Source organism: Natator depressus, chromosome 1 (genome assembly GCF_965152275.1).
Source record: "Natator depressus isolate rNatDep1 chromosome 1, rNatDep2.hap1, whole genome shotgun sequence".
NCBI lineage: Eukaryota > Metazoa > Chordata > Testudines > Cheloniidae > Natator > Natator depressus.
This window is the reverse complement of record NC_134234.1, coordinates 321,302,675-321,524,114: the sequence shown is the minus strand read 5'-3', so window position 1 is coordinate 321,524,114 and position 221,440 is coordinate 321,302,675. Positions and strand designations below refer to the sequence as shown.

General features: G+C 42.3%; 1 protein-coding gene across 5 annotated transcripts; it reads right to left on the bottom strand.

Moving 5' to 3' along the window:
- Positions 1 to 7,968: 7,968 nt before the first annotated feature.
- ATXN7L1 (ataxin 7 like 1) lies at positions 7,969 to 206,618 on the bottom strand. 5 transcript variants are annotated; one of them, XM_074942478.1, is made up of 12 exons: positions 206,262 to 206,618; positions 205,562 to 205,630; positions 143,428 to 143,532; positions 85,560 to 85,782; positions 50,045 to 50,328; positions 41,624 to 41,706; positions 40,525 to 40,781; positions 37,539 to 37,731; positions 31,668 to 31,789; positions 23,771 to 24,707; positions 13,078 to 13,152; positions 7,969 to 10,563 (listed from the first exon to the last, which is right to left on the bottom strand). In XM_074942478.1, the coding sequence occupies exons 1-12, from the start codon at positions 206,374 to 206,376 to the stop codon at positions 10,522 to 10,524; spliced, it is 2,505 nt and encodes an 834-aa protein (XP_074798579.1). In that variant the 5' UTR covers positions 206,377 to 206,618; the 3' UTR covers positions 7,969 to 10,521. The 5 variants fall into 5 exon arrangements, with proteins under 5 accessions (XP_074798579.1, XP_074798580.1, XP_074798581.1 ...); XM_074942479.1 differs by lacking the exon at positions 143,428 to 143,532; XM_074942480.1 differs by lacking the exons at positions 205,562 to 205,630; positions 206,262 to 206,618 and adding an exon at positions 164,953 to 165,065.
- Positions 206,619 to 221,440: the final 14,822 nt, after the last annotated feature.

The window sequence follows — 221,440 nt, the reverse complement described above, 5'->3', positions numbered from 1 at the left end:
CTGTCGGGGGCAGGGATGTGGATAGGGGTCAGGGGACAGGGAGAAGGGGGAGTTGGATAGGGGGTGGGGTCCCAGGGGGGTGGTTAGGGGCAGGGGTCCTGGGATGGGGTGGTCAGGGGACAAGGAGCAGGGGGGGTTTGTTGGGTCAGGGATTCTGAGGGGATGGGAAGTGGGAGGGGGTGGATAGGGGGCAGGGGCTAGGCTGTTTGGGGAGGCACAGCTTTCCCTACCCGGCACTCCATATAGTTTTGCAACCCCGATGTGGCCCTTAGGCCAGAAAGTTTGCCCACCCCCAGGACCGGCTCTAGGCACCAGCAAAGCAAGCACGTGCTTGGGGCGGCACATTTCCAGGGGCGGCATTCCAGCCATCCTTTTTTTTCAGGGCAGTTGCGCTGTCGGAGCTGCGCCACTTAGATGGGGCAAGGGCGCCGCACCCCTGGCCGCAGCGGGAAGGGGAAGCCCCAGCCCTGGGATGCTGCACTGCCAGAGCCCAGCCACTACCTGGGGAGGAGAGGGCAAGTCCTGCCGGGGAGCCGCGGCTGTGCCACTTCATCTGCGCACTGGCTGCTGCACTGCCTTGTGCTACCCCTTATATCGGGGCTTCTCTGCGTGGCTGGGCAGGGGAGGGGAGGGGGTAAAGCCTCCGCAGGCACTGGGAGAAGGTGACATCACTCTCTCCGGTTCCAGCGCTGCCTGCGAGCCCCAGCCCCACCTGAGCTTGGGGCAACAAATTTTTTGCTTGGGGATGGCAAAAAACCTAGAGCTGGCCCTGCCCACCCCTGATCTAGAGATGCTTCAGCTCCATATTTCAGTTTAGTCTGATCTCTGCTATGCCTAACAAATGTGTGAAATGTGGATGACTCAGGGAAACCTCTCTCCACATACAGAATCAATGATCACAACCGGGAATAAGAAAGAGGATGTGCCAGTCACACTGGAAACCTCGGGATGAATGCCTTTGTAGACAGCGTGAAAGAGAAGATCAAAACTGAAACCGTCTTTCTATTCCCCCAAAATATGAAATAGGAAAAAGATGCTTAAGAGTAAGATTAAAAAACAAAAGAAACTGAATATAGCTCTGGAAGGAATGAGCAAGAGTGGAAAGATGCAACAGCGGGGCACCAAATCAGAAACAGACAATAATGATTACTGGGTAAGTGGGGGATTGTCAGAGTTCCTTCCCCACTCTGGGCTACAGATGTGGGGACCAGCATGCAAGACCCCCTAACCTTATTTTTACCAGCTTAGGTTAAAAACTTTCCCAAGGCACAAATTCCACCTTGTCCTTGAACAGTATGCTGCCACCACCAAGTGATTTAGACAAAGAATCAGGGAAAGGACCACCTGGAGTTCCTGTTCCCCCAAAATATCCCCCCAAGCCCTTACACCCCGTTTCCTGAGGAGGCTTCAGAAGAATACCCTAACCAATTGGTTACAAAGTGAACACAGACCCAAATGCCTGGATCTTTGGACAATGAAAAAAAATCAATCAGTGCTTAAAAGAAGAATTTTATTTAAAAAAAAAAGAAAAGGTAAAATTCCCTCTGTAAAATCATGTTGGAAGATAACTTTACAGGGTAACAAAAGATGCACAAAACACAGAGGAACCCCCTCTAGCCTTAGTTTAAAAGTTACAACAAAACAGGGATAAACCTCCCTCCAGCAAAGGGAAAATTCACAAGTTGAGAAAACAAAGAAACTAATATGCCTTTCCTGGCTGAACTTATAATTTCTGTAATATGAGAGCCTGATTCAGAATGGTTTGGAGGACATGAATTGATATCCAGTCCCTCTTACTCCCAAGAGCAAATGAACACGGAAACAAAGAACCCAAAACAAAGCCTCTTCCCCCTCCCCAGATTTGAAAGTAACTTTTGTCCCCATTGGTTCCTTTGGTCAGGTGCCAACCAGGTTATTTGAGCTTCTTATCCCCTTATAGGTAAGGAGGAATTTTACGCTACTCTTAGGGTTATGACAGGGATAAAAGCCTATTATTACTCTATTCTAGACCTTTCTGTATTTAATCCTTTGCCAACACTAGTATATCATGTTATAGCACTAAAGGTCTCAGAATTAGTCTGAAAAAGGAATATTGGCAGAAAGGAGGCTTCAGAAAGTGTTGAGCCAACCAACCTCTTCATGACTGTATTCTGCAGTATTCGCTACCTATCATCATAGCTGCCAGCAGTCACTATAGGATAACACCTGTACCCAGTGGCTGGTGTCCAGGTATGTATGGGTATGTCTACACTGCAATTAAAAATCCATGGCTGGCCTGCGCCAGCTGACTTGGGCTTGCGGGACTCAGGCTAATGGGCTGTTTAATTGCAGTGTAGACTTTCGAGCTTGGGCTGGTGCCCAGACTCTAGGACCCTGCAAGGTGGCAGCGTCCCAGAGCACGGGCTGCATCTGGAGCCCAAATGTCTACACCACAATGAAACAGCCCCTTAGCCTGGCCAGCTGCAGGTGCCTCCCAGAAGCAACTAGGGGCTACTAGGGCCACTTTCATCCTTGACTTCCCTTCCCCTTCCAGTGAAATTAGCAGTTCAGGCTTCACAAAGAAGCTGCACATTGTTTTGCGGGAGGAAACCTGGGAGCAAAGCAGCTCCTGAGGGGCAGGGAAATACACAACTACAGTAATAACAGGAGAACAAGCAGGAACAGAGGACTGGAGAATATGGGGGCAGAGGGAAACTTCAGAGAGGGTAATATGGAAGGGCAGAGAGGGAGACCATGAGGAGCAAGAAGCCAGCGGGAAAAGGGAATACATGTGTAAGGGACAGGAGCAGCAAGGGAGGCCAACGTTTGGTGAGGAGATGGAGAAGGGGGAAAAGAAATCAAAGTCCCCCCACCCCATCAGTTAGGAGAAAGCCAGAGGAGACACTCATCTTTGTTGGTACAGTTAAGACAGAATTTTAAATCTAAATTATCACACACAAATTGTGGGCGGGGCACTTTTATGGGGAAAACCTAAATGCTCCAAAATGACAAAGCAGAGGAAACCCCAAGGTGATTTATTATTTTAATTTGTAATTTTTAATTCATGATTTTGAATGCTTACGGTTGGCAATGCCTTATACAGGGGGTTTATTATCCCTACTCATCACCATGGGATTTAATGTGTATGAGCCATGGAAGTGGGATCGTTGAGGGAGGTTTGTGAGAAGCTTGTACAGCAAACTATTATGAGAGAAACCAAACATTGGGTGAGTTGGAAAAAAGGATTCAACATTTCTTGGCTGCATAACGTGTGGAATATAGAGAGATGCTTGTAGCTAAGCTTTTGTCAACAGCTCTCGGATAAAGCGAATTTTCAGGGATTTAGAGTGTCTTGCTGTTGGAAACTGAATTTGGCTGAAAGTTAGTATACAACCTATCAATGAAGCTGAATTTTGTCACTTCACATTTTTTAATCTCTTAGTGATGCATGAGCCCAAATTGCCCAGGGACTTAAAAGGTGTAACTGAGACGGACAGTGGCTTGAGGGCTGAGGCTGGACACACTGCAGGTGCTAGCTTGATTCAAAAGTAGGTTTATGAAATAGCATTTCCTAAATCAGGATGCAGGAGCCAGACTAGTATCAGGGGACACGGGGAAGAGGAAAGGAGCAATTGTATTGGGAAAGCTGCACGTCTCCAAATCTGTCTTGACCCCCCAGGGGACTCCTTTTAATACTGACTGCCTTTTGTCTCTGCTTCTGCTGAGTGCCTTGCTAGCTCTTAGGCCAGGTCTACACTATAGACATATATTGGTAAAACTACATCGCTCAGGATTCTGAAAAAAAATCACACCCTGGAGCAACGTAGTTATGCCAACCTAGCTCCTGGTGTGGATGGTGCTATGTCAGTGGGAGTGCTTCTCCTGTCGACATAGCTACCATCTCTTGCGGATGTGGATTAACTAGGATGACAGGAGAAGCTCTCCTGTTGGCATAGGAGTGTCTTCAATTAAATGCTACAGTGGCGCAGCAGCTCTGATGCAGTGTTTTAGGCATAGACCTGCCCTTAGAGAGAGAAGCTGGGTGAGGTAATATCTTTTGTTGGTTAAAGAGAGCTTTTGAGTTTACACAGAGTTCTTCAGCTCTGGGAAAGTATCCAGTGTCACAGCTAAATGCAAGGTGAAACAGATTGTTTAGTATAAGTAGTTAACAGATATTATGTGAACTCCTGGGGGAATTCTGCACCAAAAAATTAAGAATTCTGTGCACAATATTTTAAAATTCTGCAAAATTCTGTATATTTTATTTGTCAAAATAACACAATATAATCACACCAGTTTCAATTATTTTGGTAATTTATTTCAAAATACCTGTCAGCAATATGTCTGTAACAATACAGACAAAAGAAACAGATTCAGGAAATTTTTTTTGACAAAGATTCCTTACTAGGCATATTAATAGAGTTTTGAGTAATTTATTTAAACTGCAATACAGAAACATCGCACCCCTCAGAAGAGGTGCAAAGACTTGGGGGGAGTCAGGAGTAGCGGAGGAGCTGAGGGAGAGGGAAGGAGCCTGGGAGTGTACCTGGAGGGTTGTTCGATGTGGGTGGGAGAAATATGGAACAGGGTAGCCTCCCCCATGCAGACCCTGGCTGACTCCTAGCCTCTATTGTTCAGTCAGGCATATCTGCCCCTATCCCTGTGTGTGTCCCTGCAGCTCCCCCTCCCCCATTCCCATGTGGCCCTGCAGCCTACCTACCCCCATCCCCATGTGTCTCTGCAGCCCCATCCCCATGTGGCCCCTGCAGCCCCCCTCCCATTCAGCTACTGGCTCAATGCTGTCATCCCACTAGCTTCTGAGCCCATGCTCCAGTCTGTCTCCCCCTACACTAGTCCTTCTGAACCCCACTCTGTGACCCCCCCCCCCAGCAGCCCCGCTTTGTCCATTCTGTGCCTCCTCACCTGGCCCCGCTGTGAGGAATGCAGTCTCTCCCCCTCCTGGCTTGCTGCTCTCTCTTCTAGTGCCACAGCAGCCCCTGGTGGGCGAAAAGTGTAAGAATCTATATTCTGCAGAGAAAAAAAAATCTGTGGGGGAACATGAATTCTGCGTGTGCGCAGTGGTGCATAATTCCCCCAGGAGTAACATATTGTAAGAGACCATTTAAGGTAAAGTGGCCAGGTAACACTGCGGTCATAAGAAAAAAAGGGGTTTAGTGGGTTACAGATTATTCTAATAAGGCATAAATCCAGTATCTTTATTAAATCCATGATTTTTAGTGTCTAGTAAAGTTATGAATTTAAGCCCCCAGTCTTAATGAGGACAGAGGTCAGATATGAAGCAATCACTTTGTGAAAAGTGTTAGCACTTGGTTAATTATTAAGTATCAGATATTATGCCAATATTTTATTTACTGTTTTGGGGAGAGAGGAAAACAGGCAACAGGATGTGTTACTCCCTGCCACAAAACTCAGTCTCTCAAACTGGCCAGTTCCCTGTTGGACAAAAACCCGGTAAACTGGCTAATTTCCAGTGTCTAGGTGAGACTGTTAGGGGTTGCTTTGCTGAGGGCAAGGGAGGATTTGATTGCCATGAGGAGAAGGGCTGGAGGAGGGTTATGATTAGCAGTGACTCCTGCTCTTGCAGCCACTCACTCAGCCCAGGAGACAGCAGGGGGTGAATCAGTCAAGGCTGAGAACTTTTGGAGCTCTCGGATCGAGAAACTGTAGTTCCTCCCAGAGTTGTTTCTTGCCATCCAAATTCTCTGTTCTGATCCAATATTAAAAGAAGACTCAAAAACCTTTTGATGTATAAGCAACCGAGACCATAAAAAAAATTCAGCAACATGGAGGAGCTCTGGTTTTGCTGTTGCTCCAACAGACTAATAAATCAGAATTTGCAGGATCTGAACTGGAACTTTGTCTACTCAAAAGTTTCCCTTCAATGATGGCTACTTGCAGTGAGGGTCCCTGTCAGCTTCCTACCTCCTCTGCATACTGCCAGCCTTGAACCTCTGGCCACAAATAGCTAAATTTCTCGCCTTAAAAAACCACCACCACAATTCTTAGCCTGTTCCTTTCAGTATTTCCAGCCCAAACTGAGGGAGGAAGTACCAGAAATTTCAAGAGAAAGCACATTCTCTACAGAGCAAAATAATTCACCGCTATGCGGAGGACTTGCATATAGGCCTATGAGCAACTTAAATCTCATTTAGCTGCTTTAAATAGGGCTTACCTGCAACTTAAGTGGTGCGTAGGCCATGTGCACAGACAGAGATGAATCAGTCAATGCTAAGATCTGTGGTTTTAAATGTCTATATCCAAAGATTTTAAGGTTTGGATATGATTAAATCTGGAGTGTCCAGCAGCAGGTTAACTGATTTTCTTATTCTCCTGGATGTTCTAGCTGGAGATTGTAGAGTTAGACTTTGGCAGCATAGGGAAGGTAAGGGAGTCTTTATATTTCTACACCTAAAAATTTTTCACACTACTGTTAGACACAGAGCAAATACAGGAGAAAAGGAAAGTGAATCTCCCATCTCCACGATCTTTTCTAGAATAAATATTCTTGAACATAAAAATGAAAATTTTGGGAAGAAAAATATTTAACACATTTGGGGCCAAGTTGATGATGGCAACTTTTTGTGAGAGCACTATTGTGAGGCCTGTTACTGCAGCAGTTTTCCATAAAGGGAATGATGGAAAATCTGAGCTTTTAGATCTAGCAACTTTCACAAAGCTGACTGCCAGACTAATCTGGAATGGTAGGGCACGTAGAGTTAAGCAAAGGAATATGACTTAATTTTATCTGAACAGAAATGTAGTTGTGATCAGCACAGACACTTCAGGAGGAAAAAGGAGCCTGAACCCCAAAGAATAAGCAATTGAATCAACAGATTTATAGTACAATAATATTGTTTTTCTCCCAGACAGGAAGGAAGGTAGCGATTTCACTGTCTGTAATGGAAATTAAGCATTGTGGAACCAATACAATGGAAGCCATATTTACATATGAGTCAACAGGGGGATGGGAAGTCAACAGGAAGAGAAGAACAGCATCCTGACTCTGGGAACAAAATGATGAGTTTAGAGAAATATAAGGAGAAGCAAAAAGCCATTTTGGCATCTATCACTTAGAGCAGTGCTACTCAAAGTGGTGGTCCGCGGACCGGTGCCAGTCCGTGAGCCATCGGCTGCCGGTCTGTGTGCACATCGGAAAAAAAAACTGCCAGTCCCCCACATCAGATAGCTTGAGAAGCACTGACTTAGAGGACAAAGGGATCAGCATCCTCTGATTCTGTGAATGGTCGATTCTCCTGCCTAAGGGGCTAGAAATGCTGATAGCTGAGAAAACTGCTTAGGCAAAGACTGTAGCTTGCTAAAGTTATGTTTTAGTTACTAGAACATGTGTTATTTTTGTTTTGTTTGTAACCATCCCTGTCTCTCATTTTCTCTTGCTTGGTATCACAAATCTATGTTGTTTATTAATGAATTTATTTTTGTTTTATTATAAATTCATCCCAGTGCTGTTACACTGAAGTAAGGCATTCATCCTCAGTTGAACCAGCAGGCTGGTGTGTAATCTGTCTCCTTGGAGACAGTGGCCCTACTAATTTCTGAGTTGTGTCCGGACTAGACACTGCAGAGAGATGTCTCTGGGGAACTCAGAAACTGGGGTTCACTGCATGTTACCTTGAGGGTTAGGTTTAGACTGGCAAATTCTTGAGGCGTTTGTTGGCGAGGCCAACCGACTGGTGTGGCAGGGAGCTCTCACAGTTTAAGCTCTGCCAAAGCTCTCACCTGCAGAGGCAGAGGGGTAACAGTGGCTTACGGTTCTGGGCACCTCGAGAAAGCGTCACAGAACCCCTTTAGTCCAACTGGTTGGTTCTCCGCACAGGAGTTAATCTTACCCTGTGAAATGAAGCAAAGTGCAATTTCACAATATATACACACACATTTGTTTTGAAAGTTAAAGAAGATACTGCACATTTTTTCTTACAAACATATAAATTATTTTATTTACAAAGCCATGTTACAAAAAAAATAATAATAAAGCAAAAAACAAAAAAATACAATCGCTCACTAGAGAATATCTCCAGGCCCGGTGTTGAACCATGGCAGTATCAATCAGATACATGTTTGTTCTGTTTTTCCTTTTTTAAAACTGTAAGCCATAGAATTTACTATTTACACCTACTTTAGACATTTATTCTGCTTACAATTATCACAAGCATGGAATGAATTCTATTTGATACTGCTAACACAGAAAGGTGCAGGACAAAGAATGAAAATACTTAGTGTTACAAAATATGGACTGTAGAAAAGAAATTGACTGTACAAGTATGGCATTATTTTTTTAGAATGATTGGACATGCTTTCTTCAAAAGTTTTCTGGAAAAATTTCTAAAATCTGAAGTAGGAAAGCACAATATAGCAGGTGCAAATTCATTTCTGTGCAACAACAGTTATTTAATATACCCCATGACTGACCAGCTATGCAAAACCCACAGAGTTTTGTTAAAGTGCCATGGGTCAACAGCATAACAAAATATAAGGTGTAAATAGAAAAATTTCATTTTTTTTCTTTTTTTAAAACAATAGATCACTGAGAATCAGCAATAATAGAATATGCTGTATAAACTATTCTCTACAAAGGTCGATCAGCACTATTTACAATTGTTACAACGATACAAAAGAAGGCATACAAGTTATCCATGTCGCTTTTTTTATTTTTTTTATGGCTGACGGGCCTATGCATTGCGTATGTGTAACAACCAAAGCTTCTGAGCCTATATTGCTGGAAACAAATCACAAGATCTTCAGGCAAAAAGGGAGAAAAAGAACGGCTGAGTGAATGCTACACTAATAATGCATTATAGGCTGGTCCAGTTTATATCCATTTTTAAAAATGTTTATTTCCATTTCACTTTTCAGGCTGAAGTTTTTAATACATATAAAATCAAATAATGCTTCTTTAATGAAGGGAGAAATACCATGGGGTTTTCACTTGACACTTAGCTTTCACCAAATGCTGTCAGGCCTAAGCCAGTTGAAAAAAAATTTAAGCAGCATTCAAAGGTTTGTCTCCAGGTTCCAGCTTTCCAATTAAAAGATGCATGTAAAGAGCTAAAAGTCCTTAAAACGACTGAATTACTCCTTCAGTCACTGACAAGCTTTATTTCTCAGAAGCAGCCACGGAATCCCACAAGCACTATTTTCCCTCTGGAAGCAGAGGGACACTTCATCAATTACAGAGGGTAACTTTGTTACTAAGATTTTTAAATTCCTGCAGTTTTACAACTCAAAATAAATTAAACAACAACATAGTTCTGCTTCTAAAACTGAACAAGACAAAAATTGTGCAAAAATAACAAAGATATATACACATTTTTCAGTCTGAAGAAATGGTCAATAAAAACATAATTCAAAGAACATTTTAAAAATATAAAACATTGCTTACACTTTCCTACATTTCATACTGTTTCTGAAACTATTCTGGTCAGCTAGCTCCGAAATATAGTAAAACATAAATTATTACAAAATTAACACTATAAAAATTTACTTTAGGAATATCTTCTAAACTTTTTTCAAAGGGTCTAGCCTCGTTTACAATTCCATTTTATAATTCTTAAAATCTGCCTTAAGCCTTCTTTTTTAAAAAAAGAAAAAAGTAATCTCCTTACTATCTGCAGTCTCTCCTTTCCCCAAGATGTAAATAAACCAGCATATAAGTGCACTTTTAACACTGTAGAAATAAAAATGAACTCCTCTGTACTAATGTTCCAGTACCTGGTATCAATTTTCTGATTATAAAATCTACATTTTATATAAAAAAAATCAGTAATCCTATAAGAAACACTGTCAGTGCAATTCTATTGATGCAAACCAATCTGTTCAACTCCTGTCCTTGCAAACCCAAATTGTTTAATGAAGCAAACTAGTAGTATGATTTTAGGGGTCACAACTCCTATCACGATATGGGGAATTTTCATGTTGCGTTCCTACTAACTTTAGCAGGAGTTAGATGTGTAAATCCTCCATATGTTGATTGGAGTACAGACTCCTTAAGAGCCTGATCCTGAGCACTCAGAACTCCCAATGAAGTCAATGGGAGTTATGGGTGCTGAGCATCCATCAAGATTAGTTCTTAAAGTTGCAATGCCCCAGTTGTTACAAACTGCTGAGAAATGCACTAGGTAATATTTTTTTATCCATAAGACAAGCATAAATCCAGAGATTACTGTAGTTTGTAATTAATGACAACAATTTTTGGGGACAATTTAAAATCCAAGACATGAATTAGATTATTTTGGAATGTCCACTGTTACTGCTGTAAGAAACAAAGGGAGCAAAGCAACATTAATAGCTTGAGAAGGCATGACACAGAACAAAGCAGAATGCACAGATCAGTGGCAAATACAAGCGAGAAACTAAACAATCCACTATTATAGCAGTTTTCTGTAAATTTCATTTAGAACCACAAACTGATAAAAGGTTAAATCCACCTGCAGGACACAGAAAATAAAAACTCTGTGTTGTAGGGTTGCTGAGAGCTAGAGATTATAGGCTGGTTCCTTTTCCTTGCTATGGAAGAGTCCTTATCCTACCAGTCCGATTTGATGTTTTCTAAAAGAGAAACCAGAGCCAGTTTCAAAACCATGAAACATTTCCCAGTACACGCGCTTGTTCATTCAATACTGTAACAACTTTAATAATGCACCTGCTGCTGCAAAGGCTAAAAAAGGAATTTGTTTTTCTTAAATCTCATAACAAGTAAAGTTTAATCTCTTTTGAGAAATAAATTCTCTTTTTTTGAGAAATAAACTCATTACATTAGACTCCAGTGAAAAGAAGCTGTATCAAATATGCTGTATGTTTCTATGTTTCTGTGTGTAGGGTTTAAAAAAAAAAAAAGAGATTCAGTGATACACTGACTTAATGAACACAAGAATCAGGGCAAATGTGAAACAACAAACAGGAGGCAGTTCTAAAGAATCTTTTCCTTATACATCACATCTCCACTAGCCTTAGGCAGAAAAGCTGCTGTAATCCCAAATGACATACAATGCATTGTCACCTCTTACTACAGTGATCTGGTTATACATATTTAAAAACCATAATACAAGGAGGGATTGAAATATTAAAACATTCAGGTACCTAAAAATATTACAAAGACAAAAAAAAAGATTAATTATAAATCTAATGCAGGGATGGATGTTATGGCCAGTAATTCTGGGGAAGTCTGCTTTTAGTTCGCAGCTGACATTAACAGGTAGAAGACATTTTCATGTAAAGTCATCACTTTACCAACTCCATTATGGTTTATTAAAAACTACACAGTGCAGGCTACTGTGACAATATCCTGATTGCTGCAACTTTCAGATACCAGATCAGTTTATGTAATTGACAAAAATCTTACAAAGAGACATTGCCATATAGCGTAAACCTAATATTTGACTTCCAGAGCACTCTGTTGCCAATTCATATTATCAATATTAACCCCAATCATTCAAAAACTCTGAGTCAGGCCCCACTAAATCATGAGGTTTAAAAACAACAATATATTTTGGTTTATTTGCATTTAGGGTTCATGTTTTCAAGCTTCAACTGTCACTGTGAGGGCTAGAACCTCACTTTTTTTTAAAATGAAAGCTCAGATTTTCACTTAATGACTAACAGCTGTGGCTTTAGAAAAATCACCAAATATTGCAATGCTTGATAAGACTGCAAGAGCTGGCAACAGTGTAATAGCTTCTGTTTATGTACGACTGCCACAAAATCAACGTTTTGTACTCTTGGGTTCTCACTGGTGGATCCAGTACAGCAGTTAACTAACAAGCCTTATTCCTGGGGTTGTGTATAGATGATGCAGCTGAATGAACAAAACAGGAACTGCCCCTTGAATCAACCAAAAATCTGTATTATGCTTTGTAACAGCTTTTGCCCCTGACTGCTGTTGGCATTTGGATGCCATTCTCTCAAAAATAAAAGCCAGTGTACAAGGAGAGATTTTCCAGTGCATTTATTTATTATTAGTAGTTCTTCCTCCACGTACTTCCTCCTTTAAATCAGCAAGCAAGGGGGAATAAATTATTTTATTTTAGGTCATATTTTGGCAGTTCATCTCTAGATGATGGTGATTCAGATTATTGTCAATGGGGGAAAATGATGTAAGCTATCAGCATTAGGATTATCACCATTTCTGTTGTTTGTTTCTCTCCTCCCTTGTCTACACGGGGAAAATTGACCAGCATTGACTGCTTTGTGAGTGGCGTTCATATTCCTGAATAAAGTCACTTCTATTCTGGAGGAGACGGTCCATATGGGGAATAGCTATAGGGGACTATCTTATCCTTCTCTAAGGACTTGATACAGTGGGAAAGCTTGTGTGTTCCAATGACCCTGAGAGCTAGGCTGGTGGGAGTTTAATTCCTGGTAGGGCTGTCCAAGCTGGACATGTCAAAGGATAGGGACCAAATGAAAAGCAGTCCACAGGTCCTCCAGGTTGAGCAACAGGCCAACAACCTGCCCTCTCAAACAAGCTGCATTATACAAACACAACAAGTTAGTCATTCCAGCAAAGAGTATGATAGAGAGGGATGGCAGAGCGTTGTTCATGCCCTGAGCGATGTCTGATGGTGTGGGAAGGAGTCAGATTCAGAGTGGTTTGTATGGCTATGACAGTCAATTTCCTTGTGTAGACAAGCCCTTGTCTCCTCCTCTCTAACATTTCTCTGTCCTACTACTCTCTGCTGTAACTGCATCAGCCTAGTCAGTTTCCTTTTGCAGTGAGTTTTGTGTGTAAAGCACTGTTTCAGCTGCTGCTGGCTGGTGTTCCACCACATCAGAGACAGCTGGCCAGGCAAATGACAAATTGATTGGGCAGTGGTGTGGGTGGCCAACAATATGCAGGAAACTCACCATTCATACACACTTTGGGAGCGATAAACAGCTACAAAAAGAATCTTAATGAGGGGGAAAAAATCTAATAATTTATAAAAGGAGGATTAAATCTACAGAGGACAAAGATTAAAAATATAATTTAATACATAAAACGATTCAAACATTATTTAACGGAGTATCTGGTATTTGACTACTTAAGTGCACTTTTGCTTAGAAAACAACAACCCCAAAACTTACTTGTCTGTTGTGTACTGGGTTTGATGTACTTGAAGGACTGGATTGTGACAAAGCTACACTGCTATTTTTTCCAATCTGAAAGACATTAATTGAATAGTATTGAAAGGCACATTGTTGTCAGATGCATGGAAAGCCTGTATTGGCCTTGTTTTCTTTCATGTTGAAAGCACCTTTTACATTTATTTAGAAAACATAGGTAACATTGCTACTGTCTATTGAAAAACAAATTTCTTTAGATATAATCCTAGTGATCTCAGTGAACCTGTTAAAGGCAGGCAAACGTAGTTACACTTCACAAAGCACATAAGAAACACTAACTGGAACAGTATGGGACAGAAAAACAACAAATCAGACAGACCCTCTGTCTAGCTCTGTAGTGACTCAACTTTGACTTGTGGGCTACAAGCTGATTTCAGACTGATGCACTGGGCTGCAGCTAATCTGTTGCAGCACCTCAGGCTAGTGGACACATTGCAAAGGCATCAAGCTGCTGAGTCTTCAGTAATCCTTTGGATTTCTGACCTCAAAATTTATTACATTTTCCTGTGTGTCTTGGTCAACCTCCAGTACTTGTCCCTGTGAATCTGCAGCCCTAACAGCTGCAAATGGGAAGTGCTGTATTATACTCTGTTACTTCTGATTGTTGTGTAGGGGTACACTTTTGACTATTTTGATTTCACTGTTGAATTTTAGAATGGAGGAAGATACTTTGCATACCCCTAGTTTAATGTTTACACCCTTAAACACCCTTTTGTTACGCGTTGTCTAACAAAATCCTTTTAAAGTATAGTCAAGGTTGCGGCTTTTGCTTCTGTCTTTTGTATAGTTTATTCTACATATTAATCACCCTCTGTGTAAAGCAAGGTATCCCAATGCCCCTTAAGTTCCTTTCCTTGTTTTTAGCTTCAGTTTGCATCCTGAGTCTGTTACTTTCATAAATAGGTTTGTTGCATCCATTCCTTTATATTGTACCTTTCAGCATTATAGACTCTTTACAGACCCTTGCAATTGCTTCTTTTCTAGCTATTTCTCATAGATATATATGTTGTCTCAACTGCACAGAGCCCTCTCTGTCATGTTTGTTGTTTCCTTCTACATGTTTATTTCCCTGTACAGAGTATCAAAGTCATAACACATGTTGATTCAGAGCAAATCCTTCCCTCTGCTAGTTGGTCAGAGGAAAAAGGGAAGAGAGCATTTTTCAATCAGACTGACATGGTCCTTCTACGGTGCACAAGAAGGTATAGCCATATTCATTTATTAGCCCAGTGGACAGGGAGTTTGCATTGCACTTGAGGAGAGGGACACTTACATGCTTTCTTCTATATACGTTGTATTAGCTTGCTCACCAACCCAATGCTTCCTTCTGCCTCCATCTACTGGGGCAGGGTTGTTTAATGGTAGGGCATGTTTTTGCACAGAATATGTTAGAATGTCTGATTATAAAAAGAGTGATGGAAAAGGTATTAAATCTCTTCTCCATGTGCCCCATAACTGGGGATTATGATCCATATTATACCATGCCTTACAGTGCCTGGATTCAGTGCGCTGAGCTACGGACACTGCTTCACGATTCTATCCATAGCATGCTTTCTGTTTAACTCTGACCCCGTTAGTTATTTTCAAATGGTCTGAAAAGGGTTTCAAATGTGGGGAAGTTGTGTGTGTATGAGAGTATGAGGTAGACACAGCTAAGAGAGGACAAACTATGAACCTGATCCGTGTGTCCAAATGAGCTGTGTTTGGTGCCGGATGCAGGGGGAGGGTAGGGCAGGGCAGAAAGGTAGTTTCAAGCCACCTTTCTAATCCCTCATATCCTGCGGCTGGCTGGGTCCTGGTTTGGACTCTGGCATAACAGTGCAGGTGTCTGGGGATTGCTAGAACACACTCTGCTCAGTCCACACTGCCCTGCCCTGGTACACTCTTGTGCTGGGATTGGGAGGCTCAGAGCACGTGGGATAGAGCTGGCTACATGGAATGACACCATTTGAAGTCTTTCCTATACAAAGAGTATCACCAGCTGCTTGATATGGGCAGCACAAAGCCTCCAGAACCCAGTGCAGAGGATCTGACCCCAGGAGTGTAAATTTGCAGTGAGATCACTTTACTGGACCACAGAGTTTTTTTTGAGAGTCAGTGCAACGTAATGTGTAGACACATATTTAGATAAAATTTAGTCAAAGTATTATTATAAAATTGTCCATGGCACATCCCAGGGTCTGCCTAGATGCCAGTGCTCTGTTAGGTTTTTCTCTCTCCTATATATATTATACCATGCCTTACAGTGCCCTAGCAGTGCAGTATACAGGCATTTATAACCACTCAGTACTGGGGAATGTTGTCTTTTTAAGCCTCAGGAGCATTTTCTCTGAGGATGCAGGGATCACATATGCTTATCCTGGATTGGTACTGGTGTGTGGCTGACAAACACATTTGGAACAGGTAAATTACCAGAGCAATGAATTTCATTGTCAAACCGTCTCGATGTTATAACATTCATTGGGGAAGAAGCAAAGGTCTCTCTCCTGAGTGGAGTGACACACACACTGAAGATCAGTGACTGTTTCCTTTTCCTTGCTGCTCGTGGCAGAAGGGATATGAGAGGGTATGGGGTTGGTCAGAGTTGAGTTGAGTTGCGTTTTTACCAGCTTTGTGGCCTTTTTCCCTTTTCCCCCAGGTCCTATCTTTTGTTGTTTGTCCACTCCACACATTTATCAGGGCTTGGTCTTTGTCTCAGTCCTACCTGTTCATGACATTGACCTTTTTCCTCGGGGCTGTTTTGACTCAATCTTGGTGCCTCTATGCACGTTATCCAAAACAAGTCCTCTCTTTTACTCGTATCAGAGACAAGTCTGACGTATGGTTACAGACCTTCCCAGTACTGCATGCAGATAACCAGTGCCTGACATCTACAATCACTAATGGAATAAGCTGAGCGCATGGGTTGTTTACAGAGTACTGCAACATGTAAACACTTTTCCTAGCCACTGAAGGCATCATCATGTCAAGTCCACAGCAGGGAGTTGTAGGATACTATCAGGAGAATGATATGAAAAATTCATTATAGCCAATTTTCAAATTAAACTAAGGTCTGTTTAACTCCTCCCCCACTTACAATGCTTTGAACTGGTAAGTCTTTTCATTGGTAAATCTCATTGCTCTTTACAATGGTGGGTGATCATTATGCCCCCATTTTACAGATGAGGAAACAGGCATTGAGAGGTGTGGTGACTTGTTCTAGGGCAGGGGTCCCCAACGCAGTGCCCGTGGGTGCTGCGGTGCCTGTGGGTGCCATGGCACCTGCCAGGGCATTTTTGTGTGCCCGCAGGACACCCCACTGCCGAAATGCCACCGAGAAGAGTTGCCGTTTCTTAGCAGCATTTTGGCGGGGGCGCTTCTCCCTGCTGCCGCTTTTTGGCGGCAGCATTTCGGCGGCAGGATGTCTGGCGCCCACCACAGTCTTCTGGGAATAGCAATATGCTATTCCCACAACAAAGGTTGGGGACCACTGTCCTCGGGTGAGTCAGTGGCACATCTGGGAGTAGAACCCAGGCCTCTTGACTCCCATTCATTTAATGCTCCTGCGAATGTGATAACACAGGAGACGGAATCCTTGGTGTATAAACAGAACAGATTAACCATGTGGGTTGCAGCAGCATGAGCTTCCTCACACAGCTCTGCTGGTAGTGCTTAACCCTGACACGGAGGGATTACTTCCAAGAGTGGGAGGGTAGTTCAGAGTCACAGCCCGTCTGGTCCATGGCACTCTACTGTGATGGGTAGTAAAAGGGTTCCAGTCGTGGTGGTGCTTTCTTGGTGATAGGGACAACTTTACACAGGAATTAGAGTGAGGCCAGCTATCAGTTTATTCCACATATAAACCGGTCTATTTCACAGCCATCAAAAGGTAAAGCTTTCAGATACTGCCTCCCTGGGCCAGATTTGAGGTAGATGTGAAGAGCTCCACACCCTATCACCAGTCACCTGAGCCCTCCAGTGCCCTGCCCCTTGCTCTCTTATTATAAGGGGAGACCTACAAAATGCCAACTCTACATCAGGGAACAGCAGCAAGATTCCCGGTAACACTAATCTGTCGTAGAATTCTAGAAACACAAATACTGTAAGAACACAGCCTGTCAAGAATCAATTCAGCTTTAAACTGGCTTTGAACTTTTCCAACAGAAGACCTCATCCCCCAGCTTTTTCAGTAGTCACACGTGAGGCGAATAAAGTTATTCAGTTGCTATATTTAGGTAGTTACAAGTTTAGATTTGTATGTAACGTAAATACATGCAATATGTAAGGTGCACAGTCTTTATTATGTACCCATACTTCTGCCTCCTTGTTGCAAAGATGATTAGTTGCCAGTTACACTGAGCTCCATCATAATCACCTATAGTGTACTTAGTTCCCAAGGTAATGTTTTAAAGTGGAACTGTAATTACACTTATATAAATATTGTATGATGCTTAAATATCCATGTTCCTAAGACATTTATTCCATGTACTTAACCTCTTACTCTAGGGAAGTTTATCGGTACATATTAGTCTCACATTTACAAATATTCAGATAAGACAGGCCCTATGGTTCATATTATTTTGTTGTTTTACATAGTGCCATCCTTGTGCGTGGTGCTTTACAATAATAATATTTCTTCAACAGTGCTTCACATATTCAAAGCAATGTACAAATATTAACTAATCCTCACAACATCCTTGGGAGGTAGTTTAGTACTATCCTCATTTGACAGCTTAGGGCAGTGGTTCTCAACCTTTCCAGACTACTCCTTTCAGGAGTTTGATTTGTCTTGTGTACCCCAAGTTTCACCTCACTTAAAAGCTACTCGCTTACAAAAGAAGATGTAAAAATACAAAAAAGTGTCACAGAACTGAAAAATTGTTCACTTTTTCATTTTGTCTGTATGAAATTTTAGTTTGTACTGACATTGCTAGTGCTTTTTATGTAGCCTGTTGTAAAACTAGGCAAATATCTACATGAGTTGATGTACCCCCTGGAAGATCTCTGTGTACCCCTAGGGGTAGGTATACCCCTGGTTTGAGAACCACTGGCTTAGGAGACTGAAGCACAAGTGAAAGTGCAAGGTCACACACCAACTCAGTGAGAGAGCTGGGATTAGAACTCAGGACTTCCCAAGTTTGACCCCCACATTCATTTCTCCAAACCATGCTACTTACTGACACTCAGGCAGCAGGTGACAGGTCCCTGCTCCCAAGATCTTATGTGTACCAATATTCTGTAATAACATCATCTATAGTCTGACTTTCCTCCCTTTTGAGATATTAAAAGTTTCTTGTATCTAAGGCATCCCAGTATTTTGGGGGCACATATTTCAAAAGCACTGGCATGGAGATGGGAAGCTAAGGCTGATATATTGGGTGTTCCAATCGTTGTCTGGGGAGGAAGTTAAATCCAGGCCACTTGGACAGAGCTAAATGCCTAAGCTATGTGATCAACCACAAATGTAAAACAATGCCATTATCCCCCGCAAAGAAATAAAATTATCCATTTTCAAAAGCCAAAATAAACAATCTCTTTGTAGGTTATGTAATTATTGTAGCTCTACTGGTAGCAGGAGAGAGAAAATATATAACGGTGCCCTCCCTGGGGGCTCTTTACTCTGCCCACTACACCCTGAGAGCCCTATTCGTCCTCTTTTCCCATTTCTGTGCTGCTCCTATGTACGGAATGCCCTTCCCAAACCATCCTCTATTCATTCACGTTCCCTTTAAAAACTCACTTCTGCAATGTCCATATGGAGGGAGAGTTTTCATTTAAAACAAAACAAAAAGCCTCACGCAAAGCTATCCCCATTTCTGGGTTTTGCAGTTGTCCTGTCTTCTACAGCTCTCTCTCCTTTCTAGACCAGTGGTTTTCAACCTTTTTTCATTTGCAGACCCCTAAACAATTTCAAATGGAGGTGCAGACCCTTTGGAAATCTTAAACATAGGGGTCCACAGACCACAGATTGAAAACCACTGTTCTAGACTGAAACCCTGCATGGAAGGGACTAGCTTTGTGTGCACTGCATACAAATAATAAATCATAATAAAGGTTTTATCGGTATGCATTTGGCCACAATTTATTTATTCTCACACCTTACACTTTTGCCCTCATATGGCGCCATTTTCTCCAAGGATTTCAAAGTTCTATAATTAGTGGCAATTCTCCATCCTAGATTTAGGTGGGCCACCCTAACCGACTTTATTTAATTCTGTTTATTTAGATATTTAAAAACTGCCTTGAATTCAGTGCTCTGAGCACATGCACATTAAAACAATAACCAACTGCTCAGTAAAGGTGCTTTGGAAATTGCGTCATACATCTCTGCTTTGGCTACCAGAATGTTCAATGAAATGCCCTCCATGGAGGTTCTGCTGCTTTGGAGCCCTCTGGTGGAATCTGTGTTACATACAATCCGTGGCAACAAAGCAAGTTCAAGGGGGAAACTGTGCTGTTAAACAGCCATGAATGGTACACAGAACTGTGATTAAGATGAATTTATTTTACTTTGACTTAAGTTTTCCTACTTCTGATTGGGGAACAGCATCAGGGATCCAAGGGTGGCTGTACCATTGTTTCAATGTAAGCAAAAAAGAAAAAAGCTTCTGACCACACTCCGTCTCCCCACTGAAAAATGTAAATACTACCATTTGATAGATGGTGAAGACACAGGCAGTTCACAGATCAGGCACAGAAATTTGATGATTTGCCTAAGGTCACAAAGCAAATCAGTGACAGATCTGGGAGGAAACAGACCCCAGCAACAGAACTTAGAGGGACTGACAATCAGCTACCTGCTCTAAGAGACAAACTGTTCAGAATTTGTCACCCAATTAAAGTGAAAAGGGAAAACCCCTTAACATTGCTATTTATAAAAGCAATTAAAATCAAATGAAGATACAGGTTATTGTGGAAATAAATGCTAATTTTACAAATACCAGCTCAATGTATTAAAATAGCTATAGTAATTAACTAGTGTATCACAACCTTTTCAATATCATGACCCCATGTTACAATTATAGCGTTGGGTTCCCAAACTGCCATCTATCCATAAAGAGAGAGAGTATGGCCTTAACTCTCCCCTCGCTCCCCCAGCCTTGTTTTTGACCCCCGACAGTGAGAACCCATGAACCAGTTTATACCACATGGAGTTTCTTTTAACAAGTAAAAAAACCGAGGAGTACTTGTGGCACCTTAGAGACTAACAAACTTATTTGGGCATAAGCTTTTGTGGGCTAAAACCCACTTCATCGGATGCATGCAGTGGAAAATACAGTAGGAAAATATATATACACAGAGAATGTGAAAAAATGCCATACCAACTGTAATGAGACCAATCAATTAAGGTGGGCTATTATCAGCAGGAGAAAAAAAACCTTTTGTAGTGATAATCAGGATGGCCCATTTCGAACAGTTGACAAGAAGGTGAGTAACAGTAGGGGAAAAAAATTAGCATGGGGAAATAGTTTTTACTTTGTGTAATGACCCATCCCCTCCCAGTCTCTATTCAAGCCTAATTTAATGGTGTCCAGTTTGCAAATTAATTCCAATTCTGCAGTCTCTCGTTGGAGTCTGTTTTTGAAGTTTTTTTGTTGGAGAATTGCGACTTTTAGGTCTGAAATTGAGTGACCAGGGAGGTTGAAGTGTTCTCTGACTGGTTTCTGAATGTTATAATTCTTGATGTCTGATTTATGTCCATTTATTCTTTTGCGTAGAGATTGTCCGGTTTGGCCAATGTACATGGCATTGCTGGCACATGATGGCATATATGGCAGGGGATGGCAGGTGAACGAGCCTCTGATAGTGTGGCTGATGTGATTAGGTCCTATGATGGTGTCCCTTGAATAGATATGTGGACAGAGTTGGCAACAGGGTTTGTTGCAAGGATAGGTTCTTGGGTTAGTGTTTTTATTGTGTGGTGTGTGGTTGCTGGTGAGTATTTGCTTCAGGTTGGGGGGCTGTCTGTAAGCGAGGACTGGCCCGTCTCCCAAGACCTGTGAGAGTGAGGGATCGTCCTTCAGGATAGGTTGTAGAGCCTTGACGATGTGCTGGAGAGGTTTTAGTTGGGGGCTGAAAGTGACGGCTAGTGGCATTCTGTTACTTTCTTTGTTGGGCCTGTCCTGGAGTAGGTGACTTCTGGGTACTCTTCTGGCTCTGTCAATCTGTTTTTTCACTTCATCAGGTGGGTACTGTAGTTTTAAGAATGCTTGATAGAGATCTTGTAGGTGTTTGTCTCTGTCTGAGGGGTTGGAGCAAATGCGGTTGTGTCATAGAGCTTGGCTGTAGACAATGGATCATGTGGTGTGGTCTGGATGAAAGCTGGAGGCATATAGGTAAGTACAGCGGTCAGTAGGTTTCCAGTATAGGGTGGCGTTTATGTGGCCATCGCTTATTAGCACTATAGTGTCCAGGAAGTGGATCTCATGTGTGGACTGGTCCAGGCTGAGGTTGATGGTGGGACGGAAACTGTTGAAATCATGGTGGAGTTCCTCAAGGGCTTCTTTTCCATGGGTCCAGATGATGAGGATGTCATCAATGCAGCATAAGTAGAGGGGCATTAAGGGACGAGAGCTGAGGAAGCGTTGTTCTAAGTCAGCCATAAAAATGTTGGCATACTGTGGGGTCATGCGGTTACCCATAGCAGTGCCGCTGACTTGAAGGTATACATTGTCCCAAAATGTGAAACAGTTGTGGGTGAGGACAAAGTCACAAAGTTCAGCCACCAGGTTTGCCGTGACATAATTGGAGATACTGTTCCTGATGGCTTGTAGTCCATCTTTGTGTGGAATGTTGGTGAAGAGGGCTTCTACATCCATAGTGCCTAGGATGGTGTTTCCAGGAAGATCACCGATGGATTGTAGTTTCCTCAGGAAGTCAGTGGTGTCTCAAAGATAGCTGGGAGTGCTGGTAGCGTAGGGCCTGACGAGGGAGTCTACATAGCCAGACAATCCTGCTGTCAGGGTGCCAATGCCTGAGATGATGGGGCGTTCAGGATTTCCAGATTTCTGGATCTTGGGGAGCAGACAGAATACCCCTGGTCATGGTTCTAGGGGTCTGTCTGTGCAAATTTGTTCCTGTGCTTTTTCAGGGAGTTTCTTGAGCAAATGGTGTAGTTTCTTTTGGTAACCCTCAGTGGGATCAGAGGGTAATGGCTTGTAGAAAGTGGTGTTGGAGAGCTGCCTAGCGGCCTCTTGTTCATATTCCGACCTATTCATGATGACGACAGCACCTCCTTTGTCAGCCTTTTTGATTATGATGTCAGAGTTGTTCCTGAGGCTGTGGATGGTGTTCTATTCTGCATGGCTGAGGTTTTGGGGCAAGTGATGCTGCTTTTCCACAATTTCAGCCCGTGCACGTCGGTGGAAGCACTCTAGGTAGAAGTCCAGTCTGTTGTTTTGACACCCATTTTTTCATGTTCTCGCTGTATATATATCTTCCTACTGTATTTTCCCCTGCATGCATCTGATGAAGTGGGTTTTAGCCCACAAAAGCTTATGCCCAAATATATTTGTTATTTGTTTATATATTTGTTTCTAAGGTGCAACAAGTAAGTACTCCTTGGTTTTTTTGCTGATACAGACTAACATGGCTACCACTCTGAAACCTTTTAACAAGTTTCTTTTAAGCCCTTTTACTACTTTGTTTTCTGTAATAAGTGCACTGTGGATTGTTCCAACAGTCACAGTATTCTGTGAAAACTACCATTCCATCTCTTTTAAATATGTTGATCTGAATTATCCAGTCATGATGTTTAAAGATGTCACTATGCTTTGTGTGTAATGCATACAATTTAAAAATTATTTGAGCATTAATAAAAACAAATTAGAATGTTTTTAAAACAAATCCACATGTAAAGCGAACTTCCATTCTCCTAGTTCCAACTGTGAAATAAGTCTATTTTATTAGCTTTATTGAGTTCACTAATCGAAAAGTTACTGTACACCAGAATAAGGACTGTTGTCTAATAAAGGGGATCCTAACTTGCAGAACCGATGTCATCACCAGTCTTTGAACAATTCATTTAGGAGCCAACCCCCTAAAAAGGGAGTGAATGAGTAGTTCTGCTCAAAGGGGAAAACGAGTTTGGTTTAGGTCAGGAATCAGAAAGATGCTGAGAGCACAAAACAGCCACTGAATCCATGGGAGTGACTGGTACTCTCCACCTTTCAGCAGCAGGCCTTTATTTTGCATGTGTTTATGAAAAAAAAAAAAAAAGCTCCAAAAGCAAAACATCTGTATATAAAGAAACCAAATCTGATGAGCTGTGCAGTGGATGAGCTATACTGAGATAGATTACATATTGAATTTGCATGCACTGTACCAAGCCATGAACAAAGAGCAGGAATTAACTTCTGAAATTAACTTCCCCATCCTTCCCCCTCAATTTGAGATCTAAAACATAAATGGCTAGTTGTAAAGTTGCATTAGAACTGTTATCACTTGTAAAACAAAAATATTTGAATGAAGTATCACAAAGGTGTTTTGCACACTTGAACCTCCTTTCCAGACTGGGTTCAAAACAAATGCAAAAACGTTTTTGCATCAGCCTAAACAGCAAGTCAGAAGATGAAAAACAGAGTCTGAGACAATTGTAAAACCAGTTCTCTCACAATTCAATACATTTCAAATAAGGCAAATGACCTGCAGAGAAGTAACTGGAAGAATCCCTTACCTGGCGAGAGAGCGAGCTGTTTGGAGGATCTGGCACCGTAGAAATAAGGTTGGCAGTGCTCTTTTTGTGAACACTATTCATACCAGGCATTTTAGTGATTTTACAGGCTTTGCTACTAGTACTAGAGTTTTTACGTTTTTTTCCATCTGATTTGTCAAAAGAAAGGGGTAGAGAAGACACTGCATTATGTGCTGCCAGGGAATGGTCCCCTGAATGGTGCACAAAGGAGGATACAGACAAATTTGAGGAGTCAATACTGCTTACTACCATGCTCATGTGTTTTACTGAGTCAGTTGAGCTACTTGCTAATGAAGTCCGTCCTGAGGGCTCCGATTTGGCACTGAGTGGGCTTGTTCCATTGTTTGTATTGTGTACAGACATACTGTTATAGGAAGATGTAGCCTGATAGGAGTTCAAAGTTGAATTAGAATTCAGGACACAGTTCTTTTTGTGGGACCCTGAAAACGAAGACGAGGAGGATGTCTGCAAAGATAATGAAGAGGAAGAAGACGGTGACTTTTTCTTTTTGTTACTTGAAGATTCATCGCTACGAGACGATAGGTCTTTGACTTTTGAGGATTTGCTGGTTTTTGTTTTGGATGGTTTGTGGGATGGGGAAGGGATGACTGCTGGCACTGGTGACACAGCTGATGGTGCCTTAAAAGTTGAGTCCATGATACTTAAACTTGCGGCCACATGAGGAAAAGCTGTGGTGTGTGACACAATGGAATTCGTATCCGACGCTGTCACAAAGGCTGTGTTCGATAACATGGCTGATGTCATTATGTAAGAAGATGTGATTCTTGAGCTGATGGGTGTTGAAGGAATATACACTGCATTGGGGTTGCTGAAAGGCTGTAAAACCGATGCTGGAAAAGGGGTGGTGATATGTGCTGCTGGAGAAGGCATGGGGCTATCTGCTGCAGGAGGGATTTTCCTAAATATGAAAAAGAAAAACATTGAGGTTCAGATTTTTTATTTTTCATCCAATCTGATAGGTTCAATTTGAGCAATGCAGATAGGAAGAGTTTTCCTGGATAGATCAAACTACGAAAAAAAAAAATCTAATTCTAAATACTGTCCCTCGTGACCATGTAAATTTTAACTCCAATACCACAGACTATTTTGTGTCAGTTTAAAATGTCTCTTTTTTAAACGCATAGTTCTAATGTTAGGTGCTTTGTGATTCAACCTAAAATAAATATGCACACACATTTTATTACTATAATAATTTCCTAAACATGGATCTTAATTTATATTTTCCCAAAGTGTAGTTTCAAATCAGGAGTATTGAGCTGATGCTGAAGGAAGTGGGGGAGTAATACACAGGCCTGAGCAGAGAATTATGCTGTGTAAACTTCCCCAAACAACACTGCTAATGCCTCTTAATCCTGCCTGCAATACACCTGCTAATCTAGATCCAGGCTTCACTTCAGCAAAAAGTGCTAAGTGAAAATTCTGAGTTCAATGTTTCAATTAAATAATTTTATTCCAAATTTAATTTCCTGTTTCCTTCCCCACCTTACAAAATAACCCAGAGATACCACAAAGCTCAATCACATGACTCTCAACCTCTAACCATAACATTTAAAAGTATTACATTTGTTTTTCTTGAAAGTATTCAAAGGCTGGATTAGTGGGACAGTTCAACATTAACCTGAATTTACAAGTCAGATCAATGAGGGGTGGGAGCTGCTGCACTTGGCCAGTTTCTGAGTTGTAAAAAGAAAAGGAGTACTTGTGGCACCTTAGAGACTAACCAATTTATTTGAGCATAAGCTTTCGTGAGCTACAGCTCACTTCATCGGATGCATACAATATGCATCCGATGAAGTGAGCTGTAGCTCACGAAAGCTTATGCTCAAATAAATTGGTTAGTCTCTAAGGTGCCACAAGTACTCCTTTTCTTTTTGCGAATACAGACTAACACGGCTGTTACTCTGAAACCTTTCTGAGTTGTGAATCACAGGATCAGCGCAGTTAGAAATGCAGAGTCCATCACTCTGTCAGTGCAGGATTGTTCCGTATAGCCCATTTTAGGGCTGGCCAGATAGGATTAATCAAATACCTAGTTGATGAATTTCACTGATTTTTGTTGAATAACTTGTCCATTTTTTGTGGTATTTAATCAGCTCTATAGGTGGCTCAATACTATTTGGAGAATATATTATTCAATAATTACCAGGGAAATTAGCTGTCTATAATGAAATATTAAACATACGTAGAGATTTCATAAAGAGGCTGAGCTAGTATTTGGGTCAAACATTTAAGGTTAGACACTCACTGACTTCAATGGGAGCAGGATGGTGCCTTTTAACATGTTTCACAGTATTGACAGAGGTAGTGATTTTTTTTACGCTTTTCATGGTGTTGCGATGCCAGCGACACACTCTCTCAGCCGCCTGAGCGCTGAATCTCCACATGAACAAACTAGTGGCTCCCAAATCTTTTGAGCTTTACCTTTGGGTGGCAAAATGAACAGCCTCCTCTTCACCTGATAGTAAACTGCTACAGCTACTACTGGAAGATGAGAAACACTTGTGCAGCAAACACCTGCTATCTCCTTCTAACCTCAGCTATGCAACAAACTAACCCCAGGGGCAACAAGCCCACTGTTTCCAAACTCTGTCTCCCAGCACAGCAGTCTTATTTCTTCTAGTCTACAAGGTTAGTCAGACAAGCCGAGCTTTAGTATTTCAATAGCAAGATATTTAAATAAAATTAGAACTGGTTGATCTAATAACTGCTATATAATGCCTATAACAGCTCTAATATATGGAGTGACATGAAACATTACAAAGTAATGTAGTTATATTGGATGGAGCATGCACATTGTGCAGTACAATCACATCTTCAAGTCCCAAGTGCTGTTTTTACATTTTCTAAATTCTTAAATTTTTGTAATGCCAGCTATTTTTAATGCATCTGTGCAACTCATGCCCATATGCAGTGCTTAGGACACTGTTGCAAAATATAATGGTGAAATATGTTTAATATTGCATTGCAAATGGACATGTTAAGACTTTAATGCCAATGAGCCTCATGAAACCTGTGTGCCGCCATGAATACCTCATGTTAGGAAATCTTGACACACTGGTATCAGGTGCTCACTGACACCATTCCCCTTTATTCCAAACACCTTCAGTCTTCTCCAGGGTGGTCACAGATATATAGTTTTCCTTCCAGTTTTGAGGGGAAAGAATGAACAGCATGCAAAGTTGACACCAATGATACTTTGCAGATTGGTCAACAAAGCGTGCTGCTAGCCAAGCAGCACCAGAGAGGAGGACTGGGCTGTAATCCTTATTTTTGTTCAGTATCAGAACTGCCATACTGGGTCAGACCAAAAGTCCATCTTGCCCAGTATCCTGTCTTCCGACAGTGACCAATGCCAGGTGCCCCAGAGGGAATGAACAGAACAGATAATCATTAAGTGATCCATGCTGTGTAGCCCATTCCCAGCTTCTGGCGAACGGAGGCTAGGGACACTGATGAGGTTCAACAAGGACAAGTGCAGAGTCCTGCACTTAGGACGGAAGAATCCCATGCACTGCTACAGGCTGGGGACTGACTGGCTAAGCAGCAATTCTGCAGAAAAGGACCTGGCGATTACAGTGGATGAGAAGCTGGATATGAGTCAATAGTGTGCCCTTGTTGCCAAGAAGGCTAACGGCATATTGGGCTGCATTCGTAGGAGCATTGCCAGCAGATCGAGGGAAGTGATTATTTCCCTCTATTTGGCACTGGTGAGGACACATCTGGAGTACTGCATCCAGTTTTGGGCCCCCCACTACAGAAGGATGTGAACAAATTGGAGAGAGTCCAGCGGAAGGCAACAAAAATGATTAGGGGGCTGGGGCACATGATTTATGAGGCGAGGCTGAGGGAACTGGGCTTATTTAGTCTGAAGAAGAGAAGAGTGAGGGGAGGATTTGATAGTAGCCTTCAACTATCTGAAGGGGGATTCCAAAGACGATGGAGCTACGCTGTTCTCAAGGGTGGCAGATGATAGAACAAGGAGCAATGGTCTCAAGTTGCAGTGGGGGAGGTCTAAGTTGGATATTAGGAAAAACTATTTCACTAGGAGGGTGGTGAAGCACTGGCATGGGTTACCGAGGGAGGTGGTGGAATCTCCATCCTTAGAGGTTTTTAAGGCCCGGCTTTACACAGCCCTGGCTGGGATGATTTAGATGGGGGTTACTCCTGCTTTGAGCAGAGGGTTGGACTAGATGACCTCCTGAGGTCTCTTCCAACCCTAATCTTCTATGATTCTGACACCATCCCTGCCCATTCTGGCTAATAGCCATTGATGGACCTATCCTCCATTAATTTATCTAATTCTTTTTTGAATCCTGTTATAGTCTTGGCCTTCACAACCTCCTCTGGCAAAGAGTTCCACAGGTTGACTATGCATTGTGTGAAGAACTACTTTTTTTGTTTGTTTTAAACCTGCTCCTTAGTTCTTGTGTTATGAATTGCCTTATTTACTTTCTCCATACCAGTCATGATTTTTTAGATCTCAGTCATATCCCCCCTTAGTCATCTCTTTTCCAAGCTGAAAAGTCCCAGTCTTATTAATCTTTCCTCATACGGAAGCTGTTCCATACCCCTAATCATTTTTGTTGCCCTTTTCTGAATCATTTTCAATTCCAGTATATCTTTTTTGAGATGGGGCGACCACATATGTATGCAGTCTTCAAGATGAGGGTGTATCATGGATTTATATATGCAATATATATAGGCAATATGGTATTTTCTTGCTTATTATTTATCCTTTTCTTAATGATTCCCAACCTTCTGTTAGCTTTTTTGACTGCCGCTGCACATTGAGTGGATGTTTTCAGAGAACTATCCACAATGACTCCAAGATCTCTTTCTTGAATGGTAACACCTAATTTAGACCCCATCATTTTATATGTATAGTTGGGATTATGTTTTCCAATGTGCATTACTTTGCATTTATCAACACTGAATTTCATTTGCCATTTTGTTGCCCAGTCACCCAGTTTTGAGAGCCTTTTGTAGCTCTTCGAAGTCTGCCCCTGGGACTTAATTATCTTGAGTAGTTTTGTATCATCTGCAAATTTTGTCACCTCACTGTTTACCCCTTTTTCCAGATCATTTATGAATATGTTGAATAGGACTGGTCCCAGTACAGACCCCTGGGGGACACCACTGCTTACCCTCTCCATTCTGAAAACTGTCCCTTTATTCCTACCCTTTGTTTCCGACCTTTTAACCGGTTACCAATCCATGAGAGGACCGTCTCTCTTATCGCATGACAGCTTACTTTGCTTAAGAGCCTTTGGTGAGGGACCTTGTCAAAGGCTTTCTGAAAATCTAAGTACATTATATCCACTGGATCCCCCTTGTCCACATGCTTGTTGACCCCCTGAAAGATTTCTAGTAGATTGGTGAAGCATGATTTCCCTTTACAAAAACCATGCTGACTCTTCCCCAACAAATTATGTTCATCTATGTGTCTGACAATTTTGTTCTTGACTATAGCTTCAAACAGTTTGCCTGGTACTGATGTCAGGCTTACCTGCCTGTAATTGCCGGGGTCACCTCTGGAGCCATTTTTAAAAATTGGCGTCACTTTACCTATCCTCCAGTCATTTGGTACAGAAGCTGATTTAAATGATAGGTTACATACTAGAGTTAGTAGTTCTTCGATTTCACATCTGAGTTACTTCAGAACTCTTGGGTGAATACCATCTGGTCCTGGTGACTTATTACTGTTTAGTTTATCAATTTATTCCAAAACCTCTTCTAATGACACCTCAGTCTGGGACAATTCCTCAGATTGGTCACCTAAAGAAGAATGTCTCAGGTTTGGGAATCTCGCTCACATCCTCAGCTATGAAGACTGATGCAAATAATTCATTTACTTTCTCTGCAATGGCTTTATTGTCCTTGAGTGCTCCTTTAGCATCTCGATCATCCAGTGGCCCTACTGGTGGTTTAGCAGGCTTCTGCTTCTAATGTCCTTTTTTTTTTTTTTTGCTATTACTTCTTGAGTCTTTGGCTAGCTGTTCTTCACAGTCTTTTCTGGATTTCCTAATTATATTTTTACACTTAATTTGCCAGAGTTTATGCTCCTTTCTTTTTCCTCACTAGGATTTAACTTCCACTTTTTAAAGGATGCCTTTTTGCCTCTCACTGCTTCTTTTACTTTGTTGTTTAGCCACAGTGGTACTTTTTTGGTTCTCTTACTATGTTTTTTAATTTGGGGTATACATTTAAGTTGAGCCTCTATTATGGTGTCTCTAAAAAGTTTCCATGCAGCTTGCAGGGATTTCACTTTTGGTGCTGTACCTTTTAATTTCTGTTTAACTAACCTCCTCATTTTTGTGTAGTTCCCCTTTCTGAAATTAAATGCTACAGTTTGGGGCTGCTGTGGTGTTTTCCCCGCCACAGGGATGTTAAATTTAATTATATTATGGTCACTATTACCAAGCGGTCCAACTATATTCACCTCGTGGACCAGATCCTGTGCTCCACTTAGGACTAATCAAGAATTGTCTGTCCTCTTGTGGGTTCCAGGACTAGCTGCTCCAAGAAGCAGTCATTTAAGGTGTCAAGAAACTGTATCTCTGCATCCCGTCCTGAGGTGATATGTACCCAGTCAATATGGGGATAGTTGAAATCCCGCATTATTATTGAGCATTTTATTCTTTTTATTTTAATAGCCTCTCTAATCTCCCTGAGCATTTCACAGTCACTGTCACCATCTTGGTCAGGTGGTCGGTAATATATCCCTACTGCTATATTCTTATTATTAGAGCATGAAATTACTACCCATAGAGATTCAATGTACAGTTTAGTTCATTTAAGATTTTTACTATATTTGATTCTACTCTTTCTTTCACATATAGTGCCACTCCCCCACCAGCAAGACCTGTTTTGTCCTTCCGATATATTTTGTACCCTGGTATTACTGTGTCCCACTGATTATCCTTATTCCACCAAATTTCTGTGATGTCTATTATATCAAGATCCTCATTTAATACGAGGCACTCTAGTTCACCCATCTTATTATTTAGACTTCCAGCATTGGTATATAAGCACTTTAAAAAACAATTTTTAGCTGTCTGCCATTATATGATGTAATTGAATGGGACTTTTTTCATTTGACCGTTTCTTACATTATATATACACACACACTTGCACAGCACAAATATATATATTTAAAATCAGCTCTAGACAGAGAAAAATATCACCAGTCCTTTCCTGCATGATATTTGAAATGTTTAAAATTTCAGCTTGTTGTCAGGGGTATTTCAGTCAGTATGGAGAAAACTACTGTCGGTTTTTGTGGGTTTGCAAGCAGTGAGCATTCAACCCATCAATACATTGCTCTAGTATATCTCTGAACCACCACCACCACCACCTCAACGATAACCAAGGGAAAAGATCTTTTGTACATTGGCCTCTCAGTGAAGTCAGGGCAAAATAATGTGTAAAGAAAGCCATGTCTGTAGATAATAAATCTTACAATTGCATGAAGCAGACACAAATATTTTGGAAAAATGGGTTCTACAGCAGAATGACACATAAGCAGTTAGGAGGCTAATGGAACTACCCTACCCTAGAGGTACAGAGGGACAAGTAACCTAGATGTGGTACACTTCTGTTACGATCATCATCAGCCACCCAGAAGAAATCCGCTTTGGAACGGTGACTAAAAAATTATTCTGTTGTGCTGTAAGCTCCTAAAGGCTAGCGGTATTTCTTGAGTACAAAGAATAAAATTGTATTCATGTAAATGACACTACCTAATGTGCCAGGTAACTTTAAAAAAAAGCATTTCATGGAAGTGGTTAATTTAGAAGACTGTAAGCATGAACTATTATAAAAGAATAAAACAACCACATGGTGCAAAATTCTCACTTACTTCCACATCTGTGAATTCAAGTGTTTTTCTACCATGGAGTTTAGTGCGAATCGAAAATGGTCCCATCTTCTGTCAAATACATAGTATCCTCTTCCCATTAAGCGACTGCCAAATGAACAAAACTGAAAGAAAAGACATTTCAGTGTTGCTAATAGACTAATAAATTAGTACAAAATGTATAGAGAAATATTTTTATATTTATATATATATATATATATATATATATATATATATACACACACACACACACACTTGCACAACACAAATATATATTTTTTAAAAAGTCAGCTATAGACAGAAGAAAGTATCACCAGTTACTTTCCTGCATGATATATGAAATATGTTTAACATTTCAGCTTGTTGTCAGGGGTATTTTACACATCCGCTAAAAACTCACCTGTGTGGGTTAAGGGCTTGATTCTAATATCAGAGTCATACTTTCTCTTTCACACATCATGTAAATCCTGAACTGCAATGTTAGCGAAGTAATTCCTGCTAATACCGTAACTGCCTCAATCAGTGATACCATTCAATGCATGTTAAATACCACATTTCATTAAGCAAGAATACAAATCATTCTAAAGAAAAGAAATGAAAAGCACTCGACCACTGTCCTTAATAAACTACTTCACAAGGACTGAATAGATGACACTTCAGGAAGAGAAGAAAAAGCATTGCCACCAGTCCATCCTGTACAGAAGCGTGCACAACACCCCATTCTCCTGGCTGCACACGCATTGACTAGTGGGTACTATCTCCCTGTGGGTATTCTACAGAAGACTCTGAAAGGGTGCATTTGCACCACAACCTTGAAAGACTTTTGGGGATAAATTTAAAAACCACTGAAAGGGCATCACTGAAAGCTTTCCATGCTTTTGGGTTGTCTACGTTTTCTTTGGTCACCATTACCGATCCTTAACTGCGGCAGGGGGTTGGAGCGACAGATTTCTGTGGAGTAGATTCCTCTTAGAAGTCAACATCAGACAACAATGGAACCACTTTTCTAGCCTCTTGATACACTTATCTCTGTACTCATCTTTATTTAACTTAGCCCCCATTCCTGCTCCTAATGCCAACAGCCAATAACCTAGGAACACTACATACAATTAGCTTGTTTTTCTGTCTTTCTGTTTCAGTGCACTGCGAACTGGTCCAATATCATGCTATGGCCCAGTGGTATATATGTTCAGGATACTCTTGTAACGCTCACTCTCTGTCAGTGCAGCCCCCCATGCACCATAGCAATTACACATCAGTAAGAAGATGCAAGACATACCTCTCTCAGACTGCAGATGGCCAGCTGCTGGCCATCCTAACAAAAAGTAATATTTTGTACTGGTTGCCAAAGAAGGGGTAAAAAGAACACAAAAGTGGTGGAGTAAAACCAGATTACATCGCCTCTCAGAGCATAGCTGTTACCGTGATTACATGGATTGAGGTGACTGTATCACACCCCAGGATCAATGACCAGGTCACCATGTGAGCAAAGTTTATTTCATATGAAATAACACATTATATTTATTAAGCATATGTGGAATGGAAGAGAGAAGGGAGGTTACTGTGCATCCCTGACGAACCCTGAACATTCCCTCACTTCTCCAGTTATACTTAGCCTTACCCTCAAGATTGTATACTGCAGCTACTGTTATTCTGGATGAAGGTGGCTGTATTGAAATACACTGACATAATTACACTAGCTGCACCTCTCTTCCCTTTCTGATCTCTCTCAGAGTATCCACTCAAGGTGCTAGGCCTTGTGCTTTTACCTACCCTGGGGTGGAATTTCGCAATTTGCCCACTCCTAGACCAGGCCCATGCTACAGTAACCAGTGTATTAACTCAGCAGGTCTTACTGAGTTCAGGCACCTGTGGTTCTTCCCTTTGGGAGTCTGTGGTCAGCGGTATACAAGGGGTAAAATCAAAGTACTGTTTATTTTAGCAGAAAGAACAAAGTTTTTAGATAAAAAAGATTTTAATTCAACAATCTACACATGTCTACCTTATCCAAAGTTTCACCATCCCCTAGGATGGTTAGAATTAGGCAGGCCTATCTTCTTCAGACACCCCAGGAGATCCCTGTGTCTCAGACTGGTTCCCCCAAATGCCCACTACCTCTCTTGAGAGAGGGTTCCTTTTAAACTTTGTTACAGTTCTTCACAGTGATATTATGATGATATAATTATGGCATAATTATGATGCATGTACAAGACGGGTTACGTGAGGTGTCATTGGAAAGTTATGATTTGCTGAATAGGACTGTCCTATTTGTATGCATGTATCAGTTTTGTATCTGAAATTATGAATATTGACTATCTGTATTTCAAATGTAGTTACACCAGGGTGACGCCCACTAGGTAAGATGCTTTCAGTCTAGATAGCTGGCTGGGAAGGGTCTATTCAGGGTAATGAGTCATTAAGGAAAACAATAGGCTTTAGGAGAAGCCTATCTCCCACCTGGTGAGCCTTCCTGAGAACACTCCAGAAACTTATTAAGTAATGGCTGCTATGATTCAGCAAGGTATGCAAGGGCCTTGACTCTGGACTCCATCTTGGATACCAGTGTTTTTCCACAAACTGACGTTTGGGACAAAGGGTCCCTGCCATATGCTAAAGCTATATAAGGCAGAGAGTGACATCATCAGGTTTTCTTCACTCCCCACAAAGAAGACTTCTGGAAACACCTGAGGAAGAAAGACTGAACTCGGGGATGCTGGAGTCAGGCTAAAGGGATTTCTAGCCTGTGTCTGAAAACCTGGGGATTCCAAGCTGTAAAGCAAGTGCAGCTTGGGCCTTGAGAATCTGAAAGCCTGCCTGTATCATCAGCCTGGGTGAGAATTTGCTATTTCATATCCTATCTTTCTAGTATCTTAGACTTAATTTGCGTTTTTGTTTATTTACTAGGTGATCTGCTTTGATCTGTTTGCTCTCACTTATAATCACTTAAAATCTATCTTTTGTAGTTAATAAACTCGTCTTTGCTTTATCTAAACCAGTGAGTTAGAGTGAAGTGTGTGGGAAATCATAGCTCAAGCGGCAAAGGCTGTTGCATATTCGTCTCCACATTGGGGTGTATGTGAACTCTATGAGCTTATGCTGTACAGTTCCCTGTGCAGCGCAAAACGGTATAATTCTGGGTTTATACTCCCGGGGGGGTGGGGGGGGGGAAGTGTCCTAGGTTGGGAAGCTGGTGGTTATTTTGGCTGTAGGCTCTCTGTTGTTGGTTTATGCAGTGGCTGGTCAGAGAGCCTGCATGTAACTGCAGCTGGGTGTGTCCCTACCTGTGTGTATGCTGGTGGAAGTGTAAGACCAGGAGCAGGTCTGCAGCTTGTTACAGCAGCACAGGGTGAGAGGGAGCTCAGTGAGTACCACAGTTCCAGGTGGCTCTGTGGTGAGTCAGAGGGCTCAGTGGTACCCCAGTTCCAGGTGGCTCCCCGCGGGCGGGGGGGGAGGTAAGGGGGAGACGGGGAGACCTGTCACATTGTGGTCCCCGAGACTTCTGGTCAAAACCAGTCCTGTAGGCTCTTCAGGAGATTGAGCTGGAGTTTTCAGAGCTGATGGTTCTGCCACTATCCCTTAACGACAAGTATTTCCTGAGCAGTGGCTTATATTGAGCCAGTCTTTTCTTTCTGCCTGTTTTCCTAGTCAGACAAACCCAACAGATTTATTCCTAGGTTGAGCTAAACCAATATATCCATACACCATACATCCAATTAACCAGGCCAACATTCATTATTACAGAGTCACTGTCTCTTCACACTCATGAACGCTGTTCCTTTGACACTCGTTGGGGCGGCTGTTTGGTAACAATACATTCTGTATCCAGCGGTTCTTTCATACTTCTTTCACTGCATCCAAGCCCATACAATCCTCTACAAAAAGGCTGAGAAAACAATCCAACATGAGTCTGCCTGGTGACACTGCAGAGAATACTAGACAGACAGATACCCAATGTTTTATGGAGATTTCTTTATTGTACAATTCTACTGGTGACAAGAGCTTTCCTATAGTTGTCTTATGTGTTGCTTCATGCAACATTAAAAGGACAGTACTTAATGAAATGAGACATGCTATCTACCCCATCTGGGCTCCTATACAAACACCCATCAACTGGAGTATTCGAGTGCCAGTACCCAGACAATGGGTATAATTTAACATTATAAATTCCTTAGCATAAGTTCAAATACAATGATTGTGAGGAAGAGAGGCACATGCTGGATGGAGATAAGAGAAATTTTTTCACAAGTTAGGGATGCCATCTTCACTTTGAGTAGCTCCACTTCACTCTGCCTCTGGGTTAGGAGACCATCCAAAATTAACAAACATTTTGGAGAGTTGATGCTACATTACATAATTCTGTAGGTTTTTTTTTATTTTAAAAGAATTTTAGCTTTTCTTTACTGTTCAGTGACTCTGAAATCACTTCTATGCGATCCATCTCAGAAAGTGCCACCTACAATTTTGTATAATTGACAGACACATAGTAGGATGCATCAAACAAGCCGTTGTAGTTTCTGGACATGATAAAAAGAAAAGGAGTACTAGTGGCACCTTAGAGACTAACCAATTTATTTGAGCATAAGCTTTCGTGAGCTACAGCTCACTTCATCAGATGCTCACGCTCAAATAAATTGGTTAGTCTATAAGGTGCCACTAGTACTCCTTTTCTTTTTGCGAATACAGACTAACACGGCTGCTACTCTGATAACTGGACATGATAAAGTAGGATAAATTCTAATGCTGGCTATCCTTTAAAACACGGGGAAAATAAACATACAGATGGAGCGATATTTAAATTTAACTTGAAAATCAGGGTAAACATATGTTAATGTTGGGGGCATCTATGTGCCCAGTCCAGGAGTAACAACACAGGTAAAATTCCCCTTTCCTTCAATGGGAATTATGCACATTTAAGTCTGAGGTCTCGACTACGTCGCAGTTGTCATACTGTTTCAGTGTATTACTGTGGTGTGATAATAGAAGCACATTCTCTTAATTAAGCAAATTGTATAGAAAATAAATTGATGAAAGCTTTTAGTTGTCATTAATTAATTTCCCAAGCTTGATTTTTATGAGAGCTGTCTGCTCAGGAGTTCAAGAATTATCTGATTACTGCTTTCATTGTACTAGATAAACAAATACACTCTTCAGTTCTGGTGCCATATGGCTGCACTTATGAGTAACAATAAAACTTAAAACCAGCAGAGGAGAAAGACAACAGGAGCAGCCAGACCGGCAAACACTTGAGGCAGAGTGCTTCCAGAGCAGATGGATTACGCCTCACTCAGGAGAGGACACTCCATTTTTAGATGAATAAGGCAATGAGATCAATGCACAAGTGCATTCACATGAAAATAGCACTCCTGAAGTGTTATTGCTCCAAGGTGGACTACACAGACTCAAGAATATAAAGCAGTTTAATCACTTGGTAGCTTTTTTGTTGCTGTAAGATTTTCAAGGACATTTAGATGTTGTCATTTAACCTAAGAGGTTAGCTCTTCTCAAGATATAAAGGCTAATTGTCCTCTCATGACAGTTTTACACAAGTGTAACTATTCATTACATCAGAATTACTTTTGGTTTATACTGATGTTGGTGAGAGGGAAATCTAGACCTAAAACTTTTTTTTTCTACAGCTGATTTTTTATTGTGCCCGTAACCTTGTACTATTAATATGTCATGTGCACTAACCTGTCTCTCTCCTCCTCCCCTACCCATCATTGTCTTCTGTCATAATCAGATGTATTTGTCTTATTTTGACTGAAAACTTTAGAATGCAGGGTCCTTATTTCTTACATGTCTGTAGAATGCCATATACCCCAATGGCATTGTATAAACAATAACAGCAGCAGTGCTGTAAAAAGACAGACATACCCCAAGAGGCCTCGGGTGGTGTCCAGAAAAATGACAGTCTAATTTCTCGGATTCTTCAGCTCCATCCGCTTCTCCTTCATCACTGGACAATCTACTAGCTAAATCTCCTCCCATGGAAGATAGTGGCAGTTCCGGTACATAGCCACTGTGGTTTGAAGAACAGTTGCTGTTTACACTATTTGCAGATGATGGTCTAAGAGGAGAAAAAAGATTTACAGTCTCAATGTTTTGAAGAAGCTCCATAACCAGCTTGCTAAAACCACATTGTACGGCACAACGTCTGTTCAAGCTCCAAAGTAAATGGCACAAGAAATGACAGCGTAAGAAGCATAAAAATGATGTGGTGTAATTAAGAAGATTTTTTAAAAATTACATCACTTTCACAGTTCAGCCTTTCACCATTAAATTTGTGTTGGATGAAGTTACATTTGGGGCTCACAAGGAGGGTCAGTTTAAGAGGTATGAAAGGCAAAGAAGGTATATGAATAAAAACAAAAAATAAATGGGAAAGAAACTGAAAGGCTGACACATGGAACCATTACTCTGTTACTTGCCAAAAAACTAGGTGTCCAGTTCTGCAATTTTATTTGCTATGAAATTCCTACCAGAAGAAGGTCAGCTAGCTTAGTAACTGTAATAAAATGCCTGGCTTAGTTTATTTCTAGCTAGTTAAGTAAATCCAGATAGCTCTATATAGTATGATTTTCCCAGTAGACAACTTTATCTAGTCTTTCTCTAAAACCCTATAAAAAAAATCAAAGCAGGACCATCCAGAATAGTGCAGGCTTTGTGCTAGACACTCCCCGCCCACCCCACAAAACAATCCCCCCCCGTGCATGATAGTGCCTTCTTTGGTAACAAATGTATATGCTTCAAAAGCAGCCTAGAAACAATTGTTGGGGGAATTCAGTTATAGTCAGTGAAGACTTGCACCCTACGTGGCCAAGTGTGCATGTGTGCTAGTCTGACGGTAGAGGGAAACAAATGGTCTGTAATGGTAGCCTGATTTTGTCACTTCTCTAGTCAAGTGAATTTACTGCCAAATTGTTTCTCCCTCAGTTTTGTAACTCTCTGATTCTGAGAAGTCACACGTGCAACAATCCAGAGTCCAAAGGTAGATTTAGAGAAACAACCATTCTAGCACGTTTGTTGAGTGCTTACAATAAAAACTTGCTGCTGCTAATATAGGCATGTTTTCATTGCCTAACAGATTTTTCTCTAAAATTACCTTGGAGTTGATGAGAATCTTAACATAATAGGAAGCAGCCCCCGTAAAATGTCACTAGCCGTAGCCAAGCTGCCTCTGTTTTGTGGAAATTGCACAGAGTTGCTTACACCTCTAACTGCACTGAAGTTTAGAATCTCAAACCAGTTATACATGTCACCATAACGAGAGCTAGAAAGGCTAATAGTCACTATGATGGTAAATGCAGGCACTGCAGCAGAAATGAGTACTTAACGGGTAGAACTACAAAGCGTAACAGGTAAGCTCATCTTCCTTGCCTGTTGTTCTGACCGCTTCACCCTTCTCTTTGAAACCCTCCACTGGCTTTCACCGCAGTAAGTGCAAGCCTTTAAGTCTCTTCACAACTCTGCCATTCCCTGCATATCCTTGTTTGTAGCTCTCTTCCTGCACCCTTTGTATGTCACTTGGTTATTTTAGATGATACGCTCTTTGAGGCATGGACAGTATCTTTGTATGTGTTTGTATAATACCAAGCACACTGGGGGCCCAATCCCAACTGGGACCTCTCAGAAGAAGTGAAATATGAAATAATAAAAGAAGCATGGATCAATCTGACTTGACTGACCCCCATCAACACTATCCAAAACTGGTGCTCCAGTTCAAAAGAGATACAAGTGACTGTCACTTGGCCTGCTGCGCTATATGCTAGAAACTAGAACACATGGGGAGTTTACCAGAGCATTACTCGGGTTCAGCTGACCCAGTATACTATGTCAGAACTTCTGTAGAGGAGCTTCATCCGTTTCTTTAGAAGTTGGGCTTCCATTCTAAGAAGTGTTGTTAGCCTTTGTGGTTGCAAAGAAAACCTGAATAAGAAATGATTAGCTACAGACAGCCTGAAAGAACAGTGCTAAGGGCCAGCTGCTGATCACTTTGTTTACACTGAAGTCATAAAATCATAGAATATCAGGGTTGGAAGGGACCTCAGGAGGTCATCTAGTCCAGCCCCCTGCTCAAAGCAGGACCAACACCAACTAAATCATCCCAGCCAGGGCTTTGTCAAGCCTGACCTTAAAAATCTCTAAGGAAGGAGATTTTGTCACTTCTTTGTCACTTCCCTAGGTAACCCATTCCAGTGCTTCACCACCCTCCTAGTGAAAAAGTTTTTCCTAATATCCAACCTAGACCTCTCCCACTGCAACTTGAGACCATTATTCCTTGTTCTATCATCTGGTGCCACTGAGAATAGTCTAGATCCATCCTCTTTGGAACCCCCTTTCAGGTAACTGAAAGCAGCTATCAAATCCCCCCTCATTCTTTTCTTCTGCAGACTAAATAATCCCAGTGCACCTTCCTGTACAAGTAATCCCATTAAAGTGAACAGGAACTATTAAGTGGCACCTTCCTTCACAAACTTAACCGAGAGGCATGAATTGCCCTGATTCACTTAAATGAATTGACTCTAAAACCTATTCATGATATTTGAATATTAACTTTGCTAACTTCTACTGACCATTTTAGCTGAAACATTCAGCTATTCTGCGACTGACAGCAGAGTTTATGGAATAACCACTCTCCCCCACCCCAGTCAGAGCCCTGACTGTTATACCGTGATTTAAGTACCGCTATTGGTGTTATCTATTTCCAGCTCCTGAGAAGAACCCTATATTAATAGTTGATTATGGAATAATCCATATAAATATGACACAAATATAGCATTATCTGTACACAAGACATAGAGGGACATTTGCTATAGAAGTTTCAGAATATCGCATTCATGCATTTGAGAAGGCTGCTCACCTAGGAAGTACAGAATTGGGTGGTCTAGATTTTGCAGGAAATGTTACTTTAGGTTCTTGCCCAGAGTTCAGTGAAGATCCTGGCAAAGAATCCTGTGCTGGTGTGGGATGGCTCTGATGGGTTTCCCTTATAGACTGTGGATGCTCCTTGTCTTTTGCAACTTCTTTTTCCCTGGATCGAGCTTTGTGTTCAGCTAGAAGGATGTCAAACTGTTTTTTGCGACCTGGAACTGCTCGTCGATGGTTAAGTGAATGAGTCTAAAAATAGGGTGGTTAAAAAGAATTTTTGTATAAAAATGTTTGTGAATGCTCTAAATTTCTGAAACACAATTCTAAGAGAAAAACTCCACTTAAAACAACTTTAGATATAGTCATGGCAATAAAAAGTTGCTATTCCACATTGCCCTGGATAAATTCAAAAAATTATTTTCAGGAAGTGTCCAATTTATCTTTAAATTATCTTTCGGGACAATTTTCATAATGGAAACTATCCATTTACCATTTCCAAGCCAAACAGTATTACTAATATTCTGTCTAGAGCATTGTAATTGCAGCCCTTAATCTACAATAAATAATTAGATCTGGTTGGACTGGCAAATGTATAAATATAAATAAGGGTAGATATTCAAGCACATTGCCCTGTTCCCCTCTACAGACCAACAGCAGTAGATATATGTGTGTCTTACTCTGTTGTTTCAGTCATGTGAGTCTTTTAGCCATATAAGCAGATCTCAAATTATTTATAAGAAAATGAATTTCATCTTTACTACAAGGAGACTGTGTAACAGTGCTGCTGCATATATTAACCAAAAATCAATGTTTAAAGCAATGCTACTGAGTGCCTGTAAATAAACTGTAATGCCCTTTGCATCACAAATGATAAGGAAAACCTTTGTCAAAAATATCAGTGGATTGATGTAGATGCTCTGATTCACCAAAGAAACAGAATAGAATTACTTTAGCAAGAATTACCTGTGGAAAGTGTTTGAATACCATACCCATAGTCTCTAAGACAGGAGCAGGTATGACCTCTCAAATTACCGTGGTGGGATTTTAAACTATAACAAAGCATCTGATATTTTATCTTCTGAGAAAAGTACCTTGCAGGTGAGTGATCTTGTGCAAGGTTTCTTTGTTTCAGGATCCAGTACTCCACAGTGTTTATTTGGGTCAAATTCTCTTTCTGTTTGGGGAAAAAAAGAAAAGAAAAGATTGTCTCAAAAATACATGTTTTTAAATGGATGTGTCAATTAAGACTGCTTCCTAGAAAATACATATTTTTTAAGGGGCTGCAGTAAGCTGTCCCTGGTTATTCACCCAGGCCCAATTTGAACCATCCTGACCTATACCAGCAAAGCATCTCTTGTACCACATGCATGGCTGAGACAATTCTGTTCTCTCCTTTCCCTGCACATGGCACCCATCAGTAAAAACAGGATTTCACTTACAGAATTCAGAGAACTTGCTATTACACTAGGGAAAGCTTCACTTGACAAAAGGTCTTTTGGGAGTAGTAGTTAAGGAGGTTGTGTCATTAATGCATTCAGAGATATGGGCTAGAGAATGTGGCTTGATAGAAGGGTCCAAATACCAGACTAAGCCAAGTATTTGAATTAAATTCCAGCTGCAGTAGAACCTCAGAGTTACGAACACCTCAGGAATGGAGGTTGTTCGTAACTCTGAACAAAACGTTATGGTTGTTCTTTCAAAAGTTTACAACTGAACATTGACTTAATACAGCTTTGAAACTTTACTATGCAGAAGAAAAATGCTGCTTTCTCTTTATTTTTGTAGTAGTTTATTTTTAACGCAGTATTGTACTATGTATGCCTTTTTTTTTTTTTTTTTGGTCTCTGCTGCCACCCAATTGTGTACTTCTGGTTCCAAATGAGGTGTGTGGTTGACTGGTCAGTTCGTACTAGGAGGTTCTACTGTATGACTATCACTGTGGCCAGTAAGACCAAAATTTTCCATATGGCCATTGATTTTGGGTGTCTCAAATCTTCGGGTGCCCAGCTTAACACTGACTGTATGCTGCAGCTCTCAGTTATTTCAACCGGGAGTAGCAGGTGAGCAGAACCTCTGAAGAATCAGACCATAGATATCTCAAGCTGTACACTAAAAATTTGAATCACTCAAAATTACCAGCTACATTTGAAAGTTTTGGCCTAAATCTGTCCCCTCTTCACCAGTTGTAAAAATGGGTTTAATAATTCTTATTTTCCTATTTCATAGGGGCATTGAGAAGCTTACTTAAAGTTTGCAATGCATTTTGAAAAGAGAAAGAAGTTACCTGAGTTCTAAATATTATTAGCAATAGTAAACATCCATTGAGAGATTTGTTTTAGTATATTTAATGCTAACTGTACTAGGTTTACCTATTTTACTACCATTTTTAATTTTGTATGTCTCACCCACAATTTATGTATAACATAGGTTTTAGTTTTTATATTACAGCACTGTAGCAGAAACATGAACACATACTTATTTTATACCTACCTCCCCACTGTTTTGATAGATATATGCATAGCTATTTGTATTCCTGTCAAGGCTGATTCCCTACTCTGGCACTTTGAGTGCAGAAGGTGGGGGCCCGCAAGGATTCTAAAAATTAATACTGGCCACTCCAGTCTTGTGTTAAACTCCCAAGGTTACAGCTTTTCTCTGACCTTGGATGGGCAGACCACCACCCAAGTGCAAAAACCTCTTTGAGAACCTAGGAAGGCGCATTTGGGAATTCCTTCCTGTGGGGTACCCTCAAGCCCTTTCATCCCCACTCCGGGGAAGAGCTGAGAACGGAAATAAAGGAAATCAGCTGTTGCCACCAAGCTAATTAAACAACATGTGCACAAACCTCTTAGGGACACAAAAAGCCAATCCTGTTCTTAAAAAAGGTAAATTTTATTTAAAAAAAGAGAAATAAAATACATCTGAATTTAGGATTTTTGCTAGGTTTTTAAAGAAAACAATTACAAGGATTAAGCATCACAATAGCTTCTTGAGATCCAGCTTAAAGGTTACAAGCAAAACAAAAGCACTGGGGTTAGCACAGAGGAGTCCACAAGCCATAAAGAAAAAAAAGACAAACTGAATTGCGTCTTCCTAGACATTTCCTGATCTACTTACATATCTAAAGTTTCAAATGAGTAGTTTCTAGGTATGATCTGAGGGATAGCTCAGTGGTTTGAGCATTACCCTGCTAAACCCAGGGTTGTGAGCTCAATCCTTGAGGGGGCCATTTAGGGATCTGGGGCAAAAATTGGGGATTGGTCCTGCTTTGAACAGGGGGTTGGACTAGATGACCTCCTGAGGTCCCTTCCAACCATGATATTCCATGATTTTCATACCTGGCCCAAAGTTTTTTACAGCATCACTGCTCTGTCCCCCTCTCTCCGGAGAACCACAACAGACAGAAAGGGGGAGTATTTTCCCAATTTTGAAAAGTTCTAGCTTTCCCATTGGCTTTTTTGGTTAGGTTCCCACTCCTTCCTTTTACCTATGCAGGGAAACTTTTTAACCCTTTACAGGTAAAGCAAGTAGAGAATAGCTACTAAGAGGGCTTTTTATAGCTAACTGGCTGGCTGGGTCCATAAAAGGGAGTGACCCCTCCCCTTTCATTTATCGCAATTCCACTGTCACATACATAATGGAGAAAATAGCTCGGTCATTCAACAATTCCCTCAACTCTATGTTTGTACAATTGTGCAGTTTTCTGAATGCCACTAATAAATACTTTAAATCTATATAGAACCTTTAATTTAAGATCCAAAAATGCTTTACAAACAATAAATCTCAACATCCCTGCTGAGACAGGGTATGAATTATCATCCCCATTTTAAAGATGGGTAAACCGAGGCACACAATGAAGTTAGGGGACTTGCTTAAGGTCATACAGCATGTCAGTGGCAGAGCTGGGAGTAGAATCTGATTTCTGACTCCAACTACTTGCAATAGGTAGACAACACTTACTTCCTAGATGTGCTAGTGACTGACAGATCTGAGTACTGAGTTATACATATTTTTTAGAACTTAATTATAAACAAAATGTTAAATTAGTATTTGTGTTGTTGACCCCTGGAAAAAGGGACATGGCAGAAAGAGGGGATAACAAGGCATTCTAGAGCAGGTGCATACACCTGAAATGGTGGTCAGCACCATCACTATTGGAAAACTACAATGGCAATGAAATCTGTCCTGCGTAGTAGATGCTGCTGTGGCCCTTGACGCATAGCAGACACTAAAGGGCTTGTGTGTACACTAAATAAGACGAAACTACAGAAATACTTAATACATCAAAATGTATGTTCACAGGACAATTGTATGAGTCAATTATTTAAGTTATGCTGTTAAATGTATATAATGTGTTGTTCTAGGCTCATTTACATAATCTCCTCCTTTGCCCCACCAAATTAAAACAAACTATACTGACAAAACTGTAACTAAAAAGAACGACAAGAGAAAGATGGAGTGAATGGACAAGCCTTGCTATATGCCCTGAACACCCATAAGCTCAGACCGTAGGACCACATGGAAGCAAATTCAACAACCAAGAGTTCTCCACTAAAAACATTAGCCCTCCAGCCTCAGGAACACACAAAACTGGGAACTGTCAGAAAATCCTGACTGATCAAAAACTACTAGGATGGAGTAGGAGGAAAAAAGCAGTTCCTAAGACAGCTAGGTCCCAAACTATGCAGGGCTTTAGAGATATGAGCCAACATCCTGATTTGCAGCCAGAAAAACTGGAAGCCTGTATGACCTACAGAGCAATGACATAATATACTCTGTGCAAGGAACACTGCTAAGTAAGCAGGTAAACCACAGATTCTTGTAGTTGAGCAATCTTTCCAAGAGTAGCCATGTACACCAAACTGCTCTATGGTGAAGTCCATGTCTAAGTGGAAAGATCACCACCTTCTTGCTAAGCAATGATAAAAACAGAGCTCTTGGATTCCCAGAGAGTAAGAGTATCCATTATGTCAGGTCAGAGTCCCAGTTGTAAATGTGACCTTGGATTGTCACAGATCTGCACTGGCATAGCCTGGGCATGCTGCAGGGTTGACACACTGATCCTCCAAAATCGGAGAGTGCAAGCATTTCTCTGGAGCAGCTGCAGTGGGTGGCTTAGAGCAACATTATAGTCTTGGCAGAACGAAGAGGAGGGAGTAAACTCTACGACCTATAGCCACAGCTTGCAAATCAGCAGATAGTCCTATGTAGAGGGGGCTTCCAGTTCTTTAGCTTTGTCCATAAATGGGATTTAGAATGGAAAAAGGCTATTTTTTCCAGATTCAGTTCTTCCAGTTTGCTGCTAGGGGACACTGATCCCTGAGACTGCCTCTCGCAGCTCTCCAGGCGGGCTACCTCTCTCCCTGCTCAGACTTTGTCACAGGGAGGAGGGCAGCATCCCTGACCACCCCCAACAAGAACCAGCCTTCAGCCATAGAAAGAGCTTTAGCCTCACTCAAGGATGTAGGGTAAAGATAGAGGGCAGGGCTGTGAGAAGGAAGTAAAACTGATATAAACCAGTTTAAGTCCATTGCCGGGACTGAGATGACTGGCTCCACTTCTGCAGCAAGAGACTGAGATGAACCTAAAAATTACCCTGCCCACTTAGTGTGTAAAACAAGTATATTAAGTCCTGGGTATATTCCAAAGAATCTTTTACTAACCCTCAGATCTTCAGCTCAGCCTGTGCCGAATTGTGTGTAATAATGGTGGGAAACCAACCGCGTTGAGGGACAACCTGTATAAAACATTTATATGTTCTCACAACTTACTTTACTTGCATCATTGTGATGAACAATCACAAACTGTATCATGGTGATGCATCAATAAGTGGGGCAGAGAAGGCAGGATTTAGTGGATTCTAGGTCTGGTAACAGAACAGATCTTTAAAGAACAACCTGAAAACTACCAGTTTTGTGGCTCCGGCAATCAAGATATTCATGTGAAAAAATAGCTTAACATCCACCAGAATGACCACAAAGTACGACGACAGAGTCCTAGCCTATTTGGAGATTTCCCCCAAGCAAATTTTCATATATTGGCAGATATGGTGAACTGGCAAAATTTGCTGAGTCAGTGCCAGTGTGGAACGACTCTAGCACTACTATAGCCCTAGTTAAGCAATATGAAAGAAGGCCCCATACTGTGATGACTTCTTCAGAATAATTAGTCACTCTAATGACTGTTGCATATACAGTAAATATTTATAAATACAACATCAGTGTATACAACCCCTACAGTCGTCTGTGGAGCAAGGCTGGGAGTTTGAAGACTGAGCCCATCAGCTAGCGCTTGTTTTCACTGCAAGAATTAGCTTGAATTAGCTCACTCGAGTTACTCCACTGGAGCTAGCCTAGGTCAAGTGAGAGTGGCGTGAGAGCAACCACACTGCAAAACAGCACCTGAGCTACACAGAGTGATCAGATTAACAGATGAGTTGTGAGCTGCTGCATCCCCACCGCATTACTTGCTTGAGCATCAGCAGCATTTGAGCTTCAATGCAGCCCCCTTACAGACCAGCTAGCTTGAGCTTAAAGCACCACTTAACTTGAGCTAGAGATACAGTGTGTCTGTCCTGTTGTCTACTTAGGGGCAAAACCTGAGTCACAGCTTGAGCTAACAATGCAGTGAAGACAAGCTCCCATTGTCCAGGGAAGAGAGATCTAAGCTGAATTTTGAACTTAAGCTCCTAAAAATTTTAATGTTTCCTTAAATCATTCTTTCCATTGGTATCTTAAACTTGTTTTCTGGTAGAACACAATGCCCTGTGTTTGTTCATTGGAATAATAAATTAGATCCTAGTAAATGAAACGTTAGGTGAAAAAAGATAAATGAGTCATTTATGCTAAGTACTTTCAGCTTTGTTGAATTTTGGTATGGTCAACTGCAAAACCTTAGGAAAAAAGTTTTCCTGTGAGGCACCTTTAACTAGTTAAGAAAGAAGACACCATACTAAATGCTTTCGCGCAATGGCACTGTTCCATACCCCACACAGTCTTAGAAAACACACCTTGCACTGTTTTGGAGTCAAGCCATTCTAACAAGGCCATAATACTAACTGCCAAATGTGAGAAAATTAAAAAAACAACAACGTTATTCAGTGTACAGAAACCTGGGTTATACTTTAAACTCAATTACAAATAATAGCATTCACCTTTATAAATTATTTTATAACTAATCAGTGGTGTCACAACACACATTTGGGAAACAGAATCAATTAACTTTCTATCAAGCGCACAGCCTAATCTGTATAGCACTGCCAATAGGAAAATCAGACTTTCAATTCACACAAGAAATTTCCTGCCCAAATCTCAGTGTGCTGCCAATGGATGAATAGGCCCTGTGCAGCTTCTGATGCAGTAAACCTGATTCAGTTACTTTTGCTGGAAAACCTAACTCAGACATTTTGTTTTCCTTCATTCAGAACAAAAATGTATTTTCTGCTTTTGGCAGCAAATTCTCTGCCCAGAGTCCTGCAACTGGCCTGGCTCAGCTCTGGGGAAAAATCCTCCCCTCTGGCTGTAAAGCAGTGGGCACTTTGTAATTGCTACTGCATCCTTGAGCTCCAGTTTCTTCCATGATGCTTATCCTCTTGCTCCGTTGGTGGATCTGCAAAGTGACAGATCAACAGGCCCATATTCTGCCTTCTCACCACAGAGAAGATTGCGCAGGTCTTGACCACAGATTGTGCAGCCTCCCCAAATCCTACCTCCTCCTCCCCATTAAGAGAAACCAGACCCCAGTTTTGCTCTCTGTGTGTGGATGTACACGTGTGCAGCCCTCTTCACTTGTGGTGGAAGAAGAAATGAGAGACAAGATTTACCTAGCACCAGTGTCTCTTCTCTAAATCTGTGTAGTATTGCCTGATATTTAAGAAAAAATAAAAGCGTAAAAATTATTTTACAGTGTGATAGGGTGAAGTCCCATCAGATTAGGGTGACGTTTTTGTATCATACTGCCTTCTTACCAAAATTAAAAACAGAATGTTGTACACAGCATATACTCTAAGTTTTTGTCCCTTTTAAAGGTATAACAATGCAAAATTGTAAGCATTTCCTGAGAGTAAGATGAGTCACTGTATTGCACAGCTACACAACGAACACACTGGAGCCACATAACAATATCCCTGAAAAGCTCATTCATTAGTACAGACATGATGTTTAACATGAAAGACACTTACTGATGGCACATCCAATGGACACCTTGCAAGTGGCAGAAGTTATGTTTCTCAGTTGAACTAACCACATGTATATAATAAGAGTCCAGGAATGTCACGTGAGTCATTTTGAAGCCTAAAACTGTTGTCTGTTGAGTCAGTATAAAGCGATGGAAGCAGCTAGAAACGTGACTGAGAGCTCTTTTTGTTCGGATTATTAACAGGGTGAATCATCACTGGGTTTTGCAGCCTGTTACGGTCCAGTTTTTAAGTTCTCAGCCATTCTGACTTTACAAATTACACCTGTGCAGTGTACAACTAGAGAAGGCATGTATCTATGCCATGTCAAGAGACTCAGACCATTGTGATACCAGAGGTAACTCAACCAATCACCACCCTTACTCTGTAGCTAATTTGCATGCACATTTTCACTGGCTGAATGAGGGACACTGCATAGATTATGTGGCCCAACTGCCACACCCATGCACCCAACTGTCACCGGCACAAATCAACACCACTCACACAACAACATAACCAGCACACACAACTACCCCAAACTCACATAGCCTCTTGTCAGAGCATACACCTCTCATTTTCCACTCAAACAAATCCACACAGCTCTCCCAGCACAACACAACCCACACACAAATTAACACAATCCCCCACCCAACAACAAAACCAGCACACACAATAACCCCACTTTGAAGCCCTACGATGTCTGTTGTGTCAGTGTGAAGTGATGGAAACAGCTTCAAGCAAGGTAGAGAGCTTTTTCTGTTTAGAATATCACAAGGTTCAATCATCACTGTGATTCACAGTCTGTTACTGTCCAATATTTAAGTTCTCAGACATTTTTGGCTTTTTTACACACAACTTTATGAATTATAGCCACCTGGCAGCATGGGCCCTCAGCTACAAGATATACATTAATAACGCAAATCTCAAGTATTCAATTGGAGTGACTGGAGAACAATACTAAATCTTGGTAAGTTATCATTACTACACTGGTTTGCAGCAAATTTGTTCAATATGGCTAAAAATAAATTAAAAAGGGAGAGCCTGTTGCCCTTTTATTTTACTGCATTTATTCCCTAGATAGTCTACATTTTATCTGCTGGACAACTGAGGACAAATAGTTAACCACCCAGGTTAATTCTAAGCCAAAATGAACTTGTATTTTGTTAAGGAAATATTTTATCCATATGGCAAGGGCTTGCAGGCTAACTATTCATATTAAAAACAGCATCTTACAGTAAAACATAGCTATAGCATATTACAATATATTACTCCTCAGCTACAAAAATTATTAATGAAGAATGATGGACTATCTCAAAAGGCGCAGTACAATATCACTCACCTGAAAGTCTTTTGTAAGGCTTGTTACTGCTTTTAGTGCCGTTTTGGTGTTTCTTGTCTATTGAAGGAGCTAGAATTCCTTTGCCGTTCAGAATCTTTTCTGGTGATGGTGGCACTGACTTAGATGTCAAAGCAGATTTAATCAAAGTTGGAGCAGGGATGGTGGATGAAGAGGCTGAGGAGGAGGTGGTGGTGGTGGTGGTTGTAGAATTCATTTTAACATTGGCACCATCTGCCTTCACTAGGTTAGGAATTTTCTCTAGACTGACTACAGGAACAGGAACACTGCAAAACCAAAGAAAGAGTCTTCAAGTTGTATTTTCTGTACCACAGGATTTACAGTTTTTTGACTTATTTCTACATTTTATTATGAATTAGACACAGTTATATAAGAACATCTGAATGAAGTCACATAATATCCTGGGACCAGACTAAAAATGAGATACTTTGCAAACATGTAATATTTCGTTCAATTAGGTATTTACATAAATGGCCATTTTTCAAAGCATGGAAGTTTTGAGAACCAATTATATGGGTCAAGGTATATACTTTTCCTTTTTACGATCCATTTTCCCCACTATTTATAATTCCTCTTTGGAATCTTGAAATTTAAAATTAGTCTTTTTATATAAAGATTTTATTCCTCCAATAATAGGCAAACACTTTTTTTTTTTTTTGCTGTACAGTGTTCATCATGATTGTGTGTTTTGCTATTGGCAGTATTAACATTAATTAATAAATATCCATAGAACATTCTCTTGCTTGGAAGGGTCCCAAAAGATTATATGTATTTTGGGGATTAGAGGGAAAGAAGTCACATTTTGAACCTGGCAACTTTAACAGTCTCCCTAATGAGTTTAGCAGACCCTAAAATATATTTTAATACAATTTTAAGAATTAATAAATAAACAATCAGCTTAATTTGTCCTTTCAAGAATAAGCTCAGCAATAATGAGCTCTGTATAATTTGACCTTTTTAACAGTATATTTATGGCATTAACAAATGTAACATTCTCAATTCAATAGCAAGAGGTGAGCAAGATCGGATTTATTTTTGTTTAATAAAGAAATTTATTTTAATCCTAAAATGCTTTGACTTTACTGGCTGACATGCAAATGAGCAGACATATAGTGAAGACGCACAATTCTTTGTCCATCCATCCAACATCCATCCTCATATTGCCTGCCAGCTCAAGCCCTCCCCAGGAAAACAAATCCAGATAGATAACATTCATGATAAAGAGGCACAGAGCTTTAAGCCCAGGTATTGTTAAAAAGCCATAATGAAAACATCTCCATTATTCCACTCCTTGCCCCACCCTCTTTGAGGCATTCCTCTTGTCAGACAGGGTGTGCTCAACTACTTTTTCACCAAATATACATCCAGATGGCACGCAAATTCTCTGGTGATGCTCTCGGGGCATTATTCCAGACAGACTGTCCTAAACATGAATCAAAGGGGATATTTGTGTAGCAGACCAAATCTTCACCAGTAAGTACAAGTGTCACCTCTGCTGCTTTCTCAGCTTCTGCTTGCTTGGCCAAGAACGGCTACACAGGGTCAGACCAATGGCCCACCTAGCCCAGTACCCTGTCTTTCAACAAAAAGAAAAGGAGGACTTGTGGCACCTTAGAGACGAACAAATTTATTTGAGCATAAGCTTTCGTGAGCTACAGCTCACTTCATCACAAAAGCTTATGCTCAAATAACTTTGTGAGTCTCTAAGGTGCCGTAAGTCCTCCTTTTCTTTTTTGTGGATACAGACTAACATGGCTGCTACTCTGAAACCTGTCTTTCAACAGTGGCTGGTTCCAGAAGAGAACAGTGCAATTTATTCCGTGATCCATATCCTGTCATCCACTCCCAGCTTCCGGTAGTCAGAGGTGTAGGGACAGCCAGAGTATGGGGTTGCGCATCTGACCATCTTTGGCTAATAGCTATTGATGGACCTGTCCTACATGACCTTATCTAATTCTTTTTTGAACCCTGTTATACTTTTGGCCTTCACAACATCCCCTAGCAACAAGTTTCACAGGTTGACTGTGCATTGTGTGAAGTACTTTCTTATTTTTTTTTTTAAACCTGCAGCCTATTAATTTCATTGGATGACTCTTGGTTTGTGTGTAGGGGCAAATAACATTTCCTTATTCACTTTCTCTACACCATTCACACCTGTGTCATATCCCTCTCAGTTGTCTCTTTCCCAAGATGAACAGCCCCAGCATTTTAAGCTCTCCTCACATGGAAGCTGTTCCATACCCCTAATCTTTTTTGCTGCCCTTCTCTGTACTGTCTCCAATTCTAATGCAACTTTTTTGAGATGTGGCAACCAGAACTGCATGCAGTATTCAAGGCGTGGTCATACCATGGACTTACATAGTGACATTATGGTATTTTCTGTCTTCTTATTTATCCCTTTCCCAATAGTTCCTAACATTTTGTTAGCTCTTTTGACTGCTGCTGCACATTGAACTGATGTTTTCTGAGAACTAACCATGACACCATTCAAGAAAAAGATCTTGGAGTCAATAGCTAATTTAGACTCCATCATTTTGTATGTACAGTTGGGATTATATTTTCTAATGTGCATTAATTTGCATTTATTAACACTGAATTTCATCTGCCATTTTCTTGCCTAGTCACCCAGTTTTGTGAGCTCCTTTTGTTAACTCTTTGCAATCAGTTTTGGACTTAACTATCATGAATAATTTTGTATCATCTGCAAACTTTGCCACCTCACTGTTTGCCCCATTTTCTGGATCATTTATGAATAGGTTCATCAGCACTGGTCCACTGCAGATCCTTGGGGGACCCTGCTATTTACCTCTCTCCACTGTGAAAACTGACCATCTATTCCTACCCTTTGTTTTCTACCTTGTAAACATGAGAGGACCTTCCCTCCTATAGCATGATTGCCAGGGATGTGGGGACCTTGTCAAAGGCTTTCTGAAAATCAAAGTACACTATGTCCACTGGATCACCCATGTCCACATGCTTTTTGACCCCCACAACGAATTCTAACAGATTGGTGAGGCATGATTTCCCTTTACAAAAACCATCTTCCTCAAGATGCTGTGTTCATCTATATGTCTGATCATTCTGTTCTTTGCTGTAGTTTCAGCCAATTTGCCTGATATTGAAGTTAGGCTTACCGGCTTCTGATTGCCTCTGGAGACTTTTTTTTAAAAATCAGCATCACATTAGTTATCCAGTAATGGGTGCTAAAGACTGAGCTAGCCTTTAATTTTAACCCCCAGGATAACCTAGAGCACCAGGCCATCCCAGACACAGATACTTCTGATGAGTCAGAGTATAAGAAGTTGTTTAGTCTAATCATTGTCTTACAGACCTTTAAACTGTGTACATACTATAGTTAAAAAGAAAATGCATTAACTGGATGGGTGCAGCACAAAGTTTCCCCTTATCACAGTTTTATTAAATGTTTCTTTTGAAGCACAAATCAAATTTATTAACTAAGGACATTATCATTGCAAACATTTTAAGAGAGCAGAGAATGTTTACAATTGTGCTCATTCTCAAAAATTTTATATTGTTAACTGTGCATCTTCTTCTGAATCAAGATAGAAACTGAAATATGCTAACACAATATGTCTGTTAAGTGGAGTTTTTTTGCCAGGAGCATAAGTTGCCAGTGCTCTGAGATGTGCAATGGCTACCTCCTGACTTTGAGTGGAGTTCAAGATACTGGATTTTTCATACAAAGCACCAAGTGACTTAGGACTTACCTGTTTGAGAAACTGCCTCTTCCCATGCTGCATTGCTGCAGCTGGCAGAGGTGCCAGGGCTGGAGTTCCCTTAGTTTGAAAGAGAAGGAGCTGCTGACAGGGTATTCTCTGTGAGGGGCCCTGAACTTTGGAACCTTGGTCCAAAATAGCCCAAAAGTCTATTGATCTTCAGGGCATGCTGCATAACCTCTCTTTCTCCAGGCTTTTGAGGAAGGTGAGCGGAAAGCTGGAATGTGTGACTGAAGGGCTGGGATCTGTGGCTGGAGCACATCCACCTTCCCTTTCCCTGGTTTTGAAGAGTTAGGAATTTTTGTTTTATCAGTGTGATCGTAGGTTTTAATATGGCAAAAGCACCCAGAGCCTTGAGATTTGTATAAATCATACACATATCAAACCATAAAAGAATTGTGTAGCATAGCAATATCCAGATCTGGTATTAATTAGATGCAACTGTCAAAGAGGGCCAAATTCTGTGGTGGAAAAAATGGTTTTGTAAGTTGCTCAGAAAATGGGCAAAACTGAAGCGTAACTTATACCCACTCTGCATTCAGTAGGTATGTGAAACCAGTATAAGTTACAAGGTGATTGCACCCAAAGCAACACAAGGGTGTAAGATAAAGCATATCCCCTATACCTGCTTTTCCTGCTATAGTCTCACTTCAACATTGCCACAGAACTTGGCCCTCTGCGTGTATTCCCCTCCCACTCATTCAGTGAAAAGATAAGACCCCATTTATATAAAAATGACTTCTTGGAGAAAAGCTTTAGTCTTCTTAGAGATGATTGAACTACAGTAATTTATGAATACAAGAAATCATGGCCAATTTAACTCAAAGTCAAGTAGTTTTTATTATGTAAAAATAAAGCTGAATAAGTTTTCAAGACACATTTTTATTTTTATATAGATACATTTAAAAACACTGATAAGCAATAAAAAGGGGCAAAAGTGTCCCCCAAAATAGATTCTCTATTTTATTATTAAAAATAATGGAGTAAATATGCTAAAACAAGAATAATGGCAGAGAACTTACTTGTTTTATACTTACTGATAACTCAGAATTACAGAGTCTTGAATGCATATGGACCAATGAGCTAACTAACAAAGCCCAGGAGGGGTTACTAGCTTGGGTAAGTTTTAGACCACCAAATCAAACCAGAGAATAGGATGAATTGCTCCTTAAACACCTGTTGTCTGTAACGTGTAGAAAGAAAACTTGTGATATTATGGGGGACTTTACTTTTGGAGACATGCTGGAGGTCTCATGTAGCCAGAAGTAAAACATCATTAGAATTTCTAAAAATTATACATAATTTTCTAACACTAAAGGTATTGCATTCAACACAAGGCAATTATCTTGGACCTCATGATGACAGATAATGATTAATCAATCACAGAGCTGGAAGCTGTTGGTTGCTTAGGGACCAGAAAACTTTAAAAAGAAAAGGAGTACTTGTGGCAGTTAAAGTTAAAGACTAACATTTATTTGAGCATAAGCTTTCGTGAGCTACAGCTCACTTCATCGGATGCATGCAGTGGAAAATACAGTAGGGGGATTTTATATACACATAGAACATGAAATAATGGGTGTTACCATTCACACTGTAACTAGAGTGATCAGGTAAGGTGAGCTATTACCAGCAGGAGAGAAAAAAACCCTTTTGTAGTGATAATCAAGGTGGGCCATTTCCAGCAGTTGACAAGAATGTGTGAGGAACAGTAGGGGGGAAAATAAACATGGGGAAATAGTTTTACTTTGTGTAATGACACATCCACTCCCAGTCTTTATTCAAGCCTAATTTAATGGTGTCCAGTTTGCAAATTAATTCCAATTCTGCAGTCTCTCGTTGGAGTCTGTTTTTGAAGTTTTTTTGTTGGAGAATTGCGACTTTTAGGTCCGTAAACGAGTGACCAGAGAGACTGATGCGTTCTCCGACTGGTTTTTGAATGTTCTAATTCTTGACGTCTGATTTGTGTCCATTTATTCTTTTACGTAGAGACTGTCCGGTTTGGCCAATGTACAGACTAACACAGCTGCTACTCTGAAACCTATCATTACAGAAAACTTTAGTTTTTCTCCAAGAGATCACTGATATAAATGGTGCCTTATCTTTTTACTGAATGAATTGGTGGGGGCGGGGAGGGGGAGAGGAAGGGGAAAGAAATACAATCATGACCCAAATTACATTCAGGATGGGCAAACAAAGGAAAATCCCAACCAGTAATGTATACATTTGGCACTTCAAAAAGGCTAATTTTCAAAAGCTGAGGAAAAATATGAATTAAATTGATTGGGAGGAAAATTGTGAGTTCTTTAAGAAGAGTTTATTAGATGGCCAAAAAGCCATGATTCCACAATCAAGGAAGAGGACAACTTTAGCTAAAAGCCCATTCCTAGTTCAGTGGAAAAGTGAAGGCAGCAAATAGAAAAATAGCAACCCCCCCCCCCCGCCCCCCGCAAAAAAAAACCCCAAAACAAAACAAATTTTAAAAAGTGATTGATATAAATTTGAAGCTATGAAGTATAAAAAATCAGAAACTAAAGATAGGAAAAATCCATAGTTGGCAGGACTAAAGTCAAGAAGTTTTTGACGTGTATTAGTAACAAAAGAAATCCCAACAAGGGTACAGACCCATTACTAGAATTGTTAATAATGACACAGAAAAGACAGAAGTGTTTAATAAATATTTCTTTTCTGTATTTGGAAAGAAGCAGGATTATGTATTCTTATCACTGAGGATGAAGTACCTTCCAGGTCATTAATAAACTAAGGAAGATGTAAAACAACATCTACTGGGAGTAAATATTTTTAAATCAGCATGCCCAGATATCTGGCATTCAAGAGTCCTAAAAGAGTTAGCTGAGGAGATCTCTGGTCCTCCTGATGTTAATTTTTAACACATCTTGGGATATTGGGGAAATGCCAGAAAACTGAAAGAGTGTTAATGTTGTGACAATGTTCAAAAAGGGTTAATATAGGTTGGGCTAGCCTGAGCAAAATAATGGAAGAGCTGATATCAGACTCACCTGAAAAAGAATTAAAGGATAGGAATATGATTCTTGCCGGTCAACATAGTTTCATGGAAAAAAAATTAATTACCTGTACTGTAACTGTTGTTGTTTGAGATATTGGTGCAGATGTGCAGTATTCCACTCAAAGTGTGCATCACAGTCTGAGAACTTTGCAAAGGCACTCATGCCTTTCAGTCCTATAGCCTCTCCCCTGCTATAAGGGCAACGCTGCCCTGACTCCCTTCAGTTCCTTCGCACCAGAATCCAAAGCTAATAATTCTGATGAGGGGATGTAGGGTGGGTCGTAGAATCTACATCTGCACCCACATCTTAGAGAAAAACAGTTACAGTTCAGGTAAGTTACTAGTTTATTTCTTCGAGTAGTTGCAGATATGTATTCCACTAAGGCCACTCAAAAGCAATAACTAAAGGAGGTGGGGCTAAAGAACAACTGCAAAACTGCCTTCCCAAAGTTTGCATCTGACCTTGATGCAGTCGTACTAACATAATGCTTGGTAAAAATATATACTGAAGACAATGGTAGCTGCTCTGCAAATGTCTAATATAGAACATCACTGAGGAATGTGACTGAAGCCATTTGGGCCCTTGTTGAATGAGTCACTGGTCTTTGAGGAGGTGCAGACTGAGCCACTTCATATGCTGCCATAATGCTGGAAGTAATCCATCTGGGAACTGTCTGCTTGGAAACCACCTGACCCTTCACATGATCTGCATAAGAGACCGAGTCAAGACGACTGATGACTTGGAGACAGACAATCCCTTTTAAAAAATCTGCATATCAGGGAGTTAGAAAAAATTATCTTCCCTTAAAACAGTGGAATGTCAATATCCTCATTAAGCAGACGCTCAAGGAGCTGAGAGACAGACCTGATGACTTAAGAAGCAACAGATAATCCAGAACATCCTGAATGCATGCTTGCTTTGGCTGGATTCCCAGAGCTAGTGACCAAACAGAATAATGCTTCCATTTGATAAAATATGTCGTTTAGTAGAAAGCTTTCTGCTGTTAAGTAACACTCAGTGCCCTGCTTCCAAGCAATGTCCTTCCCCCTCATCTAACCATATAGCATCCACGTCAACAGATGCAGACTGCTCAGTGCATCAGAAGGGAGGAGGGGAAAGTATTTGGGATGTCAGACAGGTCAAGAAGATCAGAGAACCAGCCTTGTCTTGGGCAAGCTGGCGATGAGAGTATCAGTTTGGTATGATCCAACTGCAGTTTCAGGATAACCTGAAGAATTAAAGTATACATCAGCTCTGATCCCCAATTCAAATGGAAGGCACTGATTAAAGAGCCTAGACTGGGCCCCACTCGAGATTACAACTGACTGCATTTCCTGTTGTCTTTTGTTGCAAACAAGTCTATCACTGCAATACTCCAATCTCTGAAGATGGATCTCAATACGTTGTTCTTCAAGGACCAATCATGATTCTAGGATAAAAAACTGTTGAGGTGGTTGGCTAACTGATTCTGAACACTAAGTAAGTGAGCCGCTGTGGGGGTAATCACCTCCTTGATGCACAGATACCAAAATTTTATCACTTCCTGGCAAGGTGGGTGGAACTAGCCCCTCCCTGCTTGTTCACATAATATATTTCAATGATATGGTCGTTAAGGATATGAACCGCTGTACCCCTGATCTGAGACTGAAAGGCCAGACATTCACTGTAAATAGCGCAAAGCTCCAGAAAAATGATACAAAGGGAAACTTCCAGAACTTGCAATGACCCTAGATGTGCTCCCCAGCCCATTGTGAATATACTGGGAACTATAGTCCTGGTTGGAGAAGGGTGGACAAAGGGAACACCGGACAAACATTGAACTGATCTGTCCTCCACTGTAGGGAGTCCAGGATGTTTGGTGGTACTCATACTAAGCTGTCCTTCAACTTACTATCTGGGAGCTAGACTAGTTTCATCCAGCCTTGATGAGAACACAAATGCAATCTTGCATGTTGGACTACCTAACTGCATGCCACCATATGCCCTAGTAACTTTAGGCACACACAGATTGTAGCTGATGGGTGATCATGAGACCAGAGGGATAGACATAGTTGGTGAATTGCCTGAAATCTCTCGATCAGCAGGAAAGCCCTCAAACTTGTATAGTCTAGTAGGGCCCCAATGAACTCTGTTTTTTGAGTTGGTATTAGGTGTGACTTCCCTTTGTTCTAAATTAGACCCAGGTGATCAAAAAGACAAAAGTGTGAACTGGATGTGGCAGAGAATGTGGTCTTTGGACTTGTCCCTCAGTAACCAATCATCCAGATAAGAAAAGATGTGAATTCCCATTTTCCTGACATAGGTCACCACTACAGTCATGCATCTGGTAAATACATGTAGGGCTGAGGACAGGCCAAAGGGAGCACCATATATTGATAATGCTGCACTGCCACTACAAATCTCAGAAATATCCTGTGGCCTGGGAAAATCTGCACGTGGAAACAGGCATCCTGAAGATCTAGAGCAGCAAACCAGTCATTGTGATCCAGTGTGGGGAGAATAGTAGTCTGGATATCCATGCAGAATCTCCGTATCTGATGTATTTGTTGAGACCATGAAGATCAAGGATAGCTCTCATCCCTCCTTTGGGCTTGGGGATCAGGAAGGAACAGAAGCAGAATTCCTTTCCCTGATGATGAACTTCCTCTCTAAAAGCCCCCAGAATTTGGACCTGCTGAAGGAGGTAGGAGGGGAGAATGGACAGAAATTGGATGGTATAACCTGATCCCAGAGTGCTTAGGATCACCTTGTCCATAGTTATTGTTTCCCAAGCACTTCAGAAGCCTGTCCTTGAACTTTGGAGATATGGTCAATAACTTCACCATTGGTATGCTGCCCTCAATACGAAAGTCAAATAGGCTGCATGCCCAAAGGTGGTGGAAGAAGGGCTGGTTGATCAAATCTGGACCCAGGTCTTCTCTTCTGGTGATTTATGCCCCTTTCTCGGGAAGTCTTGCTGCCTAGCAGGCTAATATGACTGTCAGAAGTATCAAGGTAGATGGTATTGCTAGTGTTGCTGTTGACTCATAACAATGTCTCTTTGTGGCCTGCTATAAACCCACAGTGACTGCAAAATAACACAAGAGTCCTTAAAAGGATGCAATGTCTTGTTAGTTTTCTCAGAAAACAAAACCAATCATCGAAAAGTAAGTCCTCCTCTGTGCTCTATTGGACCTCAGGAGCTATGCCGGAGTTCTGTAATCACTAGGTCCTTCTCTTTATTACAGAGGCGGCCATAAATCTGGATGAAGGATCTGCTGTCCAGTGCCGATTGCAAAGACATCTTGGCCACCAAACGGCCTTCTGCAATGAATGCTGTAAACCAGGGGTCTCAAACTCAATTTACCTTAGGGCCAGTGCCCATTCTAAAATCCTCCCAGCGAGCCAATAATGTCACTGAAGATGGTGTTCAGAAAATAAATTGTTTATGTTGTATTTTTTATTTCAAATTTCTTAGAAATAATAAAACTGTCATACAACTTTATACAATTCTTCGCCTGCCAGAGAGTTTTTAGTGCTTGCCAGACACCTGGCAATGCTTCAGTTCTGTCAGATGTTTAGCCTCAGTGACTGAGCAGTTGAAACCTTCAGGATTGCAGCAAGGGGTGCATCAGACAGTTGTGTTCAGTATTTTGACTTATTTATATTCATTGTGGAAAAAAGTGCTGCTGCCTCCATGGCTGACTCTGCCCGGCGACTAGTGATGTATCTCTGTTCCTCTCCCCCAGCCAATGGGAGCTGCGGCAGGCAGCTCCTGCAGCAGACAGAGCCGGCAGTGCGTCTGCATGGGTCTCTCCTCTGCGGGCCGTAGTGGAGAGGTTCTTGGGCCGCCGATGGCCCGGGGGACGGGACTTTGAGACCCCTGCCTTAAACTCTTCCTTGGAGGATTCTCACAACTTATCCATAAACTTGGACATAGCATCCCAATTCACAAATCATACTTAAATGATAATACCTGCTGTTTCGCAATACACATTTGTAATTAAGAGGTTGAATAAACTTTTCTCCCTATCAAGACTAGCCTCTTAGACTGTTTGTCTTTAGGTGTGGATTTATATCTCTCGTGTCATAATCTGTTGTTTGCAGCCATCACAACAAGAGAATTAGGAGCTGAATGTGAGAAAAAAAATGCTCAAAACCCTGCCTGGGGACATAATACCTCTTATCACTATGCTTTGCTTTTAAAGACACTGGGGTATTTCACAGAGATTTGGCAGACTCTAACATCACTTCATTTATAGGGAGAGTGACTCTGGCAGGAGCAGAGGACTGAAGACTATTCACTAATGTATGGGTGTTCTCCTGAACAAACGCCGCTTGAATACCCAAGGGTGACACTATTTGTCTCAGGAGATCTTGATGTGATTTTAAAATCCTCTGACACCAGAGATGAATAATCTGGCTCTGTAGCCTCATTTGCTGACGAGGAAGAAGAGGGAAGCAGGATCAGTGGAATCTCCTGTGGCAATGCATGACTAATATAGGATCGGTCTGCACCAACTCATAGGGAGTCACCTCAGTCTGTGGCTGCAGCACAGGTGGATCATGAGGGGACACTACCAGAGGAATGTGTGACCTCACCCTGGAACGAGTGGAAGACTGGGACCTCAGCGAATGAGGAACTCCCCGGGATTTCCAAGGAGGCCATTGTCGATAGGGATACGGCACTGGTGGCCAGTAGGAGCTAGGCCAGGAACCTTTATCCCTGCGGAAGCAATACCAATCTCTGTATCTAGGGTGACTCCCAGGAAGTCTCAACGACTCTCAAGAATGGTATGGCGAAGGAAAAGTCTCCAAACTCAGTCCTGAAGACCCTTCCAAGTAGTCTGATAGTAATGGAGGAGCTGCTCCAGTGAAGCCAGTAAACACTGCGTGTCATCCACAGCCCTATACGCAGGTCTCATCGGCACCAATGATGGTACAATAGTTGGCACTGAGTACTGACAAAGGCATTGCACTCACTTTCATTCCTGAAGCTGGTACCGATACAGAGGATGAAATTGATATCAGACCCAGAGATGTAGAATACTGCAATCACTGTGCTGGCAATGCTCTTGGTACCAAGCAGGAAGCTGACTGCAACCCTGACCCTTAGATATGAGGCTGTGTGGACGACAGTACCGACAACAAGTCTAGATCCAGTCCATGCAGCACTCAGGACACGAAAGAAGCCGCCAGCACAGTCAAATGTTCCTGCGTAGTGGAGAATCAGGAACAGAAAAACACAGCAAGTCTGCTGATGCCTGATATGCTGCCAGTGCAGAAACCGTTGGTGCCATCACCACTCTCATCGGTACCGGACTCAGTGGACACCCTTTGGACAGTATGGGAGTTTATAGTATGGCATCCATCTGATCTCGCCTCAGTATTGGAGAGCGAGTGGATTGTCCAGCTCTATCCTGAGTACTGAAGATTCACATTGCTGGTCTGCACTCCTCCGCAACAGGGAGGAGGAATCTCACTGAGCTCTGGAACAGCCTCAGTCCATTTTGTGGGTTCTTTTTCCTTAGAGGAACAGAGGCAGGAGAACGCTCCCCCTTCTTCCTGGGTGAGGAATCCAAATCTGGTTGTGAAGCCCCAGCCCGTAGCAGCTCAGGCGCTTTCTGGGGGCCCGATAATCTGTGGCAGTCCCCAGAGAGCGTAAGTGGACCTCATGGCCTGCTCCATAAGGTGCTTCTTCAAGTACAAGTCTATAGCCACCTGAGTTCTCTTCGGTATGTCTAAACCGTGATTTAAAAAAAATTCACAGCATTGAGTCTCAGACCTCGGGTCAGCTGACTTGGGCTCACTGGAATTGGGCTGAATGGCTATAAAATTGAAACGTAGGGCTTTGAGACCCTCCTGCTTCGTAGGGTCTCAGAGCCTGGGTTGCAGCCCAAGCCTGAACATCTACACTGCAATTTTATAGCCCCACAACCTAAGCCCGTGAGCCTGAGTCAACTGACCTGGGCCAGCAGCAGCTGTGCCACGGGTCTTTTATCGAATAACCTGCAGATGAAGCACCTTTCCTTAATGTGCCCTTCCACAAAGCACAATAAACACTGAGTGTGGGAGTCACCAGTAGGGATAGCTACCCCAAATGATAAACAATGCTTAAAACCTGGTGAAGGCATCACATCAGGCAAAAAACTCTACTTACTACACTAAATAAAACCTTAAGGTACTACTAAACTAACTATTTACATAAGAAAACCACAGAAACATCATGATAGAGGAAAGTGAGGTGAAACACCACACTGAACGTGCCAACTCAACTGTGGGCAATGAGAAGGAACTAAGGGGGTAGCCATGGGAGGGGCTACAAGGCTGAAGGGTGCAAGCACCACCCCGAGGGGCATTGCTAAGGAAAGTTCTCCAACTGATGCGCTGGGCACCTGTATACCCAAGTGGAATACATATCTGCAACCACTTGAAGAAGAAATAGGTCTTGTCAAACAAACCTGATTTCATTCTTTGATTGAAACTTGTTATCAAAGTTTGGTTGATAATGGTAACTGTGTAGATGTAATATACTTTTCTAAGGCATTGAGTTAGTACTGAACAACATTAATTAAAAAATAGCATTATAAACTATCAATAAAACACATTAAATGATTAAGAACTGGCTAACCGATACTATTCAACATTTCCTCAACGATCTGGAAGTAAATATAACTGCAGATAGAATTTGCAAATGGCACAATGATACATGATGACAGGGCGGCCACACAGAATTATCTGGATCACGTAGTAAGCTGGGCCCATTGAAACAAAATGCATTTTAATACAGCCACATGCATCTAAGAACAATGAATGCCAGCTATATCTACAGAATGAGGAAATGTATTCCAGAAAGCAGAGATCCTGAAAAGAATTTAGGGGTCAAATGGACCAGCAACTCCACATGAGCTTCCAGTGCAATGCTGTGGCAGAAAAGGCTAATGCAATCCTTGGATAAACAAAGGAGTAGTGAGTAGGAGCAGGGAGGTTATTTCACCTCTGTTTTTGGCAGTGGGGAGACCAATACTAGAGTACAGCGTCTGCTTGTAGTGTCCACATTTTAAAAAGGATACTGGAAAATTGGAGAGGGTGCAGAAGAGAACCACAAAAATGATTTGAGGCTGGAGAAAATGCCTTACAGGGAGAGATTAAAAGGGCTCAGTATGTTTAGTTTATTAAAAAGAAAAATGAGAGGTGATTTTATTATAGTGCATAACTACAGTACCTACACAGGTAGAAAATATTCAGTATTAAATAGCTCTTTAAGCTCGTGGAGAAAGGCGTAACAAGAGCCAATGGCTGGACGCTCAAGACAGACAAATACAAAATTAGGCATAAATTTTTTTAACAGTGAGAGTGAATATCATTGGAACAAACTTCCAAGGGAAATGGTGGAGACATCTTTTCATGTCTTCAAATCAAAACTGGATGCCTCTCTGGAAGATATGCTTAAACCAAATACAAATTATGTTTTAGTTAAACACAGATTATTGGGCCCAATACAGGGGTAACGGAGTGAAATTTAATGGCCTGTGATATACTGGAGGTCAGACTAGATGAACTAATGGCCCCCGCATCTGTCCTTAAACTCTATGATTTATTTTAAAAAAAAAATCAAAACCTTAGATGATATGTGTGTGTGTGTGTGTGTGTGTGTGTGTGTGTGTGTGTGTGTGTATATATATATATATATATATATATATATAATGGATAACTCCGGTGGGTCTCTGAAATGCAGGCCCTAGTATTTGTTTCAAGTAATGCTGCTTCCTTTCTGTATACTTTTGAAGATGAAGTTTCTCCTACCACCAAGAGAAGACTTGTGCTAGAACACCTGTAACTTTCATGCTTTCCCTAGTTTCAGTTAGTGCACATCTCCTTTCAAGCCTTTTATGGCCCCTAAATCAGTTTACTGTGCTTTTAGTACATTACCCATAAGAACTGCATAGACAAGAACCTACCGGGTCTTCTAGCATCCTGATGCATGAAACAAAGGATTTCCCATCTACGCTATTTTCTCATGTAATGTAATCTACGCCTAAACATCAACCATTGGCACTCCTTAAATAGATTATTCCCATGACAAACTGCTTTAACAGTTAAGAATTTTCTCTTCCAATATTATTTTAGGTAAATTGTCATTTAGTTCCAAGCCATTGTTCCTTGTCATGCCGTTCTCAAACACAAATAATCCCTCTACTTTAATACTTCTCAGATATTTGTAGACTATTATATTCACATCATACCGTTGGTCTCCTTTTCTTCAGGTTTTACCATTAAATCATTTTTGCCTGATATATTCTCACAATTTTATTATTTTTGTCAGCCATCCCTGGTTTCATTCTCAAGTCTCAGCCTCATCTCAAACCCTTTTAATCTCATTTTTTTAAATTAATACAAACAATTTTTCAAACCTCTTAAAATACCTAAAAGTAATCTTTAAAAACCCAAACATTTGTTGTTTGTTCTTCTGCACTTTTCAGTTTGTCTATAGCCTTCTTATTATATAACTCCCAAAAGAGCATACAAAATGTATGCATACAAAATGTGGTCTAGTGGAATCAGTACTGCTGAACTGTATTCCCAATTCTGCTACAGACTCACTGTGTTAATTTAGGTAAATCATTAAATCATATTTAGCCTGTTTCCCCATCCTTAAACTAGCAATAATGATGTTTATATGTCTCAAAGGGCTTAAGTTTCACTAACAGACAAGTGATCTGAAAACCCTTTAAAAAACAGTATAAGTTCAAATTATATATTATTATAATAATACCATAGGTGTGTTTTTATCAGATCTAGGTATCTCTGTAATCTCTTCTGATTTGTATTCTGTTTCTCAATTGATAGGAAGGCTGCCAGCTTCCCTGATTTTGACTAGGCTATCCCTTTACTTTCATTTTCAGCTCCCTCTGCCAGGCACTGGAGCCTCTCCTTAATTATGCCAGGGTGTGGGAGAGCTATTTGTGCGGTTTTCATATTCTCAGTTTGCTTCAGTATTATCTCTGTTTGCTCCACACTGCTCCTACATGTAATGGGGGAAGAGGAATGTTATTCAGAGGTGCTGTGGGAGTGAACTGGTGCAAGTCCATCATGAGCAGGGTCCCCAGACTGCTGGCAGGATTGGGAGGAGGTACTAGTAAACTACCCAGGAAGCTCAGAACTGAGCTGCGAGGGAGAAGAGAAGTCAGACCTAGGCCAGGTAATGGCAGATATGATTTCAGTGACAACCAGGAGAGGACAGCAGAGAGAAGTGAATACCCAACAGCTCTTCAGCTGCAGAGGAACAAAAGGAAGACTGCCCAGTACAGCAGCTGCAGCCTGTGTCAGGAGCAAAGGATTTGAGCTTGGTAAGATGGGTGTAACAGGTGTGCTTTGGGGTGGGGACATACAGGGCTTAACTGAACCTTGGCTGGAGTGCAAGGTGGTAAACCCTAATGAGCGTCCCCTAGCATTTAGTTATCTTTGCTAACCGCTGCCATTTTACCCTAAAGCAGTGGTCCTCAAACTAGGGTGGGAAGGGAGCGCCACTCAACCTCCTCTGCCCCCAGCTCTATTCTAGCCATGCCCTCGACTGCAGCTGCAGCCTGGCTCTGCTCTGGGCTGTGCCTTGGCCCCCACCTTCCACTCCTGGCCATGGCTCCTCTCCCAGCTGGGGAGTGGGGAGGCACAGACACATTCTATTACTGATAAAGGAGAGCATGAGAGGAAAGGTTTGGAGACCACTGCCCTAAAGCCACAAACTGGGCTTTGTGCAAGGATCTTATGCTGCATGCAGCTTTGAAATTTAAACTCTTGGAAATGGTTTTACCACATACCTTGTGATATTTATTGAATTTTACATGTTTTATCATCATTTACCTACTAAACTTTTCCAAGAAAAAGTGTTAAAAACAAAGTGATCAGCATGATGTTGATTTTTTGGGTTACCAAATTACTATTTCACTCCCCTGGGAAATATACCTTGTATGTATTACCTACACTACAGCTATTCCTTCCTCCAAATTAAAACAGGGCTCCCTGCTCCCATCTGGAAGTATCAAAATTAACTGTTTCCCCTTGTTCTGTTTCTTTTCACTGGGAACAGAGATTGAGGAAGAAGGGTGGTGGATCCTATCTTCCCTACTGGCTTTATTATGCTGTTTTTTATTCACTTGGAACAAACTCTTACAAGAGCCCTGGGCAACAGTTTCCTTCCCTGCTGTGCGTAATGTATTGGGAGTAGTTATCACACCTTGTATCTTTGTACCTCTGCAATGCTGTCATGGAGAGCGTAGTAAAGGATAATCCTTCCTCAGCACTGCTATAGAAAACATGGGTTCCCCACAATAAAAACTGCTTTGTCAAAGTGAAAGAGTATCTTCCATTAGTTCCTTTTGTGCTTCACTATTAGCCATATATCTTTCTTGCAACATGTCTGAAATATTAATCTCCGTTACTAGCATAAAAAGTTGCCTTGCTTTATGGAATATAATTATTTTGATATTCACAAGTCATACACTGCTGTCTGGCTCTCTGCAAACAGCCTCAAGGGTTATTTAATATTCTGCTTCAGGAAGGCTTTCTTTCTGGTTCACACCTAGATTTCATCTACCCCAGGATTAGCTATAGTTGACAAAAAGCAGTTACTGTCTTTCCAATGAAATCCAATCTTTCTTCTTTTCTTCTGGGCTGAATTTCCCTTCCTTTTCAGAAATACCCAGTAGCTGGACGTGGGGTTGAGAAAGTGAGACAATCCATTGTTTTTATGCTACACTGTGTCCCAGAAAACTGGAAACATTCCTGTCTTCAGGGCCCAACTGGGTGTCCCTGTTACTTTTTACAATCAATCAAATAAATTAAATAAAATGCTGCTTTGTCCCAGTTTTGTGGCCCCTGCAGACACCCCCTGAAAGAGCTATCAGGCAGATGACGTGATGAAACTGATACCTGCTAAATGGGTGCACTTCAAACAACATCATTCATAAGACCAGTCAAATATTTCTGCCCTCCCCCTTCCAAGCAAGCAAGGTGACAAGATGTTCCAGAAACCCAGGAACACCCCAGGTTTTGAGGGACATCCCGTTCTTCCAGTTCAGTTTTCTAAAATCCCTGTATTTTTGTAATCCTGTCATAGTTGCCAGAAGCCTTGCTGTGTTGTGGCAGGATGGAGGAAAGGGGGCAGTAAGCCTTTCCACCTCTCTGCCCAAACTCTCCCACCTTTCTGATCCCACCTATCTCCCATGTCCTTCAACATGTTTCCTGTTAACAGAACATAACGTAAAAAAATTTGTTTTCACGCAACACACAGCCAAACACACTTTAACACTAATATATTTAGGGCTAACAGGGCATAACTGTGCTTGGAATCACCGTTTAGTAATTATTGTGCAGTATATTTCTAAACTAAGCACAATTATAAAAAACACACAGAAGCAACGATAATTCATACTACATGATTTAGGGGCTGTGGTGCTTTACTAAAGAAAAAAATCTGGTTAAAATATACAACTCCCCCCCCCACACACTTTGTCCTTTCTCAAAATAAAAATCAAAGTGAATATAATGTACTATATCAAATCATTCTGAAAAAAAAAAAAAAAGGTGCATCTTGAGCCACCATTCCAGTTACTTGTCAGATACAAAGGAACAATGGCTCTTTTCTAACAGCACCATTGATGGGGCAGTTATCGGCCTACTCTACACACAAAGTTGTGCTTGTTAACTAAAGAGATAAAGTTAGCTTAGCTAAACCACTGTGCGTGGACACATTCCCTCAACGGTTTAAATCTGGCTTCCACTGGTTTAGCTTGTCCCATGTTAAACCAAAGCAGAGTGTTCCCATACTAAGGTCATGTCTACATTATAGACACTACAGCGGCTCAGCTTCAGTGCTGGATGCTTACTATAGCAATGGATGGGAGGTTTCTGCTGTTGAGGTTAATCTGCCACTACAAGCGGTGGTAGCGGGGTCAACGGAAGAACTCTTCAGTTGATCTAGCCATTTCTGCACTCCAGGTTAGGCTAGCATCATTACATTACCCACAAGTGTGAATTTTTCACACCTCCAAGTGATCTCGGTAGGTCAACCTAATTTTTAAGTGTAGAGCAGGCCAAAGTTGCATTAGTTTAGCTAAACTGATTTTACTCCACGTTTAGTTAAATTAATGTAAATTTTGTGTGTAGACAAGTCCACTGCGGCCTGTTTTTATGAGAAGAAAAGAGCAAAAAGTGTTATTGTCCTTAATCATCAAATGTTGTCATGTAGAAAGATGGAATTAACATTATTTTTAGTACTGAACTCCATACATAAGTTTCAGCTTCACTGTGTCAGAGAAATAAAGGCAACTATGTAACACATTTCTGCCTGAAAAAGGAATCCACTCCCTATTCAAATTGATGGCTGTGGAGGTAGGTTACTAAGGCCTGGTCTACTCTATAAAGTTAGGTTGATGCAAACCGCCTTGCGTCAACCTAGCTGTGCATGTGTCGACACTTAAATTTGTCTCCCACTGATGTGTCTTGTTATTGTGATGCAGTAACATGGCCTCCCTGAGCAGCACTGAGCCATGGTTGATGTACTGAGGTCTACCCAGCATGAGTGCAGACACTGTGCTACTTATGTCAACCCTAACAGTCCTCCAAGTAGCTGTCCCACAATGCCCAACACTGACCACTCTGGTCACAACCGTGAACTCCATTGTCCAGGTGTCGCAGAGACCTAAAGCCCTCCTCCTCCTTAAAATCTTGCAGATTTTTGAAATGCCTTTTCCTGATAGTCCAACTTGGCAAGACACCTAGCAGCTTGCAATTGTTGTGAGCAATTGCCCAGCTGAACATGTCGGCTACATGCTCCAGACACACCCCCAGCTTGGAGTAGACAAGAAATATTGAATCTTCTGGACCTGTGGAGAGAAGAGGATGTGCAGACAGAGCCACAGACCAGCAGTAGAAACACTGGCATCTACGAGCTGATGCCATGGGGAATGCAGGACAAGGGGTACAACGGGTCAGCGGCAGTGCCGACTGAAAAAGAAAGAACTGCAGCAGGCATACCGTAAGGCCAAGGAGGCCAACAGTCGGTTCGGTGACGAGCCACAGATTTGCTGCTTTTACAAAGAGCTGTGTGCCATAATTGGCAGAGACCCCACTAGCACCCCACACAACAGTGTTGATGCTTCTGAAAAGCCTGACTCTCACACTCCTGTTGTGAACAGCGAGGACATGGAGGAGGAGCAGAAAGAGAAGGAGGATGGGGAACAGGAGACCAGGGATGGGGTCCAGCTATGCCATTAGCCAGGACCTGTTTGAGATTCTAATGCAGTCCAGTCAGTCCCGGGAGTCGAGCATAGGTGAGCCCAGTGCAGTGGAAGGAACATCCAGTAAATGTGTAAATGTATTTCCCATCTGTCCCAATTGCTTTTCATTCCTCTGTACAGTTAGGCGGTTGGGGCATGTGGAGCAGTTTATGTACACTGGGATGTACCAAGAGATTTCAATAAAACTTTCATGGAGGTTCTTTGCAATTCTCTGCCAAAGGTTTCTAAGGAGGGCAGCCTTATTTCTTCCTCCCTGGTGGGACACTTTCCCATACCACTCAGAGATAACTTCAGCAGGTAGCATTGCAGTAAACAGGCTAGCATCACATGGGCCCACGCAGCTTCAGGATACCAACAGCAGCTGTGCTCCTGGTGCCTTTCTCACCCTCGGGAGCGAGATAACAGCCAAATCACCATTGCCTGTGGAAAATGGTGCCAGTACGCAGTGCCATTTCCCTGTTCTCATGCAACTGAGCAATTCCCTCCTCATTTCCCTCGCCCCTGGTGGGCCATACTCACCAGGGCAGAAGCCGTGAGTGGTGCAGTGCACAAGCAGTCCCAAGCAGAAGTGTCAATAAGCAAGCCTTGTTTAAAACAAATGGGAAGCAAGGGAAGGGAGTTCTGAATCTTAACTTCCGCTTTCCATTGTGACTATATTGACAGTGTTACCTCTGTGTGTTTTATCTGTAGCTGCTGCTGTTGTGGCCTTGAGGGGGCTCCCCTTCCACACTCGCAGAATGCCTGAGTCAGATAAGGAGGAGAGAGAAGAGGACTTGGGATGACATGTTCAGAGAGATCCTGCAAGCCAGAGCTTCATCAGACAAGAGTAGAGGGCCTGGAGGATGAATGTTGCAAACTGTCTGAAGAAGGAAAGAGCAGACAGAGAAAGGCCCAGGAGTCACAGCAGCAAAAGGAGAGGGAGATGTACCAGGACACAACGGGATTTCTCCAGCAGCAAACACAGATTCTGCACAGTCTTGTGGACCTACAAGGTTCAACCACCACAGGTTTGCCTCCCTTTTCAGTCCACGGAGAACTCCATTATAGCATCTCCCTGCACTCCTCTTCAACATGCCACGTCGCATCAGGGGGTTACATCCCAACCACGCCACAGCAGAGGACATTAAGGACAACCACAGCTTCATATACACTGACCTGAAAGAGCCACAGTTGCTATACATGTAGCGAAAATGGCCATAAATGTTCTTTCCCTTTCTAAAGCTCTATTCCATAATTTTATTAAGTTTTAAATGTATTTACTTTTAACTTGGACAGAATTTTTTGAACTGGTTTCATTACTCAAAATGTTATTGTTTGGAAAACAATTCATCTTTATTAGTTCACAACATATGCTGCCGAATGCCTAGCAGTACTGAAAGCACCTACTAGTTATTGTACAACGTGACAGCTCATATGATCGGTGAAAAAAACAGCATAATCATCATAACTGTACAGCATGCATCACAAAATTAATAGGAGCACTGACTGCATTATATTCATAGGTGTCTACCAAGCACCACACCATTTCTAGTAGGTTCCAAAACACCACTATGCACTACTCTGGCTCACTGTTAAAGTGCTCTTTCAAAGTCTCCCTGAGTCCTATAGCTCCACACTGAGCTCTTCTAATAGCCCTTTGGTCTGGCAGTTCAAACTCAGCAAACAGCCACCCCCACTCCATTCCAGTAGCAACTTTTCCCCTTTTGCTTCACAGATATTATGCAGGACACAGCAGGCAGCTATAACCATTGGGATGATTTTTTCAGAGACCCAATCTTGTGAGTAAACACCATCAGCATCCCTTCAATCTAGCAAGAACACATTCAACTGTCATTCTGCACCTGCTGAGCCAGTGGCTGAATATTTCCTTGCTGCTATCCAAGTGGCCGATGTATGTCTTCATAAGCCAGGGGAGCAAGCTGGTTCTCCAGGATCACTACTGGCATTTCAACATCACCAATGGTAATCTGCCTGTTGGGAAAGAAAGTCTCTGCTTGTAGTTTTCTGAACAGTCCTGTGTTCTTAAAGATGTGAGCATCATGTACCTTACCTGAGCAGACAACAAAAATGTTGGTGAAGTGTCCCAGTGATCCACCAATGCTTGACTAACCAGAGAAAAGTAGGCTTTTCAATTGATGTACTCCGTGGCAAGGTGGACACGTGCCAAAATAGTGGTATGAGTGCCCAACCACTGTTCAGGAACACCACTGCTGCAAATCCATCCACAATGGCCTGCACGTTGCCAAGAGTCACAGTCATGCACAGCAGGAGACAGTTAATAGCCCTGCACACTTGTATGACAACGGATTTTCCAACTCCAAAATGATTTCCCACTTAGCAGGAGCAATCTGGTGTGGCAAGCTTCCAAAGTGCGATCACCACTTGTTTCTCCACAGTCAGTGCAGCTCTCATTCTGGTGTCTCTGCACTGGCGGGCTGGGGTGAGCTCGGCATACAAATCCAGGAATGTGGCCTTATGCATCCGAAAGTTCTGCAGCCCCTGCTCATTACTCCAAGCCTGCATTATGATGTGATCCCACCAGTCAGTTCTCATTTCTCGGGCCCAGAAGCAGAACTCCACCATCTGCAGCTGCTCCATGAATACCACCAACAACCTTGAATTAGTTCTCACTATGTCCCACAGCAATCAGTCCTTAACAAATTCATTATATTCCCCATTGATTTGTTTCTTTCTTGTGGCTCTGCAACTAACGAAGAATTATGCGCCCCTGTGCCTGCAATGTTCATGAAATAGTGCAGAGCACAGCAGACTTAATACTTCTGTCAGAGATGGCAGAGAGCAAGGTGGGCTGCACAGGTTCATGGGATTTTTAAAAACACTGCAAAAATGATGGGCTACAGATGATACTACGGGATGGAGAACTGCATGCTGGGAAGTTGACCTCTGGGGCTCTAAGTCACCCCTGCGTGAACGGTTTCTACCATAACATGCATTGCTAAAACTTCCCAAAGAACGCGCTGGATGGTGGTAACCTACCCATGGTGCACTGCACTGTGCATTGACACAAGCACATGTGGTGAGCATGGGCAGCACCGATGCAAAGAGCCAAATCCGCATGCACACAAGTGACATACTAACAGTGGCAGCTTTATGCTGATGAAACTGCATTGGCAAAAGCAGAAGTGGAAATAAATAAAACCTCTATCCTCAAAGACTTTAGGACTATTTAGACAGTAATTAGAAGATCAAGTTTTTTTCCCCGGCGTTGTGTAAGAGGTCAGACTTTATATTATAGTGGTTCCTTCTGGGCTTAAAATTTGTATGTCTATGTTAAAAAATTATTTCCTACCTTTCAGAAACACCTGTCACCAGGAGACCTTCCACATCTATGTCAGAGTCCAGAGGACTATTTTCCCAGCCTTTCAATTTTGTTGCCCAACATTGCAGAACTTTAAGCAAGATAAGGCACCAATCACTTCATTTCTGGGCCCCATGAGGCCCTGGGACCAAGAATCCAGCCAAAGTTTCTGCATAGCAGCACAGAACCCAATTCCCTATGCTAGAGATCTTTAAATTTTAACGTTCCTGAAACTTAGCAAAAGAAAACATTGGGCACCCGGCTGAAGTATACATTCCAAAAAGCAGGTGGATAAAGTCTCCCCTTGCAATAATCTTTTATTTTTTTAAAGATGCTTTTTGAAAATATATTTTAAATATTTGGAGAGGAGAGCCATTACTCTTGTCCTCCCACAAATTTCTTCTTAAGACCCAGCTGTACCCAGTGTGACAGGGTCGGGCCAGATGGCTACAGGAGAGTGATAGAAGGCACATATATTAGCCACAGGTTAAGTAGGCCCCTTTTCCTTGGGTAAGGTAACAGGGAAGGTTCCAGAACAATCAGGAACTTTCTGGAAACAATTGAGGCAGTCAGGCTGATTAGAACACCTGCAGCCAATCAAGAAGCTGCTAGAATCAATTAAGGCACGCTAATCAGGGCACCTGGGTTGAAAAAGGAGCTCACTTCAGTTTGTGGCGCGTGCGAGGAGTTGGGAGCAAGAGGCACAAGAAGCTGAGAGTGAGAAGGCGTACTACTGGAAGACTGAGAAGTACAAGCATTATCAGACATCAGGAGGGAGGTCCTGTGGTGAGAATAAAGAAGGTGTTGGGAGGAGGCCATGGGAAAGTAGCCCAGGGAGTTGTAGATGTCATGCAGCTGTTACAGGAGCCACTGTAGACAGCTGCAATCCACAGAGCCCTGGGCTGGAACCCGGAGTAGAGGGCGGGCCCGGGTTCCCCCCATCCCCCCAACTCCCTATTTGATACCAGAGGAGTTGAACTGGACTGTGGGTTCCACCAGAGGGGAAGGTCTCTGGCCTGTTCCCCGATCCACTAGGTGGATCAGCAGAGACTGCGGGGATTGTTCTTCTTCCTTTCCTCATGCTGTCCAGTGATGAGGCTAACTTAGTGAATGGCAGATTTGAGCCATGAAAGTGGCCAAACTGAGGGCTGCCATGAACCTCTGAGGCGAGAAAATCCACCAATAAGCGCAGGACCCACCAAGGCAGAGGAGGAACTTTGTCACACCAGCTTAATGCCAACCAATAAAGTGCTTAATAACGATGGCTAGACTGACAGATGATTAGTGATTCATTAAAGATCTCTTGTTCGCTTATTTAAAAGAAAACTGCAATGTCAGAAAATTATACAACTAGCTAATATATACAATTCTGGCTTTCTATTACTGCCAAACTTGTTTCCCTACCCTCACTTGCATTGTGATCTTTACCCAAGTTACAACCTGTCCCAGTCTAGATTGTAAACTTTTGGGGGCATTATCTGTCATTTATTTTAGATTTGTTCAGCACAACGAGGCTCCAATCTTGATGGGAGCTCTGGGCCTTACTGCACTAATACTCTTTGAAACACTGCTAGATTAAAGCGCATTAATTAAATGTTAATGAGCGCCAGCAGAGTCCATATGGACAGGTAGTCTGTGGCAGGCTGGTGCGGGGTAGATTCACATCCCCTTGTGCCACCCACTAATTGTTCATATAGACAAGACCTTACAATACTACAAGAAAAGAACAGTAAAATTGTCAACAATAATGCAAAAATATTGTCAATAATTCAGAAAAGGCAAAAGTAACGAATATTCTATTCTGTATTTGGAAAGAAGCTGAATGATGTATTTACATCCTATAGTGATCATCAAATAGTTCCTATCCAACAGCAACTACCAGAGGATATTAAACAGCAGCTACTAAAGTTAAATATTTTAAAATCTGCTGGACCAGACAACTTTCACTCAAGAGTTAAAAGAGTTGGCCGAAGAGCTCTTTGAACTACTGAAGCTCATCTTCAGTGAATCTTGGGATACCGAAGAGGTTCTAGAGGACTGGAAAAAAGCTCATGCTGTGCCCATACAAATAGGATAACCCTGGAAGTATAGACTGGTCAATGTGACACTGATTCTGGGTAAATCACTGAAGAATTAAAAGATAGCATAATTAACACGTCAACATATTTTTATGGAAAATAGAGCCCTTAAAAACAACTTGATATTGTTTTTTTGATGAGATTATAAACTGGGTTGACAAAGATTACTGTTTAACATAATATAATCTGATTTAGTATGGTACAATGTTCTGATTAAGCAATTATTACTATCCATAATCTTTGTAGCCCATATTAAATGGATTAAAAATGGCTAACTGATGGATCTCCAAATGTCACTGTAAATGGAAAATCATTATCCATCAGGGGTTTCTTGTGGGGTCCTGCAAGTTATATTATTGGTGAAATACTAATCTATAGCTTCACCATTTTGGAAGAAAATATAAAATCACTGCTAGTAAAGTTTGCAGCCAACAAAAAAATTGTAGTAGTAAACAAGAACAGGTAAGTTTTACAGTGAGATGTGGATTGCACGGTAAGATAGGCTTATTTAGACATGTGTTTTAATGCAGCCAAATGCAAGATCATGAATCTAAGAACAAAGAACATAAGCTATACTTGTTTGACAGGGGACTGCCTCATGGAAGACTGCAGCTCCGAAAAGGACTTAGGGATCACTGTGGATAACCAACAAAACATGGAGTTCCCAGAGTGATTCTGTGGCTAAGAACATAAGAATGGCCATATTAGGTCAGACCAATGGTCCATCTAGCCCAGTGTCCTCTCTCCTAACAGTGACCAGTGCCAGATGCTCAGAAGGAATGATCAAAACAGAGCAATTTACTGAGTGATCCATCCTCTGTCGTCCAGGCTCAGCTGCTAGCAGCTGGAGGTATAGGGACACTCAGAGCATTGGGCTGTGCACCTGACCATCCTGACTAATAGCCATTGATAGACCTATCCTACATGAATTTATCTATTGCTTTTTTGAGCTCAGTTATACTTTTGGACTTCATAACATCCCCAGGCAACGAGTTCTACAAGTTGACTGTGCATTCTGTGAAGAAATACTTCCTTACGTTTGTTTTAAACCTGCTGCCTATTAATTTGATTAGGTGGCCCCTCGTTCTTGTGTTATGTGAAGTAGTAAATAAAACTTTCCTATTCACTTTCTCCGCACCAGTCATGATTTTACAGATTTCTATCATATCTCCCCTTAGTTGTGTCTTTTCTAAGTTGAACAGGCCCAGCCTTTTTAATCTCTCCTCTTATGGAAACTATTTCATACCCCTAACAATTTTTGTTGTCCTTGTACTGTCTCCAATTCTAATGTATCTTTTTTGAGTCAGGGCGACCAGAACTGCACGCAGTATTCAAGATGTGGGCAGACCATGGACTTATATACAGGCATTATGGTATTTTCTGTCTTATTATCTATCCCTTTCCTAATCGTTCCTAACATTGTGTTAGGTTTTTTGAGCACCGCTGCACACTGAGCAGATTTTTTCAGAAAACTGTCCATGATGACTCCAAGATCTTTCTTGAGTATTAACAGTTAATTTAGACCCCATCATTTTGCATGTATAGTTGGGATTACATTTTCCAATGTGCATTACTTCGCATTTATCAACATTGAATTGCATCTCCCTGTTTGTTGCTCAGTCAGCCAGCCAGCCAGTTTAGCAAGATCCCTTTCTAATTCTTCACAGTCAGCTTTGGACTTAACTATTTTCAGTGATCTTGTATCATCTACAAACTTTGCCACCCCACTGTTTACCCACTTTTCCAGATCATTTATGAATATGTTCAACAGCTTTGGTCCCAGTACAGGTCCTTTTGGGGACCTTATTTACTTCACTCCACTGTGAAAACTGACCATTTATTCTTACCCTGTGTCCTATCTTTTAACCAGTTACTGATCCATGAGAGGACCTTCCCTCTTATCCCAGGACTGCTTACTTTGCTTAAGAACCTTTGATGTGGGGACCCTTTCAAAGGCTTTCTGAAAATCAAGGTACATTATAGCCACTGGATCACCCTTGTCCACATGCTTTTTGACCTCCTCAACGAATTCTAATAGATTGGTCAAGCATGATTTCCCTTTACAAAAACCATGTTGACTCTTTCCCAACATATGTGGTTTATCTATGTGTCCGATAGATAAAGTCTGTTCTTTACCATAATTTCAACGATTTGCCTGGTTTTGAAGTTAGGATTACCAGCCTGTAATTGCCAGGATCACCTCTGCAGACTTCAAAACAAAAAAGTCAGTGTTACATTACCTATCCTCCAGTCATCTGGTACAGAGGCTGATTTAAGCGATAGGTTACATTGCACAGTTGGTAGTTCTGCAGTTCTATAACTGAGTGCCTTCAGAACTCCTGAGTGAATACCATCTGGTCTTGGGGACTTACTACTGTTTAATTTAACAATTTGTTCCAAAACCTCCTCTACTGACACCTCAGTCTGGGTCAGTTCCTCAGCTCTATCACCTCAAAACAATGGCTCAGGTGTGGGAATTTCCTTCACAACCTTTGCAGTGAAGACTGATGCAAAGAATTCATTTAGATTCTCCACAATGGCCTTGTCTTCCTTGAGTACTCATTTAGCACCTCGATTGTCCAGTGGCACCAGAGACTGTTTGGTCGGCTTCCTGTTTCTGATGTAGCTCGATTTTTTTTTGCTGTTAGTTTTCATGTCCTTAGCTAGTTGCTCTTCAACTTCTTTCTTGGTCTGCCTTATTATACTTTTATACTTGACTTGCTGTAGTTTACATTCATTTCTATTTTCTGCATTGTCTACACTACAAAGTTTTGTCGGCAAAAGCTGCCTCTTGCCAACAAAACAGGGGAAGTGTACACACTACAAAGCTACTTTTGGAAGCAAAACTCTGCTGTTTTGACGACAAAATAAAACCTCAGTGAGAGTCATAAAGTCTTTTGTGGCAAAGTTAAAGCAACAAAACGTCAGTACAGACACTGCTGTTTGTTTTGTCAACAGAACTGGCTTCCGCCAGTATTCCACCATGCCTGCCGTGACCGCCACGATCATTGTTTTGATCTCTGCTGTCCTGCAGGCATGCGCCCCTCCCCTTTCAAAGCTCCGGGAAGTATTTGACAGCTGAGCGTGCTGCTCCGTTTGGGGAACAAAGAGCAAATCTTTGGAATGCTCCTGTTCTGCCCTGCAATAGGAACACAGAGGCAGGCAGACTGCTGCTGCAGGGAGCGGGAGTGGAGGGTAGGAAAGGGGGGTGGGGGGAAGAAGAGAACAGAACTGCTATGCTGTTTTGACATTCCTCAACATGGAGAGCTCACAGAGCTGCTGAGGATGCCTCTCCAGGCAGCTGAGAAGGCTGTTGAAGAACTTGAAGGGAATCACAGAACCACAGGCAGGCAAGCAGGGCTGCTTCGGGAGAGACTACTATGCCGAGCACAGCTGGGGGCTGACATGCGGGGGGTGTCCCCCTCCTCCTGCCTCAGGAAAGGTCGGTCAGCCTGCTGTCTCCCCAGCTCCAGACAACCACTCCCCTCTCCTTCCCTGCACATGCTTCTGTTGAAAAAGCAGCTGACAATATACTAGGATGCCCCTGGAATGATGGGATTGAGAAACCTGCATCATGTGACACTCTACCTGCCCCATGAGGCATTGCAAACCCTTCCCAAAGCACCCTGTGGGCCAGTTGCATAGTGGGATAGCTACCACAGTGCACTACTCTCTGTGTCAATGCAAGAGCTGTTAGTGTGGATGCGCTCTGCCGACACAAGGAGCTAGGTGTGGACATGCAACAGCAGTTTTAACTAAAGCAACATAACTTTTGCCGACAAAACTTTGTAGTGTAGACAGGGCCTAAGACTATGTCTGCATTAGAGAACTTACAGCAGCACAGCTGTACCAATGCAGTTGTGCCGCTGTAAGATCTCTCATGTAGCTGCTCTATGCCGACGGGAGAGAGCTCTCCCATGGACATAATTAAATCACTCCCAACAAGCAGTGGTAGATATATTGGCGGGAGAAGTTCTCCCACCGATATAGCGCTGTGCACACTACCACTTATACTGGTGAAACTTATGTCGCCCAGGGATGTGTTTTTTCACACCCCTGAGAGACATAAGTTTTGCCAACATAAGTAGCAGTGTAGACATGGCCTTTGATTTGGTTTCCAATTTTTAAAAGATGCCTTTTTGCCTACAACTACCTCTCTTACTCTGCATAGTCATAGTGGCATTTTTTTGGGTCCTCTTACTCTTTTTGTTTTATGTGGGGAATACATTTAGTTTTAAAACACCATAATAGAGGCCCCCACTGTCTCCATGCATCTTGCAGGCATTTCACGCTTGTGACTATTCTAGGATGACCAGACAGCAAGTGTGAAAAATCAGGATGGGGGTGGGGGTTAATAGGCACCTATATAAGACAAAGCCCCAAATATCAGGACTGTCTCTATAAAATCATTTGAGCATAAGCTTTTGTGAGCTATCCGATGAAGTGAGCTGTAGCTCACGAAAGCTTATGCTCAAATAAATTTGTTAGTCTCTAAGGTGCCACAAGTCCTCCTTTTCTTTTTGTGGATACAGACTAACACGGCTGCTACGCTGAAATCTATAAAATCAGGACATCTGGTCACCCACTGTTCCTTTTAATGAGCCTCCTCATTTTTGCATAGTTCTCCTTTTTAAAGTTATATGCTACTGTGGTGGGTTTCTTTGGTATTTTCCCCCTACAAGGATGCTAAATTTAATTACATTATGATTGCTATTACTCAGCAGTTCATCTATACTGACCTCTTGGACCAGGTCCTGTGCTCCACGTAGGACTGAATCAAGAATTGCCTCTACTGTGATCCTAGGGGAATGTGGAGTAGCAGTAAGGAGGTGGTATTACCTCTGTATACAGCATTAGTGAGACTGTGAATGAATGGGATAAGTCTAAATTATGAACTGCGCTTTGTATTATATACTGAACAGATGTCTAATCTTGCCTGACAGCAGCATATTGTACCACGTTACAGACACCACCCCTATCCAGGAAAGATTCTTGATACCTTGTTGAAGGAGTATCACAAGGAAACTATCAAAATGGGAAATCTAGGGCCCTGACTTAGATTGTCTCTCAACTGCTGACCCGCCCCTCTGGAACAATGATTTTCCTGTACAGGGGGTCTGTAGATGGGGCAAGCATGACAAGGTGGATGTGGGGCTGGGCTTCTCAGTTGGACACATGGCACAGAGGAGAGATCATCCTACTTAAGAATAAGTTCTGCTCTGTGCAAGACAGTCGACCACTGCCACACATAAGGAGAACTTGCAGGAAAGAGTGACCAGGATGGACTCATCCCAGCCTAACAAACCTCAGACTCACAAGAAGAATGAGATCAGAATAGGGGCGGATGTGTCCCAGAACTTCTGCTGTTTAAGAAGGATGAATTCAAACTGGAACAGGTACAGAGAAGGGCTACTAGGATGATCCGAGGAATGGAAAACTTGTCTTGTGAAAGGAGACTCAAGGAGCTTGGCTTGTTTAGCCTAACTAAAAGAAGGTTGAGGGGAGATATGATTGCTCTCTATAAATATACCAGAGGGATAAATACCGGAGAGGGAGAGGAATTATTTAAGCTCAGTACCAATGTGGACACAAGAACAAATGGATATAAACTGGCCACCAGGAAGTTTAGACTTGAAATTAGATGAAGGTTTCTAACCATCAGAGGAGTGAAGTTTTGGAATAGCCTTCCAAGGGAAGCAGTGGGGGCAAAAGATCTATCTGGCTTTAAGATTAAACTCAATAAGTTTATGGAGGAGATGGTATGATGGGTTAACATGGTTTTGGTAATTAAATATTCATGGTAAATAGGCCCAATGGCCTGTGATGGGATATTAGATGGGGTGGGATCTGAGTTTCCCAGGAAAGAATTTTCTGTAGTATCTGGCTGGTGAATCTTGCCCATATGCTCAGGGTTTAGCTGATCGCCATATTTGGGGTCGGGAAGGAATTTTCCTCCAGGGCAGATTGGAAGAGGCCCTGGAGGTTTTTCGCCTTCCTCTGTAGCATGGGGCATGGGTCACTTGCTGGAGGATTCTCTGCTCCTTGAAGTCTTTAAATCACAATTTGAGGACTTCAGTAGCTCAGACATAGGTGAGAGGTTTTTTGCAGGAGTGGGTGGGTGAAATTCTGTGGCCTGCGTTGTGCAGGAGGTCAGACTAGATGATCATAATGGTCCCTTCTGATCTTAGTATCTAGTATCTATGAAGATCTGTAACTCTCGGGCACTCAAAAACTTAAGTCTCCACTTAAGAGTTTCTTCTGCTAAGCTTGTGTTCCTTGCTTTCCTGCCACATTGTCACAGAAGGGGTTTAACTAGACGCTCAGAGTGTCCATATTGTAGGTGGAGCTCTGAGGGAATATGTGTAAGTGACTGGGGGACTCAGGAGGTCTCAGACATCCAGACATCTACTGCAGCTGTGCAATGGTGTCCCATATCCCAAGAAAGGGTCAGATAAGAGGTCAGAGCCTAAGAGCATGTATTATAGATCCAGAGCTAGCAACAGTGAATAGATTCGGCCCAGACGCAGGTGATCAGAAAGCTTATGGGACCAAGCAATTGGGTTGACTGAGAAGAGACTAGTGACTGTCTTTACAATTATTAAAAGTTATTATTTAAACCTATTTATACTATTTTTTCTTGATTGGATATTTATTTCTACAAGATATCTTTTGTTCAATCACAAGTTATCGGCCCGATCCAGGATTGGTTGAAATCCTATGGCCTGTGTTATGCAGGAGGTGAGATTAGAATACTGTAAATGGTCCCGTCTAACCTTAAAATCTGTATGAATAATTTCTCCTTAAGAAAATCGAAACCATCTACTGAATATTCAGTATCTTCTAATACTTCATAATCAGACCTTCTTTTCCTGAGTTCCAAGTAAAAAGAAAAATCAGTCCTCACTTTCCTGAAGCTTGCACCTTTGCCATGGAAGATGCTGGAACCTGCACAGGAAGACCAGTGTTAAAATGTGTGTGTGTTGGGGGTGGGGTGGGGGGGGTTGTTTTTTTTGGAGAAGCAGTGTGATCTTGCATGCTAAACACAAGACTGGGAGAAAAGATCCCAGGAGTTCTAATCCTGACTTTGTTACTGACTTGCTATGTGATACTGGGCAAATCCTTTAACCTCAATATCTCTCAGTTCTTCCATCTGTAAAATGAGATTACACAAGACTTCCTTACCACCACACAGGAATGTTGTGAGGACTAGTCAATGAACATGTCGGCGGCTTTTTAGATAGAAGCACTAAGTGTTATCAAATGCTACTACACTAGTTCATTAAATGAACTGATTTATCTTCTCTATCTTCAATAAATGTTTCCTATTCTGCTTTGGTGGAAATGTTTATTTTGCTTTAGAACTTTTTGAATAAAGCCAGCCAGATGAACATGCACTGGGCATGCTGTTCTGCACTAGGCTTTGGTTAATTTATGGAAGGCCATCTGCTGGCACTGTGAAGGACATAAATTATGGCTAACAAATGGTCTGTCATAGGGTCATAAGAACATAAGGTCTATACACCTCTGCTGGTTTGGCACCCAAAGAGTTAACAAAGTAACTGCCTGTCTGCTCAGCCAGAACTGACTGGCAGCCCCACAGCAGCTCTGAAGATAAGAAGGCTGCAAGGGAGGAGGACAGGTCAGCTGCCAGAGAGGCAGAGGCATTGCAGAGAGTGGCTCCCTCCCGCAGACTGGTGAGAAGCTGTCAGACAAACCAACACTCCAAAGAGGGGGAAGCAAGACAAGGCTGGGGAAGCCTAGAGCAGAGGAGAGGTAGGAAGAAGCTCAGGGAGCAGCAAGGGACTGAGGAGGACTGGTTTGGGCTATTCCAAACAAGGTCCCTGAGCTGAAACCCAGTGGAGCGGGAGGACCTGGGTTCCACTACTAACTCCAGCCAGGGGCTTTTGGAGAAAAAAAGTCTTAAATCCAGGAAACCTAGGGCTGATCGGTCCCCACTAGAGCCACTAAATCTCTGACTCCCCATAACCCGGAAAGGGGCAGAGACTACTGAGGAGGTCTTGGGTCATAACAAACACAGACTTGGGCATGATGACATAAAATGGATGGAGCCAGGTTAAAGTAACTCCACTTCTCACCATGGGGGGAGGGGGTGTGTGCTAACAAAGGCCCCAATATTACATGCTCGCACAACATGAGCCAATGTGATGAAATGCTTCTGTGTAGGTTACTATTTTGTAACACCAGAACTAGGAACATTTCAGTGGTCTGTAATGTGAACACTTTGAAGCTATTTGTATTTTTTTGCTTACAAGTTTTAATTTTTTTTTAACTTCATAAACAATATTTAAAAAGTCTTATTCTTGTTTAAGTATACTAAAAAGTAAGCATGAGATCAGTAGTATTATTTTGTCACAGTATGTGAAAGCAGTTACATTTGATCTGGGATAACCTGTACCTCATCTCTTTTATATGTGGTCTAAAAGGTTAAGTTTACTATTTCAGTCAATGTTAGCACCATAATTTCTTGGGACACTCACCACTCTTAGAGTTGAAGGATTTAACCGTTTAAAAAAGTCAAAACTGAACCAGGTTTGCTAAAAATAATTGCAATACGCTAAACTCTGAAGATATATGGAAGCAGCTCCCTTTGAATTCAATGTGAATGGCTCACAATATATCAGAGAGAAAAATATGAGCTGGTATTTTTTAAAGTGATTTGCATGGGTTGATATTTTCTGTCTCACAAATGGTTTGTAGAACAGAGAAAGAAAAACTCCATTTGATTATTAATTATTATTTGTGTAACAACAGCACCCAGAGACCCCAACCTAGATCAGGACACTATTATGCTAGGTAGTATATCTGAACATAATATAAAGGCTCCTGTCCCAAAGAACTTAAAACAGAAGTAGGCAGGACAAAGAGAAAGAAAGTACTACTATGTCAGTTTTACAGATGGAGAACTGAGGCACAGACAGATTAAGTGACTTACTCAGGGTCACAAAAAAAACCCCAACCTGTGTAAGGCAATGTCTACACAGCAGCTAGTAGGGTGCTTCCTGTGTGAAGACAGACACACTAGCTCTGCTTGAGCAAACATGCTAAAAATAGCAGCATGTCTGGGTGGCACGGGCTAGCTGTCTGAGTACAGTCCTGCCTAACCCCCAGGTATGAACTCAGGAGGCTAACACTAGCTGCTGCAGCCATTTGTAAGCATGCTGGAAAGCACCATCCCAGCTGCTGTGTAGACATATCCTAAGAGCCAGAAACTAAACTCAGATGTCTTTGGTCTGAGGCCTTAATCACAAAAGCATCTTTCTTCCATATAACTGAAGACAAGTTAGCTTCTTAAGATTTAAAATACAAATTCAGCCTTCATTTACATTCTCACGACTCCACTGTGCTCAATTAGTTTGTTAAACACTGACAGTGTAACATTAAGATGTAAGAGGACTGCCTCAAGGATCTCACAGCCTAAAGACATATACAATACCATCTATGCTGAAAGAGCTAGAGGACAGAGATTTTTACAGACTGTACCTTGCTCTATGCAGTCTCACATAGCATGAAGCATACTAACAGCACCTAAACAATGAGGTTCAGTGATAACTGGTGCCCAAAACAAGTGGTAGGGCTGCAGAAGACAAGCCCCCATTGACTTTAGCAAAGCCACTACTGAAAATCCTGTCCTTACTATTTAAGCATATTCATTTTAAGGTCTGCCTAAATGATGTCAGATGGTCCACAGGCTCTATGGATTTAAGTTACCAAACTCAAAAGACATCTCCCTTGCTCTATATCTCAGAGAAGTAAACATTTTATGGTACAGTAGGAAGGTGAACCTTCAATCTTCCTCTTTCCTCAGAGTTTTTATCTATCACCACACACCTGGGGGATCAGGTTTTATATAAATATGTATATAAACAACAACACTCATTCCCCATTTCCCCCCAGAGGAAATCCCTGGGCTTATCTTATATATTCAGAAGAGAAGAAAATGTATATTCTTTAGAGGACCATGAGATATACAAACAGATTTAAAAAAAAATACAAATAAACAAGCGCAGACAAATCAGCTATCCACTGTAATGGTACTTACCATGGTTTATCCCTTGATACTTTTGAAGGAAAGACTGTGTGCTGTTTGCTAGTGGAGGTAAGTAGATTGTCTTTGGGAGTTTTGAATGGCTTTGAGTTGCTGCTGACAGGGTTATGGCCGCTGATACAGGATTTCTGTTTAATTTGTACTACTGATGTCCTGGAATTGGAGGGTGGAGAAGCTGGAGATGGGGAAGGTTTACACATTGAATTGTGTCTTCGTTCTGTAATGGACAAAGAATACATTTTAAAACATTTCACAGGCAAAAAAATTAAATAAATGCAGTTAGAAAAGATGAAGTTATACCATTCAGTGTTGAAATCATGAGGCTTTCAGCACACAACATTACACTGGTTAATTATTGTTGAAATCAGTCATAATGCCAATGTGTAAATATGAAACAGAAAAACAACTGTGTACAGTGCTCTGAAGATTGTAAAACACTATGTAAGTGCTAACAGCAATACTTAGCACTTACCTAACATTTTATCAGTAGATCTCAACGCATTTTACAAACATTTTACAAACTGTCAATACCTTTGTAAAGTACAGCAAGCAAATATTACTGTACCTAATTTTTAGTACGAAAGGGGAAATGGAGGCACTGAAATGTTAATCCTTAATAAACTGTTCGGCTCTCAGATTACTCACCTAAGGATCTACTAATTTTCTAGGGAGCTCCTTGTGATGGACGTGAGGCTGCTTTGTAATAATTTACGAATACTGTATATGACCTAGTTACTGGGATGTTTACAGTATGAATATATTGGTTTAGTTTAATTATGGACTGCAAGGAAAACAAATAGAAAGAACAAAGAATAGCTCAAGATAAGCCACCTCTCCAGAAAACACTTCAGGGTTATTAAGAGACAATGCCCAAACTATTGGCAGTGAAGATTCTACCTCCAGGCTCCAACCAAGTTACAAAAATTTGTTTGCCATGGGGGGGTGCGGGGCAATGCTGGGAGCCAGATGAGCAAAAGGTCTATAAACAGTTACAAAGACACTGTGCAGAAGTCAGGTAGTTGTTGGGGAGCTGTTCAGCCTGACATTCAGGACTCACACTGGGGTGGCTGAAGAAGCTAGGTCTGCCTAGCTCTCATTACAGGCTTTAGTTAAGTTAGATAAGCATGAAGGACTGTTTACAAATCTTTTTTCTCTAAATGCTTAATTCTTACTGTTCAGATTAAACAATACTTTGGTTTAAGAAGTCTGTCTGACCACTGTATACCACTGGTCACAGACTCCTGAAGGGAAGAACTGCAGGTATTGAACCCAGTCGGACCTGTAGGGTCAGCTATTCAACGGATGAGACACAAGGTACTGTAGCCCAGGGTCCACTTTAATAGTGGGAGAACTGCAGAATTCCATATCCCAGGAGAGGCAAATGCAGAAGGCCTGAGACCTGTATGGATGCACTCAGAGGACAGAGGTGAAGCTAGCCCTGTAACCTTGACATTGCCAACTTAAATGTAGTTTCTAGAAGATGTAGCACATGTTGGCCCTTGGCCCATGAGAAGAGGTGCTATTTTGGAACTCTAGCTACTCATCAACAATTCCTCTCCTTTAGCACCATTATTATTAAAAAAAATATAAAGATGTTTCTTTTACATTCCATGTGGTACAAAGAATTCCCTCTCCCCAATGTTCACAAAGAGACGCTAAATTACTTTAATTGACTGTAACTAAAATAATTTGCTTCTGTGCTGAGAACCTGTAAGTTAAGTTTTGGCCCAGAATACAGGGAAATAGTTCTTGTCTAAACCCCTCAAATAAGAAGCCTAAAATGAACAATCCAACAGAATGCTACCTATTGCACTACTACGCAAGGCCATTCCATTAACCAAAAGAATATTAACAAGAGTGGATAGCATCATGCTGCTCAAACTAAACGATTTGCATTTGAATGACTAATTGTGCATATGAAGAGTTACACTTTCTGTTTTTGGTATTTCAACGATCTTTAAGCATAGCTTTCTAGGATAGGGTCAAAACATGAAAATACTTTGGCTGGCATATGCCCAAGTACAAATCCACCATTGTCAGGAAGATTCATCTATTACTTGGATTGTAAAAGGAATGTCAAACAAGTTGTTTCCACATCCTTTCCCACACTCACTCTGCCCGTAAGGGTCCAATCCTGCTCTCACTGAAGTCATGGGAATTTTACCACTGATTTTAGTTGGAAGCAAGACAAATTCCTAAATGTTGCCAGTACTGCTAATTTCCAATAACCAATGGCACTTCCCTCTACTGAAGAAGCAAAGAATAAAATAATATGTATGGCAGACAGACATCTATGCAGTGCTTGGGAACTATATGCTGAATACTTAAAGGTGGTGGGCAAAGGGGGACAAAAGCGGAGGTTTACTCCATTTTGCTTCTCTAGAGTTATACTCCTTTTGCTTCTTTATCATGTATAAAAGTGGCTAGAAAAGATTCTTTTCCATCCACCCCAGTTTTTTCCTTGCTTGTTTTTTTTACAGTGGCCACTTAGGTTCTGTCTAGCTTAGAAGACTGTGATGCCTGGAAAACCAGTGCAATGGTAATATTACAAGAGCTCAAAGAAATGGAAGAGAGTTTTAGTCAGAATGTTTTAAACTTTTTTGTTAGAAACCTATTTAACATCAATGACTAAACAACACTTTGAATAAAGGAAGCCTTTCTTAAAGATTCAATACCCCACCCCCACCCCCTTTAAGTAAGTTGTCAGACTCATGATAAACATGCCTTGAGATCTCCCAGGGGTCCTCCAACAGCTCAAGAAACACCAAATTTGACATTCCAATTTTTTAAAGCTAATAAACAGCAGTAAAAGAAAAAACTTATAAATATCGATAAGTAAAAAGAGGGCACAAGTTCAATTTTTAAAATAAATCCTTGTCCGGTCACCTTTTATTATTCTTCTGATTTTGTATTTCAGTTTTCTGGCAACAGTTTTACTTGTAATAAGTCATTTTTGAAAGGTTCTGTTACTTTTCTTATTTAGTTAAACCATATTAATTATTTTATGCAATTTGGTTGCGGACCAGTGTAACATCCTGTAACTCTTTTACTGCAAATGTTTTAATTTAATCTACCTTGTCCTGCCAAACAAAAAAAAGTTTGAATTATATTCTAAATTTTACCACTACCCTCTTGAGATTCTGATGACAAGGTGCTGTTATGTAACCAACCAAGAACCTCTACAATGACAGACTCCCTGTGAATTAAAACTGTTGGTAAAACCTTTTCCTCCTTAAATATTCAGCATGGACTGCTCAGACTACCACTTCAGCTATTAGTTTTGTCAAGACTGACTGCCTTCTAGAAAATGATACCTTAAGCATTATACCTAAGGATGTAATAGTTGAGGGTGATATGTCCCATTTATAGATAATTAAAATTAATCTTCTGGAAAGAAAGACACTCAGGTTAATTTACAGACACACATATTGACCATTTAAGATGATCAGTATTTTAGAGTCATCGAAAGAATCACATATGTGAGCAGCTTCAGTTTTTTTTTTAATGTAGTTCTCATTATATGTAATTTTCAATCAAGAAAAAGGTTGAATTGTTCCATCAAAAACTTTCCCAATCAATTAATTCCCAAGAGCAAAGCAATACATTCACAATGGAACTTGTAACTTATGTGAAATGTCAGAAATAAGGAGCACTATGTTAATATATAATAATTTATCCCTCCATTTTTAAAATGTGTGTGTGTTTGGGGGAAGGGAGGAAAGGTTACCAGGATAATTTTAATGTTTTACTTAAAGCATAAGAGAATGGCTGACTTTCTTGTGATCACTACTGACAGTTATATCTGGCATTTCCTTCCATATCTTTGAATACCTACAAACGAAACATGGCTATAAATAACCTTCCACATTTTCAGCAGGTACTTTGAGAATTACCAGAAATATTACTTGGCCTCAGCTGAAAATACCTTAAGGACTGCTGGAAATAAAAGGAAAAATATATACCTCCCTATACATATGAAAAAGCAAATATCACGTCCATTGTCATACTCAATTGTCTAAACAGAATGGCTGCATTCTTCCCTTTGCAAGTACCTAGAAATTAAATTTGGTTGTTTAAGCTTGTTTTATTTTTCAAATTACATTTTTATTGATTTGCCAATACATAGCCTATAAAAAGAATTGAAAAAAGAAAAACCACAACTGCACACACAAAAATGCACATACAATGTGTACACTCCCATTAGGTATTTGCACACACAAATATCCAATAAGGATGTAACTGGCCATTTGTCCATGTAAAAATGGGATTTCTAGATGCACCTGTGGTAATTGTGCATGCAAATTAGGCACAGAAGTGCAAGTGAATTTATATGCGTACAATCTGTTGAAAATAAGGTCCTACATGTTCACATTAAATAGCATAATCACTGTACATGAATCAAATAACTTAGTCATACCAGCAAATATACTTCAGTTTTTATTTGAAAAATCTTATAAAATGACTAATGCTAGATAGGTGCCTCTGATAAATCAATACAAGTAATTATAATGCTAAACTGAATTCCACACCTGTTGCAATTTCTGAAGATATCTTTCAATGCTTTCAATACATTTGTTCACCTGAGTAGGTATAAAATTTGGGAGACAACATCACGAATTTACTGGAGTGTTTGTAAATTTATGTTAGCATTACCCATAAATAACTAAGTACAGTGCAATTATTTTATAAAAGAACTACTGTCAAATCCACAAGCATTTGTGATCTGTCAGGTAGAACACAAGCAGAGCTGCAATCCTCTTTACAGCATTAATCCTTTTGTGCCTGCCTGCGGGTTTCTGCTCATCCACTGCGGCAAAGTGGATGTTCACAGCAACAAAGTTTGGCTTCTGCTGCCAAGGAGTTAACATCTTAGCAGCATTGATCTTTGAGAACAGAGTTCAACTTTCCCCCACTAGATTAACATCCATGCATTTTAAGAAAGAAATATAATAAACAACTTGAAGCTTGTTTTATTTAAAAATTTATTACAAGATCCTAAAGTTTATTTTACTGCTGTACAACTAAGTTTCCCTTTTCTGAATAGCACTGCAAATGATCATTAAACTGTTCCAGCAAACTCTCCATGTCCCATGGAAACATGGATGTAATCCAATTGTCCCAGCCAAATCAGATTTTTGTGCACACCAGATGTGATGTCTTTATGCTGTTTGGGGAGCAAGACTGGATGATCCCTGAATCTCCAGCACTGCTCTTCAAGACTCTGAGACTCAGTTTCCAGCCCTCTTTCAATGCACCACCACACGATGCAATCCTCTACTTTTCCCAAACCCTCTTGTGCAACTGCTCAAGTCCTCAAGCTCTGGTCTCTGAACCACTTTACTAATTCCACTGGATCTTCATTGGCTGGTCTTTGGGAAATAACAACAGCTATTCTGCAGGAAGAGCAACATCTCAACTTCCTGGTCAGAAGGGAATGAGTTTCAATTTACCTAGTGACATGAGAGGCTACTTATTTTTAAACAACAGTACGTGCTCAACCTATGTGCTTATACAGATCCATAATTTAAAAAATACAATAATAATCACATTGACAAAATGACAATCAATAAGGACGTTCAAATCCACAAAAACTGAAGACTAAAATCCTTCCTCCTCAATTCCATCCCCTCAGAAAAAACATAAGAAAATAGAAATGCAGCATGCTCTGAAGGTCAACAAACTCAGATTCTGTCCAACCAGTGTCAGTGGAAAAGAGGGGACAAAAATGCAGCAAGTTCCAAAGTTGAAAACCTGCGTCTGAGAATGCCTTGTTCCTAGCTCTCTGACGACTACACTCATAAGATCAAGCATCCCGGCTGATCTCCACTCCTGAGATAAAATATGAAGTAGTCTCTGAAGTACAGAGGAGATAAACCCAAACGTACTCAGTTCAAGTTCATTAATTCTAATGAGTTGTGTCAACTGGTCATATTTTACTAGATTAAAAAGTTGGATCCTGATTTTACTGTACACTAAACAGATCATATTTTGATGTTAAATATGTTTTTTAATTGAGGCAGACTGAAAACACAAGTATGTGTTTCTTTCACAGTAAACCCCTCTTTCATCCAAAATGCTTATCTTCATTAACACAACTAATTCTAGGAAAAAGACAAAAGATTCAGTTTTCAAAACAGTCTCTTGTGCATCAATGGGAGATACAAGATCACGAAGTGTTGTAAATGGTCAGAAGGGGAAGGCTCAGAGAGGGACAGTTCTGGCCAGGCGGTGGGAGAGAAGAGCAAACACCATTACCAAATGAAAAACCTCAGTCTCTCTTGGGATGGCCTAGAAGTAGTTCTCAGGCCAAAAAATCCCCATGCACAAAGTCAGAAAACATGCTAGAACCCTGCCAGCAACTGTCATGTTCAAACACATTTGCAGTTTACCATGATTTGACTTCCTATGTAGACAGAGCCTAAAGGAAAAACGTTGTGATTTTTTTTTAAAAAACAACAACATTCCAGCCTCAAGATTATAATCCTCAACAGGTCAAATAAAAAGGCAATCTACCAAAGAGGGTGAAAATGGTATATTCATTCTAAATTTAATTCATGAATAATTCAGTAAACTCAGCACTTTGGTTCATAGTTCTGTATTATAGTCCATTAGAATAAGCAGAACTGAATTGCTGAAAAAATGTATTAAAAATATTCTGCTGGCAGTAAACAGTTACAATACAATAAGACTGCACTTAGTGTTCACACTTGTCACTATAGAGATGTCTTTTTTTCAGTTGTCTTTCTTGAGCTGTACAAGATTTGCAGTCAAATTATTTATATCAGGTCAGACTGAACAATCAGATGACCTTCAGTATAGTAGAAATGCTATTTATCTATCTTTGTTTAAAATATTTAACCAGTGGTTCAATGAAGTGTAGTATCCTCATTTACAATGTGATTCTGGTCTATTAAACTGTTATGCCGTAATCGTTATACAGATTAATGTGCTACTTACTCATGATAATTCCGTACAGTGTGCACACTGAAATATTGTTTCTCTGAGTTCTATACTCTGAATTTTAATTACACAGCTATTCACTATGAAAAGTTGAGCAATTTATTACCTACTATTTCAGTAAATATCGTATGAAATCTTCTACAGTGTACTAATTCCAGGTCAAAGTTTGAAAACGTGCTTGGCATTAGTTCTAATTAAAAACAAAACAAAACAAACAAACAAACAAACAAACAACGAACTCCCCCTTCCAGAAACAATTCTAGTTAGGAGCCAGATAACTGAACAACTGAAGTATTGGCAGAGAGGGTCATCTTGCAATAACTGGCAGTTGCTTCATAACCAGAGTTCATAATCACCTTGTAAGCACTTTCATTTTGTAGCAACAACCTAAAAAAAAACCCTACAAAACCAAATATGTGAGGCTAGATAAAAATAAACTCAGATTTGATGCCAACAAACCACAGCAGAGTGTTGCACAATCCCAGGATAACTTTACCAGTGAGAGTTTGACAAAATAACTGTTCCAAGTCCAGTTGAAAAGTTTTGAAACAATATCCGCAAACTGTATCCACCCTTAAACTGTGCGCAGTAAAGGAAATGGCACAGTCAGTTTCATTTTGATCCTTCTTGTAAACTGACAAAGGAAATAAACAGCCAATTCAAAGAAAAGTACTGTTGTTTCTGATAAAAAGCAGTGCAAGTAGTATACACTCCAGACTAGGTCAAATGGCATAATCTGGAAATTAATTATCGAGTGCTAAAACAACCTCTGTGCTACACGTTTCTTCATTTGCAGCAGATACAAGTTCTACTTCCTAAAATTAAACAGCTAAAACGACTCCCCATTTCTAAAAAGGTCTATAAATAAAGTAGGATCAGCAAAATTATGCAAATACCCTCCTAGAAGACAAAATGTAAACTGAAACCACTTACAGAGAGGAACGCACTGCCAACGTAATCTGATTCTACGACGACTGGTAAACATGTTGTACTTTTGGAACGTGAAATGATTCACATTATCACGGACTCCGTCAGAGATATACAGCAACGTGATTAGGTATTGTGCATGTGTTAGGAATCAGGCAGATGACCTGCTGCAACAAATACCAGATCAGTCGTTGCACACACCAACTGTTTTGACTACAGGCACTTATTAAACAACAAGTTTCAGGTCCTACCAGTTGGACACCAGAACTGATCCTGTGCCAAGAACAACAAGCACTTTGAAAAGTGCTGCTTTTTAAAAAACTATTTATACAAGTCAAGTAACTAAGTAATATTGAAACAAAGCACAAAATTAAAAGCAGCAGGAGTAACAGATATACATATTTGTAGATAAAGATTTTATTTATTTATTCATTCTTTCTTGAGGCAGGGGTAGGGTGACCAGATGTCCTGATTTTAAAGGGACAGTCCTGATATTTGGGGCTTTTTCTTATATAGGTGCCTCTTACCCCTCATCCCCGTCCCGATTTTTCATACTTGCTGTCTGGTCAGGGGAGGGGCAGGGTACTGTGTGAGATGTTTCGCAGTAGTTAACAGGAGAAACTGGAGCTCCCTTGGAGCATCTTTTATTTATGTAACAATGCAGATGTTTTGCTAGGATAACTGCATGAGAGAAAGTAGATAAAACGTCAAGAACCTCACTACTAAATTACTGGAAAGAGCGAAATTCCTTACAAAAATAAAGTGATATGAAGAACAAGTGCTCAGCATAGATTTCCCAGGATTGGCTGGTGGCTCTTCAGTAACTGGTGTAGAAGGATATCTACAAGGAAAAACTCAGGTGACTAAAGTAGAGCATGCTTCCCAAGAAGTGAGTCAGGGACAGTGCCTTCTTTTCTGTTTGGAAAGCAGCTAGCACATCAAGGTCACTAATGGAAATAAATAAATAAATAATGTATGCCTCAGCATAGTGCTAGGAGGCACTGTACTTCTTGTTATCTTTTTATTAAACATAAGAATGAAGTTTTAACCAGCAAGGGTCTGTTAAAAATCCTGCAGCATTTACTGTAAGAACAAAGATGTCCTGGCCAAGTGACAGTTTGGGTAACTGCAATCTGCTGAGCTAAATGTTCCTATAGTTTCAACTGCATAAGGTGGTATTCAATTGTAGTCCAAACTGTCATGATGCACCTGTTAAAAACAGTTATATTTCCTCCCAGAGGCGGATGCATTTCAGTGGACGATGAGATGATTCTTAAATAGTGAATGGAAAATTTATGGTAATATTTATTATGCAGATTACACAGGACTATTGCAGACATTCACTGACACTTCTATTAATTAAAAGTAGACCGGTAATTAGAGACAGATTGGTCTGAAGGCTGTGGACAACCTAGTCCCTTTTCCTTCCCATTTTACTATGTTAATAGTAGTAGTAGTCGTATGTCAATAGTAGCACACCATGATTGCACAAGGTAAAGTTTAATTACAAGTTTTTCTTGCAGGGCTATATTGGCAGGAATCAGGGAACTTGCATATATTTTCCTCCTGGAATTCTGTGAGGTGGTTTTTATTGGCAAACTGTTGTTTACTCAGAGGCAATAACATTAGTGATGTACCTCTATGTACAAGGGAAGAGTAGCTTTTGATAACTTGAAATGCAAAATCTTTTGTTGTTGGGTCAACCTGGTGCAATTCATTTAAGGTACTGTGTTTTATATGATGCTATTTAGTCAAACTAAAAAGACCAGAGATGACAGAAGTACAACAGTAATAATACTCAACAAATGTGTCAACAACAAAATGAAAAGAAAGATAAGGACAGCTCCTGTAATGACAGAAAAATCGCTTCAAATCAATGTGCTTAATTATGCTGCCTGTAAAATGGGACTGCTCATGCTTGCTTATCCCTTTTGGCAAGTGCTTTGATCTCTAAAGATTAAAAATGCTTTGCACTTTCAACAAGCTCATGTGAGAGACAGGCAAACAAACAAACACAGAAAGGATAAATGACTTGCATGAGTGGCAATGGAAGGCACTTGGCTGGTGGGCCAGAAGACCTAGCTTTGCTGTTGTCAAGGTTCCTTCCCCACTCTGAACTTTAGGGTACAGATGTGGGGACCTGCAAGAAAGACCCCCTAAGCTTATTCTTACCAGCTTAGGTTAAAAACTTCCCCAAGGTACAAACTTTGCCTTGTCCTTGAACCCTATGCTGCCACCACCAAGTGTTCTAAGGAACAGGGAAAAAGACCACTTGGAGACATCTTCCCCCAAAATATCCCCCCAAACCCTACACCCCCTTTCCTGGGGAAGGCTTAATAAGAATCCTCACCAATTGGTACAGGTGAACACAGACCCAAACCCTTGGATCTTAAGAACAATGAAAAAGCAATCAGGTTCTTAAAAGAAGAATTTTAATTAAAGAAAAGGTAAAAGAATCACCTCTGTAAAATCAGGATGGTAAATACCTTACAGGGTAATCAGATTCAAAACACAGAGAATCCCTCTAGGCAAAACCTTAAGTTACAAAAAGACACAAAAACAGGAATATACATTCCCTCCAGCACAGCTTATTTTACCAGCCATTAAACAAAAGGAAATCTAATGCATTTTCTAGCTAGATTACTTACTAATTTAACAGGAGTTGGAAGGCTTGCTTTTCTGATCTGTTCCCGGCAAAAAACATCACACAGACAGACAGAACCCTTTGTCCCCCCGCCCTGATCTGAAAGTATCTTGTCCCCTCATTGGTCATTTTGGGTCAGGTGCAAGCGAGGTTACCTTAGCTTCTTAACCCTTTACAGGTGAAAGGGTTTTGCCTCTGGCCAGGAGGGATTTGATAGCACTGTATACAGAAAGGTGGTTACCCTTCCCTTTATATTTATGACAGGTGTGATGGGTATTTGCTGTATGATGGTGGGACAGTCACTTATCCCTTGTTTTTTCATCTGTGATATGGGGATATTAACACTTATTTACCTCCCCAGAAAGGGGAATGTGAGATTTAATTAGGAAGAGGAGGTTACATACCTGTAACTGCAGGTTTGTCGAGATGCATCCCTGTTCAGGTCATAGGGGATTATGGAACTTTTAACTTACAGGGTATGCCCACAATGCAATTGAAGGTGCGAGAGCAACCATGCTAGCTAGATGAAAGCTAGCGCAGGTATACCAACCCATGCTTGCAATCACACCTTTGACTGCAGCACAGATATACCCATGGACCATACAGGAGCTCCTGGAAGGAGGAGGGGAGGATTATTGCTCTTTTTTGCTATGTTTTTTGGGGCAGGAACTATTTCTCCTTTGTATTTAGAGTCTAGCACATTTTAGATGCTTCTGCAAACAGAATAATAAAATATAAAAGGAATCAAACTGTTTCTTCTATTTGTTTTTCTTGCAACGCTATGGATGACTAGAGAACTAGTAGGATTATGATATTACAAGTACTAAAGAAGTGAAATTTGAGAATATAAAAGGGAAAATTTTAATTTTAACATCTTAACTTAATTCTAACACCTACTGAACAATTCAGACGAAAGATCTCTGTTAAACATTCAACAAACTCCATCAGTAGAGCATTGAAAAAGATCCCAGTTCTCAGGTTCTCCAAGGAGACCTCCAGCAGAAACAGGGAAGGTACACTATAAGGGAAAGTGATAAAATGTTTCCTCCTCCTCCTGTGACAATTAAATTTCCAACTCAAATGTATAGTAGCAGGCAGGAAACAAGGAGAAAACAGCTATATTATAGCTAGAATAACAGTGTCTGCAATAGTTAAGAACTGAAACCATTAAGAAAACTTAGGATTCTACCCAAGATTCAGCTTTTCTAAAGTTTGAGCAAATAGAGTCCAAGACACTTTCCTCAGTGTGGATTGTTGCTATACTAAATTGCAATGTTGTTGTTCTTTGCCTTTGCCTTGTCCTGCTAGTTGGGGTTGGCGGCTCTTGTTCTTTGTCTCCAAGCATTGCTGTCGAGTGTGTCTTCCAAGCTGACAAAGCCTGCCTTCTGTCCTCCTTCAGCGACGCAAACCACCTTTTTCTGGGCCTTCCTTGTGGTCTTTGTCCTGTGGCCATTAGATCACATACTCTTTGACCAACATATCCCACATCTCGTTGCCTCATGTGACCCAACCACCTCAGTTGATAGTCCCTCAGCTTTTCCCTGAGGGCTACCTGCATCATGACTCATACTATTTCACTGAGCAGCCTGCTAGCTCTCATCTTACCCAGCATCCACTTGAGCATTATTATTTCAGCAGTATAAAGTAGTGGTTCTCTCTTCCTTACTGGCCAGCATTGCAACCCATACATCATGGCTGCCCTAATCATTATATGCCTTGTTCTTTAGTTTACTTGGCATATTCTAATTGAAGAGAATTCCTGTCAACTCCCTCCATTTGCACCAAGTGCTCTTCATATGACTCCTAACATCCACATCCCTATCACAGCTTAACACTGAACCGAAATATTTAAATTGTACAGACTTTAACTCTATACCATCTAGTTTTACTGGCTTCTCATTGTCTGTCTCAATGAAGCATCACATGTATTCTGTCTTCTGCCATCTCAGTCATAAATTTCAACCTTCCTTCCCGAGCTTTGTGCCTTTTCCATCCTGATTTTTCTTTGTTTGAACTTCTAAGCATTGGATCTTGTTATATCTTTGTGTGCTTGATTGAAGAAACCAAACTACATTGAAGTGCACTATGGAACTTTTAGTGTGTGCCAGCAGGGACCACACAGCCCAGGCAATGTCCGACATGCTGGTGAACATCAGAATTTACATCCTTGCTAGTGCAGACTAAGGCACTATGCAGACAAGCCCTAAGGTGGTAGGAAAAAAGTATATTATAGTATTTTAGCAATAATATGATCATCTAGCTAAAGACAATTAGAGTGCGGACATATAAGGGGTCAAAGTTCAGGTTAAACATGCAATATCACCCAGGGCATTTCCTGATTTGAGATTGTAACTAATCTCATTTTTTTAAAGGAATTAAATATATTATTTTCACAGCCAATAGTGTATAAAGCAATGGACCACTGATCTGCTGTCTTCTCTGGAATTCTGTGTCATATACGAAGTAATCTGTTTTGCATTAGTTCACTCACAACATTATAAAATACTGAGCTACCAAGACCAGTTTTAAGAAAGGATTGCAACCTTCAAGAAAACTGTTACCCCAGGAAAATAATGTTGGTGAGATTCTATGGTATGCGCCCTTAAGGATATGTCTTCTTTGCAAAGTGAAGGTCTGTTTGTTTCTGCATCTCTGTGCTAGCTTTAATCTAGTTTGTGCAGGTAACAGTAGTGAAGATATGATGGCACAGGCTTGTTCTTGGGGTAACAGCCTGAGTAGAAGCCTGATGGAGACTCTAGGTGTCTACTCAGGTTGCTAGTCCGAACTATCATGTCTACATACTGTTACCTATGCTAGCTAAATTAAAGCTAGCATGGACATGTCTTTCCATGCTACAAATACACCTTCACTTGCAGTGAAGACATACTCTAAGAGGCACAGCACAAATTCACAACTAGAGGGAAGAGAGGAATAAGTAGCTTTAAGCCACTCTTGCACCCTCCTGATTCTAGGCAGCTCTGGCGGCTAAGGCAGTACCCAGAACACCTTAGACAGCCCTGGAAAGTCAAAGTCTGAAGTTCTCAACCTATTTACCATTGTGGGCCACGTGTGTTAGGTGGGCTGCATCCACACTACATACTACCCATATGGCCCTGAGAATGTCACATGGACTACCACAGCTGTGTGCTGATTGGGCCACAAGCAGCCCTTAGGCTGCAGGTTGAGAACCACGGGTATAAGTTATGGAAGTCTCTCCCCAGCTGCAGCACTGCTCAGAATCTCCAAGGTGCTATGCTCTGTGGGCTTGCATGGCCCCTACACCTGGACTTTGGAGGGGGTCCTTAAAAGATAGCCTACACCTGTCTTCCTCAGTTTTTGCTCTGTAGGAAGTCCCCCGGTTATATCAATGGCTTAGAGAGAGCCTTTACCTGGCATAAAGGAGCCAGAGCAGGGGATGAAGACCTAATCCTAGATCAGTGGTTCCCAAACTGGGTTCGCAGAACATTACAGGGAGTTTGCCAGAAAAATTTCACTAATGGCGGCCAGAGGACCCCGGGCATTGGGGGCTGCAGGTGGGACCCGGTTGCAGGGCAGACAGCCCAAGCCCCAGGGAGAGCGGGGCAGAGCAGTTGGGGCTGGCAGCCCGAGCCCTGCCCCCCTCAGTGGGGGAACCGGCTGCCCAAACCCCAGCGCTATGGGTGGGGCTGGCAGCCCAAGCCCCAGGAAGAGCGGGGCCAGGCAGCTGGGGCTGGCAGCCCGAGCCCTGACAGTCAGCGGGACCTGCAGCCCGAGCTCAGTGGAGCTCAGTTGACCAGGGCGGTCAACGGGGTCCAGCAGCAGGAGCCCCATGGAGTGAGGTGGAAATTTAAACTTAAATCCCTGGAAATATTCATTTTTAGGAAGGGGTTCACAAGATTTCACAATTTAGTGAAAGGGGTTTGCGTGCTGTTAAAGTTTCGGAACCACTGTCCTAGATCTTTCCTCAAGAGGTCCTGCTATTATGGTACTGACTCTTTCAAAGGTATTCTTTTTATTCTCACAGCACAGAGTATGGCGTTTGTATGAATTTTTACTGAAAAGAGTTTTTTCGTATACACGGATTGCAGCCTTTTTTCAGGCATTCCACTAAGACACTTCAGATTTCTATAGCCCTAGAGATCTTTGTCTTTATACATGTATACACATTCTTCATTAAGTAAGAGGTTGTTTTAACTGTTACACTGAGCAAAAGAGCCAAAGCTAACGGGATTCAAGCCCGTGCACAACTGAAACATTCCAGATCTCTTCATTCTAATGCCACTCTTTCTAGTCAGCGGAGGGCAAACAGAAAAGAGACTCTCAGACAATTTAGGCCCAAATTTGGATCCAATTTTAAAATATTAAGAGTCCCTCTCCTGTTCACATGTGGGCAGGATTTTCCCATTAATGACAATGAGAATCATGTGCCCAGATTAGAGGAGAGTATGTGTCCCCTCCAATCTGTTGCAAAATACTCTTCAGGTTCTAGATTTTTTAAAAATCTAGCTCAATCACCCATGAAAGAGACACATTTTAAAGCTGACAAAACAATGCTGTGAGCTCCCCCTACTGGATCTACATAAGCAATTAACCTAAAATACTATACCCTGAGCTATTCTGACAACATTGAGTACTAAGGTGGAAGTAGACAAGAGACATGTTATATGATGCACATTCCCATACTATTTTAAACCCATTCTTTTCCACCTCACCAAGTAATATATAAGAGTCTTAATCCTGAGGTCCTTGCTCAGGTTTTCACTCAGTTATTATTCAGGCAAGCCCACAATGCCTTCAATGGGAGTTCGCCTGCGTCAGAACAGAAAACTGAGCAAGCACTTCAGTATTTGCCTCAAAGCGAACAGCAAATATAGAACAAATGTTAACCGTAGATTTGGGTGATTTCAAAGAAGCTAATGTGCAGAGTTTCTATGGCTCTATAAAAGATCAATTGTTAGATTTGACTAACTTCTTTGAGTAGTACAAGACATACGTGGTGGCTCAAACATTAAGTTCTGGGGATTTTGTTATTTTCATATTACACAATAGCATCAGAAGCCCCAGTCAGGATCAGGGCCCCATTATTCCAGGTGCTCTATGAACACATAGGCCAACGCTGTACTACTATTAAATTTTGTGTGTTCCCCCCACCCCCGGTAAGTATTCAGATGCCACAGTAATGGTGTCACTGCTAAAAATCAATCAGAAGAAGATACAAGTAAGTCAGCTTCTGCTGCAACAGAGCTCTTTGTGGGGAGGTAGCAATGGCCAGGTCCCCATATTGGACCACTACTGGAGACTGCACAGTTCCCTTCTGACCAGCACCAGAAGGAAGCATTGAACAACAGATATTTTTCATCCACTGAATTTCATTTTGAGCAGGTAAATCCAAAACTTATTGGATGCCTGTGATGGAGCATGCAAACCCCACACTTGTAAGTTAATCAGCTGCTCTGGGTCCATCCCACCTCAGCTTCAAATCATTCATGGCTTGGAGAAGGAGCTCAAAAACGCCAGCTCAATAAAGCAGCAGACAGTGCACGTGTATTGACTTTCATTCTGAGCTCCTACTGCCGATCCACTTACACCTACGACAACATCTTAGATGTGTCTCAACTGATCTGCAGACAGATCTCCCGAACCAATAGAATCAGAGGGAACAGAGAAGAATTCTCTATTTCAGTCTGAAAAAGGAAGTTTGTCAATGATGCAGGATCTTGTTTTACTCTGAAGTGACCTTCCAGCAGAAATGGAGATAATGAGTATTCTCCTTCATAATAAAGGGTAGGTCTAAATTGCAAGGTAAGCCCAGTTTTAGACTAAGGCTTGAGCCCACACCCACCTTCCATCTACACACAAATCTCTCAGACTTGGGCTCAGACCAGGATTCTGCAGGATTGGAGATTTTGAGTCTGAGTCAAGCTGGGACCCAGGATTCAAGTCTTACTTCTTTGCAGTGTAGATACAGCCCCCCTGACTTGGATCCTGGGAATTCGCCAAAAGTATCCCATAAACCAACTTCCTCTGTCCTCTCTAATCCAAGAATCTCCAGTCAACTCCCAGGAAACAGAAGCAGGTCCTCTTGGTGCAATGCAGGAGCACGTAGTCAGTGCTTAACCTTTCCATTGTCTTCTGAACACCGAACTACAAACACACCGTCAGAGAGTCTTCTCTGTTTGTTGACAGAACAGGACAAGCCTTTTGCAAAGCATGCTGCTTCATTGTGACTGGAGCACAGCCAGATTTTGGTAAATTCCTGGTGTGAGGCCAGCAAAACAGTGAACTTCAGTAAAAATACCAGAAATAACCATGCATACCAGCAAACAGCAAAGAAACTGGCAGTGTTGCAAATTTACCCGACCAGTGCAAGAAATGGATTAAATGACCAGAACTGTACCTCAGGCAACTTGCTGACATCATGCCCATTTTATGATGGGTTTGACTGGGTGCTGGGCACTGCACCAAGCACAGAGCCAACAGAGGTGCATGATGAACTATTCAGCCGGATGGTGACCTGCTGGTCCCAGAATCCAGCATGGGGACTGATGGGAGCCAGCAGCAGGCACTGAGTGAGGACAGTGAAGTGAGACTGTTGTTGAAACCAGACCCAGAGGAGGCTTTGGAGCAGGAGCAGGATCAGCAGTAGCACATCCTGGGGCCATACTTGAAGGAGCTGTTTGTTGCCTTTCCCCAAGGAACAGCCTGCCACAGAGCCTGTAGCACACATGAAAGGGACAGAAGCTGGTAAGTTTCTGGCTCCATTGTAAAGTTTATTAATATAACAATGGGAGGGATTTCTGTTTTATGAACCAATGAAAAAGTTATTAGAAGCCCTAGCTAGCAGCATGTATTTGCTAATGGAGTATCATATGCTACCAGTGGCTTGGCTCCCCTCACCACGTGTAGTTCAAAATGGTGACCAGGAAAAACAAACAATAAAAATGCCTTGAAAGTGCATCTTTACTTGAGAAGGTACAGATTTTTGCTAGGGCATTCCTGTTTCTTAAAAACAATAACCTCACATTGGCATACCTGGAAATATGCAGCTCTGTAACCAATGGTGTAAGGAGCTGCCTAGAAAGAGTAAACAGGAGGGGGAGGGGGAATGAAGATGAAAATGTTTTTCATTTACAAATCTAGTCCATTTCAGTTAGAAGTAGTTCATGCAGGTGACAAAATCATTTGTGCCAAATTTGACCGAGATTAGAAATTTTTTTCCACAAATGTGGCAGAGGGAGAAGGGGAGTAAGGGGATAGCTGTGGAGTTCTGTGTATTTGCATGCAGCCATAACAAGATAGGCCATATGAAAGCTAACGTATCATCCTGTTGATTCCCTCATGAATTCTAACCAAACTTGGGTGCTGATAGCTGCAAACTATTGCAAAGGTACAATTCTTCCTCTTTCATTGGACCATGCAAGACCATAATGCAGGAACACAAAGTATCCCTGACTTCTGTTGTCTGGGTGCATCCAGCTCCAGTTGTGGTAGGTGCTCTTCCTGGCTGAGTGTACTGATTCAGTGGACCCTGGCTTTCATAGGCCCATTCAGAAGGAAATGGCTCACCTCTGGCTTCACAAAGATTGTGAAGAGCACAGCAAGGCAAAGTAATGCGGACAGCATTGATGACACTGGCATGCAAACGGGTCTGTAGACATCTCCAAAATTATTTCTATCAGCCTAAAGCACATTCAACAACCATTCTACATCAGCTCAGAGTGTAATTAGAGTGACATCTTTTGTCAGGGCCTCTGAAATCAGGGTACAGTTTCATAAACCAAGGCAAAAGGGGGGTATGCAGGGTCACCCAGAATAATGGTGGGGACAGTAACCCTTTTATGAGACTGTCATTTGGTAGGAATAGTGTCCCAGCCTGGAAACAGAACGCCCGAACAATGAAAAACAGTATATCATGAACTTTCCCAGTGCAAGCCACACTGACATTCACAAATATACCTCTGGGGTCCACAAAGGCCTTCAGAACAATGGAGCAGTACCCTTTTTGGTTTACGTATCCAAGTGCTCCTTTAGGGCAGCAAACTATGGGCACATGAGTCCCATCAATAGCCCAGGTGTGGTTTGGAAACCCTATTTTCTCAAAGCCAGCAGTTAGTTTAGGAATATCTTTGATGCCTGCCCCCTTGGGGTAAACCACACGCCTGACTGTCTCAGAAACTTCCATCATCACATTGCCTACAGTCGACTTTCCAACGCCAAACTGGTTGGCAGTGGACTTGTAGTAGCTTGGGCTAGCCAGCTTCCAGGCGATTATGGCAATCTGCTTTTGGATCAAGATGGCCGCCCTCATGTGTGTATCTTTACGCTGGAGGGTGTGGGAAAGCTGCTCACAAAGCTCCAGAAATGTAGCTTTCTTCATGCAAAAGTTCTGGACTCACTGCTGGTCATCCCAGGTCTGCATGATGATGTGATCCCACCAGACTGTGCTTGTGGCCCTGCTCCAGAAGTGCCAGGCTAGGTATAGGGCACCAGCAGCTGTGCCAAGTGTCATGAGCATCAGCCTCTTCAAGTCTGCCATGTCTGTGTCCTCCTCCTGCTCCATCATAAACTGTCAGTTGCCTCTGGTGGGTCAGAAAACACTGCTGACATGTCCACCTGCGTCTCACAGAAGCTCTGCCTGTTTCCTGACACAGGAGTGAAAGTGCAAGCAAGAGAAGGTCTTCAAAAGGCTCCTCCTCCACATTGCTGCCTCTGATAGCTGGAAGCACACAGAGCAAAATGACTGCTTGGCAGGATGTGTTGGCAGGCTGTTCAAATTTCCTAGAATGTGCGGTTTGATGGTCAAGTTTTCTCATAGTGCACCATGATCAAAGGGCTAGAGCGGCCACGTTTCAAGAGGATGCAAGGGAGTCTGGGATACAGTTGGTTTGACTTGTATCTACATTCTGCTATGTGGAAACCAGAGTCGCAGGTTTGAGCCTGGGTTAGAAATTCTTAATGTAGGGTTAACAATCAGTGTAGATGCTCAAGCCCTGCGTTCTCTAACCCAGAATCAGCTGAATTTGGATTTACATGGCAGTGTAGACATATTAAAAAAAAAAAAAAAAAGGTGTGTCTACACAGCAATTAAACACCTGCGGCTGGCCTGGGTCAGCTGACTTGGGCTTGTGTGGCTTGGGCTGAAGGGTTGTCTGAACATTTACACAGCAATTTTACAGCCCCACAGCCCAAGCCCTGAGAGCCCAAGTCTACTGACTTGGGCCAGCCATGGGTCTTTTATTCCAGCGTAGATGTATCCAAAGAGGCCTAACCTGGGCATACTCCCTTTAAATAATACATACTGCCAGACTGAGTCCTAAGTGAGACACCTGTGCTTTTGACAGATCAGTCTCTGCCCTTGATCAAAGGAAGTCTTGTAGGCTAGAAAAACTGTTTTCAACTGCAGAACCCTAAAGTGGGGTCAATCTGGGCCCAATCTGATGGGAACCAAAAACTTCAGTGCTAAGACAATGTGGTCCCAGAAGCAGCTGCAAAAAGTATTTATTTATTATTGTTCCCTGTTATCTTGAAGGATATCACTGTGCAATTGATTTCACATAAGAAATAGTCTGCAGATCCACTGATCCATCACTGGCAGATGACAGTGGAGCAGAAGCTCTTTATGACCCGATGTGAAGGTGTTCACTCACTGCAGATGTCTTCTTGTGACTAAGTCTGGGACTTAGCTTGTCCTGTCTGGCACCCTCTCCTGGTGGTTGCTCGTCCAGCGGCCCCTCTCTCTTTGGGACGCAGGGTGCTCCCTCTTTGTGACTCTGCTATCTGATCAGGTCACTGTATAGTTCTCCCCTTCCAGAGTAAAGTCCCACCGGACAATCTGTCTGCATGTCTTTCCAGGTAGTCTTCCCTTCTGACTCCAGGTCATGTGACATTTAGCCGTCACACACAACTTCAGAAACAAAGCACTGATGCCCATGTTTAGACCCCTGATGCCTTATCACAGACCTGGACATTTTTAAAACTGGGGTATTAGCCTTAGACTGGAGATTTTAGCCATTTGCAGAGCCAACAAGTAGTGAGGCTCTGAATGAGAATCAGCACAGCCTGGAGTTCTCTCAATCTGGGCCTGAGAACAAGTTTATGAGAATTTAGTACCAATGCTGTTTAGCACTCAAGGGCTGCTGGATTAGGGAACCCAGATGACGGTTTTCAAAGCCCACTGAGGTTCTTCCAGGTCCTAGACAGAACTTTTGGAAAACTGAACCATACCACTGATTTTAACTGGAGGGACTCCCACAAAGGGAATGTCTACAGCTTCATGCTCTTGGAGTAAACCATTGGTAGATAACACTTTGCAGTAGTATTTAAATGAGAGTAAGATAGTAGACCCAGATTGTTTAGGGTTGCTGACTCAGCAAATCCCAAAGCATCAGGGAACTATTGTGACAACTCCAAGAGAAAATAGTCTGTGGATCTACATTTTCAGAACGATACTCAAGACAATGTAGTATATGAGCCAGTTATGCTTGACCAGGGGCAGGCAAACTTTTTGGCCTGAGGGCCGCATCGGGTTTCAGAAATTGCATGGAGGGTGGGTTAGGGGAGGCTGTGCCTCCCCAAACAGCCAAGCGTGGCCCAGCCCCCGCCCCCTATCCCGCCCCTGCTTCTCGCCCCTTGACGCCCACCCCCGGGACTCCTGCCCCATCCAACCCACCCTGTTCTCTGTCGGCCCCCCAGGAGCCCTGTCCCATCCACCCCTCTTACTCACTGTCCCCTGACCGCCCCCGAACCTACACCCCTGACTGCTCCCTGCTGCCCCATCCAACCCGTCCTCTCATTCCTGACTGCCCCCCCGGACCCCTGCCCCATCCAACCACCCCTGCTCCCTGTCCCCTGACTGCCCCCAGAACCCCTGCCCCTCACTGCCCCCCACCACCCCATCCAACCCCCCCTCTTTCCTGACTGCCCTCCTGGGACCCCTGCCCGCATTCAATTCTCCTGTTCCCCGCTCTCTGACTGCCCCGACCCCTATTCACACCCCCACCCCCAACCACCACCCCAAACTCCCCTGTCCTCTATTCAATGCCCCTGCTCCCTGTCCCCTTACCACACCGCCTGGAGCACCAGTGGCTGGTGGCGCTACAGCCACGCCGCCTGGCCGGAGCCAGCCACACCACCACGCAGCACAGAGCACCGGGTCAGGCCGGGCTCTCCAGCTGCGCTGCCCCAGGAGCTCACCACCCAGAGCATTGCGTCGGTGGCACAGTGAGCTGAGGCTGCGGGGGGAGGGGGGGGCCTAGCAGGGGAGGGGCCAGGGGTTAGCCTCCCTGGCCAGGAGCTCAGGGGCCGGGCAGGAGGGTCCCGCGGGCCATAGTTTGCCCACCTCTGTGCTAGACATAAAGCATCACAATGTGAGATTTTCTTGAATCTGTGACAAATCAGGGAACCTTGGTGAAAATGATGTAGGTATAAAACTCCTTTAGCAAGTGGTAGTATAGAGACTACGGACCATGCCGGCATTGGATCCAGTTGTCCTGAGCAAATCTGGGGATTTCAGTATTGTTGATATGGAGCCCAAAGAAACTTTGCCAAGTGGTTTACTCAAGTTAACAGTTCTGGATCTTGCCACTGAACTACATTGCTTCAGATGGATCATAGGATCCTATTGCCACTTGAGCTGGGTATGGAGTCACTTCAGCTAAGGCTGACTTTAATGGCACTTTTAAGCAAGTGGCTCATCAGAGGCAATTCTCCTGAACCCTCAGTGCTATTTCCTTTGATCCAAAAACAATGTTTTTCAGTTTGCTGGAAAATTCAATTTTTGTTTTGGGTTGACCTGAAACAAAAGTTTTTAAAAATTTTTGGCTCAGTCATCAAACTGAAACATTGGTTATTTGCACAGCTCTAGCTAAGGCTTCTTCTGAGCCTTTCCTTGGGACATGGGACTCTGCAGTCCAGCCACCATACACCTTAAAACTAATACTTTCCCATGTGCCCTCAGTCACTTACACACACTACCGTAGAGATCCACCTAGCTGTGGGCACTCTGGGATTCTAGTTAAAGCCCTCTGGCAACAAGGTGGCAGGAAAGCCAGGACTGTAGGCTTAGCAAAGGAATTTCTTAACCACAGAAACTTTACTCTTATAAAGCACTTGAGAGATACAGATCTTTATAAAATATTAGTCGTGAGATATCCCCCCTCACGTAGACTGAATAGAGACACTGGATTTATGGCTTATTACAACAATCTATAACCCACTAACAACCCCCCAGCTCCTTTCCTCCCCCTTTCCTCCATATGACTGGAAGGGTGTCAATGGGCCACTTCACTTTGAATGGTCCCTTGAAATATGTGTTAACTACTTATGATAAACAATCTGTTCCATCATGTATTTAGGTGTGACACTCTGAGTAAAAAAACGAGGAGTCCTTGTGGCACCTTAGAGACTAACAAATTTATTTGGGCATAAGCTTTCGTGGGCTAGAACCCACTTCATCAGATGTATGAAGTAAAAGATACAGGAGCAGGTATAAATACATGAAAGGATGTGGTTTGCTTTACCAAATGTTAGAAGAGCTCTGTGTAAGCTCCAAATCTTGACTCAGGCTGCACAGAATCCCTCCTGCCCTTTTTCTCCACTGAGTCCTGCTTACACGTGGTGATGGTCTGCCCACCCCTGCTCAGAACAGCACCCCTTCTTAAAAACAGTCTACTTCTGCCATATGTCCAGGCTAAGAAACTGCAGATCCATCAGCTATGCTGGCATCTAAAATCCCTTGTCCCATGGGGTTGGGCCAGCATTTGAGGGACAATCAAAGTTGATGGCTCCAGATTACTCTGTGGTAGCTTCTCAGTTGATGATCCTTCAACAAGGTGTCAAACATCTTTTCTGCGCAGGCCATCTGTCTGAAATGCATTACAACAGGGGTTCCCAAACTTGGTTTGTGGCTTGTTCAAGGTAAGCCCCTGGCAGGCCGTGAGATGCTTTGTTTACTTGAACGTCTGCTGGTACGGCCGCTTGCAGCTCCCAGTGGCCGTGGTTCACCATTCCCGGCCAATGGGAGCTGTGGGAAGTGACACGGTCCGGGCCACTGCTTCCTGCAGCTCCCACTGGCCAGGAACGGCGAACTGCGGCCACTGGGAGCTGCGAGCGGCCATACCTCCGGACGCTCAGGTAAACAAAGCATCTCGCGACCCTGAACAAGCTGCGAACCCCTGCATTACAACAACCTTGTCTTGGGCAAGGTTAGACATGAGAGTTCAGTTCATAATACAAAATGTAGTTTATAATCTGATACAGACATATCTCACTATCACATCTTCAATTAACACTGCTGGCTAGAAAAACTCCGCCACTTGACGCAAGGGGGAATATGCAGAGGTCATCTGAAGAAGTAATTATAACATTAAATAAAACTAATTTTTATAACAAGTGACATTTTATCTACTTTGTGTCACTCTAGATGTCCACATCTACTTGATTTTTTTAATACCTCCTGATACCTAGAAAGTACAAAGGATGACAAACTCTAGTCTAAGTTTTCTCCCATTTCTAGGCCGGGAGAAGATACTATATCTTTTTAATATGCATTTATACAGATGTCAAACACAATGAGGCTCTGCTCCTTGATAGGGGCCCTTAGGCGGCTCCCTTAATACAGATAAATCCTTTCCTCTTAACAAGAGAAACTGTTCTAAACATTTTACAAAATAAAAGTATATTAAAAAAAAAGACGTTTTAGAAAAGGAGATTTTTGAGCAATTTAAATTGAGCATGAAGTTTTCTTACAGTAAAAAAAAGTTTCAACTTTATTTGCACTTAAATAGGTTTGGATGTTAGGAGGCTGGTCAAATTTTCTTCCCAGACCCATGATTATTATTTAGTATTTATATTACAACAGCACCAATCAGTATCAGGACCCCATTGTACTAGGTACGATACAAACAAACACTATCACTGTTCTGAATAGCTTATGAATGAGGGTGCCAATCCTGTAAACATTTAGGCATAAAAGTAGTATCAATGAATGAGTTTAGTGGTATTGCCATGGGCATAAAGTTATTCATGTGCCTAAGTGCTTCCAGGATCAGATTCTAAATTGAAGAGTGGTCGAGGTTTCTTCTGTGATACTGAAGCAACAGATCCTTTAATGCTAAAGAAACTCAACAATCTCCTTTCACAGGACTAGAAGAGATTCTGAAACATTTTAAAAGGAAATTTAAATGCAAATTCACATGAATTATACATTAATTCTTAATGTACAAGTCAAAAATTGGAAGAGGTAAATTTCCCACAGCAAAATAGCTCTGCCACACATAGCATTGTCTATTCCTAGGTTTGCTGAAGTGTACCTCAAAAATGCACATTACTTTTTAATTTGTTAAATGTGTGTCAAATATAGCGACAGTACATGTGCAACAAAGCAGAGTTTAAACTGCTGTAGGAACCTCATCTTTTTAATTTCCCAAATGTTACGCTTAATTTCCCAGCCTTACATCCAGATTCTACAATCTCTAGTAACATGAGTATTTCCATTGATTGAAGTGGAACTATTAATCTGAGGGTTGTTGAATTAGGCTCTTAATCTTGCATTACAATTAATTTTTTTCGATGTAGAATTATTTTATATATAGGGCTGTGTCCACACAAACCACATGCATATGTATAAAAGCATTACTTACACTGTTGAGAAAAATATCAAATGGGGTTTAGTATTCAGTTGCCCTTTAACCAGCAGGCACGTGCAATAATATACAACTAGGAAAAACAGCTGAGAGTTTATTTAAATGTACATCTATCAAGACCTCTAAGCAAATATAGAAAAAATAATTTTAAAGTCACATGCATTCATCAAACTGAACATTAACTATCTGCTATACACTTGGTTTCTGAATCTTATACATTAATCTCTTCCTATCATGTTCTCTAGCATTCTAGGCACTATGTCTGTGCTCCAGAAAATATATATTTTCTCACTGCAGAACTCAGAGGGAGTGAGAACTGATGAAGACATTATTTCTCAGGAAGTCTTACAAACTGTGTTATTGTTTTAAATCCAGATATGTTAAGAACTGACATCAAACTCAAACAACTTAGTTCTTGTTTTTAGCCCCCAGTAAAGGCCAGCTCTTATCTCTACTTTGAAAAGTTATAATATAATATCACCAGTAAGGTCTCAGCAGATATATTTGTTCATTGATCCTACCAAGTCAATATCTAAATTTTGGAAGAAACTTCTCTACACACCTGTTAGTGTCATTGTCTTCCTTTCCACATTCAACTCTGCAAATCCTAATGTTCTGATTGTGTTGCTGATCTTTCACTCTTTCTAGCTGTCCTTGACATCTTTTGACTAAAATCTCAGTTCCACCCTTATTCCTCTCATTTATGTCTTTCCTCATTTTCTGCATTTGATTCAGCCAAGTCCATGGGCTTCTAGATTCTTTGCATCTTGTTTACTCTGGTCACTGAAGTATCATGCTTGTTTTCACAAGAGGCCATTAATAATTGCAGTCTGTCTACTTGAAGAATTTTAAGAGCTCTTTCAGAACTCTCTACTGCTGGTAAAAGAAGATGTCATGAATTGTGTGTGGCCTTTACTCTAGAGGTGCAGAGGGTAAAGAAATCCAGATTGTCACTTACTCTTTGGCATCTCCAGCAATCTGCAGAGGTTCTAGTATCAATTCTAATTTCGACCAGCAAGAAAGTATCCAAATCTGAATCAATACAGAACAGCAGAATATTGCTCTTAGATCAGGAGTAGTCACACTCACATCCAGCTCTTTCATTGGAGAGGCCAACTGCCCTCCTAAAAAATATTCTTTATAACCTGGTTGTAGTAAAGAATGTACTTGTTAAAAGGGACACCAGCCTGGATACTAGACCAAAACCCCAGACGGGTGATGCAGTCTTAAAGCTACTGAAAGCTTTTTGTTGGAAACAGATTTACTTACCTATTTTACAATTGCATGACTCTGTCACTGCAGTGTCATGAGTGCACACAGGAAAAGCACAACAAGCAGATAATGACTTCAGTGTGAGCTCCTCTCATACAGCTGACCAGGCAGCAAGACACCCAAGATAAAAAAAATCTTCAACCTATGGATATGTACTGGCAAGACCAAAAAGAATCTTTCCACATTAATATAATTGAAACTAGTCCTTTGATCTGTGGTAATATTATTTTAAAATTTATCAACTACAAACATAAATAATCTAACATCAATTAGCAGATACCTTGTACCATAAACACTGATAATATTGAAAATAAGATAGTCTTTATTAACTAAAACCTTCACATAGTAAACATGGTGCGATAAAATTAAATGACCAACTTTCTGTATTCCTAATTTCAATATTTAGAACACAATCGGACTTAAGAATATTGATTTAAAGATTTCTGAAAGGAAATGAGAGCAAAACTTTCATCCCCACTATCTGAATCCCCACCAAGAATTGGCTTCATTTTAAAGAAATGAAGGCTGAGACACAGAATGAACAAATCAAGGCTGCCAAAGCACTCCCTTATGGTTGGTGATTTCAGCACATCTAAGGAAGATCATCCATTATTCTGAGATATCACAGTAGAGAAATGTGCTGTAATATATATAGACACAATGGATCTTCTATGACCACATATTCAGAAACTCCTAACTTTGTTTGCCACTTCTCAATGCCACCTTAAATTATGATGTTACTTGCAGGGCCCAGTATATGCCACAACAGAATCCACCACTTGCCACAGAATTGTGCTCCAGAATCTAAGCTTTCAAGTAAAAAAAAGTTACTAGTTATGGTTACCAAAAAATCCTGTGGAAAGCTCAATCAATTGTAAACCATTGTATTCCTGAGTACGTAGACAGCCTAGAACAGGGATGGGCAAACTACGGCTCGGGGGCCACATCTGGCCCTTCAGATTTTTTAATCCGGCCCTCAAGGGACCCGCTCCAGCCAGGGAGTGGGGTCAGGGGCTCGCCCCGCTCTGCGCAGCTCCCAGAAGCAGCAGCACATCCCCTATCCAGCTCCTACGAATATGGGCAGCCAGGGGGCTCCACAGGCTGCCCCTGCCCCAAGTGCTGCTCCCACAGCTCCCATTGGCTGGGAACCACGGCCAATGGGAGCTGCAGGGGTGGCGCCTGTGGACGGGGCAACGTGCAGAATCCAGGAATCTTGCCATGGAGTATATGCAACTTTGGTTACTTGTCTTTCATACCGCATTGGTGGTAAGTTTTTTTTTTCCTTTTCTTTTTTAACTGGATAATGTTGCTAGACATTAAAATGTAAATATTGAAATAATTTATTTGCATTATGGCTAGTGAGGAAATATGGCTCTCAAAGCAGCTCCCTTCTTTTACTGTCTCAAAGGCCTCATGAGTAGTATTGCCCTTGTTGACACAGGAGTAACAATGACCTCATGAGACCATCAAATCTGATGGTCCCTGATGTGAGACCATATCTTATGGAGACTGATGCCTGAAAGCAGGTGCAATAATTGTCAGAAGTTATTTCCTGGCTGGTCAACTGGCTACAAACAGTATGAAAATTGACCTGGCTTTCAAAAGCGATGGTTCCAGAATTTTTATCACAATTGTATATATTTAGTAATCTTCAAGTGATGCAACTGAAATGGGACAGTATGAATGAAAAACCACATATGACCATCCTGGGTCCCTCAGTTTCCTCTTCTGCAGGGAACCCTTACTTTAACTTGTCTGGGGAATTGTCTTTGCCAAGTAATGGCCAGAATGGCCAGAACTTTAAGCAAAGATAAGCATCCATGATTGCTGACAACTAATTTAAGGAAATCCTAGGGGATTTCTCTGATAACATTTATAAGGCAATGAGTTTACTGGGTAATCTGACATTCTTTTGGAAGTTACATACGCAAATTCTTATTAGAACACATTAAGTCATTCAATACTGGACTTCAAGATATGAGTCACATGGTGTTCCTACCAGTGGTGTGGTCAACTCAAGTTTTCTCTATCAGACATATTCCATTTTACTATCTGGTGTGCATCTGAGAGAGATGCATCTCCCCATGGGAAGAGAAGGACAGGGCAGGAAGCCACTACCAGATCTACTGTAGAAACTTCCAGGCAACATACTTTGGTCATTTTATGCTGTTTGTTTAAATACTTAGAATAACTGTATCAGGAAAATGCCAGCTGTTTTCCTCTGAAGTATGAAAGGCAGATGACCCTGCATAAATTCTGATTTTACCTTTATCTAGGAACAAAGCAAGACCTTTCCTTTCACAGAATGCAGGTCTTCAGGGTTCCTGAAGATGTTTGTGTAATGTTTTTAGTTCAATCCTCTTGTGAAACTTTACAAAAGGACTTATGGGCCTCTTTTTTGGCTCCAAATAACTCTGATTCACCTTCCCTCTCCAAAACTTCAAATCGGGAAAGGGGGGGGGGGTGTCTCCTACCTTTGCAAGCATATAGTTCCCCTGAAATTACTAGACAAATTATTGGTAGGATTCTTAGTATATCGCCTACCTCTCTGGACCTTCTGGCAAAGGTCTTGGAATCTTCAAAATCTCCAGCTAAGAACTGATGACAGGTTTAAGAGTCAAATCTACCCTCCATGTGTTTGAGAAACTGGTCCTTTCAGTTTCTCCTCTTCTAAATTTCTGGGATTAGTTTGGGCTGAGGAACTCAAACATAGGTTGAGATGGTATGGTGAAGAAACACGCTACCTACACAGTGGCCTCTGAGGTTTGTCTTCACTAAAAAACTACACCTTGAAGAATTGTGTTAACTAACATGTTGACCACAATAGTGTAGGCAGTAACCACATAAGTTCAACATTGTATCAGCTGATGGTGAGCCCTGGTCTACACTATGAGTTTAGGTCGAATTTAGCAGCGTTAGATTGATTTAACCCTGCACCCATCCACACAACGAAGCCATTTTTGTCGACTTAATGGGCTCTTAAAATCAATTTCTGTACTCCTCCCCGAGGAGGGGATTAGCGCTGAAATCAACATCGCCAGGTCAAATTTGGGGTAGTGTGGATGCAATTCGATTGTATTGGCTTCCGGGAGCTATCCCACAGTGCTCCATTGTGACCGCTCTGGACAACATTCACAACTCGGATGCACTGGCCAAGTAGACAGGAAAGCCCCCCACAAACTTTTGAATTTCATTTCCTGTTTGGCCACCATGGCAGACTGATCAGCACAGGTGACCATGCAGACCTCATCAGCAGAGGTGACCATGGAGTCCCAGAATCGCAAAAGAACTCCAGCATTGACCGAACGGGAGGTACTGGATCTGATCACTGTATGGGGAGACGGATCTGTGCTATCAGAACTCTGTTCCAAAAGACAAAATGCCAAAATATTTCAAAAATCTCCAAAGGCATGAAGGACAGAGGCTATAAAAGGGACCTGCAGCAGTGCCGTGTGAAACTTAAGCAGCTCAGGCAAGCCTACCAAAAAACCACAGAGGCAAACGCCCGCTCGGAGTCAGAGCCCCAGACATGCCACTTCTATGATGAGCTACATGCAATTGTAAGGGGTGCCCCTACAACTACCCCACATCTGTATGTGGACTCCTGCAAGGGAGTCTCACGCAACAGGGATGGGGATTTTGGGGACGAGGAAGTTAAGGAGGAGGGGGAGGTTGAAGATAGCGCACACCAGGCATGCGGAAAAACCATTCTCCCCGACAGCCAGGAACTGTTTATCACCCTGGAGCCAATACCCTCCCAACCCAGGCTCCAGGATCTTGAAGGCGGAGAAGGCACCTCTGGTGAGTGTCCCTTTGTAAATATAATACACGGTTTAAAAGCAAGCGTGTTTAATGATTAATTTGCCCTGAAGACTTGGGATGCATTCGCGGCCAGTAAAGCTACTGGAAAAGTCTGTTAATGTGTCTGGGGATGGAGCGGAAATCCTCCAGGGACATCTCAGTGAAGCTCTCCTGGAGGTACTCCCAAAGCCTTTGCAAAAGGTTTCTGGGGAGGGCAGCCTTATTGCGTCCTCCATGGTAGGACACTTTACCATGCCAGGCCAGTAGCACGTAGTCTGGAACCATTGCATAACAAAGCATGGCAGCGTATGGTCCCGGTGTTTGCTGGCATTCAAACAACATCTGTTCTTTATCTCTCTGTGTTATCCTCAGGAGAGTGATATCATTCATGGTCACCTGGTTGAAATAGGGTGGTTTTAGTAAGCGGACATTCAGAGGTGGCCGTTCCTGCTGGGCTGTTTGCCTGTGGCTGAAAAGAAATCATCCCCGCTGTTAGCCACGCGGTGGGGGGCAGGGTGAAGTGATCATCCCAGAGAATTGGGTGTTGGGGGGGGGGGGGGGTTAGTTGGGTTAGTGCTGCACGTTAACCTGAAAACATCAGCCCCTGCTTTTAAATGGCCAATGTGCCTTTTTCAATTTTACTCTCCCCTTTTTTCCTCCCGCAGCTGCAAATGTTTCAACGCTGCCACTAGCATCTCCGTCCCAGAGGCTAGCGCAGATAAGGTGGCGGAAAAAAAACGCACTTGCGATGAAATGTTCTCGGAGCTCATGCAGTCCTCCCGCACGGAAAGAGCCCAGCAGAATGCATGGAGGCAGACAATGGCAGAGTCCAGGAAAGCACAAAATGAACGTGAGGACAGGAGGGATGCGTGAGAGGACAGATGGCTGGAACAAGAAGAGAGGTGGCGGCAGCATGATGAAAGGAGGCAGGTGCAATGCTGAGGCTACTGGAGGATCAAACTGATGTGCTCCAGGGTATGGCTGAGGTGCAGGAAAGGCACAGACCGCCACTGCAGCCCCTGTGTAATCAACTGCCCTCCTCCCCAAGTTCCTTAGTCTCCTCACCCATGCCCAAGAACGTGGGGGGGGGGAGGGAGCCCTCCAGGCACCCAACCACTCCAGCCCAGAGGACTGCCCAAGGAACAGAAGGCTGGCATTCAATAAGTTTTGAAGTGCAGTGTGGCCTTGTCCTTCCCTCCTCCCCAACCCCATGCGGTGCTTCCCTCCTTCCCACCCCTCTTGGGGTACCTTGGCAGTTAACCCCCTATTTGTGTGACAAATTAATAAAGGATGCATGAATTTGAAACAACAATGACTTTGTTGCCTCTGCAAGCGGTGATTGAAGGGGGGGAGGGGAGGGCGGTTGGCTTTAAGGGAAGTAGAGTGAACCAAGAGGGTGGGTTTTCATCAAGGAGAAACAAACAGAACTGTCACACCGTAGCCTTGTCAGCCATGAAACTGGTTTTCAAGCTTCTCTGATGTACAGCGCGTGATCGAAGGGGGGAGGGGAGGGTGCTTAGCTTACAGTAAAGCTGAGTGAAACCGGGGAGGGTGGGGGTTGGGGGGGTTCCATCAAGGAGAAACAAACAGAACTTTCACACTGTAGCCTGGCCATTCCTGAAACTGATTTTCAAAGCTTCTGTGATATGCACCGCGCCCTCCTGTATTCTTCTAACCGTTTTGGTGTCTGGCTGCGCGTAACCAGCGGCCAGGCGATTTGCCTCAACCTCCCACCCCACCATAAACGTCTCCCTCTTACTCTCACAGATATTGTGGAGCACACAGCAAGCACTAATAACAATGGGAATATTGGTTTCGCTGAGGTCTAACTGAGTCAGTAAACTCTGCCAGCGCGCTTTTAAACGTCCAAACGCGCATTCTACCACCATTCTGCACTTGCTCAGCCTATAGTTGAACAGCTCCTGACTACTGTCCAGGGTCCCTGTGTATGGCTTCATGAGCCATGGCATTAAGGGATAGGCTGGGTCCCCAAGGATAACTATAAGCATTTCAACATCCCCAACGATTATTTTCTGGTCTGGGAATAAAGTCCCTTGCTGCAGCTGTTCATACAGACCAGAGTTCCTGAAGATGCGAGTGTCAGGTACCTTTCCCGGCCATCCCACGTTGATGTTGGTGAAACGTCCCTTGTGATCCACCAGTGCTTGCAGCACCATTGAAAAGTACCCCTTGAGGTTTATGTACTGGCTGTCTTGGTGATCCAGTCCCAAGACAGGGGTATGCATTCCATCTATCGCTCAACCACAGTTAGGGAATCCCATTGCAGCAAAGCCATCCACTATAACCTGCACATTTCCCAGAGTCACTACCCTTGATAGCAGCTCAGTGATTGTGTTGGCTACTTAGATCACAGCAGCCCCCACGGTAGATTTGCCCACTCCAAATTGATTCCCGACTGACCGGTAGCTGTCTGGCGTTGCAAGCTTCCAGAGGGCTATCGCCACTCGCTTGTGAGCTGTGAGGGCTGCTCTTATCTTGGTATTCTTGCGCTTCAGGGCAGGGGAAAGCAAGTCACAAAGTTCCATGAAAGTGCTCTCATGCATGCGAAAGTTTCGCAGCCACTGGGAATCATCCCAGACCTGCAACACTATGCAGTCCCACCTGTCTGTGCTTGTTTCCCGGGCCCAGAATCGGCGTTCCATGGCATGAGCCTTCCCCATTGCCACCAGGATGGCCAAATTACCGAGGCCTATGCTTTGAGAGAAGTCTGTGTCCATGTCCTCATCACTCTTGTCACCACGCTGCCGTCGCCTCCTTGCCTGCTTTTGCAGGTTCTGGTTCTGCATATACTGTATGATAATGTGCGAGGTGTTTACAGCACTCATAACTCCCGCGGTGATCTGAGTGGGCTCCATGCTTGCCATGGTATGGCGTCTGCAGGAGAGCAGAGCTGCAGGGGAAGCGGTGGTTGGATGACCAGTTTTGCAGACCTTCTGCTGCCAGGACACAACACCTAAGCAGGTCGCACACTTGTCATGGTATGGCGAGACAAGAGCAGCCGAGAAGAGTTGAAGCAGAAGCGGCGGATGACAACAGTCATATAGAGGACCTGCGAGACCACCAGGAGAGTAGGAGAACAGAGTAGCAGCGGAAGCAGTGGATTAAAAATAGCCAGAGCTTCGCGAACCAGCTGAGCGGCGGCGAACCAGCTGAGCAGCGGGGGACAGCAGAGCAGCACAAAGCAGGAGTTTGCTTGGGATTGGTGAGTATCCGAGTGCTTGTTTGCTGAGTAAGTATCCGAGTGTGTGTGTGTTTGCTGGGAGGGCAATGTGAGAGCCTGAGCGAGTGCCTGATTGGCTGGTAGGCTGCAGGGGGCGGGCCTTGGGGCTGTCTGTTTGTTTCAGGGAAGCCTGGCTGTTTAAAAATAGCCAGAGCTTCGCGAACCAGCTGAGTGGCGGCGAACCAGCTGAGCAGCACACAGCAGGAGTTTGCCTGGGAGTTCGCCTGGAGTGAGCCCAGTGAGGCTTACATCTTGTCAACTTCTCTGAGGAAGCTCATAGTAGGAAAGTGATATGGAAGGGGGGGGTTCAGCTGTTGTGACCTGCACTGGATGTGCCATGTTTGTCTTTCTTCCACAGGATAGAAGCGACTTTGTCTGTACAAAGTGCAAGCTGGTCTCCATATTGGAAGAGAAGATTGAAGGTCTGGAGCAACAGATAACGACCCTGCGTTGCATACGAGAATCTGAGGATTTTCTGGACAAAAGTCAGGATATGCTTCTACGGGCGCAAAGCTCTAAAGATTTAGAGCAGGTTGCACAGCGGAGCCAAGAGGCCAGTGAAGAAGCTTGGCAACATGTGACCTCCAGAAGAAGAAGGGGGAATGTCCGGGTTCCAGCAACGCAGACACAGGTAACTAACCGCTTTCATGTTCTCTCCACAGGTACCATTGCGGAGAGTGGACCAGACGATAGGTCTGGGAGGAGAAAGCAGAAGGAGACTCCGCTGGTTGGAAGGCATGAGATGCGATGTCCTGAGGTTGGGGGTTCCACGACCACCACTCCCAAGAGAAGGAGGCGGGTGGTGGTGGTCGGGGACTCTCTCCTCCGGGGGACTGAGTCATCTATCTGCCGCCCTGACCGGGAAAACCGAGAAGTCTGCTGCTTGCCAGGGGCTAAGATTCACGATGTGACGGAGAGACTGCCGAGACTCATCAAGCCCTCGGATCGCTACCCCTTCCTGCTTCTCCACGTGGGCACCAATGATACTGCCAAGAATGACCTTGAGCGGATCACTGCGGACTACGTGGCTCTGGGAAGAAGGATAAAGGAGTTTGAGGCGCAAGTGGTGTTCTCGTCCATCCTCCCCGTGGAAGGAAAAGGCCAGGGCAGGGACTGTCGAATCGTGGAAGTCAACGAATGGCTACGCAGGTGGTGTCGGAGAGAAGGCTTTGAATTCTTTGACCATGGGATGGTGTTCCATGAAGGAGGAGTGCTGGGCAGAGACGGGCTCCATCTTACGAAGAGAGGGAAGAGCATCTTTGCGAGCAGGCTGGCTAACCTAGTAAGGAGGGCTTTAAACTAGGTTCACCGGGGGAAGGAGACCAAAGCCCTGAGGTAAGTGGGAAAATGGGATACCGGGAGGAAGCACAGGCAGGAACGTCTGTGAGGGGAGGGCTCCTGCCTCATACTGAGAATGAGGGGCGATCAGCAGGTTCTCTCAAGTGCTTATATACGAATGCACAAAGCCTTGGAAACAAGCAGGGAGAACTGGAGGTCCTGGTGATGTCAGGGAATTATGACGTGATTGGAATAACAGAGACTTGGTGGGATAACTCACATGACTGGAGTACTGTCATGGATGGTTATAAACTGTTCAGGAAGGACAGGCAGGGCAGAAAAGGTGGGGGAGTAGCCCTGTATGTAAGGGAGCCGTATGACTGCTCAGAGCTCCGGTATGAAACTGCAGAAAAACCTGAGTGTCTCTGGATTAAGTTTAGAAGTGTGAGTAACAAGAGTGATGTAGTGGTGGGAGTCTGCTATAGACCACCGGATCGGGGGATGAGGTGGATGAGGCTTTCTTCCGGCAACTCGCAGAAGCTACTAGATCGCACGCCCTGGTTCTCATGGGTGACTTTAATTTTCCTGATATTTGCTGGGAGAGCAATACAGCAGTGCATAGACAATCCAGGAAGTTTTTGGAAAGCGTAGGGGACAATTTCCTGGTGCAAGTGCTAGACGAGCCAACTGGGGGGCAGCTTTTCTTGACCTGCTGCTCACAAACAGGGAAGAATTAGTGGGGGAAGCAAAAGTGGATGGGAATCTGGGAGGCAGTGACCATGAGATGGTCGAGTTCAGGATCCTGACACAGGGAAGAAAGGTAAGCAGCAGGATACGGATCCTGGACTTCAGGAAAGCAGACTTTGACTCCCTCAGGGAGCGGATGGGTAGCATCCCCTGGGGGACTAACATGAAGGGGAAAGGAGTCCAGGAGAGCTGGCTGTATTTCAAGGAATCCCTGTTGAGGTTACAGGGACAAACCATCCCGATGAGTCGAAAGAATAGTAAATATGGCAGGCGACCAGCTTGGCTTAATGGTGAAATCCTAGCGGATCTTAAACATAAAAAAGAAGCTTACAAGAAGTGGAAGGTTGGACATATGACCAGGGAAGAGTATAAAAATATTGCTCGGGCATGTAGGAATGAAATCAGGAGGGCCAAATCGCACCTGGAGCTGCAGCTAGCAAGAGATGTCAAGAGTAACAAGAAGGGTTTCTTCAGGTATGTTGGCAACAAGAAGAAAGCCAAGGAAAGTGTGGGCCCCTTACTGAATGAGGGAGGCAACCTAGTGACAGAGGATGTGGAAAAAGCTAATGTGCTCAATGCTTTTTTTGCCTCTGTCTTCACTAACAAGGACAGCTCCCAGACTGCTGCGCTGGGCATCGCAACATGGGGAGTAGATGGCCAGCCCTCTGTGGAGAAAGAGGTGGTTAGGGACTATTTAGAAAAGCTGGACGTGCACAAGTCCATGGGGCCGGACGAGTTGCATCCGAGAGTGCTAAAGGAATTGGCGGATGTGATTGCAGAGCCATTGGCCATTATCTTTGAAAACTCGTGGCGAACGGGGGAAGTCCCAGATGACTGGAAAAAGGCTAATGTAGTGCCAATCTTTAAAAAAGGGAAGAAGGAGGATCCTGGGAACTACAGGCCAGTCAGCCTCACCTCAGTCTCTGGAAAAATCATGGAGCAGGTCCTCAAGGAATCAATCCTGAAGCACTTACACGAGAGTAAAGTGATCAGGAACAGTCAGCATGGATTCACCAAGGGAAGGTCATGCCTGACTAATCTAATCGCCTTCTATGATGAGATTACTGATTCTGTGGATGAAGGGAAAGCAGTGGATGTATTGTTTCTTGACTTTAGCAAAGCTTTTGACACGGTCTCCCACAGTATTCTTGTCAGCAAGTTAGGGAAGTATGGGCTGGATGAATGTACTATAAGGTGGGTAGAAAGTTGGCTAGATTGTCGGGCTCAACGGGTAGTGATCAATGGCTCCATGTCTAGTTGGCAGCCGGTGTCAAGTGGAGTGCCCCAAGGGTCGGTCCTGGGGCCGGTTTTGTTCAATATCTTCATAAATGATCTGGAGGATGGTGTGGATTGCACTCTCAGCAAATTTGCGGATGATACTAAACTGGGAGGAGTGGTAGATACGTTGGAGGGCAGAGATAGGATACAGAGGGACCTAGACAAATTGGAGGACTGGGCCAAAAGAAACCTGATGAGGTTCAATAAGGATAAGTGCAGGGTCCTGCACTTAGGACGGAAGAACCCAATGCACAGCTACAGACTAGGGACCGAATGGCTAGGCAGCAGTTCTGCGGAAAAGGACCTAGGGGTTACAGTGGATGAGAAGCTGGATATGAGTCAGCAGTGTGCCCTTGTTGCCAAGAAGGCCAATGGCATTTTGGGATGTATAAGTAGGGGCATAGCGAGCAGATCAAGGGACGTGATCGTTCCCCTCTATTCAACATTGGTGAGGCCTCATCTGGAGTACTGTGTCCAGTTTTGGGCCCCACACTACAAGAAGGATGTGGATAAATTGGAGAGAGTCCAGCAAAGGGCAACAAAAATGATTAGGGGTCTGGAACACATGACTTATGAGGAGAGGCTGAGGGAACTGGGATTGTTTAGTCTTCAGAAGAGAAGAATGAGGGGGGATTTGATAGCTGCTTTCAACTACCTGAAAGGTGGTTCCAAAGAGGATGGTTCTAGACTATTCTCAGTGGTAGAAGATGACAGGACAAGGAGTAATGGTCTCAAGTTACAGTGGGGGAGGTTTAGGTTGGATATTAGGAAAAACTTTTTCACTAGGAGGGTGGTGAAACACTGGAATGCGTTACCTAGGGAGGTGGTGGAATCTCCTTCCTTAGAGGTTTTTAAGGTCAGGCTTGACAAAGCCCTGGCTGGGATGATTTAATTGGGGATTGGTCCTGCTTTGAGCAGGGGGTTGGACTAGATGACCTCCTGAGGTCCCTTCCAACCCTGATATTCTATGATTCTATGATTACAACAGTCATACAGAGGACCTGCAAGGTGGATTCATAGCACTCGATGACAACGGTTTGCAGACCTGAAAGCAGTATGGCGCCCGCACGGAAAAAAGGCGCAAAACAATTGTCTTCCGTTGCTTTCACGGAGGGAGGGGAAACTGACGACATGTACCCAAAACCACCTGCGACAATGTTTTTGCCCCATCAGGCATTGGGAGCTCAACCCAGAATTCCAATGGGCAGAGGAGACTGCAGGAACTGTGGGATAGCTACCAACAGTGCACTGCTCCATAAGTTGACACTAGCCACAGTACTGTGGATGCACTCCACCGACTTAATGCGCTTAGTGGGGACACACACAAATCGACTGTATAAAATCACTTTCTAAAAAATCGACTTCTATAAATTCTACCTAATTTCGTAATGTAGACATACCCCTAGTAAACCCTACGATCAGACATGGGTGTTCCCAACAGAGATTTCTCGAGTTCATGTTCTAAATTGTGATTTCTACTAAATACAAGCCTGGATTCTTGCTCACCAAGTGCTGTGTAAAATGAACAAGCTATAGTACCTGGCACACTGTAATTGCAAAAGGTGTATCTATGGTGCTCCTTTGGCTTCTTGGCCTCCATAAACAGAGGTGGCTGGTTTTTTTGTTTTTAAGAAGACAGAGGAAGTAAGCCCAACAAGTTCCCAATATATAGAGGACCTTTCGTGCATTGCAACCAAACACTACAAGAGCTTCAAAGCAAAAGCATTACAAAGAAGTAAACTGCTAAATCACTAAAACTAGTTCTACGCAACCTTCGGACAGGTATGTGTACACTGCAGCTGGAACATGTGATCTGCAGTGCAGGTAGACAGACTCATGCTACCTCAGCTAGCATGCCAAAAATAGCAGTGTGGATATTGTGACATGGGCAGCAGCTTGGGTCAGCTGCCCAAGTCCAAACGTATCTGATCCAAGCTTGGGCAACTAGCCCAAACTGCCATGTGTGCTGCAACAGCCACACTGCAATTTTTAATGCACTAGTTTGAGTCTATCTACCTATGCTGGGAATCACACCATCCAGCTGCAGTGCAGACATACCCAATGTCACCCAGAGGGAGTAATTCTCCTGTGAATGCAGTAAGAAATGAATCCTTGGATGAAAAAAAAAATCATTTCATTATTGGTACTATTTGATTGACTGACATGAGAGAACACTATCCTTACAAGACAACACCAATGACAATACAGTCACTGAACTACTGGTTTCCTCTTTAAATTAGGCAAAGTTCTAAACTTCCTCCTGTTTCACAATCATCCATTATTACTTAAAATGTTTACTGCTGGCAGTAAGAAACGAATACCAATTCCATAAACATTAAATTTGTGCTAATATACTTGACTGCAGTATTGTTAATAAGAAACAATGAAAATTGATGTGAACATTCTTACTGGAAATTATACTGAATCTGACACTATTTCAATATAGATACAAGAAATACTTTTGAATTAAAAAAAAAGTACCGCAAGATCTTTTTTGTGTTGGTTTTGCGATAGGACAGAAAGTTGCTTGCAATTGAGTATCATTTACCCCTTACTTTACTCTTAGCTTTAAGATCGTTTTCTGCTGAGATGAATTCTGTACATTCACATTAGAAGATACAATCCCTACCCCAAAAGTTTACAATCTGAAAAGAACACACACAAATGAAGGCCAGGGGAACATAATAAACATTCATTAAGTCAGATAAACAAATATCTTGCTAGTTCCATACTCTTTTTTATCCTTCTCCCTCCTTCCTCTAAGAGAAATAACATATGAAGGGTGGAATTTACAAATATAAATTCATGGAAATGTTCATGGATTCATTTGTTTCAGTGACACAGAATATACACTGGCCCAGATTCTCCACTAAGTGGCTATGCAGATAGACATTATTTGAGGGCCCAGACCAGTATATTCATTGAAGACAATTCACTATTTTTTTAAATTGATTTCTGACTTTGTTATGCTTCAAAAACTGGCCCTTGGGTACACTTTGATCATTTTTGTTTAGGAACAATAGGCTCTGCAGAACATGTGTAGCCAGAGGAAATACCTTGAGTAGCCTAATCATAAGGTTTGGAATACTTCCTTGCCACGGCAGGTCCAAAGCCTAGCAAAGCTGACTCAGTACTTCACCCTTCTGACACAGCTAAAATAAGTACTATTACATTTATCGTGTTAGTTTCTCTTTGAAGACCTTATACTAACAACACCCAACTGTTACACAGTGGTTTTCAACAGTAGATAAAGGTTTTGTCCACTCTGCCTATGCCTTTTAGAAAGGGAGAGGTTTCCCCAGGTTTTAAGAAAGGATTTGAACAAAGATAAGGAGGTGGGCCTTTTGTTTTTGCTTTAAACAGGGACTTCCTCCCAAACATAAAGAGCAGCCTGGGAGAAAGCATAAAGATGCCTCAGGGAAAAATGGATGAAGGGCAAATCTTTGGCAGAGCAGGCAAACAGACAGTGCATTAGGGTTGGTAGACGTGAGTCAAGTCATGCAGGGCCTCAGACGTGAACGAAGTAACTGGTGTTCCATGTAGCAGAAAAATGGGAGCCACTGAAGGGATGCAAAGTGGAAGTGACAAAGTCAGAGTAACAAGCCAAGACGACGACCCCAGCAGTGGTTTTCTGAATTAACTTGAGTGGTACAAGTTTTCTTTTGTCATGACCAGAAAGAAGGCGGCTGTAGCAGTCAAGACATGACATGACGAGTGGGCCTGGATGATGGTTTCAGTGGATCACACACAAGTAGGGGGAGCAATTATTTAATTTGTTTTACCTGTGTTTCTATTAACTGTGCACAGACAGTTTTTACATAATACCCCCATTAACCAAGATTCTCTAATAAATGACAAACTCTAAATGAACTTATTAAAATGTTCAGTTTTTTCCAAACTCTTTAGTGGCAGAATCTAAATATTTTTCCAATCTTATCATGTCATTGTTTCACATACAGCAGCTGTTTCATTAACAAAACCATTCTGCTAAAATGAAATGAAATTAAAATCAGTTTCAGTTTAAAAAAACTGAAAACCTGTTTCCGTTTTGTGCAATAATTTTTCTGGCTGGAACAAGAAACCAACTATTTTGTTGAAGTGAAACTAAGTGAACTAAGTGAAACATCTATATTAAATTAATAAATAGTTTAGTTTCATGCAAGAACTTGCATTAAGCAAGATGATTTCAGGTGGGTTCAACTGTAGACCATTTGCCATTTTTTGCATGCGACAGAGTCACATGGTAGACCCATTATATGTATTGTTTACTTGAACCTTTGTTCCAGCTCAATTCTACTGCCTAGGTAGTATGGTTATCAGGTATTTGTGCATTTAACTAATCCTTCCTACTTGAAATATTTTACATTTGTCTTTACTGGAACTCAATTTATTATGGTGCTGTTGTTTAGTGACTCCACAATTTTCCCATATAACTTTTTTAGTAAAATGTATATTTCTTTTTGCTGAGCTAACATTTAAAAATTCTTCCACTCTGTGAAATTCAGCTCTGAACATCTCACTTTTGGGGGTTCCTACAGCTAAACAAATGCAGTCCCCACAAACTCCAAACTTCACACCTACATATTTTCTTTTAACATCTGAGACACAGGCCACATTTGAAATTTAACAATTAAAGTCAGTTCCCCTTATTTGGCATAACTGAATTGATCTGTACCAAGAGTAGATGGCCGCTGTAAAGTTCTGTCAACTAATTCCATTTCTGTACACTGCCAGCCCAATCTCCCTGACTCGCTGCTCTATTTCTCAGAGACCACGAGGAGCTAGGGAGGTAGACAGGCTGAGATCTCCTAGGCTGAGAAATTGTGCTGGTGGGATTTACGCTTGAGCAACCTTAACTCTAAATTTAAAGGGTTTTGCTTTTAGGGACTGATACATTCAATATACAGGCACCTTAACTTGTGTGTATGTGCATATAACTAGATTCCGTAGCGATATCAGAATTATGAATGTCTGTGTTAGAGTGGAGTATTAACAGACTCAGTCTATGTAACCCACAGGCCTACACACCTAAGGAGTTCATTGGATGGTAGTTCAGAAACGACGATGAGACATGACGTAGGCCGATGGGGAAACTTTATGAATATATATAATACTTGCCTCAGTATCACCCAACTTAACACTGCTGGGTGTTGTCTGGAGCATTCTGCCTGCTCTCAAAAACCCAAGAAGAAATTCTTTTACATGAGAATATCTTAACAGCTGTTGCTGGTCTGATAAACAGTGGGGTTAATATATTTGCAGCAGGTATCAAGTAATGTGACAGATTTTAAAGCCAAATCCTTCCCTCTGCACCAAGCCAGAGTTGCTGATCTTGGCACAGGAGCAGCAGTGGCACTATTCCCTGGCAGCTCCTGCTCTCCCAAGTCACAGGGTACCATGGATTCACACTAGCTGATCAATCTACTGCCCCTCTGCTTCTCTCCCAGCCCCCACATCCAGGGAGTCCTCATGGAGCTGAACTCCACTGCATGCATAGTGTGTGGACCATTGAGTTGGTGCCACACATCTTACCCTTTCCCACTCACTCCATGTATATAGGGTGGAACGCCACCAATTACTGAGATTTAGGGGACTCCTCCAGTTGGGAGCAGGATATGACACATAGAGTGGGAGTGGAAAGTCAAAAGAACTTTATAGAAGCTGAAGGGAAACAAGTTGATCAAAGGAGAGACATTGGAGTCAAGACAATGAACCCTGAGTATTCTCAATCTTCATAGAAAAATAGTGGCATGACCTAGGCCCCGTGTATTTCCTGGTCGCTGGACATGCCACAGAATTGTGCTCCAGAATTAAAACTTTAGGGGTTTTTTTTGTTTGCTATTTTTAATGTTTTTAGACTTAGACTGAAAATTGAAAATGTGAAATGAATATAAACTGATGCAGTGTTCCAAGTCTGTAGACATGGTTGTAACAACAGCTCTAAGACAGGTACCAACACTTCCCAGTTCACCCTACTAACTTTACTGTTATATGTTGGGTCAGGGAAGGTCAGGACCACAGAAATCTATCGTGGAAGAGCCAAACAGTAGCCTGGGCAAAAAAAATGGAACAGTCCATGAAGTCAAAGAGTATTTTTAACCCCATGATAATTTATTTCTATAATTTACTAATCATGTTGTTATAACACTATCTGCCAAAGAATCAGTGATCCCTCCCAGCTTTACATTACCTGCATATTTGAGTTGTGTACTGCACTCTTCTCTCTAACTCAACCAAGCTAGTTAATGGACCACAAAAGACCACGTCTTACACTACTTTTCTGTACCATACTGTTCCTCACATCTCTTAGCAACAGTCTCTATGCCTTTCTTCTCCATCTGAACATTTTAACTCTGTTTTCAACATTCCAGCTACATGCATTTGGCACTAGGTAGTGACATAAAAATCTATTAAAAACTGTGATGGGCTAACCTTTTCTGTTGCCCTAGGCCAGGGGTGGCCAACCTGGGGCTCCGGAGCCACACGCGGCTCTTCAGAAGTTAACATGCGGCTCCTTGTATAGGCACCGACTCTGGAGCTGGAGCTACAGGCGCCAACGTTCCAATGTGCCGGGGGGCGCTCACTGCTCGACCCGGGGCTCTGTCACAGGCCCTGCCTCCTCTCCACCCCTTCCCGCCCCCTCCCCTGAGCCTGCCGTGTCCTCACTCCTCCCCCTCAGAGCCTCCTGCATGCCACAAAACAGCTGATCGGGAGGTGTGGGGAGGGAGGCGGAGGAGCTGATGGGGGGCTGCTGACGTATTACTGTGGCTCTTCGGCAACGTACATTGATATATTCTGATTCCTTCTCAGGCTCAGGTTGGCCACTCCTGCCCTAGGCAGAGACTGAAAACACGGTCTTTCCTCCCTCCCCCTCAATCTGCCTCTACCTAAGGGCAGCAACTGAGCCCAGTAATAATTCCAGTAGTATGCTAGGGTACCAGTGCCAAATATGGCAAATCTGCAAGTATATATTAGTGTATAAGTGATCCGACCACAGTCTCCCGCTTGTCGTAACTGGCCTTTGGGTGTCCAGTCACCCTCAGGTCCCCTTTTTGACTGGCCTTTGTGGTCGAAAACTAGACACCTGGCCACCCTAACTGGGGATGGGGCAGGAACTAGGGTTAAAGGTGGAGCTGGGCTAGGGGCAGAGAGGCAATGAGGGCAGAGCCTGGCAGGGGGCAGAGCAGGGGGCAGAGTGGAGCTAGGGGCGAATCTGGCCTGCAGGCGGAGCAGGACTGGCCTGGGGCCTGAGTGAGGTTGGTGGCAGAGCTGGGCTGGAAGCGTGGTGTTCTCTTCCCACCTACCCAAGGGGGTTGGCCCAGGCCCCGCTGTGCACACCCCCCCCAAATAATCCTCTGCCCCACAGTTCAGGGACTACTGTTTTACACACACACACACACACACACACACACACACACACACACACACACACAGCTTGTTCCATTTTACAGCCCAACTAGAAACACACTAGTAGATACAGTGCCACTAAAGAACAATGAAGTATTATTTCATTCACTCTGCTTTAGAAGCAACAAGCCTCCCAGAAATCTCTGTTAATTCCACAGAACACTACAGAGTATACAAATATTCCTGGTTGACAGTGTCACCAGTCACACAAATTCAAACAATCATTGAGGAAGATTTTCTAAATTCAATTGTGACAGCTTTAAAAATAGAGGGGGTTTTGGTTGTGTGAAGCTGAATGCTCAAAAATACATACCAGACAGGGAAATATCTTCAACATCATCTTTTAAATAGCTCTCTCATTATATATCATGTAATGCATTATTTTTTACTTTATTTAGATAAATGTAGCAATTTTATTTAAAAACATTGGCCTACAGTATTTTCTAGCTTGTCTCTAATAAATACATTTTAGAACAAAAGTCCTAATTCAATATTTTTTAAAATTTTGCTATGACTTATTACACTAATATCAACAGTTAAGCAAAATAGCATTAAGCTATTAAAACAATTATATGATTCACTGCAGGATTCTGAAATGAGAAATAGACAGAGCAGCATCAGTTGCATGTAAAATATTGCAAATTTTAAGTACAGTATTTCACGCATTCAAATATAATGTTTTGAATATATCTGGCAGTACTCAGAACTCCTAATGTAGCACGAGTGGAATAAACAGAACCCACTAGGTTTAGAAAATACAGATTTGCATGAGGCAGGAAATAAACAAATCTTACAGTGATCAAAGAAAAAAAATAAAAATACCAGTAATACAGATCATTTCTTACTAACTTAGAACAAAAATAATCTGAAGTAGATAAAACAGCCTTTTCAAAGGAAAAATGTAATCCAACAATAGCCAACTAGGACAAAACTATCACTTAACTATTGAGCTTTGTTCTAACTAGCCATCTATGGATTAGAATAAAGCCGTTTTACCTGCTTTACAATATGTTTGAAAGACATGACTTAGTAAAATATTTTGTTGTACATCAGGCAGACATCACCCGAAAGCATCAAGAACTGCTTCTGGTTTTCTGGGTTTTTTTTTAAGTTCTTGTGTTGTGCGTGTGTATTTTTATTAAAGTAATTCTCTCAATTTTGGTGTGTTTCCCTATTTGATTTGGGTCTAATCATACCTATCTCTGCAAAAGTACACTTGATGGATGAGAAGGTAACAAGGAGCTTCTTCCCTCACAGTTTACCTAACTGGGCTGCAGACGTTGGGAATGGTAAGGGAAGTGGTAGCTGCTAGCATTGCCTACTGCACTATAGACCATCAAAGAAGATGTTTCTGGGTGGGGACAAACCACCATCCCACTTCTCTCTCCACTCACCATTGTATATTGTAGAAGTTTTGGTGATCGGGCACTGAGAAGGTAGGTAGACCAGAATTCATACATATGTTCTGTGCGAAATAAAATATATGGATTGTAGTGCCACCATGCATTCCTGTTTCAATAGCACTCAGCATACGAACCAGGAAACAGAGTTTAGAAAACTGCCAAAAAAATTCCAATTTCCAGGTTTATATGCATGTAACATTTTCCTAGGAATTCAAGGGTAATTCATGTGCGCAATGTACATTAGTGACTAATCCAAATACTAATTATATTTCCTGCAGAGGTTTGTCAAATAAACAATCACCTGCACAGAGTGTCAGAGCAAGGACCAAATCCTTCTGTTGATCATATACAAGGTATGTAAAAGGATGTAAGGACAAAGTACATTTGCTTTGAAGGAACTTAACACCTCTGCATACAGTAGAATCAATGATCTCATACTTGGGTCTTTAGCAAACTCAAAATCAGGGTCAGATTCACCTTCTTAACAATATGTTTCAATTTGATATCATAATGTTTTGTTCTGGCTTGCTTTTTACTTGTATCTATTTGTGATTTTGGATTGCTCCCACAAGTCAGGAATTCACAAAATTATTAATAAAAATCCCAACACAGGTCTGCTGTATGTTAAAAAGACATCTTGATGGATGTTGGCACCAGACCAGAGATGGGAAAACAAGTATCTTCCATTATCGCACCGTACATCAATACCTGTATGCCAAGGTGATCCCAGTCCAGTTCATAGTGGACAAGTCCATACCACAAAAACCACCACAACTGGCAATTAATGGACATCCTTCTTGGCAGTCTCAGCAGAGAGGTCAAGGATTGGAAAATTAACTCCTCATGATTCTCGTCAGGCCAGTATGGTGGCACACTGGCAGAATCATGTTGAAAAGCCTGCATGTGCTGTACCTGCTATGGCAATAAACACAAGGCTTCAGACTCCTATAATATAAATCCAATATCTTTCACAGCATTAAATTCACAATCCAAGTTTTAAAATATATTTTGTAAATCACTACTAAACAAATTAATGAAATTCTTCCTTTGTATATCAGTGGTTCTGCTAGTGCTGTCACAACACAACCAATCCACCAAGAGTTCTCAACAAAACAATATGGGATATTATAGGGGTTCACATTTGCAGTCTCAAACAAAAACACTATTTGGACTACTTGTTGGAAATACGGTGTGTGTGTATATTATATATATATTGCAAATAATCGATAGCTGAAAGAATATATTTGGCATGTAAAACATAGCAAGTGATTAAATTTTAAACCAATTAAAACATGGATTTCAGTGGGATTCCGCCCTTAAAATTGAAGCTTGCACGGACTTTTGTAAAACTATACACAACAACTAGATTAAAAGAACATGAAGTTTGCAAAGTTAAGCATTCAAAAGCTAGGAAATGCTAAAATTGAGGTTGCCTGTGCAACCTTAATTTGGCCTACTTGTGTATATGCATGAGCTGAAATCAGTCTTATAATGGGGTGTGTTGTGCAACTTTAATATTATGGGGTGTCACCAGCTCTGCTTATAATTCAATATTTGCCAGAGAATTTTTTTTCTATTTTCCCCAAAAGGAACAGTTATTCTGTCAAACAACAGTTGAAAGTATGATGCTCTAAACTCAGCCCATAAATTATAGTGTACAGATTAAAATTAAACCTAATGCTACCCTTGAACTTCAACAGCTGAGTCCTATAAATGGATACTCCTTCAGAGAGAAATCCTTTTTGCTGGTTACTATTTAAAACTACACTTCTATTAAAACCCTTGCCTGAGACACAAATTACCAGGGATACCTATCTCCTACCCATGCAATGACTATGATGTAGAGTTCAAACATGCCCCATATTAGTTTAATGCAGATATAGATGGCTTGTGCAAGGCTCTCAAGATCACTTAAATACTGCAGCCAGGCTATGCATGAATGGGGGTTTTGAAGCAGGTGGCTTTTGTTCTATGCAGGCCAGCTTGGAGGGCTGAATCGGGACCAGCTAAAATAAGAGGTCATGCAATCTGGGATTTTGCAGATGTAGTGGTTCTAAACACCCCACACCTCTACCTGGCATTCTAACCACAAGCTAGCGCTGCAGGGGGGAGAGGCAGGTGAGTGCTTGTGCTGCAGCCCAATGCCTTGGCCTCAGGCAGGAGCAGATTTCACCTTCTCAATCTTTTTCTCATAGAGAGAAACTGCAATTCCTAATTCAAAGTAAATGAAATGAAAAATAGTGGGCAAAACAACAACCCTCCCCCCCCAAAAAAACCTCCCTATATGTACTAAATTACCCAGAATACATAAAGTTAAAAATTAATACACCAAAAAAAAAGTAAGGTTAGTGCATGCTCTTGGCAGCTGTTAACTAAATGTCAACCAACACTGCCACACTTGACATAAAGCAAGTGGAATGAGGCTAGTTTTTGTTATTTCAGTCTTATGTGGAGTGAAAAATCTACCCTCAACATGATAATACAAAAAGAAAAAAACTGGCCTATGCTTAACATCTTTGTGTTGCAAGTCTTGACAAGGCTATTAAATGATCATATATATTAGTGAAAAACACCATGTAAGAATGAGAAACCATCACACTTCCTTTTTTCATCAAGGATACAAGTGCTTTTCTTTCCTTGACAAAGGTCACAATACACTGGACAAAATATTAACAATTACAGAAAACAGTAATTTCATTAGTAGAGATGATACACTTGATAGATTTACTTTTTCACAGTTTTGATGCTGTTTCTAACAAAATATGACACTGACAATATCAGAATGCTTATGAAAAACAAAAAATAGTTATGTTCTGGTTCACTGGCTTTCAAATGAATTTTTACTGAGGCTGCAGTTTTGACAGTTAAAATATTATATTAGTGACAGTCTAGTGACATGGTTATTTGGAAGTGTCATGTAAATAAAATAATTGTAAAGAATAATATGTATTAATTAATTAATTATTTAAAGGGCTATAACACAAAACAGTTGATGTTCCTGTTGAACAAAAAGTACTAAAGGTGTGATGAATTCACCATCTGAAAATGGTTTGTGATGCAGCACCTTGCAATGCCTGGAGTGTTGCCAGATGGAATTCATTGTTTTGGGGAAGAAAGTCCTTCCGTTTCTTTTGTTGTTGAAGCATCTGACTTCTGATTTTACCCAAGGGCTTTTTATGGAAAAAATGTCACCATAGTTTTTCTCTACTTCTGATTTATGAGTGTTATGACGACGCTGCCTAGGGTACGATTTCACCTGACGAAGTCTCATTTTACAGCACAAATCGTGATAGTTTCAGATGAATTTGGTTCCAACTATATACTTGTCTTCGTACTCACTCTAAAACACCCTTTTTTCCTCGTGTAAGTCACGGCTGCGATTTGCAGAAGGTGGTGCTGACAAGTCAGAGTTACCTATGTCACTCATATTAGATTGTGTGTGAGCTGCTTACGTCTATGCTTCCTTTTCAGCAGAAAGGTTTTGTATATCCATAGTGGCACACAAAAAATGTGAAGCTGCTATTGTGGTTGGGGCTGCCCTGACTAGTGGGTTCCTCCGAGCTGGAACCCTTGGGGAGGCTGCTGGTGGCCACACACTCAGGCTGCTCCTTGGGCCTGTCCCTGGTCCCTGTGCTCCATGGTCCTCCATGCCCCTGCAACAGCTGCCACCTGTGCTTTCTCCCAGCTGGGCCCCTAAGTTCACTGCAGCGTGTGCACCGTCCTGCACCTACACTTCCTGGCTGACACTGCCCCGGAGTTGTTTCTCGGACTCAGCTCCCCGGCAGCACCACCACCACCATACAATCTCTCCTGGACAGCATCTTCCCACTCCTGCCTTGCTCCTCCCCTTACAAGGTGATTATTTCCGAGCTGGTCAGGTGGCGCCTTAGTGAGTGACATTCCCCTTCAATGGAAGGCAAGCGGGAAACAATGAGGTCTGGCCAATCAGGGCATGCCAGAGCCCCCTTGACAATCAAGGCAAAGGGGGTGGGGAGAGAGGGCAGGTTCCTTCCCACAGCCAGAGGCAGCAGCCCCATAAAATATAATGAAACATCACCAGGCCCACCTTGGGCTTGGGCACTGCTCCAGGGAGCAGAGCCAGGGGCTGCAGCAAGGAGTTTGGAGAAGGGGTTCTGGGACCCCAGAAGTCACAGTGGATGCACTTGAGAATCACTGTTCTCATTCAATGTATGGAGAATTCATTTTACAGCTCAGCCTTCCTCTGAATCACAGTTCATTAAATTCTACTGTACCACAATCACTCTGCAAAATAGCTAATCTTACATGCATTCAGAATATAATCTCTTTGAGGATATAAATAATTATTTGAAAGGGAGAAAAGATTTTATATTCTAGACTACCGAAGGGTGTCCTTGATATGTTAATGTTTCTGTAGCAAAGAGATCAAATGAAAGATTATCCCCTACACACCCCTTGTGAAGAAACAGGTATGCCAACCCTAGCTTTCGTAATTAGAGAGTGACAAATCAGGTGTGCATGATCTCCCTGACCTGTCATTATACTCTTATATAATGAGAGTCTCTTCCCCTAATTAGAGTATATGGTAAAATGATCTTGCAGATAGGAAGCACAGAACAATAAAATCACACCACAGAAGTAAATAATGGAGAAGACCCTCTAGGTCATCTAGTCCATCTCTGCCAAAGCAGGATTGTTCTCCAGTGTACACTTACCAATATTTTGTCCTGTCTCATTGTAATTACTTAAGTAATGGGACTTCCACCACTTACCTGGAAACTACTTCCAAGCCTCCAATCTCACTACTGGAAAGCTTTTCTTGATAGTCTGCCTGCCTACATTTTGCTTTCTTAAATTTCAGTTTATTAACTCCTAAATATTCCACCATTTATTAGCCTAAACATTTCATGTTCATCTTTGGTGTTTACAGTCTACAAATATATTTGTATTTTTATATTATTTAGATTCATACAAAAGGTAAAAGGGGCACCTATCCAGAGCTTAGCCAAGCAAAATATATTTAACTCAATCTTTCCTCAGATCAGTCCCCCCAACTCTCTAAAAAGTTTTGTTGCTCTTCTCTGAGTAAACTCCAGTTAATCAATACATTTATAACAACAAGATTCTTAGTATTTCCAGGGGCAGTCATACCAGAAGTGTAGTTATACTGAACAATTATCTTCCTACTCCATAGCATATAACTTCAGATAGCTTTACAAACTTATATCTCATTTTCCCCCATTGTTATAATCCAAAATCTTTCATTATACTGCTTTCTAAGTTTCTCCCTCCAATTGAATATCTATGCTTCAATTTAGTTTTTCTCACGTTATTAGCTGGTTTCTTTTCCAAGCTGAGGCTAATTTTATTTTCTGCCCAGCTCCCTTTTGGGATAGGGTATTCTTGCAGTTGCAGCAAAGGACTGAAGTGCATGAGAGCTTCACTTTCTCTGGAGCTATGCAACAGGCTTCCTGTGCAATCTTGGGCATGTCACCTTACCTCTCTGTCCCTCAATTTCCGTAAAGTGCTTTGAAATCTTTGAATGGAAGGCACTATAGATCTGTAAAGTATTACCATCTACAGTTTTAATTTGCTAGTAATTCCTTCTTCTAGACCATTGCTAACCCAAACTGATCCCTGCAGTACTCCACAGCTCCCCAAACATGATACTTCACCATTTATCACCACACTAAGTTCCTTCAGTCAGTTTTGAATGTAAGATTTTGAGACACTATATCGTACAATTTCCTAAATTCCAGTAATTTTATATCTACCACTTTTCCCTCATTCACTAAGTTTGTTTTATCATAAAAAAGCAACAAAATTGGTCAGACAAGTTCTATTCTTTTTATAAACCTATTCTGCTGGTTGTTCATGGCTCCACAGCGACCAGCTCAGAGAGATTTTCACTGAAAAGGGAAAGACTGACTTACAGGGCTGTTATTGCTCGGATCATCACTTCACTGTTTTTAACAATTGGAACTACATTTATTTCTCTTTAGTTTTCTGTTACAACCCCGGTTTTCAATTACTTAAAACTGGCTAAGGACTGTAAAGAAAGGGGGAGGAGAGAGAAAGGCATCTAGTGGAGAACTGCAAGAATCCAATCTTATTTAATAAGGGGCAAATGAACAGGATTCCAGTTAACGAAAGTCATGTGGACAAACCTCTCCCACTGTGGATCACTAGCTCAAAAAATCTTCTACAAAAACAGATGCCTAGAAAGAGAGCGCACTGAGGACACAACGCCCATCCACCCACCACCACAAGGAGCACTGTGTTGCCCCCAGTGTGCTCCCAGATACTAAGGCCAGCATATAAGAGCCTAGATGTCAGTCTCGAACGTCTGTCTTCCGTATGGTAAAATGCACTGAACTACATTACCAGCCTCACAACTAGCTGATGTCATTTAAAACTACTTTATGCAGAAGTAGCCACAACCATATGCTTGGAACACTGGATATTCATGCATATAATGTACACAGATTAAATAGTTTTAAAAGTCTAAAGCTGGGTAACTCAGTGCAGTAGTACAACATACTCGTTATTCAGGACAACAGCATCCATGAGCAGACAACAGGCTCAATCCCTGGATTGACGGCACATTCTGACTGATAGGATGCCATTTGCAAATGGTTTCAGAGCAAAACTGGCATGAACCTCTGTATCTGGAATTCTGAAATTGAAGAGCAACCCAAGCGAAAATGTATTTCAATTATGTAGCTATATAAGCTATTATGCATTTGTCAATAAAAGCCAAGTCTATTTTTTGTTTCAGTTATACTTTAGTTTCACACACACACATTCTCTCATCCAGATAGCACTGTCCTCTCCATTATCTCCACATGATGGTCTGCTGCAATCCCTAACCCCTGCAACTATGACTCTCCTGATATTTAGTTTTTAAAATTATATTAAAGAGGGAAAATAGCAGAAACACAAGACAAGAAAAAACCTGGTGAGAACCCCAAGCTTCACTCTGTTTCTATGTCAGTAGTAAAAGGCAAACCCTACAGTAAGTGGCAATAAGAACACAGATAAGCTGTAATAGAGACTCCTAAAAAAATCCAAAAATAGAAGAGAAAACTAAACACCTTAACTATAACTGGCCTTGCCTTTTTCATTCTCTGAACCTAACATTATAATAATGCCTTTAAACTATTTATTTGAAATAAATAGTGTAGTTACCAACATTAAAAAACAACAACAACAACTTTTTACTAAGATTTTTAAATAAAAATGCAAAAGTGAGTATTTTTCAGGTGAGTTTTTCCACCATGTGGAAAAGAGAGGGTTCTACCATTCGGTTACATTACAATAATCTAAAGTTACAATTAAAAAAATAAATGCACAAATGAATCTGGAGATTAGAAAATTAGTAATGCAAAATACCTAATAAAATTCAGGGTTTAAATTATACAGATGTCCTACAGTTATTGTGGAGGAGGAGTAAGGAGAAAAAAGGCAAAAATTACAAACCAACGTTCTGCTGTTTTTTTTTCCTGCATACCTAAGAAAGACAATAGCAGTGGCCTCTACAGTGATTTGTTTCCCCCTTTCTTTGCCTCCTCCACACCTTTATAGCTGTAGCTCAAGACACTCAAGACCCTATGTTTCAAACTTAACTGAACAGGGTAAAGTATCCTCATATCCTGCTAGTGAGGTGTTCAGTGCCTCTGAATTCAGACAGAATAGAACTGGGCACACTGCTACACACTGCAATTGAACAAATTTGATTCAGAAATTAGTTCCAAGGCTTTCCAGAACTCAAAATAAAGTAATATTGAAAAAGGGTAAATATTTACAACACCATAGCAGACCAATGGCCCATCTATTTCAATTTCCTGTTTGACAGTGACCAGTATCAGATATTTCAGAGGAAAGTGTAAATCCTCACATAATGGACAATTCTGCAATGACATGCCCTTTGGAAAAGACTCTTCTTAGCCCCAAGTAATTAGTAGATGCCTTCTGTCTAATCACACAAGATTTTATAATCAATTTCATCCTAATTAGTGTAAATGCATATCTAACATAAGTCCAACCCTTTTTTGAATCTTACTAAACTACTGGCCTCAATAACATCCTGTGGCAATGAGTGCCACATGTTAATTATGCCTTGTGGAAAAGAGTACTTTTATCAGTTTTAAATTTGTTTTTAATTTTCTTAGATTTTTTAATATATTTTATTATACAGATGACCTGGGGCTCCCAACTGCCTTTTCTTTATGCCACTCATTATATATACTCCTATCACACCACCTCTTAAGTGTCTCCTCTCTAAACAAACTAGTCCTAATAGTTTTAGTCTCTTCTCACATGGAAATCTTCACAGTCACCTATGTATTTGTTGCCCTTCTATGGGCCTGTTCTACAATATTTCATTTATATCCTTCTTGAGATGGAGGTGTCCAGGATCAAGTATAGTATTCTATGTGAGGGCACGCTGGGAAGTTAGACAGTGATATAATATTTTCAATAGTGTCATTCCTTTTATAATGGAGTTAAACATTTTGTTGCTTTTTTAGATCATTGCCACACACTGAGCGGAAGTTTTTATCGAGCTATGCATAGTGACACATATTCTTTTCTCGTGAGTGATAACTTATTAGGATCCAAAGTGCACCATCAGCTCAAAATTACCCCTTTCAACGAGCATTACCTTGCACTTATCTACAGTGAATTTCATGTGCCATCATGTTGTCTAACTGCCTAGCTTTAGGTCTCTTTGGAATTCCTTATTCTCTAGTTGACTTATCTAAATAATTGTGTCTGCAAATTCTGCCAACTTCACATCATTGTCTTGATGATTAATAAACTAAACACTGATATGAGTTATGGAATCTTGGGGCTTCCCACTGTTAACCTCCTTCCATGTTTAAAATTGGCCTTGTTTCCTGATATTTATCTTCTGTCTCAGAGACAGTTTTTAATCTACGAAACATTAACCATTCATTTTGTGACTTGATTTCTTAACTTCTTGCAAGGGAATATATTAAACTCTCTTAAAAATCATCACATTAGGAAATAATGAGAACCTACAGAGATACTATCTGAGCACCTCAAAACAGTAAACTTTGCCTCAGTTACCTATCTGAAAAATGGGGATAATACTTCTCTACATCACAGGGCTATTGCAAGGATGAGAGTCATTTTAAGAGACTTGCCCACAGACACACAGGAAGTCTGTGCCAGAGATGTGACTCAATATATCCAAAGTCCCAATCTTGTGCCTTAACCACAAGACCATTCTTACTTCGTCAACTATTTTGCTGACTGTCTTCAATCATTCAAAAAGAATCAGGCAAAAAAAACCTTTATATAAGCTATGCTGGTTTGTGTCTACCTTACCATGCAAGGTGTTTTACAATTTTTTTTGTTATATACCTACAACAGTACTATACCTAGTACTGAAGTAAGGCTCAAAAGTCCGTAGTTCCCAGGGGCATGCTTTGCACCTTTTAAAAAGAAAAGTAGATTAGCTAACTTTCTGTCTTTGAGTATAGTACGTGATTTTAATTATATATACTTTTTTTTGTCACCAGCTCAGCCATTCCATTCTTAAGTTCCTTCAGAATTCTTGAATACAAGCCATCTGGCCCTGGTGACTTGTTGCTTTTTAAATGATCATTTCGTTCCAGCACCTTTTGTCAGCTCAGTTTCTTACAGTGACCCATCTTTATCCACAAAGAATAGGCCTAGGAAGGTATTCAAAATTCCTCTACAGTGACTGCAGAGGCAAAAACTAATTAGCTCCTTAGCAATGTCCTTAACTATACTTTTCAGAGTAGCAGCCATGTTAGTCTGTATTCGCAAAAAGAAAAGGAGTACTTGTGGCACCTTAGAGACTAACAAATTTATTTGAGCATAAGCTTTCGTGAGCTACAGCTCACTTCATCGGATGCATTCAGTGGAAAATACAGTGGGAAGATTTAACTACACTGGGTTTCTCTCTTTTACTCCGTGGTAGTCTAGCAGATCTACTGACCTTGGAGACTTCCTGTTTCTGACATACTTGAAGAATTCCTTGTTCTTTGCTGATTAACTTTGGCTATTAACTGTTAAAATTCCCTCTTGACCCTCCTAAGTTCCATTTTACAATTTACCTGTCATGGTTTACTTTCCTTGTTACGGAATTCACCATGCTGTATTTCCATTTGACAGATACCCTTCAGACACGAATAAAATCCAGTGCATCTTGCCATTCAATGACAAATGTTTTCCTTTTTGCTGAGGAGCATATGACATACTTTCTGTTACGGCAGTATCGTATGCTTAAATATCCCCTGTACTAATTCTAAGGATTTGAATGTAGCTTTTGATTTTAAAGTATTTTTGTCATTTTTAGATTCCTCCCTTGTTTACTCTACTAGATTTCCTCATACAGTTTGCTGCACTCATGACCCTAAGAACACATACCATTTTCTCATATATGTAACTCACATCTTGAGTGGGAAACCACAGGACTCTACTACTTTCTTGGCAAAAAATCTTCTTAATCTGTGTCAGTTTACACCGACATGCAGGCTAACACTGGTAACAGATGAGAATGGAATTATGCCATTTACACTCAATTCCTTTCAGAAACTTCAGTGATCAGATGGAGAAATCAGATTATTGCTCTCGGGGGCGGGGGGGGTGGTATTTTGTTTCTAACAGGGATCATGTATGTCCACTTAATAGAAAGAGGGCCATCTTTCATATTTACTCCAGGCCAACACGTCATGACTGAAGGCCAGCACATATCATGCATGCCACAGCAAGTAATTTTCAATTATCCTTGTGTAGCAATTCTGCAGCATACACAATTGTTTGTTCTGCATCAAGCCTTTATTAACACACTGATAAAGTGTTTACAGTTAATGTATCCATGTTATCAGTGACCATGTGTGTAGAGGCCTGTTTACCTTGGGAAAATATGAATATAACGTAGGCTGGAGGCAACAAGGGGAGAGGAGGGTGTGTGTGTTCGTTCAAGAAAAATTACTAGTTACAACCCTGGAATTGGTTCTTTAAAAATAATTACGTTCGTGACCTGTGCGTCTAGGTTTTGAATTTTCATGATGTTGGTACTGGAGCCCCAAGATCCTCATGTTTGAGTATCTTGTGAAAAGGACAAGATCTGAAATGTGCCATTCATTTATTATGCTTTGTTTCACAATTCTTTTAGTAAAAACCTACCATGCTGATCTGTGGCACGTAACTGCCTGAAACATGACTTCAATTGCTTCCTGTTGGTCTTACACAGATGGATTTCTGTAGTTAACTTTTAGTAAGTGCCCCTCCAAAATGGAGGCAGTGCTTTTTAAACATTTCCTGTTCTGCAGGTCTGCTGCAGAATTCCACTTACTGAATCACTTCCTGCATACAAGACTGAACAATACAAAGGATCTATGAACTCGGTTTGCAACAGAAAAAAGTAAAATCTGACTGGGTTACCTTCAGTTTTGTTTTCTGATGCATTTTCACCTATCCCTCCTTCAATATTAGCTACTTTTCATTGTTCTGAAATCCTCTCTCAAAAACTAACTTGATTAAGTTGAAGAAGTTTTCAGAGGAAAATGTATGAAACTTTCAGGAATTCATATAAAGCTCATCAGCTTAGTGTCCTGGCCAAGGCAGGCCACACCCTGCCACTCCCTTTTATTTGTATAGACCAAAACAGTGGACAAATAATAAACTATGAGACTAGAACTTGGGGTGAAGATTTGCAGGAAATGCCCAAAAGCAGCTTGCTCAAGCAAAATAAAAAATGCGTCTCAAACAAAATGAGCTCTGATTTCAAATAGCAAAATAAGGATACATTTTGTATTCTTGCCATTAGCAGGCTAATTTAGAAAAAGTATTTGCACATTTCTACAACTCCTAGTATTATTAAAGCTTTTATTGTATACACGCAACTTGCAAAAGATCAATCTTCATTTCAAACTTCCTAAATGCAAATCCTTGAGACCTTTCTTTCTGTGTTCTGGTTACAAGTGACCCAACTGCTCAACTTTGACAGAGACCATTTCAAGGTTACATCAAAATAGTTTTGGTCTAGTTAGTATCTAGTTACAGGTACTGTATTATCTAATTTGTTATAATAAGTTCAATTTGAGACGCTTCTGGGATAATTATTTTAACTTTCCCTATAAGAAACTCATACCTGCTTTCAGGCATTTGTGACGTCCTGCACTGAAAACAGACATGATGACAAGAGGATTACCTTTGCAATGCCTCTGTCATGATTGTACTCAATGATTCTTATGAGAACCATACACTGATCTGGCACTGGAATCCAGGAATGAAAATTTTCACTTACCGCAGTGCGACTGGAAAACCTGTGGCTTGACTACCTGATTGCAGATATTGCACACTACTAGATAGAAATCGTCATGAGCTGGATAATGGCCAAATAAGTGCATATCTGTGGGAAAGTTAAAAAATATATATAAGTATTAGAAGTTATGCGTTAAGAGTATATTTAAAAGAAATTAAAGATACTGTAGGATTACTAGTATTATATTTGTAAAACCAAAAACTACGTAATATTCTCTGTAAGGACAGTGTTGGTGGTATGTTATCAGAATAGATCTTTGCCAGCTCTAATTTCTGTGATCCTTTATTTAAGCTGTGGACAGAACATCTTATTCTGATGATCAGAATACAAGAAGCAGCACCCCTGTCTAAATACTTATCGGAAATAAATGTAATACTGAACAAAGCACTCAAGAACACATTCTACGGAACAGTCCTGCACTGGGAAAGGACTCACAAAATGAAATATTTATAGGTCTTTCCCATCTAATTTCTGTTAGTATTTCAGCAAACAAGGAGCATGGGTTCTGCAGCTTGGCTCTCTGTAGACTATTAGCAGATGCTACTTTTTAAGAATTAGAGATAGGACCCAGGAGCCAAGGATCTCCAAAGTAGCATTCTCCATTGACCAACTGGGCAACTCCATGAAATCTATCAGTGTTAGGTAAATGAGACCCTTGTTTTCTGTTTTACTGATTTTTACTGAAAAATTCCCAGCTTTTACAAAAGCTACTATTTTTACCAATTTTCACCCAAATTTGTACTGCTCAAGTACGTGAAAATATTGATTATGTTAAGACAATCCAATACATTACATTAGGTAGACACGGTTATGTTAATAATAAATTAGTCTAAGTGTAAATGCAAGGCTGTCAGATAAAGAAAGAAAATGTATTGGAAGAGATACACACATGCACATGCATGTGTACATTCTGTTAATGAGCAGTCCATGAAATAAACCACAGCATTAAATTACTTAATACTCTTACTTTTCTCTATTTGTGGCTTTTTTCTCTCTTCTCCCACCCCCAACACTAACCTCAATATTTACCCAGAGAACACTGCATCCATTTTTCACCCATTTTTAAAAATTTTTGTAACAAACACTGATAACTTTCTGAACTTTAAAAAAACAACTGAGAATGAAAGGCCTCGTAGGTAGGTAATGGTAGATTCTTTTGGGCAAACAATGAATACATTGCTGGACTGTCAAGTGCCTCTCCGAGTATCAACAATGTCAACTGTGGTCCATGCTACCCCTCAGGACAGGTCCATGACTAATTCAAAGATGTCACATGATGGTGCCTTAGCACTACTTACTGCATCTGAAAGATCTACTCAAAAGCTTGTCAATGCTGCTTCTGATGCAGGTTCCTTAAAAGGTAGCTTTCAATTCAGCACTGCTTCGTCATTTAAAAGACAAACTCCATTTACTTAAATTAAAATTAAACATTAAAAAAAACCTTCTATTGCAGGACCACCACAAAAATTAAATGGCTCTGAAACACTCAAAATACCAGCTGAGGATGATAAAACAGAAGAATGTTTAAATATCAATTCTCTAATATATTTGTGACCTGTCTGTAAGTCTTATAACTTATGTTTATTCAGACAAGTAGCTTTTTCAGTGGGTGAATTGATATATTACCAAAGTTATTTCATTGTTTCTTGATAATCGTAGTGCCAGAATGGTATGTTTTAATTAAAAATTGAGTCATGTTCTGCACTGCCCTATGGGAAAGCCCACAATTCGATGCCTAGGACGAATATCATTCTTCAGTTTGAAAGGGCTGGGAGCGACTGTTTTCAGTCTCTCAGAGAGCAAGGGATGGGGAAGAGCAGCGTTAGTGGACTTTAAGAGACTCTGATTCATATATGGTTGGCAAGAACCAGGCCCCCCCTCAGTTATAGACAATATAAATCAAGAAGAGATACTAAAGGCCAGGATGTGGAGGAAAGCAAAAGCCCCATTCTATACTGATATTACAAAGTCACAAGATCTGGTTACAACATGGTCAAAGGTTATAGTTCAGATGAGACCTAACTGTGGCCCCTTAACCATGCTAAAGCCTTATACTTTCCAAGGTTTTAGGCTTGTTACCAGGACATATACCATACTATAAATAAACCATATTGTGATTTAATCCCCTAACTAGTTACAGTTTTAGTGCAGATGGGACCAACATTGCATACTAACCCCTGTTCCTCTTCACAGCTATTCATTTTACTGCTTGATAAAAGAACAATTTGGCAGGCCATTTTATTTTAATCTCACATCTAATATGGTTATATAATTTTAAGAACTCTGGAGGCCATTCCTTCTGCTTTAGCCTGAGGATGAAGTTATTGATCTTAAAAACACTTTACATTGCAGTACAGATATAGCAATGCTAAAGCCAGGGTTTTGCTACTGATGCTCCATTTGTAGATTCCCATTTGTCAGAACCTCGTAATTCCATGATAAGGATTCCCTCACCAGTCTGAAACTTGGCACAAGCTCTCAGCTCAAGAATCATCCATTGCATTACATTTATGAAATGTTTCAGCCTCGTTATAAAGTTTATAAGAGTTTGGGGAAAAAAAAGCTTTATTCTTACTCTTGCATCACCTCTCCAAGCTCATCATTAGAAGCAAGCTCCCGACACACCAGGATACACTAAATCAAAGCGGCACCAGACCCTGCCAGAGCAACTGATTCAAAACCTGCAGACATATCTCCACTGCTACAATGATCAACACCCTCCACAACACAGCTTTCAAGCTCCATATGTCCTTCACATGCCTATCATAACATGTGGCGTACTTCATCCATTGCACTAAATACCCCAATAGCAAATATGTGGGTGAAACCAGACTTTCACTACGCTCTCAAATGAACTCACACAGGAAAATTACAAAAGACAAAGATATCATCCGAGAGTGAACACTTTCCAAAAAGTGATCACTCTATATCTGACCTACCAGTCCTCATCCTCAAAGCCCGAGAGCCGGAGAGCTTCAATTCATAACTTTGCGAGACATTAAAAATCATGGACTGAATAGAGGCACTGGATTTATGGCCTATTACAACAATCTATAACCTACTAACTACCTCCCCTCCCCGCCTCCTTTCCCCCTTATATCTGGAGTGGCGTTAATGGGCCACTTCACCTTGCATGATCCCTTGAAATGTATGTTAACTACTTGTGCTAAACACACTGTTCCACCTTGTATTGAGCTGTGACACTCTGATTAAGTTTCCCAGACCTGAAGAAGAGCTCTGTGTAAGCTCAAAAGCTTGTGTATCTCACCAACTGAAGTTGGTCCAATAAAAGATATCACCTCTTCCACCCGGTCTCTCTAATATCCTGGGACTAACACGGCTACCACCACACTACATACTATAAAAAACAGACAGACACACACACACCACACACACTCATCACTTCCCAAATAAAAAGGTACAGATAATATTTAAGAGTTAAATTTTTTCACCATTCTAAATTCTTTAAGCTTTTTTAAGCCTCAGAATATATACCATATACTAGGCCTTCAAAACTTGCCCAGTTCTGGGACTTATGTTAGTAGAAGTCCAGCTGTGAGAAATTACTAAAAAACAGAAGGAGAATACTCCAAGAATCTACCAAAGGACATGATAGCATTAGAAACCAGGCCAGGTCACAGTATCAGAGAAGCAATTGCATCTTCACCACACACGATCTTGGGGTGGCAAAGTGGGGAATGAGGGGACTATTAGTAGTACATAGCACCAACAGCAGGTTTTGTAGTACTGAGATGGCAAAAGTGGAGAAAAGGGTGAAATGAGTTGCACAGAAAGTGCAGATAAAAGAGACAGAAAAGTCCTATGCCTCCTATGGCACCAAAGGGGGGAATGGTTTCAGTGTTGGTATAGTTGAGTGGGTCCCAGAATATTAGAGAGACAAGGTGGGTGAGCGGATATCTTTTATTGGACCAACTTCTGTTGGTGAAAGAGAAGTTGTTGAGCTTACACAGAGCTCTTTTTCAGGTCTGGGAAAGGTACTCAAAAAGTGTTTGAGGTCCAATAGAAAATGTGACTTTACCCACCTTGTGTCTCAAACATTTTTAAACACAGATGTAGTTTGCACAGTTTGGTGGTCTAGTGTGAACAGGCATTTTCTTTTTTCAATTTAAATAACCATGTTTGCCATAAATAAACTATGTGTCAGGGACCACAGATCATAGAATCGTGAATATCAGGGTTGGAAGGGACCTCAGGAGGTCATCTAGCCCAACCCCCTGCTCAAAGCAGGACCAATCCCCAATTTTTGCCCCAGATCCCTAAATGGCCCCCTCAAGGATTGAACTCACAACCCTGGGTTTAGCAGGCCAATGCTCAAACCACTGAGCTATCCCTCCCTCCTCTGGTCCACAGGGCTCTTAGAGGCTAGTAAGTTCCAATTTGCTATCCAGTGACCTGTTAGCAGATGCCAGAATAGAAGCTGAACCCTGACAGAGGACTGCAGGCCTGGAATCTGATTGGCAGAATGTTGGCAGTCCTTATTGATTCACAACTTCTTTATAAACCCAACACAGGAACAGGAAGTCTGTTAGGGGTCTGGAACACATGACTTATGAGCAGAGGCTGAGGGAACTGGGATTGTTTAGTCTGCGGAAGAGAAGAATGAGGGGGGATTTGATAGCTGCTTTCAACTACCTGAGAGGTGGTTCCAGAGAGGATGGCTCTAGACTATTCTCAGTGGTAGAAGAGGACAGGACAAGGAGTAATGGTCTCAAGTTGCAGTGGGGGAGGTTTAGGTTGGATATTAGGAAAAACTTTTTCACTAGGAGGGTGGTGAAACACTGGAATGCGTTACCTAGGGAGGTGGTGGAATCTCCTTCCTTAGAAGTTTTTAAGGTCAGGCTTGACAAAGCCTTGGCTGGGATGATTTGATTGGGGATTGGTCCTGCTTTGAGCAGGGGGTTGGACTAGATGACCTCCTGAGGTCCCTTCCAACCCTGATATTCTATGATTCTAAGTTGTCCATGCAACTGGGATCTCCCTGCTTCAGACTGTTTCCCCTGCAATACCTGCTCCTTCTACTTGCTACTGATCTGGTAACCTGACCCTGCCTGTCTCCTAACACCTGACTCTTGGTTTTGTCCTTTGTTTGCCTTGGATTCTGACCTCCGGTATCGGACCTGGCTTGATTCCTGACTCCTGCTCTTACCATGAGGTCAGACCACCCATGCCCTGGTTGTGACACCATGATTGCCAAAAATCAGGCTATTTCTTTGATGGATAAAAGCACTTGGCCATTGTCTTTGTCTGGAACAAGACTGCAGCCTTCCATTTCCTTCTGGCAGCTGGTTGGCCAAGCTTGTGAAAGCCTACACTCATCTCAGTAGCATTTCTCTGTCTATATGTAACAATAACTTTTGAACCCTGCATCTAATCGATTCCAAATGTTCAGGGAAAGTTCTTGGCATCAGTGGCCAGAACTCTATTGACTTCTGGGAAAAACTGGAAAACTGAGATGGGAAAAATAGGGTTTAACTGGAGCCCCATGCTATCTTGTTAGTATAGACACAGCTTCAAGCACTTCTACAGTCCTCTGTAGATAAAACAGCTGGCTGATGGCCCCTCAGCATAACAATACCCCATCTCCTCTCTGCCTGTCCTCCCACTAGAGTTTATCATGTTGACACCCAGAATGATGTCTCTCTCAGATGAAAAATAATAATAATAATAATGGGAGAAGGGAGAAAAGGGGGTCAGGGGAAAGTGGGGAATGGGGGCATGCACACCAAACTCCTAGTGGGGGGACGATGACTGGAGGACCCTGGTATGGGGAGAAGGAGGAGGATGGGGGCCACACAGAGTCCCTTGCATAGAAGGAAGGTATGAAAGGGGGTGCACAGAGAGCCCCTGTCATGGAGGGAAATGGCAGAGGGGGGAATGGGGACAGATAGAACCCCCACCATGGGGTGGGGGAAAGATTGGGGTACCCTGGTATGGGAGGAGGCAGACATCGGGGTCACAAAGAACCCCTGGCATGGAGGAGATCGGGAGTCATAGTGAGTCTCTCAAACAGAGGAGGATGGCACACAGGGAGCTTGTGGGGGGAATGGAGGGATGCAAGGAGCCACTGGTGCGTGCAATCAGCTCAGCCCACACAAGCTACGAAGTGCACAACCCTCTAGCGTGTATGCTCTTAGCAGTCAATGATCAGGTTGGGAGCCTTTCAATGAATAGAGTGTCATCCATTTTCATACCAGAGTTCACAGCCTTCGTATGGGAGGTCTTCGATTGTTGTCTGAACTTCCTTTGAGATGCCTGAAGACTAGCCAGGATGCTCTCCCCGTGGCAATAGAAATTGCCATGGTATTGAGGCATATAGAGTGGCCTGAAAGGATGATCTGGCTACCACCTGCCCCTCAAATTACCGATTACTGGATGCACTTCCAACTGTGACTTGACTGGTGCCTAAGAGATACTCAGTACCACCGCAGTGGTGGTAGCCAGCATCATAGTGGAGACATTCAGCACCTACAATAGCAATGACAACTATAGCTCAGCTTATACGTAGAGATCTCCCAGTACTGTGAATGATCTTGCTACTGAGACAGATGGTGCCACAAAAGCAGAGCAGGGGATTACAGTATCAGAGTGGAGAGTGCCAAAGTGATCATGTCACTGTTGACTCTGTACCAGAGGCAGTTAGACCCACCTCCCAAGATGGTGTTGAAGACAAAGTACCATGCGCCCTCAGGGCTCCAAGAGCACTCAGTTCGGGCCATTAAGTCCACATAGACTAGGATTAGTGAGGTAGTTTAAATCTCTTTTTGCTTGGGTCAGCTGAAGGAGATCTACTCCGACACTTCCCAAAGGAGCACGGCTCTTTTCTATCACTAGCCAAAGCTTTTCTTAGGGCAGGGGCGCGGCGCCATTTCAGCTTTGGGGGGGGGGGGCAACTTTAACCGTGATTCCTAGGGCTACTTAGGCACTTAAAAACACTAGTTTTTTGGAAGATAACTTAGCAATTCGCTGACAGGAGCCCTGTATCTAATTCCTTTATATAAAAAAAAAAGAAAATTAAATAAATATTAGACCCACTCAGCTCTAACAACAACATATTCTGACATCTTATGGCAAGTCACTTAAGGGACACTGGTTAGGTTTAAAATTTTAATGTATATTCTTACTTTATTACTAACTCTGTGGAGAGAGAGACCGCATCAGGACACCTGGGTTCTAACCCAGCTCTGGGAGGAGAGCAGGGTCTAGTGGGTTACAGTGGGGAGCAGATACATCTGGGTTCTATATAAGAACATCAGAATGGCCATACTGGGTAAGACCAATGGTCCATCTAGCCCAGTATCCTGTCTTCCAACAGTGGCCAATGCCAGGTGCCCCAGGGGGAATGAACACAACAGGTAATCATCAAGTCGCCCTGTTGCCCACTCCCAGCTTCTGACAAACAGAGGCGAGGGACACGCAGAACATGGTGTTGGATCCCTGCCCACCCTGGCTAATAACCATTCCTGGAAACTATCCTCCATGAACTTATCTAGTTCTTATTGGAACCCTGTTATAGTTTTGGCCTTCACAACATCCCCTAGCAAAGAGTTCCACATGTTGACTGTGAAGAAATACTTTTGTTTGTTTGTTTTAAATCTGGTGCCTATTAATTTCATTTGGTGACCCCTAGTTCTTATATTATGTGAAGGAGAAAATAACACTTCCTTATTCAATTTTTCCACACCATTCATGATTTTATAGACCTCTATCATATCCACCCTTAGTCATCCAAGCTGAAAAGTCCCAGTCTTTTTAATCTCTCCTCATACAGAAGGTGTTCTATACCCCTAATAATTTCTGTTGCCCTTCTCTGTACCTTTTCCAAATCCAATATACCTTTTTGAGATGGGGTGACCAAATCTGCACGCACTATTTAATATGTTGGCATACCATGAATTTATGTAGAGGCAATATGATATTTCTCTCTTACTATCTATCCTTCTCCTAATGATTTCCAATATTCTGTTAGCTTTTTTAATTGCCACTGCACATTGAGCAAATGTTTTCAGAGAACTATCCACAACGACTCCAAGATCTCTTTATGGACGGGTTCAGCTAATTTAGACCCCATCATTTTGTATGTATAGTTGGAATTATATTTTGCCAAGTGCAACACTGAACTTCTTCTGCCATGGTGTTGCCCAGTCTCCCAGTTTTGTGAGATCTCTTTGTAACTCCTCACAATTGGCTTTGGACTTAATTATCTTGAGTAATTTTGTATCATTACCATCTCACTGCGTACCCCTTTTTCCGGATCATTTATGAATATAAATGGGGCAAGGGCGAGTAGACCTCTCCTACAAAACTCTGAAAGAGGGGGGGCTAGAGCCCTCCTCTGCCCCCCCTAAATGGCACCCGTCTCAAGAATCTAACTGCCCTATTCCATCTGCAACCAGCACCATCACAGATGACAGACTCGGGAGCTAGCTGTTGATCTGGAACTCAGGGCACTTCTGGACTCAGATTGATCTGGTACAGGAAGGTCTTGCTTGCCTAGGTCCAAGGCAAGCCACAAAGAGCTATCCAAAAGTTTGAGGTCAGCCTCTCTCGCGTTCTGGTCCTTTTAGAAAAGGACCTACAGATGGAACATTTACTGGGGATATGTCCCAACTTAGGAGGGGGAGGTAAAAGAGAAAAAAATTACGCAATTCCTGTATTCCCTCTGGCCTGTGGCTTCCCTAAGGTGGATCTGCTCCCTGCCTCCAACCCTACTTTTAATAGTTCAGAGAGAGCCCATGAAATACAGCCACTCCTTCAGAGAGAAAAAATGGGGAATCATGTCTGCTAATGCTTCTGACAACACGGATAGGCTCAACCAACCAAAGAACCAGAGCAATCACCTTGCTAAACTTATCTAATCAGTTGTACCTAAACCAGTCCAGCTCAAAACTTAAAAAAAAAAAAAAAAAAGCACAAACAAACATTTGTCACAATATATTTTCAGACATCTTAATGAGAACAAAAATCTTTGCACAAATTTTAACTCAAGAAATACAAACTTCTATAAAATTGCCTCCACTGTCAAACTCAAAAATAAGAATATTTTGATAAACAAAATGCCTTGTTACAATACTTTGACCAAATCTAGTTCTCATATGGTAAACCTTTCACATACTAATGTATCTTTATCATCTGATAATTTACCAAAATTGCCGTAGAACGTATTTATATAAGACCACAGCCTGTGTTTGAAAACTAAGTATTTGAGTAATAGCATATAATATTGTCCGACATTATAATATTATGTGTCATACCCATGTGAGTGTGGCAAAAGGTAGGAGGGCAAAGGGATGGTAAAAGTTGACTGTAGAAATCCTTACTTCTATAAAGTCATACGATCAATATTTCTATTAACATACTTTATTGCATTTTTTCAGAGAATAAGCCTTACTGTACTAGGGAATTCTTGTGTTTATAATTTTTATATTAGTAACAGTTCTAAACAATAAGATAGCTGTATCCATAACATGATCCAATTTTGCCAGACTTTATTTTAGTAAAAGATGCATTAAAAAACAGAAATCACAGAAAAGAAAGAAAATATGTTGCCTTTGCAGAGTGGCACGAACATTCAAAGGCTATTGCAGATCTCAGATATAATTTTGAACTTTCCATCATAATACACATAGAAAGTAAGGATTACTCGTAGTAACAATCAAAGTCAGATGACTTATATGAAGTTCCTTCTCTACATGTTGAACACAATATACATAATCAGTTACATCTAAGTGTATAGAAAAATTCAGGAAAGGAATGATCCCTCTATTGCAGAGGTAAGGTGATCACAGCACCAAGGACCTCACAATGCTGACTGCTAGAGAAGTTGTATTTTATTATATAGTAATCATGCTCCCCTGTTAATTGTAAACATACATTACATCTTATGTAATAATTGCTCCACTGAACATTTAGTACAATTGTATTCTAAAAATTAATTTTGATCATGTTTAATAAGTCAGTTTTGAAGTGGAACTTGTTTAGATTGACAAAAATGTCGCATTGATAGGTATGCTGAAAAACATCCATCCAACCTAGACCCTCAGTTAGAGATCTGAAAAACTCTAGGGCCAGAAATCTGTTAGATATATTCTCTCCCACTCTAGATCAATGGCAGTGAAAGAGAAAACCCCTTTCACTACATAAGATCACTTTCACAAAAATCTATTCTGAGTGATTTGAGAGGTGGATTGAAATCTGAAACCAAAACACAATACAAAGGCAACTGCACTGTGTTATACAAGCATGTTTAACTGCTCCCTGAATAGGTAGTATCGTCTTATGTTAGAAATAAGTGTCCACTCCTTCTAATATAAGTTTTATTAGAAGTAACATTCTCCTTTTGTGAAAAAAGGTGAAGCTGCTTCAGTAGTTAGTTGATATTGGTTTCCTATTATTCTTGAAAATGCCAGATCCTATATGAATTTTCAGGGACTGGACAACTATAAATATTAAATGTTAATTACCTTGTTACCAAAAACACACATTTTTATGAACTGAGTAAAATTAAGATTTAAGGGGAAAAATGATTTGATTGTCTTATTTATATAAAATGAAATATCATATCAAGAACTTAATTTTCCATGGACAGAATGCCCATCACTGAAGAGGTACAGGGCATCACTTGAGAAAGCCAATGGACATGAGCAGCGCACTGAGATGACCCAAGGGAGTTCAAGAAGTTCAGAGTGTAAGAGGTCTAATTGTTTGGGACATTAAGGGCATATCTACGCTGCCCTTAATGGACTACAGGTGTATGGATAGCAGTGCGCATCAAAGTGCTGCTCTGTAACTCTTCTGTGCAGATGCTGCAGGTTCACACTAAAAAGTTCCTACTTCTCAATAATGTACCACTGTTTGAAGAGGATTAAGTTAATGAGATCTAAGAACATTTTAGTTCATGCCCACAGCACCCACACAGGGGAAATACAGGGCAGCACTTTGGTGCGCACCACTATTCACACCTTTGTAGTCTGAACTGCAGTCTAGACGTGTCTTAAGTCCCAAAAAGAGAAGAAATTTGGATACACAACAGATATAGTAATCAAGGTAATTCAAATTGTGAAATGTTAGCTCTGGCAAGTGAAAAGACAATGGGTGTGATTTTCAAGAGTGCTTGTTTGACTTGGGAATTCAAGTCCCAGCAAAAGTCAATATGATTTGTGGTTCTAAGTCATTTAGGTGCCAAGTGTTTTTGAAAATCCCATCCTAGGTGAGCTACATTTTAATCAAATGCAAGCTGGTTTCTTTTCTGAACAAACAAGGTAAAGCAAGACTGAAGTCACTAGTGTAGAAATCAAAGAAACAAAATTAGATGAATTAGACCAAGTTCTTCTTCAGGTAAGAGACTGGGTATTCATACAGCACCCAGTACAGCTGATCCCCAGTCCTGATTGGAACCCTTTGGATGCTAACATAATACAAATAAATCAAAGAACCAAAGACAATGCAAGTTAACACACAAGTAATTAAGGAGAACAAAGGAGAGGGTAAATGACTTTTCAACAAAGGCACTGAGGGCTGGTCTATATTAGAAAATCAGATCGACCCAGCTGTAGTTGTTCAGGGTGTTAAAAAAATCCACACCTCTGAGGAATGTAGATAAATTGACCTAAATCCCAGTGTAGACAGCACTAGGTTGATGGAAGAATTCTTGAACCCCTCCTGTCAAGTGTAGACATAGACTTAGGCAACATCTACACTAGAAACTTCAAAGCGCTGCCACAGGAGCACTCCCACGGCAGTGCTTTGAAGTGTGAGTGTGTCACACGTGAGCGCTGGGAGAGAGCGCTCCTGGTAATCCACCTCCACGAGAGGAATAGCTCCCAGCGCTCAGAGCCTGCCCACACTTGCACTTTAAAGTGCTCAAACTTGCTGCACTCAGGGAAGTGATTTTTCACACCCCTGAGCCAGCAAGTTAGAGTGCTATAAAATGTAAGTGAAGACAAACCCTAAGAAGCCAAAGACAGAACAGTGACCAAGGAGAGTGGAAGAGAACCACCAGAAAGAAAGAGGAGGCAAGTAATCTTCACCAGGAAAGAAGAGCCTGGGTGGTGACACCTCTGACTCATAAATAACCGAGAACGGTATGTTGCCTCCCAGGTGCTAAGGCCAATTAAATCAATTTAGGGTGCTGGAGATATTAAATAATGTTGGGAATTTCCCCTTAATTATAGTTTACACAGAAACCAATATCAACAGTGACTGAAGGTTTAATTATTGCACGGCCTGACTGGGAATGGCTAGACATACTTGTGAAGAGTATCCAAGGTGGGAGTGGATTGATCTTCTCAGAAACCCTACCACAGGGGTAGTCAATAGGCAGACCACGGGTCAAATCCAGACTCCCAGCTGTTTTAGAATGGACCCCAAAATCTTTTTATTTACTTACAATTAGCATTATTGTTTTTTTTAAATTTTCTCTGGAGTCTGGACCTTGACTATAACCTTGACCAAGAAATTTGGACCTTGACAAAAAAATTGACTTCCTGTGCCCTACCAGTTCCAAGTGTTAGAAAAGCAAGGAAAAATTGGTACTGGACTCAGTGGTGTAAAGAGACATATTTTGGATTCACAGCACTAGAATGCCTTCTGTGATGAGAACCTGTTTAAATCTGAATTGGTTCGGATCAAACTGAACAACCAATCATTTAAGTAACTTTTCTGTATGAAATGTTCTAGTTTTTTAAAATGAAAAAATATCTGAAAAGGAGTTTTTCTCCAGAACTCTGAAGGCCTACTGGATTACAAATGGTGCATGTACGTTTCAAAATCTGAACTATTTTGCTCGACCGCACCAGAACTTCCAGTACCACACATACCTTAAGAGGTCCGCAAGAGATTCTCAAAGATGCACATCTTTAGGATGCATCCTGAACACCTAAAAAGACAATGGGAACCCCTCCCCTCAACTCCTTCACATCTTAAAAGATTTAGAGGCTGAAGAAATAACTAAATCCACATTTTCCCTCACTGCATTTTAAGGAATTTTAGTACTCACTTATTTTATCCTAGGAGTTTACCAACAACATAACTTGTGCAGGTGTCCAAAAGTGCATATGGAGGCCTCACTTCATCATTTGAACTCCTTACAGGATGTAAGAGAGCCTTCCCACCAACCTTTTTGCATTTTAAATGGTCTGAAGCCCAGACCATTCCTCCAGCCCAAGATGTCCCTGCCTTTTTGCAGCAATACATTTGACTAGATTTTTCACTAGGCAGCTAAGTTAGCTCCATAACTCTTGTGCAGTGAAGGCTTCCTCAACTCAACACTAAATTTACCATCTTACTGTATGTATACTCAGTTAATGATTTGCAAAGGCATTTAAATTGATCAAATCAAACCCAGATTCTTCTGGAACACCAAAAGGTGCTCCTCCTGACCGCTATTTCCTTGCCAACTACAATTTTCTAAATTTCATTTGTAGGGCTGATTTAAAAAAATAATAATTTCTTTTTACCTATGGACTGAATCCAAGCCTAAAAAATTCAGCATAAAGTCTTGAACAGTTCAGTAAGGTGCAGGTGACTTAATTGGAAACTGTTGTGTAACCTTCACTTTAAGGGAGTTTAATTTTAAGTCTTAAGGAGCTGCTGCGCCTATTATAATGTGTTGCATACCAGACTCTCAGATTGTGGGTGGGACCTGAAACTCGTCTCTGTTAACAACTTTAAAAATAAAATGCCTGCGTCTTTCTTTCAGAATTCCTTTATGCTTACTCTAGCTCCAACTACAGTCTTTCCCATGCTCCCAGCAAGGCTACCAGGAATCAGGAGGGTTCCCCCTGCCGTAATTCCTTCCATTGTACCAACACTGACCAAAGCTAACATATCTTCTCCGCTTTCGATGTTCCTTATTCTAATGTCCAGCTGTGTTGAGTTGCAAAAGACGACGAGATGGAGGCAGCAGCCACCGTAGGGTTGTGATGGCACAGAGGTGACGGAAGCAGAGGCTCAAAGGAATGGGAGGATGAGCTGAGAAAGATGGGAGAATACAAGGGGAGTAATGGGATGCAGGAACTTAATGGATGAGATTGCTCCAGGTTCCATCTCAGTACATCCTGAAGGCTCATGGCTCCCACTGTCTGCCAACAACTCTCCTATCCAGGCTGACCCAGGTTCTCCATCTGCCTTTAACCCACCCTCTTCCTCCACACTGTCCCAAGCTTGCATGTTTAATTGAAATCTCTCAAAAATGGGAATCTGCGGGTCCCCACACGGCCTGAAGCGGAGCAGCTGCGCAGGGGCTAGGAGCTGCCTGCAGCAGCTGGGGGCTGCGAGGTACCTCTGCTGCCTGCAGCTCCAGGGGCCTCTCCGCTGCCCATGGGGGTTGGGAGCTATGGTGTGCCCCCGCCTCCCATGTCAGCCAGGAGCTGCAGGGTTCCCCCGCTGCCCACAGCTCCAGGGGCCCATGGTGGCCGGGAGCTCAGGGATTCCCCCGCAGCCACAGCAGATGGGAGCTGTGAGGTGCCCCTGCCGCCGGTGCGGGCTGGGCGCTGTGGGATACCCCTTCTGCCTGCAACTCCAGGGGCCCACAGCAGCCATGAGCTGCAGGGGTTCCCCTGCCGGCCGCGGCAGCTTGGAGCTCTGGGGGCCGCCAGAGGAAGTGGGGGTACCCCACAGTTACCTGTCCCTGGGGGTGGCAGAGGACCCTGCAGCTCCCAACCACCACAGGTTGAAGTCATGGAGGTCGCTGGAAGTCACGAATTCCGTGACTTCCATGACCTCCATGACTAAATCATAGCCTTAGCAATGAGCACTACAACAGTGGTGGTGGAGGGAGGGAGGGAGGGAGGGAGGGAGGCAGGATTCCATTGGAGGAGAAAGTTTCTTGGCACAGAGCCTGGGCTCATGCCTCCTCTGGAGCACAGTCCACCATTGGCAGAATATTGGGTCTAGGATGGATTCCTACAGAGACCACACATGGTTGGTTACCACATTTCTTCTCAAGGAGTTCACCATGTCATTGCTGACCCCTGGAAAATGTAGCACCAGTTGTGTCACTCAAAGCTGATGACCCCAAAGTCCCAGAACTTGATGGATTCCTGGCAAAGAAGGGATGATGGAGCACCTCCTTGCTTGTTTATTTGGTGCATCGCTGACGTGTTGTCTGTCAGGATTTGCACTGTGAAGTTCTGCAGAACGGGCAGGAATGCTATGCAGACTAGTCCAATGGCCCTGAGCTCCAGGACATTCACATCTAGTGCCAAGTTGTCCTGAGACCATGTGTTTTACATCCAAAGGTGGTTCAGGTGAGCCACCAATAATCATCATTGTTGAGAAAGAGACAGATAAGGTCATCCCTTTCTGCTGACTGAAGAGACTGGAACCTGTCCTCTCACAGACTCATAGATATTAAGGTCAGAAGGCACCATTATGATCATCTAGTCTGACCTCCTGCACAATGCAGGCCACCGAATCTCACCTGCCCACTCCTGCAATAAACCTCTCACCTATGTCTGAGCTATTGAAGTCCTCAAATCATGGTTTAAAGACTTCAAGGTGCAGAAACTCTTCCAGCAAGTGACCCATGCCCCACGTGCAGAAGGAAGGCGAAAAACCCGCAGGGCCTCTTCCAATCTGCCCTGGAGGAAAATTCCTTCCCGACCCCAAATATGGCGATCAACTGAACCCTGAGCACGTGGGCAAGATTCACCAGCCAGATATACAGGAAAGAATTCTCTGTAGTAACTCAGATCCCACCCCATCTAACATTCCATCACAGGCCATTGGGCCTATTTACCATGAATAGTTAAAGATCAATTAATTGCCAAAATCACGTTATCCCATCATACCATCTCCTCCATAAACTTATAGAGTTTAATCTTGAAGCCAGAAAGGTCTTTTGCCCCCACTGCTTCCCTTGGAAGGCTGTTCCAGAACTTCACTCCTCTGATGGTTAGAAACCTTCGTCTAATTTCAAGTCTAAACTTCCTGTCGGCCAGTTTATATCCATCTGTTCTTGTGTCCACATTGGTACTGAGCTTAAATAATTCCTCTCCCTCTCTGGTATTTATCCCTCTGATATATTTATAGAGAGCAACCATAGCTCCTCTCAGCCTTCTTTTGGTTAGGCTAAACAAGCCAAGCTCCTTGAGTCTCCTTTCATAAGACAGGTTTTCCATTACTCAGATCATCCTAGTAGCCCTTCTCTGTACCTGTACCTGTACCTAACCTCTGGCAGGTTAGGATCAAAGCTACTAAGAACTCTATCATCTGAGACAGTGTGAAAGAGGATTTCTTGTAGCTCACAAGGAGTCCTAGTTGATAGTACAGAGAAAAGATGCCATTCAAGGCTGTCTTGGTCTCTTGCTGGGATGTGCCCCGATTAGCCAGTCATCCAGGTACAAGCAGCCATGGATTCTCCGTTTCCTTAAATGCACTTCCTCTACCATCAGGCATTTGGTGCACACACACACCGTGCTCAGGAGTGTCTGCAGGGCAGAAATCTGTATTGATAATGGTTGGGTCCCCACTGTGAATCTTGGATACTTCCTGCGAGCAAAGTGAAAAGCTAGATAGAAATATGCATTCTAAAAGTCACAAACCAGTCTTGAGCTTGGAGGGATGGGATGATGGAGGCAAGCATTATCATCCTGCACCTGAGACAGTTTTTGTATTTCTTCATCCTACTCTGTTCTACACCTGAGGAGATTAAAGACCCCTTTTTCTTCTTTGGAATGAGGAAATACCAAGAATAGAAGTCTCTTTCCTTGTGTTCCTGAGAAGCTTCCTCTACTGCCCCAAAATGAAGTAGCAAGGCACATTCTGACTGTAAAAGCATCTTGTGAGAAGGGTCCCTGAAGAGAGATGGGGAAGGGAAGGGGGCAAAGAGTCAAATTGTATGAGGTAGCCAAGGGTGATTATCTCTAACACCCATCAGTCTGATATTAGGACAGATAATGCCCAGTGGAATGAGACAAAGCAGCTTCTTAAGTTTTTGTTCTCTAGTCTGAGTCCAATAGGGCTCCTGACTGCCTCATCAAACCCACTGACATGTAAAAGCAGAAGTGCACTTTGCCAAGCAAAGGAAAGGTTGGCACCTTCTGTGGCATATCAAGTGCCTTTTGGAGTGATATTCAGTTTAATCTGGGGTGGTAAAATGGTGTGCACTATCTCAGCTGTGGCTGAGGATGGTACAGCTTGCAGTATGGAGAAGGGTGTAAATTCCAAGAGAATGCAGGATAGCTTTGGCGTCCTTTATCAAGTGTAGAGCACTGTCTGTCCTCTTGTTCAGCAGCTCCGAGCCCTTCAAGTGCAAAACCTCAACTGCGACCTCAGGATGTCCAATGCTTGAAGCCAAAATGCTCTGCACACAGTCACTGTGATGGCCACAGACCTGGCTGTAGTGTCTGCGGTATCCATTGCCAGTTGCAAAGCCAACTTGGCCAACAGTCAACCTGCTTTCATTATATCCTTAAGCTCTTCTTTGTTGTCATGACAGAGCTTTGAGAGGAAAGGTGCCACCCTGTTCCAGGCTAGAAAGTCATTTGGACAGTAGGGCCTGGCTAGTAGTGAGTGCAGAAGTACTCAAACCCTGAAAGGGGTACCTTATATCTCTTCTTGACTCATTTGGCCATTGAGGTCATGATATCTGGCATCTGCCACAGAACTTTAGCAGTGTGTAATAGGCCTTCATTAATGGGGAGGGCAATCCAGACAGGATGTCAGACTGCTTGTGAGATTTCTCTGAGATGACCAAAGTTCACACAAGGCGCTCCTAGAACTCCTTAAAGTCATCCAGTACTGAAGATACTGCTTCATCTGGCAATGATGAGGAGAAATCTTTTGTTAGAGAGATGAGGTGCTGGTGCCATCAGCCCAGAATCTGCCTTTTCTTCATACTCTGGCATCAATGGTCTGGACACTGGGGAGGGACACTTGTTTCTCTCTCTCTCAGTGGTGGAGACGGGGCCCTTGATGCTTGTGAAGACAGGCCCCAGTACTCCCAATAAAGCCATGGTATCATAACTATATGAGTACAGATGACTAACAGATTTTTGACTGGACCAATGCCAGTCTTGACAGGCCAGTGAAGTTGGAACCTGTAGGAGAGCCCCACAGGACTCTCAGTGGCAGTGACTACAGATCTCAGAGGGGCAGGTTCACTGGTCAGTGATGGGGAGAACATATGCCCCAGTGACAGTGAGGAGGAACAGACCTCTCCCCAGAGGGCATGCCCATGTATAAGGTGCTTTTGGTCCTGGACAAAAAGAATGTCTTGGTACCAGTGATGGACCTGGTTCTACCTGAGCCTCGTGCCCCAAGGCTGGAGTGGATGCTGAGAGGCGCATCATCGACAATGGTGAAGTCTGCTGCATCACAGTCTGCTCCTTTTTTCCATCCCTCAGCACTGTGTGGGGCTTGTAGGACTTTTTTTCCAGAGGGTGTGCTGTGTCTGCTCTTATGGGAGGACACTGAGATCCTTCCTGAGCTTCTGCCTCAGTGTTCAGAGAGGCCCCTTTCAGTGCTCAACTTCGAAATCTGAGGTGTCACTGCTTTGATGTTGAAGCAGAGATCAATCTCTCCCCAACACAGTCTTCTCCACAGTAGCCTTGGGCATTGCCTGTCTACTCAGTGGGGTCTTAGATGATGCTGGCTTGTCTATTAATAGGTTTCTGGACCTTGTTTCCTCCACTTTTGATGAGACTTTCAGGACCTTCAGCCTCGCATCTTGTAACTTGTGAGTCACAGAGTCAGAGGCCAGAAGGGACTACCAGATCATCTAGTCTGACCTGTAACTCACAGGCCACTACCACCACCCAGCACCCACACACCAAACCCAACCACCACAATTAGACCAAAATGTTACAGCCCACAGGAGACTAAACTACTGTGTGCCACAGGCAGAGAACAGGAGGGACTGAGATGTACCTATGACCAAGGCCCCTGCAATGGCAGGGAACTGATTAAGTGAGATATAGCCAGATAATCCCAGCATGTGACCCATCCTGCAGAGGTAGGAGAAAAAACCCTATCACCGACAATCTGACTTGGGGGAAAATGAGTCCTTGCAGAGAAGAATAAGCATACTAAGCATCTGCTTGGAATAGGTGATTCCCTCAGGCAAAAGAGACACCTACTGTGTCTGTCTTTCAGGGGTATTATTTCATTGCAGGATAGACGGACAGGGCTGGAAGCCTGCAGGTTTTGAATCTGCCATTTGAGAATCTTTGTACATGTGGTGAGGGGATCTAACTAATGAAGTTCATGGTCGATTCATTGCAGTCACAACAGAAGATCAGAAGTGGTTCTGAAGATTTGCAGAAGATTTCAAAGATCTTTAGCCTGAGCTAAGAACCTGCAGGTCAGACATTCACTACAGTCCATCTCGCTGTCCTGAGTGGTAACAGGGAACCAAAGGAGGGTTTTGGCCACCCACCCTTTATACATTCACAGAAGAGCATGAGACGGTACAGGGGCATGCGCGACCCCAGACACTGCTAATCAAAATCCGGTCTTTTGTGCACATGAATCTACAGTGGGATCCCTGCTCAAAGAAGAAACTATACCTACAAAACAGTGATATATTTTTCCTTAAGAAACAATTCAGGATTTTAATTTTTTTTTAAACTGTAATTAAAAGAGCAAAGTTTCATCTTTAAACAGGTATCGAAAACAGAAGAAATTCTATTCTACAGGAAATGTGAGCCTTTTTCACATTAAATCAATTTATGCAAATGATCTTTGGAATGTTTATAAATATTGTAATTAAGATGTGCAACTCTCTTGACTAAGTCTGGAAAGGCCAAAACAGGCTATATAAGAAGCAATGGAAGAGGCTGAGAAGGGAGGGAGAGAATCAATCTGACCTGAGAAACTCATCTGACTGGCTGAAGGGGTGTGGATAGGTAGTACAAACCTCCATCAGTGTTCTCTCTTATGCCATAGTAGCCCTAGGTTTTAATTTAAGAAATAAGCACACACTAATGATGCAGGTGTAGTATTACTGCGTCCCAAATCATCAAGTATTTTCTACACGGACCTTCTTGGAACAGGAAGCTCTGTTAACACATGCGTTATGAGAAATCCATTTATGGAAAAACATTCTAAAATGAGACAAAGGCACATTCACTTTTCTCTTGTGAATAATGTATCAAAAAGCATAGTACATAACCATCACCTACTGGCTATTGGTGCTCCTTCTTTCGTTAAGTTTCCCATTTCCTAAAACTGCAGCTGTTTGGTAGGTTAAACATCTGAAAGGCTGATATTTCCAAACTTTACTGGTGTTTTGCAGTTCATCCCTGTTTTCCCACTAGATAACCCTGCAGAAGTCTCTGCTGGGATAGTGGAGTGGTGAGCATTTAATTAACTGTCTGGCATAGGCAATTTTCTGTTTTAGTAATCCACAATTTACGTATTGCAGTGATTATATTCCAGTAGAAATATTGCAAGTATGTCACATTTCCTACTCTCATTTCTCAAATCAACACAAATTGATTAAAATGTTACATTTATGTTGACTCTTAAGTCAACCAACCTTCAGGAGAGAACCTGAGTGCAGAAAATGAGCCACTACTTCTTATGCTATATACAGAGTCCCAAGTGCATAACTGACTTTTAAGCAATCAGACAAGACATGAACAGCATTCTCAAACTAACTTGGGACACTACACTAATGTTTCAGAGAAGAAGAATGGACTTTGAGTTAAGGCAATGGAATAGTATTCAAGATCTGGGTTCCGTTGCTCGCTCTGTCATAGAATTTTTGAGTGACCTGGAGGAAATTTTTCTGTGCCTCCATACCCGATCTCTAAAATGGAGATAACACTCTCTTTTGTATGCCCTATCTATTTAGATGGTAACTTTTTCACTATTCTCCTACCATGTGTCTATACAATACCTAGCACAATGGGGCCTTGATCTAGCTGGGACCTCGAAGACCTAGTATCATATAAATACATAATTTACAGCAATTCTTGTAATGTTGAAAAAGATGACTATGATGCTATCCAAAGATCTGATAAAGAAATCCTTCCTAACTGTCCCCACATTAACAACTTCTAGTCTAGGAGGCAGACACAGTTGAGAAGAAAGATTTTCCTCAGCTGAGCACAGGTCCTTCTTAAAGAAAGGTAATCTTCTATAAATATGTAACAAAATCCTCAATCCCACCACAACATAATAAAAGATCAACAACCTCTTCTTTCTTTTGGTTGTCAAGTTTAATAAAACACAAAATTTTCATGGATTTCTATCCTAATGTCTTTAGGATGTTCTCTATCAAGATGATGACTAAACTAGGTTCTGAAATGACTTCTTTTCAAAGGAGAATGTTCCTGGGACAATAGCTAATGCCTGCAATCTCCCAATTCTTCTAGCAAAGAAAATTACTAATAAAAGACACCTTCTAGAAAAAGAAATATCCTCACCTTACATCTATGCGTTTGGAAAAGGCTAAGCATGCTCATGCTCTCCTATATAGAAAGAGTCTGTAAAGCCATGAGTGTTCCCACTTCAGTACGCGTTATTATGGATTCCTTTACTTACTGCTGCCAGAATATCCAATACTGCTGAAGAAAGCCAGTATTTCCTTATATTCCACCACTCGGCCATCAGGCAATTCATAGAAAATTCAATTTAGTCTGTCCTCTTCTTTTATCGTTAGATATGGACTAAATCTGAAAGAAGAGAAAATGATTCCGCTACTGCTGCCTAATCAGGAAAATCTCTTTTCTCCCCCAAGCCAGTACAGGATGACTACATCCTCAGTCTTCCCCACCTTATCTACCTCATTCCAAATTCTGCCAGAGTAGGAGAAATTGGGGAGAGGGAAAATATAGAGGACTCTTCATCCAGCAATGGTTCAAAACAACAACCCACCCAAAAATCCCCAAAGAATATAGAGGGACCTTTTTCTAAAAAAAAAAAAGGTGATCATTTGAAAATTTTGTTGGCATGAAAAAAAGATTACATTTTTTATTAAAAGACTGCTGGTAAACACTGTGGAAAGAAAGCAAAGAGTTTTTAATCTCTATACTCACTTATTTTACCATGATATTCAAGCAGCAAAGCAGCTCTTTATACAAAATACCTAATTCCTCCCCTTCTTAGGTGTGCTGGACATTTTTCCAATTAAGTTACTATCTCCATAAATGAAATAACTTAGTGAGTCTTATTTAAAATGTGATCATCACACTTGCAAAAATCAGGATAAAATATCTAGTAAAAGTATGAGTTTTGTAATGGGATATAAAGCTTTTCACCTCTAGGTAGGCACTTTAAACCCAAACACTAACAATTGTTATCATGCAATAGATGTTTGGTGGCCTGTATGAAATGATTTAATGGTCTAAGTCAAGTTCCCACGGGACAAGTTTCCACAGCCTAAAAAGACACTACCACAACTGACACACTACTATTAATAGCCTTATATATGGACTGAGCAGACCTGGAAACTGAGCTATTCACTCACCCAGAGGTGAACCCTCCAGGTTAGAATCGAGGTACATTGAAAGGGAGTATGTGTTAATTTGTATACTGTACATTACCTGTTCCACAGAGAACTTCAGTCTCTGGGGCTGTCAGCCTTTCAAAAGCATAAAATCACATACACAAAAGTTAAAAAGCAACCATAGCCTTGGCTAAGAGAGCAATTCGTATCTCAAAGCAACTGGAGACACTTTCTGGAACTGTATTAGTCCTGACATTTGTAACATGTATTTCATACACCAGCCAAGCTGTGAGATTTAAAAAAAAAAAAAAAAAAAAAAAAAAAAATCAAGAAAATAAAAGAGTGGACTAATGTAAACAAATGACTGTGTTAAGAGGCTCAACTCCAAATTCAACATCCAATTCCTTCAGCATTAACCTCCTGTCTTTCCCCACCCCAAGACTTTCCGTAGGTGAGGGTGGTTCTCCTTCCTTGCTCCATTGCTTTGGAACTCCCGCCCCCAATGACAAACTATCTTCAGATCTTGCTTCAAAACCTTCCTCTTCTCTAAGATATGACCATGATTAACCCTTATGTGCCCATTCATTCTTTACTAATAGCTACACACTATATAAAAGTACAGGAGTACTTGTGGCACCTTAGAGATTAACAAATTTATTAGAGCATAAGCTTTCATGGGCTACAGCCCACTTCATCAGATGCACAGAATGGAACATATAGTAAGATTGTGTGTGTGTGTGTGTGTGTGTGTGTGTGTGTGTGTGTGTGTGTATATATATATACACACACACATATATATATATATAGATACACACACACACACACACACACACACACACACACACACACACACACAGAGAAGGTGGAAGTTGCCATACAAACTGTGAGAGGCTAATTAGTTAAGATGCGCTATTATCAGCGGAAGAAAAAAAACTTTTGTAGTGATAATCAAGATGGCCCATTCAGACAGTTGACAAGAAGGTGAGAGGATACTTAACTTAAGGAAATAAGATTCAATATGTGTAATGACCCAGCCACTCCCAGTCTCTATTCAAACCAAGTTAACGGTATCTAGTTTGCATATTAATTCAAGCTCAGCAGTTTTTCATTGGAGTCTGGTTTTGAAGCTTTTCTGTTGCAAAATTGCCACCCTTAAATCTTTTACTGAGTGGCCAGAGAGGCTGAAGTGTTCTCCTACTGGTTTTTGAATGTTAGGATTCCTGATGTCAGATTTGTGTCTGTTTAGTCTTTTGTGTAGAGACTGTCCGGTTTGGCCAATGTACATGGCAGAGGGGCATTGCTGGCACATGATGGCATATATCACACTGGTAGATGTGCAGGTGAATGAGCCCCTGATGGCGTGACTAATGTGATTAGGTCCTATGATTGTGTCACTTGAATAAATATGTGGACAGTGTTGGCATCGGGCTTCGTTGCAAGGATAGGTTCCTGGGTTAGTGTTTTTGTTGTGTGGTGTGTGGTTGCTGCTGAGTATTTGCTTCAGGTTGGGGGGCTGTCTGTAAGTGAGGACTGGTGTGTCTCCCAAGATCTGTGAGAGTGAGGGATCATTTTTCAGGATAAGTTGTAAATCTTTGATGATGCGCTGGAGAGATTTTAGTTGGGGGCTGAAGGTGACAGCTAGTTGCGTTCCGTTATTTCCTTTGTTGGGCCTGTCCTGTAGTAGGTGACTTCTGGGTACTCTTCTGCCTCTGTCAATTTGTTTCTTCACTTCAGCAGGTGGGTATTTTAGTTTTAAGAATGCTTGATAGAGATCTTTTAGGTGTTTGTCTCTGTCTGAGGGATTGGAGCAAAAGCAGTTGTATCTTAGAGCTTAGCTGTGGACAATGGATTGTGTGGTGTGTCCTGGATGGAAGCTGGAGGCATGTAGGTAAGTATAGCAGTCAGTAGGTTTCCGGTATAGGGTACTGTTTATGTGACCATCGCTTATTAGCACCGTAGTGTCCAGGAAATGGACCGCTTGTGTGGATTGGTCTAGGCTGAGGTTGATGGTGGGATGGAAATTGTTGAAATCATGGTGGAATTCCTCAAGGGCTTCTTTTCCATGGGTCCAGATGATGAAGATGTCATCAATGCCGCGTAAGTAGAGTAGGGGTGTTAGGGGATGAGAGCTAAGGAAGCGTTGTTCTAAGTCAGCCATAAAAATATTAGCATACTGTGGGGTCATGCAGGTACCCATAGCAATGCCGCTGACTTGAAAGTATATATTGTCCCCAAATGTGAAATAGTTGTGGGTGAGGACAAAGTCACAAAGGTCAGCCACCAGGTTTGCCATGACATTATCGGGGATACTGTTCCTGATAGCTTGTACTCCATCTTTGTGTGGAATGTTGGTGTAGAGGGCTTCTACATCCATAGTGGCCAGGATGGTGTTTTCTGAAAGATCACCGATGGATTGTAACTTCCTGAGGAAGTAAGTGGTGTCTCAAAGATAGCTGGGAGTGCTGGTAGCGTAGGGCCTGAGGAGAGAGTCCACATAGCCAGACAATCCCGCTGTCAGGGTCCCAATGCCTGAGATGAAGTACAGTGTCTTGTATGCTAGTTCGTCCCCTCCTCCCACTCGCATCTCTGAGCCTTTTTTCATGTTGCCCCCTAAATACAGAGCACACTTCAGAAGTGACTTCCTGATCCCAAGTGCTTAGCTACCTCTTATCCTTTCAGCCTCTCCTAAAATATCACTTTCTGCTGGCCTTCCAACAATAGCTCTCCTCTCCCTCTCTCTTCCCTGCAATGAAATATAATTTTACAACATACTTTAAAAAAAATCCTGAAACTACAAGCAGCACAGAAACACTCAACACCACAACTTCTTTACAACCATTCCCACCCTCGCCTTTCTTCGTACATTGTTAAACTAAAGTCCCAATGCTGCAATACACGGCGCATGGACAAACCACACATGTACCTGCTTGTGTTCAATAAATTACAGGATTGGGACCTTCGAATTAAAACTCTTTGGAGTAGGGATGTTCTCGTATTAGTTCACAAAATACTACGTGAACCTATTTTTGGTGCACAAAACACTATGTGCACCATAGTTTTTACAAACACACAAAGGCATCTCTAGAGGAATTCACATGCTACATTAGGTAAATATTGGTCCATTTTACTTCTCATGACTAAAAAACAGAGATACTTCATATAAAAGTGATATATACACAAATTTATTGAATGTAATAAAGTAATCATTGAAATACCTAGATCTCATAGGGATACTCACCAATATCACATATATTTTACAAGCACACACAATGTTGCTTTTCAGCAGAAAAAAGAACCCTGACACTGGAAAGAGTAGCTATTGCACTTAGAAAATTCTTATCAAGTCATCTAGCCCCTGTTTCCCCCAGCAAAGGATAGTTCTTATAGTACATCCTTTAGTGTTTTGTTTAGTCTAACGTAAGGGTGGTTTAAGTGACACACTTTCCACTGCGTCCATAAGGAGATCTATCATCACTTACACAGTCCGCACTCTGTCTCAGGATGTTCCCCCAATTTCCCTCCACAATACATAGCCTAAATATTCCTTTATTACTTAAATTAGCCATTATTCTTAATTACATAGTGCATCACTGTCAGTAATTTTGCTCTCTCCTGGATGTTTACACCTTCCAAATATATGTAAATTTATGCCCTCCCACCCCAATTAATAGTTTAACCAAGCTATGGTACGTAGGGAGGTGAAAGCTAACCATTTTCCAGTAAGTCAATCCCTCCAGTCCCTTAGGGTCATTTTAGTCTCTCTTCAAACTTACACCAATTAGTTAAATCCATCTGGTACAAAGATGTCCAGAACAGTTGGATATTGCCAATGTAATTTTATATAAAACACATATACACTAAAGTGTAGAAAGGCTTTATTTGTGCCTCTCCTGCAGTCTCCATGTATTGCTTGTATTCTTAGATCCTGATTCTATAAAGACTTATGCAAGTGCTTAACTTCATGCTAAACACTGAACTCTGTGTTCACGTGTCTGCATTTTGGGCCTTAGATTTCAAGTACTTCATGGTCTTCCTTAGTATTTATACACCACTTAGCACAATGCGGTCCCAAACCTGTGTAAGTCTATGAGTGCCACTGCAGTACAAACAACAAATGTGAGAAGCTGGCAGGTTTTAGTTACGATTACATTTTTTCCCTCTTTGGAAAATTATTACATACTTTTCCCCTAATGTTTTTCAGCCTGAAATTAAAATGTGGGTTTTTTTGTTTGTTTACTTCCTTTGTCACATACCAATAAAACAGCAGCATCTGTTCAAGCTCTAAACTGTACTGTTTACTTCACTGTAAAGGCATTATAAAAATAAGGAATAAATTTAGTAATAGTTAGTTTGCTAATGCAAAGCTAGTAGTGCTAATGCAAATAAAGGAGATTTATTTTCCTCGTAAGTTCTTAAAAAAAAACAAATAAGAGACATTAGTTAAAATTCAAACAACATTTCCTACTAGATTGGAATGTCAAATATGGGATAAACTACTTGATGTTATTCAAGTGTCACTGCACAGAGCATAGGCTACAGGTGCTGAAGACACACTCTACCAAAGAGATATGGTGAAGATTCATCCAATAGGGTCTCACACAACAGATGAATATTCAGTTTGCATTATGAATCGAAAACCACTCTTACATCTGTGATGACCTTCACCCCCATTAATCAACAGATACACAAACTTTACAGATCTTCATGAATTAACAACTACAAGTTTCAGATTTACAACTCTGAGTAGTTTTCAGAGTAGCAGCCGTGTTAGTCTGTATTTGCAAAAAGAAAAGGAGTACTTGTGGCACCTTAGAGACTAAAAATTTATTTGAGCATAAGCTTTCGTGAGCTACAGCTCACTGCATCGGAGTTTTGATACTGTGTTTTGAGTACACACTCTTGCTCTCCAAAGACTAAGGTATCTAAGTACATACATCAGATACCAAAGCAGCTAAAAGTCTTACTGAATAAGCACACCTTTCAAATTCTGGCTTTACAATAAGGTTTATACACAGTCTCTTATTCTCAAGAGTCTAAATGCCATTCATCATCTACAGTGCCTCTAAATGCATGACCAGAGTTTGCAACTTGCCCTTACGTTTTGGAGCAGGCATTCACACACATTATTTTCCACACTTCTCTCTCATTTGTGCTAGTAACTAAGCTACAGACATCAACAACCATGTGAAGAGAAGTAAATGACTCAGACTACAACTCTGCAAAAACAGAGCGCTCATCCTGGAAGGAACTTCATCCTGCATGGATCAGATTCATTCATTTTTAGACATGAGTAGGTATAGCATCAACTTAAAAGATGTGTAAAGTCAGGGGAAAAACTCTGAGACATTCTTAATAATAAAAGAGAGCTTTTTATTAGCTATGAAAAATTAAATAATCATCATAAGGGTATTTTTCCCCCTGAACCGCTTGTGAACATCCACCTTGAAGACTCAGAACATGTTACGAGTCAGTTTGAGCAAGCTTTCTTACCTAGTCATGCTGAGGAAGCAAGAGGAAGAAAAGGAAATAAACTTGAAAACACAGATATGTCCTACTTGTTTAAATCAGAATAAAATGATTAATCTTTGTTATACTGAAGGGTATGCATTTCTAACCTATTCCACACAAATCACTAGTTTAGTATAATCACTCAGACCAGAGGATTGTTCCTTTTTAAAAACATACTAACATATAATAAGAGTGTTTTTACTGTAGGGAAGAAGTAGCTTTTGACAATAGCTTAATAATCAATTACATTATTATTTTATTTGAATTTCTAGCCTGCCATATTTTCTCAAACACATCAGACAACTTTCCTGACACTCACCTATACAATTCTTGCCATTTTATTTAATACACAAAGAACTGCACAAGAGTTTCATTTTCACATTCTCAAATCAGTAACAGAGGGCAATGGAAAAAACTAGTAACCCTTTTTTTTTTTTTCTTTTGATGTTTCACAATTTTACCTTACACATATATAGGACTGCTGCAAGTGAGCTTGCAACCACACACCGTGTTATTGCATAACATTGCTTTGTTTTCTGCTCTGTAATGGCACAAGGGACATATTGCAGTCACTTTAGGATGGGTTTTGTTTGTTATAAAACTGTCAACTTCATTACTAAGAAAAAGAACATAAAAATGGAATACTGGGTCAGACCAATGGCCATCTAGCCCAGGGGTGGGCAAACTTTTTGGGCTGAGAGCCACATCTGGGTGGGGAAATTGTATGCAGGGCCAGGGCAGCAGGTTGGGGTGAGGGAGGGGGTGCGGTGTGCAGGAACAGGCTCAGGGCAAGGGATTAGGGCAGAGGAGGGGTGCAGAGTGTATGGGGGGCCCAGGGAAGGGGGCTGAGGTGCAGGAAGGGTGTGGACTGCGGGAGGGAGCTCAGAGCAGGGGGTTGGGGTGCACAGGGGTATGGGGTGGGTTCAGGGCAGGGGGTTGGGGTACATGGGAAGGCAGGGTGCAGCAGGGGGCTCAGGGCAGGGGGTTGGGGTGTAGGAGGGGTGCAGGGTGTGGCAGGGAGCTCGGGGTAGGGGGTTGGGGTCCAGGAGGGGTGCGAGGTGCAGGCACGGAGTTGGGGGGCAGGGTGCAGGAGGGGTTCGGGCTCCAGCCTGGCGCCGCTTACCTAAAGCGGCTCCAGGGTGGCAGTGGTGCCCACCAGGGCCAGGGCAGGCTCCTTGCCTGCCTGCCTGCCCTGGCCCCATGCCACGTAGCTCCAGGAAACAGACGGAACCATGTCCCTGCATGGACCCTGGGGAAGGGGGGCACAGGGCTCTGCGCACTGCACTTGCCACACCTCCAGGTACCTCCCCCGAAGCTCCCATTGGCCACGGTTCCCCGTTCCTGTCCAATGGGAGCTGTGGGGGGCGGTGCCTGGAGGCAAGGGCGATGCACGGAGCCCTCTGCCTCCCCCACCCCAAGGGCTCCAGGGACATGGTGCTGGCCGCTTTTGAGAGCAGCCCAGGGCCTGCGGCACTAAGGGGGCAATCCCACGGGCTGGATCCAAAGCCCTGAGGGGCTGGATCCAGCCCGCGGGCTGTAGTTTGCCCACCCCTGATCTGGCCCAATATCCTGTCTTCTGACAGTGGTCAATCTCAGATCCTTCAGAGGGAATGAACAGAACAGGGCACTTATAAAGTGATCCATCCCCAGCTTCTGGCAGTTGAGGCTTAGAAAATCCAGCACATGTGTTTGCATCCCTGACCATCATGGCTGATAGCCATTGATGGACATATCCTACACAAACTTATCTAATACCTACAGTTATCCTTTTGGCCTTCACAACATCCCTTGGCAATGAGTTCCATGGGTTGACTGTGCGTCCAGTGAAGAAGTACTTCCTTATGTTTGTTTTAAACCTGCTGCCTACTAATTTCATTGGGTGACCCCTGGTTCTTGTGTTATGTGAAGGAATAACTAAGATTTCCTTATTCACTTTCTCCACACCATTCATGATTTTATAGACCTCTATCATATCTCCCCTTAGTTGCCACTTTTGTAAACTGAACAATCACCATCTTTTTAATCTCTCCTTGTACGGAAGCTATTCCATACTCCAGATCATTTTTGATGCCCTTCTCTGTACTTTCTCCAATTCTAATATATACTTTTCGAGATGGGGTGACCAGAACTGTATGCAGTATTCAAGGTATGGGCATATCATTGATTTCTATAGTGGCATTATGATAATTTCTGTTTTACCTATCCCTTTTGTAATGAATCCTAACATAGTTAGCTTTTTTGACTATTGCTGCACATTGAGCAGATGTTTTCAGAGATCTATCCACGATGATTCCTCCAGTGGCAACAGCTAATTTGTGACTGAATTATATATATATACACACACACACACACACACACACACACACACACACACGACTGCTGCAGGTGAGCTTGCAACCACAGTGTTTTCCATCATCTTGTAAGTATACCCAGATTATGTCTTCCAATGTGGATTCATTTGTATTTATCAACACCGAATTTCATCTGCCATTTTGTTGCCCAGTCATGAAGCTTAGCTAGATCCTTTTGTAACTCTTTGCAGTCAGCTTTGGTCTTAACTGTTTTGAGTAATTTTTCTTGTTTCTGAGACTATCATAGGCTTAAATAGCAGTCTTCTCCTTCCTCTTTGCTCTGGACAGAAGATTTGGTAGTTATGGTAGCTGAAAATTTGAACAACCCGTTTAATTTTCCAAGAGACCACAAACACTAAAAAGGCATTATTCATAGGTGTATAGTTATTGCACAGCATTACTACAGGGCAAAGTTAAGGTTATTTGGATGCCTTAACTGTGAATTTCCATACTTAAACATGTTTGAATTTCCTTTAAGTTTAACCTTACCCCTAATTTCCTTCATTTGTAATTATCCCCTCATTTCAGGGATAATTACAAATTCCTCTTATATTTTTAAACCTTCAGATACCACTGTGCTCTCTCAACTCCATTTTAACCTAGTTTTATGTCTGGGGATAACAGAGTGAAACAAATGTTTAGTTATAAAATAAGAGCAGAAACTTGCTAATTCCAATTGCTTACACATTTTTAAAGTGGGAGAAATTTGGCGTTATTTTTCATATTTTTTCATTAGAGAATATGATTGTGATTTCCAAAACCAATTAGTGAATTTAGCCACACAATTCACATTAATTTCAGTGGAGTTGCATGTGGTTAAATCCTGTAGTTGGTTTTGAAATCTCAACCTACAAACATAGCTATATATATTGAGAAGGTTTAGTTTTCAGTTAGAAGTGTAATGTACAGCAAGGAGAATGCGATCATGCTCTATCAAACTCCACTTTAATAATTTTTTTGATACCTATGGTGCAATTCAAAGTCAAAGTGAAACATCAAATGGAAATTACTATCTCCCATATTCCCAACTAGCTCATGCAGGTTTAATACAAGTAGGAAGTTCAACCGCCATCAAGTTACTCTACCATAAACTAAACTATAAAGACACCTCCGCTTCCCAGAAAAAGAGGTTTACATTACTGGCAACTTTTTCATGTAAAAAATGTGGTAGGCATTAATGCCCAATTGTTCATTATCAAAATGCATCTGAATTCTTACTAAAATAATGCTCTCTCTCTCCCCCTCCCTCTCCTCCTCCCTCTCTCTCTCTCTCACGGCTGGCTTGGAATCATTGTTTACATTCCAAGATAATTTACAAGCACTTTAAAACTGGATGTTTCAATAACCTTACAAGGACCCTTTTTGGAAACAGAGCTTTACAAAATATCAAACTTATTGCAAAACTGCTGATGACGTTATGAGTAAAGTCATATCTGCTAAAATTCTACCAGAGAGCAAGCTGTAGCAAAAGATTTCAAGCCCCTTCCCCACCTACTATTGTAAAAAAAAATCAGAAAAATGCGGAAGTATTGTTCCAATTCTAATACTAAGTATGATTTCACATGCTAGATTCGAATCACTCTACTTTACCACACTTACAGAATGCAAACATGAAGACGTAATCTAATAACTTGATGATTGGAGCAGTATGATTCCATCATGACAATTGTACAAAAGGGTACAGATCTTCTAAGTGAAGTGCACCCATATAGTTGTTCAATTCCTGTTAATGTCACTGGGAGTCGTTCAATTAAGTCCCCAAACTTGAATTTGAAATTTTGTTCCCATTCTCAAATGAAAAAAGGCCTAAACCATTAAAAAAAAAAAAGTAATTGGCAAAGGAGGTGGCTCATTATAGGCCTGATCCTGTATTCACAGGAATCAATAAGAGTGTTGCTATCTATTTCAATAGGTACAGGAACAGGCCTTAATGGGAAGGAACGCACACACATGCAAGATTATCTTGTAAGACTCTTTTGTAGGCCATGAAAGGCTCCCCCAATGAAGTGAAATGCTTTTAGGCTCCTGGAGAAGCAAAAATTGGATATTCAGAAAAAATAATGAAAATCAAAATCAGATGTGCAGGTTGTCTGTGGGTCAAAATCAACCTCACTGGTGGACCAGACACAAGCAGAACTCTTATCTGCAAAGCAGACAGTGGAAGGAGAAATGGGAAACACCTCATGAGCAGAAAGTAAAATAAAAGAAATATAGCAAAGCATTAAACAGATCCTGATAACCTGCACACACCTCTCTGGCATCCCTATTAGACATATTTGACTCACCTTCACATAAACTATGCAAATTATACAAGATAGCAAACTAATCAGCCAGGATAAGCTCCTAGACACAGTAGGGGGAAAAACACCACCATAAATCTACAGTGGTAGAGGAAGGCCACATAAAACCCCCTGATTAAAAGCAATCTTGTAATGGAAAGAAGACTGGAGCAGCTCAGAAACCAGGACAGAGCACACAACACTACTATTTGAATTCTGGAGGTCCTCACTGTGAAAGAGCTCCTTGACCTGACTGAATACATGGAAACATTTCTGGGCCAGTTTAGTCAAATTAAACGAAAAAGATGAACTAATGTATATATAGAAAAGAGCAACAACGTTCGTCCTCCAGGATTTTGACCACCAATGGTGACACATTAATAGCTATTCTCTCAGATTCCCAGGACCGACAAAGAATTTTGAAATGACAGAACTAAAAACAATTTGAAAGTGGAAAAACCCTTGAACTTCCCTGGACCTGAAGCTCAGGCCAGGAAAACATTCCAAATGGAGTGAAAAGTTTGAAGAGAGAGGCATGGATGTTGCTTTTCCCAGAAAAGCTGCAAGCCCAGGGGTGGCCAATCTGTGGCTCCGGAGTCACATGCGGCTCTTCAGAAGTGAATATGCGGCTCCTTGTATAGGCACCGAGTCTGGGGCTGGAGCTTCAGGTGCCAACTTTCCAATGTGCCAGCGGGTGCTCACTGCTCAACCCCTGGCTCTGCCACAGGCCCTGCCCTGACTCTACCCCTTCCCGCCTCCTCCCCTGAGCCTGCTATGCCCTCACTCTTCCCCCACCGACCCTCCTGCATGCCACAAAACAACTGTTTGGGAGGTGCGGAGAGGGAGGGGGAGGCGCTGATCAGTGGGGCTGCCGGCGGGCGGGAGGCACTGGGAGCGGGGAGGAGCTGATGGGGGGCTGCTGACGTATTACTGTGGCTCTTTGGCAATGTACATTGGTAAATTTTGGCTCCTTTTCAGGCTCAGGTTGGCCACCCCTGTGCAAGTCTATGACGGAGACGCACTACTACAGGCTTTAATTACATCATCCAAGCAAAGATCTCAAAGCACTTTGCCAACTTTGCAAAATATTACAGGTGGGGGAAACGGAGACACAAAGTAGTTAAGTGACTTGTTCAACTAATTATTACTCCTGTATTGTTACTTGTATTGTGATAACACTTAAAAGCCTCAAACATAAGCAGGGTTTTATTGTGCTGGGCAATAGACATACATAATAAAGAGACTGTCTATGTCCCCAAAGATCTTATAATCTAAGGGCTTGTCTACACTGGTACTTTACAGCGCTGCAACTTTCTCGCTCAGGGGTGTGAAAAAACACACCCCTGAGCACTGCAAGATTCAGCGCTGTAACGTGGCAGTGTAGACAGTGCACCAGCGCTGGGAGCCGGGCTCCGAGTACTGGTAGCTACGCCCCTTGTGGAGGTGGTTTTTTTAGAAAGCTCTCTCATTTTTCTAGCTCGTCACTTTGACCACATCACCTCTCTTTTTGCATCCCTCCAGTGGTTACCCCTTCTCTATTGTAACAAATACAAGCTTGTCTTCACTTTCCCTGCCCTTCAGAGCTTATTCCCCACCCCACCTATCATCACTCATTCACTGTTGAGAGGTTGACTCCTGCCTCCTATTGGTCCATGTTGCCCCTCATGCCTGGCAGGCACTCCCTGTAAACATCTGCAAAGCTACCTCTTTATTCACCTTCAAATCTTGAAAATACTTGGAACAGAATCTCTCCCCCGTGATGGACTGGAACTGGTTCTGTGGTCCCTATGCATAATAGATTACTTCTTATCTTAGCAAACGGTTGTAAGATGGGCTCCTGAAAAGTGACAGGAAAGAGGGATGGGATAGAGGTAGAATGGTGGAGTAACCCGATGTTATAACCTCCAAAACCCATTTGTTAGATGTAATTTGCTCTCATGCAGGGCAAAAATGGGACATACAGTCTCCAAAATGAGGGAGGTCGATTGGGTGGTGCATCTGAACATTCCCGAGGTTGGGATGTGCCAGACCCTCTATCAAATCCTCATTAACACATCCAACTTGATGAAGAGGGCTAGGTGGGGGAAGTTGTATCAAAAGAAGAGGCCTCACGCCATGACATCAGTCTCATGTGATACAGCAAGTCTACAAAGGTTGGAGAACTGTACTAGATAGCAGATCACAACTGCAAAAAGAGATCCTAAATTTTCCTTAACTTGCAGGCGTATATGTACACTGAGAAACCACAGTGGCCCCCAAATCCTTCAAAGTGTGCAAGGATTCATTGTTGGACTCACTGAAAAGTTTCAGTCTGTCAAAAGGAAGGTCTTCTATGGTATCCTGGAACTCCCTAGGAAATCCTGACAGCTGCAACCAAGATGCTCGCAAGATGCTCGACAGCAGTACAGATAGAACAAGCTGTGGTGTCCGCTGCATCTAGGGGGCTTGCAACTGTATCATTGCTAAGAGCTGATCCTCTGCTATGGTGCCTAGAACTATTCTTGGTATTCCAGGGGAAAATAGTAAACTCAACACTTTTATTGATCATAACTGCCATCAGAGCCTGATAACTCCCCATTCTAAACTGGAGGGTCATGAAAGAATAGCTTTTATGCCCAAAAGAGGTTGGGGTGCTTCTTGGTCTTGACCGTACAGTGTAGACTTAGTGTGGTATTGTCTACGAGGCACATTTACAGCCTACACAACTAGACAGTTGGGAGGAGTGTGCAAAAATAAACACTCAGAATTTTTTGCTCGGACATAGTACTTTTTAATTGGCTTGTGTACATGTTGGTGGTGAGGTAGTTGTACTCTGACAGAGAGTCTTGCCAGGATCCAGTAGACTACAGCCTCATTCACTGGTAAAGCTACTCATCCAGAGGTTGTCTTGTGGAGGATGTCCAAGAGACTATGTAGCGACTCTTGGACCTCCTCGAGTGGGATCTGAAGCGAGTGAGCAATGCATTTCATCAGTTCATGAAACTGTTTAAAATCATCCCTGTAAGAAGGCAGAAGAGGCATCACGGCCTCGTCTGGTGAAGATTAGGAGATAATAGTATGTGTTGTCACCTCCTTGTCTGCTCTAGCCTCTTGCTCTTCAAACGACTCCTCCTGTGGTTGGTGCTGTTTAGGAGGAAGAGATAGAGCAGGAGACTGCCTTCCATGATGATCCTCAAAAGGTATAACTAGGAGCCCTTGAAAGCTGATGATGGGTCCCAGTATGGTCATGGATGGGGGCAGAAGGTAGAGGGGAAGGCATCCAGTGCTGGTCATACCAGTGAGAAGGGCACAAGATCGTCCTGCCCTTGGGGCTTCTTTTTCAGTTAAGGAGTCAGGAGAGATGTAGTGGATCCCTGCACAGATATCTGAGAATCTGAAGAGGAGTCTTCAGCATAGGTTAGAAGTGGAGCAGACACTGGAGGTAAGGATGGCTGTTCCCCTGGTGCAGATGATACCACAGAAGCCAAGGGTACTGGAGCAAGATAAGGTCTCAGAGACCCTGCAGATCTCAGTACCCATAGCAATTCAGTACCCATTAATAAAAGAGACTCCAGCTTATCAGACACCAACAAATCTTTGGAGAACTTAAACTCCTGTGGTCTCAGGTGAACCTCTGTCAGGACCAGATGAGGTTGCAGAGGATGTTGATTTTTCCAAGGGTATCTGTCTAGTCCATAGCGCTGGAACAGAAGATGTTGACCTCAAAGGTACTGAAGTTGGAGCCTGGGTCATCTATTTAGGTACCAGAAGTGGTATTGAAAAGTCTGTGGATGTTAAAGACAATCTAGAGACACATCTTTCTGGGTCTCTGCTTGAGTGGTCATGCTTGGAAGGTACAGCGGACAACTTTGGTGCTGAGGTATGCTTGGCACCCTGGGTCTCTGAGGAGCTCAAGGTTTTTGAGGAGCTCCCAGTACTGGAGAAGCCTGGAGCCTCAGCAGTACTTTTTCCCAAGACCCAAGGTCTCCAAGATGGTGACAAAGGCTTTTTTGAAGTAGGCACTCTGTAAGAAGATTCCAGACTCCTCTTCTTGGGGGAGCTTTACCAGTACCCTCCCATGTTCTCATCCTGCAAACGACCTAGGCCAGTGGGATATGGAGGTTGATGGGACACTGTGCTCACTCGGAAGTCAATGTATGGGGGGGGATTGCAGGGGAGACAGGGAGATATCTGGGCCTGGACCCAAGGCTGGTTGGCGGGAGCATTCCATGATGAGGAGCTTAAGTTTAATATGCCTTTTTTTTTTTTTTGGGGGGGGGGGGAAGAGATCTGCTTTAAAAACACTGGGCCTGGTTCTCCACTGCCTTATACTTTATGTAGTCATTTATATCAGCATAAAGTGAATGCAAAGCAGGGCGTAAAATGCTTCCATTCTGTTTTGGTAACATTTTACATCATCTTTGCACAAGCGTAACAGACTACATGCTGCAAGAAAATTGAGAATAAAGTCAATTTTCTATGTTATTGTAACCATATTGAATATTCCAATTATAAATTAAACTAAACTTGTATTCATTTCTTTAGATTTCCATCCTATGCAGACTCCACACAAACGAATGCTATACAAAGCTCTGGGTGTCCTGGACATATTCGTCCAACTCCTATTTACAATCCATGGGAAAAAGCATGACATAGTGATTAATACTACAGAAGTGGAAGTTGGGAGATTAGAGTTATATTCTTGCTTCCACCACAGTCTTCCGATATGACTTTGAGCAAGTCATTTAGCCTCTCTATTCCTCTGTTTCTCTACCCATAAAATAATATTTAGGTATCTAGGTCACAAGGAGACTGTGAGGTCTTATTCACTAACAGTTTGCTAAATCCTCTGAGATCATCAGCTAGAAGGAGCTACAAAGGTATTAAACTATTATGTTTCATTGCATCTTACAGTAAATTGTATTGCTGGTTCTCCTAAACATATTTTAAAATAAAGATGAACAGGTAAAATATATTTAATCCACTCACCTTTAGGAAAAAAAATTTCCAAACTTTGGGGATTTATTTTCAGTACAGCATTGTGGGGTATCATGCCTTTTTCCCTGTCCCCTTCTCTCCATTTACAATTTGCGTATGTGACAATCCTAGAGGGGGCGGGGAATTTACAGTAGCACTAAGTGAAAGTTACAAGTGCCTAGTCAGTTTCACAGGGGAAGCCCTCTATACACTGAGGCCCTGTCAGCAATCTCTAACTGACAACAGATGTAAATCACAGGTTTCCTGCTAGGGATGAAAAGAGTTTGGATGCTGGCACAGACAGGGACAAACCATTTACATTACCTGCAAAAGAAAGCATCCTAGACCCTGATGCTGAATGACATTAAAGCACTGGATCTCACTTACAAGTAAGAGCAACTCGGAGGTTTGATATCTTTACCAAATCAAGTTTTATTCACCCATTAATACATTTATGGATGTGCATGAATACATTTAATACATGTGCATTTTATTATAATACCAGTGAAAACTCCAAAAAGCTAGTGGTGATAAGGGAGGAACAATATATGTAAATGGACATACTGGAGATTAAGCAAGGGTCTAAAAATATTTCTTGTGTCTGGTACATACTAACATCATTCCATCCCCATCGTTCAGCAGGCAAAAAATGCAAGCCTTCATGTAAATGCACACATGTATGACTTTGTAGTTACATACCCACAACTGCTACAAGAACACATAACAAAACCCACCCATCTAGTCACTACGAATTGTGCCACAGCTTTAAAGGATCTGAAAGACTGATAAATTACAACAGTTTAATTTGCTCATGTAATTTTAAAAGCACTCATAGCTAAAGGAAGGACAGTATCATAGTTAAGGAGCAGCTTTCATTCAGACATAAATAAAGGTCTACAGTTATCAAGTCAGACTGGAAAATTTTTCTGAAACCTAACAAAAAGATGGCTTTTTAAAATCATTTACAGTTTCAGATGACATGTCTTTACAGCACATTTCCTAAAAATATTTATTAGAACATTGCATATAATGATGTGGTATCTGTTGTCTTTAAAAAGGAGTACTTGTGGCACCTTAGAGACTTACCAACTTTAAGTAAAGTTCATGGGTTTTCTGTATCTAAAAAATAAATAAATCAAAGATGTAATGATACCTTTCATCTTGCTTTTTTAACCTTTGTGAGTGCTGCTGATCCACGACTCATATTTCCATGTCTCAGTCTGCAAAACTGTATCTGCACGAAGCTTTACTGACAGTTTGTCAAACAAGTGGATGTAAAAGGTGGCACAAGTGCCGGCTTCCTCCATTCCCTAGGGGTGCTCAACCTCCGCTCAGTCCCAGGCCCCGCACCCACTGCATCTCTTCTCCCAAGGCCCCACCCCGTCCCATCTCTTCCTGCCCTTGCTACACCTCTTCCCGTCCAGTTTCACCCTCTCCCCCAGCACACCCTATCCCCACTTCTCCCTCTCCCCCCGCACTGCCCAGTGCCTCCTGCATGCCACAGAACAGCTGATAACAGCAAGCAGGAGGTGCTGGGAGGGACGGAGAGGACTTGATGGGTGAGACCACCAGCGGGGGCGCCTATGAAAGGTGGTCATGTGTAGGTGAAGAACAGAGTTGCCAACTCTCACAATTTTATTGCAAGTCTTGCTACATTTAGTGTTTTTCTTAAAGCACCTGCTTCTGGAGACAACTGATTACATGTGAGAAAGAAGGGTTAGTCTCTAAGGTGCCACAAGTCCTCCTTTTCTTTTTATGGATACAGACTAACACGGCTGCTACTCTGAAACGTACCCTACAGTGATTGTAGTCCTTCCATGTTATAGTCAGCATTTTCCCACTGCAGATATGCATGCACCTCATGCGTGAGACTGGATTTTTTTTTAAAACTAGCAGTGTCCATCGGCCTGACATGCACCCTGTGCCCCTATGTACTCCTGTAAGAGGGCATGGGGTGGGGGGGGTGGAAAGTGTCCAACATGCTAGTTCTTCACTCAAGCTAAAATTCTTCAAAATCTTCTGCAAATTATTAGAACCATTTCTGATGGTTCCCTCACAATTCAAAGCTCATGAGGCTGAGCACTTCGAAAAGTGGGGAGAGTGGGATAGGGTATCCACATTGATTACAACATCTCAAAGAACCACAATTACTATAGGGTAAGTAACCATTCTTTCTTTGAGTGTGTGTCAGTGTGGCTCCCCATAGGTGACTGGCAAGCAGTATCCCCCCTGGATGGTGGGAATGTAGCAGTATCAATCAGTCAAACAGAAACTGAAGTACTGTTCTGAACTTGACATCCAAACTGGCAACAAAAATTAGTGGGTTCTCCATGTAGCTGACTTGGAGAACTCAAACTGGCACATTTCTGAAGAAGACGGATGATGCCGCCTGCAGCCTGATAGTGTGTGCCTGGACATTCAGAGGGACAGGCTCACCAGCCAGGTAACAGCAAGTGAAAATACATGGTGTGGTCAATTTCAAGTTTCTCCACAATGAGACAGCTCGGCCTTTCAGTGTTCCAGATATGGCCACACAGAAGTGGGAAGAGATCCTGAAAAGCTTGATTCTGTTGAGGTAACAGAGCAGGGCTCTAGAGACATCCAAAAGTATACAGCTTCTCCTCTTCTGTGAGGAGTGTGTGAGAAGGACAATTGGTAAGGTGATCGATTAGTTCGGCTGAAATTCCGAGACCACATTAGGGAGGACTCAGCAGTGTGGTTCCATCACCACGTTGTCTTGTGGAAAATGTATAAGGTGACCCAACCATAAAAGACTGCAGCTTGCTGGCTCTCCATTCTGAGGTAATGATCATGAATAAGGCTACGTTTTAGCCACGGATATTTTTAGTAAAAGTCATGGACAGGTCATGGGCAGTAAACAAAAATTCACGGCCCATGAACTGTCCATGACATTTACTATATACCCCTAACTAAAACTTGGGCGGGAGGCCGTGGGTGCTCTGGGAGGGAGCACTCTGGGGGCACCACTGGTGCTGGGGGAGGTGGCCTGGGGCCCCGCTGGTGCTGGTGGGGAGGGTTGCCAGGACTGGTAGGGGCTCTCTACTGGCTCCACATGTCCCTGCAGCTCCTAGGCAGCAGAGGGGCCAGGGGCTCCGCATGCTACTCCCATCACAAGCGTCAGCTGCACAGCTCCCATTGGTCAGGAACCGCAGCCAATGGGAGCTGCAGGGGCAGGGCCTGTGGGCGCAGTGGAGCGTGAAACCTCCCTGGCCCTTCTGTCTAGGAGGAGCTGCAGGGCCATGCCAGTGGGAGCCAGGGAGCCTCCCACCCCAAGATAAGCGCCCCCTGCATCTTCTAGCCCTCTCCCACACAGCCAAACTGTTGCTGCTGGCTCAAGGGCTGCCCGGCTCGGGAAGCCCCTGAGCCAGCACCGGCTGCTGCAGAAGTCACGGAAAGTCACAGAATCCATGACTTCTGTGACCTTCATGAGAGACTCGCAGCCCTAGTCATGAGACAGACAGTTTTGATGGCAAGAAGATGTACTGAGCACTCTGACAGTAGGTGAAAGGGAGAATTCAAACTTTAGAAGGACAACACTGAGGTCCCACGCGGAAGTCAGCATCCTAACTGGTGGGCAAGTATGAAGGTCCTTTAGGAATTTTAATAACGTAGGGTATAACAAGACAGAGTACAATTGCCATGGAGTGCGACACAGCAATATTGCTGCCAGGTGAAACTTAAGGGGCAGGAAATCAAAAACTAAACCCACATATTTCAGGAGTGTCACCAAGACCAATATCTTTGGTAAGTTAAATAGACTGAGATTCTTAAATCTTTCACTGTAAGGCAACTTTTCCAGACCTCGAATAATTCACGTAGCTCTTTTCTAAACCCTCCCCAATTTTTCAACATCCTTTTATGTATGGACACCAGAACTGTGCATAGTTTTTCAATGCCATTTTTAGCGGTAATAACACCTCCTTATTCTTACTCTATATTCCCTGTTTATACAGTCAAGGATGGCGTTAGTCATCTTCTTCACTGCAATGCATAGGGAGTTCATGCTTAAGTCAGTGGCTCTACTCTGTTTTTCAGTAAACACGTCTGCTCCTTCTTGTACACCTAGAAGTAAGTTTCCCCTAACACCAAATCACATTCAGAATGGACCACCACCAAATTTGCTCCTGCTGGATGATAACAGCATGTTATTTTTTCATCCCTGTTATGTAAATGAGAGATATGAGGTCTGTGAATGAGGTCAGAATAGGACTCTGTAGTGAGACGGAGCGGCCTCCCACTTAGCCAGAGTAGGAGGTGCCATTCTCTGACCCCTGGTGGGTGGAGCTGGGCTAGGTCCATGCCTCCTGCTGGAAGCTAAGGAGCAGGACAGGAAGTATAAAAGGCAGGAGCAGGGCCTTTAGCCCAACTGAGCCTGCGCAAGGGAAGGAAGCAGACATCTCTAGACCACTGCAGGATCCCGGAGTTCAATCTGTGCTGCGCTGCGCCCTGCCCCTAGAGGAGGCTGACCCAGGTGAAGAGCTGCTGGAACTGCTGCTTTCCATACACCCTGAAGTGACGGAGGACCCCTGGACTACAGAAGCCTTCACCCAGACTATGGTAGGAAGTAGTGCAGAGAAACCAGACGTTGGTCTGGTTTTGCTATTAGAACCTGTGTCAGCATGTTGCGGTGGATTCCCATTGACCCAGTGGCAGAACATTCCGCCACTGATAGAGCCCAGGGTTGAGACTCGGTGAAGTACGGTGGACCCGGGTCCCCTTACCTCCTGCTGCCAACCCCACCCTTGGGGTGGCAGCCTCCCCACCTTAAGCCAAGAAGCCTGCATTTGTCTGCTGTCTGCCTGAGCCAAGACATCAGACTGCCTCCTGCTCTGCCCTGCATAAAAGAGTCAGAGACCCACTGAGTGCTTAGACTGCTTATAGCTCTGCCCTGCCTCGGGTCCTGAGCCATAGGTCTGTTTGTTTGCTCAGCCCAGCCTGATGGCCTAGGCCTCGTTATTGCTTAGCCCTGCCCTGCAACTGGGGCCTTGGGCCCTCACGCTCAATTTGCTAATTCCCTGATCACGGGTGGTGTCCCAATGATGTAGTGAGGCGAAGTGACCTCCCACTAAACCAGAGGGGGAGGGACGATTGCACACCCACTACAGACTCTTTAGCCTTTACTTTTATAAAGAACCACAGTAACAAAATATAACACTGCAAAATTACTACTAAACAATCATGGTGATATTTGTTTGATTATTTTCTTCAAAAACAATCACAGACACTTTACTCAGCATTGGTGAGGCCCCAGCTAGAGTACTGTGTTCAGTTCTGGGCACCACAATTTAGGAAGGATGTGGACAAATTGGAAAGAGTCCAGAGGACAGCAAAAAAATTATTAAAGGTTTAGAAAACCTGACCTATGAGGAAAAGACTAAAATGCCAGAGAAGAAAACAGAGGGATGACCTGATAACAGTCTTCCAAAATCTCAATGGCTGTTATAAAGATGATGGTGATCAATTCTTCTCCATGTCCACTGAAGGTAGGATAAGAAGTAATGGGCTTAATCTGCAGCAAGGGAGATTTAAGTTAGATATTAGGAAAACATTTCTAACTATAAGGGTAGTTAAGCCATGGAACAGTGTTCCCTGGAAGGTTGTGGAGTTCCCATCATTGGAAGCTTTTAAAAAAAAGTTAGACAAACTCCTGTCAAACATCTTGGTCCTGCCAAAATGCAGGGAGCTGGACTTGACTTTTCAAGGCCCTTCCAGCCCTACATTCCTATGATTCTATAATATTTTCACTCCTGTTTTATTTTGCACTATGTTTTTACACATTTTATGATGCTGGCTGGCCTCAGTAGACCTAATTTTCACCAAAAACACAGCAAAACATGAGACTGCTGTAGGCACGGTGCCACAGGCAATGCTCTAGGAACAGGCAAGAGGCAATGTTGCAGGCTGGCCTGAAAGAATTTACTAATGTTTTAAAATCCACTAATCTAGTGAAAATGAATTCAGTTGAGATCTCCAGTTTTACTGGCCCTCTACTTAATTTACTAATATCTGGGGGGGGGGGGAGACCAACATTATCTTATTATTGTCCCTTTGTACTCCCCGTCTGTCGGTATCCAACTGCTGTCTCTTGTCTTATACTTAGAATGTAAGCTCTTTTGGGCAGGGACTGTCTTTTTTTCTGGGTTTGTACAGCGCCTAGTACAATGGGGTGCTAGTCCATGACAAGGGCTCCTATGTGCTATGGTAAAACACACAATAAATAATACTACAAGGTAACAACTGGGAAAAATAAGTTCCACAAGAAATGGAGGAAGATTGCTAGGTCGGCGCATTTTCCAATAAAGTAAAAGCTGGCCTGGTCTCACATACTAGTAGGTTCAAGAAAGGTTGTTACTTGGAAGGAAGGCTCACCTAAGTGCTGCAGGAAGTGGCAAGGGTGTTTCAAAAGATGGCAGTCTTGAGAGATGCCTAATCTTAGTGACAGAAGCTGGTGCCATCTTTTGGAATAGATCTGAAACTGTGGTATTCACCACTGGTTAAAGTATATGCTGACACTTCTCACAAAGGTGTGTGTTAATCTTAGGCCTTGTCTACACTATGCATGAAAGTCGATCTAAGCTATTCCATTTGAATTATGTTAATAGCGTAACTCAAGTCGACATAGCTTACATCTACTTACTGCGGGGTCCACACTAAGCGATGTCAACAGAAGACTCTCTCCTGTCAACTTCCCTTACTCTTCTCGTTCTGGTGGAGTAGAGGAGTTGATGGGAGAGCAATCTGTGGTTGATTCAGCAGGTCTTCACTAGACCAGCTAAATCAACCGCCGAGGCATCCATCGCCACACGTCGATCCCCCGGTGAGTGTAGACAAGCCCTTAGTGTCTTGGCCAGATTCCAGTGTATACCTCCCTATATCCCCTCTGCAATTTCAAATAGATATGGTACTCTTTGTTTCATTTCCAAACCATTACATAGTGTTTGTATGTGCTATTAGGGCCCAATTCAACTCCCACTGAAGGTTTTCAAAGTCCATTCACCATCCTTAATGAAGGTTGGATCAGGCCCTTAACAGCTGCCATGTTTTAATTCACAGGTAAAGGAAGCAGTTACTGCACATAGTTGGCAAATCACTTTGGGACCTTCCTGGATGAAAGATGAAAAATAAATGGTACTTCTTAGTAGTCAACTTGCCTAAGCTCACTGCTTCTCTCCATTCATTCCCTCCCACTCCCAAACACGATAACTACATATACCATAGACATGAAGTTCACAGTTCATATCCTTTTTTTCAAATATACATGCAAAAATACATGCCACACATTGAGGTTTTCTGATATTAATTGTTGTGGGTAAGACACTTCAAATAGATGTGTTAAAAATCATTTTTTAAAAAAAATATTTCCTTTTATTATAAACATCAGAGACTACTAAAAGGAAAATGACTTTAAATCAAAATTGTATGCATTATTTTTATATCATAACAACATGTGTGTATATGGTACTTTAGAAACCCTGTCCTGAAATGTTTACAGTCCAAAGGCTTGATCCCTGCTCAATAACAAAACTCCCATTGATTCCAATGGCAGCAGAAACAGGACCCATGGCTGCAACCCTGCAAGGCACTAGGAAGGTCACAACGTCATACGATTATTGTTGTATACACACCTGGTTAATTCTGCTTTGTCTTTTGGTTAAGATTAAAATTAAGGCATGACTCGTGAAAAATAGTGGAGTAGAGTCCAGAGATGGAAAGGCATTTGACTTGATACCACAGGACGTTCTAATTTAAAAACTAGAATATAAACTTAACATGGCACATGTTACATGGATTAAAAGCTGGCTAGTTGATAGATCTCAAAATGCACTTGTAAATGGGGAATCATCACTGATTTTGGTAGGGTCTCTAAGATCTGTTGTTGGCCCTACACTATTTAACATTTTTATCAACAACCTGGAAGAAAAACAAAATCATCACTGATAAAGCTTGCAAATGACATAAAATTGTGGCAATGGTAAATAATTAAGAGAAGAGGTCACTAACACATAGCAATCTGGACCGCTTGCTGAACTGGGCACAAGCAAACAATCTCTGTGTTTTAATATAGCTAAAAGTAAATGCAAACATCTAGGCACTAAGAATGTAGGAGATACTTATAGGATGGGGGACTGACTGTCTGTCTGTTTCTCTCGCTCTCTCTCCCGCCTCCCATTTTTATATCTATTTGGCACTATGCGACCACAGCCAGAACACTATGTCAAGTTCTGGTCTCCACAATTCAAGAAGGATGTTGAAAAACTGAAGAGGGTTCAGGGAAGAGCCATGAGAATGATTAAAGGATTAGAAAGCCTGCCTCATGCTAACAGACTCATGGAGCTCAATCAATTTAGCTCAAAGAGAAAAGGGATGACTTGATTACAGTCTATAAGTACTTACATGGGTAACAAATTTTAATTATGGGCTCTTCAATCTAGCAGAGAAATGCATAACATGTTCCAATGGCTGGAAGTTGAAGCTACACAAATTCAGACTGGAAATAGGATGTACATTTTTAACACTGAGAATGATTGACCATTGGAACAAGTTACCAAGGGTTGTGGTGGATTCTCTACCACTGACAACTCTTAAGTCAAGACTGAATGTTTTTCTAAAAAACTATGCTCTTGGAATTATTTTTGGAAAGTTCTATGATGTGTTATACAGGAGGATAGACTAGATGATCACAACGGTCCGTTCTAGGCTTGGAATCTACGAAAGCTTATTAAAGTGATTAATTTTAAGAAGGGACCTGGACGAAAAGAGAGAGGATGCTTGGAGAAGAGAATCAGAGGATGAAATTTACTTTTACCAGTTGGCTTGGACAATTACAATTAACTGAGCTGTTGCTAATCATAGAATCACTGGACTGGAAGGGACCTCGAAAAGTTATCTAGTCCAGTCCCCTGCACTCATGGCACAACTAAGTATTATCTAGACCATTCCTGACAGTTATTTGTCTAATCTGCTCTTAAAAATCTCCAATGATGGAGATTCCACAACCTCCCTAGGCAATTTATTCCAGTGCTTAACCATCCTGACAGGAAGTTTTTCCTAATGTCCAAACTAAACCTCGCTTCCTGCAATTTAAGCCCATTGCTTCTTGTCCTATCCTCAGAGGTTAAGAAAAACAATTTTTCTCCCTCCTCCTTGTAACCACCTTTTATGTACTTGAAAACTGTTATAATGTCCCTTCTCAGTCTTCTCTTTTCCAGACTAAAGGAACCCAATTTTTTCAATTTTCCCTTGTAGGTCATGTTTTCTAGACCTTTTTTTTGTCATTTTTGTCACTCTTCTCTGAACTCTCTCTAATTTGTCCACATCCTTCCTGAAATGTGGCGCCCAGAAGTGGACAAAATACTCCAATTGAGGCCTTATCAGCGCGGAGTATAGTGGAAGAATTACTTCTTCTGCGTTGCTTACAACACTCCTGCTAATACATCCCAGAATGATATTCGCTTTTTTTTGAAACAGCGTTACACTGTTGACTCATATTTAGCTTGCAGTCCACTATGACCCCCAGATCCCTTTCTGCAGTACTCCTTCTAGGCAGTCTTTTCCCATTTTGTATGTGTGCAACTGATAGTTCCTTCCTAAGTAGGGTACTTTGCATTTCATAGAATCATAGAATATCAGGGTTGGAAGGGACCTCAGGAGGTCATCTAGTCCAACCCCTTGCTCAAAGCAGGACCAATCTCCAACTAAATCATCCCAGCCAGGGCTTTATCAAGCCTGACCTTAAAAACTTCTAAGGAAGGGGATTCCACCACCTCCCTAGGTAACGCATTCCAGCGTTTCACCACCCTCCTAGTGAAAAAGTTTTTCCCAATATCCAACCTAAATCTCCCCCACTGCAACTTGAGACCATTACTCCTTGTCCTGTCATCTGCTATCACTGAGAATAGTCTAGATCCATCCTCTTTGGATCCACCTTTCAGGTAGTTAAAAGCAGCTATCAAATCCCCCCTCATTCTTCTCTTCCGTAGACTAAACAATCCCAGTTCCCTCAGCCTCTCCTCATAACTCATGTGTTCCAGACCCCTAACCATTTTTGTTGCCCTTCGCAGTTCTCTCTCCAGTTTCTCCACATCCTTCTTGTGGTGTGGGGCCCAAAACTGGACACAGTACTCCAGATGAGGCCTCACCAGTGTCGAATAGAGGGGAACGATCACGTCCCTCGATCTCCTGGCAATGCCCCTACTTATACACCCCAAAATGCCATTGGCCTTCTTGGCAACAAGGGCACACTGTTGATTCATATCCAGCTTCTTGTCCACTGTCACCCCTAGGTCCTTCTCTGCAGAACTGCTGCCTAGCCATTCGGTCCCTAGTCTGTAGCAGTGCATTGGATTCTTCCATCCTAAGTGCAGGACTCTGCACTTGTCCTTGTTGAACCTCATCAGATTTCTTTTGGCCCAATCTTCCAATTTGCTAGGTCCCTCTGTATCCTATCCCTACCCTCCAGCGTATCTACCACCCCTCCCAATAATTTGCCCTTATTGAATTTCATCCTATTTACTTCCGACCATTTCTCCAGTTTGTCCAGATCATTTTGAATTATAATCCTATCCAAAGCACTTGCAACCCCTCCCAGTTTGGTATCGTCCACAAACTTTAGAAGTGTACTCTCTATGCCACTATCTAAATCACTGATGAAGATATTGAACAGAACCGGATCCAGAACTGATCCCTGAGGGACCCCTCTTGTTATGCCCTTCCAGCATGACTGAACCACGGATAACTGCTCGCTGGGAATGGTTTTCAAACCAGTTTTGCACCCACCTTATAGAAGCTCCATCTAGGTTGCATTTCCCTAGTTTGTTTATGAGAAGGTCATGTGAGACAGTATCAAAAGCTTTACTAAAGTCAAGATAAACCACACCTACCGCTTCCCCCCATCTATAAGAAAGCTATGAGGTTGGTTTGATATGATTTGTTCTTGACAAATCCATGCTGACTGTTACTTATCACCTTATTATCTTCTAGAGTTTGCAAATTGATTGCTTAATTATTTGCTCCATTATCTTTCCAGGTACAGAAGTTAAGCTGACTTGTCTGTAATTCCCTGGGTTGTCCTTATTTCTCTTTCGCTTTCAGGTCCTTCTGCATTAACACAAGATTTTGAATATTTCAGGAACAGTTTAAAAAATGGCTTCCACTGGAAATAAATATCTGTTTCTTCTATATCTTTCCCCATTCTTGTTTTCAAACTTTCTTCCAAACCACCCATTAAACTTGGAATAGTCCCCTCCCCTCACACCAATCTACTCTACATCCTTCAAAACGCTTCCTTAAAATAGCTTCTTCCATGAAGCTTTCAATACTGACTACTTCTCAATTTTTACCACCTCTAACTCAGACCGGCACACCACATACTGCTTTTGTCAGTTTTATCTGCATCTCAGCTACACTGTAAGCTCCCTGGAACGGGAACCAAGTTCTCTTATTTGTTTATAAAATGACAGGCGCACTCTTGGTATTATATATAAATAAAGACTTTCTGAAGGATTTTTAAAAGCTTATTTTTACAAAATCCAATTTTGGAACAAAATTTGACCTGCCAGGATCCCTCTGAGGATTCACATTAGCACTATTTTGTCAAAAATGTTTGTGGAACCAGCAGCCAAGAACTGTGGCAGGGATTTGGGAAGGGAAGAAACAACAATAAATATTGGAAAATGCAACTGGTGGTATTCTATCCTCTGTTCAGGGATGCAAAACAGGAAGTTTTTCTTTCTGGTGAATAAGTAACATCTGTGGGAGTTTTGAAAACTGCACTACAGCTGTCAGAAGCTAAATACACACAAAGCTTGGTAAGAAAAACTAGACCATGTTTCTGATCCCCCCCCTAAAGACTAGTGGGATGACTGGTCAGAAAATATACAAAACAGATAATAAGGACTGTTGAGCAGGGATAGCTGATAAAGAGGAGCTATAGACCAATTAGCCTGACATCGATCGGGGCAAAATAATAGGACAGTTATTCAGGACACTGTCAACAAAGAATTAGAAGCTGAAAATATAGCTAATGCCAGTCAGCACTGTTTTGTGGAAAGTAGGTCTTGTCAAACAAACCTGTTTATTTTTGACATGATTACAGAACTGGGTGATAAAAGCAACGTGTTGATATAGTATGCTTGAATTTCTTGAAAGCATTTGACTTAGTACCATATAACATTTTAAATTTTAAAAACTTCCCTTATATGAAATTAACATTGTTAACAGTAGATGAATTAAAAACTGGCAAACAGATCTGCAGATGTATATGTTAACAAGAAAATATCTATAACACTGTTCAGCTGGGGTCTACTCTTCACGAACAATGTAGAAATACTGGAGAGAGTTCAAAGGAGGACCACAAAAATGAACCAGGGACTGGAAGACAAGCCTTACAATCTTCTCAGCAATCTGAGGCTTAAGCAGCTCAAACTATTCAGTTTATCAAAGAGAAGGCTGAGAGGTGACTTGATCACTGCGTAGGCACTTAAAAATGGAAAAGCTCTGATAGTGAGAGCTCTTCAACTTTGCTGACAAAGACATAACAGGATCCAATGGCAGAAAGCGGAAGTTAAACAAATTCAACCTTGAAATAAGACGCAATTTCCTAAAAGTGAGGGTAGCTAAATATCGCAACATCTTACCAGGGAGGTGGTGGACTCATCATTAAGGCTACATTTTAGTCACTGATATTTTTTTAGTAAAAGTCACAGACGGGAGACAGGCAGTAAACAAAAATTCAGGGCCTGTGACCTGTCCGTGACTTTTACTAAAAATACCAGTGAATAACACTTCGGGGGAGGGGGGAGCTGCCCAGGGGCCCCGCGGGTGCTGGGGGAGGGCAGCTCAGCTGCTTGGGGGGCGCAGGTGGAAGCGCACGGCCCAGGACCTCCATTGGTGCTGGGGTGGGAGGCTGGCGGGGCCGGCAGGCTCCCTACCCAGCTCCGTGCCTCCCCTCCCAGCAGCAGCAGCAGAGTTTGGGTGTGGGACGAGGCAAGGGGTTGTGGTCCATGATGGGGTGAGGTGGACTCTGGGCAGTGCTTACCTGGGGGGCTCCCTGGAAGCGGTGACATCCCCCTCACTCAGCTGCTAGGCAGAGATGTGGCCAGGCAGCTCTGCACGCTGCCTCCACCTGCAGGCCCCACCCCTGCGGCTCCCATTGGCCACGGTTCCCAGGCAATGGGAACTGCGAAGCCAGCGCTCTGGGCGGAGGCAGCGTGCAGAGCTTCCTGGCCACACCTCCACCCAGCAGCTGAGCGAGGGGGATGTTGCCACTTCAGGGGAGCCCCCAGGTAAGCACCACCTAGAGCCCGCCTCACACTGTCCCGTGCCCCGGCCCCCTGCTCCCTCCCACACCCAAACTCTGCAGCTGGGGGGTGGACATGGTGGCCCAAGACTGCCCCAGCAATGGCCAGTGCACCTGGCGCAGGGGCTGCCTGAACTGCCCCTGAGCCAGGCGTACCGGCTGCTGCCGAAGTCACGGAAAGTCTTGGAATCTGTGACTTCTGTGACCTCCGTGACAAACCTGCAGCCTTACTCATCATTACTTGAAGTCTTTAAAACAAGATTACATCTCTTTCTATAATACATACTTTAATCCATCTTCTCAGAAAAAAGCACGGGGTGGGGGGGAAGGAGACAGGACAGGGTCAAGTTGGTCTTGGTGGTTGTCCCTTCCGCTCCTCAGAGAGAGTCTACGAATCCCCTGTTTATTGGCCATCGAGAGAACAGGAAGCTATGCATTGCCCTCAACATAACACTTTCAGCTCTGAACTGAGATAATTACCATACTCAAATATCATGCTTCAGGACTTCAGCTGCTCACCAGCAAGGGCCCTGGAGAAATTTTTTCTCAATGTACAATTGGCTAGATGTATTCTGGGTTGCTAGGGATATTTTTGTTCCCCCCTTCTCCCCCACCTACTCTGAAGCATCAGGGATGGCCACAGCTGGAGGTGGGACACCAGACAGCATGGTGCACTGAGGTGGTATAGATAATCCTCTTAGTCCTTGGTTCGTGTCTACTGTTCACATACTCAGAGTCCAATTCATTGTCAGATTTAGGGTTGGAAAGGAATTTCCCCCTGGTCAGATTGGCAGGCATTTGGGGGATTTTCTACCTTCCTCTGCAGCATGGAGTATGGATCATCTGGGCATATCCCACCTAATCAATTTCCTGCCATTGCAGGGCCTCAGACCTTGAACCCTGGCTCTTTGGAGCTAGCAAGTTCCAACCTGCTTCCAGGGATCTGCTAACTGTTGTCAGAATAGGAGCTAAACTCTGACAGAGGACCCCAGTCCTGGGAGCCGATTGGTAGAATGCTGGGGACCCTGATTGGTAGAGCCCTGCACAGATACAAAAATTTGGATCCGCATCCATGACAATTAACTTGTATCCAACCCACAATCCACACCAGCACCCTATCCCACTGTTAGAGCTCTGTGTGGATACAAAAATTTGGATCGGCATCTGATCCGTAAAGATGGTAAACAATACAACCGTATCCGCAGATGCAGATATAAAGCGGTGTGACAGGGTAGGGCCAGATGGCTATAGGAGAGTAATAGAAGGCAGATATATTAGCCCCAGGCTAAGTAGGTCCCTTTTCCCTGGATAAGGGAACAGGGATGGTTCCAGAATAATCAGGAACCTTCTGGAGACCATTAAGACAGGCTGATTAGAACACCTGCAGCCAATCAAGAAGCTGCTAGAATCAATTAAGGCAGGCTAATCAGGGCACCTGGGTTTTAAAAAGGAGCTCACTTCAGATTGTGGTGTGCGTGTGAGGAGCTGGGAGAAAGAGGCACTAGGAGCTGAGAGTGAGAACGCGGACTGTTGGAGGACTGAGGTGTACAAGCATTATCAGACACCAGGAGGAAGGTCCTATGGTGAGGATAAGAAGGTGTTGGGAGGAGGCCATGGGGAAGTAGCCCAGGGAGTTGTAGCTGTCGCACAGCTGATCCAGGAGGCACTCTAGACAGCTGCATTCCACAGGGCCCTGGGCTGGAACCCGGAGTAGAGGATGGGCCCGGGTTCCCCCCAAATCCTCCCAACTCCTTGTCAGACACAGGAGGAGTCGACCTGGACTGTGGGTTCAGAGAAATGGCCAAGCTGAGAGCTGCCGTGAAGCTCCAAGGCGAGCAAATCCGCCAATAAGCACAAGACCTACCAAGGTAGAGCAGGAACTTTGTCACAGCGGATATCTGCAGATTTGCATGGCTCTACTAAGTGGTCCACAGCCCCTATTTAAACCCAGCACAGGAACAGGAAGTCGACCTTGCAACTAAGATCCACCTTGCTCTGGACTGTGTGCCTTGTGCTCTCTTGCTCCTGCTCCCCTGGCTTGACTTCCTGGTATCCCAACCTGGCCTGGCTCTGGCTAGCGAGCTGTGATTCTGCTCTCAGGTTGATCTCCTGGTAATCTGACCCTGCCTGCCTCCTGACAGTCGACTCTCTGTTTGCCCTCTGTCTCAGACTTTGACTTCCTAGTATCTGACACGGCCTGATTTCCGACTCCTGCTTTGACCAGGTTCCGGTTGTGACAGGTGGCATCTCAGTCTCTACTGTTCTCTGCCAGTGGCCGACAATAGTTTAGTCTCCTCAGAACCAAAATGTTTTAGTCTAACCCAAGTTATTGGGCTTAACACAGGTGTACATGGGTGAAATCTGATGGCCTGTAATATACAGGAGGTCAGACTAGATGTTCTTATAGTCCCATCTGTCTTTAAATTCTGTGAAAACAAAGCAACAAGCAAATACAGTAAAACGCAAGCCACCACAGACTAGGGATCAACCCCATCCTCAAAGCCGGGATAGGGAGTCTTGCCTTCCCTCATGCACTGTCCTATCCCTGTCGCTTCAGCAGCCCTTCTTATAGCCCTTCTCCTGATCACATGTGCCAAGGGAAGCCAGAGTTAACCCCTCGTGCACTGCAGACTATGCGGAGCCCCACCACAACAGTATGCTTATCTCCATCTTACAGATGGATCAACTGAAGAACAGAGAGAGTAAGTGACTTGAACAAGCTCAAACTTAGTGTCAGAGGTGTGAAAAGAACCCAGAACTCTTGCCTTGCAGTCCTTGCTCTTACTACACAATGCTTATTCTAACGTAGAGAACCCAGGTTCTTTCCCCTAACACACACAATAATAAAAAACAAAAACATTACTAAAACATGAAGTAAGAGCATGTAGTTCTAAACTCTGGTGAACTGAATTGCTATAAAGTGACACAGGAAGGCATGCTGGGCGTAAAATGTATATTATTTAAGAGTTTAAATTATGATAGTAAAAAGTGAAAAAAATTGCTGAATAATAATCAAGGCAGCTTACAGAGTACAGACAACTTATATTCTGTTGAATAAAAGGACCTGAGGAATCACGAAGCCTCATTCTGAAATAGCTCAGGTGGTTTATAAGCATAGCCTCAAACAAACATTACATCAGCGTAGGATAGAATATACTCTGAAACTGTCAACCATACACCAATATATATGGCTGCGAAAGGGTATGGGGGGGCGGGGGCGGGAAATGATTCTTTAAATGTTTTCCCAAACTTGCATCCCATCAGTTAAGCAATTGGAAAGCACAGAGACAGAACTATTAGCATCATGCCATTTTACCAGTTCTCTGGGATTGACTTTGGGATCTTGCTATATGGGAGATCCCTAGTAGACACTTGTACACCCTTCCTTTCCTATCTTTTCATCATCCCAAATTCTACCATAATTTGCAGCGAGTACAAAGAATGTCAAATAGAAAAGTCTTTTTGTGACAATTCTATCAGTTAAGAGAAAACCACATTTTGCTTCCCACTAAACTCAAAATCTTCAATATCCTGAAGAACATTAGGTTGGTTTCTCGATCTCCAGAAACCCTCAAGCACAAATATTGAGGAAAATTACCAGATACCACCTAGATCCCCCAATCTCAAACTTGTAACAAGATGATGATCGTTCCACGGCATCAGGCAACTCCTGAAGCCTCTAAATGTAGATCTATTCTAGGACTTGCCTTATATATACCGTCAGCAGAATAACTTACTAAGAAGAGCATGAACCTATGCTGTCTAAAAAGATCTCTGGTAAATTAAGAGGAGTTGTCAACATTGCTAGATGAAAGGAATTCAGCTGCAATCTCAAGGATTCTAAGGAGAACCTAAATTAAGCAAAGAAGTTCTAGTTTAAAAGAATTTACTGCCTTTACATATTGAAAGAATTTTCAACAGAGGTCTTTCCCTAGAGTGACAGTTTAGGATCATATATTTAAAGGATCCAAAATCCTGATTTGAATATCTATGGTCAGAAAGCACCTTTCCCACTACCATCGTCCATTCTTCCACCCAGCCTGGGCTGATGAAATATAGAACACCTAAACTGTAAGCTTTCTTGAAACCTAGTCCACATCTTCGAATGTGTTTTGTACAGTCCTTAGCACAACTGGGCCCCAATTCTGACTAAACCTCTGGGGACTATCAGAACAGATGTATTAAACAATAATACTGTAGTACGCAGCTAGGACCAGAGTTAGCCAATATTTAGTCCCCAGCAGTGCCTCAATGTCGCATGCTAGATCAGGACAGAATCCTAGAAAACATCAAGAAGCCAAAAGATTGTATTTCCAACTGATCCGGCATTAACGTCAGAACATGGACAATCCAATCCTATGGTCAGCCTCGTCATCCCAAGGAGAACTCACAATGGGAGTTTAAGTAATCAGAAACAGATGGCATAGATTATTCCTGCACCTAACCTCACACTGATATAGAACAGTTCCACTTCTTGCCTTGTCTCAGGCCAATTCCCAGCTTTTTCACATACCAAGCTCTAATGGAATAATTATGTCCACTGGAGGCCCTCTGCCTTTGGAACAGGTTATTAGTCTATATACATTAGGGGGCAAATGGAGGAAACTTAGACATAATGGGAACTGTAGAACATACATGCAATCCCTCCGCTGACTGCCTATGCTTGATTTCTGTTTTCTTCTTTGGTATGTTTAATTTCTAAACTCTTCCCAAACATTTTTCCGAAAAAAGATGGAGTAGGCGGAGAAAAAGAAATATTTTAAAATGTTAGAGGTAAGTTTCATTCCTGGAGATTGGGACCAAAAGAAATTAAGATACAATCTCCATCCTGACACAAACCAATTTGTTTGATCTTCTCTCACTACTCCACTTTCTGAGGCATATTTTTTGCTCTTTCCCCTGGGTTTTTTTCCCCACTCCACTCAAGTTTATATTCTACGATCCCCTTTTGAAAACATCCTCTACCTCCCTACCCTTTTCCTTCCTTCGCTTCCAACAAGAACAGAATCCTTTCTAATGGAATCATCATTTTCATTTTATGCACAGCGCAGATGTTAAGAGTAAAACTGACTAGACCTTCCATGAATTTTACTCTAGTGCTACTGTGGTCCTGTTCTGAGTGAAAATGCTGGATACTTGTAATCCTGAACCCAATTTAATCCTTCCCCTGATACCTATCTCCCCACTCTATCCTTTCAGCACTCCAGCTTCAAATGTAGTCACCAAGCCTGAGCCCAGAGACTGGGCATGTGTGATGCTGATCCAGAGAAACCCAGACTTTAACATAGATACATAGATTATAACTTGTTTTGCTATAATGAATTTTATACTCCGTTATCCTGTTGTACAGCGATAAATTGGAAACTGGTAGTGGAGACAATGTAAGACAGACACAGCAGTCATCAAGTTCAAACTGGAACATTAAAATCTGTTGAACTGGGAAAGTGTAAATTGACTATGACATCCAGCTTAACCTTTGACCCTTTCACTTTGTATGGAGTTCCACTGAATCTAAACTTCTATCTGGAGAGCCAGCAGATATAGACTGAAACACTTTCAACCAAATTCATCCCTGGTGCAAAGTCAGTAAAGTTAAATCAGGATGTCTTGATCCCATACAGCCAATAATTGCTTACATAAGACATTAAGAACGGCCATACTTGGTCAGACCAAGGGTCCACCTAGCCCAGTATCCTGTCTTCCGACAGTGGCCAATGCCAGGTGCCCCAGAGGAAATGGACAGGTAATCATCAAGTGATCCATTCCTTGTCAGCCATTCCCAGCTTCTGGCGATGCTTCTGCTTAACAGATCTCAATACACATACAGTGTAGCAAAGCACACATCTCTATGTTAAAGATTTATGTACATAAGAAAATACACTCCTATTTTATACATCATGTGAATTCACATAAGAAAAAGAGTAAGTGAAAATATTTGATGTACATAACATATTTAAAATCAATTACAGGTTATTATGGAAATGGTGATCTTTTAGCATCAACTTCATAGTCAAATAATGACAGCTTAGTGAATATTTCACAACAAATAAGTGATCCAATGATTTTGCCTCATATTGTACATAGACTATCCACAAGCAAATCCTCATTTCCTCAAATTCATTAGTCAATTCTAAGTATAAATTCCAAACAGTGCTCCAAGTCTTTGATAGTCACTATTTAAGCTATGTTGATTAGTTGTGATTTGTCAGATAACTCACATGATACTGCTTCCTGATTAATCAAGCTTTTCTGGCACAAATAATTATCCATGCAAATTTCATTTTCCTGTGAATACTTGAGCATGTAACTTGGAAATCCACTTTCCACAAACATACTTACCAGTAAAACACAAACACATTCATAAAAAGTAAACATAAAGGGGACACGATCATGGCCAAAGCAAGTTCATTTGCAAATATGAGCAAATATTCATGATTTTTTCCCTCCTCACTATTCTCTCACTATACAAATAATAAAACAAGGGGCAGTATACAATGCGGTCTTTTGTAAGTCTCCAGTTTTTGTTTTTTTTTAAAACATGGCCTCACTGCACCTTTTCCACTACAGAAATTACATAATAGGTCCAGATTGTTTGACTCTTGCTCTCAATGGTGAGCACTTACTCCCACAAGTAGCTCCACTGACCTGAATGGAACTATTTTATGTAACTGCTTACCACTGAAAGAGGTATGTAAACTGGTCCATAATGAGTGAGGTAGCAGTCTTTAATGGTGTGCTATCATACCACCAACAAATGATCCATCATGGATTATGGACCCTTTCAAATATTCTTTCCTCGTCTATCTCATGTGTGCAAACGGGAATACAAACCCACTAGTTTTTACATGGTTTTATTTTTTCTCATTGATAAGAGGAACTTAGTCAACATCTGATGAGTGCTTTATGGAGTAAAAACTAAGTAGCTAAGCAATCTTCTGCTAAGCAACTATTTCAATTACTTAAAATATAAAAATTTTAAAATATACATTTGGTATTTATCATCATGACAAAAGCCATATACTACAAAAAAGCAAATTTGATAAACTAAGATTTCTGGATTTTTTCAACGTTTAAAAATAATTTACTATCATTCAATAAATATTATCATAACTCACATGAAGTCTCAGATTTTTGTAAAGTCCTGTTTATAACTAGGGTCCTACCAAATTCACAGCCATGAAAAATGCATCATGGACCATGGAATCTGGTCTCCCTCTGTGAATACTGGTGTTTAGTGTGCTTTTACCCTATACTATACAGATTTCATGGGGGAGACCAGTGTTTATCATATGGGGGGGCCTGACCCAAAGGGAGTTTCAGGGGGGTCATGGTATTGCCACCCTTACTTCTGCACTGCCTTCAGAGCTGGGCAGCCAGAGAGTAGCAGATGTTGGCCAGTCACCCAGCTCTGACGGCAGCACCACGACCAGCAGTGCAGAAATAAGGATGGCAACACCATACCATACCATACTACCCTTACTTCTGTGCTACTGCCTTCAGAACGGGGCAGCCACAGAGTGGTGGCTGCTGGCCAAGGACACCAGCTCGGCAGGCAGCAGCTCAGAAGGGTGGCAATATCATACCATGCCATCCTTACTTCTGCACTGCTGCTGGCTGCGGCTCTGCCTTCAGAGCTGGGCTCAAGGCCAGCAGCCGCCGCTCCCCAGCTGCCCAGTTCTGAAGCCAACGCCGCCCCCGCAGTGCAGGAGTAAGGGTAGCAGTACCGCAACCACCCCACCCCCAACAATAACCTTGCGGCCTCCCCACAACTCATTGTTGGGTCATGACCCCTACAATTACAACACCGTAAGATTTCAGATTTAAATTGCTGAAATCATGAAATTTGCTATATTTAAAATCCTACGACCGTGAAATTGACCAAAATGGCTGTGAATTTGGTAGGGCCCTATTTATTACCTAGCTTTATACCTTGGTAGTCTGTGATATAAGGAAGTTAACTGAATTATATGAGGTCACAAAGAAAATCAAGTTGGGTTTGAACTGAAGACCTTCCAGGTCCATAAGCCTTTGCCATAACAAAAACACTGTCATACCATGCAATAGCTGTTGTATGTGTGAGATCAGAATACATCCACAAGTATTGTTACAAATACAAGGGCAATGAGTTCTGTACATCTGACTTGAGCGCTCAGATTTTTCCCACCTTTAGCAAGGGGAGTGAAGGCTCATTCATGATTTACAAAGGGTACTCAGACACAATGATGGCTATGATATAACAATTTACATTAACAGACTGATTAAATGAGTAAGATAAAAATATTTCAACTCATACTAATTTATTCAAGTGGATTAAAAGTCCTGCAAGTTGCTACCTGAAAGCAGTAACAGATTTCTGAAGTATGGTAAATGCAAATTTACATTAATAATCATCTGATTTGAAACACAAAATAAGTTATAAGGTTTGTCTGGAAAAGAAACATTGTCTTTAGTTTTCATTTAAGTTGCCAACAATGTTGCCATTGTCACAGAATTAATGTCAACGTGATAAAAATCTAGTTAACATAATTCTGTAACATATATACTCTAAAGATACACATTGTTACAATTAGGGCTGTTGATTAATCGCAGTTACCTCACGTGATTAACTCAAAAAAATTAATCGCAATTTAAAGAATTAATCACGATTAATCGCAGTTTTAAATCGCACTGTTAAACAGAATACCAATTAAAATGTATTAAATATTTGGGATTTTTTCTACATTTTCACATATATTGTATTCTGTGTTGTAACTGAAATCAAAGTGTATATTATTTTTTATTACAAATATTTGCACTGTAAAAATGATAAAATAAATAGTATTTTTCAATTCACCTCATACAAGTACTGTATTGCAATCTCTTTATCATGAAAGTGCAACTTACAAATGTAGATTTTTTTTTTGGTTACATAACTGCACTCAAAAACAAAATAATGTAAAACTTTAGAGTCTACAAGTCCACTCAGTCCTACTTCTTGTTCAGTCAATTGCTAAGACAAACAAGTTTGTTACATTTGCAGGAGATAATGCTGCCTGCTTCTTGTTTACAATGTCACCTAAAAGTGAGAACAGGCATTTGCATGGCACTTTTGTAGCCGGCACTGCAAGTACTTTTGCGCCAGATATGCTAAACATTCGTATGCTCCTTCATGCTTTGGCCACCATTCCAGAGGACATACTTCCATGCTGACGACGCTCGTTAAAAAAATAATGCGTTAATTAAATTTCTGACTGAACTCCTTGCGGGAGAACTGTACGTCCCCTGCTCTGTTTTATCCGCATTCTGCATATATTTCATGTTATAGCAGTCTCGGATCATGACTCAGCACATGTTGTTCATTTTAAGAACACTTTCACTGCAGATTTCACAAAACGCAAAGAAGGTACCAATGTGAGATTTCTAAAGATAGCTACAGCACTCAACCCAAGGTTTAAGAATCTGAAGTGCCTTTCAAAATCTGATAGGGACGAGTTGTGGAGCATGCTTTCATAAGTCTTAAAAGAGCAACATTCCGATGCAGAAACTAGAGAACCCAAATCACCAAAAAAGAAAATCAACCTTCTGCTGGTGGGATCTGACTCAGATGATGAAAATGAACATGCATTGGTCTGCACTGCTTTGGATTGTTATTGAGCAGAACCCATCATCATGGAAGCATGTCCACTGGAATGGTGATTGAAGCATGAAGGGACATATAAATCTTTAGCGCATCTAGCATGTAAATATCTTGCAATGCCGGCTACAACAGGGCCATGCGAACACCTGTTTTTGCTTTCAGGTGACATTGTAAACAATAAGTGGGCAGCATTATCTCCTGCAAACGTAACAAACTTGTTTGTCTGAGCGGCTGGCTGAACAAGAAGTCGGACTGAGTAGACTTGTAGGCTCTAACATTTTACATTGTTTTATTTTTGAATGTAGTTGTTTTTGTACATAATTCTACATCTGTAAGTTCAACTTTATTGATAAAGGGATTGTACCACAGTACTTGTATTACGTGAATTGAAAAATACTATTTCTTTTGTTTTTTTACAGTGCAAATACTTGTAATCAAAAACAAATATAAAATGAGCACTGTACACTTTGTATTCTGTGTTGTAATTGAAATCAATATTTGAAAATGTAGAAAACATCCAAAAATATTTAAATAAATGGTATTCTATTATTGTTTAACAGTGCAATTAATCGCGCAATTAATCACAAATTAATTTTTTTAATCGCTTGACAGCCCTAGTTACAATACTCGAGTATCCCTTATTAATAATCTGAGCTCTCTCAATGTTAGTATGTTATGCAAAGTTTCACTACTGTAGGCCTGCTTCTTATGAACCAATTTCACATCAAGTGTATTTTTTGGTGGTGATCAGGCTATGAGTTTATAAAACCTTACTCACACCGTAACAAACTAAAATAATTTCTTCAGTATAGAGTCACCCTCAAAATCTGCCAAATACTAATTCACTAATTTCATTATACCATAGCCAAGTGTTATTTTAGCAAATCCTGTCACAAACAAATCTGTCAATCTGAGTGCCTGCAGCCACACTAAAGTGGTTTCTTTTACCAATTTGCAGGCTTCTTGGCATATTTGGAAATGCCGGTACATTGAAATTTACTTGTGTGTTCACATTCATAGCACCTGGAAACTTGATATTTCAAACTGCAGTCTTATGCCCAGTATTTCTCAAACAACTCACTGGATTTGATTTCAGGTTATATACATTCGTTGGCCTTAATAAAATGTAATACTGTGAATTATCCATTTAGCCATCTGTACTCACCACATGACAATCTGAAACCAAAATGCAACTTGAGCTAATATGAACTGACTTAAATATTACCACAAACCAATTTTTTCAGCAAAAGTGAAAAACAGCCTATACTGTTGTCTTTGCAGTTGCTAATAACTTTTAGAATTAAGCTGCTTGAAGTTGGTACCCAGATGTACGCATGTGTGTATTTCCATACCAAAATGAAGGGAATGTCGTAACAAAAAGGAGAGAGACTTTTAAAAAGAAATCCAATATGAAGTGTCACATGATCCTTTGACTTAAAATTGTCTTTTATCTTTTAACATGTATCATTTATGCACACACCCATTATATTTATACTTTAAAAGAAGTTGACACATAGTGACAATAGCTTGTATGTACTCAAGCCTGATAAGCATTCTTCATGGTTACCCAGCACAACAATTCACATGATATGATGACACCTTGTTCATACCATACCACACTCACTCAAAACCACTACGACACAGGCAGGTAAAAGTGTGCCAGTGGTTTGCACTTACCTTCTTTATTAAGCCTCATAACCTCCCTGCTTTTTCCACCCTCTTTTCCAGTCTCTTCTAGATCTACACCTGCAGAAGAGAAGAAAAGTCAAGAGAGAGTCAAAGGAGATGTGTTTATTGGGGAGGGGAAGGAGTTAACAGTGTGTATGTGTTTAACAGTAAAAACCCAACTATCACTGTCACAGCACCTGCCTTGGAGTACCAGTGCCGGCCTCCCCAGGCAACAGCGTCCTCCTGCCCCCCTCCCATGCAAGCGCATCTTCTCTTCCACCACTCTCCCCCATGCAACAGCAACCTCCTGCCCCCAGCCCACCCCGAGCAGCAGCATCCTCCTGCCTCCCCAGCCCCCCTCCCACGCCGCGGCATCCCCCGGCGCCTCCAGCCTCCCAAGCAAGAGCATCCTCCGCCTGCCCCTCACCCCCTGCAGCTGGCCCAGCAGAGGTACCCGAGACAGTGCCGGCAGCAGGCACCGCGTACCCAGCACCTCCCCACACGCATGGGGACGGAGAGCTGTGCAGTGGGCGTGTGGGGGAGAAGGCAGCCCCTAGTGCAGCGGGGGGACAGCAGAGCCTCGGGCCTCCCCGCTGCCCCCATCACCCCGGGTGGCGAGCCCCGTCCCCCTCCTCCATGTGTGTGTCCAGGGGGAAGGGAGCAGCATGGGGAGCCCCGGGCAGGGCTCCGTGTCTGGTGCTGCCCTTACTGTGCGGGAGGGCGGCGCAGCACGCGTGCGAGGGGGCGGCCTCCCGGACCCAGGCGGCCCAGGGCTGGCCCAGGAACGCCTCGGGACTGGGCACGGGCCGCTCCAGGGCCGCCATGGCGCCGCTCCTGCTCCTGCCTTCTTGTTGCTTTTCCCGTTTCCTTCGGCACCAGCAGCGAGCGAGCGAGCCAGCCACGGGATTCGAGAACGCCGCACGTCATCCTCGGGACGTTCCGCCGCCCACACGGGGGTAGTGTCAGCCCCTGCTCCCTATCAGATCGGGCTCCCCGCCTCGCGCCGCGCATGCCCGGCGCAGCCGAGCCTGCGCTCTGGCCACGGCGAAGCCTCTGCCTCTGCCCGGAGCCTGCCTGAGCCAGAGGGGGCACTGGGGAGGGGGACGCGCGAGGCAGCCGCGGGAGCCGGGCGCGGGGCAGCGGGGGACGCCGGCGGGGAAGGGCCACGTGCAGCCAGGGGCGGGGGAAGCCGGCGGGGAAGGGCCACGTGCAGCCCAGGGGCGGGGGAAGCCGGAGTCCCCGGCGGTGCTGGGTTCGGTGGGAGCAGCGGGCGCTAGGGCTGCAGGGGGCCCCTGCCGTCCCCTCGTTTGTCGGCGCTGCGGGGAGGGTGGTCTGTAAAGGGCAAGCCTGGAAACCAGACACAGCGGGGTGACCGACACACGGCACGGGGGAGAAGGCTCAGGAGACACGGCTGAGAGGCATTACCAGGCAGGGAGCAGGAGGCTTTCTTAAATAAAGCGCCCAAAGCAGTGCCCTCCCGCCTGAGTATCTGCTGTAACAAGGCTCAGCAACGTGCTCAAGGGACACATCGCTCAACCTGGACATGGCAAAGGATTCAGGTCCCCACGGCCGTGTCTTCACTTGAGTTTTTCCCCGCAAACTTCCCCACAGGCTCTGAGCATCTAGCGCCAGGGGTTAGAGCTGCACCAATGTTGGGACAATGGCTGAATGTGCCCAGTGAAGATGCAGTCTACATGGAAAACATAAAACATTCATTCCTGTTTTGTGTAGACTGTGTTAATGTGTTTAATAAATGCATGTGAAAAACACTGTTTTGTGACTACAAGTGTCATATTGGCATCTCCGAATGACAGCCATCTACTACTGCACAAAAACTTTGGATTTCAATTAATAGGGGGTGGGAGGGTGTTGAGGACTTTTAATCACATAGCTTCTCATAGACCAAACTATAACAACAATACTACTGTCACCACTGTTTTGGTGTCTGTAAGTGCTAGGCAGTGCTAAGTTTGAATTCATGCCTCTTATATTTTTGTTGTTTTTAGGTCTTGTCTACACTACACAGCTTTGCTAAGAAAAGTCAACTTTTGTTGACAAAACAGTGGAGCTGTACACACTACAATGCTCCTCCCACTGATTTAACTCTCCTGCTACGCCAACAAATAAAATGACCTGAACAAGAGGCGTAAAACTTTTTGTGACAAAGTTAGATCAACGCAGTGTCAGTGTAGATGCTGCGCTTGCTTCTGTCGGCCTAATTAGCCTCCAGGAGGTGTCCCACAATGCCCATCATGACCACTGTCAGCACTTTGAACTCCATTGCCCTGAATGTACACAGGCATTCGCCCCTCCCCTGTTTAAAGACCAAGGAATTTTTGAAATTTTTCTTCATTTGCTCAGCGTGGACAGTTCGTACAGCATCTTCCCAGCTGACCATGCCAGCTTTCTGTAGTAGATGCACTCCCGCATGGAATACACTGGAGCTGTTGGATTTGCTGCGTCTGTGGGGAGGGGAGGCTGTGCAGTTGCAGCTTCGCTCCAGCCAGAGGAACTTTGATACCTACAGGCAGATTGCTAATGGCATGCAGGAGAAGGGGCACAAAAGGAACATGCAGCAGTCCCATGCTAAGATCAAGGAGCTGAGGCAGGCATACCAGAAGACAAGGGAGGCCAACTGTTGCTTTGGTGAGGCACTGAAGACATGTCGCTTCTACAAGAAGCTGCATGCCATCTTCGGTGGCAATGCTACCTCGACCATCAAGAGCCCTGTGGATATGTAGGGGGGATTAGAAGCAGTGGTCAGCAGAGTCAAGGCCGAGGACAAAGTAATAGATAAGGAAGTGGAGCTGGAGAAAGATGTGGAACACAGGACAGTCAGTCCCTGCACTGTGGCTCTGGCGTGCCTGAAGCAGGGGGCATGAGCTCTAGTAAGCATACATTTTGCTTTGATACTGCACGGTGAGAGGAGATTGAAGTCTCATTTACTTTGTTATATGGTAGAGGAGGGATAAGGGATAGAAATTAACACAGAGCCTATGCAGCTGTGCCCAGCAGAAAAGTTGGTTAATGTACACCGGGATGACCCGGGAATCCTCCATAGTGATCTCTAGGAAACTTTCCTGTAGGTATTCTGCAATCCTCTGCCAAAGGTTCCTTGGCAGAGCTGCCTTGTTTCTCTCCCCACTGTAGGGAACTTTGCCGTGCCAAACAGCAATTATTTCTGCAGGGACCAGAGCAGCATACAGGCAAGCAGCATACAGACCCAGTCTGAAGCTGCACGCATGCAGGAGATGCACCCTTGCATCCTGGGTTACCCTGAGGACTGAGATATTGGGTTTGATTACCCCAGCCTGTGGAAAAGGGTGCCAATATTCAGAATACTCTCCTTAGGCACATGCAGTGACCCTCTTTGCAAACCATCCAGACCCTTGTCCCTTCTTGCCCATTCCCCCTTCCCAACTTCCCCCAACTCCCCCGAACTCACCATATTCCAGACTCTCGCCGACTGTGTGCTAGCAAAGGGACAGTGAGAAAGAGGCACATGTAACTTTTGTGATTCACTGCTGTGAGCTAACTCACAATACTGTTTCTAGAAAAGGAGGACTTGTGGCACTTTAGAGACTAACAAATTTATTAGAGCATAAGCTTTCGTGAGCTACAGCTCATTTGCATCCGATGAAGTGAGCTGTAGCTCACGAAAGCTTATGCTCTAATAAATTTGTTAGTCTCTAAGGTATCACAAGTACTCCTTTTCTTTTTACAGATACAGATTAACATGGCTGCTACTCTGAATGCTGTTTCTGTTCATTGTTTCTTTGGCTTCTGCAGATGCGCCCTTAAGGACCCACTTCTCCACACCGGCAAAGTGCTTCTGTCAGATAAGTTGGTGAACCAGGAGGGGTAAGAAGTCTATATTTCACAAAATGCTGCAGTCAACAGATGCAGCATAGAGTAAAACAAGAGCATGGAGGGAGACAATCAATGGAAGATTCAGGCTGGATAGCCTGGAAAGGACACAGGGACAGGAGCGGATGATAAAGCTACTGGAGGGCCAGAGAGAGATGCTCAAGTCCCTCATTATGCTGCAGTCTGAGCACATCCATATCTCAGTGCCCCTGCAATCAATACAGAACTTCATTCCATGCCCTCCCCAAACCGCCCCCCCCCCATTCCTTGCATGTTCCTAGTCCCTTGGAGTACCCCATCTACTCCACTCCTAGGGACTGGTTTCACAATGAAAGCTGGAGTTACACACAGGTATAAGAGCTATAACTGAGAGTCTGTTCCTTATTACTATGTCCCCTGTTTAACAAAATGTTTGTGTTTTGTCCTGTTATTAAAACTTTAATCTTTGAAATAAAATGAGGCTTTCATTAGTTGGTAGTAACATTCAAACACAGTGGCTATAGGCAGGAACATGTGCTCAGTATGATTAACGCTCAGGAAGCAAGCACTACAAGGGTCATTCAAGGTGGCAAGTAAATATTGCCTGGCGGAATGCATCACATAAATGCACATTACTAGAAATCATTGTCAAAATGCTCCTTCAAAGCCTCCCTAATTCAAATAGTCCCCCTCTGTGCCCCTCTAATTGCCCTTGTATCTGGATGCTCAAGATCAGCAGACACCATATCTACCTCAGCACTCCATACCTTGGGAAACTTTTCCCCCTTTGCTTTGCAAATGTTAAGCACAGCAGGCTGCAATGACTTATCAGAATATTTTTCTCATTGAGGTCTATCCTGCCAAAAAGGAGCGTCAGCAACCTTTTAATCGGCCAAAGGCACATTCAACGGTCATTTGGCACCTGCTGAGCCAGTTGCTGAAGCACTCTTTGGTGCTGTCTAGGCTCCCGGTGTAAGGCTTCATGAGCCACAGGAGCAGGGGTAGACGGGGTATCCCAGGATCACTATGGGCATTTCCACATCACCCTTTTTAATCTTCTGGTCTGGAAAGAAAGTCCCAGTGTGCAGCTTTCTGTACAGTCCAGTGTTCCTAAAGATGTGCACATCATGCACCTTCCCTGACCACCCCACACTGATGTCAGTGAAATGGCCCTGGTGATCCACCAGTGCCTGCAAGACCATGTCGAAATAGCTCTTTCGATTGATGTACTCCATTGCAAAATGGTCTGGGGCCAAAATCGGGAGAAGCATTCCATCTATCACCCAGCCTCTAAGCCATTGAGTATTTCCTGCATATTACCGAGAGTCACAGTCCTTCGTAGCAGGAGGTGATTAATGGCCCTGCACACTTGCATCACCGCAGCCCCCATGGTAGACTTTTCAACTCCAAACTGATTCACAATTGACCAGTAGCAGCGTGGAGTTGCCAGCTTCCACACAGTGATCACCACTCGCTTATCCACAGTGAGAGCAGCTCTCATTCTGGTGTCCTTGCACTGCAATGCTGGGGCAAACTCTGCACACAGTTCCAGGAAGGTGGATTTGCACATCTGAAAATTCTGCAGCCTCCGCTTGTGCATCATGATGCAATCCCACCACTTAGTGCTTGTTTCCCAGTCCCAGTAATGATGGTCCACCATGTGCAGCTGCTCCGTGAATGCCAGCAGCAATCTTGAACTATTTATTTCCATGGCAGACAGCAGAGCAGGCACCACAAATTGACTTTCTGATTTGCAGCTCATGAAATACTATAGGACCAGCAGCATTGAGTTCATAAAGCTCATCACCAGATTGGTCAACAGTTCAGGATCCACGCCGTCAGATTATGGGTGCACAGTTAACAAGGGCTGTTGTAAAATGGCATAAAATGAAGCTGGAAGCTGATGGAATGATTGGATGGAAAGAACTGTATCATGGGATGGTGACCACTCCCCCATGATGCACCGGAATCCGTTCCCAGAGCTCCAAGCAGCAGAGGGTGGCAAGCTGCACAGTGGGATAGCCACCCACAATGCAACACTCTCTCTGTCGATGCAAGAGCACTGACTGTGGACACACTCTGCCGACACAAGGGGCATTGTGTGAATGTGTACAACCGATGTACTTAAAGTGGCTTATGATCACTGATGTAACTTAAGTCGACTTAACTCTGTAGTGTAGATATGGCCTTAGTCTGCAATTTTGCCAACGTATCAGTTCAAGTGGGTCCTTAGACCCAATTCTCTAAACCAATCCTGAGATTTTCAGCCTGTATGTGCAGATCTGTGGGAAGTATATGGACTATTCATCTGATTACAGGATTTTGACATTTTTGTGGTTCTTAATTACTTTTCCTCTCTGAGAGTGGTAGGGAGTTCTATTGCATCTTTAAGGCATATCATGTAACCCTATTGATCCAATTTATATTAATAGGGCCAAATACTGCAAACACTACATGTGAATGATTTTACTCATGTAAGTAGTCTTTGACTTCCCATATGTATATGTTTAGCAATTCCTAATTCTCTTACACCAGTTTTACAACATAGTAACTTCAATGGAGGTACTGCAGATTTAAGATGAAGTAAAATTTTCTAGAATTTAACCTATTAGGACCAGATTCTGATTGGCCTTTATATGGGTGCATATTTGGGGGAAGATGCAAGGAGCCTCTGCCTCACGCACACAATATCAAATACATATAATGTCAAAACACACACACATTTTTTCTATAAGCAGCTGGAACACACATGGCTGGTCCTCAGTACATAAAGGCTTTATTCAGAATCTGTCATATCATATTATGAGACCTGTCTGGGCAAAGATGCCTCTAGATACTACCACATTGGCTACAAGGAACAACAAGAGCACACAGAAAAGAATCAGGGAAGCGGAAGAAACTTCAGAGTACGGCTCAAAGAAAAAATGTAGTAAAATGCATAAAAAACAGCAGTGGATCAAAATATCCAAAGACGTTTTGTATGCTTCTGTGCACTATACATTGCCAACTACAAACTCCTTGTACTAAGGCTAAGAGTATTTTACAAGCATGCAATCAGAAATCAGAAAGAACAAATCTTCACCTCCACAAAGAAAGATAAGAATATATCTGAAAATGAACTACCTCACTGCAACATGCTTCTGAAATTCAGTCATGGTTTCAACAGCATTGCCACCACAAATGGAAAGAAAGTACGAGGTGTGTGTAGAAAGCCTTAGTCAAGGTAGTCTCAGTGGGAAAGCAAGATGGGATTCCCTAAGATGTATCTTTAGCTCAGTAAAGGAGAGAAGCAAAATTCACTATTGCATAACAAACTTAGTCCTGAGTGACATAAGTGTGTTAATAGTCAAACAAAAGTCATACTTATCAGAGAGCAGCTAACTAGTCCTATCTAAACAAGTCTTACCATATCACAACAGACAACATATCACACTACACAACCTCTATGGATTACCTAAGATATATATTTTGGGGACAAGATTCAATAAATAAATAAAAAATAAATAAATACCAATAAATAAAAACCCAGTTAACATTTCTTAACAAAGTGTATAGCCAATAGCAAACAACATTAAACACTGCCACAAGGTATACAAAGAATCGAGGGCAGCAAAGTAATTCCTAACCACACAACTGGGGAGAGGTGGGAGGGAGAGGAGAAGACTTCAAGTGTAAAGGAAAGAAAAGGGAAGAAAAACAGTTTGATACAAGGTTCCAGAGTAGCAGCCGTGTTAGTCTGTATTCGCAAAAAGAAAAGGAGTACTTGTTGCACCTTACAGACCAACAAATTTATTTGAGCATAAACTTTCGTAAGCTACAGCTCACTTCATCGGATGCATTCAGTGGAAAATACAGTGGGGAGATTTATATACACAGAGAACATGAAACAATGGGTGTTATCATACACACTGTAAGGAGAGTGATCACTTAAGATGAGCTAATATCAGCAGGAGAGCGGGGGGGAGGGTGGGCGGGGGGAAGAAAACCTTTTGTAGTGATAATCAAGGTGGGCCATTTCCAGCAGTTGACAAGAACATTGAGGAACAGTGTGTGGGGGGGGAGGGAAATAAACATGGGGAAATAGTTTTACTTTGTGCAATGACCCATCCACTCCCAGTCTCTATTCAAGCCTAAGTTAATTGTATCGAGTTTGCAAATTAATTCCAATTCAGCAGTCTCTCGTTGGAGTCTGTTTTTGAAGTCTTTTTGTTGTAATATTGCAACTTTTAGGTCTGTAATCGAGTGACCAGAGAGATTGAAGTGTTCTCTGACTGGTTTATGAATGTTATAATTCTTGACATCTGATTTGTGTCCATTTATTCTTTTACGTAGAGACTGTCCAGTTTGACCAATGTACATGGCAGAGGGGCATTGCTGGCACATGATGACATATATCACATTGATAGATGTGCAGGTGAATGAGCCTCTGATAGTGTGGCTGATGTGATTAGGCCCTATGATGGTGTCCCCTGAATAGATATGTGGACACAGTTGGCAACGGGCTTTGTTGCAAGGAGAGGTTCCTGGGTTAGTGGTTCTGTTGTGTGGTGTGTGGTTTCTGGTTAGTATTTGCTTCAGGTTGGGGGGCTGTCTGTAAGCAAGGACTGGCCTGTCTCCCAAGATCTGTGAGAGTGATGGGTCGTCCTTCAGGATAGGTTGTAGATCCTTGATGATGCGTTGGAGAGGTTTTAGTTGGGGGCTGAAGGTGATGGCTAGTGGCGTTCTGTTATTTTCTTTGTTGGGCCTGTCCTGTAGTAGGTGACTTCTGGGTACTCTTCTGGCTCTGTCAATCTGTTTCTTCACTTCAGCAGGTGGGTATTGTAGTTGTAAGAATGCTTGATAGAGATCTTGTAGGTGTTTGTCTCTGTCTGAGGAGTTGGAGCAAATGCGGTTGTATCGTAGAGCTTGGCTGTAGACAATGGATCGTGTGGTGTGATCTGGGTGAAAGCTGGAGGTATGTAGGTAGGAATAGTGGTCAGTAGGTTTCCAGTATAGGGTGGTGTTTATGTGACCATCGCGTCCAGGAAGTGGATCTCTTCTACATCCATAGTGGCCAGGATGGTGTTTTCAGGAAGATCACCGATGCATTGTAGTTTCCTCAGGAACTCAGTGGTGTCCCGAAGATAGCTGGGAGTGCTGGTAGCGTAGGGCCTGAGGAGGGAGTCTACATAGCCAGACAATCCTGCTGTCAGGGTGCCAATGCCTGAGATGATGGGGCATCCAGGATTTCCAGGTTTATGGATCTTGGGTAGCAGATAGAATACCCCAGGTCGGGGTTCCAGGGGTGTTTCTGTGCAGATTTGTTCTTGTGCTTTTTCAGGGAGTTTCTTGAGCAAATGGTGTAGTTTCTTTTGGTAACCCTCAGTGGGATCAGAGGGTAATGGCTTGTAGAAAGTGGTTTTGGAGAGCTGTCAACAGCCTCTTGTTCATATTTCGACCTATTCATGATGACATCAGCACCTCCTTTGTCAGCCTTTTTGATTATGATGTCAGAGTTGTTTCTGAGGCTGTGGATGGCATTGTGTTCTGCACGGCTGAGGTTATGGGGCAAGTGATGCTGCTTTTCCACAATTTCAGCCCGTGCATGTCAGTGGAAGCATTCTATGTAGACGACCAGTCTTTTGTTTCGACCTTCAGGAGGAGTCCACCCAGAATCCTTCTTTTTGTAGTGTTGGAAGGAAGGTCTCTGTGGATTAGTATGTTGTTCAGAGGTGTGTTTGAAATATTCCTTGAGTCAGAGACATCGAAAATAGGATTCTAGGTCACCACAGAACTGTATCATGTTCATGGGGGTTAAGGGGCAGAAGGAGAGGCCCCGAGATAGGACAGAGTCTTCTGCTGGGCTAAGAATATAGTTGGATAGATTAACAATATTGCTGGGTGGGTTAAGGGAACCATTGCTGTGGCCCCTTGTGGCGTGTAGTAATTTAGATAGTTTAGTGTCCTTTTTTTTTTGTAGAGAAGCAAAGTGTGTGTTGTAAATGGCTTGTCTAGTTTTTGTAAAGTCCAGCCAGAAGGAAGTTTGTGTGGAAGGTTGGATTTTTATGAGAGTATCCAGTTTTGAGAGCTCATTCTTAATCTTTCCCTGTTTGCTGTACAGGATGTTGATCAGGTGGTTCCGCAGTTTCTTTGAGAGCGTGTGGCACAAGCTGTCAGCATAGTCTGTGTGGTATGTAGATTGTAATGGATTTTTTACCTTCAGTCCTTTTGGTACGATGTCCATCTGTTTGCATTTGGAAAGGAAGATGATGTCTGTCTGTATCTGTACGAGTTTTTTCATGAATTTGATAGATTTCCACTCCATACGGCTAAATGCAGTGCCTTGCATAATGACAGGTTTCAGAGTAGCAGCCGTGTTAGTCTGTATTCGCAAAAAGAAAAGGAGTACTTGTGGCACCTTAGAGACTAACAAATTTATTTGAGCATAAGCTTTCGTGAGCTACAGCTCACTTCATCGGATCCATTCAGTGGAAAATACAGTGGGGAGATTTATATACACAGAGAACATGAAACAATGGGTGTTACCATACACACTGTAAGGAGAGTGATCACTTAAGATGAGCTAATACCAGCAGGAGAGTGGGGGGGCGGGTGGGGGGGGGGAGAAAACCTTTTGTAGTGATAATCAAGGTGGGCCATTTCCAGCAGTTGACAAGAACATCTGAGGAACAGTGGGTGGGGGGTGGGGGGGTGGAATAAACATGGGGAAATAGTTTTACTTTGTGCAATGACCCATCCACTCCCAGTCTCTATTCAAGCCTAAGTTAATTGTATCCAGTTTGCAAATTAATTCCAATTCAGCAGTTTCTTGTTGGAGTCTGCCATAAACTAAGAAAAAAGGAAGGGAACTTTCCAACTTTAACACATGGCACTAATCTACATGCTGCTTACAATGTCGCATTGCAGAGTTACAATCCATGCTCTAGCAGAAACAAAAATCAGACCATATGAGGGAAAAATTAGCATAAATTGAAGATGCAATATATACTGATTCCATCTTACAAACCTGGAAAGAAACAAACCACAGCCACCCAGAAAAGAGAAGTTTGGCCAGAAAGTTTCTAAGGCCTGGGCAAAGAAATTCAATCCCCCTTCCTCATCAAATGCACTCAGCATTATTAAAAAGAGAGACAGTATTAGACTTGAAGGTCCCACTAGAAACCACTAAGCCTCCTGGCCATGCTTATAACAATACAGGAACTTAAAGAAAACTGTCAGAAGCCTAAAATCAGGAAATCACTTAGACCTGATAATCGCAAATAAGATACTGAAACAGAGTATTGATCACATTCAGTAAGCACTTCTGAAGTTATTTAACCTCATCCTCCAGTCTGGACATTTAAGGACATTCCTTAAGATATCATCAGATCAACTAATTACCCCAACGCACAAAAGCAGAGATGCCCCCGATCAATTGCAGACTCATCTGCTCTAGCAGTAACAATAAGCTGTTCTTAGTATAACAGTCTCAGTAAGAGAATAATTCAATATCTGACCAACAACATCATAATACATAGAAGTAAGATTTGGTTGAGAAATGAACAACCAATCAGATCTTTACACTGCAGATGCTCAATAATATATATGTATTAAAAAGGAATATATTTGTCTGCTTTATAGATATTTTAAAAGCTTTTGATTGAATCTGGCACCCATTACTGAAACTTAAATTGCTACAGAATAGAACTGGTGAAACACATTTATAACATAATTAAATCCACATATCAACCCATCGAATGTGGAAGAAAATGGCCTTGTAAATAAGACACTGGGCTAAGGCTCAGATAATGTGGGTCTGGTTCTTGGTTCTGTCACAGACTTCCTATATGATCTTGGACAAGTCACTTAGACCTGGATTCACAAAGGGACTTGTGTGTTTCACTGCCTAACTTTTAGGTGCCTAGAAAAATCACTGGAACAACAATGGGATCCCAAAGCCTGAGTTAGGTACCTGTGCTCCCTATACAATGAATGGGGAGAGATAGGCATCTTAGAATGGGATCCACAAAAAACAGCATGCTAGGCAGGGAGTCACCTGAACTAGCCAATGGGAGATGCCAATAACAGGGGTGTTGCCTAAACTGTTCCCCTCCAATGGAGTTAGGTATGTAAGTCTTGGCCACAGGGAGGTGCCTGTCTCTGCCTGTGATCCACAGCTGGGAACCCCTCTCCTGGAATCAAAAGATTCAAGCACCTAAGCCATTCTTGCAAGAGTCACCTAAGGAGGGGAGTAGTGCCTCCCTTATCACTTATAGCCTCATGAAGAATGTGGAAGACCCAGGTTTAATTCCCCCCTCTACCTGATGGAAAGAAAGGATTTGAACAGGAGTCACCTACAGCTCAGGAGAGTGCCCTAATCACTGGGCTATGGGATCTCTCCTGTTGAAGCTGTTGCACTTTGGATAAATATTTTTTAAAAATCACTGGGTCAGAGAGAAAAAACGACACTGTACCCAAGTTGTCTGCAGTGTAGTTGAGCCATGTTGGTCCCAGGATATTAAAGAGACAAAGCGTGTGAGGTAATAACTTTTATTGGCTCAACTTCTGTTGGTGAAAGAGACAAGCTTTCGAGCTTACACAGAAACCCGAAGAAGAGCTCTGTGTAAGCTCAAAACCCTGTCTTTTTCACCAACAGTACAAGATATTACCTCACCCACCTTGTCTCTTTAGACCCAGGTGGTTAAGGCAACCACCTAGAAGGCTGGATACCTAAGTTCCAATTCCTTTGCTCTGATGACCTCCTCCCCTCCGGATTTTGAACAGGACCCAATCCAGGAGGCATAAGCATACCTAGCAGATTGGGCCCCGCAGCCAAGACAGGTGTTCCACCCACAATCTTCCCCTGGTTTGAGGATCCTGCTGGGGCTTAGGTGTGAGATAGGCATCCAGACACCTCAAGTGAGACAGCAGTGCGCATGCCTAGAGATGGAACTGTAGGCACCTAGGGAACTTTTTACAGCAAAAAAATTAGGTGCCAAGTGAGTTTAATAGCCTGCAAGATTAGGCAGCGGCCAAGTGGGGATTTTGTGAATCATAGTGGTGCTTACAACTGGGATTAGATACAGTACTCCAGTCCATTTGTGCATCTGGGCCTTAATCTCTCAGCTCCCCCTGTAAAAATATGCATAACTATACTTCCTTTCCCCATCCTTTGTCTTGTCTCTTTAGATTGCCAGCTCTTCAGGGCAGGGACTGTCACTCACTATGGGTATGTCTACATTGCAATTAAGCACCCACAGCTGGCTCGTGTCAGCTGACTTGGGCTCATGGGGTTCAGGCTGCCATGTTATAAAGCGGCTGTGTAAACATAGGCTCAGGCTAGAGCCTGGGCTCTGGGATCCTGCCCCCTTGTGGGCCTGTAATCTACTCTTCAGTTTTATAGCCCTGCAACCCCAGCCTGGCAAGCCTGAGTCAGCTGACACAGTCCAGCCGGGGTGTTTAATTGCAGTGTAGACATACACAATATGTTTTTAGAAAGCCTAGCACAATGGGTCCCTGTTCTTGGTTGTAGCTCCTCGATGATACTGTAATACAAACAATCATAATGTAGGATAAAAATTAACTACATGCAAACAAAGTCCTTCAAGTACAAAAGAATAAAATACAGAGGTAACTTTAACCCTATCCTTTTCAACACATTGGCCTTTTCATTCTACTAGAGCAGTCCCCAAACCTAGGATCTCCACTAGGCAGCTGAGAGACAAGGTTATATCCTGCTGACCTAGTCAATACACCTACTAGAAATATAGTGCAATACTTGGGCTTTACATGGCAACCATAAAAATAAAAATTCTGAAACTTCAGAAAAGGCTTGAAAACAACCAAAACAAACTAAAGCCTCAATTCTGCCCTTCAGTCTTCTACTTCAGTGGAGATTCATCTGCATGGATCATCTTGCAGGATCCAGACTTAAAATACAACAGATATAGAAAATACACATTTATAATATATTACACATATTGTAATATACCTTATATAAATGAACTAGGGGGGCTCCAAATTGGCTATAAAATATTACAAGGAACAGCTATGTGAATCTTCAATGTCATAAAGAAACTCATGCAATCTTTTAGTAACGGAATCACTATGATTTAGTAGTTTAGGAAGAGATTTGTTACGTACTGTATTTCTAGGAATCTTACTTAAATATGGGTTTGCCATAAGAGGAACTTAGTCCTGCATGGGTAGGATGGATTACTTTTAGAGGCCGGGCTGGTTGTCTGCTGCCTGTGAAACCCACTTTAATTTAACTGTGGATCTCTTACAGGGAAAGCAAGCTCTGGCAAGCAAACTAGCTCTCAATCAGGAAAGGATAGGAACCTCAATCCCTTACCAAATTTTTGGGAAACATAAAATTAGAATTTATTTTTTAATTGCTTGCACTCTCTTTAAAGTCTATATTTATGCTCTTGCAAGTTTACTTAAGGTTTGGATTATCTTTTTATAAAGATCCTATATGTCCTTCCTGGGAACATAAAAATTTTGTTTAAGTTTAAAGCTCCATCTTGGGAAGAGATTTCAGGGGTGAGAAGCTGCAAAACCCACTACACAACCCTGCAACACTCTGATAAAACTATTGCTCAGACTATTTTACAGCATACCCATTCTATTAAGTGGTAGTTAAATCTGTGGCTCATCCACATGGAATGAGATAAAACCTCAGTAAAACATCTACAGTTTTGTAAGCAAATATTATCCAGAAATTTCAGCAACAACTCAGCACCTCCAGAACAATATGAAAACCCCACTTATTTGACCGAGCTTTCCTACAGTAAAATCATACCCCCATCCCCCACCAGCCAAAAGTCCAGTCCCTTCTGACTGGGAGGAAGAATGAGAAATATATCTGCGTACTTGTCATAATTCTAGGAGGTTCTCAGGTACTGTGTGATGGGCTGCCACGGAAGAACCTAGATAGATTAATTTAACAGACACTTGCTGCAGAGGAGAACTAGATGGATGCCCTCCCCTAAACCATATATAGAAAATAAAAGTAAACTTCTGGTGCCATCTCAAGCAAAGCAGCCAACGCTCCATGGATTGCAAACCTCTAAAGGATCAAAAAGTAAATCCAAATGAAAATATAATTCAGCCCTACATAGCATCATTCCCTAGTCTCAACAATACTGATCTACCAACACATGATCCAAACAGCCTCACCCAAAACAAAATGATGCTCAAGACCAATATCTAAAACATCAATATATGAATCAGTGGGAAGACAAATTAAAAAAAAACCCAAAACAAGCTAAACTGCCACTGATCCCTGCACAGAATGATCACACAAGCAGGCTATGTCACTACAGTAAAAAGTGAAAAGCGAAAATACACCGCCACCAAATACAGAATTAGTGACCATCAACTAGAAATGGATATGAGTCAATGCAGATTACATACAAAAGAAGAACAACTGTGGAATCAGTGTACAAGAAGAAAGATTGAGAAAGAGAGACACTTTCTATTACAGTGTCCAAAGCCCTGTTCTGGAGAAATTGTACGTACCTCTGTTAGATACTTGAGGGTCTCTTTTACATTTGTGCAACAAATATGTAGCTTGTCATGTCAAGAGCAGTCTAACTGAAGGAAATACCACAAATTGTATGCAAACCTACACCTACACTCATCAGCACAGGGAACTTAGTTGATAGTTTTCAGAGTAGCAGCCATGTTAGTCTGTATCCGCAAAAAGAAAAGGAGTACTTGTGGCACCTCAGAGACTGGTGCCACAAGTACTCCTTTTCTTTTAGTTGATAGTGAAAACGTATCATTTATAAATCCACACAAATATACAAAACCCCCAAACAGTTAGGTCTCGTCTATGCTACACAAATTTAATTTGCACAATCACAATCTTACAGATGGTAAGACACTTTGCATCCACACCCCAAAATGCCCTACCCTGTCTAAAAATAGTAGAGGAACTAGTTACCTTTCAGCAAGTTAAGAAAACAGTTAAAATTTAACTGGTGCAGTTTGAACCATGCAAGTGTGGACAGAGTTAATTCACCATCTGATTCTAACAGTCCTTCAAGGACTGTCCCA

Excerpts from the sequence above, each read along its gene's own strand:
- ATXN7L1 (XM_074942478.1), bottom strand. The coding sequence starts at position 206,376 with ATGGCGGCCCTGGAGCGGCCCGTGCCCAGTCCCGAGGCGTTCCTGGGC. Across the intron at positions 50,329-85,559 it reads GTATCAAGGGATAAACCATG|TGTTCCTGTTCCTGTAGTCA; the intron begins GTAAGTACCATT and ends TTGGTTTTGCAG. Across the intron at positions 40,782-41,623 it reads CAAGATCACTCACCTGCAAG|ACTCATTCACTTAACCATCG; the intron begins GTACTTTTCTCA and ends CCCTATTTTTAG.